Below are 287066 nucleotides of genomic sequence, written 5' to 3'. Positions count from 1 at the left end.
CATCTCAGAACATCCATGGTCTCAGGCAGGAGACAAAAATGAGCATCAACCAAATGCTGGGGACTTCTCCTAGTATGTTTATTAGCTTCAGGTTCTGATTCAGGAGGGAAATTTTTAGTGGGAGAAGTTGAACATTGAAAGCATGCTTGCTTAGGTTGAGGCTGGCGTGGGTTATGACAGGCTCTTCTAAAAGTGGCTTTCTGGTATCAGTGGTAACTTGCAAGGCACCCTGGCCCGGATGATGCAGCCGAGCCCATCTTAGGAGCTCAGCAGGGCTGACTTTGGTTCATCCTGGGATGGGAGAGGGCCAAAGGGTTGCTGTGCAGAGGCAGGCAACGACCAGCCGCCTCTGTATGTCTCCGGCCTTGAAAACCCTCCAGGGCTTCCATCAGTCAGCCGCAACTCGATGGCATTTCCCACTACCGACAACTTGCTGTTTACTTTTAAGTAACCCCACTGACTTCTTGGGATCAGTTTAACTTAAAGTATGGTTGTCCCACTTCCGTAGCCCAAGATAAACATGTCATGTAAAATTAGACTCCAGTTTGAGGCTGCATTTCTCTCAGTACCTCCAAAATACCTGGATTGCAGCTTTGCATGTTCATTTTAATTTGATGGGATGATTTGCTTGCTGAGCTGCTGGTGAACTGGTTAGCGTGATGGCAGGGATCCAACTGGAAATCCCAAGGAGGCGTTTGCTTCTCCCTGGTGGGGATTCCAGTCTTCCCTCCGTGGTCCTTGCCAGGTTCACCATTGCGCCTTCCTTATCGTTCTTCTCTCACAGGACCTGCCCACATGGCTAAAATATATAGCCAGATGAGTGTGGGATGAATCCCCTGGAGAGGGACCAGGGGGAGAGGGGATCCAAAGATAACAAGCACAGGATGTTCACTTTTGGCACAGCCCAAAGCCAAAGGAACTCCTTCTGTCCCACAACTCACTGAAGGACTTTGTTCACATCAGTTCCCCCAGTTAGATTCCTCAATGGGCTCCTCTTGGAGGTTGGGTGCAGTTTTAAGGGTGTGGTCACAGTGGTTGGCCTAAGGCAAGCTTCCTCAACCAGGGCTTCATGAAACTTTAGGGTTTCTTGAGGATTATATGCCCATATATAGTCAACTAAGAGCCTCTTGTGGCGCAAAGTGGTAAGGCAGCCGCCTGAAAGCTTTGCCCATGAGGTTGGGAGTTCAATCCCAGCAGCCGGCTCAAGGTTGACTCAGCCTTCCATCCTTCCGAGGTCGGTAAAATGAGTACCCAGCTTGTTGGGGGGGTAAACGGTAATGACTGGGGAAGGCACTGGCAAACCACCCCATATTGAGTCTGCCATGAAAACGCTAGAGGGCGTCACCCCAAGGGTCAGACATGACTCGGTGCTTGCACAGGGAATACCTTTACCTTTACCTTTATATAGTCAACTTGACCTACCCCACCCCCCAACGGCCAGTGATGGGCCTGGAGGAAATGGGAAGGGGAGGGGACCCGGGTGGGAGAGGACCCAACTGTGCTTCCCATCCCTGTTGTGCTTGATTGCCCCGCTTCTGGGGTTTCTCAAAGCCTGAGGAATGTTTCAGGGGGTTCTCAGTGGTAAAAAAGTTGGGAAAGGCTGGCAAAGTGGTTTCCAGAGAGCCACTGTGGTTAAGAGTGTTCAACTGGCATGTGTAAGCCCCAGGTTTGAATCTTCTCTCATACCATGGAAGCTTGCTGGGTGACCTTGGGCCAATCTCTCTGCCTGATCTCCCTCACAGGATTGTTGGGAGGATAAAAGGGCGCGCAGTAATGGGTTTAAACTTCAAGTACAATGATATAGGCTAGATATCAGGGAAAAAGTTTTCACAGTCAGAGTAGTTCAGCAGTGGAATAGGCTGCCTAAGGAGGTGGTGAGCTCCCCCTCACTGGCCGTCTTCAAGCCGTGTCTGGACAGATCCTTCTCCTGGATGCTTGAGGCTGATCCTGCACTGAGCAGGGGGTGGGACTAGATGGCCTCCATGGCCCCTTCCCACTCTAGGAGTCCAGTTCAGCAGTGGAAGGGGCTGCATGAGGAGGTGGGGGAGTTCCCCCTCCCTGGCAGTCTTCAAGCAAAGGTTGGATACACACTTTTCTTGGATGCTTTAGGATGCTTAGGGCTGATCCTGCGTAGAGCAGGGGGTTGGACTAGATGGCCTGTATGGCCCCTTCCAACTCTATGATTCTGTGAAAATGGAGAGGAGAACAACGTGAGCCCGTCTGGGCCCCTACTGGGAAGAAGGGCAGAATAAACGAATACATTCTTTTAGCACCTTTGGGACTAACAACACTTATGGCAGGGGAGGAGCTTCCTGGAGTCATTGTTCACTATTTCAGGTGATTCCTGATAGCTTGACCTCTGCCACAAATTTTTGTTAGCCATTAAGGTCCTGCTGGACTCTGTCTCTTTGCATCTTGCTATGGACAGACTAACTGAGCGGCCTATCTTGAAAGAAATCCCTGCCCTGCTTGTGCAGTGCCCAGACCTGGCTGGCTGGCTGGCCTGTGGTAAAAACGAAAAGCTGGGCCAGACACAACCAAGGCCTGAACTGATAGAACTTTCCTTTGGTTCTCGGAAATGAAGAAGAAACACACAGGTGAGGGCTGGCTGCACGATCAGAGAGCCAAGCTGAGGTAGAATCGGGGGTGGGGGGGTCGTTGCCTTCTCTTTTCTTAGCTGGCACACAACTTAGGCCATTGACATGTGGGAATTGAGCTGATGATTAGGCTTGTGAGCTTTGGCATGCTTCGGCCGCTTTGGCAGCCATTCAAGCCTGAGGTCAGTGCTGCGGTGCAGGGGGGGGGGTATGTGTTGCCACCAGCACCGCCCCTCTCCTCTGCACCGCATGATATTTCCCTGTGGCACTTTCACACAATAATGCACTTCTTGGGCCATCGATAAAGCACTTCTGTGATTGTTTGCAAGTGGATTTTGCTGTTTCAGGGAGAGAGCCAGCTTGGTGTAGTGGTTAAGAGCAGTAGCTTCTAATCTGCTGAGCTGGGTTTGATCCCCTGCTCCTCCACATGCAGCCAGCTGGGTGACCTTGGGCTCACTGAGAAAGCTGTTCTGACCGAGCGGTGATATCAGGGCTCTCTCAGCCTCATCCACCTCACAGGGTGTCTGTTGTGGGGAAGGGAAAGGGAAGGCGACTGAAAGCTGCTTTGAGACTCCTTCGAGTGGAGTAAAGTGGCATCTAAGAACCAACTCTTCTTCTTCAATAATATCCGGGCTCTCTCAGCCTCACTTACCTCACAGGGTGTCTGTTGTGGAGAAAGGAAAGGGAAGGGGATTATAAATTGACTAGATTTAAAGCCCATTTCACATTTAAATGAAATGGGCGCTAGAGGGCTTCTGGCCACCCCGTGGGGCGGGTCAGCGAGGCAGGCTGCGCCGTCCGTGGGGCTGCAGAAGCCTTTATCCTCCTCCCCCCTCCGGACTGGGTAAGGGTTCCGCGGTAAGGGTTGAATAGTGTAAAGTCGTCCTATCTTTTGTCTTTCGGTGCAGCTCATGAGTGGGCGGGAGCTGCGGGGATGGCGGTTCGTGGCATGTTATAGTACAGCCGGAGAAGTGCTGCGTCTCGGTGGTGGTGGGGCAGCCGCGGCGCTGGCAGCGGCGGGCAAGGCGCGGCAGTGGGGACAGCGTCCCAGCTGTTGGCGGAGCGGCTCGGCGGGGGGGTGTTGGCCGGGGAGAGGCGAGGGAAGCGAAGGCCGAGGACAGACGGAGAAGCGGGTAAGCAGCAATCGGCAAGCTGTGCTGTGTGGGTCGGGGTGGGAAGGGGCCGGGCAGCAGCGGGTGCGGATGGGCGATCGTGGCCGGGGTAGGAAGAGCATGCGGTGGGGCAGGCAGGGACGGAGGGTCTGAGTCGGTTTGGAACGAGTTCAGTCACCGTGCGAGGGCAGTCGCCGGGCGGAGGGAAAGTAGTTTTCCCTCCGCCCAGCGGCGTGGGGAAAGGGTCTTCCCTGGCGGCCATCCGGCAAGGATGGTGGCTTGGGAGGACTGTAGAGTTGGTGGCGCGCCGTCCGGGAGACGGGCCAAGTGGCCTATTGGCCCTGGATTACCACTCTGGCCCTGGATTGCCACTCTGAGGAGCGAATCAGGAGCTGCTTCACGGCTCCTGATTCCTCCTCAGAGTTTTTATCCCGGACAGGGCCCGCCCTAACTCCTCCCCAACACCCCTTAGCCTTTTATTTAATCCGCTCTGCAGGACCCACATAGCCGAGAGATCTCCTTACGCTCCCCACAAGACGTTGCGCTCTGCGGGTACTAATCTGTTGGTGGTTCCTGGCTACCGGGAGGTTCACCTGGCCTCGACCAAGGCCAGGTGGAATGAGCTCCCAGTAGAGCTGAGAGCTCTGGCGGAGCTTTCACAGTTCTGAAAAGCCTGCACATTGGGGTACTTATGCAAGGTCTTTGGTTGAGGTCAGAGCAAGGGTGATCCCCTCCATACATATATTTATTTATTTATTTTAGATTTATATACCCCCACTCTCAATACTGGCTCATGGTAGTTTACAATAAAACAATAAAATACAATATAAACCCCCCTAAAAACCCCTTAACATATTAATCAGATGGCAGTACTGCCAGAGTTCCAGTCTCCCACCCCCGTTCAGCAGATGAGTCTGATGAACATTCTTGCTCTATTTATAACATCTGTGTTCCATCTGACAAGACAGGCCTGAGGCGCTGTTGGGGGGTTTGAGTGGGAAGGGTCTTTTCTGCCTCTGGGTGAATTTTAGTAGCTAGAGTTTTTAATTGTTTTAGTTATTACTATGTTGTTTTTATGATCTGATTGTAACCTGCCATGAGGCAATCTCAAAAGAGGTAGGTTATAAATCAAATTAATAATCTGTTCCACATAATATTTCTGGTAAGGGCTTGGAGGAGGAGCATGTTTCATGGCTTAAGTGTCACCACTCAGGGCAGCTGTCCTCCTCCAACTGGCTTGCCTGTCTGTCTCCTAATAATAATAATGAGTCGCTTTGAGACTCTTTTAGGTATAGAAAAGTGGCAAATAAGCACCAACTCTTCTGAAACTTAGTTGCAGAGGGCACTGAAAGAGGATGGGAAGTGAATGATTGAGTGTGTGGGAAAGCCAAGTGTGGGGCCAGCTATTTTCAGCCACACTTGCCCCATTCTTGGCTTGCTGAGAAAAGGCAAGTTTGTAAGTGCCTCATGTGGAAGTCTGCTGGGAGAGGTTGCAGATGTGAAGCACCTTCCCTAGTAGTGTAGTGAGATTTTGAGAAAGTATGTTATTCATAGGCCTTTTTTTAGTAAAAGCTGTCAAATTCTTCCCCCAAAAACCATACTCCATCCTACTATATGCTATAAAATTAAACTTGAAAATGCCAGTCTCTTAATGGCTGCAAAAAACAAGACAAGGCTTGTACTGACTGAGCGAAATAGACAAAGAAGCTACTTTCCAAAGTGCTTTGTGGTGCTGAATCTATTGTGTCTGGCAAGCACACTCTCTCTCTGTTAACATTCCAAAATGATCCCAATCACACAGCCTCAAGAAAAACTAGAGAATTTGTAATACTACCTGTACAGTACAGGCCTTGGACCCTGTTTCCTAAATGAGATGGAGGTTGAATCCCAACCAGCATGTGCCTGGAAGTTTACATCTTCAAAATGGGCCCCTGAGGAATGGCTGTCAAAAATGCGTGGTCAGCTGCATCCCTGGAACATGGCGACATCACGTGGTTTGGAGGGCCAATTCATGGCTCTGAAAAGAAGAGACCCCAGAAATGTATTGCACCAAATGAGCTTTCCTCTGTAGGACGCCAAGTCCCACCCTGACACTTGGGGGAGCACTAAAGTGCAATCTTTGCAGGCTGATTCAGCCTTTCCTGTCCCAGCTGCGCCAATCGGCGCACGGGCACCGGCGCCACCCCTCCCCCCTGCGCTGCGGCACTAGCTGCTTCGGACTGGTGCCCAACCCTAGTTATGACCAGTTGCTCTGCATTTTCATGCTGCTGTGACCTGTCGTTGCCATTAGAGATGGGCACAAAGCAGCTCACAAACTTTGGCTTGTGGTTTGCCAAGAAGTTTGTGAAAAACCAAGCAGACAAGTGATTCAGTAGAAGGCTGTTTCCTGTGGTTGTGTCCCTGCTGCTGAGTTTGTGTGAGTCTTGAAAAATCATCTGGAGGGCAGGAACAGGCCTACTTCAGCCTTAGCTTGCCTTCCCGCTCCCTTGACTCACAGTCTAGTTTCTTCTTCGCCTCCCCAGGAGTAGAGGGAGTGCTGAATCATGCTTTTAGTCCATTAAAGTTATGATTGTTCACTCAGAGTGCTAGTGACTCTCCAGAAATGTATGCAGGTGCCTAGCACATCACCTTCCTCTTGGTCCTCTCACTTGGAGATGCCGGGTGTTGGACATGGGACCTTCTATGTACCAAGCAGATGCTCTGCCACTGATCCAGGCAGATTTGGGAACGATAGCAACTAAATCCAGCAGTTTCATTATTCATACAGCTGTGGAGCAACCATTAAAACTTGGCTTTTGGAATGTTCATGGACTGGTGTTAAAGGCACACCACAAATTTATTCAGCACCCCAAAATCCTTTAGAAAACAGTTTCTGAACACTTTATTATAAATGAAATATGGAGATTCTCTTATTTTCCTTGTGGCTATTATTGGCCTGGGGCATTTTAGGGGTTAACTGTTAGAGCCACAGCTTGATATCTTCCAGAAATTAATTTGCACCACAGATTCCTTTGTAAAAAATGTTGGCCAACTTTCTTAGACGTGCCCAAATAGAAGCACTTTTCCCAGAAGTCTCATTAGATAAGAGTAAACCAGTGGCTCGTCTCAGCCAGAAATGTCAACACCAATAAGATGCTAAAGGTGAGCTTTTACATTTCCTGCATCTATAAAGAAAATAACCTCCCCATACTAGAATTATATAATGTTCTATTTTAAAGGCCTCTTTTCTGCTGTCTGCCCTCCAATTGGGGGGTGGGTACTTTGATGACAAAATCTCAGGTCCTTTTGTGGTGGCCTACAATTAATCCTCCTTGTTCCCCTCTCTGCTGTGCCATCATCAGTTAATTTAGCCAAATCTCACTTGCTGCTTGGTAGCAGAAATACCTTTCATGTCCTGAGGGGTCTTGTTCTTTTTTCTGGTGGTGGATCTAATGACAACTAATTGTACATTTCCCTTTCTCTCTCTTTCTCCTCTCTTTGCTTGTCTTTGTTCTGCTTTCTGCCCACCGTCTGTCTGCTTCATCCTTCTGTGGGCTGCTTTCTCCATGGGATCCCCAAAGGCGAAGATCTGGAAAGGAATGATGGCTCTCCTGAGCGGCCTTATTACATGTCCCCGGCACTGAGCGAGATCCTTCTGAAGGGGAGCCTAGAATCTTCTAGAAGTGCTGAAAGCCAAGAATAGGGGCCAGCCCATCACGTGGATGGGGCATAGGCCTTGTGCCTCCACCATTCTGCCTGAGTGAGGGGCAGGGGACGGGCCCTTCCCAGCAGCCTCAAACTCCCATGCCAGAACTTCTCCCTTGAATGAATGACACTGCCAATATTCAGATATCAGAGGCATGAAGTTGAGTTTGGCCTACTTAGCCTGGAGCGGGCCCCCAGTTTCTCTGCTCTTGCATTATGTGGGGCTTTTAAATTTCTGCCATCCTCAAAATCCTCACTGTAACAAAGCTACCTATTTAAACAACCAATACAAACAGTTCACATGGAGCACATGAGCTTCCCTGTGTGGATGGTTCATCGTTCCTTCCTCTCTTCAGTTGAAACTCTGCCTGGCCTGTGCATTTAAAGATTGGTTGCTGCAGGGTTCTGTACAGTGACTTCCAAGGGGCCTGCATCATGGGCCAGCTTCAGTTGGATCAGGTTCGGCAGGAAGCCGTTTCCCAAGTTGGGGGAGGATTCCAGCAGAGCAGCTGAGGAAGCAGGCAAGGGTTTTGTGTGCATGGAATAATTCCTTTCTGGGTCCTTTCTTCTGAAGCCTGGTCTGCATCCTTGTTCGGTGGACAGCCTTGGGCTTCGTTAACTTTTGAAGCCTTTGTGGTTGGTCTTCCTTTATACTTTTCTTTTGAAAACATTTTTTGCAATCTGGAAATTTTATATGCTCTTTGCAAGCTGCCTTAATCTGTCAATAAAATTCAATAAATACTTGAATCCTTTCGCAGTCCTAGTCTGCTGTTGAGATTATTCTGCCTTGCTGAGTAGTCTGATCTGAATGCAAGTCTGCTGGTTCCTCTGTAGCTTGACTTTGTGCAAAGAGAAACTCTTCTTGCTAGCTTCCCAGACAGTTGGTTTGATTCAGTGACTCCCTCCTGCCCAGTCTTCTGAGGAAGCTTTAGAGCAGAGGTCACCAGCCTGCCTTTTTGAGACTGTGGACACCTTTGGAACTTGGAGAGGAAGGTGGTGAGGACCACTCCAAAATGTCTTCTATGGGAAGCAGAGCCAAACCCCGAAGGGCTGCCCCTTGAATTGGTGACAAATGAAATATGTTTCTCCTCACAGTTCCCAAGAAGGGAATCCCGAAAGAGGATGGATCTGCACACTAAGGAAATCCCGGTTGCTCATAGAATCACAGACTCATAGAATCATAGAATCATAGAGTTGGAAGGGGCCATACAGGCCATCTAGTCCAACCTCCTGCTCAACGCAGGATCAGCCCTAAGCATCCTAAAGCATCCTCCAGGGGAAAGCCCTTTCACTTGATTAAGAGAAGCCAGTACCAAGTCCTGTCTTACAATGGCCCCATCCTCTCTTTAAAAGCTTGGCAGGCACCAAGGAGAGTACCAGTGGGTGCCCTGGTGTCCACAGGTTGGGGAATTCTGATTTAGAGATAGAAATTGAATGCAGTCCTTAGGTTCTAGGCTGACATAAGGATTATTTGCAGGGACTGTATAGGGAAATCGCAAGAGCCTGTGAGCATGACAGGCTGCATGCCACGGGGAACCATTTGCATGGGCCTGGCCAGAGATGCCCTTGCTTGGCAGCGTCTTCCCTGTTGCTTAAGCACCCATTGCTTTTGCCAGTGGCCAGATGCAAGCATAGTGACCCCCTCAGGGTTGCCCAAGCTACTGGGGCTTGCTGATCTTTGCTCCTGGCTCTCAGTAGCCTAGGCCTAGTAGCACCTTTCCCAATTGACCCTTCAGGGGTCCGAAACAGATGGATTAGCATGACTTACCATGCTTGAGGGTGACCAACGTGCAACTTTGGCAATGACATGTTTGGACTGCTTGAGTCGTGGGCTGGCAACAGGCCTGGAACTCCTTATTTCAGATAAAGCTATTAAATTCATCCCCCCGATCAAACATTTTGCTTTGTTTTTCATCACATTAACTGGGAGTGCATCCATTTTTGTATCTGCTCCTTTATAGAATTCTGTTAACCTGCTCCAGGTTATAGCCTCAGCTCTTTCCCCTGCTGGGGGATTAAGGCAGCTGTGTGCCAGCCGACTTGGAGCACAAGTAGACAAACACCGAATCACAGAACAACGACAGCAGAAAAGGACAGGAGGCCAGGAGCACCTTAAAAACTAACAAAATCGGTGGCAGCTCAGGAGTCTTCGTGAGTCACTGCTCACCTTTTCAGATATCCGAAGTGAACGGTAATTCTCAAAAGCTCCTCCCCTGCCAAAAGTTCTGTTAGTCTTTCAAGCATTCCTGGACTCTTGCTCTTTCCCACTGCTACAGATTAAAACTCCAGAACAGTGATAAATTAGGGGGGTTGGCATTGCTAGGCCTGCCTTCTTTCAGGTGGGTATTTGAGGATCTTCAACTGCTCAGAAAAGGATCTTCAACTGCTCTTGCAGGAAAGTACTCTCATCAAAACATTGTTAAAACTGAAGCCAAAGATACAGATCTTCACATATATCCCAAACCCTGCCCTCCCCCCCCCCCATGGGAATCTAGCAGAAACGAGAGAACATCAAATAGCCATAGCAGTCAGATAAGGGATTTGGCTCAACAGCAAAGGGTTGGTTAGTGGTGAGGTAGAGAGGAGGGGTGGAATGCAGGAAGGAACATCAGGGGCCATAAAGCAAGAGGAGACAAACTGCCCCAATCCCTACAGGGGTGATACTCTACATACACATTACTAAATAATGGCAGAAACAATAGGGTTCTGACAGGTGGGTGGGTGGTGCAAAGAATAAATGAGCTAGATGTATAATGGAGTAGGCATTACTGAGGCTGGGGAGAAAACAGCGATGAAAAAACAATTGTTCGTCAGAGGTTGTGGCCACTGTACTGTGGGATTAGGGTTCCTTTTGTGTATTGCATCTTGGGAAGCTCAGACATGGCATCGGCCACAAGGTGGGTAAGTCCTCCCCAACCAAACTGCTCACAGACCAATGTGATGGTTTGGGAACTAACATTTACAAATACTCTGAGGCTTGATTGTATTTACGTATATTTTAATTTATATACCAACGCTCCTGGGAGTACTGTCTTGCGGTGGTTTACAATGAAACTGTAAAGTACAATATAACCCCTAAAATCCACATACAAACAAGCAAACAGATGGCAATGTAATCCGAGTCTCAGGCCTCCTAAAAAAAACCCATTAATACTAAGCCTCATTGCCATGGCTCTGGTCGAGGCCAGACAGATGTTCCAGGGGCCCAGGACTACCAGCAAGTTCATACCTGCAGAGCGGAAAGCTCTGCGGGGGGTATAAGCAGATAAGTACCCTCTCAAATAGGTGGGACCTAGGCCACATATAGCCTTAAAGGTAGAAACTAGAACCTTGAACTTGATGTGAAAGCAAACCAGTAACAATACAGCTGTTGCAGCACCGGCTGGATATGGGCTCCCCAAGTTGTCCTAGTGAGGACTCTCACAGCTGCATTCTGTACCAGTTGCAATTTCCAGGTCAAAGACCAGGGTAGGCCTGCGTAGAGCGAGTTACAAATGTCAGAATCTGGAAGTGATCATTGCATGGATCACTGGTCAAATGTTCCAAAGGCAGGTAGCCGTGTTTGGCGGAGATGGAAAAATGTAGTTTGGGCTACTTTCATGATCTGAGCCTCCATTGAAAGGGAGGCATCAAAGATCACCCTCAAATTCCTGGCAACCAGTGCAGCTGTTAGTAGCACCCCATCCAGTCAGGGGAGATGCACTTCCTAAACCCGCCCCCTTCCACCCAGCTAGAGGACCTCCATCTTGGAGGGGTTGAGTTTCAGATGGCTCTGCCTGAGCCATCCAGTCACTGCTTCCATACAACTGGCCAATGTATCCGGGGGGCAGTCCGTCCATCCATCAGGAGGTAGAGCTGGGTGTCATCCACATATTGGTGACAACCCAGCCCAAAGCCCCGAACCAGCTGGGCTAGACGGTGCATATTGAGGGGAGAGTACCCTAAATAATCGTGCTGGGCGAGAGCTTGTGGACGTGATTTCCGCTGCGAAGAATTCACACTTCACCAATTTCACTGCCATCTCATAGACCTTCATAAATGTGTGATGAGATGTCCTTGCTGCCTCATTGCAGAGTGGCAGAAGCAGAGCTTTCAACCTTCCCTCCTGCACCATTTTTCCAAACTGAAATGGCTACCCTTAGCCAACCGGGAAGGGTGGGCTATAAACATGTTGCTGTTGTTAAAGGGGGCTTGTTTGCCCCAGGGTGGGGCTGTAAATGTCCCTTCTCCCCACCACTACCCCATTGCCACTTTGGCTCAGGAAAATGATGTGGAAGAGAAGGCTGAACTGTTGCTCAGAGTTGCAGATATAATGTTGGGAGAACTAACATTTCCTAGTGCTTTGAGCTTTGATTTGGTCTTCCCGCTGCCATTTCCCCAGGTTGAAATGTCTTTGTTTGGTTGAGTGACACACATGAGGCTGCCTCATCCTGGATCACTATCCGTCCATCAAGGTCAGCCTTGTCAAGACTGGCAGCGGCTCTCCAGGGTCTCAGGCAAGGGTCTCCCACATCCCCTGCTGACTGGTTCTTTGTCACCGGAGACTAAACCTGGACCTTCTGCATGCCAAGCAGAGGCTCTGACCCTGAGCCACACAGCCCTGCGATGTGGATCAACATGCCCCCTCTCTTCCATGGCCACTTTGGTTTAAGGAAATAATAATAACAATCATAATATTTTATTTGTATCCAACCTTTCCCCCAAAGAGTCAGAGCAGATAATAACAGAAGTATAAAATAACACAATAACAATAAAATAAATAATAATATAATCCTAAAGTATAATGTGGGTTAAAAATGAATTTATTCTAAAACGCCGCCATTGCCTCTTCAATCGTGGGAGGGGTCATATATGTTTGTTTAAGAGTAATTTTCCAGGAAGTGGAAGGGGCAACTGAGGGGTCTGCAATTTTAGGCTTGATTCTTACCAATAGAGAACTGATGAAAGAAAAGTTGTGGGTGTGCTTGGTAGTAGTGACCATGTAATTTCGGACTTTATGATCTTAGGGAAGAGAAAAGCTGTACGGAGTCACACATACAGGCTGGACTTCAGGAGAGCAAATGTTAACAAAGTTATGTTGGGTAGAATCCCATGGACAGAAAAAACTTAAGAATATGGAAGTCCAAGAAGGCTGGGAGTTTCTCAAAAGTGAAATACTGAAGGCACAATCGCAGACAATTCCCTTGAGAAGGAAAATTGGGAGGAACTTAAAAAAAACAGGATGGCTCCATAAGCAACTTTCAAAAGGATTGAATAATAAAAAAGACTCATTTAGGAACTGTAAGGAGGACTTTATAACCAAGGAGGAATATAAACAAATAACCAATACATGTAGGGAGAGTGTTAGAAAAGATAAAGCTACAAGCTTAGGCTACCAAAAATGCTAAAAGGATTCTTCAGTTATATTCAAAATAAAAAAGAGGGGCATGGTAGGACCATTATGGCGACATTGTAAAAGGTAACAGGTGATGAAGAGAGGGCAGAACAGCTCAATTCCTTCTTCTCAGTCTTCTCTTGCAAGGGAAATCATGCTCAATGTGGCAAAATCATTTCACATGATGAGGGATGGGAGTTGTAGCCTAGGAACCCTGTATCCTCTGGACCAAATGAATTGCATTCAAGGGTACTAAAAGAACTTGCAAGTGTAATTTCTGAGCTTCTGACCATTATATTTAACAGTTTTTTGAGAAGAGGAAAAGTACCAGAATTTTGGAGGCAGGCACATGTTGTCCCCATCTTCAAGAAGAGGAAAAAGGAGGATCCAGGTAACTACTGACCCATCAGCTTGATGTCTATAGCTGGCAAAATTTTAGAACAACTCATCAAACAGTTGGTCCTTGAGCACCTAGAGCGGATGGCTGTAATTCATAAGAGTCAGCATGGCTTTCTCAAGAACAAGTCATATCAGACTAAACTTATCTCTTTTGTTGAGAAACTTACCACCTTGCTAGAACAGGGGAATACTGTGGACATAGAATCATAGAGTTGGAAGCGACCTCCTGGGTCATCTAGTCCAACCCCCCACAAATTGCAGGGCACTCACAACCCTATCGCTCATCCACTGTAACCTGCCACCCCCTTGAAACTTCACATAATCAGCCTCTCTGTCAGATGGCTATCCAGCCTCTGTTTTAAAATTTCCAAAGATGGAGAACCCACTACCTCCTGAGGAAGCCTGTTCCACTGAGAAACCGCTCTAACTGTGAGGAACTTCTTCCGGATGTTTAGACGGAATTTCTTTTGAATTAATTTCATCCCATTGGTTCTGGTCTGTCCCTCCGGGGCAAGAGAGAACAACTCTACTCCATCCTCTGCATGGCTGCCTTCTAAATACCTGGTTATCAGATCCCCTCTCAGTTATCTTTTCTCCAGGCTAAACAGACCAAACTCCCCCAACCTTTCCTTATACTTGGTCTTCAAACCCCTCATCATCTTTGTTCATAGAATCATAGAATCATAGAGTTGGAAGGGGCCATACAGGCCATCTAGTCCAACCCCCTGCTCAACGCAGGATTAGCCCTAAGCATCCTAAAGCATCCAAGAAAAGTGTGTATCCAACCTTTGCTTGAAGACTGCCAGTGAGGGGGAGCTCACCACCTCCTTAGGCAGCCTATTCCACTGCTGAACTACTCTGTGAAATTTTTTTCCCTGATATCTAGCCTATATCGTATTTGTAGTTTAAACCCATTACTGCGTGTCCTTTCCTCTGCAGCCAACAGAAACAGCATCCTGCCATCCTCCAACCTTTCACATACTTAAAGAGGGCTATCACGTCCCCTCTCAACCTCCTTTTCTCCAGGCTGAACATTCCCAAGTCCCTCAACCTATCTTCATAGGGCTTGGTCCCTTGGCCCCAGCTCATCTTCGTCGCTCTCCTCTGTACCCTTTCAATTTTATCGACATCCTTCTTGAAGTGAGGCCTCCAGAACTGCACACAGTACTCCAGGTGTGGTCTGACCAGTGCCGTATACAATGGGACTATGACATCTTGTGATTTTGATGTGATGCCTCTGTTGATACAGCCCAAAATGGCATTCGCCTTTTTTACCGCTGCATCACACTGCCTGCTCATGTTTAGTTTACAATCCACAAGTACCCCAAGGTCTCGTTCACACACAGTGCTACCTAGAAGCGTATCCCCCATCCAGTAGGCATGCTTTTCATTTTTCTGACCCAGATGCAGAACTTTACACTTATCTTTATTAAATTGCATCTTGTTCTCATTTGCCCATTTTTCCATTGTGTTCAGATCTCGTTGAATTCTGTCTCTATCTTCCGGAGTATTTGCCAGTCCTCCCAATTTGGTGTCATCTGCAAACTTGATGAGTAGTCCCTCCACCCCCTCATCTAGATCATTAATAAATATGTTAAAAAGTACCGGGCCGAGCACCGAACCCTGAGGTACCCCGCTACTCACCTCTCTCCAGTCTGATGAAACACCATTGACAACAACTCTTTGAGTGCGGTTCCCTAACCAATTCCCTATCCACCTAACGATCTGAAAATCCAGATTGCAGTCCTTCAACTTATCCATCAGAACATCATGGGGAACCTTGTCAAAAGCTTTACTAAAATCCAAGTAAATGACATCAACCAAATTTCCCCGATCCAGCAAACCTGTTACTTGGTCAAAAAAGGAAACTAGGTTGGTCTGGCAGGACCTGTTGGAGACAAATCCATGCTGACTTCCTTGGATCACCAAATTGTCCTCCAGATGTTTGCAGATTGCTCCCTTTAATATCTGCTCCATTATCTTCCCCACAACAGAGGTCAGACTCACTGGTCTGTAGTTTCCCGGGTCATCCTTCCTCCCTTTTTTGAAGATCGGAATAACGTTTGCTCTTTTCCAGTCCTCCGGGACATCTCCAGTCCTTAAAGAGGTTCCGAAGATGATGGACAAGGGCTGTGCAAGTTCTCTGGAAAGTTCTTTGAGTACTCTCGGGTGCATTTCATCTGGACCAGGGGATTTGAACTCATCCAGTGCAGCTAAATGCCTCTCGACAACCTCTCTATCCATGTTAACCTGCCACCCAGACACTATCCTTTGGCTACAGCCATCTCTAGATGTGCCTAAACACTTTGACCTGTGGGAAAAAACAGATGTAAAATAGGCACTAAGCCTTTCTGCTTTCTCTGCATCTTTCGTTAGAGTTTGTCCATCCGCACCCAGCAGTGGGCCTATTGCCTCCTTTACTTTACGTTTGCTCCTCACATAACTGAAAAATCTTTTCTTGTTACAATGGGCTTCCCTGGCCAATCGTAGCTCACTCTCAGCTTTGGCCTTTCTGATGATTGATCTACAGTGCCTAGTAACCTGTAGGTACTCTTCTTTAGAGCTCTGTCCTTCCCTCCATTTCCTGAACATTTTCCTTTTCTTTCTTAGTTCCTCTTGAAGTTCTTTGTTCATCCAAATAGGCTTCTTAGAGCTCCTGCAGTGTTTTCGTATTTTTGGAATAGTCATTGATTGAGCATGCAATAGCTCTTGTTTGAGTAGCGCCCAACCTTCACATGCTCCCTTCCCTTCCAGCATTCTCGTCCATGGTATGACACTCATCATGTCTCTGAGTTTATTAAAGTTTGGCCTATGAAAATCCAACATCCGCGTCTGGCTACAAGCTTCCTTGGCTCCCCATCTCAAAAGGAATTCTATGAGGACATGGTCACTTCCCCCTAGGGTCCCCACCTCCTTCACCTCATCCACCAACTCTTGCCTGTTGGTCAGTATTAAGTCCAGTATGGCTGAACCTCTTGTGGGTTCATCTACCATTTGATAAATGAAATTGTCAGCCAGGCAGGTCAGAAACTTGCATGACTGAGGACGCTTCGCAGAGTTTGTTTCCCAGCACACATCTGGGAAATTGAAGTCACCCATGATGACAAGGTCCTGCCGCTTGGATATTTTCTCAAGCTGCTCACAAAGTGCAGCATCCACATCCTCTCATTGGTCAGGCGGTCGGTAGCAGACACCAACCACCACACTGTTTGTTTTCCCCTCGCTTATTTTCACCCAGATGCTTTCCACTGTAGATATGCTCTCCTTCACTAGAATTTCCTGACAGGTAAGCCCTTTCTTCACATACAGTGCCACTCCTCCACCTCTTCAATCTATTCTGTTTTTTCTGAACAGTTCATATCCATCCACCATTACATTCCAGTCATGAGAATCATTCCACCAAGTTTCTGTGATGCCTACTAGATCATACCTTTCCATCAGCATGAGAAGTTCCAGCTCTTCCTTTTTATTGCCCATGCTTCGGGCGTTAGTATAAAGACATCTGAATCCTTTTACTTTTGGTTCCCTATGAGCTGGCCTTGCCGGTTGGGCTGCCTCCGATAGTTTTCCTTCCATACACTCCCTATGTTGATTGTCTCCTTCCCCTAGTGGCTTTAGTTTAAAGCTCTCCTGATGAATCTCCCCAGGTTCCTGCCAAACACATTCTTCCCCAGTTTCGATAAGTGCAGTCCATCAGGTGCTAGTAGGCCTTCCTCAAGAAAGCCTATCCCATGGTCCCAGAAACCAAATCTCTCCTGCCGGCACCAAGTACGCAGCCAGTGATTCACCTCCATTATATTCCTCTCCCGATGCACTCCTCTTCCCTTGACAGGCAAGATTGAAGAGAATACCACTTGGGTCCCCATTTGCTTGAGCTTCCTCCCCAGATCTTGATAGTCTTTTTAATAGGAGCGATGGTATTCAGGGACATGTCATTCGTTCCCACATTGTTGCCCTCCTCTGGACACACTCCAGTTTGTCTACATCCCTCTTCAACTGGGGTCCCCAAAACTGAACACAGGACTCCAAGTGAGGCCAAACCAGAACACAGTAAAGCAGGACCATCACATTCCGTGATCTGGACACAATACTTACTTTGATATAGCCCAAAATCCCACTTGCCTTTTTACCCACCAAGTCACACTGATGACTCATGTTCAGTGTCTGGTCTACTAAGACCCCCAGATCCTTTTCACACGTACTACTGCCAAGACAAGTCTCCCCCATCCTATATTGGTGCTCATGATTTTTCCTACCTAAATGCTGAACTTTACATTTATCCCTAATGAATTTCATTTAATTCAGTTTTGCCCAGTTCTTGAGCCTATCAATATCATTTTGTATCCTAATTGTCTTCAGTTGTGTTTGCTACCCCTCCCAGTTTAGTATTGTCTGCAAATTTAATAAGTATCCCCTCTAAACCCTCATCCAAATCATATATAAATATGTTGAACAACACAGGGCCCCTAGACAGATCCTTGGGGCACTCCACTTGAGACTCTCCTCCAAGAGGATGCTGAACCATTAACAAGTACCCTTTGGGTAAGATCTGTCAACCAGTTATCAATCCACCTGATAAAATTAGGATCCATACTGCATTTTACCAACTTGTCAACATAATATCATGTGGAGCCTTACTAAAATTGAGATAAGCTAAGTCCACAGCATTCCCCTGATCCAGCAAGGCAGTCACTTACTCAAAAAAAGTGTGAAACCCTGCTTAGAAAGCTCTCTGTTCTAGCTGCTCAAGGACCGCCTGTTTGATGATTTGTTCCAAAATTTTGCCAGCTACAGATGTCAAGCTAACAGGTCAGTAGTTACCCAGATCCTCCTTTTCCCCCTTCTTGAAGATGGGGACAACATTTGCCCATTCTATCCAAGTTTGTTAAAATTTGCTATCCTGTAATCCAGCCTGTATGTGTGACTACATACAGCTTTGGTCTTCCACATGATCATCCAAAATTTATTTATTTATATATTGCCCTCACCTCTACCAAGCGTGCCCACAGCTTTTACCCCATCAACCAGTTCTTCCCTATTGGTGAGAATCAAGTCTAAAACAGCAGAGCCCCTGGTTGCCCCTTCCACTTTCTGGGAAATGAAGTTGTTAGCAAGACAAGTCAAGAATGTATTGGACTTTCTATTTTTAGCAGAGCTGGTCTTCCAACAGATGTCTGGGTAATTGAAATCTCCCATGACCACTAGGTCCTGTCTCTCTGAGAACTTTGTAATCTGGCCTAGGAGCATCTCATCCTATTCCTCTGCCAGGCCTAGTGGTCTATAGCAGACCCCTGCCATAGTACCACATTATTTCCCACTCCTTTTATTTTTACCCAAAGACTCTCAGCTAAACTTTCATTTTTAGACACACGTATTTTCTCACAAGTATATACGTTCTTAACATATAATGCTACTCCTCTCCCTTCTTTGTGTGTCCCTTTAAAATAAATTGTACCACTCAGTCCTATTATTCCAGTTGTGGGAGTTATTCCACCAAGTTTCTGAAATGCCTATTAGATCATAGTCCCCTTCCTTTAGGGGACTTCTAGTTCATCCTGCTTGCTTCCCATACTCTGCGCAATGACAATTGCAATATTATTTATGAGACAGCCCAATAAGATGGAGCTTTGGGGCTGGGATGGCCTCAATATGCAGATGATACCCTGTTCTATATTCCATGATCTAAGCCTCCAGAGGTATCCATCCTGGCTCTGTACCCTTGCTTTGCCTCTGTGGTCCAATGGCTGAGGCAGGAGCTGCATCTGGACAAGATGGAGATAATGCTGGTCAGGACAGTTGGAGGGGCTGGATCCACGTGTGATGGATAGCGTTGAGCAGGCATTTGCACTGGAGGTGTGTGTCGCAGACACAGCTCTGCTTGAGAATCTGGTGGTCCCAGAGTGCCTTCAGTCAGTTGCCTTTGCTTCACCAAGACCATTTACGCACTGGGAATTTCACTGCCCCAGCTCCCGTGCAGGAGCACAAATTGGGGGTGGATGAGGCACACCAGGCCAAATGTTCCCCCATGTGGTTGCAAGAAGAGGAGGGACAACCTGCCACGACTAAAACTCCAGCCTGCAGCCCGGCATGAAACCTCCAGTGCGTAAATGGTCCAACTGTCTCCTTTCTTAGACTTGATCAGTCTGACCATGGTGGTGCATACTTTTGTAACCTAGCAGTTGGATTTACTGTGAATGTGCTTTGTGTCAGCACTACAAGCTGATTTTCTTTCTTAGGGAGCGCTCAATAAGGCACTGCCAATCCACTCCAGCAGTCATTGGCAAGTGCCTCTTGCCAACTCACACCGTAAAATCCATCTGCAAAGTGCATTGAAAGTGGATTCAGCATGTGTGAAACCTTCACGGAATGTAGGCTGGAGGCATTTTGAAAACATTTTTTTTTACCTTGTAGATTTTACATTTGGATTTGTAAGCCAGCCTAAGCCGAAAGGGGGGAAAGAGGGGCAATAGATATTTTAGTGTCCATCGGATCAGATTGCTGCTACTCATTCTTCATCATTGCCTTCCTAATTCCAGTGGTAGATTCTGCAGGGAGGGTGGCTTTCTAACACAGTCGTTTCATGTCCCTTGGTGGTGTTGGTGGGGTTTGTTTCTCTTTATAGTGGAGGACCTGGAGCGTAATGATGGTTCGGCCGAGAAGCCTTACTTCATGTCATCGAATCTGAAGAAACTTCTGAAGAAGACTAACAAACATCAGTCCGACCCATGACAGGCCTTCCTTCTTCTTTGTCTACCTGGATGGCCTGCAGTGGGCACGCTCCTTAGAGAAGCAAGATGGCTGCTCTGTCAAGCCATAATTTGAAGAGCCAAACCTTTGGAGTTGGAATGTTCCATTTCTACTTCCTGTGCAAGACAAACGTAGCCTGCTCAGATTGGACTTGGGATTGTTTTGTTTGTTTGTTTTTCATGCTGTTTGGGGTTGTCCTTCCCCCCTCCTTTCATGGTGAAAACCGATCCAGTTGTGCTGCAATAGCTCCATTCAGGTTTAGTAGCAGTAGAACAAACTGAACTCTGGTGCACCTTTCTGGCGCTGCTTCAATCAACATCATCTTGACCGGCTGCCTGGAGTAAATGTACTTCTTGCTTGCCCATATAGGCTGACAGCAGGCAGATATAAGTGGGGAATCTGCTGTGGGTCCAGAATGCTGATGTCCAACAAGGGGGAAGACTGGTGGGTTAGAGCAGAGACCAGATTTGAACAGCGCTGAAAGCCTATCAGAGCCGAGTTTACATTTTAAAGAAAAAACACTGAACAAATGCTATCATGCCTAAATATGATTGGCCTGGGAAAATTCTAATTGTGTGTGTGTGTTTTATTAAAATTTGAGCTCATGTGAGTTAAGAAGTGACTTCAGACCAGGGGATCTTGGATCTTGGCCCGCAGCTACAGAATTTACATCCTTTTTTTTGGAAGATGCCTCTCTTTTCCTGCAAACAGGTGTTGGTCAAGGCTGTGCCACCTGCTGGGCTTGTTGGTGAGCCATCTGTGCCAGATTAGTTCTGTTCATTTTCCCAGTGAGCCCTAAACTGACCTAACCGCCAGCATTCCTGCTTCACTGGGTTGCAGTCCGAAGCTGAGACTAGGATGCATCGTTGTGGAAATTGGATCATGATGGGAATTGTCATCTTTTAACCTAGGGGTACTGAAAATATTAAATGATGAAGAGGAAGTGCCAGGAATTTACAGAAATTTAAAAGTGTGTGGTTGCATATTGCAAATCATATGTAACTTTCCTAAAAGAAAATGATAATGTTGCCAATCTATACTTTAAGTCTGCAACTGTTACGTTTTAGTTTGCCTTGCCTATACTATTTTTATGCAGTCAATATGTCGCAAAAGTTTTATCTGAAATATTAAAACATTTTATATACCTTTGTTTCTTGTTCAGGCCAAAGTGAGTCTGGTTTAGCTATTAATAGAGGATAATTTAGCCGTAGAAACCAAGATTCCTACTCGTGGCCTGGGTCACCTGGTCCAGGTGTCTTGCAGCTCTCCCAGCAAGTATATGGAAGATCTTCTAGCACCAAGTGTCTGGGGGGCTTAAGGAAAACCTGTGCATTATGCTTTGACAGAACATGTTTGTTTATTTGATTTCTGAGTCACCCCTGTCCAAAGAGGTCTCAGGGCAGCTTACAACAAATATAGATACAGTTCCCCAATACAATAAAATACTAAAAAATCATTAAAATTAATCTATATAAAATATACTAATTGCTTGCTCTACTATACCTGGGCCCCTTTCAGACAGCCCTTAAAATCCAGTTTTGTAGCCGGTTGATAATGGATTTTTTGTTTAATCTTGGACACAACCATTTTAGTAACCAGCTGCAATAGGATCTTATTTACCTTTTCACACACAGCTTCCCCCACACAGCAATGACACACACAGTTTGGTTAGAAAAGCATGGCTGAGCTTTCTTCCATTTTCTTCTTTTCAACTTCTGAATCGCAGCAGTGTGCTGTTTAAAACGACTGCAGTGCTTCCGGTAGTGCTATAGCATTCAACTTAGAATATTCCCCAAAAGGCTCAAGGAAGATCACAAGGCGAAAATGTGTGGAAAAAACAGCATGGAGCTGTTTGAAATGGTTAGATTGCGTCAGAGAGAGCTCATTCAATGGAATTAAATTTACTGTGTCTCGACATCACGTTCCCTAGATCACTTTATATCACTTTAGTCAAAACTGGGGGCCATTCCGCACAAGGACCAATGTTACCAATTGGTTTCACAAAGCGGAAACGCTATTTTAAGTAGTGGAATCTCGGCGTTCCGCATACCTTCATTTTAGTGCAATCCAGTAGTGTTTCATTCGTTCCCCACAGGTTTCCGGTCTCGCAGGAATCGGTAGAAAGGAAGCGATTTTTTTCTGTGCTTGTTCCCGCCCCTGGTCGTCAATCAAACGGAACAGCCAATGGGCAGTTGTTATCATGCTCCTGAAAAGCCCCTTTCCCTTTAAACACAGTTAAAAAAAAACACACACACACATGTTGCAATGAATATGCCTTGATTCTTCGCAATGTAGAGACCCATCTAGCTAGCATGTGAGCTGGCGATTCATCATTACCACACTCCCCCGAGTGGAAAAAATTGTGCACGGGCACAATTTTTGCCCTAAATTAAAGGGAACTGACGAACAGGTGGCTGTGTTGTGCTTGGAGACTTAGGAGAGCTTTAAAGCACTTCTGTGGAGGGACTGTAGCCGGAGAAGCCTCACTGGGTGAATGAAGCCTCGCTGGTTCGTTGCTTTCCCCGCTCTGAGGAAAAAAAATTGGCGATTGCGTCACCGGAAGTTCGGAGGAGAGAGCCAGAGGGAGGGACTTTGTTGCAACCGCTATATTGAGAACGCACATGTCTTTTTCGCAAGTGTTGCAGATTGTTGGCAAGAGTGTAGCGATTTTCTGAGGGTGAATCCACTTTTCCCGATTCCCCTGAAATCGCTACAACTAAGCGATTTTGGCACTAGTGTTGCAGGAGTGTTGCAGATTGCTCATGATGTCATGCGGAACGTAGTTTTAGTAGCGAAAACAAAATGCAAGACTAGTGCTATATTAAAGTCGTGCGGAATGGCCCTGGGTAACATCTGGGGCCATTCCGCACCAGGATCTATGTTGCAAATTGGTTGCGGAATGAAAAAACACCATTTTAAATAGTGGAATTTGTCGTTATGCATACCTGCCTTTGTAGTGGAATCCAGTTGTGTTTCTATCATTTCCCACAGGTTTCCGGTCTTGGCAAAAATTGCTAGCCAGGAAGCGATATTGCCGAGATTTGTCCCGCCCCTGGCCGTCAATCAAACGAGCAGCCAATGGACGGCCATTATCATGCTCCCGAAAAGCCCCTTTCCATTTAAGGCAGGTAAAAAAAAAAAAAAACATTGCAACGAATCTGCGTTGATTCGTTGCAACGGAGAGACCAATCTAGCTAGCAGGTGGTGTTTGAGCTGCCATTTCATCGTTGCCACGCTCCCCCCAAGTGAAAAAAAAAATACCCCTCCCCCGCACGGGCGTAATTTTCGGCCGAAAATAAAGGGAAAAATAAAGGGAAAATAAACCAGCAAACGGGGCTGTGTGGTGCTTGGTGCTTGGTGACTTAAAACAGCTCTGGGGAGGGACTGCAGCCAGGGAAGCCTCGCTGGGTAAACGAAGGCTCGCAGATGCGTTGATCTTCGCTCGTTCTGAGAAAAAAAAATGGCGATCGCTTCGCCGGAAGATCAGAGAGAGCCAGCGGGAGGGACTTTGCAGAAACCGCAACAATGGTAATGCACAGGACTTTTCCGCTAGTGTTGCAGATTGGTTGCAAGAGTGTAGCACTTTCCGGAGGGTGAATCCACTTTTGGGATTTCCCTGAAAGCGCTACAACGAAGCGCTTTTTGTGGATCGGTTTCAGGAGTGTGGCAGATTGTCGTTGTGTATAACTGCAAATTAGTAGCGATTTCAATTTGCCACACTCCTGCCACAAAGAATAAGTGCGGAATGGCCCCTGGTTTAGAACGGTAATGTGAAAGAGGGCACTGATCTGTAGTCCTGAGAAAGGGAATCATTTGGAGGTGCTTGAATGGGAGAGATGACCAACTAAGGCACCCTTCCTTGGGGGACAGACTAATCTGAACCCCTTGCTCACCACTCTCTTCTGTCTACCCCCATTAACCCTTGGAGCAAGACCTGTACTTCCTGTTACCAACCTGGTTTGGGGATTTTCTTATCACTCTTCTGTCCCTTCTAAATTCATATTCCAGAAAATATGGACACCTGTGAAAGTTTCACTCTGAATATCTTAAGGGAGAAAGCTAGTAGAGTGATCTGTGAGCACTAGAGCAGTGGTCTCCAACCTTTTTATCACCGAGGACCGGTCAACGCTTGACAATTTTACTGAGGCCCAGGGAGGTAGTCTTTTGCTGAGGGACATCGCTGCCTGAGCCCTTTGCTTTCCCACTGGTTCTACTTGCTTTCCCACCGGTGCCCCTGACCTCCTGCCACCCGCTGGAAGGCGCCGCCAGCAGCAGCTGTGCAGTGCCACAACAAGGGAGAGCCCCAGCCATGGCGGCCACTGGAGAGCACCAAAGCTGAGCCAGCGGCAGAATGGTAGGGCAGCGCCCGAGGAGGACGAGAAGGAGCCACGGCCCAGTGCCGACTGATCCACGGACCAGTACTGGTCCCCGGCCCGGGGGTTGGAGACCACTGCACTAGAGGATCCAGAACCTTTGGAATTCTGACATGGTGTGGTGGGCATGGTTTCTGTCTACTGGAGGTCTGTGGGGATACTGCCTTGCACATTCAGATAGGAGGGCTGGACAAGTAGCAGCAGGTAGGCCTTCTGCTACTTGTGGGGGGGGGGCTTTTATGCCCACCCAAATTCAGCTTTTGTTGGTTTGGCTAATAAGGTTTTGAGTGATCTTTAAAAATTAAGCCAGACAAGGCTGACATACATACTAGTAACTGCAGGCATTTGGCACTTGGGTCTTGGGCTCTATGTGACAGAGGGTTATTCAGCTGCTCTGATGCGCATATAGTCTCACTTTTAGACCAACCTTAGTTTTTCAATACTAATGTACCTTTAGAAGTTGATAATGCTTGGGACAATTTTGAAAAACTGCACCTTAAAAAGGTGAAAATTAGCACTCCTGCAAGGGCCCTAGATTATTTAAGAAACAAAACCACCCCCTCATCTAGATCATTAATAAATATGTTAAAAAGTACCGGGCCAAGCACCGAGCCCTGAGGTACCCCGCTACTCACCTCTCTCCAGTCTGATGAAACACCATTGACAACAACTCTTTGAGTGCGGTTCTCTAACCAATTCCCTATCCACCTGACTATCTGAAAATCCAGATTGCAGTCCTTCAACTTATCCATCAGAACATCATGGGGAACCTTGTCAAAAGCTTTACTAAAGTCCAAGTAAATGACATCAACCGAATTTCCCCGATCCAGCAAACCTGTTACTTGGTCAAAAAAGGAAACTAGGTTGGTTGGAATCATGAAATTGTGTGCGTTTTTCGCCCAATAGGTGTGTCACCATGGATTTGCACATTGATTCCATGGAGGGACACATAGAGGGAAACAGAACATTTTAAATGAAACTTGAACGTGGTGGAAATGGGGTGATGGCTGTCTAGTAGCCAAATTCACATTTCTGTGAGGGTTATATTGCTTATTAAGCTCTATCCCCAACTTTCATCACAGCACCCCTCTCAACCCCCCCCCCACACACACACAGGATAAAGGTTGCAGATCTCCCCATGCATCTGCTGACTTAAAGATCATAACACTTTTTAAGCAACTTAATAAAAGCAAAAACTTTACCCATGTGCCTGCGCTGTTTGAGTGGGAGCCTCCCTGAAGCCTCCAAGATCAGCATCATCTTGTGGTGGAACGGGGTGCTCACCCTGGGCACACCACCCCACTGCTCCAGGCTATTGAGAAAGTCTAGCTTTATTCTTTTAAATTATCTGCGCATCTGCTCCCAGCTGCACAAATAGCCTTTCCCCTCCAATTTTTTTAGAGGACCATATATGCCCCCTTTATTATAATTCAGATGACCATCAGGTATACTACTGTGGACAAGAATCTCGCAGAAGAAATGGAGTAGCCTTCATAATCAATAAGAGAGTAGGAAAAGCAGTCTTGGGATGCAATCCCCAAAATGACAGAATGATCTCAGTTCGAATCCAAGGCAAACCATTCAACATCACAGTAATCCAGGTCTATGCCCCAACCACTGCTGCTGAAGAGGATGAAGCTGACCCGTTCTATGAAGCCCTACAACACCTTCTAGAAGCAACACCAAAAAATGATGTGCTTATCATCATGGGGGATTGGAATGCTAAAGTAGGAAGCCAAAAGATAACCGGGATAACAGGCAAGTTTGGCCTTGGAGTACAAAATGAAGCAGGCCACAGGCTGGTAGAATTTTGTCAAGAGAATACAATGGTCATAGCAAACACTCTTTTCCAACAACCCAAGAGACGACTCTACACATGGACATCACCAGACACAGAAATCAGATTGACTATGTGTTCTGCAGCCAAAAATGGAGAAATTCTATGCAGTCAGTAAAAACAAGACCAGGAGCTGATTGTGGTTCAGATCATCAGCTTCTTGTTGCAAAATTTAGGCTTAAATTGAAGAAAGTAGGAAAAAGCACTAGGCCACTCAGGTATGAACTAAATCATATCCCCGACGAATATACAGTAGAAATGACAAATAGATTTAAGGAATTAGATTTGATAGACAGAGTGCCTGAAGCACTTTGGATGGAGGTTTGCAACATTGTACAAGAGGTAGCAACTAAAACCATCCCAAAGAAAAAGAAATGCAAGAAATAAAAATGGCTGTCTGAGGAAGCTTTACAAATAGCTAAGGAGAGAAGGGAAGTGAAAGGCAAGGGAGAAATACACCCAATTGAATGCAGAATTCCACAGAAAAGCTAGAAGAGATAAGAATGCCTTCTTAAATGAACATTGCAGACAAATAGAAGAAAACAATAGAATGGGGAGGACCAGAGATCTTTTCAAGAAAATTTGAGATATGAAGAGAACATTTCATGCAAGGATGGGTATGATAAGGGATCAAAATGGTAGGGACCTCACAGAAGTAGAAGAGATTTTAAAAAATGGCAAAATTATACAGAAAACTATACAAGAGCGAGCTTAATATCCCTGATAACCACAATGGGGTAGTTACTGACCTGGAGCCAGACATCCTGGAATATGAAGTCAAATGGGTCTTAGGAAGTCTGAGCAACAATAAAGCTAGTGGTGGTGACAGTGTCAGTGACAGTGATGAGTGTCATACCATGGACGGGAATGCTGGAAGGGAAGGGAGCATGTGGGCGCTACTCAAACAGGAGCTATTGCATGCTCAATCAATGACTATCCCAGAAAGACGAAAACACTGCAGGAGCTCTAAGAAGCCTATTTGGATGAACAGAGAACTTAAAGAGGAACTAAGAAAGAAAAGGAAAATGTTCAGGAAATGGAGGGAAGCTCTAAAGAAGTGTACCTACAGGTTACTAGGCACTGTAGATCAATCATAAAGAAGGCCAAAGCTGAGAGTGAGCTAAGATTGGCCAGGGAAGCCCATTGTAACAAGAAAAGATTTTTCAGTTATGTGAGGAGCAAACGTAAAGTAAAAGAGGCAATAGGCCCACTGTTGGGTGTGGATGGACAAACTCTAACGGAAGATGCAGAGAAAGCAGAAAGGCTTAGTGCCTATTTTACATCTGTTTTTTCCCACAGGTCAAAGTGTTTAGGCACATCTAGAGATGGCCATAGCCAAAGGACAGTGTCTGGGTGGCAGATTAACATGGATAAAGAGGTTGTCGAGAGGCATTTAGCTGCACTGGATGAGTTCAAATCCCTCTGTTGTGGGGAAGATAATGGAGCAGATATTAAAGGGAGCAATCTGCAAACATCTGGAGGACAATTTGGTGATCCAAGGAAGTCAGCATGGTTTTGTCTCCAACAGGTCCTGCCAGACCAACCTGGTTTCCTTTTTTGACCAAGTAACAGCTTTGCTGGATCGGGGAAATTCAGTTGATGTCATTTACTTGGATTTTAGTAAAGCTTTTGACAAGGTTCCCCATGATGTTCTGATGGATAAGTTGAAGGACTGCAATCTGGATTTTCAGATAGTCAGGTGGATAGGGAATTGGTTAGAGAACCGCACTCAAAGAGTTGTTGTCAATGGTGTTTCATCAGACTGGAGAGAGGTGAGTAGCGGGGTACCTCAGGGCTCGGTGCTTGGCCCGGTACTTTTTAACATATCTTAACACCGCCTGTGGCGCCGCGGGCGCCACGGACTAAATAAAAGGGTAAGGGGTTCTGGGGCGGGATGTGTCCGTGATGAGGAAGGGTCCGGATTGGACCCATCCTCCGGACAGACAATCGGAGGGACCAATCGGCAGGCGCACAGCGCCTGCCGATTGGTGCCTCCGATTCCCAGCCCCAGCAACTGTGAGCCGCGCACAGCGCGGCTCGCAGTTGCTCCCTTTGCCGCCGGAGGGAAGCCGCACCGGAGGGAAGCAGGGAAGGAGGCAAGACGAGTCTCACCCGAAGGCTGGAGGCGGCCCCTTAGAGCAGTGGTCCCCAACCTGCAGCCCGCGGCCCGGTGCCGGGTCGCGAAGGCCATGGCGCCGGGCCGCAGCTCCCTCTCCCCGCCCCCCCCCCGCAGTAAAAAACTTCCCAGGCCGCAAGCTTGCGGCCCGGGAAGCTACTTACTGCGGGAGGGGGGGGAGAAGGAATCGGGGCCGGGCTGCGCACGTGCAGGCCGCGCCCGCGCGGCCCGATCCGCAGGCGTGGTTCGCGGGCGCGGCCCGATCCGCGGGCGTGGCTTCCGGGCGCGGCCGGGCGCGGCTCGATGCGCGGGTGCAGCCCGCGGGCGCGGCCGGGCGCGGCTCGATGCCCTGCCGGTCCCCAGCCTAATAAAGGTTGGGGACCACTGCCTTAGAGCATCCTGGCCGTCTCTTCTTCCCACTGGCCCACAGCCAGTTCGGGCGTCGCCAATGGAAAGGTAGGCCACGCCGCCAGACTCGCGGGCCGAGCCCGAGCCGGCCCTGCCTGGCCGCGCCCTGCCAGACTCCCCAGCCTCGCTAGCGCCCGCTGCATTAAGCCTGCAGCGGGCTTATTTACTAGTTTATTAATGATCTAGATGAGGGGGTGGTTTTGTTTCTTAAATAATCTAGGGCCCTTGCAAGAGTGCTAATTTTCACCTTTTTAAGGTGCAGTTTTTCAAAATTGTCCCAAGCATTATCAGCTTCTAAAGGTACATTAGTATTGAAAAACTAAGGTTGGTCTAAAAGTGAGACTATATGCGCATCAGAGCAGCTGAATAACCCTCTGTCACATAGAGCCCAAGACCCAAGTGCCAAATGCCTGCAGTTACTAGTATGTATGTCAGCCTTGTCTGGCTTAATTTTTAAAGATCACTCAAAACCTTGGATTTTAGTAAAGCTTTTGACAAGGTTCCCCATGATGTTCTGATGGATAAATCGAAGGACTGCAATCTGGATTTTCAGATAGTCAGGTGGATAGGGAATTGGTTAGAGAACCGCACTCAAAGAGTTGTTGTCAATGGTGTTTCATCAGACTGGAGAGAGGTGAGTAGCGGGGTACCTCAGGGCTCGGTGCTCAGCCCGGTACTTTTTAACATATTTATTAATGATCTAGATGAGGGGGTGGAGGGACTACTCATCAAGTTTGCAGATGACACCAAATTGGGAGGACTGGCAAATACTCCGGAAGATAGAGACAGAGTTCAACGAGATCTGAACACAATGGAAAAATGGGCAAATGAGAACAAGATGCAATTTAATAAAGATAAGTGTAAAGTTCTGCATCTGGGTCAGAAAAATGAAAAGCATGCCTACTGGATGGGGGATACGCTTCTAGGTAACACTGTGTGTGAACGAGACCTTGGGGTACTTGTGGATTGTAAACTAAACATGAGCAGGCAGTGTGATGCAGCGGTAAAAAAGGCAAATGCCATTTTGGGCTGTACCAACAGAGGCATCACATCAAAGTCACAAGATGTCATAGTCCCATTGTATACGGCACTGGTCAGACCACACCTGGAGTACTGTGTGCAGTTCTGGAGGCCTCACTTCAAGAAGGACGTCGATAAAATTGAAGGGGTACAGAGGAGAGCGACGAAGATGATCTGGGGCCAAGGGACCAAGCCCTATGAAGATAGGTTGAGGGACTTGGGAATGTTCAGCCTGGAAAAAAGGAGGTTGAGAGGGGACATGATAGCCCTCTTTAAGTATTTGAAAGGTTGTCACTTGGAGGAGGGCAGGATGCTGTTTCTGCTGGCTGCAGAGGAGAGGACACGCAGTAATGGGTTTAAACTTCAATAACAATGATATAGGCTAGATATCAGGAAAACGTTTTTCACAGTCAGAGTAGTTCAGCAGTGGAATAGGCTGCCTAAGGAGGTGGTGAGCTCCCCCTCACTGGCAGTCTTCAAGCAAAGGTTGGATACACACTTTTCTTGGATGCTTTAGGATGCTTAGGGCTAATCCTGTGTTGAGCAGGGGGTTGGACTAGATGGCCTTCCAACTCTATGATTCTATTCTATGATTCTATGATTCATGCTTGTTAGGGTGATGCTGCAGGAACAGTCCCCATCTAATGCCCTCCTTCTTTCCCCTCTTCAGTCATACTGTCTCCTGCAAAGATGGGGTCCCAGCCCACCCCCACAGCAGAGGGAGAGGCAGCAACAGGGAGATGGAGGAACAGCCATGGACCTCTGCAATGGCAACATGTAAGAGAACGCCAACTGATTTATGATTAGTGACGTGATAAATCTTGGCATTACAATCCACAAGCAAAAATGAAGCTTGTATTGACTTCAACTTTCTATTTCTTAAACCTGTTCATAGCACAAACCATGCTGGCCCAGATTGGGGAGCTGGAAGGGGCCCTGGAGAGGCACCAGGAACAGTGAGAAGCATCATGTAAGCTTGCTGCTAGTGGTGCTTGTGTCCCCCACCCTCATAGTTCCCACCTCCTTTAGGTGCCCCTGTTCCTCTTGAGGTTTTAGTTCTAAAACTGTATTCCTTTATTTCTCTTAGCAGTAAAACAGATGGAAATAAAATTAAAGGCCAAAGACATGTGGCAGAAGAAGGCCTTGAACCAGATCCGTAAGATGGCTAGGCAGCTCCAAAAGCTGTGGAGGGAGAGGGGGAGGTCAAAAGGAGGGAACCTTCTAGCTTGTTGAATGTTGTTTGTTGGGTTGGTGGGGAGGGGGGTGTTGGATGTTTAAAAGTTAAGATTATTGTTGTTAAAATGTTTAATAAAATTGTTCAATTACTGTTTAAGCGACCAAGTTTCTAGTCTCTATGTTCCTCCCATTCGCTATCCTTCCCCCCCCCCCATGATCTTGAAGGTAGCATCACTGCCCATTGTTAGATTCCAGCTGGCATTCCCCCCCCCAACACCAAGCCTCCTTGATAGGCCTCCTTGATATGACCACCTTGATAGGACATCACACAACTTTAGACCCTCCCCAAGCCCCAGAGAAATGAGGAACACGAGAGGCAGCATTCACATGTCCACAGTCCCTCTGAATGTCTCATTACAGGATGTGAAGACCTTCCTCAATCACCTGCCCTCCTCCATCTCCATCTGGGCATGTTCATGGTCCCAGCGTAACAAGGCCTTCCCAAAGGCATGTGACTTCCTCATGTGGTGGTGGGTTCTCCATCTTTGGAAATTTTTAAACAGAGGCTAGATAACCATCTGACGGACAGGCTGATTCTGTGAAGGCTTAAGGGGGTGGCAGGTTACAGTAGATGAGTGATAGGGTTGTGAGTGTCCTGCAGAGTGCAGGGGGTTGGACTAGATGACCCATGAGGTCCCTTCCAACTCTATGATTCTATGATTCTATGATTCTATGACAGCCTCATGTCTTCCTCTGCCTGCTCCAGGGACCTTTGGCCAATGTTGGTCAGCAGGGAGACATGCCTGTGTCTCCTGCATTCACGTTCCAGTGGGCCCTCCAAGATGTTCTAGTGAGGACCCTAGCAGCCGCATTCTGTACCAATTGTAACTTCCGGGTCAAAGACAAGAGCAGGCCTGTGTAGAGTGAGTTACAGTAGTCTAGACTGGAGGTGACCGTTGCATGCATCACTGTGGCTAAGTGATCTGAGGACAGAGGGCGCTAGTAGTCTGGCTTGGCGAAGATGGAAAAACGCCGTCCGGGCTACTTTTGTTATCTGAGCCTCCATGGAAAGGGAAGCATCAAAGGTCACTCGCAAATTCTTGGTGCAGGTGTTAATTGCATTCTGTCAAGGCATGGGAGGTGTGCTTCCTGATCCGGCCCTCTTCTACCCAGCCACAGGACCTCCTTCTTGGAGGGGTTAAGTTTCAGGCGACTCTGCCTGAGCCATCCAGCCACTGCTTCCAAACAGCTGGCAAATGTATTTGGGGGGGGGAGTCCAGCCAGCTGTCCATTAGGAAGTAGAGCTGGGTGTCATCTGCATATTGGAGACATCCCAGCCCATAGCCCCAGACCAGCTGGGCTAGAGAGCGCATATAGATGTTGAAAAGTGTGGGGGAGAGTATCGCCCCCTGCGGAACCCCACATGGGAGCTTGCAGGGTTCCGATAACTCATCCCCCACTGCAACCCTCTGCGTCCGGTTCCAGAGAAAGGAGACCAGCCATTATAGCGCAGTCCCTCTTATTCTGGTTCCGACGAGGCGGTGTGCCAATATCTCGTTGTCAACCACATCAAATGTGGCTGACAGATCTAAGAGCACGAGTATGGCAGAACCACCTCGGTCCAGCTAGCGCCGGATATCATCCGTCAGGACGAGCAGCGCAGTCTCCACCCCGTGGCCAGGTCAGAAGCCACTGGTATGGGTCAAGGGCCAAAGTTTCCTCCAGAAATGCTAGAAGCTGGTCCGCCGCAGCCCGCTCTATCACCTTTCCCAGAAACGCAAGATGCAAGACTGGGCGGTAACTGGCGGGGTCCCTCGGGTCTAGCGATGTTTTCTTCAGCAGAGGACACACCACTGCTTCCTTAAGTCCCTCAAGGAACTCTGCAGATGTTAAGGAGAGGTTGATAATCTCCCTCAAGGAACCTCCTACTCGTTGGTCGCCTGATTTCAGCAACCAAGACGCGCAGGGATCTAAGGGGCAAGTGGCTGCTCTGACTGAAGTTAATAGTCTGTCCACTTCGGTTAATGAGAGCTGCCTAAAACCATCAAACACCTGGGACAGGCACAGAACCTCCAGTTCACTCACTGTATCAACCGTGGCATGTAGATCGCAGTGGAGCTTTATCCGTGAAATAGCTCGATAAAGCCGCACAGCTCAAATCCAATTTACTTACTATTTGGGGCCCTTCCTCAAGGGCTGTAAGGGACCGAATTACTCTAAATAATTCTGCCGGGCGTGAGCCCACGGACACGATTTCCGCAGCGTAGCAGTCTCGTTTTGCTGCTTTCACCACATTCTCATACACCTTCATAAGCATGCGATGAGAGGTTCTTGTAGCTTTGTCACGAGTTTCCTCCACACTCGCTCAAGCCATCTCACTTCCCTCTTCCTCTCCTAAAGCTCCTGGGTATACCACGGAGCCTGTTTAAGGCGAAGGCGGAGAGGGCGCCTAGGAGCAATGTTGTTGATAACAGCCGTAAGGCGGGACTGCCAATCCTCCACCAAGGCTGTTAGCGAGATACCGGAGGGTATCAGGTCCCACAGAGCATTCAGGAATCTCTGGGAATCCATAAGTCTCCACGGGTGGACTAAAATATGTCCGTCACCCAAACGGGGAGGGGGTGGTATCCTCAGTCGAGCCTTCAGACCATGGAACGATGATATTCGCCACCAGGTTTACTGCTACACCTGCACCAAATATCAAATCGAGGGTGTGGCTGGCCTGGTGGGTGGGGCCAGCAACAAACTGCAAGAACCCTAGTGGCTGCATGGCTGACACCAGGTCCAGACCAAGTCCTGAAGGGGCCTGTCCGCATGGACATTGAAGTCATCCAGGAATAAAAGTCTTGGGTACTGCAAAGTCCAGGAAGCTACCGCCTCATAGAATCATAGAATCATAGAGTTGGAAGGGACCATACAGGCCATCTAGTCCAACCCCTTGCTCAGTTCCATTGTGTTCAGATCTCGTTGAACTCTGTCTCTATCTTCTGGAGTATTTGCCAGTCCTCCCAATTTGGTGCAAACTTGATGAGTAGTCCCTCCACCCCCTCATCTAGATCATTACTAAATATGTTAAAAAGTACCGGACCAAGCACCGAGCCCTGAGGTACCCCGCTACTCACCTCTCTCCAGTCTGATGAAACACCATTGACAACAACTCTTTGAGTGCAGTTCTCTAACCAATTCCCTATCCACCTAACTATCTGAAAATCCAGATTGCAGTCCTTCAATTTATCCATCAGAACATCATGGGGAACCTTGTCAAAAGTTTTACTAAAAACCAAGTAAATGACATCAACCGAATTTCCACGATTCAGCAAACCTGTTACTTGGTCAAAAAAGGAAACCAGGTTGGTTTGACAGGACCTGTTGGAGACAAATCCATGCTGACTTCCTTGGATCACCAAATTGTCCTCCAGATGTGGGCAGATCGCTCCCTTTAATATCTGCTCCATTATCTTCCCCACAACAGAGGTCAAACTCACTGGTCTGTAGTTTCCCAGGTCATCCTTTCTCCCTTTTTTGAAGATCGGAATAATGTTTGCTCTCTTCCAGTTCTCCAGGACATCTCCAGTCCTTAAAGATGTCCCGAAGATGATGGACAAGGGCTGTGCAAGTTCTCTGGAAAGTTCTTTGAGCACTCTTGGGTGCATTTCATCTGGCCCAGAGGATTTGAACTCATCCAGTGCAGCTAAATGCCTCTCGACAACCTCTCTGTCCATGTCAACCTGCCACCCAGACACTATCCCTTAGCTACTGCCATCTCTATATGTGCCCAAACCCTTTGACCTTTGGGGGGGAAAAAGTTGTAAAATAGGCGCTGAGCCTTTCTGCTTTCTCTGCATCTTCCGTTAGAGTTTGTCCATCTGCACCCAACAGTGGCCCTATTGCCTCCTTTACTTTACATTTGCTCCTCACATAACTGAAAAATATTTTCTTGTTACAATGGGCTTCCCTGGCCAATCTTAGCTCACTCTCAGCTTTGGCCTTTCTGATGATCGATCTACATGGCCTAGTAACCTGTAGGTACTCTTCTTTAGAGCTCTGTCCTTCCCTCCATTTCCTGAACATTTCATCCAAATAGGCTTTTGGATGAAGGCTTTTCTTTCTTAGTTCCTCTTGAAGTTCTCTGTTCATCCAAATAGGCTTCTTAGAGCTCCTGCAGTGTTTTCATCTTTCTGGGATAGTCATTGATTGAGCATGCAATAGCTCTTGTTTGAGTAGCGCCCACCCTTCACATGCTCCCTTCCCTTTCAGCATTCTCGTCCATGGTATGACACTCATCATGTCTCTGAGTTTATAAAAGTTTGCCCTACGAAAATCCAACAACCGCGTCTGGCTACAAGCTTCCTTGGCTCCCCATCTCAAAAGGAATTCTATGAGGACATGGTCACTTGCCCCTAGGGTCCCCACCTCCTTCACCTCATCCAACAACTCTTGCCTGTTGGTCCCTATTAAGTCCAGTGTGGCTGAACCTCTTGTGGGTTCATCTACCATTTAATAAATGAAATTGTCAGCCAGGTAGGTCAGAAAGTTGATAAATGAAATTGTCATCCAGGAAGGTTAGGCCTGGCAGGGAATCCGGAGGTGCAGTGGGTGAGCGATACACCAACCAGATAATCACGTTCTCGAACGATTCCCATCCAAGCCAACACACTCTATCCTCGAAATCGATGGCGCAGGGAGAGTCCTGAAGGAAAAGGATTCTCTGACCAGGATTGCCACCCCTCCCCTCCTCTGGAGCCGGGGCTGGTGCAGGACCGAATACCCGGGTGGTGTCAGATCTTTGAAGACGACTGTCTTGCCTTCACGCACCCAGATTTTGGTCAGGAAGCCAGATCCGCCTCATGCCTTGCGAAATTGTCCTGCATGGTTGAGGACTTGTTGCTTATCGACCTCGCATTGCATAGGATCAGCCCCGGTTCCATCCTAGCCCTCTCTCCTGTGAACCCAAGGATGGGACGGAGGTTTGAAGGACAGCGTCCGTATCAACCAGGCCTTCCTGGACCTATGTACGTCGCTGCCCCATTATTATTTTTTTTTATAGTTTTATTATTTATTATTATATAAAGCATTTACAGAAAAATTAAGAAAAAAACGACCAGCTAATATGGTTTGCCATCTCTTTTAACATACATATTCAGTTCCCATCACATATTATTCCTAATCTAGAAGTTTTTACCATTTTTCTTAGCAAAGTGATTGTTAATACATATGAGAATATGATCTGTTATAAGAATATATTCTGTTATTGGGCGGCGGGCGTATTTTTGCCCGCCCGCGGAGACTCATGGATCCGCTCGGTTTCCAGAATGCTCTGCGGGACCCGATGCCTCCTGGCGACTCACTTGCGGCCATGGTGGGGGACTGGCAGTCCCGCCTGACGGCCGCTATAGATGAGATCACCCCTAAACGTCCTCTCTGCCCTCGACTCAAACGGGCCCCCTGGTACACGGGGGTGCTCCGGGAGAAGAAAAGGGAAGTGAGACGACTGGAGCAAGTGTGGCGGAAGACTCGTGACGAGGCTACAAGAACATCTTATCGCACGCTTATGAGGGCGTATGAGATGGCGGTGAAAGTGGCTAAATGTGAGTTTTTTGCCACGGAAATCGCGTCCGCAAGCTCTCGCCCGGCCCAATTATTCAGGATAGTTAGATCACTTACCGCCCTTGAGGGGCGCCAAAACACTAGACAATTGGAAATCGGCTGCGAGGCATTTGCGAGCTATTTTGCGGATAAAGTCTTGCCACTCCGCCGCGACCTTCCCGCCACAATTAATACAGCGAATAAACTGGAGACCTGTTGGCCGCCATTGGTAGTGAGGTTTGATGGCTTCAGGCGGCTCTCTTCTTCTGAAGTGGACAAGTTGCTAGGTTCAGTCAGGGCGACCACCTGCCTCCTCAACCCCTGTCCTTCTTGGCTCCTCAAGGGAGGTGGCCAGAAGATAGGAGGCCAGCTCAGAGACATCAACTCCTCCCTGAGTACGGGAGAGTTTCCTGAGCGGCTCAAGGAGGCGGTGGTCCGCCCTCTCCTGAAGAAACCATCGCTGGACCCGCTGGACCCTGTTAACTACTGCCCAGTGTCGCATTTAGCGTTCCTGGGCAAGGTGGTGGAGAGGGCGGCAGCGGACCAGCTCCTGGCTTTCTTGGAGGAAACTTCAGCACTTGATCCATATCAGTCTGGCTTCCGCCCTGGCCATGGGGTGGAGATGGTTTTGGTCGCTCTGCTGGATGACCTCCGTCGCCAGCTGGATAGAGGCGGGTCAGCCGTGTTGATCCTTTTAGACCTATCGGCGGCCTTTGACATCGTGGACCACGAGCTGTTGGTCCATCACCTGGCCGGCACGGGGATACGGGGTACAGCCTTGCGCTGGATACGCTCCTTCCTCCAGAACCGGTCCCAGAGGGTTGCTGTGGGGGAAGAGCTCTCGCGGCCCTATAGACTCCCTTGCGGGGTCCCTCAGGGTGCGGTCCTCTCCCCCACATTGTTTAACATCTTTATGCGCCCTCTGGCCCAGCTGGTACGGAGCTTTGGGCTGGGTTGCCATCAGTACGCTGATGACACCCAGCTCTATCTCCTAATGGACGGTCACCCGAACTCCCCCCCCGGAACCATTTGCCAGATGTTTGGAAGCAGTGACAGAATGGTTCGAGCAGAGTTGCCTGAAACTCAACCCCTCCAAGACGGAGGTCCTGTGGCTGGGGGGAAAGGGGCGGGAACAGGTAACGCGTTTACCCACCCTAGCAGGGGTGCAACTTACCATCGTGCCCCAAGCTAGGAATTTGGGTGTGACCATTGATGCCTCCCTGACTATGGAGGCTCAGGTCAAGAGAGTAGCGGGCCAGGCATTTTTCTACCTTCGCCAGGCCCGGCTACTAGCGCCCTACCTGTCCCTGACCACTTGGCCACAGTGATCCATGCGACAGTCACCTCCAGAATAGATTTCTGTAACTCGCTCTACGCAGGCCTACCCTTGTCCCTGATCCGGAAATTACAGCTGGTACAAAATGCAGCTGCCAGGGTCCTCACTGGAACATCTTGGAGGGCCCACATCCAGCCGGTGCTGAGGCAGCTGCATTGGCTGCCAATTGCTGCCCGGATCTGGTTCAAGGTTTTGGTTTTAACCTTCAAGGCCATACGCGGGTTGGGACCCACATACCTGAGGGACCGCCTACCGCTCTATGCCCCCCGCAGGGCCTTACGCTCTGTGGGTGAGAACCTGTTGATCGTCCCCGGCCCGAAGGAATCGCGCCTAGCCTCGACCAGGGCTAGGGCTTTTTCAGTCCTGGCCCCTACCTGGTGGAATGAGCTCCCGGGTGATCTGCGGGCCCTGCGGGATTTGTCAGCTTTCCGCAGGGCCTGTAAAACGGAGCTCTTCCACCAGGTCTATGGTTGAGGCTGGGGTCAGCAAATCAGGGACATCGCTCCCCCCCTAGGAGTTGGAGTGTACGCTACTCCCTTATCCTTTCCTCTTCACCTCTTAATAATTGGGGGAGGGATGGGATTTTTAGCCACCATGTTAGTAGATTGATGTTTTAATGGGAATTTTAATGGGATTGGTTGTTGTGACCCGCCTCGAGCCTATCGGGAGAGGCGGGAAATAAATCTAATAATAATAATAATAATTATTATTATTATTATCTTAAATGATATAAGGTCAGTCCCCTTCATAAATTGGCCCTGACCTAGGAGTTACTACTGCCGTCTTGTTAATACCTATGAAGTATAGTTTGTCATCCTCTTTTAGCATACATGTTAACATACATATTCAATTCCCATCACATATTGATCCTGATCTAGGAGTTATTACTATCTTTCTTAGCAGAGTAGTTGTTAATATATATGAGAGTATAATCTATTAAAAGGATATATTCTATTATTGTCTTAGATGATATAAAGTCAGTTCCCTTCATATATTGGTCCTGTCCTAAAAGTTACTGCTGCTGTCTTTCCCACAGGAAACCAGGAGAATACTCCATTGTTCAACTCATCTCTTACTTGATTCTTGCTTGCAGTCGCCTTTGAGTAGGCTCTGTATACTTCATCAATCTGGATCTCTTCCTCTGGTCGCACAGGAATATCTCCTGATAGCTTCCTGGGTGCTGTTGCTTTTGAATAGACTCTTTTTATTTTGCTGATCCAAATCACTTCCTGCTCTGAATAGATTTCCAGGTTTTCGGTGCTTTCCTTCCTTGAATCTGTTTTCCCAGGTTCTTCAAAGGTACTTTGGGTTTTTACATCCCTAGCTCTCTCCCCCTCCTGTTGATTTACTTCCAAACATTGAATTTTCATTTGATTTATTATTGGCTGAGCTATGTCAGCTGCTCTCTCATGACCGTCGGCTCCGTCCAAAAGCTCCCCCTTAATCCCACGGATTTCCTTTTCCAGCTTATTGACTGCTTTCAGTATCTTTGAGTTCCCTTCGCATAACAAATGGAAAAGCTGTGCCTTAGTTAATTTTTCCATAGTTCTAGGCAGTCACAAATTATAAACAGAAAGTCTCGTGAGGTCCCGCGGGAGCACGAGCGATCCCAAATTATCAGTTTGTCGATCTCCGTAACAAGTCAGCTACCCCCACTGAACTTTCACCGACAACACTTCAAAGCTCTCTCTTTGTTTGGTTAGTGGGTATAATTAGCTGGGAGTCTCTCACTCGACGAAAGAGGGAATTCACTTGTAAATTGGTTGAGGAGGGGGGGGAGAGCTTATGGGAAAAGAAAGGGAAAAGCCAGAAAGCTTTCAATCCTTACTGTTGTAAACTTCAGCTTCTGTCAGCGCTCCTGTCAATCTGGTAAAAGATGGTCTGGGAAAAATGTGGGGTCAGCTGGTCGTTTCAAGCTTAGAAAGTTGTTTGCGACAAGGGCGCCATCGTGACCTTGAGCACACGCCGCTGTTGATCCGGGGAGCTCGGTATCCCTACCTCCCCATGGATCTGTAGGACCCTCAGGATGCCTTTCCCGGTTCCTGGGGCGACCGGCAAGCAGATTTGCGTATCTGCTCAGGTCAGCCAGGTGCAGATGCTCCTGACCCTCGGCATGGCTTAAGAGCTGAACAGAAGTCCAGCTTTTACGGCGCCATCTTCAGTCGACTCCGTCGCTGCCCCATTATTGAACCTCCTCCCACCGCTATAGTTGCCTTGGCCCAACACTATTGGGATCTACATTCCAGGCCGGTTCTCCCTTCTCTCAGCCTCACTCCCTACCATGATAAGACCCAAGAGCAGGTCTTATCTAATATAACTAAACTACTCTGCCTAAACTAACCGCCCCACCCACTACCCTCCCAACCCCAGAAAAATCCCATCCACAGCCCTCCCAATCTAACCAATCCCTTATATCTGTACTTTCATGATCCCTGTTCCATTGTGTGTTGTCTGAGGAAGACTGCATGCACTTGAAAGCTCACGCTTTGAATAAATCTTTGTTGGTCTTAAAGGTGTGACTGGACTTTTTATTGTGTTTCATTGTATAAAGTTTGAGTTCCAGTGCCATTATTAAGACCAACAATGTCTTATTTGAGGTATAAACTTTAATCAGATAACAAAGTATCTGAAAGCTCATTCATTGAATAAAACTTTGTGCCACAGGATTCAAGTTTTGTTCTTCTGCTTCATGTAGAAGGGGATACTTATTAAATTTGCAGATGATATTAAACTGGGAGGGGTAGCAAACACAACTGAAGACAGCAACAGAATGATCTTGATAGGCTCAAGAAGTAGGCTAAACTGAATAAAATGAAGGTACAAATGTAAAGTTCTGCATTTAGGTAGGTAGACAGTCAAGGAATTCCAGTGAGATTTAAGAGTATTTGCACAAGGGGTTGGAGGAAGATAAATGTTCACTATTATGAGCTGGAAATGTTTGGATTTTAAAAGAAAGGCTTGAGCAAGCGGGGGGCATGGGTCAAGGAATTGGGTATTCAGTTGGAGAGAGTTACTAACCAAAGCTGAGAGTGAGCTAAGATTGGCCAGGGAAGCCCATTGTAACAAGAAAAGATTTTTCAGTTATGTGAGGAGCAAACGTAAAGTCAAGGAGGCAATAGGCCCACTGTTGGGTGCAGATGGACAAACTCTAACGAAAGATGCAGAGAAAGCAGAAAGGCTTAGTGCCTATATTACATCAGTTTTTTCCCACAGGTCAAAGTGTTTAGGCACATCTAGAGATGGCTGTAGCCAAAGGATAGTGTCTGGGTGGCAGGTTAACATGGATAGAGAAGTTGTCGAGAGGCATTTAGCTGCACTGGATGAGTTCAAATCCCCTGGTCCGGATGAAATGCACCCGAGAGTAATCAAAGAACTTTCCAGAGAACTTGCACAGCCCTTGTCCATCATCTTCGGAACCTCTTTAAGGACTGGAGATGTCTCGGAGGACTGGAAAAGAGCAAACGTTATTCCGATCTTCAAAAAAGGGAGGAAGGATGACCCAGGAAACTACAGACCAGTGAGTCTGACCTCTGTTGTGGGGAAGATAATGGAGCAGATATTAAAGGGAGCGATCTGCCCACATCTGGAGGACAATTTGGTGATCCAAGGAAGTCAGCATGGATTTGTCTCCAACAGGTCCTGCCAGACCAACCTGGTTTCCTTTTTTGACCAAGTAACAGGTTTGCTGGATCGGGGAAATTCGGTTGATGTCATTTACTTGGATTTTAGTAAAGCTTTTGACAAGGTTCCCCATGATGTTCAGATGGATACGTTGAAGGACTGCAATCTGGATTTTCAGATAGTTAGGTGGATAGGGAATTGGTTAGAGAACCGCACTCAAAGAGTTGTTGTCAATGGTGTTTCATCAAACTGGAGAGAGGTGAGTAGTGGGGTACCTCAGGGCTCGGTGCTCGGCCCGGTACTTTTTAACATATTTATTAATGATCTAGATGAGGGGGTGGAGGGACTACTCATCAAGTTTGCAGATGACACCAAATTGGGAGGACTGGCAAATACTCCGGAAGATAGAGACAGAGTTCAACGAGATCTGAACACAATGGAAAAATGGGCAAATGAGAACAAGATGCAATTTAATAAAGATAAGTGTAAAGTTCTGCATCTGGGTCAGAAAAATGAAAAGCATGCCTACTGGATGGGGGATACGCTTCTAGGTAGCACTGTGTGTGAACGAGACCTTGGGGTACTTGTGGATTGTAAACTAAACATGAGCAGGCAGTGTGATGCAGCGGTAAAAAAGGCAAATGCCATTTTGGGCTGTACCAACAGAGGCATCACATCAAAGTCACAAGATGTCATAGTCCCATTGTATACGGCACTGGTCAGACCACACCTGGAGTACTGTGTGCAGTTCTGGAGGCCTCACTTCAAGAAGGACGTAGATAAAATTGAAAGGGTACAGAGGAGAGCGACGAAGATGATCTGGGGCCAAGGGACCAAGCCCTATGAAGATAGGTTGAGGGACTTGGGAATGTTCAGCCTGGAGAAAAGGAGGTTGAGAGGGGACATGATAGCCCTCTTTAAGTATTTGAAAGGTTGTCACTTGGAGGAGGGCAGGATGCTGTTTCTGCTGGCTGCAGAGGAGAGGACACGCAGTAATGGGTTTAAACTTCAAGTACAACGATATAGGCTAGATATCAGGAAAAAGTTTTTCACAGTCAAAGTAGTTCAGCAGTGGAATAGGCTGCCTAAGGAGGTGGTGAGCTCCCCCTCACTGGAAGTCTTCAAGCAAAGGTTGGATACACACTTTTCTTGGATGCTTTAGGATGCTTAGGGCGAATCCTGCGTTGAGCAGGGGGTTGGACTAGATGGCCTGTATGGCCCCTTCCAACTCTATGATTCTATCATTCTATGATTCTACAGCACAAACCAGCTCCGGGGTGGCCCCTACTACTGTATGTCTCCGGGCCTTTTACCGCAGAATTTTAGGCTTACCGAATTCGGTAACCTATTTGACTTTATGTGCTGAGCTGGGTCTACACACTATCGAATCACGTGCGTGGATTTGATCCATCAAATACTGGCTCCATCTTTTCTTTAGCCCTCCGCCAAATAGTCTCCTTGCACTTCTTCCATCTGACCATTATACTTCTAAATGGTCTCAGGTCATTGCCTCTAAAATTAAATCCATAGGCATTGACCTTGATTCTTTAGCTAACTCTGGAGAGGATCATATTTTTCAAACTATCCAAAGAAGAATCCAGGATATTGATCTCCAGATAATCTATCCTATACCTCAAACACTATGGCACACTATTTTTCCAACCTTATAATACCTTCAAAACGCAAAGCATTTATGTTAGCCAGACTCAATGTATTTCCTTCTGCAATGGTTGAAGACAGGTATAAGAGAATTCCCCGCAATGAAAGAATTTGCAGGTATTGCCATACAGAACCAGACTCAGTTTGCATATCATTCTGCGATGTGAGTTGTATAACAACAAACATTCTGACTTGATCTCCCCACTTCTACCCTTCCCTAATGTTTCAGATGGCAGGGCTCTTGAATTGCTGCTTATCGATAATTGCACGGAGACCACTGAACGGGTAGCCAAGTTTTTATCTATAGTAATGACCCATAGGGTAAAGAAGTAAACGTCACTGGCGTCATCTTTTTGTATTCGCTGCTCCCTTGCCTGTTATAACTTTCCTCACAGTTTTTTAGACTTGTATGACAGAACTGATTTGTATATTGTTTTATATCGTGAATACCATTAAATGTATTGTATTGTATTGTATTGAGGTAAGAAAAACCAAATACACCAATATAAGATGGGGGAGTCTTGTCTTGGCATGTGCAAAAAGGGATTAAAGTAATTCAAAAGAAATTCCATCTAAAAATTAGGAAGAAGTTCCTGACAGTTAGAGCGGTTTCTCAGTGGAAAAGGCTTCCTTGGGAGGTGGTGGGTTCTCCATCTTTGGAAATTTTTAAACAGAGGCTAGATAGCCATCTGACGGAGAGAGGCTGATTCTGTGAAGGCCCAAGGAGGTGGCAGGTTACAGTAGACAAGCGATTGGGATGTGAGTGTCCTGTGTAGTGCAGGGGGTTGGACTAGATGACCCATGAGGTCCCTTCCAACTCTATTATTCTATGATTCTATGCCAATCCTGCTACTCATCTGAATCTAGCTTCATCATATATGAGTATCGTTTAGTTTGCCTTCAAGATTTCATAGTCTGGGCTTCATTTGGGACGTCGATGATGCAGACTTCGCAAAAAGAGTCCTCGGAGTGTAATTGCAGCAGCAAACAGGGTAAGTCCTCAGTGGTCACTGGAGGCCATGCTGTAGCCTCTGCTGACTCTCCTATTGAGCTCACACAGGGTGGCGGCTATATTAGCAGCTCCAAGTCCAAGACGTCAGACCAGATAAGTCCGCCTTCATTTTCAATGGGTGGCTCTATGGGGCAGGGTGGGGACCAGCCTATGCAGACTTACTTGTAGATTTTTTTAAATTATTAATCAGAGCTGCCAAGAGCCTATGATAAAGAAAGGAATGCTAAGGCATATAACAATCTACCAAGGGAGAGTCTTCCAAACTGGCCCACAAAGGCAGCACAAAAAAGGGCATGTTTAAGTCCCAATAGATATACATCTTTAGAGGAAGAGAAATAAAAATCTATTAGATCTGGAGACGATGCTGCCTTCACTGATTAAGAGGAAGTAGAACCTATCAGAGTGCCTGAGCAAACTGAATGCTTTTTAAAGTCAGAAGACTTTAATTACAGGATTTGCTGGCGTATAAGACTACTTTCCCCCCTTGAAAAACATGCCTCCAAGTGGGGGGGTCGTCCTATACGCCGGGTGCACTTCAGTTGGGATAGACATAGATGCCCATATTGGCCCATAGTAATATAATGTAATGTAACAAACTCTATATTTTGAGGGGAAATGTTGGGGGGTTGTCTTACACGCCCAGTTGTTTTATACGCCGGCAAATACGGTATATTTTAGTTAAAGTCCTAGGGTTGTTGGATTTAAACGATCCTGTTCAGGATAAGGAACAATCAGAAGGAAAAAAGAAAAGAGATGTCCCTAAATGAAAAGGGGAGTACTTCCCAAAAACAGAGTTGTCTCAGGAAACCTTCCCAATACCTGAGGTCTTTGAATGCAGCTCTATCTTATTATTACTGCTATTATCGTGTTGAAGTTATTATTGCCGTATTGTTATTGCTGTTGTCACATGTGTTTCCTTATGTTATCTGTACCTGTTCCCTGTTCACCGCCCTGAGCCTTTGGGGGAGGGCGGTATATAAATATAAATAAATAAATACATAAATAAATAAATAACTGAATGGGAGAGACCATTAGTTAATAAGCAGCCCCCAACCTTTATTTTAAAAGCTTTAGGGAGACTCTACACGCAGTAATGGGTTTAAACTACAAGTACAACAACATAGGCTAGATATCAGGGGGGAAAAAATCACAGTCAGAGTAGTTCAGCAGTGGAATAGGATGCCTAAGGAGGTGGTGAGCTCCCCCTCACTGGCAGTCTTCAAGCAAAGGTTGGATACACACTTTTCTTGGATGCTTTAGGATGCTTAGGGCTGATCCTGCGTTGAGTAGGGGGTTGGACTAGATGGCCTGTATGGCCCCTTCCAACTCTATGATTTTATGACTCTCTCCTGCAGGTGCCATTAATCGAGGCTCCCATGGTGGCTCTGCAGTCAGGCGGCCTCCTTTCCAGAGAGGGATCTCTTTGTGATGCTACAGACAGGAAGTTGGATGCTATCTAGAGATGTACTCCTGAGACTTAGGCCACATCTGTTAAGGCGGCCACTACATCTTTGATCATCAACAGAACGTGCGTAGCCTGGTGCAGAGAAGGTGCATAGAAGATGTTGAGGGTATTTCCTTTTCAGCTGTTGCCACCCTGAATACAGTGGCTGTCAGCCAGAGCTCCAGCTTCTGACACAGGATCCAGGTGTCTCCCATGGCTGACTGCATGGACTGCATATTACCCATCTAAGACAATCATAACAGCCTGCCCCTCCCTAGGGAAACAGTTATTTGGGGAACATCTAGATAGCACCCTCACAGAAACCAGGGACAAGGCCATGCCTGGTAGGTTAGAAAGCAATGCTCCTCCTTCCACAAAGAGTACACATTTCTGAGGCACATCTAACTATAGAAGAGGTTCCTGGGGCGATGTTCATACCTAAGGGAGAAGGGGAGGCTACCCCAACAAGTTCTCTAGGCAGCGTTCAAATCAAATTGACAAGTCATACAGGGCACCTAAATCCACCAAAGCATGACACGAGAGTTTGAGGGGTAGCCCCAATTGCTGTTGATGACATCTCAGGGCTACCCATTCCAGTTGTTCATTGTATGTAGTGTGATTTGTTGTGTGAAGTTTGTTTCTGGAGGGGTAGCCCCAATCGCCAGATGTGGCATCTCAGGGTTGCCCAGTCCAGGTGTGCATTTGGTTAGTGTTAGGTCATATTGTGTGTGGGGTTTGTGGTTAGAATTAATTGGGGGAAGCAATGTTGATTAGGGCAATCGATCTGAAGCAGACTGGGGTAGTCACTTTGGGTTGGGTTAGACTGGGGGTGAACCATTGAATCGATTGAGAACTCGATTGGGAAAATTGATGTGGGTAGGAGTTAGGTTAATTGCTTTCAGTCAAAGGGGGGCAATCAGTTTGCTGCAGATTGAGGGGCAAATTCGGGGGCAGTCAATTTGGGTTGGGTTGAACAGTTGGATTGAATGGAGTTAAGAAAAAGGGGGGGAGGGCTATCAGTTTGGAGTAGATTGGGAGCAATCAATCAGGGTTTGGTTGGACAGAGGGCAGGTAGTTGAGTTTATAAAGGTTAAAAAAGGGGGTAATCAGGTTGGGTTGGGTTGGAGGGAGCATAGGCAATTGAATTGATTGGGGTGGACAGTTTGGGTTGAGTGGGTGTTTGGACAAAGGTGTTTTTTTCTATTTTCCTCCCCTCCTTCCTTTCCCGCATTTGCCAACGTTTCCTGGTGATTTCCTTCCTCCTCCCCACACATGCTAACATTCCCCACTAAACTTTTCCCACTGGAATGTTTCCATTGGTTTAAGGCCATCTGCAGCTTGGGCCCAGCCTATCTGAGGGGCTGCTTGACTGGTAATGCCCCCGCAGGGCACTTCACTCTGCAGATGCTAATCTGTTAGTGGTCCCTGGCCCCAGAGAAATAAGCCTGGCCTTGAAATAGGCCAGGGCCTTTTCGGACCTGGCTCCGACCTGGTGGAATGACCTCCTGGGAGAACTGTAGACCCTGACAGAGCTGGCAGAATTCCACAGGGCCTATAAAACTGAGCTCTTCCACCAGGTCTTTGGTTGAGGTTAGCAAGATCAATGCCCCCCCCCCCCCAGTCCTGCTAGAATATCTAGTGCACCCTTGTTAGCTGACTGTGGGGCATTTTGCAGATTAGAAATTTAATAAATAAAAATTAAGCAACAAAGTGATATCAGCAGCTACCTAGGCATAGAAGCTGAAAGGGGCACAGATGTATTTCTACTTAGCCAAAGACAAAGATCTGGGGGTCTTAGTAGACCAGACGCTGAACATGAGTCAGCTGTGTGATTCGGTAGGTAAAAGGCAAATGGGATTTTGAACTGCAATAAAAGAAGTATAGTGTACAGATCACATGAGGTGATGTTACGGCTTTACTCCGCTCTAGTAAGACCTCACTTGGAGGGCTGTGTTCACTTTTGGGCACCACAACTGGAGTGTGTCCAGAGGACGGCTATGAAGCTGGTGAGGGGTTTGGAGACTAAGTTGTATGAGGAAAGGTTGAGGGAGCTTAGACTGTTTAGCTTGCAGAGAAAGCAACTAAGAGGTGATATGAGAACCATCTTCAAACACTCGAAGGTCTGCTATATAGAAGATGGAGCAGAGTTGTTTCTTGTGCCCCAGAGGGTTGGATCAGAACCAATGGGTTGAAATTAATTCAAAGGAATTTTCAGCTAAACATCCGGAAGAAGTTCCGACAGAATGGTTCCTCAGTGGAACAGGCTTCCTTGGATGGTGGATTCTCCTCTTTTGGAAGTATTTAAGCAGAGGCTAAATAGTCGTCTGACAGAAATGCTGATTTTATGAACTTAGGCAGATAGTGAGTGGGTGGGCAGGAGGGGATGTGTCAGTGTTTGTCTCTTATGGACCTTCCCTACACATCCAGGGAATTGCTGATTGCCACTGTGGGATGATAGGTGAATTCTCTCCAGGCCAGGCTGAATTCTGGAGATTTTCGGTGGGGGGATCACTTGGGCATGAAATTTGGGTCACTGTGGGTAGGCAGGTAGTTGTGAGTTCCTGCATTGTGCGGGGGGTTGATGACCTTGGAGGTCATAGAATCATAGAGTTGGAAGGGGCCATACAGGTCCCTTCCAACTGTGTGATTCTATGGTTCTATACCAGCCCCAAATCCCTAATACAGCCCCAAATCCCATTTATTGTTTTAACCACTGAGTCACACCGCTGACTCATGTTTAGTGCATGGTCTACAGGTCCCTTCCAACTGTGTGATTCTATGGTTCTATACCAGAGTGGAGTAAAGCATCAGCTTGCATGATCTGGACAGTATACTTCTTTTAATATAGCCCCAAATCCCATTTGTTGTTTTAACCACTGAGTCACACCGCCGACTCATGTTTAGTGCATGGTCTACCGAGACCCCCAGATCCTTTTCACACATACTACTGCCAAGTCAAGCCTCACCCATCATATAGTGAAACATATCAGTTTTTCTATGTAAATGAAAAACTTTGCATTCATCACTATAGAAATTTATTTTTAGCCCAGTTTTCTAGCCTTTCAAGGTCATCTTGTATTCTGATTGTCTTCTGGTGTGTTTGCTACCACTCCAAGTTTAGTGTTATCTGCAAATGAATTGTATTTTTTTCTAATTTACCCACTTTTCCAGCATGTTCAGATCTCATTGAATATCTTCTGGGGTGGTTGCAACTCCTCCCAGTTTGGTGTTGTCTGCATATTGAATGAGGAGTCCTTCTACCCAGTTCAGAAGTACCATTCCCAGTAGCAAGACCTGTGGTGCCCTGCTGCTCACTTCCCTCCAATCTGACAAAATACCACTGACAATCTAGTCAGTTCCCTATCCACCTAACCATCTGAAAATCCAGTCTACAGCCCTCCAGTTTACCCATTGGAATACCATGGGGGACCTTTTCAAAAGCCTTATTGAAATCCAGGCAAACAACATCAACGGAGTTTTCATTGTCTAATTAGCTCATCACTTGATCAAAGAAGGAATCCAGGTTGGTCTAGCAGAACAAGTTGGAGACAAATTGTGCTTTTGTCATTATATTATGGTAAAGGTAAAAGTATCCCCTGTGCAAGCACAGGTCATGTCTGACCCTTGGGGTGACGCCCTCCAGCGTTTTCTTGGCAGACTCAATACAGGGTGGCCTTGCCAGTGCCATTCCCAGTCATTACCATTTTACCCCCCAGCAAGCTGGGTACTCATTTTACCGACCTGTGAAAGATGGAAGGCTAGACAACCTTGAGCCGGCTGTTGGGATCGAACTCCCAAACTCATGGACAGACAGCTTCAGACAGCATTTCTGCCGCTTACCACTCTTCCTTTGTTGTGCAAAGGATTGTGGTTTGCAATTTTAGAATTGAAAGATGCATACTTTCATATTATTCAACCCAGTTGTTTATTTTTATTATTATTATTATTATTATTATTATTATTATTATTATTATTATTATTATTATTATTATTATTATTATTATTTAATTTATATCCCGCCTCCCCCCAGAGGCTCGAGGCGGGTCACATAAAATCAATCCCCTAAAAACAGTAACAAGAACAATAAAACACAGTACACCAATCACAACAAGGCAAGACAAGAATGTCGGCCAGGTTCATGCAACTAGCCCAATTTCCATAACCCCACTAAAGGAAAAAAAAGGGGGGGGGCTGATGGCACATGCACCCGCCACATTTGTGAGAGGGGGGACAGATCTCCCTTGCTGCCCGGCCTCAACCAAAAGCCTGGCGGAAGAGCTCCGTCTTGCAGGCCCTGAAAGTTGAAAGTTCCCGCAGGGCCCACAGCTCTTCTGGGAGCTCATTCCACCAGGTCGGGACCAGGACTGAAAAGGCCCTGGGCCTAGTCGAGGCCAGGCAAGCTTCCTTGGGGCCGGGAATGACCAATAGGTTAGCCCCCGCAGAGTGCAAGGCCCTGCGGGGTGTATAAGGCAATAGGCAGTCCCTCATGGTGGGATTCCTGCCAAGCCAAGCCACTAATGTCTTACCTGGCCCCAGAACACCTAGGCACAGTGATACATACTACGGTCACCTCCAGACTGGATTTCTCCATCAACTGCAATGGTTGCCAGTTGAATTCCAGATCAGACTAAAGTTTCTGGCAATTACCTTCAAGGCCCCCACCTGGTGGAATGAGCTCCCAGAAGGGATCAGGGCCCTGACAGAGCTAAAGCAGTTCCGCAGGGTGTGCAAAAGGGAGCTCCTCCACCAAGCATTTGGCTGAGGTCAGGCACAATGAGCCGGCTGGTCCAGACAGCCACAGGTGGGGGGTGGGCCGCGCCGCCTTCTCCCGGACGCCGGAGCGGCATCGCCGCGTTGCAGGCGCAGCGAGGCTGCTCCGGTGGCCGGGAGAAGGCTCCAGAGAGCCATGGGTGGGGGGTGGGCCTTTGGGGTTTGGGAGGGGGGGGTTCCCCTATGCCATCTAGCGCCCATTTCATTTGAATGTGAAATGGGCTTTAAATCTAGTTATTTAATGTTATACAGTTACTGTTATTATCAGTTAATAATATTAATCATAGAATCATAGAGTTGGAAGGGGCCATACAGGCCATCTAGTCCAACCCCCCTGCTCAACACAGGATCAGCCCAAAGCATCCTAAAGCTAATGTTATAATTAGTTATATGTAATGTTTCCTGTATAGTTTTCAGTTCTATGTAAACCGCCCTGAGCCTTTGGGGAGGCGGGTATATAAATGTGAATAAATAATTATTTTTGGGCTGGCATCAACACCCAAGAAATATACGAATGTGGTAGTTTCCTGTCTTAGAACAAAGGGACATTTCATATATCCTTACTTGGGCGCCTGGCTCCTGGGAGCTGTTTCCTGAGCTGCCTAGCAATCCACCTTGTCAATTACCTGGAGATGTCCCGGAGGACTGGAAGAGAGCAAATGTTATTCCGATCTTCAAAAAAGGGAGGAAGGATGACCCGGGAAACTACAGGCCAGTGAGTCTGACCTCTGTTGTGGGGAAGATAATGGAGCAGATATTAAAGAGAGCGATCTGCAAACATCTGGAGGACAATTTGGTGATCCAAGGAAGTCACAATACGAAAAAGGAAGAAAGGTTCAAAACATATACAGAGAAAAAAAGAACCTTTCCAAAGCAATTGGTACAATAAATTTTATGTATCAATAATTTTTTAAGGACCAACCAAAACGGTTTCTAGATATACTCCATTTTCACAATTTTTCTTCAGTGGTTGATTCCTTATACTCTAATCAAACAATTTTTATATATAAATAGCCGGTGGGAGCGATTGAGGGCAAAAGAAGAAGGGGACGACAGAGAATGAGGTGGCTGGATAGAGTCACTGAAGCAGTCGGTGCGAACGTAAATGGACTCCGGGGAATGGTAGAGGACAGGAAGGCCTGGAGGATCATTGTCCATGGGGTCGCGATGGGTCAGACATGACTTCGCAACTAACAACAACAACAACTGATCATACAGTTGTTAGAAATTGCCTATAGTTCTACATATTGGTTTGCCTCATTCCTGAACTTTGGTTCTTATCAGGCAGAGAATGCAGCATGTTTCTTTTTGGAATGCAGTCAGAATGAAGTCAGGTCAGACTTATCTCCCACATAACTAGGCTCCAAGGTTGGAAGGAAGAATGGGGGAAATTAGTGTGTGATCTTGAAGGCTAAGAGGGATGGCCATGCCTACTGGATGGGGGATATGCTTCTAGGTAACACTGTGTGTGAACGAGACCTTGGGGTACTTGTGGATTGTAAACTACAGATGAGCAGGCAGTGTGATGCAGCGTTAAAAAAGGCAAATGCCATTTTGGGCTGTATCAACAGGGGCATCACATAAAAATCACAAGATGTCATAGTCCCATTGTATACGGCACTGGTCAGACCATACCTGGAGTATTGTGTGCAGTTCTGGAGGCCTCACTTCAAGAAGGACGTAGATAAAATTGAAAGGGTACAGAGGAGAGCGATGAAGATGATCTGGGGCCAAGGGACCAAGCCCTATGAAAATAGGTTGAGGGACTTGGGAATGTTCAACCTGGAGAAAAGGAGGTTGAGAGGGGACATGATAGCCCTCTTTAAGTATTTGAAAGGTTGTCACTTGGAGGAGGGCAGGATGCTGTTTCCGTTGGCTGCAGAGGAGAGGTCACGCAGTAATGGGTTTAAACTACAAGTACAACGATATAGGCTAGATATCAGGAAAAAGTTTTTCACAGTCAGAGTAGTTCAGCAGTGGAATAGGCTGCCTAAGGAGGTGGTGAGCTCCCCCTCACTGGCAGTCTTCAAGCAAAGGTTGGATACACACTTTTCTTGGATGCTTTAGGATGCTTAGGGCTGATCCTGCGTAGAGCAGGGGGTTGGACTAGATGGCCTGTATGGCCCCTTCCAACTCTATGATTCTATGGTTCTATGATTAGGGGATTAGAAGACAGCATAGGTAAAGGTAAAGGTACCCCCTGTGCAAGCACCGAGTCATGTCTGACCCTTGGGGTGACGCCCTCTAGCGTTTTCATGGCAGACTCAATACAGGGTGGTTTGCCAGTGCCTTCCCCAGTCATTACCACTTACCCCCCAGCAAGCTGGGTACTCATTTTACCGACCTTGGAAGGATGGAAGGCTGAGTCAACCTTGAGCCAGCTGCTGGGATCAAACTCCCAACATCATGGGCAGACAGCTCCAGACAGCATATCGCTGCCTTACCACTCTGCGCCACAAGAGGCTCATTAGAAGACAGCATACTCTGACCCAAATTAAGAACGGGGAGGAGTTCATAGACAAGAACTGTGCAACTCAGAATAAAGAGGATACAACCAGTCCTGAAGAGGATAAGGGGATTGACCTCATCACGGAGCCTCTGCAGACAGTTCGGAAAAAGACTCAACGGCGTAGAGCGAGACGGTTCTCGGGGCCTTTGGAGCTCCAGAATAGATTTCTGGCCCTTGCAGAGGAGGTGCAAGTGTCAACGAGGGAAAAGGTTTCAAAACAAAGTCTAAGACAAAGTGAAGAGGCCATGGGGACAGAAGGAAATGGAGTTGAGAAGAAAAAAAAGGAGAGTACTGGTAATTGGAGACTCTCTGCTAAGAGGAATGGATCATCATGTGGCTGGGCCCAACCCCCTAACCTGAGAGGTGTGTTGCTTGCCAGGGACAAAAATTAAAAATTAAGTTTGCAGATGACACCAAATTGGGAGGACTGGCAAATACTCCGGAAGATAGAAACAGAGTTCAACGAGATCTGAACACAATGGGAAAATGGGCATGTGGTGGGGGCAGGTGCCTGCGCCTCCCTCTCCCCCCCCCCCCGGTCCCCAGGCCTCCCTCTCCGCTGTCCACCAGTCCCCAGACCGAAAAAGGTTGGGGTCCACTGCTCCAGACAGAGTTCAGCGAGATCTGAATACAATGGAACACAATGGAAAAATGGGCAAATGAGAACAAGATGCAATTTAATAAAGGTAAGTATAAAGTTCTGCATCTGGGTCAGAAAAATGAAAAGCATGCCTACTGGATGGGGGATACGCTTCTAGGTAACACTGTGTGTGAACGAGACCTTGGGGTACTTGTGGATTGTAAACTAAACATGAGCAGGCAGTGTGATGCAGCGGTAAAAAAGGCAAATGCCATTTTGGGCTGTATCAGCAGGGGCATCACATCAAAATCACAAGATGTCATAGTCCCATTGTATACAGCACTGGTCAGACCACACCTGGAGTACTGTGTGCAGTTCTGGAGGCCTCACTTCAAGGACGTAGATAAAATTGAAAGGGTACAGAGGAAAGCGATGAGGATGATCTGGAGCCAAGGGACCAAGCCCTATGAACATAGGTTGAGGGACTTGGGAATGTTCAGCCTGGAGAAAAGGAGGTTGAGAGGGGACATGATAGCCCTCTTTAAGACTCTGAAAGGTTGTCACTTGGAGGAGGGCAGGATGCTTTTTCCATTGGCTGCAGTAATGTGTTTAAACTACAAGTACAACGATATAGGCTAGATATTAGGGAAAAAATTTTCACAGTCAAGAGTAGTTCAACAGTGGGATAGGCTGCCTAAGGAGGTGGTGAGCTCCCCCTCACTGGCAGTCTTCAAGCAAAGGTTGGATACACACGTTTCTTGGATGCTTAGGGCTGATCCTGCATAGAGCAGGGAGTTGGACTAGATGGCTTGTATGGCCCCTTCAAACTCTATGATTCTACCTTGGACTTGTTGGCGTCCTTGTGGTTCATTTTATGGTTGTGCACTTTGGCTCAGTTTGGCCGCCTTGCCAGTCACCGAAGCCCGAGGTGACCAGTGGTGTGGAAAGGAATGTGCCAGCTGGCAGTTGCACACAGGCACAGAGGTCTTATACCATCCTCCCATCAAGTTGGCTCAGGGCCGTATACAGAATGATATATGGTTATACCATCCTCCCATCAAGCTGGATAATACGAGTACAAATGGAATTGGGATTTAAAATTAGTTTAAAATGGTTAGCAGATAGCTTAAAAATATTAGTGACAATTCATTTTCAGAGCAGCTATTGATATTGTCTGAGAAGTCAAGCTATGGTCTGGGGCTTCTTCCAAGAATAAGTAGATTGAAGTAGATTGATAGGTGGGGACATAAAAATAGATAGATGTTAACTTTAGCCCAACCAAAGACTAAAGGGCTCCATTTTATAGGCTCTGCTCCAGCAGGGCCTGGGTGTGTTCGGGAAGCATATTCCACCAGGTAGGGGTCAGGACAGAAAATGTCCTGGCCCTGGTTAAGGCCAGATATACCTGGCTGCTGTACTCTGGAGCAAGGAAAAGGGCAGACCCACATAGAGCGAGTTACAGAAGTTCAATGTGGAAGTGATCATCACATGGATAACTGTGGCTAGGTGTTCCGGGGCCAAGACTTGCACCTCCATGGATTAATGTGCTGGAACACAGGGCCATTAAACTTGTCCTTGCTTCCTTTTCAAATCACCTCATGGGCCAAAAAGTTATTGTAGTTAAAGACTACAGCTACGAAGAACTTCAGCCTTTCTCAACTTTTTTACTGTTGTGAAACCCTTAAAACATTCTTCAGGCTTCAAGAATCCCCAGAAGTGGCACAATTGTGCAGAATATGGCTGGGAAATATAGCTGTATACACGCCTACTCAAGGCCGCTCCCTCTCCATGCCCATCATATCACCTAGTAACAATGTTTTTTAAACTTAGACCCACCCATTCAGGAAATTTTTCCAGGGCTGTCAAGAAATGCTAGTTTCATGAAATCCTTGGTAAGAAAGCCTGCACTGCTTAAACAGAGGGGCACAGGTTCACTAAAACTATCCGAAAGCCACCAAGGCTTCTGGGAAAAAACTCACTCAGTAACTATATCAGTGATTCATATCAACAGCAATTTAAATGGGGTTCCAATTTAAATTGGAACACTACATTCAACTATGAGTGGCCCCTAAAGAAATAGTATCTATGTCATCAAGCGAACTTCTCTGCAGGCACACATCCCTCCCTCCTTCCCCACTGTGGCCTTCTCAGTTACTTATTGCTATTACTCTACCACAGTGGTGATGTGAGAACTGAGTGCTAGCCCCTCCCACACCACCTGATTTTTGTGTGGGAAAGTCAGCCTCCTGTGTGAGGAATGGGGCAGCACTTTTAGGAGCTAAAACTATCTATTAAAAGCTTGCTAACTCCTATCCATGCCAGGCCTGCCCAAGCACAGTCCCATGTGTACCTCCATAGAAGTCCCCTTAACGAATAGCAGTTACAGGTAAATGCAACCCTTTTTGCCTGTCTCCAGTCTTTAATATCATTAAAACACAATTAGGCTCTAAGATGTTAATTTCCTTGTGAAACTTCTTCAGCTTTGTAGTAATGATTGCATGCGACCAAAAGCACAAGGTCCCTTGGGAACAGAATAGAGGTCAGTCATCCTTGTGCTCTGTCTGAACTTTTGGTTCACTTGCAGTCATTACAATAAACTCACAACAAAGCTAGACATTACCTTGGAGTCTAGTCTTGTTTAGATCTTAAGGACTGAAGACAAGGGCTTCTCTTCATGCTTAATGTTAACCTCTAGTAAGAACACAGGAACTCCTCTATAGTAACCCCATGTACCTTTGCTGATCATGTACCCCTAGAAGTTGAAATGAGATATGACAGGAAAGGAATAAAAAGATGGCAAATGAATGAATACCTGTTGGATGACAACATAAGAGCAGAAAAATGTGAAACCGAACTAAATGAAGTTTTTCAATTTAATAATACAGCAGATGTAAAACCTACAATATGGGAAGCGAGCAAAGCTTTTATAAGGGGCAGGTTAATTAGTTATAATTCATTTTTAAAAAAGAAAAAGAATGAAGAAGTCCAAAACATCACCAATCAAATACGTATCCTGGAAGACAGCCATCAAAATAATCCATCCAAAGCCTTGCTAAAGTCAATCAAAATGTTAAGAGTGCAAAAGGACATCCTAGAAGCCGAGTAAATGAAGAAGAAACTTCTAACTTTGAGACAACAAAATTTTCAGCTGGCAGATAAGCCAGGGAAGTGGTCGGCATCATCAAAATTAAGAAAGGAGATTGAGGAAAAAAAACATCCCCTCAATCAGAATTGGAGACAAGGAATATAGTAATGAAGAAAAGATTCAACAATGTTTTGTTAATTAAAAAAAACTTTATATAAAAAAAGGAATCTAGATAAATTTCTACAAGAGGTGCCAATCAACAAACTCACAGCTGAACACCAAAAAGTACTAAATCAGAAGATCACTATACAGGAAATAACAGAGGCAATAAAATCTTTAAAAATAGGCAAGGCACCAAGCACAGATGGTCTTCCAGTGGTATATTATTAAAAATGTTTCATGTTATTGCCATACCACAATAACAAATAATGAATGGAATGATCAGTCAAGAAAATAAGACTTTTCCTGATATGTGGGAGGAAGCGTTTATAACATTGCTCCCCAAAGAAGGGCTGGATCCACTAAATCCACCATCATACAGACCAGTCTCATTGTTAAATGTTGACTACAAAATATTCACCAAGATACTAGCGGAAAGGCTCAGAAAGTGTATATCAGATGTGATCCATCCAGACCAAACTGGATTTATGCCGAGAAGTCATATGAAAGATATTTGCTTCATATTAAATGCCATGAAACTAGCAAAATCCAGAAACAAAGAAGTAGCCTTATTTTTTCTGAATGCAGAAAAGGCCTTTGATAACGTTTGGTGGGATTTCCTTCATGCCACTCTTCAACAGATGGACTACGGCAATTACTTTACAAAATGGATACAGTCCATATATTCTAAACAGAAAGCCTTAGTGAATGGGATGGCAACATAAGAATCTATCTAAATAAATAAATAAAGGCACTAGACAAGGCTGCCCATTATCGCCACTTCTTTTCAATATAACGCTAGAAGTATTAGCTAATCAAATAAGAGGAGACTAAGGAGTAGTAGGCATAAGAACAGAAAATCAAGAATATAAAATAAGTAGTTAAGCAGATGATGTTGTTTTAGCTGTGGAAGAACCAGAAAAGTCCATCCCCAAACTCATGGAATGTATAGTAGAATTTGGATGAGTATCGGGATACAAAATTAACAGAACTAAAATGAAAATCCTCCAAACAAAATAAGACCCACAAATAAAACAATTGGAATCATCAACAGGTTGTGTGGTAAATTCCAACAAATATCTAGGCATTTAGTTAGACAAAAATCTCGAAAAATTAATGCAAAATGACAATAAGGTTTGGTCCCTGATAAGGATGGATCTTGACAAGTGGAACACTCAAAAATTTTCATGGTTGGCCAGGATGGCAGCAATAAAAATGACAGTCCTCACAAAAATCTACTTCCTATTCCAAACACTCCCTCTAGACCAGGGGTCCTCAACCCCCGGTCCGCGGCCCGAAGGCTATAGTACCAGGCCGCCAGCATCATGAAATACAACATCATGAAATACAAATTTCCAATGCTTGCCAAATCTATGTTACTATGCTTCATGCCACCAAATATGCCATAATTTTTAAGAGAACTGTTTTTTTATGCAACAGCGGTGGCTAGGAAGGTAATAGCACAGGGATGGAAACGACCACTGATGCCCGAAACAGATATGGATGAGTAAATTTGAAGATCTTGTCCCAACGGCTAAATTAACAAGCCTGCTCCACAGGGAATCCCCGGATGACTTTCTCCAACACTGGGAAGGCTTCCTGGCATGTAGAGAGAAATAATCTAACTTTGATGCGATGAAGAATTAAAGCCAAAATACACTTAATTAAAATTATCCATAAATACTTACTGTCTTCATTATTTATTAATTTTATAAACAAATTAATAAATAACAAAATAAGACAAAATGAACAGAATACAAGAATAAATAAAAAGAATCATTTATTTCTTGTGGTGGTTAAAAATTGTCTACTAAACCTGCTCCTTTTATGAAAATGGGTCCAATACTGTCCTCGAGCTGTGTGGCTGAAATGCTGGCCAGCCTGACTTCTGAATGAACCAAACCTGCCTTGCTTTTCTCTTTTTTCTTTTCAGAATACTGGAGACTATCTTCCAGGACGAGGAAGAAGCAAGAATGCAAACCGATTGGATAAGATCGTAATAGCTCCGTGAAAAGGTCTTCTAGTCACCTTCCCCAAAGAAAAGGAATAAAAAGAATGGACAATATCTACACCAAGATCCTATAGGATTTAGGCTAGTGTTGTGCTTAGCTTATCGCATCAGTTCAGCAGTATGCTTGCTAGCAGTTGGTGCTTATCTTGTGGCTGCCTGGTACCACCTTAAAGAGGTGTGCTGCTGATCAATTGTTCTTGCAGCTCCTGGAATGAGGAATATGCTAGGACTAGTGTCCACAGGCCCAGACCTGGATGGCCAAAGCCAGTCCCATCTCATCAGATCTCCATAGTTAAGAGGATTAGACCTGGAACAATCCTCTTATAACAGGACCAGGAAGAAACATATCTGGATAATAATATCACAATGGTGCGGGGTATAACCCCACTCTCCAAGATATAGGGGCAGATTTACCTTCTTCCTGTATCACCACCTGAGTGGTGATTCACATGAGTCTTTGTTAGGAATTACTGGACACTTGTTTTTGACTGCTACAGACTAACAGAGGTCTAATTTATGACACACATGCATTGATAAAATACAAAATCAGCTGGTAAAATAAATTATATGAAGAACCTGAAGAAGATAATAGAATAATAGTTATAAAGAATATAGTAAAGGTATCCCCTGTGCAAGCACCGAGTCATGTCTGACCCTTGGGGTGACGCCCTCTAGCGTTTTCATGGCAGACTCAATACGGGGTGGTTTGCCAGTGCCTTCCCCAGTCATTACCGTTTACCCCCCAGCAAGCTGGGTACTCATTTTACCGACCTCGGAAGGATGGAAGGCTGAGTCGACCTTGAGCCGGCTGCTGGGATTGAACTCCCAGCCTCATGGGCAAAGAATATAGTAAGAAAGACAAAAAGACTACAAAATCATCAGGGTTAATTATTTTTAAGATGACAATAATAGATTAAAATGGATCACGTGGAAACTGTTCATTTTTTATCAGACAAGAGTGCCCTGTAAACAATTGTGGGAAATCTGGCGTGTATCTTGTCCGTTAACGGGGCCCCTGGACTCCGCCTTGGCTTCCCAGGGGCCCCGCACTCTGGCTGGCTCGGCCTGCAGGCAGCGCCCCTCCAACGGATCCCCGCGGGTGAGTTCCCGGGCGGCTCGGAGCCAGCCAGCCGTGCCCCTCAGCTGCAGCCCCACTCGGAAGAGAGCGCCGGAGTCAACCTGCCGGCTGCCTGCGTAGAAGGACGAACAAGATGGCGCCTACCGGGAAGGCGGGGCAAGGGCCGCACTCCCCTGACAGAGGCCGACTAGCTTGCGCGCGAAGCGATCCACCCCGCCCCCTTCCCGGCCGCTCATTGGCGGAGGCCGCGACCGGGCGTCACGTGCCCCTCGTTGCCCCGCCCTTCTCCTTCATGCCGCCCCTCCCCCGTCGCTCGCGCGGTGTCCTGACGACGGAGCTTCGGCCGCGGATCCCGGTGCGGGCATCGAGTGCTCCCCTCGCCGGCCCTCCGCCCGCCTCACCCGCAGGCCGCGGGAGCCACTCGCCCTGGTAAGTCCGGGGGGTGGGGGGATGCGGCTGCGGCTGCTGGTCTGGGGGCTAGAGGCCCGGCGAGAGGGAGGGAGGCCGGTATGTACGGAGGGGTGAGCGAGGGAGCGGTGAGGGGGAGGCCGGCCGGCAGCCAGGCTGCGCGGAGGGACGTGGGGCGGAGGGACGTGGGGCGGGGGGCGGCGGCGGGGCGGCCTGGGCCGGCGCTCGGCGGGTTCCTCACGCGCCCTCCATTGTGTGAAGAGACAAAATGGCGGCGGTTGGGCCGGGGGGGAGGGAAGGCGCGCGCGCGCGGCCGCCACCTGGGAGGCAGGCGGGCAATCGGGGGATGAGGCGGGGGGGGGGCTGGAGCGCCTCAGCCGCCGGGGGTCATCCCCGCCCCTCCCCCGTTTGCCCGCTCCGCACGTGGCTCCCGCTCCAGGTCTCCCGGCGGGGCGCTCGGTGCTCCCTCCTCCCCGGGCTTTGTCTGGCGGCGCCCACCTTGCCCGGAACTTGGGGGGGGGGGCTGCCAGCCGGCCCTCCAGCCGCCTACATGACCGCCTGGAAAAGCCGGATTCTTTTGCTGGGGCTTCATGGGCTGGGGGGGGGGGGGCTAATTCGGTGTGGCGGAAGCGGCTGCCTTCACCCGGGCCGTTCAGTCGTTGCAGCCGTTTGCAGTGGGTTTTTTGCCGTTTCGCACAGTATAGTGAATTGTTTAGCATGTCTGAAAGCGCCTGCCGACTGGCAAAAACGGCGCCATGTGGGCTTTCCGAATCAGGCGCTATTAACCATCCATTTATTGGTGCAATTCTGGGTGATAGTTGGCTGTTGTATTTCTGGTTTAAACCATCTGATATGGCATTCTCAGGTCAGAAAGTAACTTGTTTGACTATCCTCGAATTCAGCAGCACTTTTAAGAACGAGAATTTTGGGATGCGGCCTTTCTAGACTCCCTTTGAAGGCTCATAGCACAAAAGTCTTGTCTGGCAATAAGGTAATACTGGACTGGAGTCCACCTGTTTTGCTGCTAACCAGCATGGATTTCCTGACAAGAAATAGTGAAGCATTAATTGAGAATCTACATTATCAGCTACTTGTGCACTAATAATGGTCCTAAGACCATTTATTCCATTGACTTTGGACTATTGGTCAGCTCTTTGTATTTTAGTCTCCTCTACAGATGGGTAGCCAACATTTTATTCAAGCTTATACCTTGCATAAAACTTTGTTGACCTTAAAGGTGCCCCTGGACAAATTTTGTTATGAATTTTGAAAGTGAAATTCTATGTACAATTCCCAACAACTGTCACCATTTTACTGTTCTACATTTTCCACAAAAAAGGTTTATAAGTGTTAAATTGCTGTAATAGTGTTTTATTTATGTTATACATTTTCATTCTATCCTTCCCTGATTAAAGGCTTAAAGCAGATCACATTAGCTTGAAACATACAATATAATTATTAAGTAAGCTAAAATTGTATTAACACTAATATTGCCTGACTTGCCTTTTATATAGAAGAAGAAAGTGGGGGCATATAAAAAGGTTTAATTGGGTGGGTGGGAGTAGAGTTTCAATAGGGAAGCCGGTGGACCTAGATGTTGTTTACAAGGCCTCAATAATAGGCCTGGCAAAACAGCCCTGTGTTACTGTTTAGGTCCCACAAAGAACTTAAACTCACTACGCAGAGTGTTGTACCAGGCTGAACAGGCTCTTGCCCTGGTTGAGGCCAAGTTTTATTTCCTTAGGGCCAAGAATCTTGATGGGTAAGAATAAAATTAGACTTTGATAATTAATAGTTTTTGCTTATTTTTGATGATACCAAGATCCTATAGGATTTAGGCTAGTGTTGTGCTTAGCTTATCGCATCAGTTCAGCAGTATGCTTGCTAGCAGTTGGTGCTTATCTTGTGGCTGCCTGGTACCACCTTAAAGAGGTGTGCTGCTGATCAATTGTCTTTGCAGCTCCTGGAATGAGGAATATGCTAGGACTAGTGTCCACAGGCCCAGACCTGGATGGCCAAAGCCAGTCCCATCTCATCAGATCTCCATAGTTAAGAAGATTATCAGTGGTTAGTCTTTGGATGAATGACCACCAAATATTTTTGGGGTCACTATGCAGAGACAGGCAATGGCAAACCACATCTGACTGTCTCTTGACTTGACCACTCAAGGTGGCAGTTTACATGCACATGATGTTTCCAATTAGGTTCCATGCCATAATGGCATGTACGTATGCCACCTGTAGCAAGGAGCTGCCTCCCTCCTTTAGAGTCTGGGTTGAGAGGTTTTGTGTAGGACTACAACACTAGTCCTACAACAGTCAGCTTTGCTATGATTAGCATTATGATAAGGGCCAGAATTCAGCTCCTTCAGCTGGTCCTCATTTGGTCAGAGAATTGGGGTTAGGGGAAGAGGCATGCTAGGGAAAGAGTTAAATGCCCATCTCTAGCACTGTTCCCCTGATCGAATTAGCAGCCTCAGGGAGTTGATAGTCTCCTATTGACTTCAAATTATCAGGAGATTTAATTATGGAGGTTCATTGTCCAGTCTGTTTTGGGCCACTGACTGTGCCAAACAAGACTAACCTTTACCGTGATAACTTTTAATTAATTAATTAATTAATTATTATTCCCAATTCCAGCCTGTCATGACCCCAGGAACTCAGTCCAAGAACTCCCAAGGAAGCATAACCGGGCTTCCAGCTAGACTTAAATGTTTTGCTTCATATATATATGGTGATAGTTAATTCTATATACTTGATACAGGCTTATACTTAAGGCATGACTGCTGAGTAATGTGATTTATTGTGTCATATTTTCACAGATACACTAGTTCTGATCTAATAATAATATTTTTTTTATTCTCAGACTACCAAAGCCTTTACAATTGGTGCAGCTTCAAAGAAGGAAATATATTTTTTTCAATAATTCATCAAGGAGTCAGGAGGAATAATGGTAAGGATTTGCCATTCAGAAACTTTTTTTAAAAAAGAAAAAGACTGCATAGTTTATCTATTCTATGTTTCCCCCCCCCAGCGACCAATGCGTATTTTTGTGAACGATGACCGCCATGTCATGGCAAAACATTCTGCAGTTTATCCAACTCAGGAAGAGCTGACAGCTGTTCAGAACATGGTATCTCATACTGAACGTGCTCTCAAAGCTGTGTCTGACTGGATTAATGAACAGGAGAAAGGCAGTGGTGAGCAGCCAGAACAACCACCACAAACCATGGAGACAACAGCTGAAGAAGAGAACAAAGAAGGAAGGCAAGTGACATTGTTGATTGTTTTTGCAAGTTTTGCAATTGCTGATCAGTTGTTAAGTACCTAGTTCAGGCTTTTGCAACAAGGGTTTCATAAAACCCTGGGGTTTCTTGATGCCCCTGGAACAGTTTCTCCAATATTAAAAACAATGTTAAACATTTATCAGGTGATATGACCACATAAGGTCATGTCTATCTGCCCTTCCCCTCCAATGGCCAATGAAGAACCTGGAGAGGGTGAGAAGGGGAGGGGCCTGGGTTGGGGCCCAGGTAACACAGCTATCCTTACCAACCATATTCTGCACAATCATGCCACTTCTGGTGTTTCTCAAAGCTTGGAGTGTATTTCAGGTAAAAAGGTTGGAAAAGGCTGACCTAGTTAGTGATAATCGCCATTGCAACCCATGTGCTTTGTGCATGAAGGGGACAGTGCTTCTTGGGTCCAGCAGAATTAAGAGAAAAGCTAAAATGAAACCTGGATTGCTTTTTATTCACCACCTTCCTTTATGTCTCAAAAGACAAAGCTGCCATTTTATTATTGTAGGAGAGATAGTCACGCCCAGCAGTGCCACCTACCATTTCAGTGTGTTTAAATGAGCAGAGTATAGCACTAGTTAACATTCCCACAGTATCCCACCTGTTTGCCCTAGTCATAGAATTTGCTTCTGCTGCAGAACCTTAGTGCCATAGAAAAGGGTTCATCTGGGTTTTGAATGCTTCAATTGAGAGGTAGAAATGGAAGATGTGCATGCTGCATACAGACCTCAAGAGACGAATAGAATTTATCGCAGCATGAACTTTGAACCTGAGCTCGCATTATTAGGTGCAATAAGTAAACACAGATTTACAAAAGCTTATTCTAGAATAAATTGTTAAATTGTTGCTGGAGGTGTCCTGTTTGGTTGCAAAGACTAATACTAATACCCATCTGGAAATACTGTGTAGCTTCAGTTTTGAATCAAGAATTTATTATGCATACCGAAATGCAGTGTTACCTCAAACAACTTTTATTCCTGCATAAGCTTTCCTGATTAAAAAATCAGTGCAAATTGGAAGGAAATTTGTGCACAGCTGTAAGTAAAATTACTGACATGGGGAGAAGTATAGTTATTTGCAATAGAGTAGAGAGGATTAAATTTTTACACACAGGATGATGAGAGAGCAGAGGTGCCAGAAATCCTCTAAGGCAGTGGTTCTCAGCGACCCCAACTGGACAGACAGCCAAATGCACTACTTTAATGCTTCTATGCTTGAGGGGACAAGCAAAGGGCAAAAGGGCAGGATCTCAGCTAACTGCTGTCAGCAATTAACTATTTGCCCATCATTCTCCTAATATGGCCAAATGTGTTACATGCAATTCAGTCTCAAGTGAATACAAAGAAATCCAAATTGCTGTTTCCCCCCTATTTATCTCTTGAACCTGCTAACCATTTTCATTATGCTGTATATTAATTTATTCTCATACTCTATACCTATACGTTTGAACTGATCACTTGCATTCCATGACATTGTCTCTGAGAAAGTGTGCATCCATACGAAAGCTCATATATACCTTGAATAAAACTCTGATGTCTTAAAGGTGCCACTGGACTCTAAATTTGTTCTGCTTCAGACCAACATGGCTACCTACCCGTAGAGTAAGTCCTACCATACTCCTTTTCTTGTAACTGGTCTGTTGTCTGTTTTTATAGTGAGCAGAAGACCACTGAACATTTGACTAGAACCCTCCGTGGAGTGATGCGAGTTGGTCTCGTTGCCAAGGGGCTCTTGTTGAAGGGAGACTTAGACCTTGAGCTGGTTCTGTTATGCAAGGAGAAGCCCACAACTGATCTTCTGGAGAAAGTCGCAGAGAATCTTGGTGTCCAGCTTGCTGTGAGTATCAAGAAAGTGCTGAGGCCTGTTGATTGTTCATTTAACTGTAGCTAACAAAACCTAACAGGGCTGCTGGAGCATAGCCTGCCAGTTTGCTGCATGATATTCATACTGCCTCGCCAGCCAGTTCGTATCATCTCAACTGGCTTTCAAGGCTGTTATGTCAGTATCATCAGAAATTCTGTTTAACAATTTATATTGCATAATATGAAACTTTGTGACAAACATGTTCTTGACAGTAGATAGCAGCCAGCCCACCATTGTGATTCCCTACACCCATCAGTTAATTTTTTTAATTTTCATTCAGCTGCTCTTACTTCTTCCCTTAACCGTGTTGGTAGGCTGTCACAATTTTAGTATTTTTAAGAAATTACCAAATAGACTGGTGGTTACAGAAGCAGGAGTTTTGTCCAAATGGAACCATGCATCCTGTGTGCCTTACTCTAATAAAACCATAATGGGAGGTTTTAACAACAGAGTAAAATTTCATTGCGATAAAAGTGACTTTGACAGAAACAGCTGGAGATCCACCTGAAGTACTATAGCATTAATAACTTCTCAAACAAAATAGAATAATAGAATCCTAGAGTTGGAGGCATCCTAGTCCAACCCCCTGCACAATACAGGAACTCACAACTACCTGCTCACCCACAGTGTCCCCAATTTCATGCCCAAGTGATCTTCCACACCAAAAATCTCCAGAATCTAGCATGGCCTGGAGGAAATTTAGAAGAAGAAGAAGAAGAGTTGGTTCTTATATGCCGCTTTTCCCTACCCGAAGGAGGCTCAAAGCGGCTTACAGTCGCCTTCCCTTTCCTCTCCCCACAACAGACACCCTGTGGGGTGGGTGAGGCTGAGAGAGCACTGATATCACTGCCCGGTCAGAACAGTTTTATCAGTGCCGTGGCGAGCCCAAGGTCACCCAGCTGGATGCATGTGGGGGAGCGCAGAATTGAACCTGGCATGCCAGATTAGAAGTCCGCACTCCTAACCACTACACCAAACTGGCTCTTACACTACACCACTACACCAAACTGGCTTTTACAATTGCAATCAGCAATTCCCTAGGTATGCAAGGAAGGGCCACAGTGTCACGTCCCTTCCTGCCCACCCACTCACAATCTACCCAAGTTAATAAAATCAGCATTTTTATCAGATGACTATAACCCCTGCCAACTGGCAAACCACCCCGTTTTTCTTGCCAAGAAAATTCTATGGAAAGTACGCCATACTATGCGATATAAATTGTTAAACGGAATTTCTGATGATACATCGACAGCTAAGTGTCCATAAATGCCCAGGTTACTGGCAGAAAGCTGTCGCCCTTCCCCAATGCCTTGTTCAGTGCTTCGTGGCCTGGGGGGCCTATCACTCCATACCAGAGTTGGGGAAGGGTGACAGCTTTCTGCCAGTAACCTGGGCATTTATGGACACCTAGCTGCCGATGTAGCCCATGGAGAACGCAGAGGCCTGAGCCAAAATAACCTAAATATCAAAACGACCAAGATCTACTGGCAACTACTGGCAGTAGCACCAAAGTCATGATTGACAACGAGAACATTGAATATATTGATGATTTCATCTTTCTTGGCTCTATGCATCCATAGTATGCAGCCGTGAAATCAAAAAGCAAATAACGCTGGGCCAGAACGCAATGTTAGGCATGAACTGAATATGGAAGAATAAGGATATCAGACTTAATACAAAGTGCTGGCTAGTCAACGCCATTGTCTTCCCAATAACAACCTATGGATGAGAAAGCTGGACCCTGAAGAAGGAAGACAAGAGGGAGAATAGATGCTTTCGAATTATGGTGTTGGAGATGAATGCTGCGAATACCATGGACAGCAAAAGTTACCAACAAGATAGTTTAAGAGAGGAGCAAACCTTCTATGTCATAAGAAGGGAAGATATTACAGCTAAAGCTCACTTACTTTGGACGCATCATGTGATCAAACTCACTAGAAAAATCATTAATGCTTGGCATGGTCAGCGGCAAAAGGAAATATTATACTACTTTTAAAGCAGCCCAAAATCCCATTTGCCTTTTTAGCCACAAATTGCTGACTCAGTGTGTGGTTTACTGTGTGTTCAGTGTATGCTTTACTAAAACCCCTAGATCCTTTTCACATATATTACTGCCAAGACAGATCTCGCCCATCCTATGCATAGGATTTTTCCTACTTAGATTAAGAATTTAGAAAATTTTTTATCATTACTGAAATTCATTTTAGCCCAGTTTGAAGCCTGTCAGGAACATCCTGTATCTTGATTCTGTCTTCTGTTTGTTACCCCTCCCAGTTTAGTATCATCTGCAAATTTAATAAGTACCCCCTCTATTCCTTCATCCAAATCATTTATGGATATGTTGAACAACACAGGGCCCAGGACTGATCTCTAAGGCACTTCATTCGTCTCTCCTCTCCAAAAAGATGATAAACCATTTACAAGCACCTCTTGGGTGCAATCTGTCAACCGGTTCTCAATCCACCTACCAGTAATAGGAGCCATACTGCATGTGCAAATTAAATTTTGGTTATACAACCTGTACATGTGGGATACTTCATGCTACAACTAGAATAAGGATATTGGCCACTGCAAAGTTTGGCTGCCTGCTGCCGCCCTGCTTGTTCACATTTCCTTCTGCATCTTTATCACTTGCATTCTGATACAGCTTGCTTTGCATGTTTGTTAAATGCAGTCTACTCAAGTTATGCATTGTTATTTAAGATAGTTATAGTCTTTTCTGTGCAGCCTTAAGCATTCCTGACTGTCACAGAATAATGACTTTTAGTCCTCGGCATATTAACTGATACATTCTGCTCTGTATGTGTGTTGAATTTTTTTTTAAGCTGCATGTAGCCTTTTAAAAAGGTTGACTCAGCCTTCCATCCTTCCGAGGTCAGTAAAATGAGTACCCAGCTTGCTGGGGGGTAAACGGTAATGAATGGGGAAGGCACTGGCAAACCACCCCGTATTGAGTCTGCCATGAAAACGCTGGAGGGCGTCACCCCAAGGGTCAGACATAACCCGGTGCTTGCACGGGGGATACCTTTACCTTTTAGCCTTCTAAATTGAAATGGATCTAAGGTGGCCTCACTCTGGCTTATCACTGGTATTCAGTGTTCTCAGTGGCTGTATATAAGACCTGTAGTCTCAGGTTTTTTCATTACAGTTTCTTGTGCACTACTAAAATGTTTGATGTTTGTGCTTGCATGTGCCTAAAATTATTCTAAGTTGATAAACATGTTTGGGAACAGAATTTGAGTCTAGCGGCACCTGCAGTATGCAAAAGCTTACACCCAGACTTAAACTAAACTCGGTTGGTCTTTAAGGTGCCCCGGGAAATTCAGACCAATCTGGCTATATGGTTGTGAAAAACTTCCTTGGGATTATTTCATTCTGTAGAGTTGAACCGCCACTGCCCCCATTGCGTGCACACACACTCATGACACAAGAAGAGGCTGCCTCTTATCATGGATCACTGAGCCTTCTGGGTGAGAAATGCCTCTCCCCCCCCCCTGTGTAGTCCAACAGGGGGTTGGACTAGATGACCTAGGAGGTCCCTTCCAACTCTGATTCTATAAACCAGCCCTTGTGCAGCAGGGCCGTTTCAGGTACTCCAGGGTGAGAACTTTCCCACCTATAAAGTCGAGATACATAACCAACATTTACCTTGTATTGTTTTTGGGTGTGCTGAGTAATCTGGGTTGAGTGATTTCCATGTTCATTTATTGAACATAGTCCACCTTTCTCCCCAAAGTGTCTTACATTGTTCTCCTGTATTTATCCTTAACAACCCTGTGAGGTAGATTCAGGTGGGCAGCCATGTTGGTTTGAAGTAGCAGAACCCAGTTTGAGTCTAGTGACACCTTTAAGAGCAACATAGTGTTATTAGAAGTATAAGCTTACATGGCATGAGTGGGGATTTGAATTGGAGGCCTCCTAGATACTAGTTGTACACACTTTAAATGCTAGACACCATACTGGCAGGGAGGAGACTTGAGAAGCTCTCTGAAAGTTATTTTTCTGTTTGTGTGTGTATTAGGCTATTACTGAAGATAAATATGAAATTATCCAGTCTATCAGTGATGCTGCAATTATAATTAAGAATACAAAAGAGCCTCCACTGACACTTACTATCCACTTGACATCCCCTGTTGTCAGAGAAGAAATGGAGAAGATGTTAGCTGGAGGTATGAAGGGCTGAACGCCGCTGACCATCAGTCTGGAAACGCATTCTGTGTCTGCAGATCTCACTTTTCCGTGTGGTGCTCAATTTCTGACTAGGCAGAACGGCATCATGCAAGTCCTGCTTATGATGCCACACTGTTGTGGTCCGGAGTATCCTAGAATCTTAGTGCTTTCCTGATCAATGCCTATTTTAATGTTTCAGCCTGTGTATGGCCAGAGTCCTTGAACGAAGAGCGTGTTTGTGTGTTTTCAGCAAACGTTTTACATTGCTGGTGCCAGTGGTATAAGTCCTTCCTTAAAAAAAACTGAAGTCTTAGTTTAAATGACTTCTGCATGTTCATTAAATTGGATGTGTTTCATAAAGCAGTTTGCGTTGCAGCAAAAATGATGGGTGGTGGTCATTTCATTTTTTTAGCGGAATTGTATACTACAGAGTTTTGGATAAAGTTACTGCATCTTTATTAAGTATGTGTCGGGACTTGTTCCCATGCGTGTGAGAGCTGCAAAGCATCGTGTTGACCTGAGTGAGCAAACTGCCTCCATTGGAAACAATGCGAAGCAGTGAAGTGGTTGCCGCGTGATTTCTTTCTACATACATGCACGTCATCCCTGGATGATGCAGCAATGAGTGTGTGTAAATTCACGTGTCACACCCAAACCATTCTTTGTGTACTTAAAAAGCTCAGTCTGCTTAGGAATGCTTCCATAACCTGGTGAACCAGATGCACAGTGATCTAAGGCCTTTTGAGCCCTTGAGCCAGCCTTATCTAAAACCCTCCGCTTCACCCCAGCTTCAGTTTTGCTGCAGCACAGACTCAATGATGATTTTATTCTCTGACTGTTTTATGGTTCTGATGATATCTGACCACATCTACCAAGCCTTCTAGTTTGTCAATTTTAGGGACGCTGGACCTTTGACCAACAGGACGCAATCTGTCATGGGCTGGGGCCAGGGCAGTCAAACCTCGGGGGCGGAGGGAGTTCCCTTCTAGAAAATCTTTAGACTATGTACTTTTGAAAGAGTGGGGAGGGAATTTTCACTTTTCCTTGATGAGTATAGTTATTATCTTCTGTAGCCTATTTAACATAGTACAGGGTTTCTTTTCTTAGTTGTAGAGTTTCCTTCCTTGGGTAGGGTTTAGCTAGTGTCATTTGTCCTCCTTAATGTGGCTGCTAGATCATAAGGGTGAAAAGAGAAGGGTATTGAGGGTGTTCTTTCAGCTGTAGGTAGATGAGATCCTTGGGAGCTTCAGCTGCCCTTTAGGAAACTGCCTCATCCCCTCTCCACCCGACAGAACCCCCTTGGTCAAACTGTACCTTGTCTTCTTATTCCACCCACGAATAGAAACGCTATCAGTCAACGACTCACCGGACGTTCTGGACAGGCAGAAATGCCTTGCTGCCTTGGCGTCACTCCGACACGCCAAGTGGTTCCAGGTTTGCATTTTGTTCTTATATTTGTCTTTAAGTAGAATCTTGTAAGCTGTAATTGCCTAACTTTGTTAAAGCATCTTAATGCTGGGTTGTAGATGTGCAGAACTTAGCATCTGTTAAATGTACAGTTGCTAAAGAAGCACGTAAAAAGAAATTTAGCTTTTCAGTGAAACACTAGATGTATGGCTGCTGCTTTGTGTTAAGAGTAATTTTTTGTGCAGTTACTACAAATACAGAATTTAATTAAAAAGTATGAAGAAATGTACATAGTTTACCCTTGACAAAGTAGCACTACAAAAAAATGTCTCAGCGTGATTCTGATATTCATTACTGAACCTGGTCTGCTTATTATTTTGTCCTAGGCCAGAGCAAATGGCTTGAAGTCCTGTGTCATTGTCATCAGGGTGCTGAGAGATCTGTGTACTCGTGTTCCCACTTGGGCTCCACTTAGAGGATGGGTAATTTTGCATCTTGCATTTCCTTTTTAAGAAACACGAATGCATAACTTAACCTAGGTTACATACACTGGAAGTTGCGTCTCATTTGCAAAGGACAGAGACTATTTAAGAAAACGTTGTTTTCCAAAACTGCACAGGGTTGGTTGATAGAATCATAGAGTTGGAAGGGACCACCAGGATCATCAAGTCCAACCCCCTGCACAATGCAGGAACTCACAACTACCTGCCCATCCCTAGTGACCCCAGTTTCATGCCAAAATGATGCCCTCCACCACCAAAAATCTCCAGAATCCAGCCTGGCCTGGAGGAAATTAACCTGCCATACGACATTGGTGATCAGCCATTTCCTGGGTATGCAAGGAAGGGCCACAGGAGACAAACACTGGAACATCCCTTCCTACCCACCCACTCACAGTCTTTCTGTTCATAAAATCAGTTCATAAATTAGTTTGACCCTAGTCTCATTGTAGTTCTTGTTCATGAAATGAATGTTCAATGTTTGATGCGAATCATTATATCAGTGCTTAAAAGGCACTGGTGGAGTTAACTCTGCTTCTTGAGGTGGGGCTATTGGAAGAAGCATACCAGCAGGATGTTGTGGACCAACATATAGTTGTAGTAGAAAGGTGTGATGGAGAAATAAGATCCCATTGGGGTCAGGAAAGGGTCTTCTTGAAGCCTGAAGAAAGTTTTCAGGGATTTCTCAATGGTAATAAGAGTTTAGAAAGGCTGCTCTACACACTCTTACGAGGTCAGCCTTTCTGAACTTGTTTTTACCATTGGGAAATCCCAGAAACATTCTTCAAGCTTCAGAAATCCCAGACATAGGGCAGTCATACAGTTGGGAAGCATAGCCGTATCCTCTTCCCATCCCTTTTCAAGCCCATCATTGACCAGTGGGGGTGGGATGTTGACATGGCCATTTTTAGTCATATCAACCAATGAATGTTTAATTTAAAAAATACATAAAGAATTGTCCCACTCATTCGGGAAATCCTTCCAGGGCCATCAAAAAAACCTAGGGTTTCAAGAAAACATTATCTAGCTGGAGGAAAGTCTCCAGAATTTACCTCTGATACGCAGTGGCTTGGGAAGTAGGGTTGTGCGTAGGTGGCGCGGCGCTGGCTGCTTTGGGCTGGAACGGCCGCTTCGGATGCCGAAGCACACAACCCTACGGGAGCAGCTGTATGACATGCCACCTTTGGCTCTTCTGGGCACTGTCTTCCAGTGCAGTATATCCTCAGTGTTCCAGGAACGTGAGAGCTTGGATGAGGGACCACTAAGGAAGTCCGGGGTCATTATCCAGAGGCAGGCAATGGTAAATCACCTGAGTGTCTCTTGCCTTGAAAAACCCCAGTGGGGTTCCCATAACTTGGCTGGGACTTAACAGCTGTTGCTCTCCAAAGCTGTGGGGCTTAAACCAAAGTTGGAGGTAAAGGGTCTGTCCTATCCAACAACCCTCGGCTCCTGTGCTGTCTCTGTGCTCTCATCTCAGCACTGGGGTGCTATCCAGAGGAAAGCCAGCTGGAAAGCAATCAATTTGGCAAATTACCTCTTGTCAAGGCAATATTCTCCTGTAATCTGAAACTAATCAAAATCTGGCTCCCTAGCTGAGCTCACCTCCGTGTGTTCTTGTTATGGCCTTTCTGTAGGGCTAAATGCTTAGATAGAAGGTTAGATGATAGTTCTGTAAGGTGTCATCATATACAGAGATTGTCTCCGTAGGCTGGGTAGTATATCTAAAATGTCTGTGGTCACTTCAGCTGGTTTGGCCAGAGGCATCTGCACTGTAATAAGTTATTTGTGCTTAATCTGTTTTATGTCATTTCAGCCTCTAGAGTTGCTATGCGAGAAGTCAATTGGAACAGCCAACCGACCTATGGGAGCAGGCGAGGCCCTGAGAAGAGTTCTTGAATGCCTTGCATCGGGAATAGTTATGCCAGGTTAGGTGGTTCTAGACTGTGGAGAAACTTTGGTTGTGGTGTAGACTTGTTCTGCTCTAGGTCTCTCACGCCCAGTTCAAATTGGACATGCCTGTTTTATCTTTAGTTTGTTATCTTTAAGTCTTTATGCATAGGGTACCACTATGCCTTTACAAATGCACTTAAAATTGTGGACCCATATTTCCAGTTTCCTTACTTGGATGTGACAAGATTGTTTTGAAGGGCTTCGGCAAACTTGCCCCAATGCCATGCTTAACTACTTGTCTCGTAGACTAGATGAGATCACTGGCCATTGATCAAGAACTTCATCTGGGCTGCTTACATCGCACTTTGGTGATGCTAAGGGAATATTTCAGTCCTAGAGACCTTAGGATAATTCTCTGCATATCTTCCTTGTTTCCTGCCTTCAGATGGTTCTGGTATTTATGATCCTTGTGAAAAAGAAGCCACTGATGCTATTGGGCATCTAGACAGACAACAAAGGGAAGATATCACACAGAGTGCTCAGGTATAGTTCTGATTACAGATGTTACAAAAGCACAATGAGTTATTCATGATAGCTAGTAATCTCCACGACATGGAAAAAAAGGTCCCATTCCAATAATGCAGGAGGCTTATGATGATCTGCCAGACATGAGGTGTCCTTTGTTTGAAACAGTTAACATTAAGTGTCAAAGCTTGTCCTGAGGCTTGTTTTTTGGTGTTTTCTGCTTGAAATATTTGAGCTGGGTATTGGGATTGTTTGTATGGAGGGGGAACCCAGTGTGTGGGGCACTTCTGTAATGTGTGTTCTGTCTTTCTAGCATGCTTTGAGGCTTGCTGCATTTGGCCAGCTTCACAAGGTCTTGGGGATGGATCCATTGCCCTCAAAGATGCCCAAGAAACCCAAGAACGAAACTCCAGTTGACTATACTGGTAGGTTTAATACTTGGGAGTTTTGTTTCTGTGAATATATTTAACACTAGAATTAAAGCCCATTGTAGTTGTAAATACAGTGGGCACTAGTATAGGGGGAGGGGCGAGCTTAATGGTTGGATGTCTTGATGTCCCAGAAGTCATGTGGTGTTTGAGGGAGAAGGTCCTGGCAAGCCTTGGACTTGTGAGGTTCAATGTCCAAAGTTTGAGGGACATTATTGACACGGGGCACCAGTGTTCAGCTTGGCCCTGCGTAGCTCTTGGAGGTGGTGTGCAAGAAGTGGATATCAGCTATGTAGGGGGAAAAGGATGTTTTGGAGTGGGGTTAGTGTACAATGGATATTCATCTGCAGAGTCTTGGAGATGAAGTGATTTGGCTTGGAAGGTGAACTTTGTTGCACAGAGGGTGTGGTGAGGTGGGCAGAAAGCTAGAAAGACACCAAGTATCAAGTAAGTGAATATTGTCTGAAGCAGGGGGGGGAAGGGAAGGACAGAGACAGCATGAGTTAGGAATGTGGTTTTAAATCAGAGAAAAATAAAATCACCAGGAAGAAATATGACAGAAAGCCAGAAAGAGATCAACTATAGATTGAGGGGGGGAGGAGAGGGACGTTGGGAGAGAATTGTTAGATGGTGAAAGACAAACCAAAAAGAGAGTACGATGAAGGAAGAGGGGAGGCTGAAAGGAAGGAAGCAAGAAAGACAGGGAACAATAAAGGAAAGGAGAGTGAAATACATTGGGATCGGAGAGGGTGGGAAATGTCACAGAAATGACAGTCGTTGCTTCTCCGGGGCTCACAAGGTATCAGCGTGTCCCGGGGAGGGGGGGCTGGCGCAATCTGGAGAAGTCTCAGTCGGGATTTTAGCAGGCGGCGAGATTTTGCCATGGTGGTGAAGGCAAGCAGGTCAGGTTGCCTCCTCCTCCTCCCCCGCCACCATTAGAGCTGCTGTTGGGCTGGGAAGCCCTCACGCTGCCTCTGTGAGGCGGCGTGTGAGCCTCCCAGGCCAAGGGGAAGAGAAAGAGCCCCCTAACCCCACTGTCTCCCGCTGGGCCGGGAAGCCCTCCTGCCGCCTCGCAGAGGCCTCTGGATGTGTTTGGAGGGTGACATCCGCTTTGGCAGCAGCCGAGGAACATGTGCAGTAATAGCCGCGGATGGTTGCCGTACTGGGCTGGGTCACGAGGGGCTGGAATTTGTCGGCACCACCACCTCTGACGGGGCGGCTTGCTCTCCTGGTCTGAACAGGGGGCAAAAGTGAGGGCATGCCACAGCGTCGGCATGCTCCACGGGCATTGTTGCCGCTCGTGGGCACACTGTCGGGGTCGGTGGCCGTCGTAAGTAGTGGGTGGGTGACCGGTCTCGGCAGCACTGGTGGAGGTGGGCCCTTGGTGGCTAGTAGCCCCTGCCCGTTTGGACGGTGGCAGATGCACTGGCTCCTGCAGCCAGGCGCATCTGCGAGCAGAGCAGCAAGGTGGCTGTGATAGGCTCCGGGAGCTGTAGGTGCTGGCTCAAGCTGGCCGCACCGTGATTGGCCCAGATCCAAACTCAGACGCTCCAGACATGCTCCACCCCATGATCAGTTTCACAGATATTAAGAGGAACCATGGATAAGGATATGTGTCAGTGCAGTAACTGACTTCCTACAATTTTATCTACAGTCCAGATTCCCCCAAGCACTACATATGCAATTACCCCATTAAAACGTCCTATGGAAGAAGATGGAGAGGAGAAGTCCCCAAGCAAAAAGAAAAAGAAGATTCAGAAAAAAGGTATTGAGTTGGCAAGAGGTAAGTATACTTAGCTGTTTGCTACTGCTAATACTTGGCATTCATGTTTTATATAACCTAGTAGTATAGTAGAAAGTAGAAATGAATGACCCGCCTTTGCTGTATTGCTGTTGTGGTTTGCTAGCTGTGAATGTCAGTGGTTGCACTTAGCTCAATTGTTAATGATGATGTTGGACGGTACAGGGGGGGTGTTATGTAGATACCTGTATCTGACTGACAATTTCTTCTGCTTAGAGGAGAAATCTGAACCTCCACAAGCCATGAATGCTCTAATGAAGTTGAACCAGCTAAAACCTGGACTGCAGTATAAATTATTGTCTCAGACGGGTCCAGTGCATGCTCCTATATTTACTATGTCTGTGGAAGTTGATGGTGCCACATACCAAGCTTCGGGACCTTCCAAAAAGACAGCCAAATTACATGTAGCAGTGAAGGTAAGAGATGGTTGTGGGAAGCATGGACAAATAAGAGCTGGGGGAGGGGCAAGGGGGAGCGGGTTAAGTACCTGTTCTTCATTTGCCTGGAAGGGCTGTTCTTGTGCATGGATTCTTAAGATGTAATAGATTTATAATATTTCTGCTCAGCATTGTGCCAAACCTTGAAGTCTCATGGGGTTCTTGAATTAATAAAGTGGGTTTCTGACTTCCTGGCAAATAAGAATGGGAAGACATATAAGTATCTAATATGATCGGTCTGAAGAAGGCCCTACACTTTGAAGTATCCTGGTGCCAGAAAGAGTCTGGAGCAGGCCAGAGTCAAGGGGTCTGCATTTTAAAAACCTCTACTTGTCCTGCTCTTATCCAAGTGCAGCTGGGCTATCCTTGAGAAGGAGCTTTGTCCTACGCATATCTATTGGGTGGGGTGAGTTTGTGAGGGCCACTTTACATCCCAAGCAAAGCATGTAGCAGCTTCCAGTGCCAGATGAAGGTGAGCAGCAGAGAAGGTACGCCCCCTGCTCTTTTGGCCTGGCCTGAGGTAATGCCGATGAACTGAGCTTGCAGAGTGAATGTCTCCGCAGGCCTACAGTCACATGGACAGACCTCGGCAGATGGCAAGAGTAGTAGTGCTCCTTGCTTCTTCCTCATAATCTTCCACGGAAGGTGCCTCCATCCCTCCGTGCCAGGAGAGGTGTGTGCCTTACATGGAAGGTAATGAGGAGTGCTCTGTGGCCAGATGGGATCTGCCCCATGTGACTATGTGCAGATTTTCCTATTCTGGCAGGTCGAGGTTGCCATGTCTTAGCTTGGAGTGCAACTGAGAGTTGCCGTTGGGACCTCTTCTCCAAGGGGGAAAAACTCCTTTGCACTAGATCATATTTTGTATGCTTGAAAGCTCAAAACCTGAGGCTTTGATTTTGAAAGGGTGACTGGGGTAGATTAGGATTTGATATGACCCCTGAATTGAGCCCAGAAGTTGAGTTGGCGAGCTGCTGATTCCTAGAGATTTTACGGTAGTGCACTTAGAGGTTGTAGTAGCATCTCAGCAACATATTAGGCTAAATGTGGTTGATTTTTTCTGGTATTGCTTAGGTATTACAGGACATGGGGCTGCCTACTGGTGTGGAAGGCAGAGAGAGGGGGGATGAATCTGCAGAGGAAACAGACCAGAAGCCAGTGGCTGTTGCGACTCCTCCTGTGGTGGAAACTGTTTGCACTCCAAGTGCTGCTTCACCATCAGAGCAAACAGAGGTAAACATTGACTGCATCCCTAAGTGTGCAAGAATCCTAATCACATTGCTTCTACTCTTGGATCCATTACCATAGTCACTGCCCCCCCCCCCCCCCCGCATGCCCTTTCCTTGTCCTGTATAAGTTCCAATGTTTCCCTTTTCCATGTATCTGCTGCTGACTCTGGAACATCCCCCTCTGCACCCACAAGCTGTGTTGTATTACTCTAAGGGCCATGTTATTCAGGAATCAGAGCCCAGCAGTCTTCAGCTAGAAGACTTGAGCTAGGTGAACCGAGTGAGGGCTGACTTAACGACTTCTAATCCTTTGTGTTGCATTGCTTGTGAGTCACAGATGCTGCATCATTGCAATAATACTTCTTTAACTTCTTAGAATGTGAAACAACAGGGACCAATCCTGACAAAACATGGGAAAAACCCAGTCATGGAACTAAATGAGAAGCGTCGTGGCTTAAAATATGAGCTGATTTCAGAAACTGGCGGAAGTCATGACAAGCGGTTTGTGATGGAGGTGAGGTAAAACCAACAGCAAAAGCAGACATAGTGACCCTAGGGATGCTTGCTGGTGAGATTTGATTTATAGGCTCGGCCAGGTGCCGCTGTTTTTGAACCCTTTTTATCTTACCTTAAAGGTTGAGGTTGACGGGCAGAAGTTCCAAGGAGCTGGTTCAAACAAAAAAGTGGCAAAGGCATATGCTGCATTGGCTGCATTAGAAAAGCTTTTCCCAGATACTCCCCTTCCAGTGGAGCAAAAGAAGAAAAGAGCCCCAATGCCAGCACGAGGTGGACCCAAGTTCCCAGTGAAGGTTGGTGCAACAGTTTGTCGGAAGTGCTAGGAAGAGAGAGGCTCTCAGTTAGTTTCATAACTCGACTTTACTTGATAACCAGGTGTATGAGCTGAAGTTGCTAGGCATGGGTGTGGGCTTGCAGCAGGTGTTGGGAATAAGGAAATCTTGTCTCTGTATATATTTTTGTGAACACCTGGATTCCTGCTTATTTCAACAGCATAATCCAGGCTATGGTATGGGAGGCCCTATGCATACTGAAGTACCACCTCCCCCGAGCATGCGGGGTCGTGGTCGAGGCGGAAATATCCGAGGTCGTGGTCGAGGCAGAGGTGGTTTTGGTAGTGCCAACCATGGAGGCTATATGAACGCTGGTGAGTTTTTGCCTTTCTTCATTGGTAGGTTCTGTGCTTTGAAATGATTTGTACGTGTAGCGTCATAACATGACTTACAATCTGAGACTTCAGCACTGGCTGTAGTTCTGTTATGCTGTGGAAGCGGGATTGGACAGATACTCTCTTGATGTTGAAATACCAATACTGAAGGGGGGGGGGAACTGAAAGCTGAATTCCGGCCCAAGCATGGCCACCTGCTTGGGCCCCTTAATTTGGTTTCTTTCTGTTTATGACTGAATTCATGTAGTTTCTGCATATCCCTTCTCTAAGCCTTGCAAGTGTCTCCCATTGTGTCACTTGTGCTACTGTCTGATGGTGGTTCTTTTCCCAGGAGCTGGATATGGAAGCTATGGCTATGGAGGCAACTCTGCAACAGCCGGCTATAGTAAGTGTTTTCAGCAAACCTTAAGACACGACTCCCCAGTTCCAGCAGAAACTCAGAGCTAGATTACTATCTGAGGTGCTGTGCTGGGCCAGAAAACAAACTCTCTTTTAAACTGTTTTTTAAAAAATTTCTCTGCTTTAAGCCAAGTGAAGCAATACAACATTGTTGTAAAACCATTTCCCTTAAAAAGAAAAGAAAGAAAAATGTCACAGGTTGTTTTGAGAAGCCTTTGTTGGGAGGGGGGTTGACGGGAGCAGAGAAATAAAAAATAATTTTTAAAAATGTGGCACATTTTGCCATCTTCAAAAGAATTCTAATTTTTTTTCTCTGCTCTGTCTCCCCCTTTTGTAGGTGACTTTTTCACAGACTGCTACGGCTATCATGATTTTGGGTCTTCCTAGATCATCTAAAAGTATTGCACATAAAACAGCTTTTTACTCCAATTTTCTCGAACTCCAAAGCCCAGTGTTCGTGGCTGTGTCCCTGTGCTTCACTGGGTTTCTCAACAGTGGCTTTTCACCGCAGCTTGTCTGAACCTTTAGCCTACAAAGTGGCAGTTTTTATTGTGACTTGCCTTTGAACTTGGTCATATTGTTGTACACTATCCAAGGGGGACCTTAAATTGCAAAGAATGTCTTTGTGCATTGTGCACAATTAGGAATCTAAGTTTGTTCAGCTTCCAAACAAAAGGCCCCTGTTTGCTTTTTATGGAAAACATCTCTTTATTTTTAAGAAGCAACCAAAATTGTGTTAAACTTACCTTAATTTACAACACGATTTGTATGAAACTTAACCCTTTTAGTCCCGAAAGGTGGGTAGATGCCTCAAAGGAGACCGACCTCTTTTAACATGGCAGAGGCCACAGCATAACGGTTTTTAAGCATGGATAATATTGACTTGTATGTGACATATTATGTGCAAATTTTAATCTCTGCATCCTTTCTGTGCTTGTACGGTATAAAATCCAGGACCTATGGTCCGGTTGTATCTTTTTCTAAAAAAATGAACTGGTTTGATTAATTGCAGTGAAGTTTTGCAAGTAAAAGTTAAAAAGCCAAGAGCTTGGAGCGTGGAGCTCTGTACCTCCTTGTTGCCCAAACAGATGTCTGTGTCATGTCCCAGGAAATGCAATCTACTAAACATGAAAAGGCACAGGGAATAAATTAGTCTTCAAGATTTTTAATCTAGTCTCTGATTCTTTGTTTCAGTACTTTCTATAATGTGCCATGGCCTTGGCAACAACATGGACACCATGTTGAAGTAGTTTGGTAGTGGAAAAGATCAGAAATAGAATTGGTTAAAGTTCTATGCAATTAAGTTTAATGCATATTTTATTAGTAAACATTCTTTTCTTTATTAAAGGTTTCTAGTCCCGATTTAAGGAGTGTAATTGGTTTTTAAATAAGGCAAATTCACAGGGAAGTAGCAAATGAATGGCGAGCAGTCTGGGTTTAGTCTGCAAAGCCTTGATTGATGGCTGATCTCAAGAATCGAAATGTCAATTTGTTAATTGAAAGCGGTTGCATTCCATATATGAGGCCATGTTTTAAAATAAGAGAATTGCAGTCATTCTTTATTGCTTTAACAGTACCGAAGCCAGTTTGCTGTTTGCAGTTTGCTCCATGATGCAGTCCTTGGATGGGCTGAGCAGATGCAGGTTCAAATCCTCACAGTGCTGCAGATCTAACTGGGGTGATCCTGAGACAGTCACTGTCCTTCAGCCATGCTTCAGAGTTGTGGTGAGGGGAGGAGGAACATAATGCTGCTCTTAGTTCTTGGGGGGGGGGGGCAGGGGGAGGCATGCTAAAAGCATGTTTCAGTGTCAAAAGAAGTAGCAGGAAAACCAGAGTCAATACTCAGGACAGTACGTTACTGTTCAATATTGAAAGGCTGAATATATGTTTAGTTTCAATGGCTAAATTGAGTTGCATTAAGACTCATTACTGCATAGAGCTGGAGAAGACCAGCCAAGGCTGGTCCACCTTCAGATTTCCTTTAGATTCTGCATACGTGGAGACCCTTACCCTACTTGGTGTAGTGGCTAAGAACGGTGGCTTCTAATCTGGTGAGCCAGGTTTGATTCTCCACCACCTCCACATGCAGCCAGCTAGGTGACTATGGGCTAGTCACAGTCCTGATAGTCCTGTTCTCACAGTAGTCTTGTCAGGAGAAAAAGGTGATTGTAAGCCGCTTTGGGACTCCTGGTAGTGAAAAGTAAGGTATAAAAGGCATCTCTTCTAAATAAAAGCACAGTTTATAAAAAAAACAGAGCCACCAAATCATAGCAGCTGCAGAGTTCTAAAATCTTCAGACATTAGTAGTTGTCCAAAGGAGAAGTTAATGGAGAAGTTATTTTTATGTATAAAAAACTACTTGTCAGTCTGTGCATTCTTTTCCTAACATAGTTTATTGTTTCTGTCTGTGGAAAGACCTTTACTGCCTTAAAGATACATCACTCCATTACTGTAACATACTTCACATAGTAGTCTCCTTCCTTAGTTTCCCAGCTAGGGGTGTGCATACTCCCCCCCCCCCCCCAGCATTTTCCTTCTTTTGGTCTATTGGGCCTGAAAAGAAATTGGTATTTCCAAAAAACCTTGGGTCCCTATGTTAGTATGATATCTGATCCAGGATTTTTTTTCTTGTCTGATAGGCCCAAGAAGAAAAATGAGCTTTAAACCTTGCCCCAGGATCTGCATGCATGGAAGCTTTCTGCCCCACCACATGTAGGCCTGGCTGGGAGCTTACAATTTTGTCACTGCTGAAGAGTTTGCTGGATATATGTTCTAGAATTTCAGCTGAACACAGCATTCCACATTATAGGGGCTGATAAATTTGAATTTAATCTCGGGTCCTGTGGTGCTGGAATTATTTGAAATAGGCCACAGCAATGTTGGCAGAGTTCTTGGGTTCTGTGAAATATTGGAGTGGGGAGCATTGCTTCCACCCAGAGCTTGGCCTTGAGGTATTTTCTAGTGCAGTTAATTAGATAATTTAGGTGGGAGAAGATAGGTCCACATTTCTGGAAGCTTGCTGGATGACCTTAGCCTTTGTTGTGGAAAGGGAGAATGTCCATGCATTTCCCTGGGAGAAAAAATAGGATGTAAATATCTAAGCAGTGTATGAGGACACGCTTCCAGCCCTTTGGAGTGAGGGAAGTGTGCTGCAGTTGTCCTATCAGGCACCTATTCAGAACATGCTGCACTGTTAAATGGCTGTCCTATGTTTTCAGTGCCCTAACTGTATTCTGAGTCCAGTGGTAAGAGCAGCCCATGAAAGCTTAGATTTTGACTGAAACTTAGGAGCTTTTAAGGGTTTTGCTAGATTGACTTTGTTTTACTACTTCAGACCAGCATGGCTCCTCACCAGAATCTAACAGCATTCTTTTCTGTTTAGGTCAGTTCTATAGCAACGGCGGCCATTCCGGCAATGCGGGAGGTGGAGGAGGCTCCTCCGGTTATGGCTCCTACTACCAAGGTGGCGACTACGGTTCTCCCGCTCCCCCTAAACATGTTGGCAAGAAGCAGCCGCATGGTGGCCAACAGAAGCCTTCCTATGGCTCAGGGTATCAAGGCCAGCAGCAGCAGCAGCAGCAGCAGTCCTATAACCAGAACCAGTATAGTAACTATGGCCCTCCACAAGGCAAGCCAAAGGGTTATAACCAAGGCAACTACGCTTCCTATTCCAATTCCTACAACTCTCCTGGTGGCGGCGGAGGATCAGACTACAACTATGAAAGTAAATTCAGTGAGTTCCCATTGAGTGGGGGCAGGGGAGCCGTGGAAGCCTATCACGGGTGTCTCTCTGGTATGTGGCACTTCAGAGTTCCTAAAGGAATGGGGGGGCTAGTTAGGAGGCAAGAGGACGTGGGGCACAGAGAGTGAAATAGAGGGGGGGGCAACGAGAGGCTGGAAATGGTGGGGAAGAGCCATCAGCCGTGCTGAGCTTTTCAAGGAAAGGGAGAAGCAAAATAGGAAATGTATTCAGGCAGCATCTCCTAATGTTAATGAGATGTGTATCTTAGGCAGTCCTTGTGCAGGTAGCATTTTAGGAACTCATTGAAGCTTTAAGGAACTTGCTTGTGTACTTGGAATGGAACGGATTGAGCAGCAAACAACAGACAAGAGGAACTTATCTAATGAACTTGGCCAGATTTGAGACAGTTGGCAGAACTCCAATTTCTAGACAGAATAGCCCCTCTGCTCCATCCTGAATGGGCCAAGCTAGCCCAGTCTTAGAAGCTAAGCAGGTTCGACCCTGGTTAGGACTTGAATGGGAGGCCTCCAAGGAAGTCCAGGGTCGCTGTGCAGAGGAAGAACATGGCAAAGCACCCTTAGATGGCTCTTGTCTTGAAAGCCCCACTAGGGGTTGCTGTAGGTCTGCCGGTGTGCAAAAAACCCACACGATTGCCCCTGTTGCAGGGGCCCCTGGAAGAAACATCACTGATGGAGAACGTCCTTCCTGAAGGCCACCTCTTGCTGAAGGCCACCTCCCATGAGAGTCCTATTGGGCCTGAATAGGTACAGCGCTTGTGTGTGAGAGATGCAGACTTTCTTCAGTGTGTATTCTTCATTCCAGGTTATGGTGGCGGTGGTGGACGTGGAGGCAGTGGTGCAAACAGCTATGGTTCAGGAGGTGCCTCCTACAATGCTGGCTCCCATGGCGGCTACGGGGGCGGATCTGGGGGCGGAGGGTCATCTTACCAAGGTAAGCAAGGTCAGTACAGAATATATTAACATGCAATTCTGAGATACTTGCATGTTGGTGAATTAAATCTTATTCCTGGTGAGCAACACTCTGTTTAGGTGGGATGTCCCATCCAGCCTTTCTTTGCAGTCCCCAATGGCCCTACCCAGAGTATCACACACACTTGGGAAACCAAAGAAGAAAGAACAGGGATGGGGGGGGGGCTGCTGCATCTTGCCTTTATGTACCATGCTCAACCTTCCTTCCCAGATGCCTTGGGCATCTAGAGGGGGGAGAGAATGATTGGTTCATATTCTTCATATAAATCAAGCCTTTCCCTTCTGAATTTGCCTCTTGGGAGGGGGGAATGGGCTGATATGACCATATATGATGATGTCACGCAGTAAATGTTTATTGAAAATATATATATAAAAAATCAGATCCTATCCATTCAGGAAATCTTTCCATGGCCACCAAGAAACTCCAGGGTTTCACAAAACCCTCTGGAGAAAGCCTGCTTTGAAGTAGGGTTGGGTGCTACGGCGGCCAAAGCGGCCAGTCTCTCCCGTCGCAGCAATAGTAGTATTACTATGATGAAGTATGTGTGATGGGGGAATTCACAAGTGGCAGTCAGACGTGACCTGCCCAGACATTCTGTTGAGGTCTGACCTCCTATGTGTTTGGACTAGGGGGGTGCACTTTGGCTCGGTTTGGCTGCTTTGGCAGTTGCTGAGGCGGCCAAACAGAGCCGAAGTGTACAACCCTAGGACATGCAAGATTTGATGCAGTGACTATATTACACCAACAGTAACTCCCCCCCCTTCTTTCTAGGTGGATATTCCCAATCAAACTACAGCTCTCCAGGTTCAAACCAGAACTACAGTGGGCCTCCCAATTCCTACCAGGCCTCTCAAGCTGGCTACGGCAGAAATGATCACAGCATGAACTATCAGTACAGATAAACTGGCTGTTCTCTCAAGTGTGAACCTGTCTCTTCTAAACCTACATACCCTTTGAATATTGAGTTTTTATTGCATCACCGTAAACATGTAAACCCTGTTTCCATGTTGCAGTGCTCTTTGTGATATCAGTCACTAATGGTTGAGTACCTTGTAATTCATACTTAGCTGTATTTTGGACATTTAATGGTGTATTTAATGGTTTGTTAGTTTCCCATTTCAACTTTAGTCTGAATAGAATTTGAGTTCGCTGAGTATCCTTTTTCTGTTTAAATGACATTCGAGTGTTTGCCACTGTATGGCTTTAAATTGATAAGGGATATCTTTTGCTAATGCTTTTGTGAAGTGAGTTAAACGAGCTTTCTGTATTTTAATGCTTTAGTGTTTTTCAGTTTTATAAGTGAAGATTTTATTTTAAAACTCGTGGGAAAGAGTGGGGGTTTGTATGTCTGAATCATTCAGACAGCACATCTCGATTATGCTGAATGTAGACAAATAAACACAAACTCCTTCATGTGTCGTGTGTAGTGGTTACTCAGTCTAAATAAATAAATAAATAAAGCTCCAGTTGTCAAAATGGTAATAACCCTTAATGTGGAACGCTTCGGGTTTTCAAATCCTAACACCTGTGGAGGGTGGATGTTATTGAAATTCATTGAGAAAGGATTGCTGTTCCCATGGGCCAGTTGTGCAGGATTAGTGTCTTCTCTCTGGTTGCTTGAAGTTGTCCCAGAAACAATTTGATTTGTTGCCCTTTACAGTCTTGCACTGGGAAGTAGTAGCTGTTGCTCTGGAATTCGAATTAAGAGGAAGAGTAGCTGTGCTACCACAGATATCTTAAAGCAGTGGTTCCCAACCTCCGGGCCGCGAAGGCCTCGGCACCAGGCCGCAGCTCCCTCTCCCCGCCCCCCCTGCAGCGAGAAGCTTGCCAGGCCGTGAGCAAATCGGCCGCCAAAGCCGATTAGCTTGCGGCCTGGCAAGCTTCTTGCTGCAGGAGGGGGGAGGAGAGGGAAGCGCAGCCGCCAGCATGCTTGCCAGTGCAAACACGCATGTGCGGACCTGCTGTGCATGTGCGTTTGCGCCCAGTGGGGCTGCAAATGCGCACACCCGGCAGTCACGCATGCGAGTCTGTGCACCAGCCGCCCTCTCCCCCCCACCCATCAGCAGCAGTCCGCACCACAAAAAAGGTTGCAGACCGCTGCCTTAAAGAATCAATGAAGTAGTATTGACCGTGTGTTTTTGGACTTTATGATCTTGGGGAAGAGAAAAGCTGTACATAGTCACACATACAGGCTGGATTTCAGGAGAGCAAATTTAAACTGACTTAAAGTTATGTTGGATAGAATCCTGTGGTCAGAAAAATTTAAGGAGATTGAAGTCCAAGGAGGTTGGGTCCTATGAGAAGGAAAGTTGGGTGGAACTAAAGAAACCAGGGTGGCTCTATAAACAGCTTTCAAAAGAATCTCCTAACTCCTAACCAAGGAGGAATATAAACAAATAACCAATGCTTGTAGGGAGAGTGCTAGAAAAGTTAAGGCTTAGGCTAGCAAGAAATGCTAAAAGCAAAAAAAGATTCTTTATATGCAAAGTAAGAAAATAATAGGGATATTGTGGGGAATAGAAAGTAACACTATAACAGGTGATGGAAGAGAAGGCTGAACTGCTTATGTCTGCTTGTCGGTCTCTTGCAAGGTGAATAGTGCTCAACATGGCAAAACCACTTCATGTGATGAGGGATGGGAGTTATGGCCTAGAATCACTGTGGGGTTAGTCCATAAACACCTAGTTCCTTTAAATGAAACTAAATCATCTGGGCCAGATGAATTGCTTCCAAGGGTACTAAAAGAAGTTGCAGATGTAATTTCTCAGCCTCTGTCCATTATTTTTGACAATTCTTGAGCAGATGGTTAATTACTGAGAGCATGGCTTGCTTATGAACAAGTAAGGCTTTTGATAATATTCCACATAATGATATAGTGTCTAGATCATGAGGTAATGTTGCTGCTTTACTCCACTCTTTTAAGGCCTCACTTGGAGTATTGTGTTCAGTTTTGAGCACCACAATTGAAGAAAGATGTAGAGAAATGAGTGTGCCCAGAGGAGGGCAACAAAAATTATGAGGGGTTTGGAGACCAAGATGTATGAGGAAAGGTTGAGGGAGCTTGGTTCACTTAGCCCAGGGAGCTTGGTTCGCTTAGTCCAGAAAGAAGGGGATTTTATGATAAGGGGATTTTATGATAACCATATTCAAGTACTTGAAGGGCTGTCATATAGAAGATGGAACAGAGGTCTTTCTGTTGCCCCAGAGGGTTGGACCAAAGCCAATAGGTTGAAATTAATTCAACAGAATTTTCGGTTAAACATCCAGAAGTCGTTTCTCACAGCTGGAGCAATTCCTCAGTGGAACCTGTTTTTTTCAGGTGTGTGTTGGTTCTGCTTTGGAAGATTTAAGCAGAGGCCAGACAGTGACAGAAATGCTGATTTTATGAACTTAGGCAGATTGTGAGTGAGTGGGCAGGAAGGGATGGGCCAGTGTTCTTCTGGCCTTCCTTGCAGACCCAGGGAAGTGCTGATTGCCACTGTGGGATGATGTTTCTTTCAGGCTAGGCTGGGGTCTGGAGATTTGGGGGGGGGGGGTTTGGAATCTTGGGCATGAAATTTGGGTGGGCAGGTAGCTATGCATTCCTGCATTGTGCAGGGGCTTGGATTAGATGACCCTGGAAGCCTCTTCCAACTTTGTGATTTTATGAGGCGTTAATCAAATAAGAATACTGCATGCTTCGGAAATCTTGGCTTTTATCCATTGCTTTGACCTGTTAAACTTTGGGGGTTTGCAGTGGTCACCAATTACCTGTTCCACATCTTTAGTGGGTAGCCCTTGAAAACATGAGTGAATTTCTGTGTTTTCTTCATGTATGCATTTAAAAATAACATGGTTGGCATAGCAAACTGAGAAGGCATGAACTTAAACTGTCGAAGAAGATACAGGATGAGAAATACACCACATTGGATTTGAGGCTCTTTTTGTATTGGCTATTTGATATAGCAGGCACATCAAGTATTACTTGCATCTAAAAGAATGGCTGGAGTAGCTCTTCCTGGATTTGGGTCTGAATATGAGAGCATAATCTGAAAAATCAGAAAATTTTACCTATAGGTATGAATAGGATTATCTTCCTGGTATACTTCTGGAGAGTTCTCAAGAAAATGTACTATATTGTGAATGAAGACTGAGCATTTGTTAATGTGGGGCATGGAAGAGGCACTTGGTCTAATCTTAAAATGCACCAGTGTAATGTGAACACCGACCACAATGTAAAATGAACGTAAATTAGGATATGTTCCAACACAAGAATTGCAAAAGGATTTCCTGAGTAATTCATAGCTACAAGGTATTGTTTGCTATTTGCTTTGAAAGACCTATCATATCAGGAGAAGGGACACTCCTAAAATAATATCTGGATTTTCAAGGGAGAGGGCCATTCTGAAGCAATACAAGTTAATTACTATCTGCAGATGCTTTCGTTTTCTCCAGATTCATTTTCAATTATTTAGCCTGCATTCCAAGTACCTGCTCAGGATGTCTCCTGTCCTAATCTAGTTTGATCAGCCGAAGTCACTGTACTTTCTGCTGATACTTCAGAGTTGCAAACCACCTTTACTAGCAGTTTTGTGTAGATGGCAAAGGGAGAAAATATTGAGAGGGGTGGCTTAGCTAAAACTACTTAAGGCTTTTAACTGCTTCCAGTCACATGTTACAGCCCCGCTCTAGATACAGAAATTTAATTATCCCTGCAGTCAATCTATTTTACTAGCTAGAGCTGAGTCAAGTTCAATGTATGGTCTACTAAGACTCCTAGATCCTTTTCGCACATGCTACTGCCAAGACAAGTCTCCCCCATCCTATATTGGTGTATGGTTTTTCCTACCTAAATGCAGAACTTTAAATTTGTCCCTATTGAACATTTTATTAAGTTTAGCCCACTTCTCGAGCCTATCAAGATCATCCTGTATTCTGTTGCTTTCTTCAGTTGTGTTTGCTACTCCTCCCAGTTTAGTATCTTCTGCAAATTTAATAAGTATCCCCTCTAATCCCTAATCCGAATCATTTATAAATACGTTGAACAACACAGGCCCCAGGACAGATCCTTGGGGTACTCTACTTGTCACTCTTTTCCAAGAAGATGCTGAACCATTAACAAGTACCCTCTGAGTATGATTTGTCAACCAGATATTGACCCACCTGACAGAATTATCAAAAGCTTTACTGAAATCCAGATAAATCCATGGCATTCCCCTGATCCAGCAAGGTGGTCACTTTCTCAAAAAAGTTATGGTTGGTCTGACATGACTTGTTCTTGCGAAACCCATGCTGAGAACTTGGAAATCACAGCTCTCAGTTTCAGCTGCTCAAGGACTGTTTGTTCCAAAATTTTGCTAGCTACAGATGTCAAGCTAACGGGTCAGTAATTACCCGGATTCTTTTAGTACCCTTGGATGCAATAATTCTGGCCCAGAGTCCCTACTGCTTTTCTTACTTGAAATATAACTAAAGCTTTTTTGGTGTATAGCTTTTTTACGGGGCCATTTTCATTTCCAAAGGTGTACATGCATATTCAGTGTCCAGGTATCCTCCCAGATGTGTAGCCATGTCCGTCCGTCGCCGTGGAAGAGACTGGACTCCTGCTCTTTTCTACTGCGAGGGGTAATACTCGTATCATTTAAAAATATTCAGCGGTTAGTATTTCCATATCTGACTGTTGTTCTACATCGCTCTGTGTGAGCTTGTCTAAGAGCAGCAGCATTTAATAAGCAATTGAGAAAGTAATAAATAATTTTTTGAACTTTAAATGAAGGTAGTAGAAAAGCCTGCCTGCAGAAAACCAGAAGAAATGAAACTGTGTTCAGTGGTACAATTTTATTATCCCAAAACATGAGATGCTTTGCTGAAAGTCTGCAGGGCTCAGCTTGCTAATTGCATCCGCCCCTTTACAGGTACAGACAAACCGCTTCAAAAAAGGCAAATACAGAGGATTGAAAAAACCTGGAACATGTTTTATATTTAAAAATGTCCACCAAGAGCTTTCTGGGCCATCCCATTGAAGCAAACGTGTTACCACTGTGGATCCACCGCTAGAGCAGGCACCTCTTCAGATTCCGCTCCAGATTTCCTTGGAAAGTATTCTACACTGAGCAGGCCTTAACCCTGGCTTTTATGGAAAGAAGGGCCCAAAGCAACTGCAGGGAGAGAAAGCGGGAGGCCCCCCGGGAGTAGAGTGCTCCCTGCTGCCTTGAGAACCTCTTACTCCAGAGCGATGCCAATGGAGGCCAGGGCTTCTGTGGCCCACTGGGGGTAGTTCCCTCTGTTGCCATACATGGTCTTCATGAAATCTTGGACAAACTGTGGGAACCTCTGCTCAATTATGCTTTCCCGGATCGAACCCATCAGGTTAATCTGTATCAGAAAAAGACACTTTTCCCATCAGATACACCTTCAGCTTCTTGGCCAACAGGAACAACCCAAACAATAGAGCGGGGCGGGGAGCCATTTGACTCAGTAAAATATCCCATTAGCACCATGAAGCCAAAACTAGACCTGGGATTGGTCAGGATGCTCATCATGGACATGGTACAAAGAGATGCTTGAAAACGAAAAATTGGACTCACCTGAAGGTTTCTTCTCTTCAGTGGGGCAAAGTCATCCAGAGTGGTTAGGTCATGCCTCTGCTTGCCTTGGTATGGCAATTGTAATGCAAATTTCTTGCGGCCACTTAGCTGGTGACCAAAGCCTGACCTTCCAGTTGTTCCCAAACACTGCTGCATTCTCATATAATGTCAGGCTGTTATTTGTTTGTTTGTTTATTTAATGTGTGTGTGTATGAATGCACACTCTATCCCTTGGGCAGGATGTGGATGACTTTGCCCCACTGGAGAGAAGGAACCTTCAGGTGAGTCCAGTGTTTTGTTCTACAGTGGGGCTGACGTCACCCAGAGTGGTTAGCGGTACCCAAGCTGTGGCCGGGATGGGAGACTACATGTCGCATTCACTAGAGCTATTTGTTGCAAGACACGACAGCCAAAGTCAGCCTCCAGAGAGACCAACTGGTCTCTGTGGTAGTGTCTTACGAAGGTGGAGAAAAAGACCATATAACCATATGGCAGATTTTCACCGCTGTTGGAGCGCACTGATAGAGACGGTCGTGGACAAGGCTGTGGCGCAAGTGGAGTGCGCCGTGATTTTCCCTGGAGCAATGTTGCCCTGGACTTCATAGGCATTGATAATTCACGGCTTGACCCAATAGGTGATGGTGGCTGAAGAAACCTTCCAATCACTGTTTGTCCTGAAGAATGCATCCGTCACACATCCAGTGTATTCTGTTCTCTATCCCCTTGTTTGGGATAAAAAGCAGGGAAGACCACCGTTTGGGGTAAAAAGCAGGGTAAAAAGCGTGAAGAGGCCTTTGGAATAAAGCAAGGATCCATCTACTATCTGACTGCATCCTTTCTGAAGGAGCAGAGTTATTTCCTGGATGACAGGGCAGCAATTTCGGAGATTCGCCTCATCAAGCTGGTGACCATGAAAAGGCCACCTTCTATGACAAGTACTTGAGTTTGGACTGACACATGGGTTCAAAAGAAGGCTTGGTTAAGGCACAAAGAGCTGCCATGTTGGGAACCTACGCTGGATTGGTGGATCATCATCAGGGAGTTAGAATGGTCAATGCCTAAGATGACATTCAGATCTGCCACCTGTCTCCTTAGGATGTTAGTCCTCAGGCAATGCTGCCTCCTGTCATACAGGAAGTCTATGATGTCCTTGTAGGACAGGCGAGTAGTTATCAGGCCTTTGTTGGAGGCCTATGTCAGATAGGTGCACCAAGTATGGTTGTACATACATCTCGGGGATGGTCTTGCAACATGATATCAACTATCTCAGTGGTGAAACCTAGATTCCAGAGAAAGCATTGCTCAACTTCCAGGCCATCAGCTGCGGCCATAATAGGTCTGGGTGTAGAAATGGCCCTTGAGTAGAAGGCCTTTCTTGGATAGCAATGTCCATGGGCCTGAGAACCATGGTCGTCAAGGCCAATGGCGTGCCATGATTACAATGGCCTTTCCCCATCAGATCCTGTGTAACAGCTTGCAGAAACATGTACAGAAGTCCTTGAGGCCATGGGCAACTGAGGCCATCCACCCCCTCCACCGCTGGGTGGCAACAGCGTACAAGGTGCCCCGATGCCTGTGCATTCTGAGGTGTCGCCAGGAGGTCCATCACTGGGGTGCCTAACTTGGCCACACTTTGGTGGAATACCTCCTGATTCAAATTCCACTCTCCTGAGTTGAGATCTTATCTGCTGAGTCAATCTGCTTGCTGGTTGTTGAGGCCCTTCAGGTATTCGGCCCTGAGCATGTGGGAACTCATGCCGCCCTGTCTGTTGATGTGCGCCTTCACTGTCATGTTGCCCATGCGCACCAGAACATGTGTGTCGAAGGACTGGACGGAAGTGTAGAAGGGGCTGAAGTTCCGGCTATTTTATGCTTGACTGGCCGAGGTTCCGGTTTATGCTGTGCCCCTGGTCTGGTTGGCACCACCTGCCCTGCGCTGTGTTCCTCACAATGAGCTCCCCAGCCCCTCTAGCTTGCATCTGTAGTGTCAATGCACTGCTTCAGATGATTGAATCGTATGCCTTTTGTCAGATTTTCTGGAAGGGAACTCTTTGCAGATTGATGTAGTCAGTATTAGTTTCTTTCTTCATCTAGCGATGTCCCGCTGGAATGGTAGAAACATCCACTGCAGCAGTCTCAAGTGAAAGTGAGCCACAGGCACCATGTCAATAGTGGATATCATCAGCCCGTGAAGCACCACTAGGTGCATAAGGTCGACTGCCCTGCTGGCCATGATCTCTATAACCAGCTGTATCACCTTTCTCTGTTTGTCAACCGGTAGAAAATCATTGTGTTGTGTGTGCAAATCCTGACCCCCGGGTGCACTAGGTCTGCAGTCGGTGTCAAGTGACTCTTGTCATTGTTAAGCAGGAAAACCGTGGGTCTGAGGGAGGGAGATAGTGTGTCGTGTAGCCGACATCGCCATCCCCTGATCCTTGGCCCTCAACACCAAAGCGTCTAAATAAGGATATAAGTTAATTTCATTATGGCCCTGGTGTATAGCACAGGCAGAATGGAAATGATGAGATTTGGAAGTGCATCCCCTGATGACAGAACCAGAGGTATTTTCTGGAGTCCAAGTGGATTGGTCCAGGGATGTCAACATGCTGTTCCACTGTAGAATCTGAAGAATATGTTACAAGAACTCCATCATGAACCGCCATCTCTTCACCCATCAGTTTAGGCCTCTGAGGTTGAGGACTGCTCACCACTCCTGATTTATTTGGTACAACAAAAAGAACAGGATAGACTCCTGAGGATCCTTGGTGTGGGGGAGCCTCCTCTATGGCCCTGATGTTGACCAAATGTTGAATGGCTTGGCTTAATAAAAACCTTCTGTGCAGTGTCTTGGGAGTAGGGGACTGGAAATAGTACTTTTGGGGGTATTGCTATAAGTTCTATCTGGTAGCCCTCCAAAATTACGCCCAGCACCCACTGGTCTGTTGCAGTGTGGCTCCACACCTTCCAGAAGTGGAGCCTGCCCCCAACAAGGTAGTCAGGCAGAGTGCTTCTGGGCTTGCTGGCCTTGTCCTGCCTGAAGGGCTGGGAATGCCACTGTATAAACTTGGACCTGTATTTTGCAGAGCAGAAACTTCTGAAGTCCCTTGAGTCTCTGGCCTTGCCGGAAGGCTGGTAGTTGCAAAAAGACTGCTGCTTCTGTTATCCCTGTCTCTGCTGGAATTGGATGTGGCAGGCCTGGCCTTCTACTTTTCTTTTGTCTCTGCAAGGACCCTTCCAACGTTTGAGCCAAATGTTGTGATGAATGGTAACATTGGTTGCCTGTGCCCTTGCGCAGAAGCATCCTGAGACTCATCCGCGGCAAACTTTGCCACCCTCTTGATCTTCAGGAGGGACTCTTTTGCCCCTGTATTGGGAGAAAATTTGGAGACTTCATCATGCTGTTGGTTTAGATGTCAATCTCCTGAATGAAGTTGGATAGGGCTGCAGAACCTCTGATTGCCATGGAAGGAGCCTCATAGTTAAGAGTGTACTCATTTTTCTTGTCTATCTCGTCCTTCAGAGGGTTGTCTCCATCTTTAGTGAGTAAGGCTCCTGAATGGAGGGTGATCGCCAGAGCCCCCCCTTGAGAGGAAGGGCCCATGGCAGACCTTGGCAGAGAGTAGAAGTCACCCCCCACCCACTGAGCTCAGAGCCGGAACTGTGCAAGTAGGGGGAAGAAGCCAACATGTTTAGGGATCGCATGGGCAGTGCCATTTTGGAAGCCTGTGAGCCCCCTGGGTGCAGCGATTGTTGCCATGTATTGGGGACTTGTTCCCGGAGGTTCAGGATACCCCTGTCACCCTCAAGAGACTGGAGGTCTGGGGAGCCAGTCCATGTCTGCAGTTCCAGTGCATATAGCTCACCTGCAGGGCTCGCTGATCCTGCGTGCTTCCAGCGGCATTTCTCAGACAGCCCCTCAGCTGAGCAGAACTGCGGCTGCTTAGTGGGGCCCCCGGGAGACATGCGTTCCGGAGCTCTGGAGGGCTTATAAGATGCAGCTGGAGTCTTGCTTCTGCTTGGTTATAAGCTTCGGGGCTGCTTCACAGGAGCTGGTGCCTTTTGGCACAGCTCGACCTTTCTCCTTCATGAGGGCCCTTTTTGTTCTGTGCTCCAGACTTCCAATCCTGCCGGGGGTGGGGAATCCACTGCCGCCAGCCATGCCCTAATGTGGGTTCACTGGAGGAGTGGAGACTCGGATCTCCAGGCCGCTCCTCAGGGTCTTGGACCTCTGACCCTTCCCGCTGTTTTTCTCCTGCAGCGTGGTCAGTCCTGGCTCCAGCCGCCTGCGGGTAAGTGGAAGCCATAGAGAAAAAACTCTAGCAGTTTTCTTGGAGTTGCAGTTGTGAGGAGTTGCTTGTAGTAAAAAAATATCCTCTTTTCGCAGCTGTTTTATTTTGTAAATCCAATGGATTCTATTGATCAGGAGCAGAGCTCGGGATCTCCTACCTAGGCAGTAGGGCAATCTAAAACTGGAAGGTCAGGCTCTGGTCACCAGGTAAGTTGCTGCAAGAAATTTGCATTACAATTGCCCTACCTAGGCAAGAAAAGGTGTGACCCAACCACCCTGGATGACTTTGGCCCCACTGCAGGAGAAGAATGCCTCAGACCAGCAGGCCCCAGTGATGCCCCCGAACTATACCTGCAGGAAAAGATATACAAGTAGTGTGTACAATAGTTGGATATGCACCACTTTATACAAGTTGCCCAATTCAAGGTTTTATCCTTGAAAATCCTACATGGCTTGGGATTGTTTTTAATCTATTGTATTCTGTATGTTTATCTACTTTGCAAACTACCTTGTGCATCCAGAGGAAGAAAGGCAGTTAAAGTTTCAAATAAAATTAATTCATTCTGTCCTTCATAGTTTATTATGTTTCTAAAATTATTTGGAGGGGGGGGTAGGAATAACCGGGCCTGGACAGGATAGGGGAGGGAATGGGCCATGGCAAGAAATCACAACCAGTACGTGCCAATGTCGCCCTGCAGTGGTAGCAACACTGGAAAGCCCAAAGGCCATCCATACACCTCCTCCACACATCACACCAGTGGGCAGCATGCCAAAGGGCACATACTTCCGTGACCTTGCCAGGAATTCCCTGCATTGTCCAGGGGGGTTGGACTAGATGTCCCTTCTGGATCTAGATCACCACAGCACAGGAAAGGGACTGACCTGATAAGCGATGTTATGAACAGTCACATGGTGCATGGCAGCAGTGTCATGGTGGAAGAGGGCGTGCAAGAAAGCACGGCTGTATCTGCAAGACCAACAGAGCAACAAGAATGGTTGTGAGCAGAAGCCTAAGGCAGGCAGCTAAGGACCTTCCCCCCCCCCCCTTATCATTAGGTGTCAATAAATGGCAGAAAATGGAGCCCAACATCAACCAGGGTAACAGTGAAGACAGGCTTGCAGGGCATCTCAGGGGAAACTGGGAAGCCATTTCCTCTTGCAGGCCACTGCCCAAAGCAAAGACGGCTGGGATGGCGGCCTTTCGTCCCTAGAATGCTGCTTCCTGTCAGAGTCTTTTGCCAGCTTTTACTTTCATCTGGTATTCCTGTCAGTGGCTGTGACTGGCCCACCTTCTAGTGCTGGACGCTTCTGGGTTTTTACTCAATTATTAAATCCTTTTGAATGCATTTTAATTGTGCAGATGTTTTAATGTTCACCACCTCATAGACTTCGTATAAAGTCGCCTTGTGTCTGAAAACAACTCTGAGGAATATATTTTAAAAATCCCCAGTGCTATTCAAGACAAACTTAGCAATTGAATCCCAGAACCAGGAGGCAATAAGAGGAAGCTTTGGCCTCTCTGCCCTGTTGTTAGCTCTCCAGAGGAACAGGCTGAACATTGGGTGAAACAGAGTGCTGGACTAGGTGTGCTGGCCTGATCCAGCAGGGCTCTTGTGTACTTAGGAAGGCCTTGGCCTTTCTGCCCTGTTGTTCGCCCTCCAGATAAGCTGGCTGGCCACTGTGTGAGACAGTAGGCTGGACTAGATGGACTCCAGCAGGGCTGTCCGGGTGTTCTTAGGAAGGCCTTGGCTTCTATGCTCTGTTGCTTGCCCTGCAAAGGATGGACCACTGATTATTTTCTTATGTCCCCCACTTCTCAGGCTCATTTAGAACCATGGCCATGGTGAGCAAAGCAGGAAATAATTCAGTAGGACAGGAAGCAACTACAAAAATGGACTGTAGCCCATCACTCACCTCTGGTAGTCTAAGGGCCTAACAAGCCTTCCCTACCCAAAGGCCAGCAACTCTCTGTAAGGACTTGTCTGCTTCCCCGTCCAACTCCCTCTACCCAGTGGAGGCGATTTTTTTTCTGGCTGAGCACTTGCCTTGGGCCTGCAGGTGGCTCTCAAGGAAAACTCCCTTCCCCCTGTGACCGTGGGGCACATTCACCTCTGGCATGTGGGGCAGCCACAGTTCTTGTCAATGGGTTTCAAGTCCTTGGCATACTTCTTATTCTTCAGCTGCAGGGAGCCTGAAGGGACCAAGGCTGACCCAAAACGCTGGAAGTGGCAAGAGCAAAAGGGGTCAGTGGATTTCAGGCAGTTTTACCAGAAGATTCTTGGGCTCCCAAGGAATTTCATTTTTCCGGAATGCCACTGCTCCCAATCTCATAGAATCACTGTCAGCTTGACGTCCCTAGCTGGCAAAATTTTAGAACAAATCAGTTAGTCCTTGAGCAAGTAGAGCAGATGGCTGTAATTACTAGGAGTCAGCATGGGCTTTCTCAAGAACAAGTCATATCAGACTAACTTCAGTTCTGTGGACTGCTGTGGACATTGTTTACCTTGATATCAGTAAGGCTTTGGAGCAGGTTCCATATGAGGTTCTTATTGAGAAGTTGGTAAAATGTGATATGGATCCTATTACTGTTAGGTGGAATGAGAACCAGTTGACAGATCACACCTAAAGGGTGCTTATAACTGGTTTGTCATCTTCTTGGAGAGGAGTGCCTCAGGAATCTGTCCTGGATTGTTCAACAGATTTATAAGTGACTAGGGGCAAAGCCCGTTGTATCCAAGAATACAACGGGCGCTAGAGCTTGGCAGTGGGAAGAGGAAGGGGAGGAGTTGTCCAGTCTGTAAGAGCATGGGGTTGTCATGTGTGTTGTGTGGGAGGTTGTGGTGGCATGGTGGCAAATGAGGCCATGGGTGTGGAGATATGGGTGTCAAGAACCTGTGTTGTGGAATGTTCGTTGAGTGTGGGAGAGGACTGACCTTTGGGAATTGTGGCATAGTGGTTACAGATGAGCTTTCCAGAGCCATGTCCTCAGATATGTGAAGGGAAAATCAGACTGGAGACTCTTCTTAGGGGAAGATTACATGGCAACCAATTCCCCCCAGTTCTGCGTCATTTCCCTTCTTGTGTGAATTAGGCCACATTCACCGAAATGCCCCTCTGCCCTAATACACATAGGGTAGTCACAGTACACAGGTGTCCACCCTGTTCCTTCTGTCTCCCATATTTTCACTGTTGGTAAAATGTTATGTGGCCACATGCTTCTTTCATGATTGCTCCTTAGAAGAACGGATTTTTGTACCCTATTGCTTACTACCCAAAGGAGTCTCAAAGCGGTTTACAAACACCTTTTCCATTTGTCTCTCCACAATAGTCAACCTGTGAGGTATGTAGGGTTGTGAGAGATCTGAGAGAACTGGGAATGGGCCGCAGTGACCCAGCAGGCCTCAGGTGTCTCAAAGCATTTTCCAATCGTCTTCCCCTTCTCTCCCCATAGCAGACTCCCCATGAGGGAGGTGGGGTAGCGAGCCTCACAGGGAAGCTGGCAACCCTAAGAGGAAGACTGTGTACAGCAGTCTTGACCTTAGTAAGGTTTTTAATACTGTTTTTTTTTATTTGCCAGACCAAGGTTATTTGCCAGTTACTATTTCAGTTACGATGTGTCTCCAGACATTTACTTGTTCTCTATTTAGTTTCAGGCTGTAAATATTTATTTAGATCTTCCTGCACTTTCCAGACTCACAGGACTGATGCTGGTCTGCCTGTCTGCGCCCCAGAATACAAACAGTTGCTGATAAGGGCTGGCCATAACCCATAGGCCAGGAGGGACACTCCTGCACCACTCCCTACCAACTGCAGGCAAAAATGGCTCATTTGAAGGCTGGACTCTGAGGCATTGTACGATTTTGGTCCCACCTCCAAACCACCAGGAATATTTCCAACCCAGGGGTAGCCAACCTACAGGTGTGGCCTGGAGAGCTCCTGGAATTACAGCTCACCTGCAGAGTATAAAGATCAGCTCCCCAGGCAGAAAGGGCTACTTTGGACAGGGTTGTGGTAGAGAAGAAACATTTAAGGCTTCCCACACAGGTTGTTGTTGAATTGAAAGACTTGAGGCCTACTGCACAGGGTTGTTGTGCAGATGAAACAGGAGACAAAAGAGCCAGCTTCCTCTGCAGAATAACGCTGTGCAGTGGCCTCAAATCTGCAGAGAGGTGCAAAGAAGAAAGACACATGGCTTGGCTGTATCTAACCCCCGGCCAGAGCAGTATTTGAAGTGAGAAGGGGCTTTTCTGTGGCCTCCCTGTCAGGCAACTGTTTGGCAGAAGGGGAAAGCCCCCCCCCCCTCAAAAGGAAGGCCCTCAGGCTCCCCTGCGTTGCTCTTGGAAATGCCTCCCTCCCCTCAGTCAGGGCCTGTCAGAGGTTCCTTTGCAGCAGGCCTGAAGGGAGGGGGAGGGGGGGAAGCGCACTCTGCAGCCTCCTGCCAGCTCTGTCAGGTTCTGAGGCCATTTGCAGTTGGACATGGCAGTTAGGACAGCCTTGGGGCAAAAAGGGCTGGTGCAGCCTGTCCAAGCCTCTGTTCTCATCCCCCTTGGCAGCCCCACTGACCTCCTCCCCCTGTGGTGGTCAGGAGCAGACTGGCAGCCAGACTGGGCTGGGTGAATGGAATTTTGGTCTGTCCTGGTGAGGGGCCAATAGGAAGGCACTTTGCGTGCCTCCCCATTGGCTGCTTGGCCCTGGATGGACACTCGGAGGGCCCAATCAGGAGCCGCTTTGCGGCTCCTGATTGGGCCCTCTGAGTTTTTATCCTGGACAGGGCCCGCCCTAACTCCTCCCCAGGTGGCCTTACTCTTTTATTTAATAGGACCCTGTCCTATTTAAAGATTTGGATGAAGGACTAGAGGTATTACTTATTAAATTTGCAGGTGACACTAAACTGGGAGGGCCAGCAAATACATCAGAAGCAAATCAGGATACAGGATGACAGGCTGGAAAACTGGGCTAAAATGAATAAAATGAATTTCATTAGTGATAAATGAAAAATTCTTCATTTAGGTAGGAAAAATCATATGCATTACTATAGGATATGTGAGAGTTGTCTTGGCAGTAGTATGTGTGAAAAGGATCTGGGGGTCTTAGTAGACCAGACACTCAACATGAGTCAGCGGTGTGACTTGGTGGCTAAAAATGCAAATGGGACTTTGAGCTGTAATAAAAGAATCCAGCCAAACTGGATTCTGGAATATTTTGGTGTGGGGGGTGATCACTGTGGGCAGATAGCTGTTGGACTAGATCAGTGGCTCTCAACCTGGGGGTCCCCCTTTCATAGGGGTCACGGCAGGGTGAGCAGTTTGGAGGGGGTGATGCCACTGTTGCTGTTCCTCCTAAAGGAGCCTGCCAATTTATATACAATCATGAACAATGGATCTGTCTTTGGTCAGTTTTGGTTTCATTTTTGTGAAAGAATACTTGCATAATTTTATGGTTGGGGGTCACCACCACACGAGGAACTGTATTAATGGGTTGCAGCATTAGGAAGGTTGAGAATCACTGGACTAGATGAACCTGGAGGTCCCTTCCAACCTTACGGATTTTATGTAGGGGTCATACAAGCCATCTAGTCCCACCCCTTACTCAATACAGGATCAGCCTAAAGCATCCAGGATAAGTAGCTGTCCAGCCACTGCTTAAGGACTGCCAGTGAGGGGGAGCTTAGCCAGCCTATTACACTGCTGAATGACTGTGAAATCCCCCCCCCCAAAAAAAAATTTAGCCGGTACTGTTGTACAGTTTAAACCCATTACTGTGGGTCCTGTCCTCTGCTGCCAACAGGAACCTTTCCCTGCCCTACTCTGACCACCTTTCAAATACCTGAAGACAGCAATCATGTTTCCTTTCAAACCCCTGTTCTCCAGGCTGAACATTCCCAAGTCCCTCAGCCTTTCCCCATAAATCTTGGTGCACAGGATGCCCCGGATCATTCTCATCGCTCTCTTCTGCACCCTCTCCATTTTGTCCACGTCCTTTTTGAAGTGAGGCCTCCAGAACTGCACGCAGGACTCCAGGTGGGATCTGACCAATGCAGGATACAGCATAGAGACTATGATATCTTGTGATTTGGAGATGATGCCTCTGTTGATACAACCCAAGGCTGCCTTTGCCTTCTTTTAGGTTCTAGTTGACAACCTCCCAGGGTGAAGGAATGGCCTCCTCCTCTAGCCGCCTCTTTCCTGCAGATGAAGCACCAACTTACCGCAGTCCTTGTTGGGAAGACGCAATCGAACATGTCACAGCCCAGGGCCACGCACACTACCAGGTCCGTTGCATAACTTCATGGGAAAGAGAGCAGAGACATGGCTGTAAGCAAGGTGGCCATGGAGTTGCCCAAGGCCCTTCTCTGCCTGGCCACAGCCCCCCTCATGCCAGAAATATGGGGCCCCTTGGGGCAGGGGGAAGATGCAGCCCTATCACGGCTTGGACCCAACGTCTGCTGTCAAGGCATGGTGGACATGGCAACCCAACAGGGTTTTCAAGGCAAAAAAATGGACACAGGGAGTTTGTTGATGCCTTCCTCAGGCTAGAGGACTCTGGACTTCCTTGCTGGTCTCCATTCAAATTCTGACTGGGGCTGACCCTGCTTAGCTTTCAAAATTTGAGAAGATCAGACTAGCCAGGTCAGGGCAGGCACAACTATCTGTCCTGAGAACAAGCCAAGAGGATGGGGTTATTGCAGAGGGCAACATGCAAGGAGTTCCTTTACGCTAATCAGACCCCGGGATTGTCAGGGCTGCTGTTGTGTCGTGGTTAGAATACTTGGGCTACAGAGGCCTTCTGCATGACCTGTGGCCTGTCCCACTCATTCAGCCTCACTTGCCCTTGTAAGATTGTTGTGAGAATTAAGAGTGTGTATGTGCATGTGTGGGGAGGACCCATGCAAAAACCTGACACGTTTTGATCTATAAGATCAGAGGTCAATACAATGCCATACACTTATAAATACAAAAATTCTTTTTTCAACCAGGGAATAAAAAATCTTTACTTAAGCCAAATGCCTTTATATTTCCTGGGCCTGAAGTTTTTTATACTAAGGTGTACACAATTGATTGACATCTATAGGGAAAAGATGTGTTCCCTTTTCATGTTTTTTTTTAATTAGCTCTTAATGTATTTTTATATTTTTGTCTCCCTCAAACTCTCTGGTTCTCACCTGTTTTTCAGGTTGGGTTGTTTCCCCTTCCCCAATGTTGTTAGTACACATCTTGTTAAGTCTTTAAGGTTCTACTTAATGCTTCCACTTTTCTGCTGTATATAAAATTAAGTAATAAAGAGATGATCTAAAACCTTCTTTGCTTACTTTCCCAGCATGTTAGCAAAGGGTAGTCAAGTGGTAGGAGTGAGTTGCACCCCTGACGGAAGCCCATGAGACCCTGAAGGGAGACTGTGGCCCCTCCCCCAAACCAGTGTGCTCTCCTACCCGACTCCCATGAGATAGCGAGGCTTGTCCCTGGGCAGACGACTTGTGCTGAGGGCCACCATCCTCCAGAAGTGATCCTTGGCTTCACCACCACTCAGGCCCCCGATGGCAAAGCCGGGCACCTCCCGCTTGGTCATTTCTGGCAGGGAGAGAAGGCGGTTCTGACAACAAAGCCTCTCCTCGGGGGGAGGAGGAAGCAGCTGGCCAGGCTCTCAGCAGCAGGAGAGACATCCTGGAGGAGCAGCCAATGCAAAGCTCAATGGGGCTTTGAAAAATGGTTATGCCACTGATGTTTGGCCCAGATGAGACTGCTGAGTTCACGAGCCGGCCCAGGACAGGCAACTTCCAATGCATTTCCTCATAGGTAGTGGAGAGCAGACCAGGAGACCACACTCCCCTGGCCAAAATGGGCTTCTGGAGCAAGGGGACACGCAAAGAGCATTTTGTGGCGTGACATTTTTCCAGGTTGGTCCAATGGGAAACCTTAACATGCCTCCCACATTCAGACTGGGCTACGACAACTTGAGGATCTACGTTCTTATTGGAGTCTGGTGGAGGGAGACTGGGATCCCAAAGACATGGTGTGTCTTGAAAGTGCGGCTGGACGCCATGCTCGCTATTCTACTGCAGCCCAACACAGCTATGTTCTGAAGCCATCTGTGAGATTCCCTCCTCCCCCATGCCACTGGGGGAAGTCAGTCACATTTAAACAATGAACACACCTTTAAGGATCCCCAGTGGCCTCTCCAGCTAAAAGGACCAGGCAGCAGGTGATGTGGAAGACCTCCCTGGCTGAGACCCTGGACAGGACTGACTAGGATGGAACAGGGGTCTGATGCAGTGTAAGGCAGCTTCATGTCGTCAGGATACGTTGCTATGACTACAGGGCACACACGTTCTTCTCTAATGCTGCAGACCAGGGTCCCCAACCTGTGGCCCACAGGCTTTATGAAGCCCCCGAGCCCTTTTTGCGTGGCCCTGGTTTGCTGCTATCATGCTCGCAGTATATTCCCTAAGATCCACACTGTCCTTCTTGCCTCCACTGCTGTTCTGTGCCTTTCTTGCAAAAAACACAAGAGCAACATGGCTCCTTCCTTCTGTCAGCCCTCTCTTGATCTTATCCTTCATATTGGCATTTTGGCCATACTAACAAGTTCCTGTACCACTACAGAAAACAAATCAAAAGCAAATCTTAATCTGAGTTGGGATAAATGGAAAAGCATCACCGCAGATGGTGGCAGAAATATGGTGTGAAGTAAACCTGGTGTCGTTGCAAGAATCAACGAAGAGATACCTGAGGACATGTTGAGGGGAAAGGGAAGCTTGTGTGCGACATTTATTATGAAGTGAAGATTTGTGTGAATCCAGTTAGTAAACAGAACTTTTCATACTTGTCATACTGCAATGGACTAAAATGTGAGAAGGGCTGGAATTTACAGTTTCAATGTTGGAAGGCACATCAAAGCACTGAACCTATTGCAGGTGGAATTCTAGGAAAGATTCATGGACTGCCATAAGCATGGAAAGCAGATGTTTCAAAATCTCTGAAAGTTTGCTTTTGATTTCAATAGATAGGTTAATAATTGTGTCACATTATGATTTACATTTCCTGTATAGTGAAGGGGGTTGGACTAGATAGCCCATTACGTCCCTTCCAACTCTATTATTCTATGATTCTATGATTCAAGATGTGGCCCTCTTTAGGCCGTGGGCACTCTACTGTGCTCTCTGGCACTCCTGTGTGCCAGAAGGTTGGGGACCCCTGCTGTAGACAATCTTATGTAAGAGATTTCCATATGACACATTCTGAGTCAGTAGTACCAGAGAAGATTTACCCACAAATTACAATTTTTCCATTGGAAACACTAAAAAAGCCCCCCCCCCCCTTTTGTGGCCATGCATCTTCAGCTAGGCTGGGTTCTTCTGCCACTTGTGGGTGGAATGAACCTCCAGGACTGTGAAAAAATCTTGATGCTAAAAAGGGGGCAGGAATAAATGAAATAGAAAGGATTTAAAAGTCCCAAGACCCTGTGAGGCCACCATGTGAGATCCAAGGTACCATTTTGGGTTCTGTGGAGAAATCTGAGAGTACATCTTACTAGGCTAATTCACAACATCACTGAGGTCTCCACTTTGGTTTCCCCATCATCAGTGGGTGATGGTGGTGGCAAAAAGATGTCCAGCAGAGGCAGTGAAGGGCTAGGAGCAGGAACAGGATGAGGGGAGAGAAACTGGAGAAAGTGAGAGGAAAGAGAGCAGCTAAGGCAGCAGGGGAGAAAAGAGGATGCTGCTACAAGAAGATAAGGTGGAAGCAGAGCCTGGCAGGTGTCAGCAGCGGGGTGGGGGGAGGACGACAACCGTGGACTGTTGTCTTCTTCTTCAGTAATATCAGAGTTCTCTCAGCCTCACCCACCTCACAGGGTGTCTGTGGTGTGGAGAGGAAAGGGAAGGCAATTGGAAGCTGCTTTGAGACTCCTCTGGGTAGAGAAAAATGGCATATAAAAACCAACTCTTCTTCTTCTTCAGTAATATCAGGGCTCTCTCAGCCTCACTTGCCTTACAGGGTGTCTGTGGTGGGGAGAGGCAAGGAAAGGCGACTGTAAGCTGCTTTGAGACTCTTCCAGGCAGAGAAAAGTAGCATATAAGAACCAACTCTTCTTCTACTTCCCATAAGGCTCAGGTCAGTTTACATAAAGCATCATGAATATACATCAGAATCTAGTGACAACAACATAATAGTGGTTCCAAATTGATCATAACAGATGCAACAAAATACTACAGTGTGACGACAACTCTCAACTTTTAACATGAACCCATGGGAGGTCAGCATAGCCAGATCATGGAGGGGGTTGTTTAGGGTAGCGATCCCCAACCTGTGGGCCGCAGACCACATGTGGTCCTTCAACTAATTGGAGGTGGGCCCCGAAGGACGCCTTCTCCACCCCCCTGGCCCTTTACTTCATGCTTGGTCCCTTCCTACCCAGCCACAGGACCTCTGTCTTTGAAAGATTGAGCTTCAGACGACTCTATTTGAGCCACCTCATCACCACTTCCAGGCATCTGGCTAAGAAATCTGGGGAGAATCAGGGTGGTCGTCCATCAAAAGGCAGAGCTGGGTGTCATCTGCGTATTGGTGGCATCCCAGACCAAACCTCTGCACCAGCTGAGCAAGAGAGTGCATGAAGGTGTTTAATACAAGAGAAGAGAGTACTATTCCTTATGGTACTCCACATGTGAGCTGATGATGGCTAGATACTCTCTCTCCTATTGCTACTGGGAGGAAGGAGCCCTTTGAGGGCTATCCACCATATCCCAGCATCAGCAAGGCTGTGAGCTTGTGATCTATAGTGTCAAACACTATTGATGGATCTAATAGTACAAGCAGCGCTGACCCACCTCGGTCTAACTGGTGGTGGAAGTCGTCCATCAGGGCAACTAGTGCTGTTTCCACCACATGGCCAGGCTGGAAACCAGACTGAAAGGGGTCAAGAGCTGAAGTTTCCAGCAGGGGTGCTTATTAAATTTGCAATGACACTAAACTGGGAGGGGTAGCAAACACACCAAAGACAAAATTAGAATACAAGATGATCTTGACAGCTAGAAAACTGGGCTAAAATGAATAAAATTTCATTTTAATGATGATAAATGTCAAGTTCTTCATTTAAGTAGGAAAAAATAAAAAAAAATCAAATGCATCACTATTGAATGTGTGAGACCTGTCTTGGCAGTATGTGTGAAAAGGGCCTGGGGGTCTTAGTAGACATTCAACATGAGTCAGCAGCATGACTCAGTAGCTAAAAAGGCAAACAAGATTTTAGGCTGTACTAAAAGAAGTATAATTCCAGACCATGTGAGGTATTGTTACCGCTTTCCTCCTCTCTGGTAAGATTTCACTTGGAGTACTGTGTTCAGTTTTGGGCACCACAACTGAAGAAAGAGGTAGACAAATTGGAGGGTTACAAAGATGGGGAGGGGTTTGGAGACCAAGTCTTCTGAGGAAAAGTTGAGGGAGCCTGGTCTGTTTAGCCTGGAGAGAAGACAACTAAGAGGTAATATGATTGTGGATTGTAAACTAAACATGAGCAGGCAGTGTGATGCAGCGGTAAAAAAGGCTAATGCCATTTTGGGCTGTATCAACAGGGGCATCACATCAAAATCACAAGATGTCATAGTCCCATTGTATACGGCACTGGTCAGACCACACCTGGAGTACTGTGTGCAGTTCTGGAGGCCTCACTTCAAGAAGGACGTCGATAAAATTGAAAGGGTACAGAGGAGAGCGACGAAGATGATCTGGGGCCAAGGGACCAAGCCCTATGAAGATAGGTTGAGGGACTTGGGAATGTTCAGCCTGGAGAAAAGGAGGTTGAGAGGGGACATGATAGCCCTCTTTAAGTATTTGAAAGGTTGTCACTTGGAGGAGGGCAGGATGCTGTTTCTGCTGGCTGCAGAGGAGAGGACACGCAGTAATGGGTTTAAACTTCAAGTACAACGATATAGGCTAGATATCAGGAAAAAGTTTTTCACAGTCAGAGTAGTTCAGCAGTGGAATAGGCTGCCTAAGGAGGTGGTGAGCTCCCCCTCACTGGCAGTCTTCAAGCAAAGGTTGGATACACACTTTTCTTGGATGCTTTAGGATGCTTAGGGCTAATCCTGCGTTAGGCAGGGGGTTGGACTAGATGGCCTGTATGGCCCCTTCCAACTCTATGATTCTATGATTCTATGAGTTGTTTTCAGTTGCCCCAGAGTGTTGGGCCAAAACCAATGGGTTGAAATTAATTCAAAAGAATATTTGGCTAAACATCTGGAAGATGTTCCCGACAGTTGGAGCAGTTCCTCAGTGGAACAGACTTCCTCAGGAAGTGGAGGGTTTTGAAGCAGAGGCTAGTCATCTGACAGAAATGCTGATTTTATGAACTTAGGCAGATGGTGAGTGGGTGGGCAGGAAGGGCTGTTTCTGTGTTGTTTCTTGTGGCCCTTCCCTGCATACCCAGGGGATTACTGATTGTCACTGTGGGATGGTAGGTGAATTCTCTCCAGGTCAGGTTGAATTCTGAGTGGGGATCAATGGGCATAATATTGGGGTCGCTGTGGATAGCCAGGTAGTTGTGAGTTCCTGCAATGAACAGGGGATAACCCTGGAGGTCTCCTTCTATGATTCTATGAATCTATGATTCCTTGGTGGCCAATCATCCAAGAACTAACTGGGGCTGACCCTGCTTTGCTTCTGAGATCAGACAAGATTGTGCTAACAAGGTCCAGGCCCCAGTGAGAGAGGAAAAATCAGCAAATGGATAGGACAGTAAGCAGAGACAGAGACAGAAGGGGGGAGCTACAGGTGGGGGAAGTTATGAGGGTCCTCCCTCTTCCCTCTCATTCTCGAGGGCTCCACACCAACACAACCACATCCCAGCAGCAAGCACTTAATTCATCTGCCAATTAAGCTCCAAGATTTAACTTTCCTGATCTGTGTGGGAAGCACTGCAGATTTCTAGAAGGCCAATTGCCATGGTGAGATCGATCCAATTGCGTAGCTGGTCTACAGCAGTGGGAAAGAGCCAAAGTCTAGGCGCACCAGAGAGACTAACATGATTTGTAGCAAAGGAGGGGCTTTTGTGACTCACAAATTAGCAGTGACTCACAGAAGCTCCTTCCCTGCCACAAATTTTGTTAGTCTTTAAGCACAACTTAAGCTCTTGTTCTCTTCTAACATGGTCAATCTGTGACTGAAGCCCAAGTGAACAACAGAGGCCAATGGAATATTTACCATTCCTGCCCACCTTCCTCGTCTATCACCCTCAAAAAAGCAATATCAAACAGCCAACTGGAAGTGTTAGTCACATGGGAACAACAACAACAATATGCATGGTGAGAACTTGCCTTCCAGACATTTGGTTCGGAGGGCAGGATCCAGCCCACCCTGGATAATGGCAAACAGGTTCTGCTTATCAGGTGTCCGGTGTGCTGCTATGCATCTGTCCAGCCAGCGAATGGACCTGCTCGATTTGAAGAAACAGAATCCTTGTGAGGCCAGCCCACAGCCATCAAACTCACAATAACTGTAATGCGGTTCAGATCCGGGGCATCTTGGAGACCAACACCTCAAACAGGACTCCAGAGAACTCATCGGAATGTCAGGGCAAAACTGTGTCTGTCTGCCGAAGAGCTAGATTTAAGCCCAGTCTCACTGTAGAGGCCAACAAGACTTTGGGGGCTATGAAAGAGTTAAACACCTTTGCCTCTACAAGGCTGGCATCCTGAAAAATCTTGTCTGCCTCTAAACTGCTCCTGGACTCCAATCCAGCTATTCTCCTGGAGACAGATTCAGTTTCCCTCCGAAACTCCCTTTGTGCTAATGGCAGTTCTTGCACCTGTCAGCCCAGGAGAGGTTCTCTCCAAGTGTCCAAGGTACCCACCACAGCCAAGAAAGGTGTGTCAATCAGCTTTACTGATGCAAATGCCAACTGCTGGAACTGGTGCTCTTTCAGATGCAGAGCCAGTGTCATATACACAAAATGTCCCCTCCAGGCTGGGCAGCTGGTGTGCTTCCTGCTGTGCAGACATATCTTGATATTCTGTCTGCTGAACATGCAGGAAAAAATGAAAGCAGACAGGCCAGGAATTTGGCTGTGACCTCGGATGCCTCGTTAAAGCTGGAGGCCCAGGTCAAAAAGGTAGCCAGCCAGGCTTTCTTCCATCTTTCCCAGGCTTGGCTACTAGCACCCTATCTGTCCCCGGAATACCTGGCCACAGTGATCTATGCAACAGTCACCTCCAGAATAGATTTATGTAACTTGCTCTATGTGGGCCTGCCCTTGGGCTTAATCCGGAAGTTACAACTGGTACAGAACGTGGCTGCTAGGGTCCTCACCGGAACATCGTGGAGGGCCCACATCCAGCCTGTGCTGAGACAGCTGCACTGGGTGCCGGTTGCTGCCTGCATCTGGTTCAAGGTTCTGGTACTTACCTTTAAGGCCCTACGCGGTCTGGGTCCCACATACTTGAGGGACCACCTTTGGTCATACCTGGCCCCTGGGAAGTGCACTTGGCCTCGACCAGGGCCAGGGCCTTTTCGGTCCTGGCCCCGACCTGGTGGAACAAGTTCCCGGAAGAGCTATGGGCCTTGCGGGAGCTTCCGGCATTCCGCAGGGCCTGTTAGGTGGAGCTCTTCTGCCAGGCCTATGGTTGAGGCCGGCGTAGCTAATGTAGATCTGACCCCCCTTGCTAAGCAGCTTATAACCGTTCCCATGTCCACCCCCCAGCCAGGGAAAAATTTTATGATTTTTGCGTCGCATTACATCTTGAACTGTGGTTAATGGGATTTTAGCTTAGTTTTTAAGGGGTATTTTATTAGAGGTTTTTAAGTTGTATTGTATATTGTATATTGTGTTGTGACCACCTCAAGCCTTTGGGGAAGGGCGGGATATAAATTAAATTAATTAAATAAAGGCTGAATGAGCAAACACGACAGAGCCAAGTTGGGCAGGCTTTCGGTAACCGACAGCAGACAGCAACAGGATGAGGCACAAACCTGAACATGGCTTCCTCCACACGAGGACCACTCACTGTGCTGCTGACCACATCATCCAACTGCATCATGATGTCAGAGCCTACAAAGGTACACATCACACATGTGTTGGCAAAAGCTGCCGATATATGGGAAGCATCTGGACAAAAAGTTTCTGTTGTTTCACATTTTCTGGGCTCACACCCAGGCCCAGGGATAAGCCTCCTAAGTCTGGCTTAACACTTTGATGCCCATACTCAGTGACAGGTGACTTGCCAAAGGAAGCTTGACCAAAGGCAGAAATAATAACCTCCCCAAGGTTTCCTGAAGGTATGGAGATAGCCTTAGAACTGTGATTGTTCTTCAGAGCCTAAGAGCTGTCCTGCTGGATCAGACTCATAAGCCGAGCAGTCTAGTACCATGTTCTACACAAAGGGTAGCTAGATGCCCTCCAAGGACATATAAGGCAAGAACAGAGGCCAAGCTCTCCCCGTGTTCATGCTGCTTAGTTCTGGTACTCTGAAGTTGCTTGCTTCTGAACACAGAAGATCCAGTTAAGCTCAACCAGACTCTCCTCCTTTATTTGCCTAATTCTCATTCTAGAAATTAATGGCCCTAAATAAGTCCTGTGAAAGAGTTCAGCAATGTAAATATATGTTCACACCATTTTTAACATATTTATTAATGATCTAGATGAGGGGGTGGAGGGACTACTCATCAAGTTTGCAGATGACACCAAATTGGGAGGACTGGCAAATACTCCGGAAGATAGAGACAGAGTTCAACGAGATCTGAACACAATGGAAAAATGGGCAAATGAGAACAAGATGCAATTTAATAAAGATAAGTGTAAAGTTCTGCATCTGGGTCACAAAAATGAAAAGCATGCCTACTGGATGGGGGATACGCTTCTAGGTAGCACTGTGTGTGAACGAGACCTTGGGGTACTTGTGGATTGTAAACTAAACATGAGCAGGCAGTGTGATGCAGCGGTAAAAAAGGCTAATGCCATTTTGGGCTGTATCAACAGGGGCATCACATCAAAATCACAAGATGTCATAGTCCCATTGTATACGGCACTGGTCAGACCACACCTGGAGTACTGTGTGCAGTTCTGGAGGCCTCACTTCAAGAAGGACGTCGATAAAATTGAAAGGGTACAGAGGAGAGCGACGAAGATGATCTGGGGCCAAGGGACCAAGCCCTATGAAGATAGGTTGAGGGACTTGGGAATGTTCAGCCTGGAAAAAAGGAGGTTGAGAGGGGACATGATAGCCCTCTTTAAGTATTTGAAAGGTTGTCACTTGGAGGAGGGCAGGATGCTGTTTCTGCTGGCTGCAGAGGAGAGGACACGCAGTAATGGGTTTAAACCCTCAAGTACAACGATATAGGCTAGATATCAGGAAAAAGTTTTTTATAATCAGAGTAGTTCAGCAGTGGAATAGGCTGCCTAAGGAGGTGGTGAGCTCCCCCTCACTGGAAGTCTTCAAGCAAAGGTTGGATACACACTTTTCTTGGATGCTTTAGGATGCTTAGGGCTAATCCTGCGTTGAGCAGGGGGTTGGACTAGATGGCCTGTATGGCTCCTTCCAACTCTATGATTCTATGATTCTATGAAAGAAGACAATGGGGCTGAGCAAAGCCTCATGGGAAAATGATATGACAGAAACTAGCATGAGAGGCTGCTGACTGCCATCGATGAGATCGCTCCCTGACATCCTCTCCATCAAAAGCGGGCCCCTTGGTAGACAGAGGACCTCCTTGAGTTGCAATGGGAACTGAGACGACTAGAATAGGGTTGGGTGCTTCGATGCCCTAAGCAGTCGGTCTCTCGCGGTGCGGCGCTGGCTGCACTGGGAGAGACCAGTTGCTTCAGCTGCCGAAGTGCCCAACCCTAGACTACAGCGAGTTTGGAGGAAAACTCATGATGAAGTGTTGAGAACATCCTACAGGGCATTTATAAAAACTTGAAATGGCGGTGAAGCTAGTAAACTACTACTCGACTTCCACCACACCCACAAACTCGAGCCCAGCAAAATTATTTAGGGTAGTCCGGCCAAGGTATTATTTAGAGCGGTGGTCCCCAACCACCGGGCCGCATCTCTCTGTCTTCGCAGAGCTGCGCAGGGCCGTGCATGCGTGTTTGCACCATGCGCGTCCGCAAACGCCCATGCACGACCCGGCCGCAGCATGCGCGGCTGGGTGATCGCCCTCGCCGCCGGTGCCGGTTTGCAGCCTGAAAAAGGTTGCGGACTACTGATTTAGAGTAGTTCCTTGAAGAAGGGTGCCAAGACAGAGAATAATTGGATATCAGCTTTGAGGCTTTTGTGAACTAATTTATGGATAAAGTCTGGACACTCCGCCATGACCTTCCAACTTTAGATACAGAAAAGGAACTAGAGGCCCCTTGGCTGCTTTGAAGGATATACTAGATGCTTAAGAGGACTCTTGCTGACCAAAGTGGACAGGATACTGACTTGCGCCCTAGATCCCTGCCCCTTGTGGCTAATCAAAAGGTCAGACGAGAGAATAGCGGGCCTTCTCCAGGAGATAATCAACCTCTCCCTCTCAACTGGAGAGGCTGAAGGAAGCAGTGATATGGCCTCTGTTGAAGGTCAGCAACAAGGCTATCATCCCTGGATCCGCAAGAGCCTGCCAATTACCACCTTGTCTCGCACCTAGCGTTTCTAGGGAAAGAGCTGCCACAGACCAATGGACAGTGTTCCTGGAGGAAACTTCAGTCCTAGATCCAGCCGAATTGGGCTTCTGGCTTGGCCATGGGATTGAGACAGCACTGGTTGCCCTAATGGATGACCTCCGCCACCAGTGGGATCAAGATGGGCCAGTGCTGCTAATACTATTCAACCTCTGGGCGGCATTTTACACAGTAGCTCATGAGCTACTAGCTTGACGCCTTGTCAACGCTGGGATACAAGGGACAGCTCTTCAGTGGCTGACCTCTTTTCTTCGGTGTTGCGGACAGAGTGTAACAAATGGAGAGAACTATTCATATATTGCTGGCAATTCCCATGTGGGATGCCACAAGGAACAGTTCTCTCCACAATTTTATTCATTATCTTTATGTGCCCTCTCGCCCAGCTGATATGGAGGTTCCGAGTGGGATGTCATCAATGCGCCAAGAACACCCAGTTTTTCCCCCATGGACAGCCACTCTGACTCCCCCCCAGACTCTGCCAGATGTCTGGAAGCAGTGATTGGAAGGCTCAAGCAGATCTGTCTGAAGGTGAACCCAGTGGTTAAGTAGGAAAGGTCCAAGCGAGGAAGTGAGACTGCCCTTCTGGGATGGCATGCAACTATCAATTGCACACTCAGCCAGAAACCTGTGGGATCTTTGGAGGATCTTTGGATCGCCATGGAGGAACAGGTCACAAGAGTTCTTCAACCTGTGTTAAGCTATGTGGCCCTAGAACACATAGCCACAGTGATCATAGAATCATAGAGTTGGAAGGGACCTCCTGGGTCATCTAGTTCAACCTCCTGCACTATGCAGGACACTCACAACCCTATTGCTCATCCACTGTAACCGGCCACCCCCTTGAACCTTCACAGAATCAGCCTCTCTGTCAGATGGACTCAGAGCGAGACAGTTATAAATAACATAAAGTAAAAGTCACAGGCAGAGAAATCCTCTCAGACACTTAATTTGTAAATTGCTTAATCTTGTTTTTCTAATTAATGTTATTCACATAGGCAGAGTATAGCTTTGCCATAGGGGAATTTCATCAGCTGTTATGGAAAAAAAGGAAGCATTAATCACCCCAAGTTACCAAGAGCGTTCTGTATTTCAATGGACCTCTCTGGAGTCAGCAGGATCTCCTTGCCATCGTAGGGGGAACGGAAGAGCACGCCCTCCTCTGTCACCTCAGAGAGTTTCACCAGGGACACCATCTGGAACCCTCCACTGTCCTACAGGAAAATATGGACAACATGAAACAAGGGCTCAAAGACACTGACTGCTTCTAATGTGGTTATTCCCAGGATAGATACAGGGAAGCCAAGCTGCATATGACTGAACCTTTAAGAAGAGACTGGGATGGGGAATAGTGTCCTTGTGTTCTGTATGTACACAAACACACAGCCTTCTAACAAAGTTGGAGTCCAGTGGCCCCTTTAAGATCAATAAAGTTGAATTCTTGGTACAAGCAATCTTGATGCTCCACTTGTATAATGCATGTACCTTCATGGGTATTGCATGGGTTCTTCTTCTTTGGAAATGTATAGCAGAGGCTAGATAGTCATCTGACAGAAATACTGTTTTTATGAACTTGGGCAGATTGTGTGTGGGTAGGCAGGAAGGGATGTGCCAGTGTGGTCCTTCCATACCCAGAGAACTGCTGACTGCCCCTGTGGGATGGTAGGTGAATTCCCTCCAGGCCAAGCCGGAGTCTGGGTATTTTTGGTGGGGGAGTAGAATCAGTTGGGCATGAAATAGGGGTCACTGTGGGTGGGCAGGTAGTTGTGAGCTCCTACACTGTGCTGGGGGTTGGACTAGATGACACTGGAGGACCCTTCCAACTCTGTGATTCTATATGGTCATGTCAACCTTATTCCCCCCCCTCTCAAAATGGCCAATGATGGGCCTGGAGGGGGTGGGCATGTTACACGGCTATACTTCCCAACCATATTCTGCACAATCACAGCCCTTCTGGAGTGTCTTGAAGGCTGAAGAATGTTTCAGGGGTTTCTCAAAGTTAAAAAAGGTGAGAAATCATATGAACTATGATTTCTGAGGAATAGTTTCAAAATCCTGTAAATAAAATGTTAGAACAACAGTGTTGCCAGTAGTCACATGGTTTACTTTTCTATCATTAATATTGAACAACCCCCAAGTTCACTGTATTGGGGGGGGGGGCTGCTGCTCTTTTTTTTTTAAACATGGAACTTATTGGGAGTACTGGGGAGAAATCACTTATGAGCCTTGGGGGAGGGCGGTATATAAATATAATAATAAATAAAATATACTTTTGCGCTGAAATGAAGAGTTGGTTCTTATATTCCGCTTTTCTCTACCCAACAGAATTATAGAATCATAGAGTTGGAAGGGGCCATACAGGCCATCTAGTCCAACCCCCTGCTCAATGCAGGATCCTAAGCATCCTAAAGCATCCAAGAAAAGTATGTATCCAACCTTTACTTGAAGACTGCCAGTGAGGGGGAGCTCACCACCTCCTTAGGCAGCCTATTCTACTGCTGAACTACTCTGTGAAAATTTTTTTCCTGATATCTAGCCTATATCGTTGTACTTTTAGTTTAAACCCATTACTGCGTGTTCTCTCCTCTGCAGCTAACGGAAACTGCATCCTGCCCTCCTTGATGAGTAGTCCCTCCACCCCCTCATCTAGATCATTAATAAATATGTTAAAAAGTACCGAGCCGAGCACCAAGCCCTGAGGTACCCCGCTACTCACCTCCCTCCAGTCTGATGAAACACCATTGACAACAACTGAGTGCGGTTCTCTAACCAATTCCCTATCCACCTAACTATCTGAAAATCCAGATTGCAGTCCTTCAACTTATCCATCAGAACATCATGGGGAACCTTATCAAAAGCTTTACTAAAATCCAAGTAAACAACATCAACCGAATTTCCACGATCCAGCAAACCTGTTACTTGGTCAAAAAAGGAAACTAGGTTGGTCTGGCAGGACCTGTTGGAGACAAATCCATGCTGACTTCCTTGGATCACCAAATTGTCCTCCAGATGTTTGCAGATCGCTCCCTTTAATATCTGCTCCATTATCTTCCCCACAAAAGAGGTCAGACTCACTGGTCTGTAGTTTCCCCGGTCATCCTTCCTCCCTTTTTTGAAGATCGGAATAACGTTTGCTCTTTTCCAGTCCTCCGGGACATCTCCAGTCCTTAAAGAGGTTCTGAAGATGATGGACAAGGGCTGTGCAAGTTCTCTGGAAAGTTCTTTGAGCACTCTCGGGTGCATTTCATCCGGCCCAGGGGATTTGAACTCATCCAGTGCAGCTAAATGCCTCTCAACAACCTCGCTATCCATGTCAACCTGCCACCCAGACACTATCCTTTGGCTACGGCCATCTCTAGATGTGCCTAAACACTTTGACCTGTGGGAAAAAACAGATGTAAAATAGGCACTAAGCCTTTCTGCTTTCTCTGCATCTTTCATTAGAGTTTGTCCATCCGCACCCAACAGTGGGCCTATTGCCTCCTTTACTTTACGTTTGCTCCTCACATAACTGAAAAATCTTTTCTTGTTACAATGGGCTTCCCTCGCCAATCTTAGCTCACTCTCAGCTTTGGCCTTTCTGATGATTGATCTACAGTGCCTAGTAACCTGGTTGGTCTGACAGGACCTGTTGGAGACAAATCCATGTTGACTTCCTTGGATCACCAAATTGTCCTCCAGATGTTTGCAGATTGCTCCCGTTAATATCTGCTCCATTATCTTCTCCACATCAGAGGTCAGACTCACTGGTCTGTAGTTTCCCGGGACATCCTTCCTTCCTTTTTTGAAGATCGGAATAACGTTTGCTCTCTTCCAGTCCTCCGGGACATCTTAAAGAGGTCCCGAAGATGATGGACAAGGGTTCTGCAAGTTCTCCGGAAAGTTCTTTGAGCACTCTTGGGTGCATTTCATCCGGCCCAGGGGATTTGAACTCATCCAGTGCAGCTAAATGCCTCTAAACAACCTCTCTATCCATGTCAACCTGCCATCCAGACACTATCCTTGGCTACTGCCATCTTTAGACGTGCCTAAACCCTTTGACCTGTGGGAAAAAACAGATGTAAAATAGGCCTTTCTGCTTTCTCTGCATCTTCCGCTAGAGTTTGTCCATCCGCACCCAACAGTGGGCTTATTGCCTCCTTTACTTTACGTTTGCTCCTCACATAACTGAAAAATCTTTTCTTGTTACAGTGGGCTTCCCTTGCCAATCTTAGTTCACTCTCAGCTTTGGCCTTTCTGATGATTGATCTACAGTGCCTAGTAACCTATAGGTACTGTTCTTTAGAACTCTGTCCTTCCCTCCATTTCCTGAACATTTCTCTTTTCTTTCTTAGTTCCTCTTGAAGTTCTCTGTTCATCCAAATAGGCTTCTTAGAGCTCCTGCAGTGTTTTCATCTTTCTGGGATAGTCATTGATTGAGCATGCAATAGCTCTTGTTTGAGTAGCGCCCACCCTTCACATGCTCCCTTCCCTTTCAGCATTCTCATCCATGGTATGACACTCATCATGTCTCTGAGTTTATTAAAGTTTGCCCTAAGAAAATCCAACATCTGCATCTGGCTACAAGCTTCCTTGGCTCCCCATCTCAAAAGGAATTCTATGAGGACATGGTCACTTCCCCCTAGGGTCCCCACCTCCTTCACCTCATCCACCAACTCTTGCCTGTTGGTCCCTATTAAGTCCAGTATGGCTGAACCTCTTGTGGGTTTATCTACCATTTGATAAATGAAATTGTCAGCCAGGCAGGTCAGAAAGTTGCATGACTGAGGACACTTCGCAGAGTCTCAAAGCGGCTTACAATCACCTTCCCTTTCCTCTCCCCACAACAGACACCCTGTGAGGGAGGTGGGGCTGAGAGAGCCCTGAGATTACTGAAGAAGAAGAGTGGGTTCTTACATGCTGCTTTCCTCTACCTGGAGGAGTCTCAAAGCGGCTTCCAATTGCATTCCCTTCCTGACCCCACAACAGACACCCTGCAAGGGTGGTGAGGCTGCTTGGTCAGAACAGTTTTATCAGTGCCATGGTGAGCCCAAAGTCACCCAGCTGGTTGCATGTTGGGAAATGCAGAATCAAATTAGAAGTCTACACTCCTAACCACTACACCAAACTGGCTTAATTGACAGAATTGTTTTTCAAAATAAGGTTTTTCTCATCCAAAAGGTGGGATGCAAGGCTATTTATATGAGCAATAATTCCCAAGTACTAAATAGGGACAGCCTCGATCAGTATTTGGGCAGGAGACTGCCCAGTAGGGTAAGGACACTGCACAGGGGCAGACGGTGCCACCCCACCCCCCAACGCCTCTTTCCAGCACTTTCCACCACCACCACCCAGTCATGCGAGATTCTGGTCAGATTCTTGCTGGTCTGAAGCAGTAGAACGGGGTTCTCGGCCAGGGGGTGGAAATCGATTAATTTTAACTTCCCAAAACAGCCAGTGGGTGGGCGGAGAGGGCGTGTCCCCAGCTCCGCCCCCAGGCCTCTTTCGCACAAGCGCCCCCCTCTGGCGTTACAGGGCTTTCTTCAGGGTGAGACTGGGGATGAGCCCAGCCCTGGGGAGGCCACCGAGGCAGCCGCAGCGCACTCCTGTCGAAAGGCGGGGGGCGGAGGCAGCGAGGGAGGGAGTGGGCTTCGCCGCCCTGGCAGCAGGGCCGAGGGAATGAACGGCGGGGGCCCGTGGACTCACCGTGAGGAGGTTCCAGGGCCAGCGCATGAAGCCGTGCAGGCCGCCGCCCCTCCGGACGAGCTCCGGGCCCTGCGGGGAGAGGGGGGGGAGAGGGGGTCCCGGTCAGTCAGTCAGCCCGCGCTCCGCCCCTCCCCCTCCCGCCTCTCCCGGCGCGACTCACGGGACGCATGCCCAGATGGTAGGTGTTGCCGAGGCAGAGGCGGCACCCGCGGGCGTCCAGCTGGGCGGCAGTGAGGCCCTTGAGGGCGCCCTGTGTGCCCACCGGCATGAAGGCCGGGCACGCCACGCAGCCGTGCGGGAGACGCAGCTCGCAGGCGCGGGCCCGGCTCTGCCGACACTCGGCCACCACGCGCAGGGACAGCGCCGCCATGGCAACAGGCAGGCACGCAGGCAGGCAGCGGGAGGGGGAAGGGAGCGGGGGCCGCGCAGGCGCAGTCTGGGCTGAGACACCCCGGAAGTGAGGTCAGCAGGTCACCTCTTCCTGCCCCATCCCCAGAGGTCACAAGTCCCTAGAAATGACATCACCTCATAGGAGTCCGCGGCGTGAGCTGCCCTCTTCCGCGCCCAAGGGAAACAGGGCCGGGGGAGGACACTGTCTGTACCAATGGCCGCCCTCCGCAGTGCTTGCCCACGGGGAAACGGCTGAGGAAGGCCGCGCAGTCCAGGGGCGCCCTGAAGACCAATAGGGTGGAGTGCGGGCTCTGCGCTTTCGGGGCCTGGTTGAGGCAGGGCAGAGGCCCCGGAGTACAAGACTGGGGCTCCACCCACTTGGGCTTGGGCCTGGATAAAGGGTAGAAAGGTAAAGGTATCCCCTGTGCAAGCACCGAGTCATGTCTGACCTATCCCCTATTTGCTTTCCATCTGTGATGCTACAAGCCTACTGATGGCTGAGAAGAATTGGATTGGTATGACCGCCATCTTGATTGTTAATTGCTTATTGTTTGTTAAATGTTAACTATTGTTATTTTAATTGTTGTTTATAGAGATTATTGTAAGGATATGACTTTATGGGGATTTTATGAATATTAGGAATATCACAATGTTGGAAATTTTATGGGATGTTTTATATGAAGTGAACTGCTATGAGTCAGCTCGCTGGCAACATATAATAATTATAAGTAAATAAATATATTGTAAATTGTCCTGAGCCATCAGGATCCAGGAGTGGTGATTAATAAATATGAATATAAATAAATGTGTAGGTACCATTTTTCGACTACTCAAAGCTTATACCCAGAACTGAACATTGTTGGCCTTAAAGGTATCACTGATACTCAAACTCAGGTAATGTTGCTTCAGACCAACATGGCTACCCATTTGAATCTTTCTTCTGAAGTGTGCTTGCACTTGACTGCTTTTTTCCCAGAATCAAACCTTGTTGGTCATAAATGTGCCACTGAAAAACTTTGTTTCATTGCTTCAGATTAACCTGATACTCACCTGAAATTAAATACTGTCTCTCATCTTGGTCTAAACAGAGACTCAGATTTCCTTACTATAATTCCTAGTAATTCAATGGAAATTTTTTTTTGAAATTTTACCAGACTAAAACCTTGTATTCTCAGTTCATTTTCACTTAAACAATTTGATTATCTGTTCAAACCTTTGATCTGCCTTAACACTTATTATTTGTAACTGTTAATTCTGTTTCAGGCACATTTCAAAGACTGATTACTGGATTCACACCTAAGTTGTCTACAGTCCCTCCATATAGAGTTAGACTTTAAGGAGTCATGGCAGAATTCACTCTTGGCTTTGATTCCTTTGCCCCCCCTCCCCCCAGAATCCTCCTCTTAAGTAGGATTTCAGCATATCTGAAGAAGCAAATTTTGAAATACAGGGAGACTGACAGTGGCAGGGTATGCATGCCAAGTGCCATAAAGTCACAGCTGATTTGCGGCCACCCTGTTTATGGGTGTGAGGTTTTAGCCAATTGCTTTCAATAAGAAAATAGATATTAAATAAATAAAACTCAATTTGCAGGAAGGTCTCCTTATTTAAGGTAACAATGATGCTAGCTACCCAAAAGCTTTGCTAAAGCTAAACTTCCATTGTCTATAAAACATTTTGCACCAATTTTGTACGTTTTACTGTTTTGCTCCTCAATTATTTCCACTCATCCAATGGAATATTTCATTTTAAATTCTGCATCCATTTGATCATCATCTTCAGTTTCATATTTTAATAACAACTTATATATTTGCCCTTGTAAATGAGGTTTAGCTTGGAATATATTTTCAAACTTAGGGCAGGAACAGTGTCTATTTGCTCTTTAAATTCTGCCTTAAACCTAGTTGTGATTTGAATGTATTCAAACCATCAAATGTATTTCCCCTCCTTGTTTGGTGTAGTGCCAGTTTGGTGTAGTGGTTAGGAGTGCGGACTTCTAATCTGGTTCCTTCAGGTAGGGAAAAGCGGCATATAAGAACCAACTCTTCTTCTTGTTGAGTGATTCATAGGTTTTTAACTTTCCCATTGCCGTCAACAGGTCTTTATATTTTAAAGCAGTAGTCCTCAACCTTTTTATCACCAGGGACCGGTCAACGCTTGACAATTTTACTGAGGCCCGGGGGGGTAGTCTTTTGCCGAGGGACGTCGCTGCCTGAGCCCCTGCTCCACTTGCTTTCCCGCCGGCGCCCCTGACTTCCCGCTGCCTGCTGGGGGGCGCTGTGCAGTGCCACGTTGAGGGGGAGCTCCAGCCATGGTGGCCACTGGAGAGCACCAAAGGTGAGCCAGCAGCAGAGTGGCAGGGCTGCCCCGGGGAGGTGGAGTCCCGGCCCGGTACCGACTGATCCACGAACTGGTACCGGTCCTCGGCCTGGGTGTTGGGGACCACTGTTTTAAAGAACCCATTCTTTTCTGTTATGCTTTGTCAAAATGGACCTCAATTGGAGATTTCAACAAAGATTAATTTCCCGTTATTCTCTGTTTATATTTATTCCAAATGTGTATTAGCATAAGGGCCCAACGATTTAGGTCCAGTTTTTACTTGACCTTTAATGTGGGCCATCAAAGATTATGTAAGCCATCTTCTAACCCGCACTAATAGGCTTCTTGAAGTCAGGTCAGTGATCCAATCTGTTAGCCTTGATAACGCAGCCAAGTGAAATAAAGTTTTAAGTTTGGAACACTGCCCTTCTCTCTTCTTTTTTTTTTATAAGATTTTTATTTTTATTTTCCAGGATTAAAGATAATGAAATACAGGCAATCTACATTGTTAGTACAGAAGAAAAAAGGTTATGCTCTTCATTTGATACATTTAGTTCCCCATTTCAATCCCCTTTTAAAATATTTAAAGATAATACAATGCAAGTAATCTACATTATTCATACAGAAAGAAAAGGATTATGCTCTTCGTTTGATACACTTGATACCCCGTTTCAATCCCCTTTTAGGTAAATCAGATAAGGGCCCCATTGTTCTTGAAAACCCTCTTCTCTTCATTTAAGATTATAAGACTCCACATGGCTACAATGTTATGGACTTTTACCCAAAGCTTATAAACGTTTTCACGTTTCCACCACATTTAAAAAGAGAAGTCTACTTTGTTACCATCGTTTCAACATTTGTTTGCATAGTTTTTAACAATTTTAACAATAATAAACAATTTATACTTAGCGTGGTCTTAGAGCCATCCACATTTCCACTAGGGAAAAGAAAAAAGGAAAAAATAAAAGCCTACTTAGTTGTACGGAAAGAAAAAGAAAATATATATATATAGGTTGTTAAGGTTGTTAAGTTATATAAGTGTACATTATTGATACCAAAAATGATAAAATAGAGTCTTCATTAGTTAGTAAAATAAAGTCTTCGTTAGTTACATTTACACCTCCTCAGTTAGGTGCCTCCTTTTAGTTATGCTTTAAGTTTGAGCTGAGAGTCACTACAGAGATATGTTAAATAATTCAAATTCAGCTAACATAGGAAATCTAAGACCCCACACTTACATGGTAGTATAAACCCATTCCATTAAGTGTCTCCTTTTAATTAAGCTTTAATTTTGGACTGGTAGACACTACGAAGTTAGATTTGATAATACAAATTCAGCTTACTTAGAAGATCTTAGACCCCAGATTAACTTCTTAACTAGTTATATTGCCTATATGGCTACGGAAAAAAGGAAAAAGGAGGAAAAGAATTTCAACCACTGTGTCTTATTTCCGTTCCCCAAGCTTCTTAAGGGGGTCTCATATCGAGGCTTGTTGCATCTTGTTGTCCCCATTGACTTATGTTCTGTCCAGTTGGCCTTTGGCTTAGAAAGGGCAGTTGTAGTCTTTCCCTTGGAGTATACATCGGTGAATCTTGAAGCAGTTGGGCTCCAATATCAGTACAGTTTTTTTTTCCAAGAAGCTCCTTTCAATCGATTAATTTCACTGAAGATCCATATATCTTTTGATTGGTTCTTGTATACTGTTGCTTTAGAGTGGCTGTATGTCTTTTTAGGTAGGGTGTCCTTATCTAGGCTGCAAAGCTCCGACATCCCCTTTTCCATCTCCATAGTTTCAAGTTTCTCTTCTGCTTGTAGTTTTCCACCTTGTTTAGAGCTATCATCAGCCACTGTTGTTGATTCGTCATTCTTGTTAGAGACTTCTTCCTTGCCGCCTTTAAACTCCTTGAGCATATTTTTAAGCAAGCCATCTGTAAATGCTTTCAGATCTTGAGTTTGTTTCTCTAATAAGTAAGCACATTTTTTTAGCATAGACATGTTCTAGGCTTGAAATTTTCTTAGTCTTAGGCAATTTTGCAAATAACCAGTAGAGGTCCTACAGAGTCCTAACGAAAAGCAACAGTCTGTTATGATATTGAACTCAGTAAAGCAGCATAGTAAAGCAATGTCTCGTACTGGAACAGAATTCTCGCGAGATCTTCCCACCCTTATCTCTTATCTCTTATCTCCGAAAACCAAAACAAATGCAGTAAGAGCTATTACTAATTAGTTTGAGTTGATTTAAGTCCTTCTTCTTCTTAGAAAAGAGAATTAGCCTGCCTCGTATCGAGGTGGCTTCAAGCAGAGCCAGAAACGGGAGAAACGGAGGAACGGAAAAATACTTGCGTCTCTGTGCGTTAATTGATGTCTTAATATCTTGGAATTTAGCAGATGTCCTCCCCTCAGTTCACAGCATTCGTTTGCAGTAAATCGTAGTAGAGGAACGAAGTAGCTTCACTTACACTCTATCTTGCTTAAATTAAAGAAAGCAGCTTTCCATGCCGAGAGTTTGTTCCAGGGGAGAAGGTGCCTGGGGAAAACCCCACTCACTGTTTATAGGCTCGATCTGATGTCTGCCAGTTGTTTTCACTCCGGAGTTATGATGAGTCGAAAGTCTTGCAGGGAAGTATCCAATTAGCTTTGTAGATTAAAATAAGAGCTTTGTAGATTGCAGAGTTGAAAGAAAAGAAAAAAGTTTAAAAATGGCGGACAGCACTTACTGGTCCCTGTGCACACTGAGCTTGCGTTCCATGGAAAATTAATTTCCCTGCGGAACAGAGAGGCCCCAGAGATTCACAAGGAATTCCTGAGTAGATGGTGGGTGGGTTGGCGTACCCAAAACCCGGTTCTGTCAATCACAGCAGCAATTGACCCTCAGTGGAACATGAGCTCGAAGTATTCAAGCTATCCAAGTGCCATGTCTCCGCCCACTGCCCTTCTCTCTTCTTATCATACTGAAGGACTTTAAAAGCTACTCTTGGTCTTCTGTTATTCCACATAAATTTATTGATAGTGCTTTACCACTTATATAAAATCTTATCCGTGATGTCCAATGGAATCACCTGAAATAAAAAAAATAAACTTAGGAAGAATGTTCATCTTTCCAATGGCCATTCGTGCAGGTCAGAAAACGTTCATTTTAGACCAGTGGTCCCTAACCTGCGGTCCGCGGCCCGGCCTGGCGCCGAGCCGCGGTTCCCTCTCCCCGCCCCCCCCGCAATAAAAAACTTTCCAGGCCGCAAGGTTGTGGCCCGGGAAGCTTCTTACTTTGGGAGGTGGGGGAGAGGGAATCAGGGCCGCGCTGGGCTGGGCTCCGTCTGGATGCGCCGCTGAGGGCTCGCTCAGGCCGGGTGGCTGCGGGGGCGGCGGCTGCTGCTGCGGTGGCAGCGGGGGGGCGTTGCTGCCTTGTGCCGCCGTGGTCTTGGCGAGCCTCGACCCCGCCACCTCTGCAACCTCCTCTGCCTCGGCCGCTGCTCGGGAGGGCGGGGGGCAGGCGGCTGGCGTGCGCGCGGCGAACAAAGAGCCCGGCGCCGCGGAGGCGAGCATGGGCAGGCGGCCGAGGCTGAGGAGTGGCCGCGAGGAGCGCCTTGCCTCCACCATGGTGGATCGCAGGAACGCCGAACTCCCGTTACCCCCTCCTCCTCCTCCTCTTGCCGCAGCCGCGCATGCGCGATGTGCGGGCGGGGCAGTTGCCCTGCCGGTCCCCAGCCTAAAAAAGGTTGGGGACCACTGTTTTAGACCACCTTTCTAAATCTTTGTGAATTCTCATCTACAATGGGATATAATTATCAAATAATTTTTAAAATCTAAAGTTACTCCCAAATATTTAATTTTTCCAGGATTAACTTCACAACCAATTTTCATCTTTAAATCCATTAACAATTGTCCTAATGCCATTATTTTAGGTTTTTCTCTGTTTATTTTGTACCCTGTATATTGATTGACCAAAGCCTTTCAGTGTATCTAACAATTGGGTCAGAAAAATGAAAAGCATGCCTACTGGATGGGGGATATGCTTCTAGGTAACACTGTGTGTGAACGAGACCTTGGGGTACTTGTGGATTGTAAACTAAACATGAGCAGGCAGTGTGATGCAGCGGTAAAAAAGGCAAATGCCATTTTGGGCTGTATCAACAGAGGCATCACATCAAAATCACAAGATGTCATAGTCCCATTGTATACGGCACTGGTCAGACCACACTTGGAGTACTGTGTGCAGTTCTGGAGGCCTCACTTCAAGAAGGACGTAGATAAAATTGAAAGGGTACAGAGGAGAGCGACGAAGATGATCTGGGGCCAAGGGACCAAGCCCTATGAAGATAGGTTGAGGGACTTGGGAATGTTCAGCTTGGAGAAAAGGAGGTTGAGAAGTATTTGAAAGGTTGTCACTTGGAGGAGGGCAGGATGCTGTTTCTGTTGGCTGCAGAGGAGAGGACACGCAGTAATGGGTTTAAACTTCAAGCACAACGATATAGGCTAGATATCAGGAAAAAGTTTTTCACAGTCAGAGTAGTTCAGCAGTGGAATAGGCTGCGTAAGGAGGTGGTGAGCTCCCCCTCACTGGCAGTCTTCAAGCAAAGGTTGGATACACACTTTTCTTGGATGCTTTAGGATGCTTAGGGCTAATCCTGCGTTGAGCAGGGGGTTGGACTAGATGGCCTGTATGGCCCCTTCCAACTCTATGATTCTATGATTCTAATTGTGGAATTGTTATTTCAGGATTTGTCAAAATAAAAACGATGTCATCAGCATAGCTCCTTAATCTCTTTAATCAGAAGTCCAGTGAGCTTTTGAATGTTGGATTTTTGTTGCAATTGTTTCTAGAACAAGGTTAAATAATAAAGGGGATAATTGACAACCTTGTCTTGTGCCTTCCATGATTTGAATTTTGTTGCATGTAAGAATTCCATTCATCAAGATTCTGGCTTCCTGTTTTGAATAAAATTGTTGGATTAATGTCAGGAACTTCTCCCCACAGTCCATTGTTTGCAAAGTCATCTGTAAGAAATTTCCGCTGTTTGGGGACCACTGTCCTAACTGACATCAATCAAACACAGTTTCAGTGTAATATCTTTAACCACTCCTGCGGAGCGGATAAAATAAAGCCCTAAGGGCTATTGGGGAGGAGTTAGGGCGGGCTCTGTCCGTGATAAAAACTCGGAGGGGTGAATCAGGAGCCGCAAAAGCGGCTCCTGATTCACTCCTAGGAGTGCCCACTCAAGGGCCAAGTGGCCAATAGGGAGGCACGCCTCCCCATTGGCCGCTTGGCCCAGCTTCGCCCACCAAGGGACTCGCTGCACCAAAGGCCGCGCGGTGATTCCTGCCTTCCCATCGCCCTAGGGAAAGGAGTAGGCACGCCGCGTCAAAGACGCGGCATCCGTGCTCCTTTCCTGCCCCCCCACCACCATGTGACCGGCCAAATCACACACACCATGTGACCGGCCCCCCCCCACACACACTCGAGCACCCACCTGCCGCCCGCTAACCCCCCACCCTCCCCAGCCCACGCCCCGCCCCACCACCCACCCGCCACCTCTCCCCCAGCCCCCGTCCCCGCACTCCCCCCCCAGCCCACCCCCTTTCTTCAGCCGATCCCCGCTCCCCAACACTGCACTCACCTTCCGCCGGGTCCTCCTACTCGCTGCCCCTTTCCTCCCCTTTTGCAGGCGCCGCTGCCAGCCAGCACACCCTGCGCAGCCGCCAGCACGCCGAAGAAATGAACCAGGCATGCGCGGACTCACACGCATGCCTGGTTGTGGACGCCCTGCCGCGGTCCTGTCACCACGCCACCCAGGTGCAGCACGCATGCCCAGACTCCCGAGCATGCGTTCTTCCCGTCCCCGTCCCCGTCGCCCACGCTGGCCCCCCCGGCTAAGCTGCACCGATTCCCCGCCTTCCCCCAACAGCTGCCGCCCACCGGTAAGAGGACCTCGCCCAATACCCGAACTCTGTTTCCCTAGTTGCATTATAAAACACAGAAAAACAAATTGTCAATTCAGTTCTATATAAGCTCAATAAGAACACACATGAAATGCACTCTTGAGAGTTAGATTCAAAATTACATTACATATTACTAACATCACATTACAGTCACATTGTCCCAAATAAAATAGGGAATTGTCTCAGGACAAGGTAACTTGCCCGCACAGTTGCAGGGATGCTTCCACGCTTGGGTGGAGACGGATGGGGCAAGCAACTAGCCTCTTTTAATTATTTCTTTTCACAACAGGGAAAGTATCTGCCATTAATTACTAAGAGGGACATTTTATTTCTCCAATTTTATTTATTTCTCCAAAAGGACTTATTTAGCTGTTTTAGCAAAGAATTATCATATGGCATAATTTGGATACTATGACAGTTTATTAATTTGCTACTAATTTACCTTTGCTCTGAGCCTTCGGAGAGGGCGGTATATAAATATAATAAATAAATAAATAAAATATCTATACTATATATATCATTACTCCACTTTTTCTGAGGAAGAGTGCCTGCACTTGAAAGCTCACAGGAATAAAACTTTGTTGGTCTTAAAGATGCCTGATTGGACCCAATTTGATTATTTTAAGTTAACTGGGTTCAACTAGAACTGTCCAAATTAATGATTAATGGATGACGCATTCCCAGACCCCCTCGCAGGGTTAGTTTGCAAGTGTAAAATATCAGGCAGGAAGATGGGTAAAAAAGGAAGAAAATTCCTTCCCCTCCTGGTTGGCCAAAATACAACGCTCTGAATGCTTTTTTTAACCAAAGAGGGAGCGAAGCACCTCCGGCCAAGAAATGACTTTTGGCGGCGTCCGGTTGAGGTGATTGGTAGAGAGAAGGCGACGCGCCTGTCCTCGGCGGCTGCTTATGGGAGCGAATGGCTGTCCGTTGAGGAGGATGGCCCCGCTGGCCAATGGTAGGAGCAGTCGGTGGGACAGCGGCGGGACATTCCTCCCTTCACTCGAGACCTCCTCTGCTCGGGGAACGATGACGCTCTCCGCCAATGACATCTCCGGGCGAAGGAAACGGTGGGCGGGCACTACAGGTAATGGGACGCTTTCTCAGAGCGCACCGAGCGGAAGTCCGGGCGGGCGGAATTCCCGGGCGCGCTCCCTTATTGGCCGTGCGGGCGGGAGTGGCAGGCGCGGCGGACAATGGGCGTGGCGGCGGCCGGGTAGGGGCGGGGCGCGGCCGAGGCCGGATGAGGCGGCTGCGAGAGGGAAGTTTGGCGGCTGTTGCTGGGGGCCGCCGAGGAAGCGAGCGAGCGGGCGAGGGGCCGGCAGGGCCGTCGGCGTCGCAATGGGCAACCGGGGCATGGAGGAGCTCATCCCGCTGGTCAACAAGCTGCAGGACGCCTTCAGCTCCCTCGGCCAGAGCTGCCACCTGGACCTGCCGCAGATCTCCGTGGTGGGCGGCCAGAGCGCCGGCAAGAGCTCCGTCCTCGAGAACTTCGTCGGCCGGTCAGTCGCGCGGGCTTCGGGGCAGGGCCGGCTTCGTTCTCGGGCCGCGCCGGGCGTCGCTGGCCTGGGCCGGGCCTGGGCGGAGGCGCCACTTCCGCGCCTGCGCCCGCCTGTGCGGTCTGCATCTGGGAGCCGTGCAGCCCGGGCCGCCGCGCCTGGCGATTGGGACCCGCGCCTCTCGCAGGGAGGGAGAGAGGAGGCCTGGCCTGACCTGACCTGACTGGCGGACCGGACCTCTTGCCCAGCCAAGGAAGCGGGGCGGGGTCTTCAGAGTCCCAGCGCGGCCAGGAGGGGGGGGTCTGGGCGGTGGCGGGTTTTCCTTCCGGGGTGGATTGCAGGGCACGGCTTCTCCCTTTATTTTTAGGTTGTTTTTACCCTGCTTTACTGATTGGGACGCAAGGGAATAATATGCAGCAGGATGGGACATTCAGTAAAGGATGCAATAGGAGCAGAAAAGAGCAAGAGTCTGGTGGCACCTTAAAGACTGACATTTGTGGCTGGGTATGAGCTTTCGTGAGTCACACAATGGTCATATTGCCAGAAATTTTGTTAGCCTTTCTGATGCCATCAGACGCTTGCTCTTCCCTATTGCTGCTGATAGGCTACCCACCTTGAAGCAATACAGTATAGGCTGTAGAAGTCTGGAACCTACCAAGAACAAACTTAAACAGCCTTACAGTCTGACGAAGGGTGCTTGCACTTGAAGGCTCATGCCTTGAATAAATCATTGTTGGTCTTAAAGGTGCTACTGGACTCTGATTTTATTAGCTTTACCCCAGATGAAGTAAAGTATTAACACACTACATTAAAAGATGAAACAAGTACCTTGGGCTCATCACCATATTGATGTCTTTCTGACTGAGCAGTAATATCAGGGCTTTCTCAGCCTTACCTCCCTCACAGGGTGTCTGTTGTGAGGAGAGGAAAGGAAAGGCCACTGTAAGCTGCTTTGAGACTCCTTCAGGTAGAGTAAAGTGGCATATAAGAACCAACTCTCCTTCAGTAATTTCAGGGTTCTCTCAGCCTCTCCTCCCTCACAGGGTGTCTGTTGTAGGGAGATGAAACAGAAGGAGATTGTAAACTGCTTTGAGACTCTGGTAGAGAAAAGCGGCATATAAAACAATTCTAAGTAGTAGTCTATTTAGTAGCTGTAGATGTGTCCAGGAGTAGTCAACCTCTGGCCCTCCAGATGTCCATGGACTACAATTCCCATGAGCCCCTTCCAGCAAATGCTGGCAGGGGCTCATGGGAATTGTAGTCCATGGACATCTGGAGGGCCAGAGGTTGACTATCCCTGGTTTAGACCACAGCCCCATATCATATATCCAAGTATCTTGGTAAGCTATTTAATACAGTTCAATCCGGTTACCTGCATGGAAAAGACCTCTTGAATAATTCAGTTCTGCACAGTTTGCGGGAAGCCTGGAGTGTCGGAGCCTTTCTGACTTCCTCATCCTTTCCTTCTGATGAAATCCTTCTCTCTCCCAGATACTTGGACCTGGTTAATCCGTTACATATTTATCACCTTGTAGCAAATATGAGCTGATTTTACTCAAAAGACCTCTGCCTTAGGATGTGGCCTGTTGTTGTAGTCTGTGTTAGGCTGCAGTTTGCCTGGTCAAGTATAGTCAGGCTGTTGTCCAGCCATTAATATGTAAGGAACATCCTGTTCCACCCTTTTTAGTTGTAAAGCTGTAAACAGCCAAGCTTAGGTGTGCAAGTTGACCTTGACGCTTGAACAAATGATGTGTTCCTTGGAACTGATGCCAAGGATAGTTAGGAGAAGCGGCACCTGCTACTATCCACTTCGCTGCATGTCTGTGAAAAGCAGGTTAGATACCTGAAATAAGAGCAATAAATGAAATTGCATCAGTGGATGTAATAAGCAGGTCAAGTGAATAACCGGAAGGTTGAAGGCCCTGCTCTCTGTTGAGCCTCAGGGCACCTAAGTCCGGGAAGATGATGATGAATTATCACAGGGGCAGTCAAACTGGGGCCCTCCAGATGTCCATAGACTACAATTTCCATGAGCGTTCGCAGGGAGGGGCTCATGGGAATTGTAGTCCAAGGACATCTGGAAGGCCCCAGTTTGACTATCCCTAATCTATTAATACTGAAATGGGGACCCAAAGCTGTTTCACACAGCAGTAGAACAAACCTTTAGTCCAGTGGCACGTTTAAGACCAGCAAATACCAGCAAATGGTATTTAGGGGGGGTTTAGTTGTTTTTTATGTCGCTGCATTACATTTTATATTTTATATCTTTAATATATGATAGGATATTATGGATTGTATATTTTAGGGGGATTTTATCTGTTGTAACCTGCCACGAGCCTCCTTGGGAGTGGCGGGCTAAGAATCGAATAAATAAAAATGAATAAACTTTGCTGGTCTTAAAGGTGCTACTGGAATCAAATTTTACATTACCCTTAGCTTGTAACCTCTTGATATGTCCCTATATAGGAATGCTTAGTTTATGACTGTGATGTATAAAATCAAATACAACATTGAGGCGAGTAGACAAGAAGAACTCCTTTCAAGGCTCCTGGAGGGACTGATCTGTTACTACTGTTAGGCTCCTTCCCCTCTATACCGCCCTTCCATATGGCTCAGGGCGGTTTCCAGACAACAATATATTTGCCAGTTGTTTGGGAGCAGTGATGGTCTGGCTCAAGTAGAGTCACCTGAGATTCAATCCTTTCAAGATGGAGGTCCTGTGGTTGGAGAGGAAGGGTCCAGATCAGGAAGTGTACCTCCTTAGCCTGGGTGGGGTACAGTTGGAGATTGCACATTTAGCAAGGAATTTAGGCATGACGTTTGATGCCTCCCTTTTCATGGAGGTTCAAGTCATGAAGGTAGCCAGGCTGGTGTTTTTCCACCTAAGCCTAGCAAGGTTACTAGTGCCCTACCTGGCCCTGGAACAACTAGCAACAGCAATCCATGTATCCAGACAAAATGGCCCCATCTGCACAGAGTCATCTCACTGGGAAGGTTCAGTGTAATGCCATCGGCATTCCTGGAAAGTAGATTCTGAGGGATACCCTCTAAAAATAGATTATGTCCATATGGTGCCAGTGATAGTGAGTGATTAGTTTCTACTGCAGACTTCTATGGTTTCACCATGGATGCCAGCAAGAGGGGCTGGGGTGGGGCTACACTGTCATGGCCACTCTACTCAGGAGCGGTGGACCAAAGATGAGGCAAGACCTAGTATCAACTTGTTCGATCTTTGAGTGGCTTTTCCAACAGCACCTTGTGGAGCTTTCACGTGTTGATGAGAACTGACAATATGTTGAGCAAGGTGCACATGAATTTCCCGGGAGGATTGAGGTCCAGGACACTGTTTGTGGGGGCAACACGGCTGCTTTGGTGGGTGGAAGCAAACCTGGCAAGTCTCAGGGCAGAGCACCTCAAAGCAGTCGCCACTGTGTAAGCAGACTGGCTGAGCAGACAAGACTTGGATCCAGGGGAATGGAGTCTCAATCCAGACATTTTTAAGCTCATAGTGGCACGTATTAGTTCTACTTTGACCTGATAGCTTTGGTGGGCAACTGGAAGGTGTCTAACTTTTTGTCCAGGTTTCATGATACACTGGTGGTAGGGGAGGATGCTGTGGTTCATTGTTGGACATCAAAACTGCTTTAGGAATTCCCTCCCATTCTCCTGATCAGCCCTTTGGTCAACAAGATCTGTCTAGAGCAGTCAGACTTCATTCTGATTGCCCTGTTCTGGCTTCGCTGTCCATGGTTCTCAAATCTCTGGCAGTTGGCACCCAGGGGGCCCTGGCACCTACCTGCAATTCCTTTTTCAAGCGTATAAGAGAGGCCTGGGACCTAACACCTTGAAAAGGTGCAGTAATCAGTGAGACCTTGCTGGAGATTTTTGGTGGGGCAATCACTTTGGAATGAAATTGGGGTCACTGTGGGTGGGCAGGTAGTTGTGAGTTCCTGCATAGTGCAAGGGTTTGGACTAGATGACCCTGGAGGTCCCTTCCAGTTCTATAATTCTAAGGTTTTGACAAAGATTGTGCCACTGTTGAGGTATCACTTTCCCTCCTGGAAGTTTTCCACAGTTCCCAAGGCACTAATCCATCTACTGCTTGAGCCATTTTGGTCAGCGGAACTCAGATTCCAGAGCTGGAAGGTTGTTTACCTTGTGGCAGTGACCTTGGCACATTGAGTGTTGGAAGTAACTGCAGCGTTGCCCAGGAAGGAGTTCTACGCTTTCCAGTAGAATTCAATGACTCTTCACTGATCCCTCCTTCATACCCAAGATGAGCTCCAACTTCCACAGAAGTCAAGATCTGGTTTTGTTCACTTTCTGCTCACAACCAAAGGACAAAAGGAGGAACAGTGGCATACCTTAGATGTCCTCAGGTCTCTGTGCATCTAGCTGAAGAGAATGGTCTCCTATAGACACTCTGACACTCTCTTTGTTTCCCATAGTGCCCAAAAAGGCATACAAGGTTCCAGGGCTGCCCCCACCATCAAATTACCTCACGCTCTAAGAGGACAGCAGCTGCACTGGTGACTTTTACCACCAGAGCCCTGCAGTGCGGCGAGATGGTCATCTTTCTTAACATCTGTTCAACACTAAAGGATGGACCAAGCACTTCAGAGGAAGCCATCTTTGGCAGGAGAGTGCTCCAACACATCACGGACTAATGGCTGGTGCCAGCGTGCTGTTTTGTTTCCCACTCTAGGGAGCATAGCTTGGGCAGAGCTAACTGTCCTTGGATGGCTTCCCCTACTGTAGAATGAAACAGTGATCTTACCTGTAGGTTTCTTCTCTTCTGTGGAGTGGAGTCATCTACTTCACACTCAAGGACTACCAGTTTGCCTGGAAAAACTTGTAAAAACTGGAAGGCCCATGGTCACCCAGTAAGGCTATCCAATTCTTTTGAATTTGAATAGCCCTACCTGAGCGATGACTTAGCTCCACTGAAGAGAAGAAACCTTCAGGTAAGATCAGTGGTTTATTCCCTTTGCAAATGGGTACAGAGTTTCATTCTGGCAGGAGATAAGAGACCACCCTTGCGCTGTGGTTCCCTGACTGCACCTGAGACCGCAGGAGGCCTAGGTAACATTTTCTCTTCTGAAGAGGCATGTCCAACACTGACTTTTTGTATTGAAAAGCATCTTGTGCTTACACCTGTGTTTAAAATGTAAACAGTCCCTTTCAGAATATCACAGGTATAATCCTGGATGTATGATTGAATCCCGACAGCGGCATCTCTGAATGCTTTTAATTATTATATTTGGATTTTGTGGGCTGGCAGGCGTAAATGTTTTCCTTGACTGATTGCTCTTTCTTTCCTGATTGGCTGGGGATGGGCTTAACTGTGTTACCACAAATACGGAATAACCTCCTGGCATCAGACACTTTGCAAGCATAAGATATCTGCAGTGTTCCTGCCCAAGCACATCCCTCCAAACCAGCATGGTGCTGAGAGTGTGGGCACATTGGTGAGCAGGTGTAAGAGATGAGATTTCACAGTGCGTTAACTTCTTACATCGTGCTTGGGGTGGAGTTCCAGGTGGGACCAGGCTGTTTAATTTGCGTCATGACTTCTCATGCAATCTCTTTTTTGTAAATGGTTAACCTTTTATCTTAACCATACTGTTATCTTTACAGAAGTTATAAGGAGACTTTGAAAATTACATTTCAGTTGCTTTATGGAGAGGTTCTGTGTTCATGGCACTGTGTCTAAATTTGGGTGATTGATAACAGTGGATGTCATGTAATCTGTGGAGACGTGCCATCTTCAGTTAAGAGTTCCACCCGTTCTAAGTGCAGAAGTTTGAGATTTAGCTTTGTTTAACTCTTCTTGGCTTCTCGGAATTCAAGTTACACACATACACACAATACCTTTATTGGCATAAAGCAGATTAATTCAAGTTAATTAAGTGATTTAGCTATTCCATCAAACCCAAGTTCTTGGGATTCTGAATGATAATATTATAGCTGCTAAGCCCGCTGCTTCATAAGACAGCGGGCGCTAGGAGGAGAGTGTGAAGATGGGGGGGGGATGGCTGGGGAGGCGTGGAGAAGCTTCCAAGCGACAGGCCCCGTCCCCAAAGGCGTTGGATGAAGTTGGAGCAGTGCGGGGGGCACACGGGCCACGTGTGGGCAGTTGGTGATGTAGGAGGCTGCGGCAAGGGCTCTGGGTGTGTGTGGGTGGTGGCAGCTTGCGTGGGCCTCCAGAGGCATGGTGTCCTGGGGGGGGGGCAGAGTTCCTGGGAGCGAAGTAGTTCTGGGGACAGCGTGATGTCCGTTGGCGCGTCCTGACTGGCTGAGCCAGTGGCTGGTCCTCTCCATTGGGCCTCTGCGGCCTGCTGTGGGCATCGTGGCATCCAGAGGCGGCAGCTCCAATTCTGCGGAGGCGCCATGTGTGCATAGGTAAGAGGTGAGCGGGCAGTCAGGGAAGGCAGGTGGTGTATGGCAGTGGTCCCCAACCTTTTTGTCACTGGAGACCAGTCAATGCTTGACAATTTTACTGAGGCCCGGGGGGGGGGTAGTCTTTTGCCGAGGGACGTCGCCACCGCCTGAGCCCCTGCTCTGCTTGATTCCTGCCGGCACCCCTGACTTCCCCCTGGGGCGCGCTGCCAGCAGCAGCTGCACAGTGCCACACTGAGGGGGAGCCCCAGTCATGGCGGCCACTGGACAGCGCCAAAGGTGAGCCGGCGGCAGGGTGGGAAGGCAGCCCCCAAGGCAGCAGCTGGGGAGGAGGAAGAGGAGCCGCGGCCCAGTACCAACTGATCCACGGACCGGGACCGGTCTCCAGACTGGGGGTTGGGGACCATTGGTGTAGGGGACACTATCCTGGGGCTGGACACACTCCACCCCCAGGGCAGTTTCCCAATTATATAAAGGAACCATGGGTTAGGATAGTCTATAGTTGCAAGTGTGGAAGGCAAGGGAACAGAAATAAATCAGTGACGCTTACTGGCACAGTGATGCTCCAGATCCGTAAGCTGCCCTGGCACTCTGCCGCCGGCTCACCTTTGGTGCTCTCCAATGGCCGCCAGGGCTGGGGCTCCCCCTCGGCGTGGCACTGTGCAGCTGTTGCTGGCAATGCCCCCCAGTGGGCAGTGGGAAGTCAGGGGCGCCAGCGGGAAAGCAAGCAGAGCAGGGGCTCAGGCGGCGGTGACGTCCCTCGGCAAAAGACTATATCCCCCCCCCCCCCCCCCCCCCGGGCCTCAGTAAAATTATCAAGCGTTGACCGGTCCCCTGTGATTTAAAGGTTGGGGACCACTCGTGTAGAGGCATAAATGTTTAATTATGTTGAGCATTTGGCTTCTGAAATAGGTTGTTTGTATCAATATGGAATATTGTTTGTATCAATATGGAGTATGTGATTGTGTGGCGCAGTATCTGTCTGAAGCCAAATGCAATTTTCAAAAGCCTGTTGACCTAATTGTACTCGGTGTGTGAAGGGCTCCTAAAGGACTCAATGCATATGATAAAAACAGTCCTTGTAAGAAGATTGGTCATGTTTATTTTTCTGTGAACCATTGGATGAGATACACAGTCACCTTAGGGGTTAGCCAACGTACATGTAATACCGCTCGACCACCCATCAGTGATCACTTCCCAGGAGAGATTAAGAACATGAGAACATCAGACAAGCCCTGCTGGATTGGAGCAGTGGCCCATTTAATCCAGAATTTTGTGTCACGCAGAAGCCAACCAGTTCTTCAGGACAGCCAACAAGGCATAGAGGCTGAGGCCTTCCCCTGATAAGAACATCAGGGAGGCTCTACTGGATCCCCTGATGTAGCCTACTGGGTCTGGGGTTTAGAGGATTAATGCTCCTGATATGGAGGTGGCTCTCGGCCACCATGGCTTGTAGCCACTGATAGACTTTATCCTTCAGGAATCTATCATGGATTAAAATAATCAAGCTACATTAATTTTTTATTTACATTACATTGTTGCATTAAAACAGTCCGAGGTGACACGTAAAACAATACAAGGCTTGCCTACATGTTATATTTCTAGGCTATCTTTTGGTGATTCCAAAGAAGGATTGTAAGTAAGTAAGTATTTTCATTACATTTATCATATCCAATATGACTATCCACCTGCATCTGTTCATAACATATGTGATACTCCTGTCTCTCCCCGTTCAGGGAAACGCGTGACAGATATGAAGTCCTGCTTGCTGGCTGGGGCAGGAGGGGTGCTTTTGTCTGAGAGAGAGTTCCCATTCCAGCAGGAGTCCCTTTTGAATTGTAAACCATTTTTCAAGACTTGACTTTTTTTTTTTTACTTTTTTACTACATCTAACTGCATAGTGGTTATTCTGAATCTAAGATAGCTGCCAGCTTAGCTTCTACTTGTAAGAAAGTTTCACACAGATGGGGCCAGCAGTAAATAGTAGGGTGTGAGCCGAGGATCACTGGCTTTGACAGTTTTATTTCTGACATATCTTTGTGAACTACAACTGGGTTCGAGGGGTCTGATTGGCTGGTTTGGCAGAGAGTTCTCATGTGGCTGTGTGTGGATGCTGTGACACAGTTTACTAATGTAACAGGATTAACTTTTGCTTATATATTCCTACTGTTATGATGGTCAGTTCTTAAAATAAATAAATCTTTGTTGGTCTTAAAGGTGCCCCTGGACTCTGATTTTATTGAATCTAATCTGTTTCCCAAACTAGGAAATAAATATTTTATACTTAACTGAAGGGAAGGGAGCAGCTTGGCAGCACTTAACACACCCATTGGGAGAAGGAAGGATTGCCTGGCCTTTTCCTCCACAAATACAACATGGCTGCCAGGGTCCTCACTAAGACACCTTGGAGGGCCCATATTCAGCCAGTGCTTCGCCATCTGTCTGTTTCCAGGTCAAATTCAAGGTATTGGTACTGACCTTTAAGGCCATATGCAGTCTGGATCCCACTTACCTGTGGGACACCTTGGTTGCTTATGCTCCCTGCAGGGCCCTGCAGGTATGAATCTATTGGTTGTCCCGGGCCCTCGGGATGTTCACCTGGCCTCGACCCAGGCCTGGGCCTTTTCGGTCCTGGCCCCAGCCTGTTGGAATGAACTCCCAGAAGAGCTGAGGGCCCTGCCGGAGTTATCAGCTTTCTGCAGGGCCTGCAAGATGGAGCTCTTCTGCCAGGTGTGTGGTTGAGGCCAGGGCAGAGTCCTAGCATTCCGTCTGAAGATTCTCTCCCCACCCCTCCCCAAGGTCCAGTTAGATCCGGCGCCCACTCCCAGTGGAAGAAGACTTGGCCTCTGGCTGAACAAGGATTGGGAGTAATCAGAAGGGGATTTGACTGCTTGCTGCCTTTGTTGTAAGGGAGGATTTTATAGGGTTTTATTGTATTTTAATGTTTTATTCTTGTGAACTGCCGCAAGACCATTGGAGGAGGGACGGTATACAAATTGAAACATAAATAAATAAATAAAATTCTAGTTATGGAAACCAAGTCTCTTCTCTTCAGTCATTTTTGATACATGCTGTTCTTGTTGCACACATGTGCACCCATTGCGTGCTTACAGAGCGCTGTCATGTAGACCCCAGTTTTCAAGGGAAGAGCCATGAAGTGTATGCAGCTTATAGTGATCCCATTGGGCTTTTCAAGGCAAGGCAAGAGCACCAATATTAGGCTAAAAACACTGAGGAAGACCCAGTAGTGTCAAAACGCATTTGGTCTATTTGTGTGCAGTTAGATCTGTATAGTTTTTTAAATATGGTTTTTACTTTGTTTTTAACCTAATGTTGGTGCACTTTAATAAATAATTGTTTAAATTTTATATTGTTTTATAGCTCAACTTTTGAGTTCCAGACTTTGTGAAGGCTGGGTTTTTGTTCCCTTTTTGGTTTGGCAAGGCAAGAGACATCCGGAGGTGCCCTGCCTTTGCCCACACTGCTTTGGAGGGCTCCCATCTAAATGCTGATCAGGGCCAGCTGATTCCACTCCACCTCATGTCTGTTCTGTGTTGATGGCTATACAAACCAGTTTGTGTCCCTGACCTGATTCTCCAGGCTTGATTGTTGGTCTCAGTTCACACTTCCTGGCATGATCACTTTTCAAGTCTGAGTCACAGACTTCCTTGGTGAGCAACTACAGCAATGCACTCTTATCCCCCTGTGGCAAAAGACATGCAGAATGCATTAATTTGAAACCAATGGTGGCTGTCTCTTTTCCCATTCAGTTAGTTGGGGGGCTGTGGGAACTGTGCTTAGGAAGCCGGTCGGTGAAGTGGTGGTGAGGGGCTGACAAACAGCACAAAGCTACCAGGAAAATGGGACTAGTAGAAGTCAAAGTTACCTGCAAATGGAGAGAGATCCAGATGGGTGCCCCTGTGAGTCTGTCTGCAACAACAGAAAAGAGCAAGAGTCCAAGAGCACCTGAAAGACTAACAAACTCTGTGGCAGGGCAGGGGCTATCATGAGTTACTGCTCACAAAAGCTCATACCCTGCCACAAATTTGGTTAGTCTTTAAGGTCCTAGTGGACTCCTGCTCTTACCCACAAATACGTTGGTAGTAATAGAGCTTAATGGAATTCTACAAGGTAAAAGAATTTGAACATCTGCATTTTGGAAAAATCCACAAAGCAATGGCTTGACGCTTTTTCTTCAGCTTGGGAGCCCTGACCTTGACAGCCCAGGTAAAAGTCCCACCTACGGTCTAAACACACTTGGTTGGCTCCCAGGGAAGGTGCTGGTGGGTGCCATGGTGCCACAGTTCATGTTGGGAAGCCCTGGCCAAGGTCTAAGGATGCGTTTTTGTCTCACAGCTTCTTTTGGTTTTTTACAAAGAGCTTCAAACTGAATTACTGTTTAGTGTATAATGCCCCATTGTATTCGTTTTGTAAACTTCCTCAAATACCCAAGTCCAAGCATGTGCTTAAGCTGCGTTTTGGGCTATGTTTAGGAATGGCCTGACTTCCAGCTTTCTTACCAACTTTTTTTTTCGAAACAGGTGTTTGTTTCCAGCAATATTGAATAGTTCCTTTGTAAAGTATATATATACCGTATACACTTGCATGTAAGCAGAGTTTTTCAACCCTTTTTTAAGCTGAAAAAGTCTCCCTCAGCTTATATACTGGTATTAAAAAAAACAGCTTCCAGACGAGACTGGAGGGTGGGGCTGGGAGACAAGTATACTTGCCTGAAGAAGCAGAGGCAGGAACAGCAGAGACGCAGCAAGCCTGGGAGGGAACAGTCTCTGCCTCCCCCTCGCCTATAGGAGGCTAACAGGAGGCTAGCACATGTTTCAGGAAGCTCTGAAGCCTCTGTCTCAGAGGGAGAGCAGAGAGCAGAAGGAGGAAACGCCCCTAGAGGAAGGAATAAAGGCAAGAGGAGTCAGAGGGAAAGAGGAGGGTGGGAAGAAAAGGGGAAAAAATCCTGCCCAAAACAGGGGGGAGGGGAGGAAAGGAGAAAAAGCCACTATCCAAAAATCACCCTCGTCTTATATGTGAGTTAATAAGTTTTTCCAGCATTTTGTGGTGTGATTAGGTGCCTTGGCTTATATGCGAGTATATATGGTATTGACTGTTTCTGGTAGAATGTCTTCCTAAATTCTCTTTGCATTGCCAAAGAAAACAAAGTTTGAGTCCAGTGGCACCCTGAAGACCAACAAATCTTTATTCCAAGTATAAGCTTTTGTATGCATAAGGTGCCGCCGGACTCAAACTTTGTTCTCCTGCTTCAAACTAACATGACTACCCACCTAAATCTTTTACTGAACCAAGTTTGACCTTGGCTACAATAGACCACAAGTTAGGTCCGAGTCTTTTTTGTGTACTGCCAGAACAATGAAAGGGAGCTCTAGCTCCCAGTCCCTGCTGCTGATTCATGCTTCCTGTTTATGTCCTTCAGCCAATTGTGAAAAGTCTCTGTTGCGTCACTGCTTGACAAGGGCTGAAAAATTTCATTGACAGATGAATCAATGGAAGCTTGAGTGGAGTGATGCATGAGAGCAGATACTGTTTGCGACTCTGGGAGTTTGTGTTGGAAACTATTGGTTCTGGTATGTTCCTGCAACAGGATGCAAAAGAGACACTATTCGTGGGTGTTTTTGTTTAAATTGCAAGCTCTGTTACACTTTATTTGAAGTGGATTTTTAGGCATCGTACTTGTGCCCATGGCTCTTTTGGCAAGATGGGTGGCCTGAAGTTTCTTTAGATGTTACCTTGTTGTAAGCCAGTTTGGTGTAGTGGTTAGGAGTGCGGACTTTTAATCTGGCATGCTGAGTTTGATTCTGCACTCCCCCCACCTGCAGCCAGCTGGGTGACTGTGGGCTCGCCACGGCACTAATAAATCTGTTCTGACCGAGCAGTGATATCAGGGCTCTCTCAGCCTCACCCACCTCACAGGGTGTTTGTTGTGAGGAGAGGAAAGGGAAGGCAAATGTAAGCCGCTTTGAGACTCCTTCAAGTAGAGAAAAGTGGCATATAAGAACCAATTCTTCCTCTTCTTCAGTCATATCAGGGCTCTCTCAGCCTCACCCACCCCACAGGGTGTCTTTTGTGGGGAGAGGAAAGGAAAGGCGATTGTAAGCCGCTTTGAGACTGGGTAGAGAAAAGCGGCATATAAGAACCAACTCTTCTTCTTGTCCAAAGTATCTTAAAATTTGGAAAAATCCTGTTTACCATCTCATTGGCTCAAGTGGAGTTGGCTGAAGCTGAATCCAGCCAAGACAAGAGGGCCTTTGGCAGGGCTGGCATGCTGATAAGCTGATGGTGAGCATCCTGGCTCTTGGTGGAGTCCAACTGACATCTGTGACCTCCGCTAGGAGACAGGGTGTGATCCTGAACTCCTCATCAATGGAGGCTCAATTTGTGAATGTCGCCCACCTGGCATTTTTTCATCTCTGCCAGGTGCAACAGCTAGCACCCTACCTCTCGGCTCCTGACTTGGCCAGGATGATTCAGGAAAAGGTCCCCTCTAGGTTAGACTTCTGCAACTCGCTCTATGAAGGGCTTCCATTGAGAATGACCTGGAGACTCCAACTTGTCCAAAACGCAATAGCACAGGTACTTACAGGGACCCAATGGAGGTTGCACATGACTGCTTGCTCTACTGCATTCGTTCCAGATTGGCTGACCTTTAAAGCCTGTCCAGACTTAAAGACAGTCTAGAAGTGGTGTATCTGCAGGACTGCCTCTCGCATTATGCTCTTGAAAGAGCTTTACTGTCAATGGACCAAAATCTGCTCAAAGTCTTTGGCCCCAAGGTGGTGAGACTGGGCCAGTGCTTAATCACTTCTGCAGAGCCTGCATGTCAGAGCGGTTCCACCAGGCCGATGGTTAAGGCTGGGAATGTAATATCCAACAACATGTAATGGGCTGGCCTCCCCTGAGGAAATATCTACTGGAACACCAAGGGCTCTTACATTTGCTGAAAAGGATAGCCTTCTCAGCACACCGGCCTGAGCCATATCGGGCGGGCAGCATAAAAATTAATGAGTTGATTAAATAATAATAATAAATTAGTGGGCAGATGGATTGGGATACTGAAATGTGTTTTTAATGTAAAATATGATTTTGAAGTTTAAAGTTATTACTAATGTTACCCACCCTCAATCTTACAGGGAGGACAGGCTACACAATAAAGATTTATTGATCGATTGATCGATTGATCGATTGCATTGGCTGAAGACTGTAGTGATTTTCAGTAGTGTTCCATGAATTAATTATCAGTGAAACCTTTAAGAAGGATAGGCAAGGATCTCAGCCACAAAAAAGCTTGTGTCTTTTCTGAGTTGTTACTCCATGCTGCCCTGACCTGACTTGCCCAATCTCATCCTATCACCTCTTACTCGCCTCCTCTCCAGGCTAAACAGATCAAGCTCCCTCAGCCTTTCCTCCTATGACTTGGTCTCCAAACCCCTCTCCATCTTCGTAGCCCTCCTCTGGACATGCTCCAGTTTCTGCACACCTTTCTTCAGTTGTGGTGGTGCCTAAAACTGAACGCAGTATTCCAAGTGAGGTCTAACCAGAGCGGAGTAAAGTGATATAGACACGATACTTCTTTTATTACAGCCAAAAATCTCATTTGCCTTTTTAGCCACCGAGTCACACTGCTGATTCATGTTCAGTGTATGGTCTAGTCAGAAACCCAAAGGTTGAGCTGCAACAGCAATATTAAAAAATCTTTACAAATATTTATTAAACAAAATGTACTGATTCAATATATTCAAAACATAGTAAAACCAATACATATCTAACTGCACATGACAGAATAGACCAAATAGGTTTTGACCCCAAAGGGTCAAATTTATTGAGCTGCACCAACAATATATTAGCATGTTGACGTGTTATTTTAGAGTTGCCTTGAGCATGCCATGTTATGTTGGATATTTCTTTCTTGAATATGTATATATCGCAAATAAATTTCTTGATGTATCAAATGAGTAATTATTGTCACCAGACTCTGTGGCAGGATATTTGGACTGGGCAATCTCTTCCTGTTTGCATTGTATTGAATATGCAGCAAGATTTAAAATGTTTTGCAATCTCCATGACTAATAACTATTGAAGTAACATTGTTTTGTTTTTTAAAAATTGTTGCAGAGACTTCCTGCCTCGTGGTTCTGGAATTGTCACCAGGCGACCTCTCATCCTCCAGCTTATCTTCTCTAAAACAGGTACATAGCCTTTTCATAGTATTTAATATATTAGTCCTTTTGTTGATGCCCTTCCCCAAAAAAGGAGGAAGGGAAAGAGAGGAGAGGGGGGGGGTTTAGATATCCCAAACTCACAAACCAGGGGCAGCCTTGTCACTCTGCCAGCGGCTCACCTTTGGTGCTCTCCAGCGGCTGCCATGACTGGGGCTCCCCTTCAGTATGGCACTGTGCAGCTGCTGCTGGCAGCGCCCCGCAGTGGGCAGCAGGAAGTCAGGGGCACCAGCAGGAAAGCAAGTGGAGCAGGGGCTCAGGTGGCGGCAACATCCCTCGGCAAAAGACTACCCCCCCCCCCCGGGCCTCAGTAAAATTGTCAAGCGTTGACCACTGGTATAGATTGGGGACCACTGGTATAGAGAAGGTGTTGACCAAAAAACTGGAGGGGGGGGGAACAAGTGGGTTTCAAAAAAGCAGGAAAAAAATTAAACAAAGTTCTTAAGATGATGACCAGGCCTGATTGACTGATTAATTCCTAATTAACCCAAATCAAATAATCCCTAATTAATTTAAAACAGCCCAGTTTTCCAAAATCGACTCTACTGAACCCTGAAATGAAATCTATGGATGGCCCACAAATGCTGGGAACAATCATAGACACAACATCAACAAGGGACCCAAGGGGGTCAGGGATCCCAATAATAAGACAGAGACAACGGTGGGAGAAGGTTGGACAAAAAAAGGGACTTGAGATACGACTGAGCAGATTTCAGCTTGCCTGCAGAGACTTGTGGACCCATTTGGATTTCTGAATGCTCTGCAGGACCCACTGCCTCCCAGCACTTCACTAGATGGACTGCTCAGCGACTGGCATGACAGAATGCTGGCTGCCATCGATGAGATAAATCCCAGACATCCTCTGTGTCCCTGTCTCAAGTGAGCTCCCTGGTATACTGAAGAGTTCCCAGGAAGAAATGGGAACAGAGACTATAAGAGCGAGTTTAGAAGAAGACTCATGATTGGTTCAGAACGCTGTGGCCAGGAATCTCACCAATACACCATGGAAATCCAACATCCGGCCTATACTTTAGCAACTCAACTGGCTCCCCATCGAATTCTGGATCAGGTTTTGGTTCTTACCTCCAAGGCCATACATGGTCTGGGCCCAGAGTACCTAAGAGACCGTCTCTCCGCCTATACTCCCAAAAGAGCATTACGCTCTGCCAATGCCAACTGGCTAGTGATCACTGGCCCAAAAGAAGCACGACGGTCTTCAACGAGGGCCAGAGCTTTTTCTGTCCTGGCCCCCACCTGGTGGAACGAGCTCCCTGAAGAGATCAGGGCTCTGGTCAAACTCCCAGAATTCCGCAGGGCCTGCAAAAGGGAGCTCCTCCACCAGGCATTTGATTGAGGTTAATCCAACCTAACAACATCTGTGCCCCCCCTTCCAGACATACCTCCATGACCTGAATGAATCTGAGTTCCCTCGGGATTTTATTAAAGTTGTTGTTGAAATTGTTATTCAATTGAGCCAGTTGTAATATTCTGTCAATCTGTTGAAATTGTTGGAGATGTTATGTTATGACTGTTAATTATATCTACGATGTTCCATGTAATACCCCCCAGATGTTCCAGGTAACCCGCCCTGATCCATACGGAAGGGTGGTATAAAAATCTCTGAAATAATAATTTTGCTACCACTGAACATAACTATTTATTTATTATATTTATATACCACTCTCCCGAAGGCTCAGGGCAGTTTACATAAACATTGCAGGAAACCCTGCAGGAGGCCCAATGTCAATACAAGCGCACCGTCGACGCACATTGAAACGAGGGTGTGCCCTTGCTGGTAGGCAGCAAAGCATGGCTGTCCACCAAGCACTTGAAGAGTGGCCAGCCTTCAAAGAAACTCGACAGCCATTGCATTGGCCCCTTCGAGGTGCTACAACAAGTAAACCCCATGGCGTACCGCCTACCATTGCCCCGAGACCTCAGAACCGGTATTTCAGCAATCCCTCCTGCAACCAGCAAACACCAACCATCCCCCTCCAGAATCTACAGCTCTGGTCCAGGTAAATGGGGAGGAAGAATTCCTGGTCTGCCAGATCCTGAACTCCCAATGTCAGCAAAAGGCCCTACAAGACCTTGTAGACTGAGAAGGCTATGGCCCCAATGACTGGTCCTGGAAACCAGCCATTGAGGTCTATGTCCCTGACCTGATGGCAGATTTCCACTGCCAGTATCGGGACTGGCCTGGTCCCAACCTTCTCATGGGGGACCTGGGGGGGGGGGAGATGTCGTGCCAGCACCTGCCAGTTCATCACCAGGGCCCATTATGCACAGCTGCCGAAACGGCAATTTCGGGTCACATGGAAAATGTGGAGGGGGAAGACGCGAAGCACACCAGTTATGTACGGGACGGGGCGTGATGGCGGCAAAACCCAGAGTAACCGACTATGCACGCGGCGATCCCGGCGCCACTTCTGGTTGCGCCCCGGTCACCCGGAAGCTGCGCTTTCTTCCGCGTTTCGCTAACGCGGCTTTTTCGGCTGCATGCACCGAAGCTGCGGCCGGTTGCAGCCGGCTCCGTGCGTTATCTGTGATTTTAGTCACCGCCATTCCACCCCGAATGTGCGTTATTCCCCCCGTGCATAATGGGTCCAGAGGGTGCTCCAGAGGCCACAGATCTGGAGCCACCTGGAGACCTGGCAGTCACAGGACCAGATCTGCCAGTTGCCCCCGAAGACTAGCAACCCAGGCGGACACCCAGACCTATCTCATAAAGCCGATGGACAAGGCAGTGACTAGCCCTCGAGGAGTCACTGGAGGAACAGCCTTGGAGGGCATTAGCAAAGGCCACAGCCAACCTATATTGGCAGTGGAGGAGGACACAGTCTACCCTGACAGCCGTCCATAGATCGGTAAGCTTCTCAGTACGCTTTCAGCAGGCAGAAGAGGAAGCAAAAGAGTCACATCCAGGCCAGAGAAGCAGGAAGAAGATGAAGCAACACCCTTCCTTCTCATTTTGAGGCCTGGAGGATCCTCCTTCAAAGGCAGCAGAGCAGAGCACCAGCCTTCCCAGGAAGAGCATGTAGAAATTCAAGACAGCTTACAATATAAATAAGTTTGTGAGATGGCAGGATTAGCACCCAGCGTCCTTTCCTCTAGCACTCCACAGTTTTAGCATGATTGTATTGACCACCTGGCCAAGAGATCTGGTCAGAGAATACGGCAAGATAGGTCACTCCCCCATTCTCTTACTGTGCATGGCCTCTCCCAGTCAGTGTCTGAAAAAAAAACACAGCACACACACAACCAGATTCCTTCTGTGCTTATCGTGCAAGAATTTCTTTCTGCCTAAAGAAACATTATAATAACTATTTGAATATCGTAATAAATATTGAGACAAACAACTCGGTATCCTAGTGACAAAGCTGAACAATGCCAGAACTATACAATGTTCACTGAACATTGCTGCATTCTCAGCATTCAATAAAAGTTGACACCAGAGTTTTTCAACTTGCAGGGATTTGATGGGTTTCTCCCATCTCTGTCCAAGTGCCTTGATCACTACATCTGCTTCATAGGATTCTGAAAAAATGGCAACATCTGGATGCAACAAAGACTGGCCATGCAGCATGGATCCTTCATAGGGTTGTCTTTCCCCTGGGTCAGATTCTGTCTTAAGATTTAGAACAAAGTTTGCATCCAGTGGCACTTTAAGAGCTCTGAGGCCTGCAGGGAAGCCTCCCCCCTCCCTCCCGAGTGCCTGGATTTCCTGCGGGCCTTACTGAGGCCTTCCTGAGGCCCACAGGGAAGCCTCCCCAGCCGCCCCCCTCCCCTCCGAGCAGCCGGCTTTCCTGCAGGTCTTGGAGCAAGGTCACTGATGTGGCGGCGCTGTATACCAATTCCAGCCAGTCAAGTGATGGGCCAGTTGGAAGGCGCTTTGCGCCTTCCGATTGGCACCTCACCCAGACTGCCACCCACCTACCCTTAGTCAATTATGAAGACACAGCGGCAAGTTGTGTCAAGATATGAGTTTTGGGGTGCATACCCACTTTGAAAGCTTATATATTGCTGCTTCTGACCAAAATGGCTACCCACCTGAATCTATCTCCCTTAGGATTTAGAAACACAATGCAGGGTGATGCATCTAACTCCTAGTTTTTGGTTAAAAGCCAGGACATTTTTGTTTGAGCTTCTGTGCTTTCTATGTGAGCATCTCATCACACAGTAGGTTGCAGAATAAAATGTATTTGGCGGCAGATTCAGGCATCAGAATTAATAACAAGAGAGGAAACACCAGTGTTCTTTCATCTTACGTGAACTATTATCTTTTTCAGAATATGCAGAATTTTTGCACTGCAAGTCTAAGAAGTTTACAGATTTCGATGAAGTTCGGCAGGAGATTGAAGCAGAGACTGACAGGGTCACAGGAACCAACAAAGGCATCTCTCCCATTCCCATTAACTTAAGGGTATATTCACCTCATGGTAGGTATGGTTGGGTCTCTGTAGGTGGATGCTGAGCCTGCGGGTTCATTATTATTATTTATGTGATTTATATCTTGCCACTTCCATACAGTGGCTTGTGGTGGGTCACAAAGTCATTAAAAAACCCCCATTAAAACCCCCATTAAAAGGACATACCAGTACAGTACGGAAAAACCACAGCAGACAAGGTGATAAATAACACTATCCCCGCACCCAAAAGACTGATACACCCACTATCAGGGAGGGGGCCTAGCTGGCAACAACCGAGGTGCTAACACCAGTTTGGGGGGAGGGGGTGGCGGATTATTAAAAGAGTTTTGGGAGAAGTAGAACCTAATCAGAAGGCAGCACTGGCCTTATGCTGTGCTTATTAGTACCAAGAACCTGTAAAGAGATCTTTTTTATGTTTTAGCTTGGTTAAAATGATAGATTTGGGTGGGTCGCCAGATTGGTCTGAAACAGCAGAGCCAAGGTCCAGCAGCACCTTTAAAACCAACGAAGTTTGGATCAAGGTATGAATTTTCGTTTGCATATCTGAATATATCTGATATGCATAAAAAAGCTTATGATAAATGCTACATTTTAATTTTTATCCTGCCCTTCCCCATTGCTCAGGGCGGGTGACAACGTTTAAAAAACATACAGAAAAAATTAAGAACCTTTACAATATTACTAAAGCCCCCAGTTACCAGACCGGGTTGGGGGAGGGGTTTGATAAGGAGCTAGTCTCTCAATGCTCTGCTCCTGCAGCAGTTTCTTGGGAAATATTTTAGGCCTCGGCCACACGGCTAGTGGAAGAGTCCTACAAAACTGATTACGTCCTGGAGGGCCCTCCACTCTCACAGGAGCGCTTTCCCCCAGGCTGGGGACAGGGTGTTTCACCTTCTGCAGGCTGGGGATTCTGAGCAGATGTTGATCCAAAAATCTCAATGCTTCCGGGGGATTATAAGGGAAAAGGTGGCCCCATAGGTCAGCGGCCCCCAACCTTTCTGAGGTAAGGGACTGCCTCCGGGGGTGAGGGGAGAGCCGACAGCCTGGGTGCCGCGCACAAACGTGCACGCGCAGTTGCAGCACATGCACGTTTTTGCCACCAGGGGACGCAAACGTGCATGCACGGCAACTGGGTGTTTGCGTCGCTGGCGTGCTGGCGGCCACGCCTGCCTCTTCCCTTCTTTCTCACTGTGGGCGGGGGGAGGTATGATATGCCTCTTCTTTGATTTCCAAAATTGCAGAGATGTTGTTATGTGGCTTTAAGGATACTGAATGTTGAGTCTTCTGACTTGGTTTATTTTTTGTTGTTGGTTCAGTAAAAGTTGCTGAAAGGTGCTTTATGTATGCTTTATGCTTTATGTATGCTTTATGTATGCTCTGCATAGCAAAAAGTTAACCTATGTTTCTTGCATGAAGCCTGGATTTTAACAGAGCTGACTAATGAGCGAAAAATATGAAATCCTAGTTCTGAAGTTCCTGTTCTTCTGTGTTACAGGATATATTTATTGTTTAACTGTGGGATTACAGCCGGTTCCAGGCTTTTGGGGGCCCCAGGAATAGCCCACCACTGGCTATTCCTGCCTTCCTTCCTGCCCAGCCCTCTGCATGCCTTCCACCTCCCAGTGGCCAGGAAACTATTCTCAAATGGTACCCGGGAGTGCATGCAGCTGGGGGCATGGAGGAAGAGGGCGTGCTCCTGATGGTAGTGCCTGCCCCAAACTGTTGCCCCACCAGAAGGTATCCTGATGCCAGCTCTGCAAGGAGCTGGATTTCCTGGGCGGGTTTCCTTTCAGCAGCTACAAAGATTCTCTGCCATGTGTGGAAGAGCTTTTCAGAGCTCCTTGAATCCTGGAACCGGCAGCTTTGAGTCATGGTTATCCTTCTTCATTTCCACTGGAGATTCTTAACACTTTGCTCACTTTCTTTGCAGTGTTGAATTTAACTTTGATTGACCTTCCGGGTATTACAAAGGTGCCAGTGGGTGACCAGCCTCAAGACATTGAGTACCAGATCAAAGATATGATCTTGCAGTTCATCAGCAGGGAAAGTAGCTTGATTCTTGCTGTGACTCCAGCGAACATGGATTTGGCCAACTCTGACGCCCTCAAAATGGCCAAGGAAGTTGACCCACAAGGTAAAGTGGTCTGTCCCTTCCACCTGCTTGTTTGGCATAGCCTCCTGCCAGAGTCCGATGGTACTCCCCCATACGCAGCTCTCCTGACTTGCCCTTGATGGGGCTGTGGGTCAAGATGTTCAGAAGGGAATTTTCTAGTGGGGACTGACAGATAAATTTGAGTCATTTATACCCCAACTTCCTCTATAATAAGGATCTGTGGAGGCTTACATCATTCTTATCCTCATAGAATCATAGAGTTGGAAGAGGCCATACAGGCCATCTAGTCCAACCCAGGATCAGCCCTAAGGATCAGCCTCAACACAGGATCAGCCCTAAGCATCCAAGAAAAGTGTGCATCCAACCTTTGCTTGAAGACTGCCAGTGAGGGGGAGCTCACCACCTCCTTAGGCAGCCTATTCCACTGTTGAACTACTCTGACTGTGAAAAGTTTTTTCCTGATATCTAGCCTATATCGTTGTACTTGTAGTTTAAACCCATTACTGCATGTCCTCTCCTCTGCAGCCAACAGCATCCTGCCCTCCTCCAAGTGATAACCTTTCAAATACTTAAAGAGGGCTATCATGTCTCAACCTCCTTTTCTCCAGGCTGAATATTCCCAAGTCCCTCAACCTATCTTCATAGGGCTTGGTCCCTTGGCACCAGATCATCCTCGTCGCTCTCCTCTGTACCCTTTCAATTTTATCTACATCCTTCTTGAAGTGAGGTCTCCAGATCTGCACACAGTACTCCAGGTGTGGTCTGACCAATGCCGTATACAACGGGACTATGACATCTTGTGATTTTGATGTGATGCCCCTGTAGATACAGCCCAAAATGGCATTTGCCTTTTTTACCGCTGCATCACACTGCCTGCTTATGTTTAGCTTACAATCTACAAGTACCCCAAGGTCTCGTTCACATACAGTGTTACCTAGAAGCGTATCCCCCATCCAGTAGGCATGCTTTTCATTTTTCTGACCCAGATGCAGAACTTTACACTAATCTTTATTAAATTGCATCTTGTTCTCATTTGCCCATTTTTCCATTGTGTTCAGATGTCGTTGAACTCTGTCTCTATCTTCTGGAGTATTTGCCAGTCCTCCCAATTTGGTGTCATCTGCAAACTTGATGAGTAGTCCCTCCACCCCCTCATCTAGATCATTAATAAATATGTTAAAAAGTACCGGACCGAGCACCGAGCCCTGAGGTACCCCGCTACTCACCTCCCTCCAGTCTGATGAAACACCATTGACAACAACTCTTTGAGTCCGGTTCCCCAACCAATTTCCTATCCACCTAACTATCTGAAAATCCAGATTGCAGTCCTTCAATTTATCCATCAGAACATCATAGGGAACCTTATCAACCTTACCTTATTTAGCTTTACTAAACTCCAAGTAAACGACATCAACCAAATTTCCACAATCCAGCAAACCTGTTACTTGGTCAAAAAAGGAAACCAGGTTGGTCTGACAGGACCTGTTGGAGAAAAATCCATGCTGATTTCCTTGGATCACCAAATTGTCCTCCATATGTTGGCAGATCGCTCACTTTAATATCTGCTCCATTATCTTCTCCACAACAGAGGTCAGACTCATTGGTCTGTAGTTTCCCAGGGCATCCTTCCTCCCTTTTTTGAAGATCGGAATAACGTTTACTCTCTTCCAGTCCTCCAGGACATCTCCAGTCCTTAAAGAGGCCCCGAAGATGATGGACAAGGATTCTGCAAGTTCTCTGGAAAGTTCTTTGAGCACTCTCGGATGCATTTCATCTGGCCCAGGGGATTTGAACTCATCCAGTGCAGCTAAATGCCTCTCAACAATCTAAATGCCTCTCGACTATCTCTTGGCTACTGCCATCTCTAGATGTGCCTAAACCCTTTGACCTGTGGGAAAAAAACAGATGTAAAATAGGCGCTGAGTCTTTCTGCTTTCTCTGCATCCTCCGTCAGAGTTTGTCCATCTGCACCCAACAGTGGGCCTGTTGTTGTTGTTGTTATGTGCAAAGTCGTGTCCGACCCATCGCGACCCCATGGACAATGATCCTCCAGGCCTTCCTGTCCTCTACCATTCCCTGGAGTCCATTTAAGTTTGCACCTACTGCTTCAGTGACTCCATCCAGCCACCTCATTCTCTGTCGTCCCCTTCTTCTTTTGCCCTCGATCGCTCCCAGCATTAGGCTCTTCTCCAGGGAGTCCTTCCTTCTCATAAGGTGGCCAAAATATTTGAGTTTCATCTTCAGGATCTGGCCTTCTAAAGAGCAGTCAGGGCTGATCTCCTCTAGGACTGACCGGTTTGTTCGCCTTGCAGTCCAAGGGACTCGCAAGAGTCTTCTCCAGCACCAGAGTTCAAAAGCCTCAATTCTTTGACGCTCGGCCTTCCTTATGGTCCAACTTTCGCAGCCATACATTGCAACAGGGAAGACCATAGCCTTGACTAAACGCACTTTTGTTGGCAGGGTGATGTCTCTGCTTTTTAGGATGCTGTCTAGATTTGCCATAGCTTTCCTCCCCAGGAGCAAGCGTCTTTTAATTTCTTTGCTGCAGTCCCCATCTGCAGTGATCTTGGAGCCCAGGAAAATAAAATCTGTCACTATCTCCATTTCTTCCCCTTCTATTTGCCAGGAATTGAGAGGGCCGGATGCCATGATCTTTGTTTTCTTGATGTTGAGTTTCAAGCCAACTTTTGCACTCTCCTCCTTCACCCGCATCAACAGGCTCTTTAGTTCCTCTTCACTTTCTGCCATTAGAGTGGTATCATCTGCATATCTGAGGTTGTTGATATTCCTCCCTGCAATCTTGATCCCAATTTGTGACTCCTCTAATCCCGCATTTCTCATGATGTGCTCTGCATACAAGTTAAATAGGCAAGGCGACAGTATACAGCCTTGCCGAACTCCTTTCTCAATTTTGAACCAGTCAGTGATTCCATGTTCAGTTCTCACTGTTGCTTCTTGACCTGCATATAAATTTCTCAAGAGACAAATAAGATGCTCTGGTATTCCCATCTCTTTAAGAACTTGCCACAATTTGTTGTGTTCCACACAATCAAAGGCTTTAGCATAGTCAATGAAGCAGAAGTAGACGTTCTTCTGGTACTCCCTAGCTTTCTCCATGATCCAGCGTATGTTGGCAATTTGATCTCTAGTTCCTCTGCCTCTTCGAAATCCTGCCTGTACTTCTGGAAGTTCTCGGTCCACATATTGCTGGAGCCTAGCTTGTAGGATTTTGAGCATAACTTTGCTAGCATGAGAAATTAGTGCAATGGTGCGGTAGTTTGAACATTCTTTGGCATTGCCCTTCTTTGGGATTGGAATGTAAACTGACCTTTTCCAATCCTGTGGCCATTGTTGAGTTTTCCAAATTTGCTGGCATATTGAGTGTAGCACTTTTACTGCATCGTCCTTTAAGATTTTGAATAGTTCAACTGGAATGCTGTCACCACCACTAGCTTTATTGTTACTAAGACTTCCTAAGGCCCATTTGACTTCACATTCCAGGATGTCTGGCTCCAGGTCAGTAACTACCCCATTGTGGTCATCAGGGATGTTAAGCTCGCTCTTGTATAGTTCTTCTGTATAATTTTGCCACCTTTGTTTAATCTCTTCTGCTTCTGTGAGGTCCCTACCATTTTGGTCCCTTATCATACCCATCTTTGCATGAAACGTTCTCTTCATATCTCCATAGTGGGCCTATTGCCTCACATAACTGAAAAATCTTTTCTTTTTACAGTGGGCTTCCCTGGCCAATCTTAGCTCACTCTCAGCTTTGGCCTTTCTGATGACTGAACTCTGTGAGATAAGACAGGCTGAGTTAAAAAATGGTAACATGTCGCGATAGTAAAGCTATAAGATTAGGACAGTTGGAACTTTGCAGAACAAACAAGCTTGAAATAAGGTAATTCCAGCCCCGAGTTTTACTTCTATGCAGTGTCATGAAATAGTATAAAGCAAGGGCGGCCAAATTGTGGCTCTCCAGAGGTCCATTCAATTACCATGAACCCCTGCCAGTACTATGCTGGCAGGGGCTCATGGTAACTGTAGTCCATGAATTTGGCCATCCCTAGTATAAGGCATCTAAATCTCTATACAATTGAGAAGACCCTGCTCAGTCTTGTTGAGAAGGCTGGAAATGTTGAGTTCAAACACTTTGCTATTTACTTTAGACTGTGTATCTCTCTCAGTCGTTGTGTTCCTCTTGTAGGGCTACGGACAATTGGGGTGATCACCAAGCTAGACCTGATGGATGAAGGCACTGATGCTAGAGATGTCCTGGAGAACAAACTCTTACCTCTGCGGAGAGGTAGACATCTATTCTCACTTATCCCTGGGACTGTTCCATTGTGTGAACTTGCTATTCATTTTGAATATTTAAAAAGTCATATTTAAATAAAAGTGATTATGTAGGTTCAGTTAGTTAAGGGATTCCCAACCAGGGGCCTGCAGGAGCTCCAGATGGCTCCCTTCCTGCCTTAATGGACTCAGCCACAAAACAGGGAACCGGCCACTTCCACTGCTCCCCCTCCCTCCCTCCCAAGCCTGAATGAGTTCTCTTGTGGTTTCTGTGGCTGGGAAGGGGCAGAGCCTGCAAACTTACTCCCACCTTTAAACCACCTTCTGGCTTTCCCCCAACCCTCCTCAAACCTGCCTGTTAACATGGGTGGTGATGTCACTTCCAATTACATGTCACCTCCGGGAGTGGGGGGGGGGATGCCAGGGAGGCGTGGCCAGCAGACATTCCTTCCGGGGTTCCTCAAAGCCTGAAAAAATTATTTCAGGGGTTCCACTGTGAACAAAAGGTTGAAAAAAAAAATCTGGGTTTGATGGTTCCCAGTGATCATGCAATGTTCATTTAATGTTTTCTCGTTTGGGTGCTAGAGTAAGTGAAAGAGGTCATCCCTAAAGAAATCTATTCCCTATTATTCCACTGACCCTTCTTGTTGAACTTTTTGCCATCTTCTTTGTATTCCCAGTTAGAGCAGGAAGCATAGATCCTGTCCATTTCAAATGCAGTTGACCGTGTTTGGGGCGCAATTCATATTCTTGGCAGGTGCCCAGTAACTGCTATCTGGTTTCCTGAAGCTTCTGCTGATGGAATTGGTGCTGGGGGGGGGGGCGGGATGGGACCTGGCAGTGTATGTGTGTGTGGGTGGGGGGGAGTAGTGCAAAAGCATTATTACGAAAACTCACCTTTGGAGCTGTCCACTTGTAGGCTACATTGGAGTTGTGAACCGCAGCCAAAAGGACATCGATGGCAAGAAGGATATCCGAGCAGCCCTGGCTGCAGAGCGCAAGTTCTTCCTTTCCCATCCTGCTTACAGACACATGGCAGACCGCATGGGAACCCCCCATTTGCAGAAGGTTCTCAACCAGGTGGGTCACTGGTGGGGTGGCCTGGATCACTGTGAATAGCTTGTGTGTGGCTGAATAGCAGGGTGAGACCTCTCCCGCAGGTTCAGGAAGAAAAGGAAGTTTGTGACTCTCAGCTGAACCAAGCCTTTGGCTCCGTTGCCCTTACCACCTGATGCCAGACAGGTGGCTTACTTGGAAAGGACCTTCTCTGTCACGGCACCACAACTTTTGAACTCCCTCCCTAGGGAGAGTTGTCTGTCTCCCTCTATTGGTGTCTTCTGCTAGAAGACTTTTTCTTTCATTTGGCATACCCAAGTAATGGCTATTGCCCTCTTCCCTGGTTCCGGTGTTGGTAGTTTATGCGTTTTTATTTAATAATTTAAACATTGTCTTTGCTCCAGTGTTTTAGTGTTTGTTTGCTGCTTTCAGGGAACACTGGCATAAAAACATTTTATAGAAATACAATAAACGGTAGCTTGGGGTAGTGGTAGCTTGGTTTAGGGGTTAGGAGTGCAGACTTCTAATCTGGCATGCTGTGTTTGACTCCGCACCCCCACACATGCAACCAACTTGGGTGACCTTGGGCTCACCACAGCACTGATGAAGCTGTTTTGATAGAGCAGTAATATCAGGGCTCTCTCAGCCTCACCTCCCTCCCAGGGTGTCTACTGTGGGGAGAAGAAAGGAAAGCCGATTGTCAGCCACTGAGACTCCTTTGAGTAGAGAAAAGCGGCATATAAGAACCAACTCCTCTTAACATCAGGGCTGCCTCAGCCTTACCTACCTCACAGGTTGTCTGTTGTGGGGGGAGGAAAGGGAAGGTGATTGGGTAGAGAAAAATGGCATATAAGAACCAACTCTTCTCTTCTCCTAGTGTGGTTCTCCATCTCACCTTAGGCTGATTAGTTAAAACTGAAAGCAGCTAGAACTTTTGAAAGAGGTGGGGAAATCAGAAAGAGATTTGCTCTAGTCCTCAGGCATAAGTGTATTTTCCTTCAGGCATGGCCTCTGGTGTATTGGGGGCATGAAATATGCTTACGGTGCTGCTAATGTCTTCTCATGCACAAGTTTCTCAGTAGGGTTGTTCTGGCCTGTTGGGCATGTTTGTCTAAGTGACATGAGGCAGTCTGTTGACAGTATCCCACTTGGGGAGGGATGAGAGGGACTGTTTAGGACAGACAACACATCTTGGAAGGGCTGAGTATCTCAACAGCAGCCCTTGAGTATCTCAACAGCAGCCCTTGGAGCAGAGCCACAACCTGTTCCACTGTTGAAGAGCAGAAAGTGGGCATCTTGGATGTTCCCCCTGGAGACAGCTTATCCCTTAATATTGGGCATAGCCAACTTAGTAGTGGAAGAGCCTCTGTTTTGCATGCAAAAGATCCCAGGTTCCATCCTTGGCAGCTCCAGTTGGAACGGACCTGGCAGCAGGTGATGGAGAAGACCGCATTCTGAGACTGAAGTGTGCCCCTGACAGGGGGCCCAGAACCTTTGAGCTTATGGGTACTTTTGGAATATTGACCCAGGGTGGAGAGTGAACACACAGAATGCTTCCACAGCTGACCTTCAATCACATAGTGAAGACCCTTGTGTGCTGGTGTTTTTAAACATCTGCACAATTAATCAAATCTCCAGTGGCCAACCAGAAACCTTGCTGACCAAAATCCTCATCTGGCCACACCCACTTCCTAAAAACAAGATGGGTACCAGGGAGCATCCAGGCCCCCACGGGCACCAGGTTGGGGAGTAGGCAGTACTGAACTGAGGGCTGGATTCTGTTTAAGGTTGCTCCCTGTGTAACGTGTGCATGTGTGACAATTGCTGTTTCCCGTCTTATTTTCACTCAGCAATTGACAAACCATATTCGGGAGACGCTGCCCTCACTGCGTAGCAAGCTACAGAGTCAGTTGCTGTCCCTCGAGAAAGAGGTGGAGGAATACAAGAACTTCCGCCCCGATGATCCAACACGAAAAACCAAGGCCTTGCTTCAGTAAGTCTCACCTACAGGCCGTGCCACCCCTTGCGCCAGGAGCTCCCTCTGTCCTTGTGGGCGTGTGTTCAGAGTGTCAAATTGGTGTCCTTTAAAGCAGGGGTAGTCAACCTGTGGTCCTCCAGATGTCCATGGACTACAGCAAATGCTGTCAGGGGCTCATGGGAATTGTAGTCCATGGACATCTGGAGGACCACAGGTTGACTACCCCTGCTTTAAAGGGCATAATCAAATCAAAGGGCATAAAATGGGCAGCCTGTTGTGAGAATCTGGAAGCGATTCAACATAAGACAAACCCCTGCTGGACCAATGGTCCTTCCAGACTGGGAGCAGGTGGTTGCTTTGCCTTGGGTCACTCCAGCTTTGCTAGTTGCCTTGAGTCTCTTGGCAGAGGACAGCATGAGCTGGTATCAGGGGAACAGTCTCACTCATGCTAGTTAGCAAGAGCTTCTCTGCAAGGCCTGTGTTGCCCCCCACTGGAAACAGGATGGCCTGGCTCATCCAAGTGTTTGGGACAGCTTACTTAACCATTCTTGCTGCCAGTATTTAGGGCAGGGGTGGCTCTGCAGAGGTCCATGGTCAAAGTAACTTTTAAAACAACATCAAGAATATAGTTAGCTAAGGGCCATAACAATTAAGTGGAAATTCAGATGTCTCCAGGAATCATGTGACTGGATTATGCTGTTTTGTTCTGGAGATTTCGCTGAATTGGCTTCTTAAGTATCAGGATCTCAATGAGGCTTCAGTGACAGGCAAATAGTGGTTTTACAGCCTCAGGATTTCTTATCAAGCCTTAGAAGGTCTATGAAAGGCAAGGGCACTTAGCATATGTGTGTGAAATAACATGACAAGAAAGTACATTACATAGGACACTCCCCTAGCTACTTTTAATTTACATGACAACATCCCTTTTTCTAGCAAGCAACTTGATTTTAACCTTTACAACATCCTGATCCCAGCTTGGTGCTGGCAGGGGCTTATGGTAATTGTAGTCCATGGACCTCTGGAGACCTCTGATTAAGAGTATAAGACATCTAGTTCTAAATATGCTCTTGAGATTTTTCTAAGCTCCACTGTGCCTGGGTGTGCGTCTCGAGGTCCAGTTGATTGACACTGAGCCCTGAATCTGCTTTGAGAGCTCTGAAAGCTCTCCTTGTATGTAAACCTGAATGTCTCTTTTCAGTTCCTTGGGAACTCATGCAAACCTCTGGAATCCTTGGCCAGGTGCCATAAAATTGCTCCAGAAGGCATTCTTAGTAGCTGCTCCACAGTTGATATTTGGACACCTGAATTCAGGAACCCTGACAAGATAGTTTTATGCAGGTGGAGTTTCCATGGCCAGAACTCAGTAGCAGAGGCCTGAGTAACGAAGTCAATGCCAGTGACCTCCTTGGAGTTTCCCAGGTGTTTTCAGAATAGCCTCATGAAAAGCCAATAATGATTTTAGGATCGAAAATTTCAGCTGGTCGGTACTCTTGCTCAGCAGGCTTGGCCAGCCGATCAACTAGGCCCCATTTTCTATCTGGGCAGGATGGTCCAGCAATTTGCTGTGGACTTCGAGAAGCGGATTGAAGGTTCCGGGGACCAGGTGGACACATTAGAACTCTCCGGTGGAGCCCGAATCAACCGTATTTTCCATGAGAGATTCCCTTTTGAGTTGGTCAAGGTAAACCTGATTGGGCGAAGTTGTCTTCAGGTAACGGGGAGCTGTCTCATTCAGGGGTGGCTGCTTGAGGCTGCTTCTATGCCCTGGTCTTTTGTTAACCCATTCAGGCAAAGTTTGCCATAGCAATGTTGCTCTACCTCCAAGTTGTCTTCCTTATGGCCTCCTTCCAAAATCATGTGGAGAGTCCCTAAGCCAATTGTTCTTGCTTTCCTAACTGACTGGATAGGGAGGGGGTCATGGCGGGTCTTGGGGACTTTAACTCCACTTCTCTGTCTTTTAGATGGAGTTTGACGAGAAGGATCTGAGACGAGAAATCAGTTATGCGATCAAAAACATCCACGGTGTCAGGCAAGTATTGGATTGGGACTGGGCACAGCACAGCTACCTTCTTGTTCTCTGACCCGCTGGTACTCCTCTCTGGCATCAAAATCTGGCCAGCGATCAGGCTGGGGAAGCCTTTGCTTCAGGTAACCCTCTTCACTCCCTGACAAAATAGAAGAGATGTGTGCTGAAGCAGGGAAATCAAACTTGGGTTGTACGCTTTGGCTGGGCCACCTCGGCGATCACTGCAGCCCAAAGTGGCGCGTAGGAGACTAGTGCCATGGCGCGGAGAGCAGGGGCAGGGGGGCTGCCTCGGGCTGCAGTGATTGCTGAGGTGGACGAACCGAGCTGAAGGGCACGCCCCTGGTGGTCAACTGTCACTGCTCCTGGCAGATGAGAGTCACAGGGAACCCCTCTTCTCTTTAGAACTGCTCTCACATCCAAATAGAGAGTCTGGACTAAATTATCTCAGAATTGTTTTTTTAAAACTTTTAGCCCTAAATAATTCCAGTATCTTATCTGAATAAGTCACTTGCATCCTTTAGTTTTGTGAATGAATGAATGAATGAATGAATCTTGTCCTTTGAACTATTACCAAATATTTAGTGTTTCTTAACCTTATGTAACTAAAATGTAAAATCAGATTTCAGAGTATTGTCTTAAACAGCTTTTAGGAATCTTTCTATAAGGTGCACACACGAACAGATATTTTGCCTAACCTTTTCTGAGAGTTCCATCCAGAGAAATCATATTTGCTTATTACATTAGTATAAGAAGAAAAAAGCAACCAATTATATTTTAACTAATTTTTTCTTCCTTAAACAGGTGATCTAGATAAATTATTGTTTTTTAACTCCTGATGAGATATACCATTTTAAAATATGTGCTGAAAATCTTATATTTATTTTACTTATTTATTCATTTCTAATTCTACTTATAGCCTGCCACTCCTATTGCCTGCTCATGGGGGGGTAACAAACTTTCAAATGCCACAATAAAACCCCATAAAAACCATTAAAAACCCTACAACAGCAGACTAAAATACCCTCCCCCAACCCTGCTCAAGAGAGGATGTATAATCGCCTAAGGGAGCTAATAGGGAGCAGCAGAGGACCTAATTGGCTCGGATCATAACTGTCCTGCCCTGGCGTCAACCAAAGACCTGGCAGAACAGCTCTGTTTTACAGGCTCTGTAGAACTGCGAAAGCTCTGTCAGGGCCCTCAGCTCTCCAGGGAGCTCATTCCACCAGGTTGGGGACAGGACTGAAAAGGCCCTGGCCCAGGCTGAGGCCAGGTGAACCTCACTTGGGCCAGAGATCTCCAGTAAATTTGCACCTGCAAAGCAAAGTGTCCTGTGGGGGGAGGGCATAATGAGGCAGGAGGTCCTGCGGCTGTGTGGGGCCCTGGCCATGGATGGCCTTAAAGCTTAATACCAAAACCTTGGAATTAATCCAGGCTGCAGCCAATGCAGCTGCTTCAGCACTCCCTGGATATGGGCCCTCTAAGGCAGTGGTCCCCAACCTTTTTATCACCGGGGACCACTCAACGCCTTTTACTGAGGCCCCGTGGGGCGGGTAGGTTACTCCTCTACTCTAAACCACTGCCCTAACGCTCTCTGATCATTATGGTAATGTTTAAACATCCCTTCAAAATAAGATACAGACATGCCACAACAATGAAGTGTGTTGTAAAGGGCTGGGGGGAATGAAGTAAAGGGCCGGGGGGGGGGAAGGCGTCCTTCGGGGCCCGCCTCCAATTAGTCAAAGGACCACATGTGGTCCGCGGCCCACAGGTTGGGGATCGCTACTCTAAGGTGTTCCTGTGCGGACCCTGGTAGCAGCATTCTGTACCAGCAGCAATTTCTGGGTCAAGGACAAGAGTAGACCCGCGTAGAGCAAGTTGCAGAAATCCAATCTGGAGGTGACTGTTATGTGGATCACTGTGGCCAAGTGGTCCGAAGTCAGATAGGGTGCTAATAGCCTCGCTTGGTGCAGTTGGTAAAATGCCATGCGGTCTACTCCTGTGACCTGGGCCTCCATATGCAACCACCCCCAAATTCCTTGCCAATGGTGAAATCTTGAATTGCACCCTGGCTAAGGTGGGCAGGTGTGCTTCCAGATCTGCTCCATTTCCACCCAGCCATAGGACTTCCATCGTGGAGTGCTTGAATTTTAGACAACTTTGCTCTAACCATCCATCCACTGCTTCCAAACATCTGGCAAATGTGTGTGTGGGGGGAGTTCAGGTGGCCATCCATCAGGAGGTAGATTATGTATTCATAATAGAGGGAATGATGTAGTTGAGCAACGGGTGTCACGGACAGAGAAAGGGCCCCTGGTTGCAATGTGGGGGCTGACAGTTGGGACAGAACCGGCTTTCTCAAGCGTTGCTGACTTTTCATCCAGTCCTTTGTTTCCCCCTCCCTTGTTTTCTTTTCTCTGTGTGGATGACCACAGGACGGGGCTGTTTACACCTGACTTGGCCTTTGAGGCCATTGTGAAAAAGCAGGTGGTGAAGCTGAAAGAGCCATGCCTGAAATGTGTCGACCTGGTTATTCAGGAGTTAATCAATACAGTTAGACAGTGCACTAGTAAGGTATTTGAACGAGCCAAAGGCAACCCTGCCCCTCCCTGAGCGGCTTGGGATAACTTGCCCAGAATCATGGCTTTCTGAGCTTGCTCCGCTTGCCTAGCGCAGACCCCAGGAAGAGCTGCAGACCTCTTAGGAAATCTCAATTGACTGTGGCTGGGAAGGGGGGGGGGAGAGTCAAGTCCAGAGCAGGGGTCCCCAGCTTTTGAGCCAGCAGGCTCCGTTGGAATTCTGCCACAGGGTGGTGGACACACCACAAAATGTCTCAGGAGGTGGAGCCAACTGCATAACGTTATGCGTAACTGTAAGAGTAACTTTTCACCACGTCAGTCAGAAGCTCGGTTCAACCAGATGTCTTTTGAAATGGACATATGGTTTTGAAATATTTTCTTGCAGTACCTTCGGTCATACCGTGAATATTCCTGTGTTGTGGTTGAAGCAATCTGAAAAGTTGGTCAGCTCTCCAGTAGTCAGTGAGAAGTCCCATCTTACTCCTCCCAGTTTCTAAAAAGGCTTGGTGGGCACCATGTTGGGGACCCCTGCTCTTAGGTGATGCTAGCATGTTATACAGTGTGATCTAAATTAGATGTTGTGCCCAGCAGAGACCTCTTCTGTTGTCCTCCTTGACCACCTATTGGAAGCATTTAAAAGCTCTCTTGAGGTTGCCTAGGCCAGCGGGTAATTGGTTGGATCCTGACCCTTCTCTTGAGTGCATGGTTCTTGACCTTTCATCGATGCCTTTTTGCAAAGCCATGGCCAGTAGATTCTAAAAATGCATCAACAGGATTGTTCATTTTCAAAGCTTCTTCCTGTCAAGAAGCCGTTGTGGTGTAAAATGGTTCTGTATCCATGAATTAGTTCCGTATTTGAAAGACAACTTGCCAAAGGACTGGCTCATCTCTGCTTAAATTCCTGGCAGAACATAGAAGCCGAGGATTCAGGATCTGCATTGCTTGACTGTGAGCTGTTGGGCTGTGTCTGCACTCTTACCTAAGGCATAGAATGGCCCCCTAAGGAGCAGTTGATGTTGCTTGCTTGTTTTGGTGGTGTCTCCTCTAGGACTCTGGGTCTGCTCCTGTCTGTCTTACCTTGTTGCATTCTTCTCCTGCCCTTCCTCCAGGGAGGCCAAGGCAGCAGAAACCATTCCCCCTTTTACCCTCCCAAACAACCTTGTGCTCAGCTGAGAGAAGGGGATTGGCCCAGGGTCCCCCAGCAGGTTTCACTGCTCATTGTCCGTGATGGCAGGATTGTGTGCAGCAGAATCTCCTGCCATCTTCTCCCCTGCAAGGGAGAACAGAAACTGAGCAGCTCCCTGAAATAGGCCTCTGTCCCAGTATACAGGTGTCAAAAAAAAGGGGACAGAAACTCAACCCTGAATCCAAATCAAAAGCTAAAAGGGGTTATGAGAGCAAGCCTTAAAAGACATTGAAAAACCCAAAGCTTAAAAAGGGTTCTAAATACCTATTATATAATTACAATATTAAACTGTAATTTAGACAAAATTGCTCTGTTATACATAAATCCTTTTGCCAGTATGGGAGATAAGCTAATTCATACAACTAGATTTGAATCCAGTAGCACCTAAGACCAACAAGATTCTTTGAGTATAAACTTTTGAGAGTCAAAGCCTACTTGAAAAGATTCTTGAGAACTTATACCTTCCAAAATCTTGATGATTGCTATTGGACTCAAATGTAGCTGTTCTAACTGCAGTTTAACACAGGTACCCTCTGAAACGAATTCATGCAAAGCAGCTAACAAGTGACATTCATGCAGCTGGTCGAAGAATGTGGAAAAACGTCAGAATGAGGAGGTCTTTTTTTCCTTTCAAGCTAAACTATACAGCCTGTCACTTCCTGGCTGGTGAGCTAGCCATGTGAGGAACAATATGCATTGTGTGGCATAAAGCATTTTAAAAGGTTTTCCATTGCATTGTTCCCCCGCTCCCCCCATGGTTCCATATCCAGTGAGTGATTGCTGGCTTTTGAAAGGAAACTGCCCAAGTGCAAAGCCAGTCCTTTGAGGGGAAAACCATGGATGCACAGTACCCACTCCAGACAGTGGGACAGCAAAAGCACTAAAACCTCATTCCTTATGTCTGTCGCAAACATTTGGAATGTTTCAGGCTAAAAAAATCCCGTGAAATCCTCATAAAATTCCTGAGGTGGCAAGCTGCCAACCCTCGGCATGAAAGGCTTGTCTGTGATCCTTATACACAAGCAAACAAACAAGCCGCAGGGAGGCAGAAAGCACCCTCCAGTGGGTGTGTCATTTCAACCAGGCCCAGGTTTGGTAGGATGCAGATCTCAACGTTAGTTTGATAAAATGCAGAATGGCTTTCAGCTTCGACACATTGTACCCACAGTGAGCTGCTTTTAATCCTGACAGAGGGGAATAGACTGGAACACTCTGTGGCCTTTGTGCCTTACTCTAGGCTTTGTGCTTGTGCAGAGCATGATCTCGGTTGGGGGGGTGGGCAGGGGGATGGACGGACGACAGACAGAATCTTCCATCAGGGAAACAAAAACCCTGCTCCTGAAAGGTATGTACTGTAACCGTAAAGATCTGCTGTCGGTGTGGATTTGGATTGAGATTGAGGCACTCAGGATGGAGTCACCCATACACTTCCCTGCTCCCTGGCAGAAAAAAGGGTGGGGGTAGGGGTGGGGGAGTGGGATGGATACCTATAACTGTTATTGGGTGATCATCTGTGCATTCGTATTGGGCTTAGTGCTTGCACAGAACACAATTTTAGACACGTCTAGAACGACAAAATAGACAGAAGCCCCAACCCCTCCCAGGATGAGAGCCTCGGACTGCACCTCTCCTCTTCCATTCATTCCTCATTCATTGCAGCTGTATGAGGGAACTTGCCTTAGGAAATCCTCTCCTTGGAGCCCTACCATATCTCTTCTTCCTTTGTGGGTCTGTTCCCACTGGCTCCTTGTGAATCTGCCTTCTGTTGATCAGAAGCCTGCTGGAAGTGAGTCCTTGTAGCCTGGAACATTCTATGCCACTTCTGGCTGCTTTCTGGCCCAGCATTGTCATTGAAGGGGGATTCTGATAGCTGGGAATAAATCTGATGTTCTTATATGCCCACCACTGCCTATTTCCTTCAGAGGATGGTCATCTGCTGAACAAACAATAAGAATGGTGGCGGCCCTTCATGATACATAGGGAGAGTCATCATTAAAGACCGAACACATTATGCAGGCTTGGTAATTTGTTACTTCATTTGGGGGCAAAAACCCACTCTGGCCTTTCAACCTCTTCTAGACCTCTTCTAGATCCATGCCTCTTCTTTGCCACAAGGAACTGGCAAGGATCACAAAACAAACAGTAAACGTGTTCAGCAAAACTCATTGCTGACAGTAGTTCCAGATAGATGGCTGCAATGGTAGTTTTGAGATGTCATGCTTGGCTACAGCTCTTTGGGTCTCACTGGGAGCCGGAGCACACACCAATGACCCTGTGCTCAAAGAATATCCCTTAGTGTCAAGGCAGAATCCAGAAGCTGGAAACCACCGTGAAGACAGCAGGCCACAGCACCTTCCCACGTATCCCAACGCACCAGACCTCAGCAGGTGGACGCCAGGCAGCTTAAGGGCTGGTCTCTTGCAACTTCCTGTAGAAAAACTTTCCTGTCTGGTCACCATTCATCTTTGAAGACCCAGTCATCTTCTCACCAGAAACCCTCTTCTGGAACAAAAAACCCTGGGTTTGTAGTCACAGAATCATAGAGTTGAGACCTCCAGAGAAATCTAGTCCAACCCCTAACACAATGCAGGAACTCACAACTACCTACCTACTCCCAGTGACCCCAATTTCATGTCCAAGTGATCCCCCCACCAAAACTTTCCAAGTCCAGACTCCGGCCTGGCCTGGAGGAAATTCACCTGCCATCCCACAAAGGCGATTAGCAATTCCCTGGGTTTGCAAGGAAGGGCCACAAGAGACGAACACTGGCACATCCCTTCCTCCCCAACCAATTGCTGTTTATTTATTAGAAGAAGAGTTGGTTCTTATATACCGCTTTTCTCTACTCAAAGGCGTCTCAAAGCGGCTTACAGTCACCTTCCCTTTTCTCTCCCCACAACAGACACCCTGTGTGGGAGGTGAGGCTGAGAGAGCCCTGATATTACTGCTTGGTCAGAACAGCTTTATCACTGCTGTGGTGACCCCAAGGTCTGCATGTGGAGGAGCAGGGAATCAAACCTGGCTCACCAGAGTAGAAGTCCGTATGCCCTAACCATTGCACCAATTAATTGATTAATTATTCAATTTATGCCCCACCGCACCTATAACCAGCCCACAGCAGATAACAGTAGATAAAACCCCACAATAAAACCACTTAAAAACAAACGCAAACAATAAAACAAAACAAAAAAGTTGGCAGCAGACTAACACCCAACCCCATCCCCCCATAGAGAACGAAAAGGTTTTATTTTTACCCAGACTCTCAGCTGAACCTTTATGCTCAGACACATGTATTTGCTCACAATTATATACGTTCTTAACATATAGTGCTACTCCTCCCCCTTCTTTATTTGTGTGTCCTTTTGCGGGAAGAACCAGACCGCTTCTGACTTGATCCACAAGCCAAGAGCCCTTTAGCTGTCACCCTTTGGTGTGTGTCAAATGTTCGTACCTCTGGCAAGGAAGAGCTTATAAAAGCCCACCCAGCAGAGGGTGGAGCTAGCAGTCAGCTCCAGGCAGAACTGTCACCTAATGCAAATCATTGACTCTGTCTGTAGTCCCCCACCACCCGAGCAAGGAACAGACAAAAAAAAAGCACACTCAAACAGCCCCCACTCCCCTGCAGCCTATATACACACACTGTAAGAAAGAAAGTAACACTCACCAGTAGCTCCCAAACTGGTTCTTTCTCCTTCCTGCCCAGCTGCTTGTGTTCATGCATGACTTCCTTCTGTGGATGTCTTCCTACCTTTGACAGGATCTCTAAGCCTGAGAATAGGTCCCTCAGGCCACTGGGTTCAAACCACAAAATGGCAAGGATACACAGGGTTTGTATGCTTCCCACATTATCTGTGTTCTGTCCGTCCCTCTCTCATCTCCCTCTTTCAGGAGATGGACTCTTTCCTTTGAGCAATAGTGCCATATTCTAAGGGAGGGCAAGGGTTTTGTTGTTATTTGGCTTTGTAGAAGGGCTTCAGATGTCCTCTTTCTCGAACATCTACCAGTTTGTCAAGACTAGGAAGTTCCACATAATGACCCTGGCTATCGTCTTGGCACTCCTGTTGGTGGGAGCATGGTTCATGTCCAAAGGTCTCAAGGGCACTTATATTAATCATATCTCATGTCAACCTCAACATCAATTCCTCCATTTTGTACCATGTTCCCATTGAAGGATTAATTGTAGGTCTTCCTACTTCACTGAGAGTATTTGCTGAGAACATGACAATAGTTGCAGCTCGCTTGAGGCATCTTAGATCACATTTTTGTCCATGCATAGACTGGTTCCTAATGGCATTCTTCTCCTTAGCTCTCCTGTGACATGTTCAGGCCACCTTGCATATCCTTACTGCACTGGGCTTATGTGTCATTGGACACATGTTGCATCTCAAGCCCTTACTGAACAGCCTGTTCATGGAAGCCACCCTGGCCTCCATAACAGCAGAAACTCTTGTACAGTTGTGAAGCTAGGTAGGTCTTGAACAACAGGTACAAGTAAGCAGCCTATTCCTTCTACCGTTTTCTGCCAGTGAAACAGTGAATCTACATGGGTTATTCCATCTTGAGCTCCTCAGTTCTAATCTAAATCGCACACATCCTTCCCAGTAGGTTTATACGATTAAAGTACCTTTCAGGAAATCCACTCCTAGTGTGACACATGATGGGACTTTGCTTCTTTGGGGGAGGGCACTTTATTACATGAGCATGGCCCTCCCCCATCTAAGGGGCTGCAAATCTTTACTACCTCTGAGACTTTTGGTCCATATTCCAGCATCTTACGATGATCAGACAGGGAGGGGGTGGGTGAGACTCCCTCCCTGAAGAGCAGGGTTGGGAAAGTGCTGCTTAAAGTACGCTGAATGTGGTCCTTCCACCCCATTGTCTGCCAAAGTGGAAGGGAACTTGTACTGTTTCCAGAGTGTGGCTAATTCAAGATCAGTAGTGGTCATCCTTTTGCCAAGAGTGCCACATACGCACATACACACATATATCAAGTTTGCCTATCCATATCCTCTAGTCCGGCCTTCACTGGGCGCTTTTGGGTTTCTGCCATCATGAGATGGATGCAGCCACACAATGGCTGCCATTTTTTTTAAAGCTGCACAGTCCATCAGTTTTCCAGTGCTCAGTAGCCCCCTTTGGCCCCACCCACTTTCAAACAATCCTTGGCAATGCCAGAAAATGTGCTGGCCAGTGCCATGGTGCCCAGAGATACCTTGTTGGAGACCCCCTGTGCTAGGTCCAGCTGGTAGTTGTGGGCATAGGCTATAGCAACCAAGATCGCCTCCTTTAGAGAGGCCAAGTTCTGTCCTTTGAGAAACAAAACCAAAAAACCATGGGTTTCCATTCTCTTTGCTGTAGATACCATCACGTCCCTCACCCTCTCTCTCACAAAAAACATGGAAAAGAGTAGCCGGGCCAAATGTGGCCCCTTGGCAGTAGGCCTGGGGCCCAGTTTGAGCTCCACAGAGCAGCCCAGCTCCAAGAGGGTCCTGCAAAGGCATGATTTGGCTGGCCCAGAAGGGGCTTTCTGAGGAAGTGGGGTGACTGTTTTCTGCTGCATGTGAACTAACCTGTTGAATCTTTTTCCCTTTTCTGTTTGTCCCTTTTTTGTTTTCCTGCTTTTCTTCTGGGGATCTTTTCCCACTTGCGCTGTCTGCATGCCACAGGACGGGGCTCTTCACACCTGACATGGCATTTGAAGCCATAGTGAAAAAACAGGTCATAAAGCTCAAAGAGCCCAGTTTGAAGTGTGTTGATTTGGTGGTCTCAGAGCTGGCCATGGTCATTAAAAAGTGTGCAGAGAAGGTAATGGATCTCTCTTCTTTTCCTCCCCACCCACCCACCAGTTGCCCAACCTCATCCTAACACTGGGAACATGGCTGCTTGCAGTGTCCATTAGGGAGAAGACCCATGTGCCTTCTGCTCTTGCCATTGCTCCAAAGCCACCTTGTTTGGTTTGGGCCTTGAGTAAATCCCTGTGCCTTGGCCACTTTGGTTGCTGGGGGACTCCTGTGCAGCTGTTGCTTGGCCCAGGGTCTCAGAGCACTGTCCTCATCATGGCTGCTCTTCTGAGACGTGCTATGGGAAAGGAAGTCACATGTTGAGTGAAGAGTACATATGCATCCTTTTGTCAGGATGCTCTTTGGTGCAAACTTGACCATGTAAATGCAGCAGGGCTTCCGCAGTCACCCAGCAGAGCCCTGTGTGCTGAATTCCACAGCAAGCAGCTTTCGTTCCACTCAAGACACTAACCAGCCGGCCTAGTTTGTCTTACTTCTATTACACTCTGTGAGGGGCTTGGGCTGTTTCTATCACATGGGCCTCAGGGCACCTGGAGCTTCAATTAAGATCTCCAGTAGCCTGAAGGGACTGCCTTATTGGTGCCCAGTGGGTGAAACTGGGAGGCAGCCCAGTCCCACCCTCCTCCCTCTGTGTGTCTGTGCAAGGATTAAGCCTGATGAGATCTGACCTCTCCTCGCTTGCCTTTAGCTGGGCTCTTACCCCAGGCTGCGCGAAGAGACGGAAAGGATTGTCACCACGCACATCCGGGAGCGTGAAGGAAAAACAAAGGACCAGGTGAGTGACTTCCCTTGTCTGCTTTGCAGGGAAAAAGGAGAGAGAACCTTTTTTGGAGTGGCTCCAGATAGTACAGCTGAAAAGGCTTCTGCTACTGTTTGCTGTGCACTCAAAAGTACTCTGCTTCTGCCAACTACATAAACGGCACAGCAGAGCGAACCATTCCTGGGTGCGCTTTCTTAGTCATGTTGTGAGGGAGAAACTGGGCAAGGCACTGAGAGTTTGATGAACGACTCTCTAGAGTATTGAGTCCAATAGCACCTTTAAGACCAACTAGCTTTTATTCTAGGTATAAGCATACACTCTGTGGCACACAGGAGCCAAAACCTGTGCTCTCAGGCCAACACTCTTGCTCCCAAAGCACCAAGAACTGCCCAAGCACTGCCCCTGACAATATTTACATATCCCTTGTCACGGACCTCCGCACCATATAAAAGCATGAGAGAAACCATGTTGGATCAGGCCAGTGGCCCATCAGTCCAACTTTCTGTGTCACAGAGTGGCCAAAAACCAGGTGCCTTCAGGAGGTCTACCAGCAATGCCTCCCCTCCCCCTAGTATCATAGAATAATTGAGTTGGAAGGAACCTCCAGTGTCATCTAGTCCAGCTCCCTGTACAAGGTAGGAATATCTACTACGAGCCCATGCATAATCTAGGAACCTGCCCACCCACAGTGACCCTACACTAAAAATTTCCAGAATCCAGCCTGGCCTGGAAGAAAATTCTTAGGAACCCAAATGTTGAGCTACAAAAATAATTTAAAAAAAAATTCAAATGTTTATTACATAAGGTGCATTAATTCAACATATTAAAATATAGTCATCATAATTTAAAAACATCACATTTCTAACTGCACATGGAATAGACCAACATGGAATGGACCAAACACTGGAAAAGACATGCCTGAAGCCTGCCTTCTCCAGAGGAAGACGAGGGGTCCCTCTGTCAGTGTTGGCAACTTTCCAGGATCTCACGTAAAGATTTTCTACCATCACCTACAATCTGATCTCATTAGCTGGAGATATTGGGGATAGGATTTGGGGTCTCTTGCAAGCCGCGCAGAGGCCTTCAACCTGAGCTGTGGCCTTATCTTGTGTGTAGGCACCATCTTTTCTGCAGCTAGATTCAAGCACCTTAGAGATAAACACAATTTTGGGGGTATAAACTTTCTTTGTCAGAAACAAACTTGCATCTGATGAAGGGAGCTTTGACTCCCAAAATCCTACCCCCAAAATCCTGTGGGTCTGTCAGGTGCTCCTAGCAGTTTTGCTGCCAGCCCGCATGGCAACCCTCGAATACTGTCCTATTTCTACTGTCAAGCCTGGTCCACTGAACTTGTCTTGGACTGTTCCTCTTTTCAGATTCTCCTGCTGATTGACATAGAGCTGTCCTACATCAACACGAACCATGAAGACTTCATTGGATTTGCCAAGTGAGTGTCTGTTCCCAAGCAAAGGCCTCACAAAGTAGAGCAGCAGAATGTTCAGCCTTCCGCGACCTCTTGCGCGACGGTGGTTATGGCGGTGGCGACCCAAAGGATCACCTGGCAACCCTATGAACCCCTCTGCATCATTGCCACTGCTGCCACGGTTCTCAACCTTCCCCTTTGGGTTGCCGAGGCCGCTGCCGCCACAGCAGCAGCGGCAGCCTTAGCGACTCCCCTGAAAGGGTCAATCGACCCCCCTGGGGGTTGCGGCCCCCAGGTTGAGAACCGATGAAGTAGAGGATCCTTCGGTTTCCCTCAGGTAGCCAGGTGAGGTCAGAGATGTGAGGATGAGAGACTTCTGCTTGAAATCGTACTAATCAGAAGCCGTTCTTGCCTCTCTTTCCAACAAGGGCTAATGCCTCATGTACGAGAGCACAGGGACTCACAGCATTCCCAGTTGTTCCTCCTCATTTTGAAGGCTCAAGACAAGTAACTGTCAGACAGCCAGTAAAAGATGCAGTAAAAATTAATAAACTATGTTGATTCTGTTTAGATTGTTCTTATGCCCCTCCCCAATATTTCTCCAGAAGTCACTGGAACTGCTTCGAATCTCCAACAAGAGTGAGACCAGGCCTCCCCTCCCCCTTAATTTTATGGATAAAAATAAGAACAATTGTTTTCTTTCCATAGCATCTGAGGACTGAGCTATGACCCTCAAACTTGTGTTGAAATAGTTATTAGTCCTCAAGGTCTTCTGTTTTGCTACTGAAGACAGCTGCTACTCTTGAATTTTCTGGAATGCCTCTCCATTTATTTATTTATCTATCATATTTGTATACTGCCCTCCCCGAAGGCTCAGGGTGGTTCACATAAAACAGAAACAATATACAGATAACTTAGTTTAACAATAATAAAGTGATAACAATAAGCAACATAGAACAGTAGAAAAATAAGGAGAACATTAATTTAACACATCCTGATAGCCCAGTGGGTTGGGTGGTATTGTAGTGGGTACCATAGGCTCAGGGGGAGGGCCCGTGGGAAGTGGTGGTTCAGGTCAACGTCAACCAAATGTCTGGTGGAGGAGCTCCCTTTTGCAGGCCCTGTGAAACTGTTCAAGTTCCGTCAGGGCCCTGGTCTTCTCTGGGAGCTTGTTCCACCAGGTTTGGACCAGGATGGAGAAAGCTCTGGCCGTGGTTAAGGTCAAGCAAACTTCCCTGGGGGCAGGGATCACCAAAAAGTTGGAAGTGATGGAGCGTAAGGCTCTTTAGGGGGTGTAAGCAGAGAGGCAATCCCTCAGGTACACTGGGCCAGAATAACCAGAACCTTAAGTCTGATCCATGTCTCTGTGAGGGTCTGTCTGACAGGGTGCACAGAAAATACTGACATAAGACAGTTGTAAAAAGTGGTGTTGGAATCCAGAGGTGATTTGTACATGGGTGGGAAAGGAGCCACTGGTGCACTGGTCCCCCGAGGGCAAGGTGCCATCACCTTCTGCTGAAGGCCATCAAGAAAACCCCAGGATTTCACAAAACCTTGGCTGAGAAAGCCTAGGTTAGAGGGTCAGATGAGAATTTGGGGGACCCAGATTCGAATGCCCACTCAGCCATGGGAGCTTGCTGGGTGACCTTGGGCCAGTTGCACGCACTCAGCCTCAGCTGGAATGATGTAAGTGTGTCCCCTCTGAGGAGAAAGGCAGGGTGGAAATGAAGTGCTCAGGGCAAGTTACAGAGAACATGGATTGTGTAACAGGGTACAATAGAAGCTGTGTCATCAGTAAGATGGCATTGTCAGCAGTCATTATAATATAACAGGGGCAACAATAGAACTTTTGTTTACAGTAACATTACGACCACAACCCCGTGGAGTGAGAATATCTGAATGGGAGGGGGTCCTTGGGGCTCATCCAAATGCCTGGTGGAAGAGCTCCATTTTGCAGGTCCTGCGGAACTGTGCTAGTTCCTAGTTCCGACAGGATCTCTTCTGGCAGCTCGTCCCACCAAGTGGGGGCCAGGACAGAGAACAACCTGGCCCTGGTTGTGCTTTTTGGGGGGGGGGGGGCGTTGTGCTTTTGGGGGGGGCATAGGCCGAGAGGCGGTCTCTTGAGTTCACTTGTTTGGAGTAGTCGGGGAAATATGTCCTCTATGTACGAGGAAGCCTGAACGTTGAGTAACCTTAAAAAATGGCAGGAAATCAAGGCAAGGTCATGTGGTGGGTGTCCTCTCTCCATATCCCTTTCTCTCTGGCTTGTGATGGAGGAGAGGAGGATGATGGGAGCCATTGAGGTGAAAGACAGCACATTCAAATGTTGAGTTTCTTGAGGCAGCTGAAAGCAGTTTTACTTAGGACTGTGTTTAATGTGGTTTTCCTCTTTTGACAGTCCTTACTGGAGTTTTTAAACGGTGGTCCTTAGGTACTTTTATCATTGTTTTTAATGATACAATAAACTGCCTTAAATTCTGCAAAGTCAAAAGGGGCTAATAAATGTTTGAAATAATGGAATTTTTTCATTTGGAATGAGCAAAAGCAGTTGATTGTACTCATTAGATTTTATTAACTGAACCACAAAATTGACCTTCATCTAGAGATCTTTTCATAGGCAGCTTTCCTTTCTTCCAAAGTAGATCACATTTCTCAATATCCACTTTGCTTTGGTAGATAGCAATTCACAATAGACTTGGATAGACCAGGATAGCCCAATTTGGGATGCCCGTTTGGGTTCAGTTCAATCAAGAAAACCCTCAAATCAATGCCGATGTAGGGTCTTTTTGTATCCCGTAAGTCAGTAGTCCCCAACCTTTCTGAGGCCGGGGTACCGGCAGGGCATCGGGCCGCGCCCCCGCGGGCCACGCCCGCACATCAGGCCGCGCCCGCGGGCTGTGCCCGCGCGATGCCCGGCCCTGATTCCCTCTCCCCACCCTCCTGCAGTAAGAAGCTTCCCGGGCCACAAGCTTGCGGCCTGGGAAGTTTTTTACTGCGGGGGGGGGGCGGGGAGAGGGAGCCGCGGCCCGGCGCCATGGCCTTCGCGGCCCAGCACCGGGCCGCAGCCCGCAGGTTGGGGACCACTGCCATAAGTCATCAATATGCAGATGATACCCAATTCTATCTCCTGATAGATGACCATCCTGACTGCCCCCTAGAAACATTTGCCAAATGTCTAGAAGCAGTGGCGATTCTGGCTCGAGCAGAGTTGCCTGATACTCAACTCCTCCAAGATGGAGTTCCTGTGGCTGGGCAGGAAGGAACCAAATCTGAAAGCATGCCTGGCCTGGCTAGGTGGTTTGCAACTTAAGGTTGCACAATCTGCCAGGAATCTGGGCATGATCTTTGACGCCTCCTTCTCTGTGGAGGCTTCAGTCACTAGAGTAGCCCAGTTGTTTTTTTTCCTTCTTCGCTGAGCCAAGATATTTGGCTCCAGAGCATCTGTCCATAGTGATCTATGCAATGGTCACCTCCAGATTAGACTTCTGTAACTTGCTCTACACTGGCCTGCCTTTTCCCTGACCTGGGAATTGTGAATGGTACAAAATGGAGCAGCCAGGGTTCTCCCTGGAACATCTTGGAAGAGCCCACATCCATCCCATCCTTGAGCACTGGTTACCAGTTGAATTACACATATTAGTGTAAGCAGCCAGTGTTGTTTTGTTACTGTAAATTGATGCTTTTATTGGAGTTTCATTGATTATACTGGAATCATAGAATAGAATCATAGAGTTGTAAGGGACCTCCAAAGTCATCAACCCCTTGCACAAGGCTGGATCTCAAACTACCTGCCCACCCACAGTGACCCCAATTTCTTGTCCAAGTGATCCCCCTACCAAAAATCTCCAGTATCCAGCCTGGCCTGGAGGGAATTCATACCATCTCACAATGGCAATCAGCAATTTCCTGAGTATGCAAGGAAGGGCCACAAGAGACAGGCACATCCCTTCCTGCTCACCCACTCACCATCTGCCTAAGTTCATAAGGTCAGCATTTCTTTCAGATGGTTGTCTAGCCTCTGCTTAAAAACTTCCAAAGAAGGAGAACCCACCACCTCCCAAGGAAACCTGTTCCACTGAGGAACCGCTAATTGTTAGGACTTCTTCTGGATGTTTAGCCAAAAATTCTTTTGAATTAATTTCTACCCATTGGTTCTGGTCCGACTGTTTTTTATGTTTGTGAGCTGCCACAAGTTAACTGTGCCAGGAGCCGCTGGATACAAATTTAATAAATAAGCAATAATTAATTAATTAATTAAAATATGTGATCTGAATGAATCACTGAAACTTGCATTGATTTGGGTGATTCAGTTTCCCGAATGGCTGGAATGGCTCCAAGCCACTACAGCAGAGGTGGCCAAAATGTGGCCCTGACAGCAGGGGCTCATGGGAATTGTAGTGCATGGACATTTGGAGAGCAACAGTTTGGCCACCCCTGTACTACAACAGTCCTTTTTGCTTCCCTCTCTTTAGAAGGTGGGAGAAGCAAAAGAGAGCCCTGAAATGGCTACTCGCCATTTAAGCTTAACAGCTTGATTGGTTTGCCAGTCAGCCATGAAGTTTAAAAGGACAACAGTCATTTAACCCCCAAGGGAGGGAAGCCAAAGGGAATGCTGGCAGTCAGTTGACAGCCTCTGTGGGGATTCAGACTAGCTGCCCCCCACACAACCCAAGCAATCCACGGAGAGGCTTCTCTCTCTGGGAATCAGGTTGGGCTGTTTATTGAGCTTCTCTCCATGAAGCAACTGTCTCTCGGATGGGGGGGGGTCAAACTCTCCCCCACCAGCAAAGACTCAAGCCAACCTGCAGATGGCTTGAAAACCCCACAGTGTCGCTATAGCGCAGCCGTCTCTTGACAGCAAAAGAAAAAAAAGTAAAATTGTCTATCTTGAACTTTGTTGTTATTGTTTGTTGAGTTCTCCCTTGTTCCCAGACTTTTGCACGTACCCCTCATGCTGCCATAGTGACAGGTGATGCAATGATCTGTTGATTTCTGGGGATGGTTACAGCAAAATTTAGTTTTTTTCACACAGTAGTTAAAATTGGACACCACAACAAAAGTCGCCATTTCCCAGAAACTATACCTGCTTGGGCGTATGGATAGTTGGCCTTAGTATTGGTGCTGGATTTCATTTGTGCTTGGAGGAGAAGTCAAAACTATTCAAGCTGCTGGTCATCTGACTGGGTGTGTGAGCTGCCAGACTGCCCTTTCTCTCTCCCCATCTTTGTGTGTGTGTGTTTTGTCTCCATGCTCTTCTGTATTTCTCAGCCAGTGTGCCATTCCTCCTCTCCTCTAATCTCTCTTGTTTTTCCTTTTCTCTTCTCTCTGGATACCTCTGCCATCTCTCTCCCCATGGCCCAAGCTGTTTCACTGAGCAGCACCTGGCCACAGGGTGCGTATCTGCCTGTGAGAACCCCTGCTGTGGCTGGAGTCCAGCTTATCTCTAACTCTTTGGGCTGTTTATTCGGGGGGGGGGGAGCATGTGGAGACCGGAAGCTGTTTTTGCAAACAGGCGTCCACAGATGGGCTGTCCAAGAGGGGCCTCTTTCTAGACAGCAGGATGTCCAGCAGCATTCAATGTGTTCATTTTGCTGTGAGGCTCTGGCTTTCTTTCTGCCTTCATATAGGAGTGGACCTTGCTTCTCTTTCAAACCTTCTGTGTGTACCGAGTTGGCATCTGATTAGTAAACTCTGCCAGTATTGGTGTATTCCCTCAGTGTAGACCCACAATTAGAGAGGGGAGAGGATGCTCCTAGAGCCAGCTTGGTGTAGTGGTTAAGAGTCGCGGCCTATAATCTGGAAAGCCAGTTTTGATTCCCAGCTTCTCCACATGCATCCTGCTGGGTGACCCTGAGCTAGTCACAGCCCTGTCAGAGCTGCTTTCATAGCAGTTCTGTCACAGCTCACTTAGCCCCATCTACCTCACAGGGTATCTGTTGTGGGGAGAGGAAAGATTATTGTAAGCCACTTTGAGACTCCTTTAATAGTGAAAAGCAGGGTCCAAAACAACTCTTCTTCAAGATTCCCCCCCTCTAGTCTGTAGTAGTCAATGGGAGAAGGCTATTCAGTTCTACATAGAATCTCAGTGGAAACGGGTATTGTGGGGATCTGATTTGATCAGAAACAGAAGAGTAAGGTGTAGGCATGTGCACCCTCCAAAAAATTCAGATCGCTTCAGGTTCAGAGGAACAATTCAGACCATTAAAGGGTCATCTAAATCAGCTGATTCGAATCCAACTCAGCCAAATTGATTTGGACATCTCCAAAGCATTCAGTCATTCAAGTCAATGGGAATTTAATGGGAATTTTCAGGTTTCTGTCATCTTAGTGGCCAGGTGGGAGATTAAGTTAGAGTCTCCAAACTTTCAGTGTGGTTTCAGGAGGCTCTTATTTGACCCTTCCCCCCAAGTTTCAAAAAGATTGGACTGGAAGTCCAATTCTAGGGACATCCAAAGTGGTTGCCCCATCCGGCCTTCGTTGTATGCAATGGAGCAAGACTAGACTAGAGAGTCTAAGTTCCCACCATAAGCTGGATGGAGCTGGATAGGGGGCCCTATTTTGAATGCCCCTAGAATTGGATCCCTGGTCCGATCTTCTTGAACCTTGGTCTTTAGAGAAGGGGGTCTTCAAGCTACACTGAACATTTGGAGTATCTAACTCAACCCCCCTCTCTGGCCTTGGAGAATATGAAAATGGATACATTCCCATTTATTTATTTTTATTATTTATTATTATATTTGTTACCTGCCACTCTTGGGCCATGCTGGCTCGTGGCAGCTTACAGTAAAATGATAAAATCACATAGAAATATACAATCTCATTCCCTGGCGATAAAACTAGTCCTCCCCTCTCTTCTTTGCACACCATACTGCAGCCACCCATAGCCCCCAACCACGGTCTTGGGGGGTAACTCCTGCCCAGATGACCGGCAAATAGGGCCTATATAGATTCAGATTTAGTTTATTAGTCGGCCATTGGCCATTTCCAGCAAATTGACTGTACAGTACAAAAGTCAGTTAAAATTAAGACATCAAACTGATAAAATCACAGGGAGTAATAAAAGTAATAAAAAGTTACACAGATAAAAGGAACCATAATGATTAGGGTTTTAATCCTAATTGCACAATTTGGACCTGATTTTCCTGGCTGCAAGAGCAAACAGTGCAATTCTGTTGGTAACGTAGGCATTGATATCAGACAATAAAAAGATCATATACTCAGTTTTTGAGAGGCCTGAGGTGGTGGGGAGTATTCTTTTAATAAACTTACCTCTTGGTTCATCATAGAGGGGGCAGTCCATTAGAATCATAGAATCATAGAGTTGGAAGGGGCCATACAGGCCATATAGTCCAACCCCCTGCTCAACGCAGGATCAGCCCTAAGCATCCTAAAGCATCCAAGAAAAGTGTGTATCCAACCTTTGCTTGAAGACTGCCAGTGAGGGGGAGCTCACCACCTCCTTAGGCAGCCTATTCCACTGCTGAACTACTCTGACTGTGAAAAAATTTTTCCTGATATCTAGCCTATATCGTTGTACTTGAAGTTTAAACCCATTACTGCGTGTCCTCTCCTCTGCAGCCAACAGAAACAGCATCCTGCCCTCCTCCAAGTGACAACCTTTCAAATACTTAAAGACGGCTATCATGTCCCCTCTCAACCTCCTTTTCTCCAGGCTGAACATTCCCAAGTCCCTCAACCTATCTTCATAGGGCTTGGTCCCTTGGCCCCAGATCATCTTCGTCGCTCTCCTCTGAACCCTTTCAATTTTATCTACGTCCTTCTTGAAGTGAGGCTTCCAGAACTGCACACAGTACTCCAGGTGTGGTCTGACCAGTGCCGTATACAATGGGACTATGACATCTTGTGATTTTGATGTGATGCCTCTGTTGATAACAGCCCAAAATGGCATTTGACTTTTTTACCGCTGCATCACACTGCCTGCTCATGTTTAGTTTACAATCCACAAGTACCCCAAGGTCTTGTTCACACACAGTGCTACCTAGAAGCGTATCCCCCATCCAGTAGGCATGCTTTTCATTTTGCTGACCCAGATGCAGAACTTTACACTTATCTTTATTAAATTGCATCTTGTTCTCATTTGCCCATTTTTCCATTGTGTTCAGATCTCGTTGAACTCTGTCTCTATCTTCCGGAGTATTTGCCAGACCTCCCAATTTGGTGTCATCTGCAAACCTGATGAGTAGTCCCTCCACCCCCTCATCTAGATCATTAATAAATATGTTAAAAAGTACCGGGGCGAGCACCGAGCCCTGAGGTACCCCGCTACTCACCTCTCTCCAGTCTGATGAAACACCATTGACAACAACCCTTTGAGTGCGGTTCTGTAACCAATTCCCTATCCACCTAACTATCTGAAAATCCAGATTGCAGTCCTTCAACTTATCCATCAGAACATCATGGGGAACCTTGTCAAAAGCTTTACTAAAATCCAAGTAAATGACATCACACATTACATAGTGTGTGAGGTCCTCAATCACTCCCCTATCACATTTGCAGATCTATTCAGATAGGGGGAGATGGGAGAACGACCACTACACACTGCTATGGGTAAGGATTGGAACCTTAAATGAGTAAATGCCATCCTGAGTGTTAAGGATGGCAGACTCTCCAGATATGAAGATCTGCAGTGAATTCTCTTGAAATGTTTAAAAAGAGGGACAGCTCTGGACCGAGCAATTATATCACCATCTTGAACTGCATCTATTTGATAGATCCATTTCCGGAGCTCCTTTACTGAGCTTCCAGGCCTGATTAGATCGTCTGGGATAGAGTAGTGTAAGATAATATTTATGTACTCTAGATGGATTCTATCAGTAATGGAAGTGAGCTCTAGGTTTTGACTGCTGATGACTTCAGAATTCTTTCGTGTACATTTCAGCCAGTTTTTCATGGTGATTAGTTTAACCCGTGCTTTTATGGATGGTAGTCCCAGTTCAGCCCTCATAAGAGCCACTGGAGATCCTTTAGGAAGAGCTAAAATCCTTCTCAGAGCCTCTTGTGGCGCAGAGTGGTAAGGCAGCCGTCTGAAAGCTTTGCCCATAAGGCTGGGAGTTCAATCCCAGCAGCTGGCTCAAGGTTGACTCAGCCTTCCATCCTTCCGAGGTCGGTAAAATGAGTACCCAGCTTGCTGGGGGGTAAATGGTCATGACTGGGGAAGGCACTGGCAAACCACCCCGTATTGAGTCTGCCAAGAAAACGCTAGAGGGCGTCACCCCAAGGGTCAGACATGACTCGGTGCTTGCACAGGGGATACCTTTACCTTTACCTTAAAATCCTTCTCATAAAGAGGTTCTGGATTTTTTCTAGGTTGTTAATCACTTGCTCATTCCAGCCCCAAATCTCCGCACCATATAGTATGGAAGATATTACTTTGCTGCCAAATAGTTTAATAGCGGGGTCAATCAAGCAGCCTCCTTTTGAGAAAAAGAATTTGACAATAGCCCCCATACTTCTCAGGGTAGCCACTCTCAAACTGGACAAGTGTGCCTTCCATGTTAATGTTTCGCTAAACGTTACACCCAGGTATTTGTAGGAGCTGCACTGTTCTATCCGTGTACCCAGGATACTCCAGGAAAATGTTTTGGGACGTTTCCTGAAGACCATCACTTTGGTTTTAAGATAATTTATGGACAGGCCCTGATCTTTGCAGTATAAGCCTAGGTTGTCCAAGATCGGGAGGGACCTGATCTTCTTAGGCTGACCTCAACCAAAAGCCTGGCAGAAGAGCTTTGTCTTACAGGCCCTGCAGAAATGAGATAGTTCTGTCAGAGCCCTTAGATCTTCCAGGAGCATTTCCCACAAGGTTGGGGCCAGGACTGAAAAGGCCCTGGCCCTGGTCGAGGCAATGGAACAACAGACAGATTCAAATCCACAGAGCAAAGAGCTCTGTGGGGGGCATAAGGAAACATGCAGTCTCTCAGATATGCAGAGGCCAGGGTGCGGATGACCTTAAAGGTAAGAACCAAAACCTTAAACCTGATTGAGAAGCTGACCAGTCATCAGTGTAGCTACCTCAGCACTGGCTGGATATGGGTCCTCCAAATTGACTGTGTGAGGACCCTAGCAGCTGCATTCTGAACCAATTGCAATTTCTGGGTCAGAGATAAGGGGAGGCCAGCGTAGAGGAAGTTACAGAAGTAGTCTGGAAGTGACCGTTGCATGGATCACGGTGGCCAGGTGTTCTGGGGACAGGTAAGGCACTAGTAGCCTCACTTGTCAAAGGTGATAAAACATCACTTGGGCTACCTTCTTGATCTGAGCCTTCATAGAAAGGGGGGCATCAAAATTCACCCCTAAATTCCTGGTGGACGGTACAGCGTTAAGCTGCATCCTGTCCAGGAGGGGCAAACGTTCTTCCTGGTCCTGCCCTCCATCGTGGAGGGGTTCAGAGTCAGGCGACTCTGCCTGAGCCATTCAGAGAATGCTTCCAAACAAATGCAAATGTTTCAGGGGGCATTCTGGCCATCCATCCATCAGGAGGTAATGGAGTTGCGTGTCATCCTCATGCTGGACCAGCTGGACCAGAGGGTGCATATAGATGTTAAATAATATGGGGGAGAGTATTGCCCCTTCTGGTATTCCACAAGGGAGGGAAGAAGGATGTGGTAACTCTTTACCCCCCACCCTCTGTGTCCGGTTCTGGAGGAGGGATACCAGCCTCTTCAAGGCTGTCCCCTTAATCCCCATCCCAGTGAGGCGGTGTGCTAACAACATGTGATTGACCACAGCAGACGTGGGCGATAGATCTTAAGAGCACAAGGATAGCTGAACCGGCTGGCGCCAGAGGTCATCTGTCAAGGTGACCAGCACAGTCTCCACCCTGTGGCCAGGATGGAATCCCGACTGGTATGGATCAAGGGCTGAAGCTTCCTCCAAGAATGCCAGGAGCTGGTCTGCAGCAGCCTCTGCACCAGGTTACCCAGAAATGCTAAGTGCAAAACTGAGCAGTTTCTTGAAGCGAGGGTGAACCACCGCCTCTTTAAGCCCTTCAGGAAACTCTGCAGATAACAAGGAGAGGTTGACAGTATCCCTCAGGGGCCTGCCGTCCATTGGTTGCCCAGTTCAAGCAGCCAAGGGGTCCAGGTGGCAAGTGATCGCCCTTACTGACCCCAGCAATTTGTCCACTTTTGGTTCTCAGGGCCTTTGGAGCTCCAGAATAGATTTCAGGCCCTTGCAGAGGAGGTGCAAGGGTCAACGAGGTAAGAGGTCCCAAAACAAAGTCCAAGACAAAGGGAAGAGGCCACGGGGACAGAAGGAAATGGAGTTGAGAAGAAAAAAAAAGGAGAGTACTGGTAATTGGAGACTCCCTGCTAAGAGGAATGGATCGCCATGTGGCTGGGCCCGACCCCCTAACCCGAGAGGTGTGTTGCTTGCCAGGGGCGAAAATTAAAGATGTTTCAGAACGGCTGCCCAAACTCCTAAAATCTACGGATCGCTACCCATTTGTGATGGTCCATGTGGGAACGAATGACATGTCCCTGAATACCATCGCTCCTATTAAAAAAGACTATCAAGATCTGGGGAGGAAGCTCAATCAAATGGGGGCACAAGTCTTGACAGGCAAGATTCTCTTCAATCTTGCCTGTCAAGGGAAGAAGAATGTGTCGGGAGAGGAAGATAATGGAGGTGAATCACTGGCTGCGTACTTGGTGCCGGCAGGAGAGATTTGGTTTCTGGGACCATGGGATAGGCTTTCTTGAGGAAGGCCTACTAGCACCTGATGGACTGCACTTATCGAAACTGGGGAAGAATGTGTTTGGCAGGAACCTGGGGAGATTCATCAGGAGAGCTTTAAACTAAAGCCACAAGGGGAAGGAGACGATCAACATAGGAAGTGTATGGAAGGAAAACGATCGGAGGCAGCCCAACCGGCAAGGCCAGCTCATAGGGAACCAAAAATAAAAGGATTCAGATGTCTTTATACTAACGCCCGAAGCATGGGCAATAAAAAGGAAGAGCTGGAACTTCTCATGCTGATGGAAAGGTATGATCTAGTAGGCATCACAGAAACTTGGTGGAATGATTCTCATGACTGGAATGTAATGGTGGATGGATATGAACTGTTCAGAAAAAAACAGAATAGATCGAAGAGGTGGAGGAGTGGCACTGTATGTGAGGAAAGGGCTTACCTGTCAGGAAATTCTAGTGAAGGAGAGCATATCTATAGTGGAAAGCATCTGGGTGAAAATAAGCGAGGGGAAAACAAACAGTGTGGTGGTTGGTGTCTGCTACCGACCGCCTGACCAACGAGAGGATGTGGATGCTGCACTTCGTGAGCAGCTTGAGAAAATATCCAAGCGGCAGGACCTTGTCATCATGGGTGACTTCAATTTCCCAGATGTGTGCTGGGAAACAAACTCTGCGAAGCGTCCTCAGTCATGCAACTTTCTGACCTGCCTGGCTGACAATTTCATTTATCAAATGGTAGATGAACCCACAAGAGGTTCAGCCATACTGGACTTAATACTGACCAACAGGCAAGAGTTGGTGGATGAGGTGAAGGAGGTGGGGACCCTAGGGGGAAGTGACCATGTCCTCATAGAATTCCTTTTGAGATGGGGAGCCAAGGAAGCTTGTAGCAAGACACGGATGTTGGATTTTCGTAGGGCAAACTTTAATAAACTCAGAGACATGATGAGTGTCATAGCATGGACAAGAATACTGGAAGGGAAGGGAGCATGTGAAGGGTGGGCGCTACTCAAACAAGAGCTATTGCATGCTCAATCAATGACTATCCCAGAAAGACGAAAACACTGCAGGAGCTCTAAGAAGCCTATTTGGATGAACAGAGAGGAACTAAGAAAGAAAAGGAAAATGTTCAGGAAATGGAGGGAAGGACAGAGCTCTAAAGAAGAGTACCTACAGGTTACTAGGTACTGTAGATCAATCATCAAAAAGGCCAAAGCTGAGAGTGAGCTAAGATTAGCCAGGGAAGCCCATTGTAACAAGAAAAGATTTTTCAGTTATGTGAGGAGCAAACGTAAAGTAAAGGAGGCAACAGGCCCACTGTTGGGTGCGGATGGACAAATTCTAACGGAAAATGCAGAGAAAGCAGAAAGGCTCAGTGCCTATTTTACATCTGTTTTTTCCCACAGGTCAAAGGGTTTAGGCACATCTAGAGATGGCCGTAGCCAAAGGATAGTGTCTGGGTGGCAGGTTAACATGGATAGAGAGGTTGTCGAGAGGCATTTAGCTGCACTGGATGAGTTCAAATCCCCTGGGCCGGATGAAATGCACCCGAGAGTACTCAAAGAACTTTCCAGAGAACTTGCACAGCCCTTGTCCATCATCTTCGGAACCTCTTTAAGGACTGGAGATGTCCCGGAGGACTGGAAGAGAGCAAACGTTATTCCGATCTTCAAAAAAGGGAGGAAGGATGACCCGGGAAACTACAGACCAGTGAGTCTGACCTCTGTTGTGGGGAAGATAATGGAGCAGATATTAAAGGGAGCGATCTGCAAACACCTGGAGGACAACTTGGTGATCCATGGAAGTCAGCATGGATTTGTCTCCAACAGGTCCTGCCAGACCAACCTAGTTTCCTTTTTTGAACAAGTAACAGCTTTGCTGGATCGGGGAAATTCGGTTGATGTCATTTACTTGGATTTTAGTAAAGCTTTTGACAAGATTCCCCATGATGTTCTGATGGATAAGTTGAAGGACTGCAATCTGGATTTTCAGATAGTTAGGTGGATAGGGAATTGGTTAGAGAACCGCACTCAAAGAGTTGTTGTCAATGCTGTTTCATCAGACTGGAGAGAGGTGAGTAGCGGGGTACCTCGGGGCTCAGTGCTCTGCCCGGTACTTTTTAACATTTATTAATGATCTAGATGAGGGGGTGGAGGGACTACTCATCAGGTTTGCAGATGACACCAAATGGGGAGGACTGGCAAATACTCCGGAAGATAGAGACAGAGTTCAACGAGATCTGAACACAATGGAAAAATGGGCAAATGAGAACAAGATGCAATTTAATAAAGATAAGTGTAAAGTTCTGCATCTGGGTCAGCAAAATGAAAAGCATGCCTACTGGATGGGGGATACGCTTCTAGGTAACACTGTGTGTGAACGAGACCTTGGGGTACTTGTGGATTGTAAACTAAACATGAGCAGGCAGTGTGATGCAGCGGTAAAAAAGGCAAATGACATTTTGGGCTGTTATCAACAGAGGCATCACATCAAAATCACAAGATGTCATAGTCCCATTGTATACAGCACTGGTCAGACCATACCTGGAGTACTGTGTGCAGTTCTGGAGGCCTCACTTCAAGAAGGATGTAGATAAAATTGAAAGGGTTCAGAGGAGAGTGACTAAGATGATCTGGGGCCAAGGGACCAAGCCCTATGAAGATAGGTTGAGGGACTTGGGAATGTTCAGCCTGGAGAAAAGGAGGTTGAGAGGGGACATGATAGCCGTCTTTAAGTATTTGAAAGGTTGTCACTTGGAGGAGGGCAGGATGCTGTTTCCGTTGGCTGCAGAGGAGAGGACACGCAGTAATGGGTTTAAACTTCAAGTACAACGATATAGGCTAGATATCAGGAAAAGGTTTTTCACAGTCAGAGTAGTTCAGCAGTGGAATAGGCTGCCTAAGGAGGTGGTGAGCTCCCCCTCACTGGCCGTCTTCAAGCAAAGGTTGGATACACACTTTTCTTGGATGCTTTAGGATGCTTAGGGCTAATTCTGCGTTGAGCAGGGGGTTGGACTATATGGCCTGTATGGCCCCTTCCAAGTCTATGATTCTATGATTCTAAATGGTGCCACTGACTTTAATGGTCAACTCTCATCAGACATCCGAATTGCAATTCAGACAGCTATGATTTGGCCATACAGACCTATGGTGTTTGTGCTTTGGCCGATCTGTGTCCGAAGCAGCCCTGAAGTGGTCTGAAGCGCACGTGCCTAATAAGACTGCCTTTTGAAAACATGGCTCAATTGCCTGTAGAATGATCTGGAAAAGGGCAGGAGGGCAGGGAGAGGCAGAGCCCTCCTTGGTTTGTGTTCTTTCCTGCCTCTTCCTCTCTCAGGCTTTGGGTACATCTTGCTTGCCCCTCATTTCTTTGCACCTCAAGTACAGATGGCCAAAGGGCTTTCCATTTCTGCATTGGAAGACCTGCAATTACTGGCATTAAAATTCTCAGCCGTTGTCATTGTTGGAATCACGGCAAATTGACATAGGCTGGATTTGATAGAAATAATTCTGGATTGATGTGGACAGTGACACAAGTGGTTGGAGTAATTCAGGGCCTTCCACTTGGCGGTATTTAATAGGAAAGCATTTGCAGGAGGCTAACCGAACTTCCCTCAATTCTGTTTGCAAGGGGGATTAAGGGCCGTCTCTTAAATGGGAAGAGCTTCGGAGGTGGTCTTAGGTCACCACGTCCTCTGAATGTACTCTTCGTGAAGCTTGACCACAGCTGTATGTCTGTGGGGGTGGGGAGTCACCATCTGAACACATTGTTTGGACTCTAAACTAGAGCCCGTTCCTTGAAGGAAAATGCCTTTAGACCTTATCCATGCCGTTGAGCGGGGGTGCCCAACCTTTTTGTGGCTGCAGGTGCCTTTGGGATTCTGACACGGTGTGTGGGGTTCAGCTCCTGCAAAACAGCTGTCAAGGCTTCCTTTCATTCACACTATGAAATTCCTCATGCTGTGGTGTCAGCAGTTGCCCAATCAACGTTTTAGAAATAAATCTGGACAGCTAAGCAAATCCCCCTGCCCAGTTCTCAAACAAAAACCCGTGGAGGGTACCAGGAAAGCCGTCTGGCACTGCACTAGGAACCCCTGCACTAGAGCATCTTTTCCTTTGCTGTTTGAGTGCCTGTTAGAAAGAAAGAACCTCAACAGTATTTTGTAAACCCCAAGTAACCTTTTTAAGACTAGCTGGGAGTTGTCCAATGCATGAAGTGGCTCCTGCAGTAGGGCTCCCTCTAGTGGCTGTCGATAAAACTCTAAGCATGGCTTGTTCGGGGATCCGCCTTCTGCTCTGTTTGCGGATCACGTCTTAGTAATGAAATCTCCATTTTCTTCAGAGGTGGAGGCTGCCTATGAAAACAAGCAGCAGTGAAAGGATGACTGAGATGCTGCATGCGCTCCCAGCAAAACCGCCCTTTCACGATTGCTCTGACTAATTAAAGAGTCCTGTGTGGCTCGTAGCTGTTGAGCCAACCAGGAGCTGACACGTTCGTCATTTGCACTCCCTTTATCCTGTTTGACTTGAAAGGACTGCATGTTGCCTTGGGGCAGGGGTCCCCAACCTTTTTGAGCCTGCAGGTACCTTTGGAGTAATGATACTGTGCAGTGGGTGGGGCTACAAAATGGCTGCCACGGTGTCAGTGAAGGCCCTTGTGTTGTGGTGGCAGCTATTGCCAATGCAGCCAGTCAGAAAGCTTGCTTGGCAAAAGCTTCTAGCAATGCCCACTTTATGAAATCACTTGGTGGGCACCAGCAAAGTGCTTGGCAGTGCCATAACATTCATGGGCCCCACGTTGGGGAACCCTGGCTTAGGGTATAACTAACAAATACATGCAGGTTGGGTGATAGCATAGTGTGCTCTTCGCGTTTTGTACTTGGTGTAAAGCCATCTTTTTTGTCCTTCTTCCAGCGCCCAGCAAAGGAGCACCCAAGCGAATAAGAAAAGAGCAATCCCGAATCAGGTATTGATGCATGTTATTATTTCATAGTCCGAGTCCTGCAGCTAGCATGCTGAGTCTGGCTGCTCAGATACAGGCTGCGTAGTAGGCAGAGAGCTTGTCAGCCTGGTCCAGCTTCACATAGGAGAAGCTGCAGGCCAAGAGCAGGAGACCTTCATGAGTTTGGCTGTGCTTTAGCTGTCCAGAACAGTATAAGCCTGCTAGACCTTTCCCTTCCCCCCAGAAATCTCTGCCAAATTATGCCAATTGGATTAGAAAGATCTTTAAAAAGCAGAAGAATGTAACCCCTAATCCCTGATGCTGCCAGCCTTAACTTCCTTCTTGTTTACGAGAGGCAGGATGTGAGCATAGGATTGGGAATGTAACTTGTTGCATGACATTAGTCTGTATGTAATACCTACATATGTTGATTCTTGTTTGAAAAGACTGTAATGAAACATTAACACTGTACAATTATAATTAATAGCATGTAACTTTTTTCTTTTGCTGTTTTCTCTGCTTTTCCTTTTTTCCTACCATTTTTATGCTTTCTGCACCCCCCTTTCCCCTTCTTACTCCATTACTTGGTTTTCTTCACTGTTCTGTCACCTCGTCGTATTTTCCCTTATTTTCCCTGCACCACTAATTTTGCCAACCTCTAAAGGGGGAGATACTGGTAAGTACCTACATACCGTGCCTAGCAACTGCCTAGCAATGTGAAAACTTGGTGATGAAGACTGTCTTTCCCCCAGCAAAAAAGCAAGTCCCCCTGATTGGGCCACTTCTCTGCCACAAACCAAGTGCACTTAATTGTTGAGAAAAGCCAAGCCCCTGCCTGCCAACAGCATTCCCAGAGACCCAGACCTGAGAACCTTAGCCAAAGCTCTGATAAAGCTCACATGCTCCACACAATCAGCAAGCTGGCCAAGACTGTAAGCTGCAGGCTTCCCGGACGTTGGTGAGAGCCTCGCCCTGTGGGAATCCTGGTAGCAGGATCAGGGCTGGCTGGGACAGCATGGCAGGCTCTTCCTGCATGCTGAATGAGAGAAGGGCCTAGAACCAGAATGGGAGAAGGGGCCATAGAGGCCATCTGGTTTGGCCCCCTGCTCCGTGCAGGCTGCTGTGACCGCTTTACCTCGGTTCCCGAGGGGAGATCTGTGAGCCAGGGTGCAAGCGGCATGTGCTGTTCTCCCCTCACTGATGCCTGCAGGGGCACAAGCCCCTCTTCTCGCTGGCATTTTTGGCCTGTCTGCTCCTTACGCCATTCCTCTAAGCCAGCCTTTCTCAACTTATTTACCGTTGGGAAATCCCTGAAACATGCCTTCAGAAACCCCAGAAGGGGTGCAGTTGTGCAGAATATGGTTGGGAAGCACAGCTGTGTACACACCCACCCGGGGACCCTCCCCTTTCTCCCCCCCCTAGGCCATTTGGTGCGGGGGGGGGGGGGAGTAGGTCGTATGGTCATATCACCCAATAAAAGTTGAACAAATTTTAAAAATACATTAAAAATAACTAACTCCCACCCCTTCAGGAAACCTATCCAGGGATGTCAAGAAACCCCATGGTTTTACAAAACCCTGACAGAAAACTCTTTCATTGACAGTTTGCATTCTGCAGATGTAACCTCAAGCAGCCCCTGCTGGTAACAGAAGAGGGGCTTCTTAAAAGTTACAGGTAGCCAACAGTCCATGAAGCTCTCCCCAATTGCCTGCAAGCATTGTAGTTGCTGCAGAGGAGGAGACGCAGCCATATCAGCCCAGGAGGGAGAGCTTGAGTTGTCATTCTGTAATTCGGGTGGTGAAAATAATCCCCAGCAGAAGGAATGTGTCTGCTATTGGCTTTCTGCAGTTCCTTCAGACCATCCTAGCCTCTGTGTGGGCGAAAGGGTGGGGATCCGAGTACGATTTACAAAAGTGGGCCTCAGCAAGAAAGCTCACAGTGTGCCACCTAAATCATGCGACACCACGTGGAACTGCAGTACATGCCCACTTCCACCGTAGGGTGCGTCTCCTTGTAAAAATCTGACCTCCACATCATTGCTGCGGTGTAGAGAAGGCAGAATCCCATGACGTGTTCACACCCCTTTCCCTTATGCTGCTCCATGCTTTTCCTTTAAGTGCACTGGTTTCTGAGAAAATTGGAACACACAAAAGTCTGCCTGGGTGGTGTCATGGATGGTGGTCTTTGAAATCAAATGGGGACGCAATCTTTGGCCTTGTGAGAAAATAGAATTGCCAGAAATTTTTCCACTGGAAAGTCATTCAGGCTGGTTAAGTCATGCCTCAGAAAGGTCCGTCTTTAATGATGCAGAGCAGAGTTAGTGCACCCACGGCGCACGTGCATCCTTGGGTGTGCTCATTTGGCTTGGTTGAATTGGGGTGAGGGAGTCCTCTCTTCCTCAGGAGCTGTTTTTACTAACTGGGAAGTCCCTGTCCTTAACTTGCATGTGGTGCTGCATTGACTTGCTTTGGCCTAGCAGATCTCTACTCTTTCTAAGTCTGTTAAAGAGTCTCCAAGTTTTGCAAATCCGTTTTCATGATATTCAAACGGTGATTCTGTGCATGCCGTAGAACAGCGATAGCTTTAGTGTGCTGCAAGAAATCATGAGTCATAGGCATGTAAAGCACCAGTTTTCCAGAGGTGCTGTCACAGCAGAGTGGCTGTAGAAATGGAGCAGGTGGCTCCTCTGAAGGCTCATTTTTCTTACTCCAAGAAAATCATGGAGGGGGTGGTAATACAAGAGTACAGTGTGCCTCCAATTCTAATGCACCATGCAAACTACTAAAAGTTGAGGAAAGTGCTGTAGAACCTCCTGTACTTTCCATGCCTTCCATGTCCATGGTGGGGCTTGGCCTGCCACTGCTGAGTGTAAGGGGGGACATGGTGGAGATCTGCTTGGCTGGGTTGTGTCTAAAGGGAGTGAGGAGCATCAAAGATGCCTTCCGCCTGTCCTGCATCCCTCAGGTGAAGCAAAGGGAGGTTAAGCAAGTCCTGCCTAGAGCAAGGCATCCGACTCCTCCTTGCCCCAGCAACAGCAGAAGCGGCTTCTTCTGGGTTCCTCCCCTCATCCACTGACCAAGCGGCACCTTCTCCAGGGCTTGTGTCTGTGCTTGTTGTTCTAGCCCATCCATGTTGATGAACCCATCCCCCTTCCCCCAGTGCTGCCTTTGCCCTCTTTAAACACTAAACCCAATTAGATCTCAAATATCCATTGCTGCTACTGCTTCTCCATCCTTTGAATTTAAACATGTCTAAGGAGGATGAAACAGTGGCCTGCCTTGATTTCTGGGCACCCTGCTGTTTTCCTTTGGCCATACAAGTGGAATGAGTTCTGTTGGTTGTTCTTGATCCCCCCCCCCCCGGTGCACCACTCTGTGTGTTTGTGTTGTGTTTGGCTTTGACATTAGTGTTGGGGATAGGCCTGAGCAGCTCTGGAGAAGGTGAGGGGGGTCAGAGGGGTCCCACCTAGCTTGTACTCCTTGTGTTGGCTTGGAAAACTTAACCAGACTGTACTTTGGGCCAACTGCCATTCCCTTTCCATGGCTGCTCGCCAGTCCTTCCTGTAGGCTCTATAACTCTGTGCCTAACTCCTCAACCATAGCTATGGGGCTTGCTGTGCGTGCCTCCGCTTTGTTGCTCTTAGGCCTTCATGAGTCTCTGGTACACTTGTGCCCCATCTGTGGGGCAGGGCTATCTTAGACAGAACATGGTCCAAGTTGGGCGGTTGGGAGAAGGGGGATCACGGAGTGGCTGACCGAGGGAGTTGTCCCAGAAAGAAAAGGCTTCTTAACATCCTGCTGGAGAAAGGAGTGGAAACACAGGCATGCTTGTTTGTTGCATTGTGGGTTTAACTTAAAGCAAGCCTGCTGAGATTAGGGGTGTGCACTTTGGCTCGGTTTGGCCAACTCAGTGATCAACACAGCCTGAGGCAGAAAGCTGCAGTATGGAGAGGAGGGACAGCAGCTGGCTGGCATGCTGCCACCGCCCCTCCTCTCAGCCCCTCCTCTACACTCCACTTCAGGCTTCAGTGATTGTCGAGGCAGCTGAACCAAGCCAAAGGGCACATCCCTAGCTGAGAGAAGAAATAAGCATGGCTAGCCCCCCATCAGATGGCATCAGGTAGCAGGAGAGGTGATGGGCCTCTGCCCGAGACCCTGGTGGGCTGTGCTGCCTGACCCGGACAGACCAAGAGTCCGGCACACCTGCAGCTGCCTCATCCTCCCTCAGACCACTGGCCCATCAAGGTCAGGCTTGTCTATTCAGGCTCAAGCAGAGATGACCAGTCAGCCCAAGATGGATAAACAGAAAGGTCCATAAAGGTCAAAGGTCCATAAAGGTAACTATCTTATAAATGAGGGGTTTGATACTAAGAGACCCAAATTATATGGCTTAAAAGGTAGATAGTGGGTTGAAGACTGTTTGTATCCCTGGAAAAAAACCCAATTCAGAAATAAGTTTACTGAGGAAGTAAAATTCGAAAACAAGGTTTTATACCTAGGAACTCGTTCTGAATAAAGCTTTTTGCCATCACCAGCTGGGAAATTTCTTTCTGTTTATTTGTCAATTTAGGCTGGCAGGGGCTTTCCAGGGTCTCAGGCAGTGGTCTTTCCCATCCCGTCCTCCTAACAGGAGATCCCAGGGATTGAACCAGGGACCCTCCCCCCCCACTGACATGACATCTGGCAGGACAGCTTTCAGCTGCCTGGGCTTATTTTGGCTGTTTCCTTATGAAAGAAACATTTTCCTGCATAGACTGTAGAGGCACCCGTTGACCAGTGTGGTTTGGGGAAAATGGTTGCTTTCACCTCTCTGCAAGGTTGATGGCTCTTGAGGAGTCCCAGGAGCGCTGCTGCTTAGGGCCAAGGTGGAGTTGCTTGGCTCAGCTTTATTCCAGAAGCTTCTGGCGAGCGCTTGCTCCTGCATCTCTGCTGCTGTTCTGGGCTCGGAGGGCTCCCTACTCGTGCCTGCAACATTTGTCTTTTGGGAAGCCATAAGGGGAAAACGAGATCCTGTTGGCCTGGGGCTCAGAGCTGCTGCTGAGTCTGGGTGAGCGATGGGTGGGCCAGGCCTTGTCTTGGCGGTCTCTTGGCATCATGCTCCCTGCCTTGAGTGTAGAACAGCTGGTTTTAGGCATTCTCCCTTCAGGCAATCCGTCCCATGTGCTCTTACCCTGCGCACTGTGGGTGATTCTGAAGCGAGTGCTGAGGAGCTTACCCTGTTTGGAGTGCATTCTGGTCATTCTGCTGTTGCAGAATAGCGGCTGGGATGTGTGGGGGGCTGGGGCTTAGGAAACATGTTGGTGGATCTTGCCTTCATAGACTCATAGAATCATAGAGTTGGAAGGGGCCATACAGGCCATCTAGTCCAACCCCCTGCTCTACGCAGGATCAGCCCTAAGCATCCTAAAGCATCCAAGAAAAGTGTGTATCCAACCTTTGCTTGAAGACTGCCAGTGAGGGGGAGTTCACCACCTCCTTAGGCAGCCTCTTCCACTGCTGAACTACTCTGTGAAAATTTTTGTCCTAATATCTAGCCTATATCGTTGTACTTGAAGTTTAAACCCATTACTGAGTGTCCTCTCCTCTGCAGCCAACAGAAACAGCATCCTGCCCTCCTCCAAGTGACAACCTTTCAAATACTTAAAGAGGGCTATCGTGTCCCCTCTCAACCTTCTTTTCTCCAGGCTGAACATTCCCAAGTCCCTCAACCTATCATCATAGGGCTTGGTCCCTTGGCCCCAGATCATCTTCGTCGCTCTCCTCTGTACCCTTTCAATTTTATCTACGTCCTTCTTAAAGTGAGGCCTCCAGAACTGCACACAGTACTCCAGGTGTGGTCTGACCAGTGCCGTATACAATGGGACTATGACATCTTGTGATTTTGATTTGATGCCCCTGTTGATACAGCCCAAAATGGCATTCGTCTTTTTACTGCTGCATCACACTGCCTGCTCATGTTTAGTTTACAATCCACAAGGTCTCGTTCACACACAGGTCTCGTTCACACACCCCAAGGTCTCGTTCACACACAGTGTTACCTAGAAGCGTATCCCCCATCCAGTAGGCATGCTTTTCATTTTTCTGACCCAGATGCAGGACTTTACACTTATCTTTATTAAATTGCATCTTGTTCTCATTTGCCCATTTTTCCATTGTGTTCAGATCTCGTTGAACTCTGTCTCTATCTTCCGGAGTATTTGCCAGTCCTCCCAATTTGGTGTCATCTGCAAACTTGATGAGTAGTCCCTCCACCCCCTCATCTAGATCATTAATAAATATGTTAAAAAGTACCGGGCCGAGCACCGAGCCCTGAGGTACCCAGCTACTCACCTCTCTCCAGTCTGATGAAACACCATTGACAACAACTCTTTGAGTGCGGTTCTCTAACCAATTCCCTATCCACAACTATCTGAAAATCCAGATTGCAGTCCTTCAACTTATCCATCAGAACATCATAGGGAACCTTGTCAAAAGCTTTACTAAAATCCAAGTAAACGACATCAACCGAATTTCCACGATCCAGCAAACCTGTCATTTGGTCAAAAAAGGAAACCAGGTTGGTCTGTCAGGACCTATTGGAGACAAATCCATGCTGACTTCTTTGGATCACCATTTGTCCTCCAGATGTTTGCCGATCGCTCCTTTTAATATCTGCTCCATTATCTTCCCCAAATCAGAGGTCAGACTCACTGGTCTGTAGTTTCCCGGATCATCCTTCCTCCCTTTTTGAAGATCGGAATAACGTTTGCTCTCTTCCAGTCCTCCGGGACATCTCCAGTCCATAAAGAGGTCCCGAAGATAATGGACAAGGGCTGTGCAAGTTCTCTGGAAAGTTCTTTGAGCACTCTCGGGTGCATTTCATCCGGCCCAGGGGATTTGAACTCATCCAGTGCAGCTAAATGCCTCTCGACAACCTCTCTATCCATGTTAACCTGCCACCCAGACACTATCCTTTGGCTACTGCCATCTCTAGATGTGCCTAAACTCTTTGACCTGTGGGGAAAAACAGATGTAAAATAGGCCTTTCTGCTTTCTCTGCATCTTCTGTTAGAGTTTGTCCATCCGCACCCAACAGTGGGCCTATTGCCTCCTTTACTTTACGTTTGCTCCTCACATAACTGAAAAATCTTTTCTTGTTACAATGGGCTTCCCTGGCCAATCTTAGCTCACTTTCAGCTTTGGCCTTTCTGATGATTGATCTACAGTGCCTAGTAACCTGTAGGTACTCTTCTTTAGAGCTCTGTCCTTCCCTCCATTTCCTGAACATCTCCCTTTTCTTTCTTAGTTCCTCTTGAAGTTCTCTGTTCGTCCAAATAGGCTTCTTAGAGCTCCTGCAGTGTTTTCGTCTTTCTGGGATAGTCATTGATTGAGTATGCAATAGTTCTTGTTTGAGTAGCGCCCACCCTTCACATGCTCCCTTCCCTTCCAGCATTCTCGTCCATGGTATGACACTCATCATGTCTCTGAGTTTATTAAAGTTTGCCCTACGAAAATCCAACATCCGCGTCTGGCTACAAGCTTCCTTGGCTCCCCATCTCAAAAGGAATTCTATGAGGACATGGTCACTTCCCCCTAGGGTCCCCACCTCCTTCACCTCATCCACCAACTCTTGCCTGTTGGTCAGTATTAAGTCCAGTATGGCTGAACCTCTTGTGGGTTCATCTACCATTTGATAAATGAAATTGTCAGCCAGGCAGGTCAGAAAGTTGCATGACTGAGGACGCTTCGCAGAGTTTGTTTCCCAGCACACATCTGGGAAATTGAAGTCACCCATGATGACAAGGTCCTGCCACTTGTATATTTTCTCAAGCTGCTCACAAAGTGCAGCATCCACATCCTCTCGTTGGTCAGGCGGTCGGTAGCAGACACCAGCCACCACACTGTTTGTTTTCCCCTCGCTTATTTTCACCCAGATGCTTTCCACTGTAGATATGCTCTCCTTGACTAGAATTTCCTGACAGGTAAGCCCTTTCCTCACATACAGTGCCACTCCTCCACCTCTTCGATCTATTCTGTTTTTTCTGAACAGTTCATGTCCATCCACCATTACATTCCAGAGGAGTGGAATGCTCTTCAAGCAGGAGACGCTTCCACGGGTTCCCTGGATGCACACTGTGGGAGAGAAACAGCTTAGGGAGAAACCTATGAGAACATTCAGTCTTGCGGAAGGCTGGGGAATCTTGTTTTTAAAATGCCTTCGGAGTGACAGGATGCTGTTACCCCCAAATGTTCCCCAAAGTGGTTTTGCAGTGGAGAATGGAGAGAAGTCTCACTCTTGATGCTTTAGAGTTGGAGTCCCTTTGCACTGCCCTGTGCGCCAGGTTCGTAGGTCCAAGGTGGGCTGCAATACAAAGGAGCAAAAGCCCAGAGGCCTTGTCTGCTGCAGTGAACACCGGACACATCTGTAAAGAAACAGCATAACTCAGTCAGGCATGATTCTCTCCCCACCCCTTCCTAGATGGGAGCTGCTAAGGACACCTTTCCAAAACCTCACTTGTGGGTCTTCGCCTTCCTTGTTTGTAGGTTGTCCCTTCCCTGTGCAGGGTAGCCAACGTCAGGTTGGAAAGGTCCTGGAGATTTGGGAGTGCAGTGGCGATTAAGGATGATAGAGTAGAATCCACCCTCCAAAGCAGCCCTTTTCTCCAGGGAAACAGATTTCTGTCCAGAGAGCAGTTGTATTTGCAGGGAACTCCAGACCCCATCTTGGGGGTCAGCAGCTGTGGCCTGCCTATAGTTCTGCTTTATGTGGCTGCTCATTTCTGAATTTTCTATCTGCTTCTCCAGGCTAGAGCTTTCTAGAGTTGATTTGTGGTGAGATGAAATGTAGAGGTTCTACTGGGAGGAATTCTTACTGGCAAGACAGCTCCTTCCTGTGCATATCGGCACTCCTCCTTCACAGTGTGATTGTGAATCAAGGAATCCCTGGCCAGCATGTCTGGAACAGTCTCCGCCCTCAGGAGAAGAGGGATGTCAGGGTCCAGCCCTTCTGAGCTTCTGGAAAGGCCTTTCCCTGTCAGTGAGATTCTAGTCCGTCTCTGAATTAGGAGACGGCACCTGGCACAGGGGTAGATGCTTCCCCCTCTACTTTGTGCTTGTTTCTCCAAGACTGCCTATAACCTGTCCTGCCTTCCTCCCACCCTTCTGTCCTCCCCGCCCATTCCTCAATTTCCTCCAGGTGATCCGCCGCGGCTGGTTGACCATCAACAACATCAGCATCATGAAAGGCGGTTCCAAGGAGTATTGGTTTATCTTGACGGCAGAAAGTTTGTCATGGTACAAGGACGAGGAGGTACGTGTGTGCAGCATGTTGTGACAATAGAGGGTACTTGGGCTGTGCCCTCAAAGCCAAGTATGCGTGCACCAATGTGCAAATGGGCACTCAAGGATACCATTGCCTCTGAAATTGGCCACTCACTATGTTGAACAAAATATTTCGTTTCAGAAGTTAATTTCTGGCATGAAAAAGTGTGGCATTTGAAGACAAGGGAATCTTTGTGGCAGCAGCGTGGCTGGCCCCTGTGCACTCCTGACGGGAATCTTAGGCTGGATGGGGAAACCCCTCTCCTGTCACAGAGAAGCAGGGGAAGCCCTGCCTAGCAGCATTGGGCGGGTGATGGGCCCCTGCTGCCAAGGAAGTGCTCAGAGGGTGGAGATGCACATCCTATGGAGATCTGGATCCCAACCCTATGCAGGGCCTTCCAAGAGTCAGGGCCCCTCAGAGTCTTCTCCTGCCCTGAGGGGAGGCTCCATGGCAGGCTGGTTGGGGCTGGGGAAGATGCCCCACTTGACAGGGAACAGTGGGGTTGGGGAAGAATACCACTTTCAACTCCCCACTCATGCCACGGGTGCTGACTGGGTCTGTCACCTCTCTCAGCCTAGCCTTCCTCCCAGGGTTGTTGTGAGAGAGAATGACACGAGCCACTTTGGGCCTCCATGGGGGAAGAAGGCAGGCAGGCCGATGAAGGCCATAAAATCAGGGAAACAGAAGAGGATGTTGTCCAGCCCATCTCCACAGGGACCTTCCCATCGCCCATGGGTGGGCTCTCAGTGGTGGGTGCTTGGGAGTCCAACATCACTCTGAGGTCATTGGCCTTTATTTTTGGTTTATTAGAAGATTTTCAGAACACCCTCCCGGCAACCTTCCAAACCCTAACGCTGCTCCATAAAATACCTGGAGAACAAATCCATAAGTCTTTTGGGTAAAAATATTTTATTACTAATACCAATGAAATGCCAGTAATTAGAAGAAAGTATTGCCACACAAATAAAACCTTAATAGTTAGTCATAGAACATATAACCCTCTGAACAAGAAATACTCGTGCACATGAAATTCCTCTCATGCGCAATCGCAAGGGTCCGAAGGGGCAAGAAGGCAGCCTTCCCCAAGTTTGGGTGCCCACGCTCTGCGTGTGCCTCAGCAGGGGTCTGGGGGTACGTGCCCCCGGTGCTTCCGGATCCAGCTGCTAATCAGTTGACCCAGAGGCCTGCGCCTCCTTTCTCCTGGCCGCGGCGCAGAACGACGGCTAAAGACATTGCGGACCCACCATAGCAAAGATTGGACACACCGTCGGGACGTGGATGGAGCTGCTGGGGTGCCCACATCCTCCTCTCTTGTGGCCACTTCCAGACCCTGCAGGAATGAGAGATGCCACAGGCTGATCTCGCCATCACGGTCCTGTTTATGGCTCTGGGGCTGTGGCTCCAGGGAGGGATGTGGGCTCTACCTCCAAGTGGCTTGGTATCCCAGGCGGGCTGCTCAGGAGGGCCTGGCCTATGGAGTGTGGCCTATGGAGTGGCCAATCTCCCCCTCTAGAGCAGGGAGAGAGGAGAAGGAGAAGGGAGATGGTTGCACGGCTGCACTCAAGCCAGGCCCCTGACCCATTGGACTCATTCAGGGGGGTGGTATTTGCTGGAGGCTAAATTGGCCATGCCTTCCGGGTCCTTTTTGCAAAAAGGCTGTGTCAGCAGAAGATCTGGCCTACTGAATTCGATCAGTTTGTGGAAGAGTGCCAAGTAGGACACTTGCATTCAGGAGCAGAATGCCTGGAGTTGGGCACAAGCAGCCAAAGAGGGCCTGCATCTTTCCCTGAGAGATCTGGCAGACTACTTTCAGAATGTCGGAAAGGGCCAGGGTGACATAAGTGGGAGGCCCCATATGGTCATCCCTGTCTTTTTCGTCCCATGGTCCACCTTCCTCAAACTTGCCTCTTGGCTGAGATGGGGTTAGCAGTACATACCTTATTGTTTATTGCCGAAGCCTCCTCAGAGAAGGATGGCAGAGACCACTCCCGAGGGGGGTGAAGGTTCCTCTGGGTCTCTTCCCCGCTGAGGTTGGCCTCCAGTCCTCTGTCCCCCTTGCTGACTCTGTCCAGAAGTGTTTCCCCTACCTGAATGCTGACATCTTTCCTGCCAGGGGGCTTGGGAGGGTCTTCAGCCTCTCACAGAGTGCTGAACACGTAGTAGCAGGGGTAGTAGCCTGTGGGGGACCTGGGGTCTTGGATCTTCGCTGTCCAAGAGGTAGCAACTCTCTTGCTCCAAGTCGCTGTCTTCAGGAGACTCTGGCCTTGGGTAATGGAGGCTGTCTATCACCTGCCCATTTCTATCATGGTTGTAAACAGAGGCAACCTGGAAGGGAAACATGATTTAAAAACCAATGACTCCTTTGGACGATGCCATTGGGATCTCGGAGTTGTACTCAGGGAAGGGTGGAAGCCCTGAACCATTTCCCATTATCTCTAGTGGATAAGATCTCAGGTGTTAGGAGCCAAGGAGAAACACTGAGCTGGATGGTCTCAGCAGATGTTCAATAGGAAGTAAGGCCCATTTCTCTAGGGTCAGAGGCCACAATCTGCATGCTGAGGTCCTGGGCTCCCTCTAGAATTAAAGGCTCTCAGGCAGCAGGCATGGTGAGAGGGCTGTCCCTGCCTGCAGAGCTCCTGCCAGTCAGAGCTGGCAATATTAAAGCCGGCAGACCAAGAGGCTGACTCTGCCTCAATCAGCTCCAGGGGTTTCTGGAAGGGCCCATCGCTCAATGGTCAGGCACCATGTATTGCACATGCCATGAAGATCCCGGGGGCAGCTGGGGAGTAGCTCCTGCCTGTCAGAGGAGAAGAGACAATCGGGATGGCCAGCTGGTGTCTCGTTCGGCAGCTTCCCAGGAAGGTGGGGGTGCCCTCTCATTCTTCCTATGGACTTGGCACTCTCATGTATTTGGATGGTATGGTTTTCCTTATGTGAGTTTTGAACTTGGTAAATTGTTCCTAACCACTTGCTGTATTTAATAATAGAAATAAGGGTTGTCAAATGTCCAGCAGCGGCTTCTAATCTCATTGCCCTGCCTCCATCCCTGACAGGATCTTGTCTGCCCACTGATTCTCTCTCATTCCCCACGGCCCCTGAACCAACCGGCTTCTCTACCTCTCCTTTGAAGACTCACGACATATACGATGACCTCCAGGGGTTGACCGTGCTTTTCCCCTGGCTGAGGCCAGATGTCCTCCTGGAAGCCCAGGACCGAAGCTTGGTCCACATCCTCTTCCTCTTTGTCATTTTGACTGTCATGGGACAGCTCCTCATCTTCCTGTTCATTCGGCTGCAAGGGCAAGTGCCCAGAAAAGGATAAATAAATAAATTTAGGGCCCTCCTATGAATCATCATATTCCTAATATGATCTACATTGGAAAAGCAGATCAGTAGAACATGACTGCTCACCAATGTTGTAATTGATGTATAAGACAAGCTCTAATGATATAACAATATTTATACCGCCTGAGGCTAAGCCATTTGGGGTGGCTGGAAGGAGTCACTGAAGCAGTCAGTGTGAACTTAAATGGACTCCGGGGAATGGTAGAGGACAGGAAGATCATGGTTCATGGAGTCGTGATGGTTCATGGAGTTCATGGAGTCGCAATTGTTGTTGTTGTTAGGTGCGAAGTCATGTCCGACCCATCGCGACCCCATGGACAATGATCCTCCAGGCCCTCCTGTCCTCCACCACTCCCCGGAGTCCATTTAACCTTGCACCGACTGCTTCAGTGACTCCATCCAGCCACCTCATTCTCTGTCGTCCCCTTCTTCTTTTGCCCTCGATCGCTCCCAGCATTAGGGTCTTCTCTAGGGAGTCCTTCCTTCTCATGAGGTGGCCAAAGTATTTGAGTTTCATGTTCAGGATCTGGCCTTCTAAGGAGCAGTCAGGGCTGATCTCCTCTAGGACTGACCGGTTTGTTCGCCTTGCAGTCCAAGGGCCCCCTTCAGGCCTGCTGCGAAGGAAGCTCTGACTGGCCCTGACTGAGGGGAGGGAGGCCTTTCCAAGAGCAACGCAGAGGAGCCTGAGGGCCTTCCTTTTGAGGGGGGGGACTTTCCCCTTCTGCCAAACAGTTGTCTGACACAGAAAAGCCCCATCTCAGTTAAAATACTGCTCTGCCCAGAGGTTAGACACAGCCAAGCCATTCTTTGCAACTCTCTGCAGATTTGAGGCCACTGCACAGTGTTATTCTGCAGAGGAAACTGGCTCTTTTGTCTCCTGTTTCATCTGCACAACAACCCTGTGCAGTAGGCCTCAAGTCTTTCAATTCAACAACAACCTGTGTGGGAAGCCTTAAATGTTTCTTCTCTACCACAACCCTGTCCTTTCTGAAAGTAGCCCTTTCTGCCTGGGGAGCTGATCTTTATACTCTGCAGGTGAGCTGTAATTCCAGGAGCTCTCCAGGCCACACCTGTAGGTTGGCTACCCCTGGGTTGGAAATATTCCTGGAGGTTTGGAGGTGGGACTTCAAAATCATACAATGCCTCAGCCTTCAAAGGAGCCATTTTTGCCTGCAGTTGGTAGGAAGTGGTGCAGGTGTGTCCCTCCTGGGCTATGGGCTAGCAGCAACTGTTTGTATTCTGGGGTGCAGACAGGCAGACCAGCATCAGTCCTGTGAGTCTGGAAAGTGCAGGAAGATCTAAATAAATATTTTCAGCCTGAAACTGTAAATAGAGAACAAGTGAATGTCTGGAGACACATAGTAACTGAAATGACTTATTGGCCTGGCAAATAACCTTGGTCTGGCAAATTAAAAAAACAGTATAAAAAACCTTACTAAGGTCAAGACTGCTGTGCACAGACAGTCTTCCTCTTAGGGTTGCCAGCTTCCCTGTGAGGCTCACTACCTCACCTCCCTCATGTGGAGTCTGCTATGGGGAGAGAAAGGGAAGACTATTGGAAAATGCTTTGAGACACCTGAGGCCTGCTGGGTCACTGCAGCCCATTCCCAGTTCTCTCAGATCTCTCACAACCCCACATACCTCACAGGTTGACTATTGTGGAGAAACGAATGGAAAAGGTGTTTGTAAACCGCTTTGAGACTCCTTTGGGTAGTAAGCAATAGGGTACAAAAATCCGTTCTTCTAAGGAGCAAGCATGAAAGAAGCATGTGGGCACATAACATTTTTACCAACAGTGAAAACATGGGAGACAGAAGGACACCTGTGTACTGTGACTACCCCATGTATATTAGGGCAGAGGGGCATTTCGGTGAATGTGGCCTAATTCACACAAAAAGGGAAATGACACAGAACTGGGAGGAATTGGTTGCCATGTAATCTTCCCCTAAGAAGAGTCTCCAGTCTGATTTTCCCTTCACATATCTGAAGCCATGGTTGTTGAAAGCTCATCTGTAACCACTATGCCAAAATTCCCAAAGGTCAGTCCTCTCCCACACTCAACGAACATTCCACACCACAGGTTCTTGACACCCATATCTCCACACACATACCCTCATTTGCCACCATGCCACCACAACCTCCCACACGACACACACATTCAACCCCATGCCCTTACAGACTGGACAACTCCTCCCCTTCCTCTTCCCACTGCCAAGCTCTAGCGCCCGTTGTATTCTTGGATACAACGGGCTTTGCCCCTAGTATTGTATATTGTATTATGCTTTGTAATATTGGATTATGCTGTGTAATATTGTACTATACTGTATGGGACTTTGTAATTCTTGATTTCATGTTTCAAACTCTTGTGTATTTTGTCTTTAGAAGTATGTTCTATTTGATTTACCTAAGCATTAATGTGCATAGATGCGATAGAAGATGTTTATAGAAAGATCCATATTCTCTCAGTTTCGTTGGAGAAAACCCAGAGGGACCCTCTTAAATTTATCAAATTAACTGAGGGGCTCAAGGGAGGGACCACCAGCGTTTTCCCTCTTGGAAAACATCCTGCCATTAGAAGGAGAGAGTGAACTTTTGAACAGACTAAGATATCTGTTAGGTGCTTGGGCAGCTTGCCTGAGGGACGGGGGAAGACTCCCTGGAGGTTGTACCCAGACTGGGAAGACCCTACCCCCCCCCCAAAAAAAATAATGGGACAAGGCTCAGGATATAAGCAGGCTGTCCGTTGATTGGATAAATATATATCTAACTTTGTATAGAGTGGTTAATCCTTATCCATGGTTTCTGTATATATTTGTGAAACGCCCCTGTTAAAAGTCTCACTTTTTGGTCCCCACAACGGTGCTACCTTGATTAACATCTCATCTCTTAAAGCTTTCTTTTTTAGACCTTTTGAACATAGAGAAACACAATTGTTCCCATTTACGATTTTTAATTAGACAGTGTTCAACAATTGGATCAGACAGAATACCATTTTTATTTTGAGATTTATGTTTTTTTAAAATATAGTTTTACTTATTTCATGGAAGGGATGGGGGGTGAAGGGTTTGATGTACAGTATACAGCGCAGGAAAGGAGGGAGAGGGAAATAGGTCAGTTTTCAAATACAGTCTCATCTTAACATTATCTACTAGTTGGCTAATTACAATGATCCTGTGTTTTTTATGGATAATAATGTCTCTTGATCCAGAAAGCATTTCCAATGTTTTTGAAATTTTTCTGGAAGTTCTTTGGGTACCATGCTAGTCAGTCTTGCCATTGATACAAAGTGTCCCATCTTCTCCAACCATTCTTCAACTTCTGGAACTGATGTTTGCTTCCACTTCGCTGCTCCTAGTAAGCTAGCTGCAGCGGTTGCATAGAAGAAGAACTATTTTAGCTGCTTTGATAAGTTAGTTGGGATAAGTTAGTCAGGCGTGTTCTTATGGGACAAGTACTTTTGCCAATGTACATCAAGTATTAAGGGCATAAAATCTTAACACAGCCCGCGGCGCCGCAGACTAAATAAAGCCGTAAGGGCTTAGGGGGAGGAGTTAGGGCGTGCTCTGTCCGGGATGAGGAAGGGTGCCGATTGGCCCCTTCCTCTGGACAGACCATTGGCCCGGCCGATTCCCACCCTGCTGACAAGGGAGCAACTGCGAGCCGCGTGGAGCACGGCTCGCAGTTGCTCCCTTGCCGGCGCCCTGACACGTCAGACCGCCGGCCAAAGGAGCCCCCGCCAGCCACGCTGTGCGCGACTGCCGGGGGCTCCCTTACCTAGCGCCCGCTGTATTTTTCTTACAGCGGGCTTGATTACTAGTTAAATATAAGTCACAAAAACTGACACAACAGGAAAAACTGTTCTGTTTTAAGATAATATTATAGGCAGAGAGATGGACCTCAGAGACTTTAATGAAGTTGTTGCAAAATGAGCACAAACCACATTTAAAGTGCCCCCATGGAAAGTGGGACTGTTTTTCAACTTTATAGCCATCTGTTCTAATTAGTAAGTCTTGAATATTCTGAGTACGTTTAAAAGCAACCCTAGGGGATGTTTCAATGCCTATCAAATCACTGACCCCATTCCAGTATTTAGAAACAATTTTTTTTGTAATAATTTCAAATTTTATTTATAATCCATTACAAAAAAATACATTTAGCCATCTCCAAAATTACATGTTCATAGATTATATTACATTTACAAGTAATAACTTCCAACTGTATTTGTTGAAGAATATACGAAAAAAACCATTAATTCTCCTGTTCAAAATTTCAATCCATTCTCATTTCCCCTTATAAATTATAAATCATAACCAATAGTCATAAATCCACAACTATATTTTTTCTAATATCCATAAGTTCCATTTTGTCTTAAAGTCCGCCATTTGTTTATCTTCGACATAAGTTCTCAATTTTGCCATCTGAGCGATTTCCAATGTTTCAACTGCCAATCAAATATGGTGGGCGTCTCTTTTAACTTCCATTTTTTTGCCCAGACTATCCTTGCTGCCGTTGTCAAATATCTAAATAACTCTCCATATTTTTTATATTTTTCATTTACCAGAAAATCTAAAAGATAAGCTTCAGGATTTAGAGCTATGGAGTCCTTAAAGATTTTTGAGATTTCTTTGTTGATATCCTGCCAAAAGTGTCTTGCTCTTTTGCAGGTCCACCACATATGAAACATTGTCCCTTTCACTTCCCCACATTTCCAACATTTGTCCGATAGGCTTTTATTCATTTTTGATGATAATTTGTGCAGAGTCATGTATCAACAATAATGCATTTTGTAATAGTTTAACTATTCGTAAATTTCAGATCTTTACTCCACATTTTTTGCCAGGTTTCCAATGGAATGTTATGACCAAGATTCCTTGCCCAAACATTCATAAAATCTTTGACCACCTCATCCTCCGTATACAGTAATTAACATAATTCATACATCTTCTTGATTAAATGATTATCATCTTTACATAAATATAACTCTAATTGTGATTTTTCTACTTCAAATTCCCATAGCTTCCTGTCCCTTTCATATCTGTCCTTAATCTATCTATATAGCCACCAGTCTACATATTTATATTCTTGCACTAATTTCTCGTGAGATTTAATTCTAAACTGCATTATCCCTTCTTGGGTAAAAGTCTCAATTATATCCTTATAATTTAACCATTTAGTCTCTAATGTTGCTTGCCCTCTGAACAGAGCTTCCTGCAGTGACAACCATAAAGGGATTTTAGAATATAATTTTCTTTTATACTTATTCCAAACCTTAAATAAAGCAAATCTTATAACATGATGTAAAAATTGTTTATTTACTTTCTCTTTTTCGTACCATAAATATGCGTGCCAGCCGAACCTCAAACCTGCACCTTCTAATGTTAATAATCTCTGTTCTCTTAAAACTATCCATTCCTTTATCCAAACCAGACTACATGCATCAAAATACATCCTTAAATTTGGTAATGCCTGTCCTCCCCTCTTTTTAGCATCACAAAGAATTTTCATTTTTATTCAAGGTTTTCTCCCTCTCCAAACAAAACTTGCCAAATCCCTCTGCCAACTTCTGAATGGCTTATCCGATTTAATAATTGGAATATTCTGAAACAAATATAAAATTTTTGGCAAGATATTCATCTTTATGGCGGATATTCTACCCATAAAAGATAAATCGTGAATCTCCCATTTCTTAAAATCTTTTTTGACCCCTGTCCAGAGTTTCTCATAATTATCCTGGAATAGACTCAAGTTTGTGCTAGCAATATTAATACCTAAATATTTATAAGTTTTAACTATTTGACATCCTGTTTTCCCTTCTAAACCTTTCTGACTCTCCTTATCCATATTTTTCACAATTATTTTTGATTTGGTTTTTTTATTTTTAAACCAGTTACCTCTTCAAAATCTTTTAAGTTTGCCTAATACCACAGCTATACAATCTAAAGGATTCTCCAAAATCAATATTAAATCATCTGCATAGGCCCTCAATTTAAAGGTCTGTTGTTTAATTTTCAGACCTGTAATATTTTTGTCTTCTCTTATGTTTTGATTAAAGACTTCTAGAGCCATGATAAAAAGTAAGGGTGAGAGTAGGCAACCTTGCCATGTTCCCTTCTGAATATTAAATTTCTCTGTAAGCTCACCATTTACTATTAGCTTTGCCCATTGTTCTTTATAAATCTCCCTTATCCAATTTATAAATGTTCCACCACATTCCATCCTTTCAAGTAAGCTAAATAAAAAACTCCAATCAACAGAATCAAAAGCTTTTTCCATATCAATAAAGAATAATGCCAGTTGTTTATCCGGTCTCAGTTGGTAATATTCAATTACATTTAGTATTATCCTTATAATATTTCTAACTTGTCTACCGGGCAGAAAACCCGCCTGGTCTTCATGTATTATCTTAACCAGTATCCCTTTCAGCCAATTAGCCAGTATATTAGTAAATATTTTATAATCTATATTTACTAAAGAAATAGGCCTAAAATTTTGCACCTCGTTTGTCTCGTTTTTGTATAACCGTAATATGTGCCTCTTTCCAGGAATCTGGGATGCCATCAATTATAATCTTGTTCATTGTCTCCTTTAAAGCTATTAGTATTTCTTCTTTAAAAACCTTATAATATGCACTTGATAACCCATCAGGTCCCGGAGCTTTACCATCTTTTAGATTGTTAATTGTGTTTATAATTTCCTCTGAACTTATAGGCTGATTTAATAATTCTAACTGTTCTGAGTCCAATTTCAAAATATTCTGTTTTTCTAAATATTTATCTCTTTTCTCCCTAGAGATGTCCTGCTTCTCATATAATTTTAAATAAAATTCAAAAAAACCTTGTTTAATTTTTTCTTCCTCCAGTAATATATTCCCATCTTTCTTTAGGGCTGTAATCAATTTATTTTGTTGTTTCTTCTTTAATTTCCAAGCGAGCCATCTGCCTGGTTTATTTCCCAGTTCAAAATATTGTTTTATTTAACTGTTACTTTATTTAACTGTTCACCTAATCTGGCCACCTCTAAGAGTTCCAGTTGTTTTCTTAATAGCTTTAATTGTTGTAGAGTATTTTTATCTTTTTGTTTTCCCAACAACATTTTTTCCTTGTTTTTTATTGCCTCTTCTAATTTCTGCCTTTGTTGATCTTTAAGCTTTTTTAATTTACAGCTGTGGGATATCAATAGCCCCCTCATGTATCCTCCTGCATATTTAGTTCAAAGAAGTCTTTTAGTTTCATTTTACAATCTTTCAAAACTTCTTCATGTAATAGTAGACTATCCATCATTCGCCATCTTTGATGACTTTTCCTTCTCTTTGACTTCAAGCTCATTAGTACAGGTCTATGATCTGATATTAATCCTGGTAGTATCTCAATTTTTCTTACATCTAAAGCAATATCTTTCGTAACCCAAATCATATCCAATCTGGACCATGAACTATGTCTCTCAGAAAAAAGGTAAAGTCTTGCATACTTTTATTGTTATTCCTCCACACATCCACCAATCCCCAATTATCAACCAAATAAAAAAAAACAAAAAAACAACTCAATGGTAACTTCCCTCATTCTCTTCCAGTATTCCCATTACTTAATCTCTTATCTAATTTAGGTTCAGTTACCCTATTTAAGTCCCCCATTAAAATAACGCTAGAGTATAATAAATTTGACATTTCACAGGCCAAATTCTCAAAAAATGTACCTTCATTTGGAGCATATATCCCTACCACCAATGTTTTGATACATTTATTTCCATTTCTAACATTATATATCTTCCATCTTTATCAGATTCTTTATCTTTATCTTTATGATAAAATCTTTATCAGATTTTATTAAACATGGTTTCAATTGTTCCTTAACATATAATACAACACCATTTTTCTTTTCCTTTTTCATTGCTGGCACAAAATCTAAACCCAAATTCATATCTTTAAACTTCCCACGGGGTGCCGCGGACTAAATAAAATAGTAAGGCCTTGTGGGGAGGAGTTAGGGCGGGACCTGTCTAGGATAAAAACTCGGAGAGGGCCAATCAGGAGCCGCAAAGCGGCTCCTGATTGGCTCTCTCCCTATTGGCCACTTGTCCCGCCCCGGACTCCCTGCCCGCGCTCTGCCACCATATGCTTTGCTGCCGGCAAAGGAACATCAACTCAGCCAGACATGCCCCCACCGCCCTGCGACCTCCACTGACGACAGGCACTCCGCCTGCTTGCCACGCTGCTTGCCATCTCTGCGACCTCCGCCGCCACAGCTGACGCCACGACGGTCGCTCCCACCGCCCGCCAAACCGTCGGCACCAGCTGCCTCACCCGCACAGAGCCGCCCTCAGCCAACCGCCGACTGCTGCCGTCGCCCCTGCCGCCGCTCTAAAACAGGTCTGCCGCGACCCGACACGCCATCGCCGCACACGCTATCAGCCCACCGGAGGCCTTCAGCCTCCGAAGCCTGCCTGCCCAGACTACCTTCTCTAGCGCACATTTTATTTCAAGATAAAATGGGCCTTCTTTCTAGTTAACTAAATATTTTTAACTGATTCCTTTATATGTGTTTCCTGTAAGCAGATTTTTTGGAAATTCCCCCTTTTAAAAAATTGGAACACTCTTTTACGTTTTTTGGGGTCATTTAAACCAGTGGTCCCCAACCTTTCTGAGGCTGGGGACCGGCAGGGCATCGGGCTGTGCCCGCACGGACCGCGCCAGCGCAGGCCTCGCCTGCGTATCGGGCCGCGGGCCGTGCCCGCGAATCAGGCCACGCCCATGCATCGGGCCGCACCCGCGCGATGCGCGGCCCGGCCCTGATTCCGTCTCCCCGCCCTACCTCAGTAAGAAGTTTCCTGGGCCGCAAGCTTGCGGCCTGGGAAGTTTTTTACTACCTTTGCTGCCCGGCACCGGGCCGCGGGCCGCAGGTTGGGGACCACTGATTTAAACCATTCACATTCCAAGTTATTATATTCATATCTTTATTACACAACATAAGTAAGTTAGTTTTGCTCTGTTACAAGCAGACCAATATGTTAATTCAGCTCTTTTTGTATGTTTCTTTATGAAGTCTCTTGCTTTCAGTTTGTCTTTGATCTTAACTTCCCTACTTTTAAATTGGAATGAAATACCTTCTGGTATTTCCCATTTAAAATATATCCTATTTTTTTTCAACGCTTCAGTTATAAAACTGTATTCCTTTCTCAATTTCAACATCTTTGGTGGCATTTCCTTCAACAAAATAATTTCCTTCCCTTTGGAACCTCTTTTCATAATGTGCATGAAGTACAGCATCCCGTATAGATTTCTTAACAAAACTTATAAGAATGTCTCTTGGCAGATTTCTTTCTTTAGCATATTTTGAGTTTACACGAAAAATTTCTTCCACCTCCAATTTCATTTCTCCCTCATTTTCCCCCAACATCTCACACAAAATATTAACTGCTCCTTCCAGCTCTTGCAGTGAGCGCAGTCTTAAAAGTCTTTTCTTTTGTTTTACTTCTATCCACATTCTTTCTTGATTTTCTCTCTCCTTCTCATTCTCCAGGCTTTCCATCCTATCTTCTAAACTTTCCAGTGTTTCATTGACAATTTTAAAGTCTTCTACTAGTTGAGATATGTCATGTTCCAGCCTTGAAATCTTTGCTGTCTCCTGTTTAATATTGCTTAAGTCTTCATCAATTTTATTTACTTTTCTATTCATGTCATTTAAAGTCTCAGTCATTTGTGTTAATTTTGTCATCATCTCCTGCATATTCACTTTATCTGGCGTGGAGACAGCAAACTGCATTTGTACCTCCTTTTTTCTGGGAGTCATTATTCCTTTAAGATAAATAGTAACACTGTTCAAAAGTTAATAAGGCAACAACCAAAATCTTCTGTAACATCTGTGACTTTATACACCAGCTTTCCCTTCCCCCTTTCAGTTTCTCCTTCAGGGTCCTAATCAGGGGTGGGGTGTTTCAATCAGCCTTCGGGGAAATAAGAATCTGGCTCAGAGGAGTTAGAAAGATTCTTCAACAATACAGCTTCCACTTTACATTTCAATTGTTTAATCACCTAGTTTGAGGAAATGAAAGGTCGCTCCAGGCTCAGGACACTCAGGGTCTTTCATGCTGATAGGGAGTTATTTTTCTCCTGCCTGATGAAATGCTGCTCTCGGGTTACAGTCACTAGGACTGTTTCTCCTTCTCCTTCACAGCTTTCACCTTTATCAGGCACTGGAGCTCCCCCTTCGCTTCTCCTTTGTACTGGAGAATTCTAATTTGCAGTTAAAAGAGTTTTTACCTACATTCTCTAACACAAAGAAGCTCCGTTGATTCGGAGCCAGCCAGCTGGAGCGGAAGTTCCACCGGAAGTCAGAAACAATGTTTTTGATGGTATAGGCTAAAAGTGAATATTCCAGAACCCAAGTTGCCCATTATACTACTTGGTGCCCCATATGTCAGCTGAGCAAGAGCCTTCGCCTTGACGATATTAATTGCAGCTGGAATGTAGCGGCCTCCTTTCTGCCAGAATTTTTAAAAATTGCACCTGCACTTTTCTGTGCATTTAAAGATATGTCATTGAAATGGGCAGTTCTTGCATAATTTGCCTGGAAAATAACGCCAAGATATTTATACTGTTGGACCTATTCTATCAGGATGCTGGATCTTGGTCTTATCGTGGTTAATTACCAGGCCATTCAATAGACAGTAGGAGTTTAAATCTCTTAAGGTTCTTCTCAGACCTACAGAGGCTCTGGCAAATAAGGCTAAGTAATCAACAGTGAGATGTATTTTTCCCCAATTTTTGGTGGATGGAAACTTGGGTTCTTCAAAGTGCGGCTGATGCTAGATGTCCATCCTTGGGGAAGTTTACTGGTGTTATTAATTTGTTTAAAGAGTTTAGCAAGGACTGGAGCCCACCATTCACTATAAACTTTGTAACACTCCAAAGGAATTAAGTCCTCCCCAGGTGATATATTAGAGGGGAGTGCTCCCATTAGTGATTTGATCTCATCCACTGATGCTGCTGGCCAGCATTCTCCTAGCTCAGATAACTCCAACATATTAATCTTATCTCCTTCAGAGAGCTTTGAATAGTGATGAAAATAGTGATCAGTAGCCTGGATGGGAGCCCCTGAACTCAGTGCCAGATCCTGAGACCCCAAGGCAACCAGTTCCCAGAAGAGTGTTTCATTTTTGCCTTTAACGGTCTCCTGCCGCTTAGACCAGAACTGCTGAGAGTGGACTCTTTCCTTCCTAACCAAAAGGTCCTTATATTTTTGCTTGGCCCTTCTTAATTAGATAGCCTAGGCTTGTATTGTGAGGATCCACAGCTTGTCTAGAAGTCACCTTAAAACAAAGGTGATGGTTTTCAGGAGATGGCCAAAATATTTGTCTGGAGTATTCTGGATTCCCAAATAGAACAGGATAGTTCCTACAAGTATCTGGGCATAACATTCAGTGAAACTTTAACATGGAGGGTACATCTCTCAAATATGAGAGCAGCTGCCCTGAGAAGTATGAATTTTGCGCATGGGCACAAGCAGTGAGCTTCATGATGTGTCACAATATTTGGCTCAGACTTTGGAAGGTGGACTTAATTTCAAAAAGCACACTTTCGACTATTCTCAGGAAATCTTGTTCAGGGAGTCCAGTTTGAACCAGGTACTGGTGGAGACCAAGGAGAAAAGGCCATGATGTGGTGGGCATCCATCTCTTTCAAGGAATTGTGATGCGGATACAAATCCTTTCCTATCCAATGCACTCAGGGACATGGATGGGATTACAGAGATTTCAGGGGATTTTGTTCCAAGTACAGAGCCAAGTCCCCTCAGAGGAAGACACAACTCTTCAGACAAGGGCCAACAGGCCAGAAAACAGACCGCATGACTCCGCCTCGTTTGGGAAGTGTTGAGCCGCTCCACATTGGACGCTGGATGCTGGATGTCATCTCTGAAGGTTCTCACATCGAGCTCAGCAAGGCCACCAAACATTTTCAGTCTTCAGATCCCCACACAGGAGTGAAAGCTTCTTGCAGGCCATTCAAAACTTTTCCAACATTGGGTCATTGATGAAGTCCCTCACAACCAGCACTTCACTGGTCCACTTGGTCCTCTTGATCATTTCCCAGAAGTCCGGGGAGTGGCGTGTGGTTCTGAACTGAAAAGACCCCACCTGATGGGTGAGAAAGCAATGGTTATGGATGGAATTCCTCTGACACATTTTGCAGCAATCAGATCTGCTAACCTCCCTAGACCTGCAAGAGGCATATCTCTATAGAACTATTCATGCAAATTCAAGAAAGTACCTTCACTTCTTCCATCAAGGGCAGCACTTCCAATCCATGGCCCTTCCATTTGGCCGGTCGTTGGCTCCTCGGGTCTTCACCAAAGTAGCCCTGGTGGCCAAGCTATGCCGGAGTGGGGTGCACATTTATCCCTTCTGTGATGACCTGCTACTGAAGGTGAAAGATGAGGCTGGGCAGGAAGGTGACTGGGTTAAACTGTGTATCATCAAGACACATGGGTCTGAGGGCAAGATCCCATGGCATTCTATCCAGGCTGCAGCTTCCGCTTCCTTCTCCACCGGGGCCCCAGTGGCAGAGAGAATGCATGGACGTCGTTTTCCACACTTGTCAAGCACTACTGCATTGACCAGATTGGACACAGTGGAAGTGACCTTTGGCCCCACGGGGTGCTGCAACAGGTAGCCCAGGACTGAGGAGGATTCTGCACTCCTGCCCTGGAGGCCTGCTTGGGTGCTGCTAAGCAGCTTGGATGCCTTTGGCCCCACTGAAGGAGACCGAAACATTGGACTCCCCTGAAGGAGCAAAGGCATCGACTTCCCACCCTTGGGATGCCGTGTAGACCCCTCACTCAAGGTTACAACAAGGAGAATAAATGAATACTTGAATACATGAACAGGGCCCAGAATGAGCGGATGAGACTCCAGGGGCAGACTAGCCCAGAATGGTCAGCAAGGCTGATACATGTAAATGCATCAGGGCTTGGGGCAAGACTTGGGAAGTCAGGCTTTGGACATTCACCAGGTGGCTCAAGAAATTTTGCATATGTTTGCAGTGCCTTCCTGAGTGAGCAGAGGTGTGACCCAACCAGCTTGAGTGACTTTGCCCCACTGAAGAGAAGAAACCTTCCGGTGGGTCCAGTGTTTTGTTCTGCTGTGATAGGCTCTTTCCAGGAAATGTTCTGGCTTCTTCCGTCTTTACTGGACCAGGGAGGGGGTTATAATCCTAGGAATGCACATGGCGAATCATTTAGGAGAGAGTTGCTGTCTGAGGGATGGAAGCAAATGTGATTGTAACCTTTGTTTGGTTTTAAGTGCCCCGGGAGTAGCTGGAAGCCTGGGGATGGTTGGTGGGTTTTCAGCACAAGGTGGTGGGTTTGACCATAAGAGGTGTCCAGAATACATCCCTGTTGTGTGGACTGGCCATGCTGAGGCTGACAGTGGGGTGAAAGTTGTTAGCCTGGTAAAATTTCTTGGGGACGTCCTTCCCATGTTCCCCAAGAATGAAAATATCACCTAATAGGAGATGTGTGAACTGGGAGGAGCTGAGTCAGTCATGAAAACGTTTGCAGCCTTTTGGGCTGTTGCCAAATTCTCAGCTTCTAGAAAGCGTGACTGGCACCGAGTGCTTCGTAGGTATGTGAATGAGATGAACCCAGCAGTGGACTTCCTGAATTTCTGAGATGGGAGTCACCGCTTGAGATAGTGACCACTTGCTAATCGGAGGCTCCGATGTGCATTGAAGCATTTGTACTGGACTCCCACCCCTGGGCTTGGGATCATCGTAGCCTTGGATTGCACTGTGTATGTGTGTGTTTTCCTGTTGGGAACAGAACAGCTTTGTGGAGTCCTGTGGGGAAGCATGAAGAGAAGCTCATGCTTCAAGCTGGACCTTTCACTGGACCTCTCTCCCCATTGAATGCCATGCAGATATCTGAGTGGGGTTCTCTTATCATAGAATCATAGAATCATAGAGTTGGAAGGGGCCATACAGGCCATCTAGTCCAACGCTCAGCGCAGGAGCAGCCCTAACAATCCTAAAGCATCCAAGAAAAGTGTGTATCCAACCTTTGCTTGAAGACTGCCAGTGAGGGGGAGCCCACCACCTCCTTAGGCAGCCTATTCCACTGCTGAACTACTCTGACTGTGAAAAACGTTTTCCTGATATCTAGCCTATATCGTTGTACTTGAAGTTTAAACCCATTACTGCGTGTCCTCTCCTCTGCAGCCAGCAGAAACAGCATCCTGCCCTCCTCCAAGTGACAACCTTTCAAATACTTAAAGAGGGCTATCATGTCCCCTCTCAACCTCCTTTTCTCCAGGCTGAACATTCCCCTCAACCTATCTTCATAGGGCTTGGTCCCTTGGCCCCAGATCATCTTCGTCGCTCTCCTCTGTACCCTTTCAATTTTATCTACATGCTTCTTGAAGTGAGGCCTCCAGAACTGCACACAGTACTCCAGGTGTGGTCTGACCAGTGCCGTATACAATGGGACTATGACATCTTGTGATTTTGATGTGATGCCCCTGTTGATACAGCCCAAAATGGCATTTGCCTTTTTTACCGCTGCATCACACTGCCTGCTCATGTTTAGTTTACAATCCACAAGTACCCCAAGGTCTCGTTCACACACAGTGCTACCTAGAAGCGTATCCCCCATCCAGTAGGCATGCTTTTCATTTTTCTGACCCAGATGCAGAACTTTACACTTATCTTTATTAAATTGCATCTTGTTCTAATTTGCCCATTTTTCCATTGTGTTCCAATCTCGTTGAACTCTGTCTCTATCTTCCGGAGTATTTGCCAGTCCTCCCAATTTGGTGTCATCTGCAAACTTGATGAGTAGTCCCTCCACCCCCTCATCTAGATCATTAATAAATATGTTAAAAAGTACCGGGCCGAGCACCGAGCCCTGAGGTACCCCGCTACTCACCTCTCTCCAGTCTGATGAAACACCATTGACAACAACTCTTTGAGTGCGGTTCTCTAACCAATTCCCTATCCACCTAACTATCTGAAAATCCAGATTGCAGTCCTTCAACTTATCCATCAGAACATCATGGGGAACCTTGTCAAAAGCTTTACTAAAATCCAAGTAAATGACATCAACCGAATTTCCCCGATCCAGCAAACCTGTTACTTGGTCAAAAAGTGACCAGGTGAGGCTATTGTGCTGCCTGGGCGAGGTGATTGCTGGGTAATTGTTGGGAGGCTTAAAAAGGGCGCGAGCCTTTGGCCAAAGGGCGAGAGACAAAGGGCTCTTGGCCTGTGGCTCTTGGCCTGGGGTTCTTGGCTGAGCAATTAGAATCAGTAGATTATATCAGTAGATTATATTTCCCTAGTACTTGCACTGCCTAGACATTACAATGGAACTCCAGGACACTCATCCCATCATCTGCAATGAGTGTGACATGATTGCCTTCCTCCCAGAAGACAAGATGGACTACAGCTGCCCCAAGTGTAAGCTGGTAAGACTTTTGGAGGAAAAGATTAGGGGATTAGAAAACAGAATTATTACTCTGACCCAAAGTAAGGAAGGGGAGGAGTTCATAGACCAGAGCCCTGCAACTCGGAATAAATACAATACAACTAGTCCTGAAGAGGATAAGGAGATTGACCACAATAGATTGACCACTGCAGACTGACCACTGCAGACAGTTCGGAAAAAGACTCAACGGCGAAGAGCGAGACAGTTCTCAGGGCCTTTGGAGCTCCAGAATAGATTTCAGGCCCTTGCAGAGGAGGTGCAAGGGTCAACGAGGGAAGAGGTCCCAAAACAAAGTCCAAGACAAAGGGAAGAGATCACGGGGACAGAAGGAAATGGAGTTGAGAAGAAAAAAAAAAGGAGAGTACTGGTAATTGGAGACTCCCTGCTAAGAGGAATGGATCGCCATGTGGCTGGGCCCGACCCCCTAACCTGAGAGGTGTGTTGCTTGCCAGGGGCGAAAATTAAAGATGTTTCAGAAAGGCTGCCCAAACTCCTCAAATCTACGGATCGCTACCCATTTGTGATGGTCCATGTGGGAACGAATGACATGTCCCTGAATACCATCGCTCCTATTAAAAAAGACTATCAAGATCTGGGGAGGAAGCTCAAGCAAATGGGGGCACAAGTGGTATTCTCTTCAATCTTGCCTGTCAAGGGAAGAGGAATGTGTCGGGAGAGGAAGATAATGGAGGTGAATCACTGGCTGCGTAGTTGGTGCCGGCAGGAGAGATTTGGTTTCTGGGACCATGGGATAGGCTTTCTTGAGGAAGGCCTACTAGCACCTGATGGACTGCACTTATTGAAACTGGGGAAGAATGTGTTTGGCAGGAACCTGGGGAGATTCATCAGGAGAGCTTTAAACTAAAGCCACTAGGGGAAGGAGACAATCAACATAGGGAGTGTATGGAAGGAAAACGATCGGAGGCAGCCCAACCGGCAAGGCCAGCTCATAGGGAACCAAAAGTAAAAGGATTCAGATGTCTTTATACTAACGCCCGAAGCATGGGCAATAAAAAGGAAGAGCTGGAACTTCTCATGCTGATGGAAAGGTATGATCTAGTAGGCATCACAGAAACTTGGTGGAATGATTCTCATGACTGGAATGTAATGGTGGATGGATATGAACTGTTCAGAAACTACAGACCAGTGAGTCTGACCTCTGTTGTGGGGAAGATAATGGAGCAGATATTAAAGGGAGCGATCTGCAAACATCTGGAGGACAATTTGGTGATCCAAAGAAGTCAGCATGGATTTGTCTCCAACAGGTCCTGCCAGACCAACCTAGTTTCCTTGTTTGACCAAGTAACAGGTTTGCTGGATCGGGGAAATTCGGTTGATGTCATTTACTTGGATTTTAGTAAAGCTTTTGACAAGGTTCCCCATGATGTTCTGATGGATAAGTTGAAGGACTGCAATCTGGATTTTCAGATCGTTAGGTGGATAGGGAATTGGTTAGAGAACCACACTCAAAGAGTTGTTGTCAGTGGTGTTTCATCAGACTGGAGAGAGGTGAGTAGCGGGGTACCTCAGGGTTCGGTGCTCGGCCCGGTACTTTTTAACATATTTATTAATGATCTAGATGAGGGGGTGGAGGGACTACTCATCAAGTTTGCAGATGACACCAAATTGGGAGGACTGGCAAATACTCCGGAAGATAGAGACAGAGTTCAACGAGATCTGAACACAATGGAAAAATGGGCAAATGAGAACAAGATGCAATTTAATAAAGATAAGTGTACAGTTCTGCATCTGGGTCAGAAAAATGAAAAGCATGCCTACTGGATGGGGGATATGCTTCTAGGTAGCACTGTGTGTGAACGAGACCTTGGGGTACTTGTGGATTGTAAACTAAACATGAGCAGGCAGTGTGATGCAGCGGTAAAAAAGTCAAATGCCATTTTGGGCTGTATCAACAGAGGCATCACATCAAAATCACAAGATGTCATAGTCCCATTGTATACGGCACTGGTCAGACCACACCTGGAGTACTGTGTGCAGTTCTGGAGGCCTCACTTCAAGAAGGACATCGATAAAATTGAAAGGGTACAGAGGAGAGCGACGAAGATGATCTGGGGCCAAGGGACCAAGCCCTATGAAGATAGGTTGAGGGACTTGGGAATGTTCAGCCTGGAGAAAAGGAGGTTGAGAGGGGACATGATAGCCCTCTTTAAGTATTTGAAAGGTTGTCACTTGGAGGAGGGCAGGATGCTGTTTCTGCTGGCTACAGAGGAGAGGACACGCAGTAATGGGTTTAAACTTCAAGTACAACGATATAGGCTAGATATCAGGAAAAAGTTTTTCACAGTCAGAGTAGTTCAGCAGTGGAATAGGCTGCCTAAGGAGGTGGTGAGCGCCCCCTCACTGGAAGTCTTCAAGCAAAGGTTGGATACACACTTTTCTTGGATGCTTTAGGATGCTTAGGGCTAATCCTGCGTTGAGCAGGGGGTTGGACTAGATGGCCTGTATGGCCCCTTCCAACTCTATGATTCTATGATTCTATGATTCTAATGCCCTTGGATGGGCAATAAAAAGGAAGAGCTGGAACTTCTCATGCTGGTGGAAAGGTATGATCTAGTAGGCATCACAGAAACTTGGTGGAATGATTCTCATGACTGGAATGTAATGGTGGATGGATATGAACTGTTCAGAAAAAACAGAATAGATCGAAGAGGTGGAGGAGTGGCACTGTATGTGAGGAAAGGGCTTACCTGTCAGGAAATTCTAGTGGAGGAGAGCATATCTAAAGTGGAAAGCATCTGGGTGAAAATAAGCGAGGGGAAAACAAACAGTGTGGTGGTTGGTGTCTGCTACCGACCGCCTGACCAACGAGAGGATGTGGATGCTGGACTTTGTGAGCAGCTTGAGAAAATATCCAAGCGGCAGGAACTTGTCATCATGGGTGACTTCAATTTCCCAGATGTGTGCTGGGAAACAAACTCTGCGAAGCGTCCTCAGTCATGCAAGTTTCTGACCTGCCTGGCTGACAATTTCATTTATCAAATGGTAGATGAACCCACAAGAGGTTCAGCCATACTGGACTTAATACTGACCAACAGGCAAGAGTTGGTGGATGAGGTGAAGGAGGTGGGGACCCTAGGGGGAAGTGACCATGTCCTCATAGAATTCCTTTTGAGATGGGGAGCCAAGGAAGCTTGTAGCCAGACGCGGATGTTGGATTTTCGTAGGGCAAACTTCAATAAACTCAGAGACATGATGAGTGTCATACCATGGACGAGAATGCTGGAAGGGAAGGGAGCAAGTGAAGGGTGGGCGCTACTCAAACAAGAGCTATTGCATGCTCAATCAATGACTATCCCAGAAAGACGAAAACACTGCAGGAGCTCTAAGAAGCCTATTTGGATGAACAGAGAACTTCAAGAGGAACTAAGAAAGAAAAGGAAAATGTTCAGGAAATGGAGGGAAGGACACAGCTCTAAAGAGGAGTACCTACAGGTTACTAGGCACTGTAGATCAATCATCATCAGAGCTAAGATTGGCCAGGGAACCCCATTGTAACAAGAAAAGATTTTTCAGTTATGTGAGGAGCAAACGTAAAGTAAAGGAGGCAATAGGCCCACTGTTGGGTGCGGATGGACAAACGGAAGATGCAGAGAAAGCAGAAAGGCTTAGTGCCTATTTTACATCTGTTTTTTCCCACAGTTCAAAGTGTTTAGGCACATCTAGAGATGGCCGTAGCCAAAGGACAGTGTCTGGGTGGCAGGTTAACATGGATAGAGAGGTTGTCGAGAGGCATTTAGCTGCACTGGATGAGTTCAAATCCCCTGGTCCGGATGAAATGCACTCGAGAGTACTCAAAGAACTTTCCAGGGAACTTGCACAGCCCTTGTCCATCATCTTCGGGAGCTCTTTAAGGACTGGAGATGTCCCGGAGGACTGGAAGAGAGCAAATGTTATTCCGATCTTCAAAAAAGGGAGGAAGGATGACCCGGGAAACTACAGACCAGTGAGTCTGACCTCTTGTCGTGGTTCGGTCCTTGGTGGCTTGGGAACCAGACCGAACCCCGCCATCAGAGGCGCCCGCGATCACGGAGGCAGGGCATGGTGATCACAGGCAAGCCGGCAGCTGGGCGCCCCACCCGATCGTTGAGGTGGCAATGGCCGCTAAAGAACCTCAATGTCCCCCTCCACCTTTTGACAAGGGCCCGGAGATGGCCCTTTGTTCCAGGAAAATGGGCCATCGGGAACCCCGGAAAACCTCGCATATGTGCATGAGTCATGATTGCATCAGCATGTTCCCTCCGGAAGTACTGGGTGGGGCAATACAGCCAAAGGAGGTGGGTTTTGTATAAAAGAGAGCTTCCACCTGGAGTTCGGTGGAAGCTCTTACTCCATACCAGCGGACTCCACGTTGCTGAAATAAAGCTTGTTCCTGTTGTATCGTTCACCAGGCCTGGCGTGACGTTTTCTTCAAGGGGCACCCTGTTTTTTCAGTTAGCAAGCGGGTTCCCGACATCGTAAGAGCTTCCCACCGAACTCCAGGGTCGGCATCGCATCCGAGCGCTTATCGGGACGGATCCAGAGATGGCGTTTTCAAGCAACGAGGCGGTCTCGACCCCCACGAACCCCGGGAACATGGGTTTAATGTCCCCGGGAGATTTCCTCCGAAAATCGGGGGGCCAGGAGCAGCTGTCCGGGACCCCGAGACCCTCGGCAGCGGCGGCCAAGGGAAGGCGCCGGGCCATGGGGTTCCCAAGCACGGCGGGGAGCGCGCTGAGGTCTGGGGGGTTGGCCCCAACCTGGGACACCCAGCTGAGGCAGGCGCTTCGCCCGGTAAGACCTGAGGAATCCCTAGAGGACCTGCGGCGGGCCATGGCGGACTTGGCCAGGCGCTTGCAGGCAGCTGAAGCCCGTGAGCAAGCTCGGGCCGGGCCCGGAGGGACTGGTAATACAACGGCGGAGGGGATCGCGTCGAGTGAGGACGCCTCCAGCGACGAGGACGAGCCCGGCACTGGTGAGCGGGCCCCGGACCCCGACCCGGAGCAGTTTTCAGTCCCGAGTAGGCGAGACGGCCAGCGGAGAGGCGAGACAGCAGAGGATCTCGGGGGAGCGGGTGAGCCGACGGGGCGGCGAGAGCCGGACCAACGCAGGAGCGACGTGCAAGGCAGGGAGCGGCACGGCGTCGTTGGGCAAGTTGGTAGCCGGTGGAGCGGAGCAGGACGAGACGGCGGACGCCGAGAATCCCGGATCCGGAGGGGGTCGGACTACTCTCCAAAACGTTCCCCCCCAGAGCTTAAGGCGCGTTTCGACGGGACGCCGGACGACCTCCCGCAGTTCCTCCTCCACGCGCTGACGCATGCCCGGAGATATGGAGACCGGTATGAGGACTCCGAGGACTTGGTCTGGGGGGTGGCCTCGTGTCTCCAGGGCAAGGCGGGTCAGTGGTACCTGGGGTTGGCCGAGCGCGGCGACCCGGCAACTCAGGACCTGCAGGACTTCGTGGTCGCGCTCCGCCGACGATTCCAGGACCCCCAGGCTGAGGACAAGGCAAAGAGTCGGATCAAGGGACTTCGACAGGGTACTAGGGGGGTTATGGACTATATAGACATTTTCCGGAGGGAAGCAGGCAAGGTGTTCTCCTGGAACGAGGAGACCCAAATCGAGTACTTCCGGGAGGGCCTTAACCCGAAGCTCAGGGAATGGGCCGTGATCAAGGGGACGGAAGAAGATCTGTCTACACTGGAGGGGTGGTGTTTTGTGGTCGCCAAGCTGGAAGCCAGCCTGGGTTGGGCCGCCGCACCCCCCCGGGAGGCCAAAGGCGGGTCAGCCGAGGCGCCAAGACCGGGCCCCGACAACTCTCGCCCCAAACGACCCCCGAACCCCGAGCGGGAAAGGAGACGCCGGGAAGGACTGTGCCTGAAATGCGGGGGGTCAGGACATTTCGCAGCAGCGTGCCAACGGCAAGGGGGGGAGGACCGCGGGCTCTCCCAGGGGGGAGGTGCGACACGCCCCCAGCAGGCACGCCGGGCGGAGGACCTCCGCAACGAACCGGGAAGCGTCCAGGCGACGGGAAACGGCCAGGACCTGCTGTAGACGGCGCCGGGCAGCAGGTCCCGCGGTGCGAGGGAAAACCCCTACAGCATGAGGCGCGACCTCCGAACGTGGTAATTTTAGAGCTCCGGAACCCGGAGAACGGACTAAGTTGGGTGGGGGAGGCTCTTTTGGACTCGGGATGCGACCACAGCATGGTCCACCCCCAGATAGCCCGGGCTTTGGGGCTACCGAAGCGCATTCGGAAGGTTCCCCTGGTTTTCGTCCAGATGGACGGCAGCCCGATTCAGGGGGGACCTTTCGGGGAGGAGGTGGGTCCTATCGCCATCCACATAGGGGACCACCAAGAGCTGCGGTGGCTGATCCAGGTCCCCGTAGCGGGATATCGGGCGGTGTTGGGCCTGGATTGGCTGAAGGAACACAACCCCGTGGTGGACTGGCGGGCGGGGACCCTGAAGTTCGACTTGACGGTGGGTGCACGGCATCGGGTCCCCCGCGAGAATTCCAGCCACAAGAGGACGGCGGTGCGTCCCAGGGGAGCGGCGGTGGTGCAGCAGGAGAAACCAGAGCCCGAGGTCCCGCCAGAGTACCGAGACCTCGCAGCCGTTTTCAGCGAGCGGGAAGCGGACGAGCTACCCCCACACCGCCGCACGGACTGCGCTATCAACATCCCAGAGGGGGCGGTACTGCCCAAAGGGCGCATCTACAAAATGAGTGAGGGTGAGCTCAAGGACCTCCGGGAGTTTTTGGGAAAAAATCTGGCCCGAGGTTTCATCCGGCCCGCTTCCAGTCCCATGGGAGCTCCAGTCTTGTTCGTCCGGAAAAAGGATGGGTCCCGACGGCTGTGCCAGGACTACCGGGGCCTCAACGCCATCGCAGCGGGGAACGCTTACCCCCTCCCGCTGATCCCGGATTTGCTGGCCCGGCTGGGCAAAGGGACTCTGTTCACTAAGCTGGACCTAAGGGAGGCGTACTACCGGGTACGCATCCGGGAGGGGGATGAGTGGAAAACGGCGTTTAACTGTCAATTGGGACAATTCGAATTTAAAGTGATGCCGTTCGGTTTAAGCGGGGCACCTGGGGTTTTCATGAGTCTAATTAATGAGGTGTTGCAGGACCTTCTGTTTCAGGGGGTGGTTGTTTATTTGGATGACGTCCTGATCTACAGCCAAGATCCCCAAGAGCACGTGACCCTGGTGAGGGAGGTGTTAAAGCGCCTGCTGGCAAACCACCTATACGTGAAGCTGGCTAAGTGCGAATTCCACCGTCCCTCCCTGGACTATTTGGGCTACCGCATCTCAGCCCAGGGCATAGCTATGGACCCCGAGAAGGTGCAGGCGGTGCTGGACTGGGAAAGGCCCCGCACCCGGAAACAGCTACAAAGCTTCCTGGGGTTTGCTAACTTTTTTAGAGGCTTCATCCCCAGATACTCCTCCGTAGTGGCTCCTCTCACGGACTTGCTAGGTACCAAGGGGAGAGGTCCTCGCGCCACGCGGCCCAGCGCAGCGCTCGGCTGGAATGAGAAATCGGAGGCAGCGTTCCTGGCCCTCAAGCAAGCTTTCGCGTCTGAGCCCACGCTACTGCACGTCGACCCAACCCAGCCGATGGTGGTACAAGTCGACGCCAGCGACGCAGCAGCCGGGGCGGTTCTCCTGCAGCGAGACCAGGCGGGACAGCTGAGGCCGGCGGCCTACCTCTCACGAAAATTCGCCGAAACGGAGCGGAACTGGTCTACCTGGGAGAAGGAGGCGTTTGCGATTAAGTTCGCCCTCACCGAATGGCGGCATTGGCTGGAGGAAACAGAGGAGCCGTTCGAGGTCTGGACAGATCACAAGAATCTGGAGGCGCTCCGGCAACCGCGATCCCTGAACGCCAAGCAGATGAGGTGGGCGGAGTTCTTTTCGCGGTACAATTTCAAGCTGGGTCACATCCCCGGCAAAGAGAATTTCCTCGCGGACGCCCTCTCCCGGCTGCCGCATCATGGGGAGGGGTACGCTCCCTGCACCAGGTCTGTGTTCGGTGAGGAGCAGCTGGGACGGGGGGTCGTCACTAGGCGTCGGGCCAGGGGGGAATGGGAGCCCGACCCGGCGACCGCCCCGCTCCGAGACCGCCTAGTGGCAGCCTACGGGACAGACGAGGAGCTGGCTGAGCTCCGGGACTCTTTGATTTTGGACTCCGGTCTCTGGCGGAGGGGGGAGGCTGTCTACGTCCCGGAAGGGCTACGACGGGAAGCCCTCAGCCTCTGCCACGATGCTAAGACCGCCGGGCACTTCGGTTTCGTAAAATCCTGGAAGTTGGCCCGGCGGCGGTTTTGGTGGCCCAGTCTGCGGCGGGACACAAAAGCTTACGTCAGTGGTTGTCCTGTCTGCCTGACCTGCAAGCCGGGGGTTGGCAAGCCGAAAGGGCTGCTGCACCCGCTCGAGGTCCCGACCCGGCCGTGGTCAGTGATCTCCATGGACTTTATAACAGACTTGCCTCCCAGCAAGGGGAAAACGGTGATCTGGGTGGTGGTAGATCTATTTTCCAAACAGGCCCACTTCATTCCTTGCGCCAGTGTCCCCAGTGCTTCACAGTTGGCTCGGATGTTCCTGGATCACGTGTTCCGACTGCACGGGCTGCCGGACAAGGTGATTTCCGATCGGGGCTCACAATTCGTGTCCCGGTTTTGGCAAGCTTTCCTGCGCCTGTTAGACATCGAGCAAGGGCTGAGCTCCGCTTACCACCCCCAGACGGACGGGCAGACCGAGCGGGTTAATCAAGTACTGGAGCAGTACTTGCGGTGTTTCGGTTCCTATCATCAAGACACCTGGGTGCCCCTGCTCCCCCTGGCCGAGTTCGCGTACAACAACGCAGACCACAGCAGCACGGAGATGTCGCCTTTTGCCGTCGTCTACGGGACAGACCTGAGACACTTCCCGGAGCTTGGAGAGGTCCCCGCCCGGGAATCGGCCGACCTTCGCGAGTGGGGGAAGCGTGCCGGGAGCTGCTGGAAGTCGCTGCAGGAGCAGCTCCACAAAGTCAAGGCAGCGCAGAAAGAGGACGCCGACCGGAAGAGACGACCAGCTGAGGAGATCCGACCGGGGGATCGAGTTTACCTTTCCACCCGGAACCTCCGGTTGAATTTGCCCAGCAAGAAGCTAGGCCCTCGGTTTTTGGGGCCTTTCGAGGTCTTGGCCCCGATCAACGAAGTTTCGGTCAAGCTCAAGCTCCCCAAGAACCTCCGGCACATCCATCCCGTCTTTCACGTGAGCCTTCTAAAAAAAACTCCGGACGGTGACGTTTGGCACCCCGTGTTTTCCCCGCCAGCGCCCGAGGTCCTGCCGGGGGGGGAGCACCACGAGGTGGCGGATATCCTGGACTCTAGACTCCACAGGGGGAAGTTGCAGTACCTCGTGGAATGGAAGGACTTCGCTTTGGGGGACCGGGAATGGGTCTGGGCAGCGGACGTCCTTGCGCCCCGACTCACTGAACGTTTCCACAAGCGGTATCCTGGCCGTCCCGGGGGGTTGGGGAATGGACCTTTGGGGGGGCAGAATGTCGTGGTTCGGTCCTTGGTGGCTTGGGAACCAGACCGAACCCCGCCATCAGAGGCGCCCGCGATCACGGAGGCAGGGCATGGTGATCACAGGCAAGCCGGCAGCTGGGCGCCCCACCCGATCGTTGAGGTGGCAATGGCCGCTAAAGAACCTCAATGTCCCCCTCCACCTTTTGACAAGGGCCCGGAGATGGCCCTTTGTTCCAGGAAAATGGGCCATCGGGAACCCCGGAAAACCTCGCATATGTGCATGAGTCATGATTGCATCAGCATGTTCCCTCCGGAAGTACTGGGTGGGGCAATACAGCCAAAGGAGGTGGGTTTTGTATAAAAGAGAGCTTCCACCTGGAGTTCGGTGGAAGCTCTTACTCCATACCAGCGGACTCCACGTTGCTGAAATAAAGCTTGTTCCTGTTGTATCGTTCACCAGGCCTGGCGTGACGTTTTCTTCAAGGGGCACCCTGTTTTTTCAGTTAGCAAGCGGGTTCCCGACACCTCTGTTGTGGGGAAGATAATGGAGCAGATATTAAAGGGAGCGATCTGCAAACATCTGGAGGACAATTTGGTGATCCAAGGAAGTCAGCATGGATTTGTCTCCAACAGGTCTTGCCAGACCAACCTAGTTTCCTTTTTTGACCAAGTAACAGGTTTGCTGGATCGGGAAAAAGTTTTTCACAGTCAGAGTAGTTCAGCAGTGGAATAGGCTGCCTAAGGAGGTGGTGAGCTCCCCCTCACTGGCCGTCTTCAAGCAAAGGTTGGATACACACTTTTCTTGGATGCTTTAGGATGCTTAGGGCTAATCCTGCGTTGAGCAGGGGGTTGGACTAGATGGCCTCTATGGCCCCTTCTAACTCTATGATTCTATGAAAAAAGGAAAAAAGGATGCTTTCTTCTGGATTGCAATGCTTGTGACTCTGTGGCTTGTTTGTGTTTCCCCTGTGTTCTCATAGGAGAAAGAGAAGAAATACATGCTGCCTCTGGACAACCTCAAAATCAGAGATGTGGAGAAGGGGTTCATGTCCACCAAGCATGTCTTTGCCATCTTTAACACAGAACAAAGGTAAGAAATGACCGCTGAAGTACGACTGTGTAGCCCTGCTGCCTTCTGGAAGACCACTCTCTTATTTATTTATTTGATTGATTCAAGATAAAGAAGAGTCGTTCTTTATACTCTGCTTTTCACTACCTGAAGGAGTCTCAAAGTGGCTTCCAATCGCTTTCCCTTCCTCTCCACACCACAGACAACCTGTGAGGTAGGTGGGGCTGAGAGAGCATGGACAGAATTGCTCTGTGAGAGCAGCTCTAACCGGACTGTGACTAGCTGAAGGTCACTGCATATGGAGACAGAGGGGGGAATCAAACCCATCTCTCCAGATTAGAAGCCACCACCCCTATACCAAGCTTTTAAAATGCTTTTTAAAATCATATTTAAATGCTGCCCTCAACCCCAGTCATGGTCCGTACGGCAGCAAACGTGGAAAAACCATTAAAACATGTAAGAAAGAACATTATAAAATAAGTCAATGTAAAAACACAGAAGCAAGCAGCAGTAACAGGCGAGCCAACAGCCATTATTTTCAGTCTAGAAAAGAGACGACGGGCGATTACAAGAATGAGCTTTATAGCAGGGGTAGTCGACCTGTGGTCCTCCAGATGTCCATGGACTACAATTCCCATGAGCCCCTGCCAGCAAATGCTTTAGGACAGGGGTAGTCAACCTGTGGTCCTCCAGATGTCCATGGACTACAATTCCCATGAGCCCCTGCCAGCAAATGCTGGCAGGGGCTCATGGGAATTGTAGTACATGAGCATCTGGAGGACCACAAGTTGACTACCCCTGCTTTAGGATGCTTTGGGCTGATCCGGCGTTGAGCAGCAGGGAGTTGGACTAGATGCCTGTATGGCCCCTTCCAACTCTATGATTCTATGACTACCCCTGCTTTATAGTATTATAAATAAACTAGTTAAAAAGCCCATTGTATCCAGAAGACAATGGGCGCTAGCAGGCGGGGACCAGAGCGAGGGGCAGGCGAGGGACAGAGCAAGGGACAGGCTACCTGAAAGAGGAGGCGGGTGGCGGCTCCTCGGCGTCTCGTGGTTTTTGGCGGGGAGTCCCAGGCGTGGTGCGCTGGGCTGCGGCGGCTCCTCTGCGTTTTTTTGATCTTCTGCGGCTGGGGGGGGGTGGGTTCTTTCTGCTGCTTCTCGGAGGCGCGCCGGCTGGAAGCGGCGAAAGGCTCCACTGGGTTTTTTTTTTTTTTCTGCAGGTTCTGGGGCAGTGGTCCCCAACCTTTATTAGGCTGGGGACCGACAGGGCATCGGGCCGCGCCCGCCACGCCGACGCTTCAGGCCGCGCCCGCGGGGCATGCCCGCGGATCGGGCCGCGCCCGGGGATCGGGCCGCACCCGCGCGGCCTGGCCCTCATTCCCTCTCGGCGGCTGGAGTCTTGCCTCAGCTGGAGTCTCGGCGGCTGGAGGTTCTCGGCGGCTGGAGTCTTGCCGGGGGCTCCCTCAGGGGCCGGCCTGACGCGGCGAGAGGCGCTTCGCGCCTCTCGCCGCGTCAGGCCGGGAGCAACTGCGAGCCGCGCTGCGGGCGGCTCGCAGTTACTGGGTCTGGGAATCAGAGGGACCAATCGGCAGGCGCTTCGCGCCTGCCGATTGATCCCTCTGATTGTCTGTCATGAGGAAGGGTCCAATCCGGACCCTTCCTCATCCCGGACACATCCCGCCCCAGAACCCCTTACTGTTTTATTTAGTCCGTGGCACCCGCGGCGCCACGGGCGGTGTACAGATAAATAGGGTTGTAATTCAGGCACTGGCAAAGCAGCTCTGAAAACGGTATAAAGAAGACAATGGGCGCTAGCAGACGGGGGCAGGCGAGGGGCGGAAGGCTACATGTTAGAGGAGGCTGCCGGCGGCTCCTGACGGGTGCTCCTTAGTGGCTCGGCGGTGCTTGGCGGGTTTTTTTCTTTCTTTCGGTGGCTCCTCGGAGGGGTGTGTCTTTCTGTGCCCATGAGGGCAGGGAGGGCCCGGCAGCCGCGCTGTGCGCACGCGCGCTTGTCGGGGGTTGTTTTTTTTTTCCGGTGGCTCCTCGGAGGTATGTTTGTTTGCAGAGATGAGGGCAGGGAGGGCCCAGTGAGCATGCGTCAGAGGACGGGTGCTCCTCGGCGGCTCCTGACGCGGCTCGTCGGCGCTTGTAGGATGTTTCCCCCCCCCCTTTCGGTGGCTCCTCAGAGGTCTGTGTTGTTCTTCGGCCATGAGGTCATGGAGCCCCCGGCAGCCGTGCTCTGCGCGGCTGCCAGGGGATCCCAGGCTGGCGGCTTGACGCAGCGAGAGGCGCTTTGTGCCTCTCACTGCGTCAAGCCGCCGGCCAGGGAGGCGGGCAGCAAAGAAGCAACTGCGAGCCGCGCTAAGTGCGGCTCGCAGTTGCTCGGGGCTGGGAATCGGAGGGACCAATTGGCAGGCGCTTTGCGCCTGCCAATTGGTCCCTCCGATTGTCTGTCCGGAGGAAGGGTCCAATCTGGACCCTTCCTCATCCCAGATACATCCCGCCTCAGAACACCTTACGGTTTTATTTAGTCCGTGGCGCCCGCGGCGCCACGGGCGGTGTTAAGATAAATAGGGTTGTAATTCAGGCATTGGCAAAGCAGCTCTGAAAATCTCTTGCCTTGAAAGCCCTGTAAGGTTGCTACAGTAGCCAGCCGAAAAGACAACCACCCCACCAGATCTGATCCAGCTGATTTCTGTCAATAAAAGGGGGGGGGGATTTTACTGAATTTCAGAACTGAGATTCAGGGGATACAGGGTGCAACCAGCTGACATGGGTGTTAGGTCAGCACATGACTTCCTGATTTCATGCCTTCTAAAAGCATGAAATTATGCTGCTCTGAGCATATTCCCGTAGACGCTCTTTCCTTTCTGGACATTGGATCCACTGTGTGGCTTTGTTCTTTGAGTTGTGACCTAGTTTGGCCGAAGCATTTGGACAACAAACAATATAGATCTTCATTTTTGCTGGCTTGTTTGAGGCTGAATGAAGGAAAAGCAATTTGTTCAAGGAACCTGAAATACTCTTAAGATGCAGTCAACCTCTGCATATCAAACGTGCTTTAGTTCCAGATATGACCTGCCTAGAATGCATGATTTATTTGCTTTATTTATAGTCCAAATTACTCCAGGGCATTCAAGGTAGTTGACACAGAGTGAATCAGTACAATTGACAGTCATCAACGCATCATGATTTTAGAACTCTGGAGCCACAGAAAGAACTGCAGCATAGCATTAATACTAACATGACACATGAAGTGCCACAGAAATTACATAATAGAATCCTACTGACAATAAGCTACACACAACAGTATAGGCCACTATCCTGAGTTATTTATCCAAGTAAGTTTAGGAAGTATTTTGCACCGTGCAGCTCTGTTGCCTGCACAGAGAAGCCCTCTTGAATGATTCAGTTGGGCACAGTCCGCAGAAGGCCAGGACGGGAGGAGGGCATTCAATATGCTTAGGAACCACAACAAAGAAAGCACATCGCGGGCAGTGGTTGGCTCTGCCCATTAGTAGGTTTGCGCTTGCTAAAGTGAGCAAAGTCCCTGGGTCGGTGTGTCACCCTTTCTAATGGGGAGGGTTCAGATCAATAAATGGCAGCACCTTTATGGCTTGACAGAATGAGAAATTGCTTCAAACGGAAAGAAACCATTTCAGACATTGAATAATTTTAACTATAACAACATTTATCATCAACCCCAGAATTGTAAAACCAGATATATAACAAAATCACAACGGCTATGAGCATAACAACATTAATGGGAGCAAAATCTTCAAAAAGGGCACTCAGAACAGAACCAATCCTGGCACACTGGAAGGAGAAAGTCCAAACATGACATTATAGAAGTGCTTGGCTGCTGCTTCTGATCTTCCCCTTCAGGAGTTGACTTGCTGCTGCTGCTCAGAACTCACTCCCCGGCTTGGCCTGCAAAAGAATTAGCAGTTCCCTCCGTCAAGTTTTGGGCCTTCTCCTCACTCCTGCTGCAGGGCCAGACTGACTGAGGGGTGGGGCTTTTGCAACTAATCTATGCGCTACTTAACTTACTGCTTATGCTCAGTAACCTTTGGCTCCCTAGGCCTAAATCCTAAACTGATGGAATTTATTAAAAATTTTGATGGAATTTACAAAAACAGGAATTTATTAAAACTATTTGAGAGACATCTTCCCTGCCTATACTCCCAAAAGAGTCTTATGCTCCGCCACCTCCAACTGGCTGCAGATCCCTGGCCCCAGAGAAGCGCGTCGGACCTCAACAAGGGCCAGAGCCTTTTCGGTCCTGGCCCCCACCTGGTGGAACGAGCTCCCTGAGGAGATCAGAGCCCTGCCCGAACTTCCCCAATTCCGCAGGGCCTGCAAAACAGCTCCTTCACCAGGCATTAGTGTGAGGCCGACCAACTTAGAACATCTACTGGTCCCCCCCAGATGGCCTCCCATGACTGAAAGAATTAACCTCCCAATGTTACTGTTAATTGTTATTTATATTATAAATGTGGTTTTGTAATCTTTTGATGCTTTATGAAAATTGTTTTGCTGTTGCAGCCTGTATAACGTTCCATGTAAGTTATAGAATGTTCAATGTAAACAGCCCAGAACTGCAAAGAAATGGGTGGTATAGAAATCTAAATAAACAAATAAATGAATAAATAAATAACATGGATTACATGTGCATAGGAGGGGAGAGGTGATCTCACCAACAGGAAGGGACAAGGTCATGAACTAAGTTGTGTGTGATAGCCAGAGCCTTAAACGGAGACTGGTAACAGATGGGCAGCCAGTGAAGTGCCTGTAGAACGGGAGTAATAGCGATTCTCCCTCTAGCCCCTCTAATAGTCAAGCTGCAGTATTGTGGACAAATTGGAGCCAGCTCACAAATCAGCTGGAAGCAAGCCTTGGGGGAGATCTTCCTAGGAGGAGCTGATGATCTGTGTGCAGGGCCCTTGGTCTTCCTTGCCCTGGCCTCAACCAAAAACCTGGCAAAAGAGGTCTGTTTTGCAGGCCGTGGGAACTGAAAGCTTCGACAGGGCCTGCTGCTTTCCCTGGACCTCTTTCCACCAGGTAGGGGCCAGGACTGAAGAGGCCCTGGGCCAGTTCAAGGCCAGGCAAACCTCCCTTGAGGCAGGGACCTCCCAAAAAAGTCATGCCCACTGAGCATCAGGCATAGGGCGACAGGTGGTCCCACAGGTATATGGGGCCCAGACCGCAAATGGCCTTAAAGATTAACACCAAAACCTTGAACTTTTGTCTGGGCCGCATGTGGCAGCCAATACAGCTGCCTCAGCACAGGCTGGATATTGGCCCTCCAAGATGTTCCTGTGAGGACTCAAGCAGCCTATTTTGTGCCAGCTGCAATTTCCGGGTCAAGGTAGGTCCATGTTGGGACTACCTTCTCTGGGTGCTCAGGTTAAGGTAAAATCATACTTAACTATTGGGTGAAACTTACTCTCGGTGACACAGACTCTCAGCAGAAAGAGTTTGCTGATTGTAGTGAGATAAAACCTGTTCTGAATTTCTCAGCCAACCTCAAGCTCAGTGTTCTATCCCTCATGATCTACTGCACGATATTTGGGTAACATAATGCTTTTTTCAGGGCCTGGAATTCCCCCCTCCCCTTACTGACTGAATGCTGTCTGTGTTCTCCTGCCTTTCTTCTCTCCCCTCCCCCCCAATCCTGGGATTAGGAATGTGTACAAAGACCTGCGCCAGATTGAGCTTGCCTGCGACTCCCAGGAAGATGTGGACAGCTGGAAAGCCTCCTTCCTCCGAGCAGGTGTCTACCCAGAAAAAGACCAAGTAAGCACCTCCTTGGGGTTGCAGGTAGCAGGTGGGTCTTTCAGTGCCAACCATCTCCTTGGGGGACTCTGGCCCAGCAAGGTTTACCAGTGCCAGTGGAGATTGGATTGGTGCCTCAGATTCTAAATTACATTCCATTGGAGCCGCAGCCACCAGAGCACAAGGATCTTCACTAGGGTTGGAGGTCAGTAGCGGCAGCCATTTTGTGGCTGGCTCCATCTCCTGCCCTTTGTGGTAGCTATTTTGTGACCGCGCCCACCACGATGCATCAGAATTCCAAATGTTCCTGCAGGCTCAGAAAGGTTGACCACCCCTATCCTGTTGGACCATGTTGGCTTCCAACCAGGAGCTAGCTTCTCTTGTTACGGAGTCTCAACCCAAGCTAGTGGCTCATTCAGATGAGCTCCCAGTGGCTTCTCAAGGCACCAATGAGGGGCTCTGTTGGTAATAAGCCCCAGAATGGGGCTGTTTCTATACTGAACTCTTTGCCGTCCATCTGTAGGTGGATGGGAGAAGCTGAGCACACTTAGGAAGGGAAGCCTGGTAGGTGTCATCAGCTGCTGCAGTCAGTCAAGGGATGTGCATGTCTACTGGTGACGGGAATGTTGCATCTTCCCTCAACGGACTGTCTGCATTGCCAGACTGTTAAGGGAATTTTAATATCTCCGTATCACTTGGCCTAGGCCAGCCTGATCTTGTCAGATCTTGGAAGCTAAGTAGGGTGGGATGGAAGGCCACCATGGAAGTCCAGTGCCCCTACACTAATGCAGGCAGGCAGAGGCAAACCACCTCTGGACATCTGTAGCCTTGAACCTCACCCCCCTGATTGCCTAAGATCAGCTGGAAGACGTATGGGGAGATAGCTGCATCTCTGGATCCAGGAAGTTGGTCACAGTGGGCTGAGAAGGCCAGGAATGATCGTTTTAATGCCAGACTGTCCAGAAGACCTGGAACAGCCAGCAAAAGGCTATATGGGGACCACTGGGAAATGTAGAAGGGTTGGTTTCTATCCTCTGACCATTTCTGCTTTGTGCAGGCAGAGAATGAAGATGGGGCCCAGGAGAACACTTTTTCCATGGATCCTCAGTTAGAACGCCAAGTGGAAACCATCCGCAATCTTGTGGACTCCTATGTTGGGATCATCAACAAGTCCATCCGGGACCTCATGCCAAAGACAATAATGCACCTGATGATAAACAATGTGAGCACCAGCTGACTGGGGGTGGGTGAGGGAGGCTTTCCAGCATTTCTGTGGCTGTTCCCGACCACCTGTTTCAGCCTCAAGCTTGAACCAAACTTGTCCCAAAGTGCCTTGAAGACCAGCAGTTTCCCAAGGCACAAGCTCTCAGGCATGTGGCATCAGATGAAATGAGCGTTGAATCATGGGAGCGCATACCAGGAATTCCCCTCCGGGGTCTGTGGCTCTCCAGGGATCCGCAGCATTTCCCCATTGTTCTTAATGGACTGGGCCACAAGCTAAGGACCGTGTCACTTCCCCCTTCCCCCTCCCAGGTTGAGTTCTCTTGTGCTTTCTGTGCCGGGAGGGGCTGGAGCCTGCATGCCTACACCCACCTGAATCCACGGCGTGTCTCTCTCCCTCAGTCCTACTCGAGCCTGCCTGTGAAGATGGGTGGTGGTGTCACTTCCCATGACATGTAACATGGGGTGTGAGGCAGGGGGAAGGTGGTCAGCTTGACAGGAAGCCAGCATAACACATGTTCTTGCAGTGTTGTACCTTGTTATTGGCAACTGCCAGCACTTCACCTTCCTCTTTTAGCCCAGCAAATTCCTAGCTGTTGGTCCAGTCCCAGTTGGAATCATAGAGTTGGAAGGGACCTCCAGGGTCATCTAAGCCAACCCCTTGCACAATGCAGGAACTCACAACTACCTGCCCACCCACAGTGACGCCAATTTCATGCTCGTGATCACCCCACTAAAAATCTCCAGAATCCAACATGACCTGGAGGAAATTCACCTTCCACAGAGGCAATAGGAATTCCCTGGGTATGCAAGAAATGGCCACAGGAGACAAACACTGGCCCATCCCTTCCTGTCCACCCACTCACCATCTACCTAAGTTCATGAATTCAGCTTTTCTGTCAGATGACGATCTAGCCTCTGCTTAAAAAGGAGAACCCACCACCTCCCGAGGAAGCCTGTTCCACTGAGGAAACACTCTAACTCACAGGAGCTTCTTACGGATGTTTAGCCAAAAATTCTTTTGAATTAATGTTCTTAATTGGTTCTGTTCTGACCCTCACAGGCAACAGACAATAACTGCTGCATCTTCTGTATATGACAGCCCTTCAGGTATTTGAAGATGGTTATCATATTACCTCTTAATCGCCTTCTCTCCAGGCTAAACAGACCAAGCTCCTTCAACCTTTCCTCATAGGAATTGGTTTCCAACCCCTCACCATCTTCATAGCCCTCCTCTGGACACGCTCCAGTTTCTCTAGATTTTTCTTCAGTTGGGGCGGCCAAAACTGAACACAGTACTCCACATAGTCAATCTGATTTCTGTGTTGACCGTCTGGTGTTGTCCATGTGTAGAGTCGTCTCTTGGGTTGTTGGAAAAGAGTGTTTGCTATGACCATTGTATTCCCTTGGGAAAATTCTACCAGCCTGTGGCCAGCTTCATTTTGTACTTCAAGGCCAAACTTGCCTGTTATCCCGGTTATCTTTTGGCTTCCTACTTTAGCATTCCAATCCCCCATGATGATAAGCACATCCTTTTTTGGCGTTGCTTCTAGAAGGTGTTGTAGGGCTTCATAGAACTGGTCAACTTCATCCTCTTCAGCAGCAGTGGTTGGGGCATAGACCTGGATTACTGTGTTGTTGAATGGTTTGCCTTGATTCGAACTGAGATCATTCTGTCATTTTGAGGATTGTATCCCAAGACTGCTTTTCCTATTCTCTTATTGATTATGAAGGCTACTCCATTTCTTCTGCGAGAATCTTGTCCACAGTAGTATACCTAATGGTCATCTGAATTAAATTCACCCATTCCTGTCCACTTCCACAACTGAGCGTCCTTTCGGCTTTTGCCCACTCGCTTCATTCATTCTGGCGCTACTCGTACTAGCCATCTGCTCATCCCCAGTAGCATATTGGACATCTTCCGACCTGAGGGGCTCATCTTCCGGCGTCATATCGTTTTGCCTTTTGAACTTGTCCATTGGGTTTTCATGGCAAAGATACTGGAGTGGTTTGCCATTTCCTTCTCCAGTGGATCACCTTTTGTCAGAGCTCTCAGCTATGACCTGTCCGTCTTGGGTGGCCCTGCATGGCATAGCTCATAGCTTCACTGAGCTACGCAAGCCCCCTTGCCACGGAAAGGCAGCGATCCTTGAAGGGGGGGGTCTTACTAGAGCTGAGTAAAACGGTAAAATTATCTCACGTGATCTGGACACTATACTTAGAATCATAGAATCTTAGAGTTGGAAGGGGCCATACAGTCCATCTAGTCCAACCCCCTGCTCAACACAGGATCAGCCCAAAGCATCCTAAAGCATCCAAGAAAAGTGTGTATCCAACCTTTGCTTGAAGACTGCCAGTAAAAGACTTCTTTTAATACAGCCTAAAACCCCATTTCCATTTTTAGCTACCGAGTCACACTGCTCACTCATGTTCAATGTCTGGTCTGCTAAGATCCCCAGATCCTTTTTGACACGTACTACTGCCAAGACAAGTCTCACCAATCCTATAGTTATGCATATGATTTGCCCTACCTAAATGAAGAACTTACCATTTGTCACTAATGAAATTCATTTTATTCATTTTAGTCCTGATCATCTTGTGTTCTGATTCTGTCTTCTGGTGTGTTTTCTACCCCTCCCAGCTTAGTGTCACCTGCAAATTCAATAAGTACCCCCTCTATTCATTCATTCAAATCATTTATAAATATGTTGAACAACAGACAGCCCAGGACAGATCCATGAGGCACTCTTCTCCAAGAGGATGAGGAACCATTTACAAGCACACGTTGGGTGTGATGTGTCAACTATTGTGAACCAGATCTCCCTCCACCTAACAGTAATAGGATCCATGCTGTGTTTTACCAACTTGTCAATAAGAATATCATGTGGAACCTTATCTTACCTTCCTGAAATCAAAGTAAACTATGTCCACAGCATTCCCTTGATCTAGCAAGACTTTCTTAAAAAAGAGATAAGGTTAGTCAGACATGACTTGTTCTTGAGAAAGAGCTAGTCCTCTCATCCACAGGGGCTGTGAAACATCTGAGCTTTGAGGGAGTTGGGGGAATAGCCCTTGTTCCTGTGGCCCAGAGTCACTATCTACAGGCAGCTCATGGAAACGATTCCTGAGAATCAGAGGGGCAGAACATCTTATTTTTCGATACACCTGGGCAACATTCTTCCATCTGCTGTCCTTTTGGAGTGGGCTCTCCTCTCATTGGTGAGACACCTTTCCCACCTCCAGGAGTTCCTTCCAAGAACTCTTTGCCCTCCTTTATAAAGTGTGGACAGGGATTTTTCTAGCTTCTGTACCTTCTCCTCCAGGAGCACTACTAACTTGCTCTTGGTGCATGTTACTGCCACAGACAGTGTGTGTCACAGCCTCAGGCCCATCGCCAGCTGTGCTTCTTTGATCCAATGTGGGAAGAACCAGACCCCTTCTGAAAATTCTGTAACACTTAGATTCACAAGCCAGGAGTCCTTTGGCTCACGCCTCTGGTGAGCAAGAGCCTTTTATAGCACAAAGTCCCACCCAGCAGAGGGTGGATCTAGCAGTCCTCCCCAGGCAAAACTGCCAACTAATGCAAATCAGCTAATGCATGCATGCATTCGTTTGTTTGTTTGTTTGTTTGTTTGTTGTTAGCGCCCCAGGCTCAGGGCGGCTTACAGGAAACAGGAAAAAAATACAGATAACATATGGTAACAACAGGTGATAACAGTAATAACATTATAACAACAATAACCTTAACATGATCACAACAATAACATTAGAGAGTGATTAGCTGCAGTCCCCTACCACCTGGTTAAGGAACAGACAGTAAAACCCAGTCAAACAGCCCTCACTCTCCTGCAAACACACTGACTTCATACACTGTAAGAAAGAAAGCAACACTCACCAGTAGTTTCTGAGCTGGCACTTTCTCCTTCATTTTGCCCAGTACCCAATTGTTTGATCTACTGCCTCTGGTGAGCAAGAGCCCTTTATAGTTCAAAGGCCCAGCCCACATAGAGTGGAGCTAACAGTCAGCTCGAGGCTAAACTGCCGACTAATGCAAATCAGCTAATGTGATTAGCAGCAGTCCCCCACCACCTAGGCAAAAAATAAACAATACTCAAACACTCTCTTGCAGCCTATGTAACCTCACACACTGCAAGAAAGAAAGCAACACTCACCAGTAGTTGCTGAGCTGGCACTTTCTCCTTCATTTTGCCCAGCACTTTGTGAATAAATTCCTTATACAAAATGTATTTAAACCCCATAATGCTGAAATTAGCTCTCCCCAAGCCTCTACAGTAGCTCTTGCCTTTTTGGGACCTTAGCTGGCAAAGGAAGAGTATTGTAGGTGTTGCAAAGAGCATGGACTCCCATAATGATCTTTTGCTTGCAACTGTAGCAATTCCAGTTTAGGCTAAGAATGGATTTAGGTTGGTGTTTCTGCCCTTCGCTATAGCTTAAATGAGTGACTGTGCATCTGTGCATTCAGCTGCTCTGACTCCTTCTGTGTGCCCATCCAGACCAAGGACTTCATCCATTCAGAGCTGCTGGCCTACCTGTACTCCTCCGCAGACCAAAACAGCCTGATGGAGGAGTCTGCCGACCAGGCACAGCGTCGGGACGACATGCTGCGGATGTACCATGCCTTGAAGGAGTCTCTGAACATAATTGGGGACATCAGTACCAGCACTGTGTCCACCCCAGTTCCCCCGCCTGTGGATGATACATGGCTTCAGGCAGCGGGTAGCGGACACAGGTAAGTTAGGGAGCAGGTGAGCCTCTCCTTCAGGTGTTTTTTTAAAAAAGGTAGGTCCTTATTCCAACTTTGCATTATTGGAATCTGTACAATTCAAATTCCTAAGAGCAGCCATCCAAGTCCCAAGTGCCACCTTGCGACTTAAAACCGGCCTTATGAAGGTGGAGGCAAGAGTATGGTTATATATTCTCAATTACTGGCTTAAAATCTCTTTTTTTCCCCGTGGCTTAGCTTCTTTGATAATGAAAGATGATTTCCAGTCTTCATGGAAACAGTCTGTGAGGGGGAAAATTGCAGCTTTGGGATTTTCTGGTTCAGATGGCCCATGACCAAGATAAAGAGGTTATCAAACAGCAAGTAGTGGATTTAGAACGCCAACCTGATCTAGCAAATCCCTCTGCCTTCATTGTTAGTGAAGGCAACAGGTATGTCACAGCTCCCTTGGCTTATCTGACGAATCTTGAGGTGCCGAGTCACCGGAGGGCCTTCCCTTTAGCTCCCTGCAATGCCCTTCCCTCAGCTGTCCTTGACGGGAGATGCAAGAAAACCCCCTATGGTGAAAGGAAGTGCCCCTGTGGCTCCGGCCAGCTAGAAACATTGGAACAGATCCTTTTGCATGGTCAGTTTCATGAGGATGTTCGTCCCAGATTTATCACACCCTGGTTACATAGAGTCCCAGGGCTCCATCATATAGCGTGTCGCCAGGTTTTGTGCTGCAGCCATGAAATTGCGGCGAAAGTGGACTAAAACGTAACTGACCCTGAGAGCAATTAGAACAATTACCTATATTTCCCTTCAGTTTTAATTTGTATTTTAGCAGACTCATAGTCTAAGTGTTTAATATAATGCTATTTTATGAGTAAAACCATGTTTTAGCCATATTATTGGTGTAACTGAAATTGTTTTGATTTTGCTGGTCTGTGACCGTAATAAAGATATGTATGCATGTATATATGTAAAAAGATATTTGAGATACCTAAATTTGGGACCACTAGCACCTAGGGGAAGAGCCTCTTGTTGGCGCAGAGTGGTAAGGCAGCAGACATGCAGTCTGAAAGCTCTGCCCATGAGGCTGGGAGTTCAATCCCAGCAGCCGGCTCAAGGTTGACTCAGCCTTCCATCCTTCCGAGGTCGGTAAAATGAGTACCCAGCTTGCTGGGGGGTAAAACGGTAATGACTGGGCAAGGGAATGGCAAACCACCCCGTGTTGAGTCTGCCATGAAAACGCTGGAGGGCATCACCCCAAGGGTCAGACATGACCCAGTGCTTGCACAGGGGATACCTTTACCTTTACCTCTCTTTTGTCAGCAGTATGAAAACCAGCCTAGGTCTCCAGTTGCAAGGCACAAAGAGTGTGGCATTTTCAGAGTTCCTTCCTTTCTGAACAAAGTCTGAGTCCAGTGGCACCTTTAAGACCACCTAATTCTGGGGGGTATACACTTTTGTGTGCATCCACACTTGTTCAGATACACACAAAATTTTATAACCATAATTGAACTTTGCTCGCCCTAAAGGCGCCCCTGGACACAAACTTTGTTCTTTCGCTTCATACCACCACTGCTGCCCACCTGAATCTTCCTTTCTGAACTGTAGGAAGAAATGGGAGAAGACCACCCTGGCCCAGCTTGGTATAATTTCAGTGTCCAATGCAAGTCCCTAAGGACAGCTGCTTTTTGGCCTTGTTCTTCCCATGTTTGGAGTCCTTCAGAGGGCGTTTCCAGTCACATTGCTGTGTTCTGGGGCTGATTTTCCAAACATGGGTTTTAGGGAAAGAGTAAGGCTGATGATGTGTTGACTCATAGCCCATTACTGGCTTGTTTTTGTGTTTCCTGCCATCTTTTTGGATGGTTTAATTTGTCAGCTGTCCTGGTGATCTTTCTTCATGAAATGAATTAAACTGCACTTATTTGACCCAATTCTGAGACTCCTTTTCTTCCCATCTCCTTTGCAGCCCAACACCCCAACGCAGGCCCACTTCTACAGTGTTGCCCCCAGGACGCCCCCCGGCTGTGAGGGGCTCCATGCCGGGGCCCCCCTTGATTCCAATGCCCACAACAGCAAGCGGTTCTAACTTTGTGGCACCACCCATTCCTTCACGCCCTGGACCTCAAAGCGCCTTTGTTGCGAACAATGACCCTTTCTCAGCACCGCCTCAGATTCCTTCACGACCAGCACGTGTTCCACCTGGTATCCCTCCAGGTGTGCCCAGGTATGGTCTGTTCCGGCTTCCCCCTTCAGGAGCTGCGTCCCACTGAGCTATGTGCAGTGAGGCAGATGCTGGGAATGTCTTGGCTGCAGTGCTTGTGGGGCTGTCTGCCAATAATTTATTTTAAATATTTATTAGCCTCCTTCCTATTTTGTCGCACTGAAGGCAGCTTATTATGTAAATAAAACGACTTATCATAAAAAGCACATGAAAGACCACCATTTAAAATCTCAGCTAGGGCTGCCAGTAAATAAAAACTAAATTTGTCAAATACAGTCCCAAATAATACTGTTTTCCATTGCCTCCTAAAGATTGAAAGTGAGAGGGCAGGGCAGGTGCACCTCCCTGTAGGGCTGCCACCAAAAAAGGCCTTCTCTCAAGGTCGCAAGATGACTTTTGATGGGTGGGACAGTCAGGAGGACCTTTCCCTTTGATCTTAAGTTTTCTTTTTGTTATTGGGGGATGGGTTGAAATCCAGAACTAAAACCTGGAAGGTAAGATGTGTGTGAAAACATCAAACATTTAAACCCCGTATTTTTTAATTTAGAAATTTTGAAAACATCCTAAAAATAACAGATAACGCAATGCAGTGCTGGAACATTCTGTTTGCTGCCTGTGGCCGTGCCATGTGAAACATGGCTCACTAGCGAAGCAGTCTTGTCTCCTAGATGTTTACAGTTTGTGTCTCTACGTCCTTAACATTTTGCTGGTCAACAATTTCTTCCCTTAAAAATGTTCCCTATGGCTGCAGCATAAGATGTTTTCACATTAGTAAATGCTGCCATGGCCTTAGAATGGTAGATTAGAGCTGTAGGCCCTCCCCACAATAGATTTTGCTTGGAATGCAATTCCTGTTTCATTGTATTAGCACTAGATTTTGGATGTGGAGACATCTGTATTGGGGCCCCAGGACGGACTGCAACAGAAGTCTGCAGATGTGACATTGCACACTACTGCGCCTTCCTCATCCCAACTCCAGTCCACGCTTCTGCCAGCCTTCTGGGAGAGGAGCGGCGGAGGCAGCCATTGGGCAGAGACAGGGTGGACCATTGTCGAAAAGAGCCAAGGAAGTTACCGATCCTTCCTTCCTTCCTTCCTTCCTTCCGTCCTGTCCTGTCCTGTCCTGTCCTGTCCTGTCCTGGAGGTTGACAATTTAGCTGCCCAAAGTCCCCCTCCAGCCAAGATGTTCCCCCGTATATTTTCTGAGAATCAGATCCTCACATCCATTTTTTTTACTCAGTGTTCTCCTGCCTTCCCACAATGCCCCAAGTGGCCACTGCCTCTTTCGTCATTCACATAAGCATGACAGGAGTGCGCTTTCTAGGAGTGAGCACTTCTTAGTGACCATTTGAGGTTTCTAACCGCTGTAGGAATGAAGAGACAAATAGCCTGTGGGCATCTTTGGGGTTCCGGCCCAGGGAAGTGGGCGTAAGCAAAAAATGGTTGCCACCAGACACAGAGCAACCATGCAGCAGAAGCCTAAATGCTGGGGAGAAGAGGAATAGAATCATAGAGTTAGAAGGGGGGGGGGGTTCATGGTCATCTAGTCCAGCACCCTGCACAATGCAGGAACTCTTATTTTTAAAATTAAAATTAATTTTTTTTCAAAATACACTGGAAAAGAGGAATGAGGCAGAATAAAACCAACCGTATGATTATAGCAGCCACTTAAGCACTATTATTTTAATTTTCCTGGCTGATTAGTTCTCCAGTGGAGAAGATCTGCTGGGGGTGAGGAACGTGGTGGGTATCCAGAAAGGTGTTGGTGGACGTCATGGTGTGTGTGGCCACCATGTCAGCGACTCCAATCAGGATGCTAGAATAGGGCTCCCTGGCATGGTGCCTCTTTTCCTGGAGCCTGCCAAGTGTGAGCTTTCCCAACAGGGGTTCTGATTGGCTGGGCAGATTTAAAGAGAGGTTACTATGAGATGTTTAAATAATCACCATCCCTGATGTGGGTTCTGTTTCCCGTAGCAGCCATTTTTGTGATTGTGCTCCCTTCCCGCCAGAACTCCAGAGGTGCCTGCTGGCTCGGAAAGGTTGGGGACTCCTGTGCTAGAAAAATAACTGAAGATTTCCGGTGACCAGTGGAAATACATCTTGGATTATACAGGCACATACCAAAATATTTCATGGCAGCTTCTTTATGAAATCATAATGCTGACCTTATGTCAGCTTCAAACGATGAAATATCGCTCTTTCAGACGGTAAATCTAGCTGCTGTGCAGGGACTCCTGACGGTCCTTTCCAAATTCTCCTCTGTATAACTTTAGCTGCTACTCTTGGCTGTTGACCTATAATGCTGCGTATGCTTCTGTCTGTACTCTCTCAGCCATCTTTAGCATTTCTGGGGTATTTTTTGACTTATCTCACAGCTAAGCAGATCCTTCTCTCTATGGACATTCGTTAACCACCAAGTAACACTTCTTTTGATTTAATTTATTTGTCTGTAAGAATATCCAGACAGGTCATGTTTTATGAAATAAAATAATGGTTGCATTTTAATATGTTTTTAAACCACCAGCACCACCACCCAGGAAAAAAACGTGGTGCCAAATATTCTTAATATATGCTGAAATGAAGCCTTGCAATGGATTCAATTTTTGGTCTATTGGGTGAAGTATCAGATAGAAGAGCATTCAGGTAGTGGGGGGCTAGGGAGAATCCCCAATAAAGATGCATCTTCCCCCCCCCAATTATTCTTATTTAGCAATACTCCTTTATTAGTTGGTCATAGAATCATGCGAACACATGAAGCTGCCCCCTGTAGACTCAAGCCATTGAAGTCAGTCTTGTTTACTTTGACCAGCAGTGGTTCTCCAGGGCTTCAAGCTGGGATGTCTTTCCCATCCCCTCCTGCCTCGTCCTCGTCCTTTTAACTGGAGATGCTGGGATTGAACCTGGGACCTTCTGCATGTCAAGCAGATGCTCTGCCACTGAGCCATGGCCTGTCCACAGCTGGGATTGGAATAGCCAAGAGCACCTTAATTCCAAAAGCAGTCAAGGTAGCTCTCTGTCTGAAAAAATGTTGTGCTAAGCCAATCCAGCTTCCCTCCAGGGGGGTGGAGGAGCAGCTAGAAGGGCCTCCTGGGCTCCGCTGCTTTGGCAAGGCACCTGCCCTTTGCGGCTCAGATCAGTGCCCAGCAGCATGTAGGCATCCCCCTGAGAGGCGGACTTCCTGGAGAGTTCCCTTTCGCCTCCCTTGCCTCTGCCCAAGGCATTCAGCTGCCGTCTTTTCCAGTGACTTCTCTGCCACTCAGCTTTGTAGGCAGCCACAATGTCTTCTTTAGCTTTCTCCCATTGGTCTTGTCAAGTGTACCTTTAGTCCTTCTGTTTTCAGGTAAGCCTGGGACTCTGATGGATGATCTCGCTGTGGAATCTCATGTAGTGTTTCCGCTGAGTTGACTAAAATATGCTTTCCTAAATGCTCAAGGAACTTGGTTGGTGGTTCTTGCCTTGAGCACTCTGTAAAATCAAGAATTCCAGCGTCACGTGGTCATAACTTTCTCCCTGCTTCCACCACTTTTGACCACCTTTTCTCTGTTCTTTAGGATCAAGTCCAGGATAGCTGATCCCCTCATTCCTCCTCCCACCTTCTGAAAGAGTGAGTTTGTCAGGAATTTGTTGAAGATTCTGTGCTTAGCTGAGTTAGAAATAAGGAGGGAACTGCATTCCCTGGTATCTGCTGGGAGGTGAATTCTGGCTTCCTTGTCATCCTTCCCGGTGTGTCACCTTCATGGCTTCTCTGCCATTTTGTCCATGCAGATCTCCACTGGTCTACCATGTTGATAGTTGCCATTTTGTTTTACCCACAATGTTAACCTCCTTCTTTTATACTGCATCTGTTCTTTTTGAACAATAAGTTATCTCATTGACTGGCTATATTCCAACCATGCAGATCATCCTACCATGTCTTGATTCAAGCAGTTGAAGATCTCCCCAAGCATTGCTCCTATGAGTTCAGTCTCAGCATCTTTCTTATGCAATGAGCATTATTGTATGGACCCTGAAAGCCACTGATAGGGTACTTTGGTTGTCTGTCTTGGATTGTCTGTCTTGTGTTTCTGTTGCAGTTTCTTCAGTTCTTCCTGTAGCACTTTCTCCTTTCAAATCCCTCCCTTTAGTACTTAAAAACATAAGAGAAGCCATACTGGATAATCCAAGCCAGCATTAATCTATATGTTCACTCTTCAGGCCCCTTTCTCCTTCCCATGCAGGATTTAGATTAAAGCCTTCTTGATCCGAATAGCCAGACCCTCTGCCAAACATATTCTCATTCCTAACAAGGTGTAGCTCATCTCTTGCCAGTAGACTTTGGCCAAGGAGCCTCTAGACGTAGTCCCTGAAATTGAACCTCTCTCCATGACACCATCTGCATAGCCTGCCATCCACCAGAAGTCATCCTATCTTCTCGTTTTAGAGTCCTCTGCCTCTTCCAAGGAATAGTCAGAAGTTTACCTTGAGCCCCAGGATCTTTCATCTTCTTCCCTGGAGAAGCCTACAGTTGTCATATCCTGCAGGAGGTGTTTGCTCCCAGATGGATGAGCACGAATGAGAACCATCAGTGAGCTTAATAAGTTTGTGGCCCCTGCCCATTGAATCCTCGATCCCAGTCCCAGGAAGCTGTCTCTTTCTCTCTCAGGGACTTGCTACCCACACCATGGTTGCTTTTGAGTGGCCTCTGCCCTGGAGGGGCTGAGTGTCTTTCTTCCCACGCATAGTAGCTCTCATCCTTATGGGCAAGGATATTTGCAGACTGTTTCCCTCCACCCAAGGGACCCAGCAAGAATGAAAGCTCCTGAAGGGAGCCAGAGAGTTGAAGTGATGGAGAATCTCTGCGGATTCTTCTGCTCCTGCCAGTCCTTGTTCTTTCAGTTTTCTCTTGTTGCAGTGTCCCTGCCTTTTTGTCCAGGAACTGTTCCTCAGAGCAATATCAACTGGAGCCTGGTGCTTTCAGCAAGTACAAGATGCCAGTTTTGGCATGAGGGAGACAGAGGCTGGCATCAGCGTTCATTTCAGGGGCTCGTACCCCATCTTGTTCCATGGGTTGCCAGTCCAGGGTACCTTGTAGGATTCAGGGAATTAAGGGGTGGTGCTGATGCCTCGTGGAGACGGTGTTGAGGTGGCATCAGGCAGGGGTGAGGGGAGGCTGCGCTGGGTATAAGAAGAGGAAAGACTAGGACAGTGAATGGTACAGGACGGCTAGGGTGGCAGAGCTGGAGTGACCGCTGTGGAAAGTGGGTGGAAAGTGGGGAGACTGTAGCCATGAAAGGGCCCAGCAGGGACGCAAAAGAGTCTGGGCTGGATCTGGGAGTAAGCAGGCTGCCATACCAGGGTTTAAAGAGGTGGAGCAGGAGGAAGGAGCTGGATGATCTTGACTGAGTGGAGACAGCGGAGGATCCAAGAAAAGGAGACTGCCTGACTCAGAGCCAGAAGAGACCCAAGGAGGACTGTAGCCAGGGATGGTGATGACAAGGGCTGTTATTTCCCTTCCCCTCCTCCCCAGGAAGAAGAAGTAGGACTGAATATAGCAAGCAAAAGAGACTCCAGAGGAGATTAGTGCCTGTGCTGTGCAGGGCAGACAAAGGTGGAAGGTGTCAGAGGCAAAAGTCTGGGGAGGAACAGGAGAGCAGGAAGTGGGTTGAGAGACACAGGTGGAACTAGGCCAGCTGGCCATGGGAGACTCAAGGGGGGAGAATACCAAAGCTCCTCAAGAGTGGAAATTGTGAGAAGCATGGAATTAGCAGTCAGGAAGGAAAGCAAGGACACAGGGGGCGGGGGGGACAGAAGTGGCCAAGAAATTACCCAGCTGAAGCGTTACGTGGGTGGGGTTGGGGCCAGGAGCATGTTCATGGATCCTGATGTTTTGCCTGCCTGATCCCCTTCCCCAGAGTTCACTTCCTCTTTTTCTTTTGTTCTCTCCACAGCCGAAGACCCCCCGCCGCCCCGAACCGGCCCACTATTATCCGACCAGCCGAGCCCTCCCTATTAGATTAACCAACAACACCCTGGAGAGCTGTTGCTTGTTAACTGCCTTGTGGAAGGAACTCACGCCTCATCTCTTGTGTGGAAGAACTCTCTGCAACCGCGAAGGACTGGAGCAGAGGCCCCCCTCCCCCCCCTGCACAACCACAACCACGGTGTCGGCCACCTGGGTGGATGGGTGCCCTTTGTCTGGGGCCTGCCCAGAGCCCCGTGCAGCCAAGCATTCCTTGCTGGGGATTCCCTCTCTGTCCCCCAGATCTCTGGGTCTTGTCTAAGGAGGAGTTCTCTGGGGCAGGGGACAGCGGCAGCTTCTTCTTCTCCATTGCCTAGGTAGCCCCACAGGGAGGGGGTCCTGCTTTGTGGAGTTGTTTTGCACTTTGTTAAGAAACGAAAGGCATGCACTCCCCCCTTTCCCCCCAATTGGGTGGTTGCCTGGGAGTAGAGAGGTGCTGCATTTCCCAGCAATTCCTTGCGAGTTCTTGTTGATTGGACTCCCACCCCCCTGCTGTGGATTTCTTTGTTCTCCTGTATAAAAAAAATCTCTCCCTTAAACTGGCCTCCCTTCCCCCCCCTTTAAATTTAACTTCAAATTTATACATGTTTCCATTTTTATAGCTTTGAGGGAAGAGAAATGAAATGATGACGAGGGCTTCTATGTCCAGCTAGCCAAAGTGCTGCAAGAGGGAAGGCAGCCGGTTTGGAGCCCTGCAGGCTCGGCCACCCTCCGCCCTCCTCTCCAGCCCACTGGCTCCTGGCCCTCTGTGCTCTCTGGCAGCAAAGCCCTTCAGGGATGCCTTGTAGTCCTTTGGGGGCTGGTAGAGCTACCTGTTCCCTGGACTGTGGCCACTTGCAGCCTGCCTTCTTGTGTTGCGAAGGCAGGTGGTGATCCTCTCTGTGGACTGCAGGAGGTCTTTCCCTCCCAAGCCGGAAGGGGGGCTTGGCCCCCGCACACAGAGCTTCAGGCCCTCCTTCCTCCCTTGAGGCTGCAGTGGGTTCCCCAGTCCAAGGCACTCACCCACCAGCTGCTGTTGTGTTGCCGGAGCCTGGAGCGATTGCAAAGCCCCGCAGAATCCTCCTTGAAAGTACCGCCCAAGTGCTCTGCCCTCTCTGGCAAATGGTTGTATATATTTCTTCATAAAAGACGAGCTGTATTAATACTTGTATAAATTCTAGGATTTTATAAAAAACAGTTAATCAGTTAAGCCCCCAGCCCCCCTGCCAGGGATAATGCAGGAGGGACATCAGGAAGAGCAACACACAAACCCATGTACCATCGGCCTTAAACCCTTCCTTTTGGCGGCCTCTTCCCACTTGCTTGAGGCCCTCAGCGGGCCAAGGCCTTCCGCAGATTGAGACTAACTGTGCCTTTTCTACTTGGACTCAGCTCTGTCTGCCGCCCTCCCTCTCACCATTGTGGCCTTTCCCTAAATCCTTCCCCTCCCCTCTTCTCCAGAAGGCTGGCAATTGCTTGGTTGGCCGGACTTGCTCTCTAGATTGGTTTTGCTATGATTTGCTTCCTGTTCTTACTGGGCAGGGGAGTGGAGGAAGGGGGCCTAAGGACCTCTCCCTCATCATTAGATGAGAAAAGCCCCTCCCCCCATTTGACATAAGTGCCTCCCTTCTGTATACTATTAATAAACTAAATAAAGGGAAATTCTGCTGGTGGAAGGTCTCGGCCATCTTGTGTTACTGGAGTTATCCCCCCCCCCCTTGCCTGATTTCTAGGATGTAACACATGTTTGGGCTGAACAGAAGTTCTCGCTCAGGACAGCCTTCCATGAAATCAGTGAAGATGGCTTTAACCAGAACCTAGGGTGGGCATCTTAGATGTTGCTGTAGTTTTTAATCTGAAGGAGGTGGGAGTAGGGGGCGGCTATCAGAACTGGTATTGAGGGCAATTTGCACATGAGCGAATGGGCAGGGGCTCAGCCGGTGTGAGATTCTCCTCCCCCCCCCCCTCCATATCAGGATGCTCTGCTTGGGTATTTGTCTGTTTTTAAGCATGATCTCAACCCCTCCCACACAAGCCTCTGGCTGACTTTGAGGTGTTTTAGCCTGTCTCTGGAGGGAGAAGGGCTTCCTTTATGCCTTGGCTTCGAAGAGGTAGTTTCTCATGTGCTGAGGAAATCAGAGATGCAGACCTTCCTTGGGAGCTGTGGCCACAGTACCGCCCTTTTTCCTCTAGACTGACCATCCTGTGCACACCTTTGGACGTCTGCCCCCAGGTGGTCGGTTCAGCCACAACATGACAGCTACAGGAGGCGGAGCCACATATGCTGCGGAGGTCCGAGTGCGGGGGAGAAGAGGCGTTCATCTTTGAAGGCTGGTTGTGGAGAAGGAAATTGCTCGCTTAAGACTGAAAAGGGATTGCCCCCATGCCTGTGCAGGACACAGTGCTCCCCCCCCCCAAAAAAAAAAGAAAGTCACACCAGGAGGGGAGAGTTCTCCTTTGCTACTGGTCGGAGAGGGTGCCTGGCCTAGATTGGCCATTTTTCTTTCTTCACTGTGCTTTTGTAACTCTTCTTCAACCTTTATCGAATGATGACATGCCACAGCAGTCTTGATTTAAAAAGCGCGGTGCTAAAGTGATCCTTGTGGCCCTGCTGTCCAGAGCAGCAGGTACTCCTGCCGTAAAGCAGCCCTTTGGGAGAGAGCCCTGCCTGGCCCCGCTTTTGTGGGGGACATGGGACTCACCCAGGTTGTTTGGTGCGGGTGGGTACATCTTTGGATGTGCCATGCCATCGCTCCCCGTTGCCACCTTCTCCACAGCATAGTGTAGCAGAACCATATCCAAAGAAAGCTCATTCTGTTTTTTAAAGCAGATTTAAACGGTAATGACTGGGGAAGGGAATGGCAAACCACCCCATATTGAGTCTGCCAAGAAAACACTAGAGGGTGCCACCCCAAGGGTCAGACATGACCCGGTGCTTGCACAGGGGATACCTTGACCTTTACCTATAGTTTATTAGAAGAGTTTTAGAAATACCCATTTGTCCTGCTTTCATATGCTGTTGAATTACTATGAGCTTTCTCAATGCATTATGAGCAAAACAAACTCAACATAAATTTTACAAAATCTAGGAAATGGATAAAATGGAAAATAAATGGAGAAGATTATTGGAGCTGGTGCACCAGTTCAAATATTTAGGAATCACTTTTCATCACACCTTGAAATGGACCCTGCATTTAGAAACAAGCATTAAATTTAATGAGAGGATGTGGATGCTGCACTTTGTAACAAGAGGATGTGGATGCTGCACTTTGTGAGCAGCTTGAGAAAATATCCAAGCGTCAGGACATTGTCATTATGGGTGACTTCAATTTCCCAGATGTGTGCGGGGCAATGGGTACAAGTACAACGATATAGGCTAGATATCAGGAAAAAAAATTTCACAGTCAGAGTAGTTCAGCAGTGAAATAGGCTGCCTAAGGTGGTGGTGAGCTCCCCCTCACTGGCAGTCTTCAAGCAAAGGTTGGATACACACTTTTCTTGGATGCTTTAGGATGCTTAGGGCTGATCCTGCGTTGAGCAGGGGGTTGGACTAGATGGCCTGTATGACCTCTTCCAACTCTATGATTCTATGATTCTATGAAACAAACTCTGCAAAGCGTCCTCAGTCATGCAAGTTTCTGACCTGCCTGGCTGACAATTTCATTTATCAAATAGTAGATGAACCCACAAGAGGGTTCAGCCATACTGGACTTAATACTGACCAACAGGCAAGAGTTGGTGGATGAGGTGAAGGAGGTGGGGACCCTAGGGGGAAGCGACCATGTCCTCATAGAATTCCTTTTGAGATGGGGAGCCAAGGAAGCTTGTAGCCAGATGCGGATGTTGGATTTTCGTAGGGCAAACTTTAATAAACTCAGAGACATGATGAGCGTCATACCATGGACAAGAATGCTGGAAGGGAAGGGAGCATGTGAAGGGTGGGCGCTACTCAAACAAGAGCTATTGCATGCTCAATCAATGACTATCCCAGAAAGACGAAAACACTGCAGGAGCTCTAAGAAGCCTATTTGGATGAAAAGAGAACTTCAAGAGGAACTAAGAAAGAAAAGGGAGATGTTCAGGAAATGGAGGGAAGGACAGAGCTCTAAAGAAGAGTACCTACAGGTTACTAGGCACTGTAGATCAATCATCAGAAAGGCCAAAGCTGAGAGTGAGCTAAGATTGGCCAGGGAAGCCCACTGTAACAAGAAAAGATTTTTCAGTTATGTGAGGAGCAAACGTAAAGTAAAGGAGGCAATAGGGCCACTGTTGGGTGCGGATGGACAAACTCTAACGGAGGATGCAGAGAAAGCAGAAAGGCTCAGCGCCTATTTTACATCTGTTTTTTCCCCACAGATCAAAGTGTTTAGGCACATCTAGAGATGGCAGTAGCCAAGGGATAGTGTCTGGGTGGCAGGTTGACATGGACAGAGAGGTTGTTGAGAGGCATTTAGCTGTACTGGATGAGTTCAAATCTCCTGGGCCGGATGAAATGTACCCGAGAGTGCTCAAAGAACTTTCCAGAGAACTTGCACAGCCCTTGTACATCATCTTCGGGAGCTCTTTAAGGACTGGAGATGTCCCAGAGGACTGGAAGAGAGCACATGTTATTCCGATCTTCGAAAAAGGGAGGAAGGATGACCCAGGAAACTACAGACCAGTGAGTCTGACCTCTGTTGTGGGGAAGATAATGGAGCAGATATTAAAGGGAGCGATCTGCAAACATCTGGAGGACAATTTGGTGATCCAAGGAAGTCAGCATGAATTTGTCTCCAACAAGTCCTGTCAGACCAACCTGGTTTCCTTTTTTGACCAAATGACAGGTTTGCTGGATCGTGGAAATTCGGTTGATGTCGTTTACTTGGATTTTAGTAAAGCTTTTGATAAGGTTCCCCATGATGTTCTGATGGATAAATTAAAGGACTGCAATCTGGATTTTCAGATAGTTAGGTGGATAGGGAATTGGGTAGAGAACCGCACTCAAAGAGGTGTTGTCAATGGTGTTTCATCAGACTGGAGGGAGGTGAGTAGCAGGGTACCTCAGGGCTCGATGCTCGGCCCGGTACTTTTTAACATATTTATTAATGATCTAGATGAGGGGGTGGAAGGACTAATCAAGTTTGCAGATGACACCAAATTGGGAGGACTGGCAAATACTCCAGAAGATAGAGACAGAGTAGTTCAGCAGTGGAATAGGCTGCCTAAGGAGGTGGTGAGCTCCCCCTCACTGGCCGTCTTCAAGCAAAGGTTGGATACACACTTTTCTTGGATGTTTTAGAATGCTTGAGGCTGATCCTGCGTTGAGCAGGGGGTTGGACTAGATGGCCTGTATGGCCCCTTCCGACTCTATGATTCTATGATTCTATTAACACACCAGAAAGCTGTTTTTTCTTCACCAAGGGCAATCATCACCCTGCAGCCCTAAGAGGACTTATTAATACCCAAACTATTTTATAGCCTACCCATCTGGGGTTTGAATATTCTGATATGGAAAAAGTGCAGTCTTCTTTCTTACTTCATCTTGATCTTTCCAAATGTGTCAATTCACTATTTGCTTGGATATCACTTGCCTCTCAAGCCTAGTTTCGAAGTTTTAAATTCTGGCTGCGGCTAAATTGTAGAGCTCCAGCAGGGTCATTAGTTTCTTTAATGTTAAATGACAATTTTCTCAATAAACTAAAAACATTTACCTTCCCCCTAGAACAGCTGTCCCCAACCCCTGGTTCGAGGACTGGTACTGGTCCGTGGATCAGTTGGTACGGGCTGCGGCTCCTCCTCATCCTCCTCCCCAGCTGCTGCCTCGGGGGCTGCCCTGCCACTCTGATGCCGGCTCACCTTTGGTGCTCTCCAGCGGCCGCCGTGGCTGGGGCTCCCCCTCGGCGTGGTACTGCACAGCTGCCGCTGGCAGCGCCCCCCAGTGGGTGGCAGGAAGTCAGGGGCGCCAGCGGGGAAGCAAGTGGAGCAGGGGCTCAGGCAGCAACGTCCTCGGCAAAAGACTACCCCCCGGGCCTCAGTAATATTGTCAAACGTTGACTGGTCCCCAGTGATAAAAAGGTTGGGGACCACTGCCCTAGAACATCTGGAAAATCAAAAAGAGAGAAGTTTATAGCAATATCAGGAAAGGAATTCTAGACATAAGACGATCAAACTTTAGGAGCTGGAGCACACAGAACGTGTTCTCCCATTTCAAAATATACCCATTGGCTGGGAGGACTTTGGAATACCTTTCCTCATTAACATTACCCTCCCTGAAAAAAAGGTTTATGTTGGCACCTTTAAATCTTCCAGCTGCTGTCACCAAAGGCTGATATTTCAAAGTGCCTTTTGCATCATTCCTGTGCTTGAGACTGTGGATGGATGTGGATTTTTTGCCATTGTGAGCAACAAAATCACCATCACAATGCTTTTAATTATGCCTTCCCTTCCTGCCAACAGACTCCCTGTGGGGGGAGGAGTAGTAATAATTATTATTTTATTTTTATAGCCGCCCTTCCCTTCTGGATCAGAGACGTGGGGCTGAGAGAGATCGGAGAGAACTGTGGCTGGCCAGGGTTACCCAGCTGGCTGCATGTGAAGGAGGAATAGGGAATCAAACCTTTGATCTGGAGAGCTGAGATGGATTCCCCACTCCTCCCCCCCCCTCCCCCTCCCCCTCCCCCTCCCCATGCAGCGAGCTGGGTGACCTTGATCAGTCAAATTTCTCGCAGAGCTCTCTCAGGCCCACCTACCTTAGCCATGTTGGCTCTTGTTGCTCTGTGGGGGGTGGAGACGTCACAACATTTTGCAATCACCTTAATATGCTGGTGGTATCTCCATTGCAACCCCCCCTACTGGGGCAGAAGCTGTAGGGCTGGGCCTCCCCATCTCCCCTTCCTCCCAGGCCTTCCTCTTCCTCTCCTTACCTGGCAGGAGCTTGGCTGGCCCCCGCGCACTTCTGACAGGAATTTTAGGCTGGATGGGGAAATCCCAACAGAAGAGGATGTCATCCAGCCCATCTCCACAGGGACCTTCCCGTCACCCCTGGGTGGGCTCCCAGGGGTGGGTGCTTCGGAGCCCAACAGATCTCTTGGTTCATTGGGCCTTGTTTCTTTGTTAGAAGATTTTGAGACTACCCTCCCAGCAGCCCCCCAAACCCCAAATGCTGCCCCATAAAGTGCCTGGAGAACAAATCTGTAAAGTCTTTCGGTTAAAAAAGTTTTATTAATAATACCAATGAAATGCCAGTAATTAGAAGAAAGTATTGCCGCACAAAATAAAACCTTAAAAGTTAGTAGTAGAACATGTTACACTCTGAACAATAAACCCTTGCACAAATGAAATTCCTCTCCTGTGCAATCGCAACCAGGACGACCAGGCACCTGTTGCTTCCCAAGAAGTAAGAAGGCAGCCTTCCCCAGGTTCAGAAGCCCACGCTCGGTGCACATGCTTCTGGATCCAGCTGTGAACCTGACTGCCCAGAGGCCTGCTTCTCCCTTCTCCTTCGGGCACCGGGCTATGCCGAAAGACATTGCGGACCCACCAGAGCAAGCTTTGGACACTCCGTTGGGACATGGATGGAGCCGCTGGGGAGCCCACATCCTCGTCTGTTGATGCCACTTCCAGACCTGCAGGAATGAGAGATGCCACAGGCTGACCTGAGCATAGAATAATACAGTTGGAAGGCTGGCCTCACGGCCCTGAGTGCAACTGTGGGGCTGGGGCTCCAGGGAGGGATGTGGGCTCTCCCTCCAAGTGGCTTGGTGTCCCAGGCGGGCTGCTCAGGAGGGCCTGGCCTGTGGAGTGTGGAGTGGCCAATCTCCCCCTCAAAAGGGAGGGAAGGGGGAGGGAGATGGTTTCAGGGCTGCACTTGAGCCTGCCTCCTGACCCATTGGGCCCATTCAGGGTGGTGGTATTTGCTGGAGGCAAAATTGGCCATGCCTTCCGGGGCCTTCCTGCTAGAAGGCTGTGTCAGCAGAAGATCGGGCTGACTGAATTGGACCAGTTTGTGGAAGAGTGCCAAGTAGGACCCTTGCATGCAGGAGCAGTCTATCTCCGAGTGCCTGGAGTTGGGCGCAGGCAGCCAAAGAGGGCCTGCACCTTTCCCTGACAGACCCGGGGGGATACGTTCAGAATCCTACTTTCAGAATGCAGAAAAGGGCCAGGGCGATGTGAGTGGGAGGCCCCATATGGTCATCCCTGTCTTTTTCGTCCCATGGTCCACCTTCCTCAAACCTTCTAGAACTTTCCTCTTGGCTCAGATAGCAGCACGCACCTTGATGTTTATTGCTGAAACTTCCTCAGTGCTGTGTGGCAGGAACTCCTTCTGAGGGGGTTGAGGGGTCTCCTGTGTCTCTTCCCCGCTGAGGTTGGCCTCCAGTCCTCTGTCCCCCTTACCGGCTCCAGCCAGTAGTCTGTCCCCAACCGGAACTCCGACATCCTTCCTGCCAGGGGGCTTGGGAGGGTCCTCAGCCTCGTTTAGAGTGCTGTATGTGTTGTCACACAGGGAGTACGCTGTGGAAGACCCAGAGTCCTATAGGAGGTGTTCGTGGTCCATGAGGTAGGAAATTTCCTGCTCCATTTTGCTGTCTTCAGAAGACTCTGGAAGGGGGGTATGGGGGCGGTTAATCTCCTGCTCATCACTATCGAGGCTGTAAACTGAGGGAACTTTTTTGGCTGTGGTACAATAAAGTCGCCTCAGAAATTCAGAATTCTGTCATTTAGACTCCAGATGTTTCACCATCTACCTCAACAGCCCATTTCCAGGGTTTGGCATGATGGGAGGCAGAGATCCCCGTCCTCCCCTGCAGGGTCCTCTTACACCCCACCCTCCACCCCTCAGCCTTTCTGACAATGGCCTGCCAGCCATGCCACTTCCTTTCATCCCTCACATGCCTGGCCTTCCTGCCCTGAGAACTGGCCCTGCCTTCTCACTGACAGTCATCCAGTGGTCATCTAAGTGCATGACTCAGGGCCTGAGAGACCAACAAGATGGTCAGCCTGCAGGAGCCATGTTGTGTGCAGCAGGCGCTCCAGCAGTCGCTTGAGAAGGAGGACAGAGACCTCAGCAGGGTACAAGTCCACCCTGCAAAGCAGCTGTTTTGGGCTCCTGATCTCGGTAATTGCGAGATCCTCAAGCCCCAACTGGAGAATGGCATTCTTAGTCTGGAGATGTCCCCAAACTACAATTGATGCCCAGAAAATGGTTCTTTGGGAGGAGGGGCTTCCTGGCATAATGCCCTGCTGGATATCTGTCTGTCTGTGTGTGCGCGTCTGGGCTGGTACATGGCATACCATCAACCACTGGCTCTTTTGAAGAATGCTGATTTTATGGGTGGCCAATAATGTTAAATGGTTTTTAATAAGAGTTTGCTCTCCTTCAAGCGTTAGGCATTGACATCTCTTTCCTTGCAGTTCTGTGGGAGACCAAAGCAGTCCCAGTTGGAACGGAATCTTCCCCAGGGGACAAATCCAGAACCTTTGATGATGTCAGCTCGGAACCTCGCTGGCCTGGTCAGTTGGGTCCAGTCTCAATGGTCAGCGGAATTGTGGACTCGCATCTCCCTGCTTGGAAAACTGTATTTCAGGTTGCTAAATATTCTCGAGTAGCTGCCAGAATAATGACTGAGGAAATGGTAAGAGAGATGGTGACTTTCTGTCCAGAGGCTGAGGGGGCTACATGCACAGAAATGCCACTAGCCAAGGGGAAAGGCCACAGAGATGTGGCTGGCCAAAGGACCAGACCCCAAATGGCTTAGCCTCAAGTGATCAAAATATTTTCACATCATTATTTGTTGTTGTTCTTAGGTGCGAAGTCGTGTCCAACCCATCGCAACCCGATGGACAATGATCCTCCAGGCCTTCCTGTCCTCTACCATTCCCCGGAGTCCATTTCAGCTCACACCGACTGCTTCAGTGACTCCATCCAGCCACCTCATTCTCTGTCGTCATCTTCTTCTTTTGCCCTCGATCGCTCCCAGCATTAGGCTCTTCTCCAGGGAGTTCTTCGTTCTCATGAGGTGGCCAAAGTATTTGAGTTTCATCATCAGGATCTGGCCTTCTAAGGAGCAGTCAGGGCTGATCTCCTCTAGAACTGACCGGTTTGTTCGCCTTGCAGTCCAAGGGACTCGCAAGAGTCTTCTCCAGCACCAGAGTTCACAAGCCTCAATTCTTTGACCCTCGGCCTTCCTTATGGTCCAACTTTCACAGCCATACATTGCAACGGGGAAGACCATAGCCTTGACAAGATGTACTTTTGTTGGCAGAGTGATGTCTCTGCTTTTTAGGATGCAGTCTAGATTTGCCATAGCTTTCCTCCCCAGGAGCAAGCGTCTTTTAATTTCTTTGCTGCAATCCCCATCTGCAGTTATCTTGGAGCCCAGGAAAATAAAATCTGTCACTACCTCCATTTCTTCCCCATCTATTTGCCAGGAATTGAGAGGGCCAGATGCCATGATCTTCGTTTTCTTGATGTTGAGTTTCAAGCCAACTTTTGCACTCTCCTCCTTCACCCGAATCAAGAGGCAATTTAGTTCCTTTTCACTTTCTGCCATCAGCCTGAGAAGTCCCCTGAGCTGCCTCCTGTGAGGAGCTCGGGCCGGACACACTGTGTCCTGAGGTGGGGACAGAAGGAGGTGAGAGAGGGGGAAAGGGTCGAGATAGCGGGGCAGGGGGTGCCACCTCCATCTCTCCCTCTTGCACCACCTCTACCATCTGCTCCTGTTCCCCCCCCCAACTGAAGCCTGCTGGATCCTGGAGGAGAAAGGGGAGTAGACTGGCGGGCCAGTCCCTCACCTATCTCCTCCAGGACTCTCTGCACCCCCGAGGTGATGCCTGGGGACATGAAGGACAAGCCACTCATGTCCCCAAGGCTCACCCCGAGGGAGAGCTCAGGCAACTCCTCCTGACGCCCCCATGCCTCACTAGCAAAAGGAGCAACACGAGGGGCTGCCTGATCAGCAGACCCCGCAGAAGTGCCAGCAAAGACCCCTGCCTGCCGCACCTTAGAAGGGGGCGCCTCGGCAGCCGCCTCAATAAAGAGACCCTTGCGGACACTCTTTATTGCACCACTCCGGACAGAGGTCGGAGTGGTGGAAGGTCGACCCAAGACAGGCCTCTTCTCAGGTGGGGGGAAGGACACTTCCTTCCCCCTCTCACTCCCCTCCACCCCTCTAGTTTTCTGTAGGGCCTTTCCCCCAGGGCCCCTTGCCTGACCTTCCTTCTTGCCACTCATGTTCCCTTGGACAAACTGTTTCTAGTTCTAAGAGACAGGGAAATTTGAGACCCTACCACCAACCGCCCTACCACCTGTTTCTAAGGAAACCTTGCAACTTATAAAACCTCCCACCAGCTACCTGTTTAGTTTTTTTAGATAGACCCTAAGATGACCTAACTTCTGTGGAGTTTTCCTGTTCTCTCTCTCTCTCTCTCTCTTTTTTTTAACTTAAGGAACCTATCTGGGCCTAGCTAACCTACAGCAGGGAAAAATTAGAAAAAAAACCTTTTTACACTTTTAAAGTGTTTTAAGCTACCTGATTGTTTCTAGCTAGAAGGAAAGCTGGAGCAGATTTGTGCACCAAGCCCCCACCTGATCTGCTAAGAAGAACCCCTAAACCTGTTGGCCTCTAAATCAATTCCTATCTCTACCAGGAAAGCTGGCCTTCAATAAGGCACAGCCCCTGCTGGTTTAAAGTTTTTTAAACTACTAAGAAAGTTCTTTTTAGCCTAGATCCCAAATCACTTTTATCTTATAAAAATGCAATCCTATCTTAGGAAAGAAACGATCTATTCTAAAAAATTAGTAGCACTTTTAATATTTTCCTGAAACTATTGTTTTTTTCTGCCTATTTAAAGGGTCACTAATTGGGCACCCCAAGAAGAACGCAGCAATTCCCCCCCCCCCAGGAAACAATCTCCAAAACACCAACCAGCTGCCAGCCACCCAGGCCCACCTGTGCAGACCTATGAAATGACATCACAAAGTGCCCACTTAAGTTGCCCTGGAGACAACGGGATGCTTGCTATTGGCTGGGGGGATATCAGAACACACTAGTAGTCAGAGGATTAGCTAACCTCCAGCTAGAAACGGGAGACCTGCTGAAATGACATCACAAAGCACTTGCCTAAGTTGCCCTGAAGACAACGGGATGCTGGCTGGGGGTATATCACAACAGTTGCTACCTGATGGACCATGAAGACCTCCTCCAGGACTCCGGTTCTTCCCCTGCTACAACTCCTACAGCACTCTGTGCAAAGCTATTCTAATAAACCAACAGAATAGGGCAAAAAACCTGAGAGATGTTGGGCTCCCAAGAACACCCCCCATCCCCAAGTCCCCACCCAAGGGCGATGGGAAGGTACCTGTGGAGATGGACTTGATGACATCTTCTGTTTCCTTATTTTATGGGCTCCATTGGCCAACTGGCCTTCTTCCCCCAGAGGGGCCAGAAATGGCTCATGTCATTCTCCTCTCTTCTCTCACAACAACCCTAGGAGGTAGGTGTCAGGATCAGTGCTTGCTCTCTGCCATGGTTTGTTCATGAACAGGGGTTACCCCATTTTGTCTGCATTTCCTCATTCATTTCCAGGCTTTCTGTGTAACCAAAGCCTGTTCTTGTTGTAACCGAAACATACTTTCTGTTTCCATGTTATCATGATTTGTAGTGCCCGCTCTGAACTGTTTGCCTTTGATCCCTGCTTGCTGTCTCTGCTTTTTGTAACAACAACATTGTATCTTGTCAATAGGTGCCAGCCAGTCCAAGGATGTGCGAATTGTGGTACCCTTGGCAGGATGCCTGGGCTGACACCTGGGGATGAGGGCACCCCTCCCCTTGGGAACCTTTAAGTTTTGGGTGGGAGAATTGTATTGAAAAGGGCTTGCAGTTCTATTGTGGGTTAGATTTGACTTCGCTAGTTATAGTGACTGAAGTAAACTTCCATTAAAACTTTCTTACTATAGACGTTTTGTTGTGAGTTCTTTTAGCACTTGACAATAAGTCAAATCTCACAACGCCTTTCTCCCGGCACAATGGATAAGCAGGGAGAAGGCATCCTTTTTAGTGATCAAGAGGACAAGGGGGACGAATACTCGAGTGACATCGGGGATGACCTCGTGGCAATGGGCTCCCTCGGCCTGAGAGGTGCCTCCGGGATGTCGAGAGCTTTGGGAAGCTTCACACTGGGGCACGCAGAGTTTTTGGAGCGGCACATCACTGAACGGCGGCGGCTGTCCAAATATGACAAACCCACTGGGGATGAATACTGGCCTGCAGGGCTGCCCAGGGGGGTCCCGGACCACGGGACCGCCATAGCGCTCAAAGTCCAGGAACTCCAGGACCAGATGAGTCGCGTGGGAGAGTGGCTACACTCAGTGACCGGAGAGTTAGGGCCGGATTCTCAGCGAGCGGCACAACGTCTGCTCTGGGATTTACAGGCAACCTCCGGGCGACCTGGAGTGAAGCTGCTCCTCGCGCCCACGGCGCACTCAACTCACAGAGTACAGATGGTGGCAGTGGGGCCCTCTGGCGGGGCAGGAGCAGGAGCCGGTACCGGTGGAGCTAGAGGAGCGGCAGGATCTTCATCTTCGGATGACGAGGGGCAGGGAAATGCTGACCTGGGCTCAGGAGCGGCCAGCGGCCGGCTGGAACCATGCCCCAACGGACAAGACAGTGGCGACCAGGGTGGAGGCGACGGAGGAGACGATGGCCCGGGGATGGAGGCCAAGGCGATGGAGACGGAGTCGGCGCAGGGGCTAGAGGCGCAGGACTCGGAGACGGTGCCAGAGTTGGGAGAGGGCACGTCCCCGTCCGCGTGGACCGGATTATGACTGGGCAAACTAACCCTAACCCCTGGAAGATTGCCTCCACAGCTGCGGGGAGCAGAGATCAGATGCCTCTACGGTTTTAAGACCCGCTTCACCGGGGACCCGGGGAGCTTTCCGGGCTTCCTCGTCCACCTCCAGGCGTATATGATGGACGTGGGCCTCACTTTCCAAGATGATGCTGACCACATTCACTTCGTGGGTGATTGCATGGATGGAGAGGTGGCTAAATGGTTCATCGACCTCTACCGCTACAATCCCAGGGTGGTGCGAAGCTACGACCGCTTCCTGAGAGCCATGCGCGAGATGTTTGTGGACCGTTCGAGTGAGAGACGGCGGAGAACCAACTCAAGGCGATCAAGCAAGGCTCCAAAACAGTGGGAGTTCCAGAAGCTGGCGCCTCCGGTGCCTGACTGGACCGAACTGCAAAGGGTGTACGCTTTTCATGATGGACTAAACGAAAGTTTGGCCCGCAAATGCCTGCACCTCGACAACCCAAAAACCTGGGTGCGCCTGGCGGGCGAAGTTGAGCAGTGTCTTCTGGTGGCTGCCGGGCTAGGCGGCGGGAAAGGAAAACCAGCCCTGAAGACTTCCACCCCAAAGAAACTAGCCCCGCAAGCGAGGACGGAAGCCTCCGAATGAGCCCGCCACAGGGAGAAGGGGTTGTGCCTTGTCTGCGGTCAAGCAGGGCACTTCCTCCCCCCAGTGCCCGACCAAGAAGCAAGCAACGGCTGCAGTGGAGAATCGGCCGGCCAGTGGGGTGGCGGTCACGGCTCGAGCACCGTCCGGCGGGGCAGCGCAGAAGAAGAGTGCTCCCAAGAAGACCATGTGATCATTGCTGGCACCAGCGAGCAACGCTTCCACCGTACCAAGTTCCAGTGGCAGCGGCACGGCTGGGGAACCAAGCTCAAGCGAGCATTCGGGAAACGAAGGCGACCTGCTGTGAGAACGCCCTGCCAGCAGGTCCCAGGCAGGGGCAAACGTTTGGTGAGTGCTCCCCCTTTGGTACTCCTCCCCGTGACTTTGACAGAACCCAAATCCGGGAAGCAAGTGGGGGTACAGTGCATTGTGGACTCGGGGTGCACTAAGAACTTGCTTAACCCCCTGTTGGCCGAGACTTTGGGAGTGGGGAAAGTGTCTTTAGCGAAACCCCTACACATTGCACAGTTGGATGGGAAGTGCGCCCCGGGGGGGAGGCTACCAGCAAGACGCTCCCATTAGAATAGAATCATAGAATCATAGAATCATAGAGTTGGAAGGGGCCATACAGGCCATCTAGTCCAACCCCCTGCTCAACGCAGGATTAGCCCTAAGCATCCTAAAGCATCCAAGAAAAGTGTGTATCCAACCTTTGCTTGAAGACTTCCAGTGAGGGGGAGCTCACCACCTCCTTAGGCAGCCTATTCCACTGCTGAACGACTCTGACTGAGAAAAACTTTTTCCTGATATCTAGCCTATATCGTTGTACTTGAAGTTTAAACCCATTACTGCGTGTCCTCTCCTCTGCAGCCAGCAGAAACAGCATCCTGCCCTCCTCCAAGTGACAACCTTTCAAATACTTAAAGATGGCTATCATGTCCCCTCTCAACCTCCTTTTCTCCAGGCTGAACATTCCCAAGTCCCTCAACCTATCTTCATAGGGCTTGGTCCCTTGGCCCCAGATCATCTTCGTCGCTCTCCTCTGTACCCTTTCAATTTTATCGATGTCCTTCTTGAAGTGAGGCCTCCAGAACTGCACACAGTACTCCAGGTGTGGTCTGACCAGTGCCGTATACAATGGGACTATGACATCTTGTGATTTTGATGTGATGCCTCTGTTGATACAGCCCAAAATGGCATTTGCCTTTTTTACCGCTGCATCACACTGCCTGCTCATGTTTAGTTTACAATCCACAAGTACCCCAAGGTCTCGTTCACACACAGTGCTACCTAGAAGCGTATCCCCCATCCAGTAGGCATGCTTTTCATTTTTCTGACCCAGATGCAGAACTTTACACTTATCTTTATTAAATTGCATCTTGTTCTCATTTGCCCATTTTTCCATTGTGTTCAGATCTCGTTGAACTCTGTCTCTATCTTCCGGAGTATTTGCCAGTCCTCCCAATTTGGTGTCATCTGCAAACTTGATGAGTAGTCCCTCCACCCCCTCATCTAGATCATTAATAAATATGTTAAAAAGTACCAGGCCGAGCACCGAACCCTGAGGTACCCCGCTACTCACCTCTCTCCAGTCTGATGAAACACCATTGACAACAACTCTTTGAGTGCGGTTCTCTAACCAATTCCCTATCCACCTAACGATCTGAAAATCCAGATTGCAGTCCTTCAACTTATCCATCAGAACATCATGGGGAACCTTGTCAAAAGCTTTACTAAAATCCAAGTAAATGACATCAACCAAATTTCCCCGATCCAGCAAACCTGTTACTTGGTCAAAAAAGGAAACTAGGTTGGTCTGGCAGGACCTGTTGGAGACAAATCCATGCTGACTTCCTTGGATCACCAAATTGTCCTCCAGATGTTTGCAGATCGCTCCCTTTAATATCTGCTCCATTATCTTCCCCACAACAGAGGTCAGACTCACTGGTCTGTAGTTTCCCGGGTCATCCTTCCTCCCTTTTTTGAAGATCGGAATAACGTTTGCTCTTTTCCAGTCCTCCGGGACATCTCCAGTCCTTAAAGAGGTTCCGAAGATGATGGACAAGGGCTGTGCAAGTTCTCTGGAAAGTTCTTTGAGTACTCTCGGGTGCATTTCATCTGGACCAGGGGATTTGAACTCATCCAGTGCAGCTAAATGCCTCTCAACCACCTCTCTATCCATGTTAACCTGCCACCCAGACACTATCCTTTGGCTACAGCCATCTCTAGATGTGCCTAAACACTTAGACCTGTGGGAAAAAACAGATGTAAAATAGGCACTAAGCCTTTCTGCTTTCTCTGCATCTTTCGTTAGAGTTTGTCCATCCGCACCCAACAGCGGGCCTATTGCCTCCTTTACTTTACGTTTGCCCCTCAAGTAACTGAAAAATCTTTTCTTGTTACAATGGGCTTCCCTGGCCAATCTTAGCTCACTCTCAGCTTTGGCCTTTCTGATGATTGATCTACAGTGCCTAGTAACCTGTAGGTACTCTTCTTTAGAGCTCTGTCCTTCCCTCCATTTCCTGAACATTTTCCTTTTCTTTCTTAGTTCCTCTTGAAGTTCTCTGTTCATCCAAATAGGCTTCTTAGAGCTCCTGCAGTGTTTTAGTCTTTCTGGAATAGTCATTGATTGAGCATGCAATAGCTCTTGTTTGAGTAGCGCCCACCCTTCACATGCTCCCTTCCCTTCCAGCATTCTCGTCCATGGTATGACACTCATCATGTCTCTGAGTTTATTAAAGTTTGCCCTACGAAAATCCAACATCCGCGTCTGGCTACAAGCTTCCTTGGCTCCCCATCTCAAAAGGAATTCTATGAGGACATGGTCACTTCCCCCTAGGGTCCCCACCTCCTTCACCTCATCCACCAACTCTTGCCTGTTGGTCAGTATTAAGTCCAGTATGGCTGAACCTCTTGTGGGTTCATCTACCATTTGATAAATGAAATTGTCAGCCAGGCAGGTCAGAAACTTGCATGACTGAGGACGCTTCGCAGAGTTTGTTTCCCAGCACACATCTGGGAAATTGAAGTCACCCATGATGACAAGGTCCTGCCGTTTGGATATTTTCTCAAGCTGCTCACAAAGTGCAGCATCCACATCCTCTCGTTGGTCAGGCGGTCGGTAGCAGACACCAACCACCACACTGTTTGTTTTCCCCTCGCTTATTTTCACCCAGATGCTTTCCACTGTAGATATGCTCTCCTTCACTAGAATTTCCTGACAGGTAAGCCCTTTCCTCACATACAGTGCCACTCCTCCACCTCTTCGATCTATTCTGTTTTTTCTGAACAGTTCATATCCATCCACCATTACATTCCAGTCATGAGAATCATTCCACCAAGTTTCTGTGATGCCTACTAGATCATACCTTTCCATCAGCATGAGAAGTTCCAGCTCTTCCTTTTTATTGCCCATGCTTCGGGCGTTAGTATAAAGACATCTGAATCCTTTTACTTTTGGTTCCCTATGAGCTGGCCTTGCCGGTTGGGCTGCCTCCGATAGTTTTCCTTCCATACACTCCCTATGTTGATCGTCTCCTTCCCCTAGTGGCTTTAGTTTAAAGCTCTCCTGATGAATCTCCCCAGGTTCCTGCCAAACACATTCTTCCCCAGTTTTGATAAGTGCAGTCCATCAGGTGCTAGTAGGCCTTCCTCAAGAAAGCCTATCCCATGGTCCCAGAAACCAAATCTCTCCTGCCGGCACCAACTACGCAGCCAGTGATTCACCTCCATTATCTTCCTCTCCCGACACATTCCTCTTCCCTTGACAGGCAAGATTGAAGAGAATACCACTTGTGCCCCCATTTGCTTGAGCTTCCTCCCCAGATCTTGATAGTCTTTTTTAATAGGAGCGATGGTATTCAGGGACATGTCATTCGTTCCCACATGGACCATCACAAATGGGTAGCGATCCGTAGATTTGAGGAGTTTGGGCAGCCTTTCTGAAACATCTTTAATTTTCGCCCCTGGCAAGCAACACACCTCTCGGGTTAGGGGGTCGGGCCCAGCCACGTGGCGATCCATTCCTCTTAGCAGGGAGTCTCCAATTACCAGTACTCTCCTTTTTTTTTTCTTCTCAACTCCATTTCCTTCTGTCCCCGTGGCCTCTTCCCTTTGTCTTAGAGTTTGTTTTGGGACCTCTTCCCTTGTTGACCCTTGCACCTCCTCTGCAAGGGCCTGAAATCTATTCTGGAGCTCCAAAGGCCCCGAGAACTGTCTCGCCCTTCGCCGTTCAGTCTTTTTCCGAACTGCCTGCAGAGGCTCCCTATTGTGGTCAATCTCCTTGTCCTCTTCAGGACTGGTTGTATTCTCTTTATTCTCTTTATTCCATGTTGCAGAGCTCTGGACTACGAACTCCTCCCCTTTCTTACTTTGGGTCAGATTAATAATTTTGTTTTCTAATCCCCTAATCTTTTCCTCCAAAAGTTTTACCAGCTTACACTTGGGGCAGCTGTAGTCCATCTTGTCTTCTGGGAGGAAGGCAATCATGTCACACTCACTGCAGATGATGGGATGAGTGTCCTGGAGGTCCATTGTAATGTCTAGGCAGTGCAAGTACTAGGGAAATATAATCTACTGATATAATCTACTGATTCTAATTGCTCGGCCAAGAACCCCAGGCTAAGAGCCACAGGCCAAGAGCCCTTTGTCTCTTGCCAAAGGCTCGCGCCTCTGGTGAGGAGTAGCCCTTTTTAATCCTCCCAACAATTACCCAGCAATCACCTCACCTAGGCAGAACAATAGCCTCACCTGGTCAGCAGCAACTCTCCCCAGTAGCTCTCTCCACGTGCTCTCAGTTGTCTGAGCTAGAAATGGACGTCAAGGAACACTGGGAACAGATACAGCCAGTGGTAGCCCCCAACTTGGCGTTCCCGTGTGTGCTGGGTCTTGACTGGCTGGGCAAGCATGACCCCACCGTAAAATGGAAGGAGGGCTCGGTTCACTTTCTGGACCCGGGGTGTAAGGCGCACCGGCGAGCCGAACCTCTGGAGCCAGGGGGCAGCTCTCCTCCCATCACGGCGGTGGTGGCAGAGGTGGGGGGGGTGGCTTGCCACATGAGTACCGAGATTTTCAGGACATTTTCGCAGAAACTGAATGTGACCAACTGCCCCCCCCCCCCACACCGCAAAACTGACAGTGCAATTGAACTCAAGCCCGGGGAACCGCTCCCAAAGGCTAAATTGTATTCCATGAGCCCGAGGGAGATGCAGGAGCTGCGAGCCTTCTTAGACAAGAATTTGGCTCGGGGATTCATCTGGCTGGCTACCCCCCTGTTGGCAGCGCCCGTTGTTTTTGTGAAAAAGAAGGACGGCATGCTACGTCTCTGCACGGACTATCAGGGGCTGAATGCAGTCTCCACCTGTAATGCCTACCCGTTGCCTTTGATCAAAGACTTGCTGGGGCACTTGGGGAGGGCAAGGTTTTTCACCAAACTGGACTTGCGCTGAGGCCTATTACAGGGTGCGCATAAAGAAGGGGCACAAGTACTTGACCGCATTTAACACGCCCCTGGGACAATTTGAGTATACTATCATGCTGTTCGGCCTCGCCGGCGCTCCGTGCGTGTTCATGAACATGATTAATGAAATTATGCACGATTTATTGTACTGAGGGGTCCTGGTGTACATTGATGATATTTTGGTGTATTCAGACAAACTGACTGAACACGTGTCATTGGTACGGGAGGTACTTCAGAGGCTCCGAAAGCACCAATTGTTTGCCAAACTATCCAAGTGTGAATTCCACCGGGATGCTGTGGAGTTTCTGGGGTTCAGGGTGTCGGGCAGGGGGATTGAGATGGACCCTGGCAAGGTTAGAGACTTGTTGGCGTGGGAACCTCCCAAGACACGCAAACAGCTCCAGAGTTTCTTGGGGTTCGCCAATTTCTACAGAACCTTCATCCCCAATTTTGCGAAAGTCGCCCTGCCCCTGACAGACCTGTTGAAAACCAAAGAGGGTTGCAAAACGGCAGCACGGCCAAGCACACCCTTAAGGTGGACGCCGGCATGCCAGACCGCCTTTGACCGCCTGAAGGCTCTGTTTACATCGGAGCTGGTGCTCGCGCACGCAGACCCCTCAAAGCAATTCACGGTGCAAGTAGACTCTTCGGATGTGGCAATGGGGGCGGTGATTCTCCAAGAAGGGGGGGATGGCAAACTGCACCCAATCGCTTACTTGTCTAAGAAATTTTCTGGTCCAGAGCGAAACTGGGCAATTTGGGAAAAGGAGGCGGCTGCAGTCAAATTGGCACTGGCCACTTGGAGGCATTGGTTAGAAGGGGCGGCTCTGCCTTTTGTTGTCTGGACGGACCATAAGAACCTGCAAGCCCTCAAGCAGCCCCGCTTGCTTTCTGCTAAGCAAATGCGGTGGGCGGAGTTTTTCTCCTTGTTCAACTTCACTCTCAAACATCTACCGGGGAAAATTAATTTCTTGGCCGATGCACTTTCACGCCTCCTCCAGTATGACAGTAAAAGGGATCCATTGGTGGACACGGTTTTCACGCCGTGCCAACTGGGGCTGATGGTCATGACGCGCAGCAAGGCAAAGGGAGGCGGGTCGTTCCCTGGGGGGTGGGTTCAGAAGGACGTTCTCACTGACGCTGAATTTCAGACCTACGCCCATCCCTTGAGGAGAAGGGGGGCATGTTTTTAAAGGACAATCGCCTGTACGTTCCCTTGGGCGATAGGAAAGAGGTTTTAAAATTGTGCCACGACTCAAAGCCCATGGGTCATTTTGGCTTCGTGAAGACACTCCACCTGGTTAGACGGCATTATTGGTGGCCCTCTCTGCAGAGGGATGTAGAAATTTACGTTCAGGGGTAAATTTACCTGACTTCCAAGCCGATGGGGGGGTAAGAAGAAGGGTTTGTTACAACCTCTGCCCACCCCTTCTCGACCCTGGTCGATGTCTCCATGGATTTTATCACAGACCTGCCCCTCAGTCATGGCAAAAGTGTGATTTGGGTGGTAGTGGACGCTTTTTTTAGTAAAGCTTTTGACAAGGTTCCCCATGATGTTCTGATGGATAAAATGAAGGACTGCAATCTGGATTTTCAGATAGTCAGGTGGATAGGGAATTGGTTAGAGAACCGCACTCAAAGAGTTGTTGTCAATGGTGTTTCATCAGACTGGAGAGAGGTGAGTAGCGGGGTAACTCAGGGCTCAGTGCTTGGTCCAGTACTTTTTAACATATTAATTAATGATCTAGATAAGGGGGTGGAAGGACTACTCATCAAGTTTGCAGACAGCACCAAACTGGGAGGACTGGGAGGACTGGCAACGGGTAGGCATTACAGGTGGAGACTGCATTCAGCCCCTGATAGTCCGTACCACTCTGCGCCACAAGAGGCTCTTGCGCCACAAGAGAGCCTCTTGTGGCGCAGAGTGGTAAGGCAGCCGCCTGAAAGCTTTGCTCATGAGGTTGGGAGTTCGATCCCAGCAGCCGGCTCAAGGTTGACTCAGCCTTCCATCCTTCCGAGGTCGGTAAAATGAGTACCCAGCTTGCTGCTGGGGGGTAAACGGTCATGACTGGGGAAGGCACTGGCAAACCACCCCGTATTGAGTCTGCCATGAAAACGCTAGAGGGCGTCACCCCAAGGGTCAGACATGACTCGGTGCTTGCACAGGGGATACCTTTACCTTTACCTAGTGGACCTACCTCCACAGAGAAAGTGGAGAGCAACGGACATGACATCACAAAGAGCTCACCTCTGTTGCCTGGAGAGGAAGGGATGCCGCTTACAGGCCTTGTTAAGGAGGGGGGGGGGACTCTAAAAACATTATAAGTCAGACAGTGGGCCAACCTCCACAGAGAAAGTGGTGAGCAACGGACATGACATCACAAAGAGCTCACCTCTGTTGCCTGGAGAGGAAGGGATGCCGCTTACAGGCCTTGTTATGGGCAGAGGGGGACTCTAAAAACATTATAAGTCAGACAGTGGGCCAACCTCCACAGAGAAAGTGGAGAGCAACGGACATGACATCACAAAGAGCTCACCTCTGTTGCCTGGAGAGGAAGGGATGCCGCTTACAGGCCTTGTTAAGGAGGGCCCGGACTCTAAAAACATTATAAGTCAGACAGTGGGCCTACCTCCACAGAGAAGGTGGAGAGCAACGGACATGACATCACAAAGAGCTCACCTCTGTTGCCTGGAGAGGAAGGGATGCCGCTTACAGGCCTTGTTAAGGAGGGCCCGGACTCTAAAAACATTATAAGTCAGACAGTGGACCTACCTCCATAGAGAAAGTGGAGAGCAACGGACATGACATCACACAGAGCTCACCTCTGTTGCCTGGAGAGGAAGGGATGCCGCTTACTGGCCTTGTTATGGGGGGGGGACTCTAAAAACATTATAAGTCAGACAGTGGACCTACCTTCATAGAGAAAGTGGAGAGCAACGGACATGACATCACAAAGAACTCACCTCTGTTGCCTGAAGAGGAAGGGATGCCGCTTACTGGCCTTGTTATGGTGGGGGGGGGGGGGGAATATCTAAAACATTATAAGTCAGACAGTGGGCCAACCTCCACAGAGAAAGTGGAGAGCAACGGACATGACATCACAAAGAGCTCACCTCTGTTGCCTGGAGAGGAAGGGATGCCGCTTACAGGCCTTGTTAAGGAGGGGGGGGGACCCTAAAAACATTATAAGTCAGACAGTGGTCCAACCTCCACAGAGAAAGTGGAGAGCAACGGACATGACATCACAAAGAGCTCACCTCTGTTGCCTGGAGAGGAAGGGATGCCACTTACTGGCCTTGTTATGGTGGGGGGGGGGAATCTCTAAAACATTATAAGTCAGACAGTGGGCCAACCTCCACAGAGAAAGTGGAGAGCAACGGACATGACATCACAAAGAGCTCACCTCTGTTGCCTGGAGAGGAAGGGACGCCGCTTACAGGCCTTGTTAAGGAGGGGGGGGGGGACTCTAAAAACATTATAAGTCAGACAGTGGTCCAACCTCCACAGAGAAAGTGGAGAGCAACGGACATGACATCACAAAGAACTCACCTCTGTTGCCTGGAGAGGAAGGGATGCCGCTTACTGGCCTTGTTATGGGGGGGGGGAATCTCTAAAACATTATAAGTCAGACAGTGGGCCAACCTCCACAGAGAAAGTGGAGAGCAATGGACATGACATCACAAAGAGCTCACCTCTGTTGCCTGGAGAGGAAGGGATGCCGCTTACTGGCCTTGTTATGGGGGGAGGGACTCTAAAAACATTATAAGTCACACAGTGGACCTACCTCCATAGAGAAAGTGGAGAGCAACGGACATGACATCACAAAGAACTCTGTTGCCTGGAGAGGAAGGGATGCTGCTTACTGGACTTGTTATGGGGTGGGGGGAGAATCTCTAAAACATTATAAGTCAGACAGTGGGCCAACCTCCACAGAGAAAGTGGAGAGCAACGGACATGACATCACAAAGAGCTCACCTCTGTTGCCTGGAGAGGAAGGGACGCCGCTTACAGGCCTTGTTAAGGAGGGCCCGGACTCTAAAAACATTATAAGTCAGACAGTGGACCTACCTCCATAGAGAAAGTGGAGAGCAATGGACATGACATCACAAAGAGCTCACCTCTGTTGCCTGGAGAGGAAGGGATGCCGCTTACAGGCCTTGTTAAGGAGGGCCCGGTCTCTAAAAACATAAGTCAGACAGTGGACCTACCTCCATAGAGAAAGTGGAGAGCAACGGACATGACATCACAAAGAGCTCACCTCTGTTGCCTGGAGAGGAAGGGATGCCGCTTACTGGACTTGTTATGGGGGGGGGGGGACTCTAAAACCATTATAAGTCAGACAGTGGACCTACCTCCATAGAGAAAGTGGAGAGCAACGGACATGACATCACAAAGAGCTCACCTCTGTTGCCTGGAGAGGAAGGGATGCCGCTTACAGGCCTTGTTAAGGAGGGCCCGGACTCTAAAAACATTATAAGTCAGATAGTGGGCCTACTTCCACAGAGAAAGTGGAGAGAAACGGACATGACGTCACAAAGAGCTCACCTCTGTTGCCTGGAGAGGAAGGGATGCCGCTTACAGGCCTTGTTAAGGAGGGCCCGGACTCTAAAAACATTATAAGTCAGACAGTGGGCCTACCTCCATAGAGAAAGTGGAGAGCAACGGACATGACATCACACAGAGCTCACCTCTGTTGCCTGGAGAGGAAGGGATGCCGCTTACTGGCCTTGTTATGGGGGGGGGACTCTAAAAACATTATAAGTCAGACAGTGGACCTACCTTCATAGAGAAAGTGGAGAGCAACGGACATGACATCACAAAGAACTCACCTCTGTTGCCTGAGGAGGAAGGGATGCCGCTTACTGGCCTTGTTATGGTGGGGGGGGGGAATATCTAAAACATTATAAGTCAGACAGTGGGCCAACCTCCACAGAGAAAGTGGAGAGCAACGGACATGACATCACAAAGAGCTCACCTCTGTTGCCTGGAGAGGAAGGGATGCCGCTTACAGGCCTTGTTAAGGAGGGGGGGGGACCCTAAAAACATTATAAGTCAGACAGTGGTCCAACCTCCACAGAGAAAGTGGAGAGCAACGGACATGACATCACAAAGAGCTCACCTCTGTTGCCTGGAGAGGAAGGGATGCCACTTACTGGCCTTGTTATGGTGGGGGGGGGGAATCTCTAAAACATTATAAGTCAGACAGTGGGCCAACCTCCACAGAGAAAGTGGAGAGCAACGGACATGACATCACAAAGAGCTCACCTCTGTTGCCTGGAGAGGAAGGGACGCCGCTTACAGGCCTTGTTAAGGAGGGGGGGGGACTCTAAAAACATTATAAGTCAGACAGTGGTCCAACCTCCACAGAGAAAGTGGAGAGCAACGGACATGACATCACAAAGAACTCACCTCTGTTGCCTGGAGAGGAAGGGATGCCGCTTACTGGCCTTGTTATGGGGGGGGGGAATCTCTAAAACATTATAAGTCAGACAGTGGGCCAACCTCCACAGAGAAAGTGGAGAGCAATGGACATGACATCACAAAGAGCTCACCTCTGTTGCCTGGAGAGGAAGGGATGCCGCTTACTGGCCTTGTTATGGGGGGAGGGACTCTAAAAACATTATAAGTCACACAGTGGACCTACCTCCATAGAGAAAGTGGAGAGCAACGGACATGACATCACAAAGAACTCTGTTGCCTGGAGAGGAAGGGATGCTGCTTACTGGACTTGTTATGGGGTGGGGGGAGAATCTCTAAAACATTATAAGTCAGACAGTGGGCCAACCTCCACAGAGAAAGTGGAGAGCAACGGACATGACATCACAAAGAGCTCACCTCTGTTGCCTGGAGAGGAAGGGACGCCGCTTACAGGCCTTGTTAAGGAGGGCCCGGACTCTAAAAACATTATAAGTCAGACAGTGGACCTACCTCCATAGAGAAAGTGGAGAGCAATGGACATGACATCACAAAGAGCTCACCTCTGTTGCCTGGAGAGGAAGGGATGCCGCTTACAGGCCTTGTTAAGGAGGGCCCGGTCTCTAAAAACATTATAAGTCAGACAGTGGACCTACCTCCATAGAGAAAGTGGAGAGCAACGGACATGACATCACAAAGAGCTCACCTCTGTTGCCTGGAGAGGAAGGGATGCCGCTTACTGGACTTGTTATGGGGGGGGGGGGACTCTAAAACCATTATAAGTCAGACAGTGGACCTACCTCCATAGAGAAAGTGGAGAGCAACGGACATGACATCACAAAGAGCTCACCTCTGTTGCCTGGAGAGGAAGGGATGCCGCTTACAGGCCTTGTTAAGGAGGGCCCGGACTCTAAAAACATTATAAGTCAGATAGTGGGCCTACCTCCACAGAGAAAGTGGAGAGAAACGGACATGACGTCACAAAGAGCTCACCTCTGTTGCCTGGAGAGGAAGGGATGCCGCTTACAGGCCTTGTTAAGGAGGGCCCGGACTCTAAAAACATTATAAGACAGACAGTGGGCCTACCTCCATAGAGAAAGTGGAGAGCAACGGACATGACATCACACAGAGCTCACCTCTGTTGCCTGGAGAGGAAGGGATGCCGCTTACTGGCCTTGTTATGGTGGGGGGGGGGGAATATCTAAAACATTATAAGTCAGACAGTGGGCCAACCTCCACAGAGAAAGTGGAGAGCAACGGACATGACATCACAAAGAGCTCACCTCTGTTGCCTGGAGAGGAAGGGATGCCGCTTACAGGCCTTGTTAAGGAGGGGGGGGGGACCCTAAAAACATTATAAGTCAGACAGTGGTCCAACCTCCACAGAGAAAGTGGAGAGCAACGGACATGACATCACAAAGAGCTCACCTCTGTTGCCTGGAGAGGAAGGGATGCCACTTACTGGCCTTGTTATGGTGGGGGGGGGGGAATCTCTAAAACATTATAAGTCAGACAGTGGGCCAACCTCCACAGAGAAAGTGGAGAGCAACGGACATGACATCACAAAGAGCTCACCTCTGTTGCCTGGAGAGGAAGGGACGCCGCTTACAGGCCTTGTTAAGGCGGGGGGGGGGACTCTAAAAACATTATAAGTCAGACAGTGGTCCAACCTCCACAGAGAAAGTGGAGAGCAACGGACATGACATCACAAAGAACTCACCTCTGTTGCCTGGAGAGGAAGGGATGCCGCTTACTGGCCTTGTTATGGGGGGGGGGAATCTCTAAAACATTATAAGTCAGACAGTGGGCCAACCTCCACAGAGAAAGTGGAGAGCAATGGACATGACATCACAAAGAGCTCACCTCTGTTGCCTGGAGAGGAAGGGATGCCGCTTACTGGCCTTGTTATGGGGGGAGGGACTCTAAAAACATTATAAGTCACACAGTGGACCTACCTCCATAGAGAAAGTGGAGAGCAACGGACATGACATCACAAAGAACTCTGTTGCCTGGAGAGGAAGGGATGCTGCTTACTGGACTTGTTATGGGGTGGGGGGAGAATCTCTAAAACATTATAAGTCAGACAGTGGGCCAACCTCCACAGAGAAAGTGGAGAGCAACGGACATGACATCACAAAGAGCTCACCTCTGTTGCCTGGAGAGGAAGGGACGCCGCTTACAGGCCTTGTTAAGGAGGGCCCGGACTCTAAAAACATTATAAGTCAGACAGTGGACCTACCTCCATAGAGAAAGTGGAGAGCAATGGACATGACATCACAAAGAGCTCACCTCTGTTGCCTGGAGAGGAAGGGATGCCGCTTACAGGCCTTGTTAAGGAGGGCCCGGTCTCTAAAAACATTATAAGTCAGACAGTGGACCTACCTCCATAGAGAAAGTGGAGAGCAACGGACATGACATCACAAAGAGCTCACCTCTGTTGCCTGGAGAGGAAGGGATGCCGCTTACTGGACTTGTTATGGGGGGGGGGACTCTAAAACCATTATAAGTCAGACAGTGGACCTACCTCCATAGAGAAAGTGGAGAGCAACGGACATGACATCACAAAGAGCTCACCTCTGTTGCCTGGAGAGGAAGGGATGCCGCTTACAGGCCTTGTTAAGGAGGGCCCGGACTCTAAAAACATTATAAGTCAGATAGTGGGCCTACCTCCACAGAGAAAGTGGAGAGAAACGGACATGACGTCACAAAGAGCTCACCTCTGTTGCCTGGAGAGGAAGGGATGCCGCTTACAGGCCTTGTTAAGGAGGGCCCGGACTCTAAAAACATTATAAGTCAGACAGTGGGCCTACCTCCACAGAGAAAGTGGAGAGCAACGGACATGACATCACACAGAGCTCACCTCTGTTGCCTGGAGAGGAAGGGATGCCGCTTACAGGCCTTGTTAAGGAGGGCCCGGACTCTAAAAACATTATAAGTCAGACAGTGGGCCTACCTCCACAGAGAAAGTGGAGAGCAACGGACATGACATCACAAAGAGCTCACCTCTGTTGCCTGGAGAGGAAGGGATGCCGCTTACAGGCCTTGTTAAGGAGGGCCCGGACTCTAAAAACATTATAAGTCAGACAGTGGGCCTACCTCCACAGAGAAAGTGGAGAGCAACGGACATGACATCACAAAGAGCTCACCTATGTTGCCTGGAGAGGAAGGGATGCCGCTTACAGGCCTTCTTATGGGGTGGGGGGACTCTAAGAACATTATAAGTCAGACAGTGGTCTAACCTCCACAGAGAAAGTGGAGAGCAACGGACATGACATCACAAAGAACTCACCTCTGTTGCATGGAGAGGAAGGGATGCCGCTTACTGGCCTTGTTATGGGGGGGGGGGGAATCTCTAAAACATTATAAGTCAGACAGTGGGCCAACCTCCACAGAGAAAGTGGAGAGCAATGGACATGACATCACAAAGAGCTCACCTCTGTTGCCTGGAGAGGAAGGGATGCCGCTTACTGGCCTTGTTATGGGGGGGGGGGACTCTAAAAACATTATAAGTCAGACAGTAGACCTACCTCCATAGAGAAAGTGGAGAGCAACGGACATGACATCACAAAGAACTCACCTCTGTTGCCTGGAGAGGAAGGGATGCCGCTTACTGGCCTTGTTATGGGGTGGGGGGAGAATCTCTAAAACATAAGTCAGACAGTGGGCCAACCTCCACAGAGAAAGTGGAGAGCAACGGACATGACATCACAAAGAGCTCACCTCTGTTGCCTGGAGAGGAAGGGATGCCGCTTACAGGCCTTGTTAAGGAGGGCCCGGACTCTAAAAACATTGTAAGTCAGACAGTGGGCCTACCTCCACAGAGAAAGTGGAGAGCAATGGACATGACGTCACAAATAGCTCACCTCTGTTGCCTGGAGAGGAAGGGATGCCGCTTACAGGCCTTGTTAAGGAGGGCCCGGACTCTAAAAACATTATAAGTCAGACAGTGGGCCTACCTCCACAGAGAAAGTGGAGAGCAACGGACATGACATCACACAGAGCTCACCTCTGTTGCCTGGAGAGGAAGGGATGCCACTTACAGGCCTTGTTAAGGAGGGCCCGGACTCTAAAAACATTATAAGTCAGACAGTGGGCCTACCTCCACAGAGAAAGTGGAGAGCAACAGACATGACATCACAAAGAGCTCACCTCTGTTGCCTGGAGAGGAAGGGATGCCGCTTACAGGCCTTGTTAAGGAGGGCCCGGACTCTAAAAACATTATAAGTCAGACAGTGGGCCAACCTCCACAGAGAAAGTGGAGAGCAACGGACATGACATCACAAAGAGCTCACCTCTGTTGCCTGGAGAGGAAGGGATGCCGCTTACTGGCCTTGTTATGGGGCGGGGGGGGGGGGAATCTCTAAAACATTATAAGTCAGACAGTGGGCCAACCTCCACAGAGAAAGTGGAGAGCAATGGATATGACATCACAAAGAGCTCACCTCTGTTGCCTGGAGAGGAAGGGATGCCGCTTACTGGCCTTGTTATGGGGTGGGGGGGGGGAATCTCTAAAACATTATAAGTCAGACAGTGGGCCAACCTCCACAGAGAAAGTGGAGAGCAATGGACATGACATCACGAAGAGCTCACCTCTGTTGCCTGGAGAGGAAGGGATGCCGCTTACTGGCCTTGTTATGGGGGGGGGACTCTAAAAACATAATAAGTCACACAGTGGACCTACCTCCATAGAGAAAGTGGAGAGCAACGGACATGACATCACAAAGAACTCACCTCTGTTGCCTGGAGAGGAAGGGATGCCGCTTACTGGCCTTGTTATGGGGGGGGGGACTCTAAAAACATTATAAGTCACACAGTGGGCCTACCTCCACAGAGAAAGTGGAGAGAAACGGACATGACGTCACAAAGAGCTCACCTCTGTTGCCTGGAGAGGAAGGGATGCCGCTTACAGGCCTTGTTAAGGAGGGCCCGGACTCTAAAAACATTATAAGTCAGACAGTGGGCCTACCTCCACAGAGAAAGTGGAGAGCAACGGACATGACATCACACAGAGCTCACCTCTGTTGCCTGGAGAGGAAGGGATGCCGCTTACAGGCCTTGTTAAGGAGGGCCCGGACTCTAAAAACATTATAAGTCAGACAGTGGGCCTACCTCCACAGAGAAAGTGGAGAGCAACGGACATGACATCACAAAGAGCTCACCTCTGTTGCCTGGAGAGGAAGGGATGCCGCTTACAGGCCTTGTTAAGGAGGGCCCGGACTCTAAAAACATTATAAGTCAGACAGTGGGCCTACCTCCACAGAGAAAGTGGAGAGCAACGGACATGACATCACAAAGAGCTCACCTCTGTTGCCTGGAGAGGAAGGGATGCCGCTTACAGGCCTTCTTATGGGGTGGGGGGACTCTAAAAACATTATAAGTCAGACAGTGGTCTAACCTCCACAGAGAAAGTGGAGAGCAACGGACATGACATCACAAAGAACTCACCTCTGTTGCATGGAGAGGAAGGGATGCCGCTTACTGGCCTTGTTATGGGGGGGGGTGGAATCTCTAAAACATTATAAGTCAGACAGTGGGCCAACCTCAACAGAGAAAGTGGAGAGCAATGGACATGACATCACAAAGAGCTCACCTCTGTTGCCTGGAGAGGAAGGGATGCCGCTTACTGGCCTTGTTATGGGGGGGGGGGGACTCTAAAAACATTATAAGTCAGACAGTGGACCTACCTCCATAGAGAAAGTGGAGAGCAACGGACATGACATCACAAAGAACTCACCTCTGTTGCCTGGAGAGGAAGGGATGCCGCTTACTGGCCTTGTTATGGGGTGGGGGGAGAATCTATAAAACATTATAAGTCAGACAGTGGGCCAACCTCCACAGAGAAAGTGGAGAGCAACGGACATGACATCACAAAGAGCTCACCTCTGTTGCCTGGAGAGGAAGGGATGCCGCTTACAGGTCTTGTTAAGGAGGGCCCGGACTCTAAAAACATTGTAAGTCAGACAGTGGGCCTACCTCCACAGAGAAAGTGGAGAGCAATGGACATGACGTCACAAATAGCTCACCTCTGTTGCCTGGAGAGGAAGGGATGCCGCTTACAGGCCTTGTTAAGGAGGGCCCGGACTCTAAAAACATTATAAGTCAGACAGTGGGCCTACCTCCACAGAGAAAGTGGAGAGCAACGGACATGACATCACACAGAGCTCACCTCTGTTGCCTGGAGAGGAAGGGATGCCACTTACAGGCCTTGTTAAGGAGGGCCCGGACTCTAAAAACATTATAAGTCAGACAGTGGGCCTACCTCCACAGAGAAAGTGGAGAGCAACAGACATGACATCACAAAGAGCTCACCTCTGTTGCCTGGAGAGGAAGGGATGCCGCTTACAGGCCTTGTTAAGGAGGGCCCGGACTCTAAAAACATTATAAGTCAGACAGTGGGCCAACCTCCACAGAGAAAGTGGAGAGCAACGGACATGACATCACAAAGAGCTCACCTCTGTTGCCTGGAGAGGAAGGGATGCCGCTTACTGGCCTTGTTATGGGGCGGGGGGGGGGGGAATCTCTAAAACATTATAAGTCAGACAGTGGGCCAACCTCCACAGAGAAAGTGGAGAGCAATGGACATGACATCACAAAGAGCTCACCTCTGTTGCCTGGAGAGGAAGGGATGCCGCTTACTGGCCTTGTTATGGGGCGGGGGGGGGGGGAATCTCTAAAACATTATAAGTCAGACAGTGGGCCAACCTCCACAGAGAAAGTGGAGAGCAATGGACATGACATCACAAAGAGCTCACCTCTGTTGCCTGGAGAGGAAGGGATGCCGCTTACTGGCCTTGTTATGGGGGGGGGGACTCTAAAAACATTATAAGTCACACAGTGGACCTACCTCCATAGAGAATGTGGAGAGCAACGGACATGACATCACAAAGAACTCACCTCTGTTGCCTGGAGAGGAAGGGATGCCGCTTACTGGCCTTGTTATGGGGTGGGGGTACTCTAAAAAAATAAGTCACACAGTGGACCTACCTCCATAGAGAAAGTGGAGAGCAACGGACATGACATCACAAAGAACTCACCTCTGTTGCCTGGAGAGGAAGGGATGCCGCTTACTGGCCTTGTTATGGGGGGGGGACTCTAAAAACATTATAAGTCACACAGTGGACCTACCTCCATAGAGAAAGTGGAGAGCAACGGACATGACATCACAAAGAGCTCACCTCTGTTGCCTGGAGAGGAAGGGATGCCGCTTACTGGCCTTGTTATGGGGGGGGGGACTCTAAAAACATTATAAGTCACACAGTGGACCTACCTCCATAGAGAAAGTGGAGAGCAACGGACATGACATCACAAAGAACTCACCTCTGTTGCCTGGAGAGGAAGGGATGCCGCTTACTGGCCTTGTTATGGGGGGGGGGGGAGAATCTCTAAAACATTATAAGTCAGACAGTGGGCCAACCTCCACAGAGAAAGTGGAGAGCAACGGACATGACATCACAAAGAGCTCACCTCTGTTGCCTGGAGAGGAAGGGATGCCGCTTACAGGCCTTGTTAAGGAGGGCCCGGACTCTAAAAACATTATAAGTCAGACAGTGGGCCTACCTCCACAGAGAAAGTGGAGAGCAACGGACATGACATCACAAAGAGCTCACCTCTGTTGCCTGGAGAGGAAGGGATGCCGCTTACAGGCCTTGTTAAGGAGGGCCCGGACTCTAAAAACATTATAAGTCAGACAGTGGGCCTACCTCCACAGAGAAAGTGGAGAGCAACGGACATGACATCACAAAGAGCTCACCTCTGTTGCCTGGAGAGGAAGGGATGCCACTTACAGGCCTTCTTATGGGGTGGGGGGACTCTAAAAACATTATAAGTCAGACAGTGGACCTACCTCCACAGAGAAAGTGGAGAGCAACGGACATGACATCACAAAGAGCTCACCTCTGTTGCCTGGACAGGAAGGGATGCCGCTTACTGGCCTTGTTAAGGAGGGGGGGGGGGACTCTAAAAACATTATAAGTCAGACAGTGGGCCAACCTCCACAGAGAAAGTGGTGAGCAATGGACATGACATCACAAAGAGCTCAACTCTGTTGCCTAGAGAGGAAGGGATGCCGCTTACAGGCCTTGTTAAGGAGGGCCCGGACTCTAAAAACATTATAAGTCAGACAGTGGAATTACCTCCATAGAGAAAGTGGAGAGCAACGGACATGACATCACAAAAAGCTCACCTCTGTTGCTTGGAGAGGAAGGGATGCCGCTTACTGGCCTTGTTATGGGGGGGGGGGGACTCTAAAAACATTATAAGTCAGACAGTGGACCTACCTCCATAGAGAAAGTGGAGAGCAACGGACATGACATCACAAAGAACTCACCTCTGTTGCCTGGAGAGGAAGGGATGCCGCTTACTGGCCTTGTTATGGGGGGGGGGGAATCTCTAAAACATTATAAGTCAGACAGTGGGCCAACCTCCACAGAGAAAGTGGAGAGCAACGGACATGACATCACAAAGAGCTCACCTCTGTTGCCTGGAGAGGAAGGGATGCCGCTTACAGGCCTTGTTAAGGAGGGGGGGGACTCTAAAAACATTATAAGTCAGACAGTGGGCCAACCTCCACAGAGAAAGTGGAGAGCAATGGACATGACATCACAAAGAGCTCACCTCTGTTGCCTGGAGAGGAAGGGATGCCGCTTACTGGCCTTGTTATGGGGGGGGGACTCTAAAAACATTATAAGTCAGACAGTGGACCTACCTCCATAGAGAAAGTGGAGAGCAACGGACATGACATCACAAAGAACTCACCTCTGTTGCCTGGAGAGGAAGGGATGCCGCTTACTGGCCTTGTTATGGGGTGGGGGGAGAATCTCTAAAACATTATAAGTCAGACAGTGGGCCAACCTCCACAGAGAAAGTGGAGAGCAACGGACATGACATCACAAAGAGCTCACCTCTGTTGCCTGGAGAGGAAGGGATGCCGCTTACAGGCCTTGTTAAGGAGGGCCCGGACTCTAAAAACATTGTAAGTCAGACAGTGGGCCTACCTCCACAGAGAAAGTGGAGAGCAATGGACATGACGTCACAAATAGCTCACCTCTGTTGCCTGGAGAGGAAGGGATGCCGCTTACAGGCCTTGTTAAGGAGGGCCCGGACTCTAAAAACATTATAAGTCAGACAGTGGGCCTACCTCCACAGAGAAAGTGGAGAGCAACGGACATGACATCACACAGAGCTCACCTCTGTTGCCTGGAGAGGAAGGGATGCCACTTACAGGCCTTGTTAAGGAGGGCCCGGACTCTAAAACCATTATAAGTCAGACAGTGGGCCTACCTCCACAGAGAAAGTGGAGAGCAACAGACATGACATCACAAAGAGCTCACCTCTGTTGCCTGGAGAGGAAGGGATGCCGCTTACTGGCCTTGTTATGGGGCGGGGGGGGGGGAATCTCTAAAACATTATAAGTCAGACAGTGGGCCAACCTCCACAGAGAAAGTGGAGAGCAATGGACATGACATCACAAAGAGCTCACCTCTGTTGCCTGGAGAGGAAGGGATGCCGCTTACTGGCCTTGTTATGGGGCGGGGGGGGGGAATCTCTAAAACATTATAAGTCAGACAGTGGGCCAACCTCCACAGAGAAAGTGGAGAGCAATGGACATGACATCACAAAGAGCTCACCTCTGTTGCCTAGAGAGGAAGGGATGCCGCTTACTGGCCTTGTTATGGGGGGGGGACTCTAAAAACATTATAAGTCACACAGTGGACCTACCTCCATAGAGAAAGTGGAGAGCAACGGACATGACATCACAAAGAACTCACCTCTGTTGCCTGGAGAGGAAGGGATGCCGCTTACTGGCCTTGTTATGGGGTGGGGGTACTCTAAAAAAATAATAAGTCACACAGTGGACCTACCTCCATAGAGAAAGTGGAGAGCAACGGACATGACATCACAAAGAACTCACCTCTGTTGCCTGGAGAGGAAGGGATGCCGCTTACTGGCCTTGTTATGGGGGGGGGACTCTAAAAACATTATAAGTCACACAGTGGACCTACCTCCATAGAGAAAGTGGAGTGCAACGGACATGACATCACAAAGAGCTCACCTCTGTTGCCTGGAGAGGAAGGGATGCCGCTTACTGGCCTTGTTATGGGGGGGGGACTCTAAAAACATTATAAGTCACACAGTGGACCTACCTCCATAGAGAAAGTGGAGAGCAACGGACATGACATCACAAAGAACTCACCTCTGTTGCCTGGAGAGGAAGGGATGCCGCTTACTGGCCTTGTTATGGGGGGGGGGAGAATCTCTAAAACATTATAAGTCAGACAGTGGGCCAACCTCCACAGAGAAAGTGGAGAGCAACGGACATGACATCACAAAGAGCTCACCTCTGTTGCCTGGAGAGGAAGGGATGCCGCTTACAGGCCTTGTTAAGGAGGGCCCGGACTCTAAAAACATTATAAGTCAGACAGTGGGCCTACCTCCACAGAGAAAGTGGAGAGCAACGGACATGACATCACAAAGAGCTCACCTCTGTTGCCTGGAGAGGAAGGGATGCCGCTTACAGGCCTTGTTAAGGAGGGCCCGGACTCTAAAAACATTATAAGTCAGACAGTGGGCCTACCTCCACAGAGAAAGTGGAGAGCAACGGACATGACATCACAAAGAGCTCACCTCTGTTGCCTGGAGAGGAAGGGATGCCACTTACAGGCCTTCTTATGGGGTGGGGGGACTCTAAAAACATTATAAGTCAGACAGTGGACCTACCTCCACAGAGAAAGTGGAGAGCAACGGACATGACATCACAAAGAGCTCACCTCTGTTGCCTGGACAGGAAGGGATGCCGCTTACTGGCCTTGTTAAGGAGGGGGGGGGGGACTCTAAAAACATTATAAGTCAGACAGTGGGCCAACCTCCACAGAGAAAGTGGTGAGCAATGGACATGACATCACAAAGAGCTCAACTCTGTTGCCTGGAGAGGAAGGGATGCCGCTTACAGGCCTTGTTAAGGAGGGCCCGGACTCTAAAAACATTATAAGTCAGACAGTGGAATTACCTCCATAGAGAAAGTGGAGAGCAACGGACATGACATCACAAAAAGCTCACCTCTGTTGCTTGGAGAGGAAGGGATGCCGCTTACTGGCCTTGTTAATGGGGGGGGGGGACTCTAAAAACATTATAAGTCAGACAGTGGGCCAACCTCCACAGAGAAAGTGGAGAGCAATGGACATGACATCACAAAGAGCTCACCTCTGTTGCCTGGAGAGGAAGGGATGCCGCTTACTGGCCTTGTTATGGGGGGGGGGACTCTAAAAACATTATAAGTCACACAGTGGACCTACCTCCATAGAGAATGTGGAGAGCAACGGACATGACATCACAAAGAACTCACCTCTGTTGCCTGGAGAGGAAGGGATGCCGCTTACTGGCCTTGTTATGGGGCGGGGGGGGGGAATCTCTAAAACATTATAAGTCAGACAGTGGGCCAACCTCCACAGAGAAAGTGGAGAGCAATGGACATGACATCACAAAGAGCTCACCTCTGTTGCCTGGAGAGGAAGGGATGCCGCTTACTGGCCTTGTTATGGGGGGGGGGACTCTAAAAACATTATAAGTCACACAGTGGACCTACCTCCATAGAGAATGTGGAGAGCAACGGACATGACATCACAAAGAACTCACCTCTGTTGCCTGGAGAGGAAGGGATGCCGCTTACTGGCCTTGTTATGGGGTGGGGGTACTCTAAAAAAATAATAAGTCACACAGTGGACCTACCTCCATAGAGAAAGTGGAGAGCAACGGACATGACATCACAAAGAACTCACCTCTGTTGCCTGGAGAGGAAGGGATGCCGCTTACTGGCCTTGTTATGGGGGGGGGACTCTAAAAACATTATAAGTCACACAGTGGACCTACCTCCATAGAGAAAGTGGAGAGCAACGGACATGACATCACAAAGAGCTCACCTCTGTTGCCTGGAGAGGAAGGGATGCCGCTTACTGGCCTTGTTATGGGGGGGGGACTCTAAAAACATTATAAGTCACACAGTGGACCTACCTCCATAGAGAAAGTGGAGAGCAACGGACATGACATCACAAAGAACTCACCTCTGTTGCCTGGAGAGGAAGGGATGCCGCTTACTGGCCTTGTTATGGGGGGGGGGGGAGAATCTCTAAAACATTATAAGTCAGACAGTGGGCCAACCTCCACAGAGAAAGTGGAGAGCAACGGACATGACATCACAAAGAGCTCACCTCTGTTGCCTGGGGAGGAAGGGATGCCGCTTACAGGCCTTGTTAAGGAGGGCCCGGACTCTAAAAACATTATAAGTCAGACAGTGGGCCTACCTCCACAGAGAAAGTGGAGAGCAACGGACATGACATCACAAAGAGCTCACCTCTGTTGCCTGGAGAGGAAGGGATGCCGCTTACAGGCCTTGTTAAGGAGGGCCCGGACTCTAAAAACATTATAAGTCAGACAGTGGGCCTACCTCCACAGAGAAAGTGGAGAGCAACGGACATGACATCACAAAGAGCTCACCTCTGTTGCCTGGAGAGGAAGGGATGCCACTTACAGGCCTTCTTATGGGGTGGGGGGACTCTAAAAACATTATAAGTCAGACAGTGGACCTACCTCCACAGAGAAAGTGGAGAGCAACGGACATGACATCACAAAGAGCTCAACTCTGTTGCCTGGAGAGGAAGGGATGCCGCTTACAGGCCTTGTTAAGGAGGGCCCGGACTCTAAAAACATTATAAGTCAGACAGTGGAATTACCTCCATAGAGAAAGTGGAGAGCAACGGACATGACATCACAAAAAGCTCACCTCTGTTGCTTGGAGAGGAAGGGATGCCGCTTACTGGCCTTGTTAATGGGGGGGGGGGACTCTAAAAACATTATAAGTCAGACAGTGGGCCAACCTCCACAGAGAAAGTGGAGAGCAATGGACATGACATCACAAAGAGCTCACCTCTGTTGCCTGGAGAGGAAGGGATGCCGCTTACTGGCCTTGTTATGGGGGGGGGGGACTCTAAAAACATTATAAGTCACACAGTGGACCTACCTCCATAGAGAAAGTGGAGAGGAACGGACATGACATCACAAAGAGCTCACCTCTGTTGCCTGGAGAGGAAGGGATGCCACTTACTCGCCTTGTTATGGTGGGGGGGGGGGAATCTCTAAAACATTATAAGTCAGACAGTGGGCCAACCTCCACAGAGAAAGTGGAGAGCAACGGACATGACATCACAAAGAGCTCACCTCTGTTGCCTGGAGAGGAAGGGATGCCGCTTACTGGCCTTGTTATGGGGGGGGGGGACTCTAAAAACATTATAAGTCAGACAGTGGACCTACCTCCATAGAGAAAGTGGAGAGCAACGGACATGACATCACAAAGAACTCACCTCTGTTGCCTGGAGAGGAAGGGATGCCGCTTACTGGCCTTGTTATGGGGTGGGGGGAGAATCTCTAAAACATTATAAGTCAGACAGTGGGCCAACCTGCACAGAGAAAGTGGAGAGCAACGGACATGACATCACAAAGAGCTCACCTCTGTTTCCTGGAGAGGAAGGGATGCCACTTACAGGCCTTGTTAAGGAGGGCCCGGACTCTAAAAACATTATAAGTCAGACAGTGGACCTACCTCCATAGAGAAAGTGGAGAGCAACGGACATGACATCACAAAGAGCTCACCTCTGTTGCCTGGAGAGGAAGGGATGCCGCTTACAGGCCTTGTTAAGGAGGGCCCGGACTCTAAAAACATTATAAGTCAGACAGTGGGCCAACCTCCACAGAGAAAGTGGAGAGCAACGGACATGACATCACAAAGAACTCACCTCTGTTGCCAGGAGAGGAAGGGATGCCGCTTACTGGCCTTGTTATGGGGGGGGGGGGACTCTAAAAACTTTATAAGTCAGACAGTGGACCTACCTCCATAGAGAAAGTGGAGAGCAACGGACATGACATCACAAAGAGCTCACCTCTGTTGCCTAGAGAGGAAGGGATGCAGCTTACTGGCCTTGTTATGGGGGGGGGGAATCTCTAAAACATTATAAGTCAGACAGTGGTCCAACCTCCACAGAGAAAGTGGAGAGCAACGGACATGACATCACAAAGAGCTCACCTCTGTTGCCTGGAGAGGAAGGGATGCCGCTTACTGGCCTTGTTATGGGGGGGGGGAGGGACTCTAAAAACATTATAAGTCAGACAGTGGACCTACCTTAATAGAGAAAGTGGAGAGCAACGGACATGACATCACAAAGAACTCACCTCTGTTGCCTGGAGAGGAAGGGATGCCGCTTACAGGCCTTGTTAAGAAGGCCCCGGACTCTAAAAACATTATAAGTCAGACAGTGGACCTACCTCCATAGAGAAAGTGGAGAGCAACGGACATGACATCACAAAGAACTCACCTCTGTTGCCAGGAGAGGAAGGGATGCCGCTTACTGACCTTGTTATGGGGGGGGGGGGAATCTCTAAAACATTATAAGTCAGACAGTGGGCCAACCTCCACAGAGAAAGTGGAGAGCAACGGACATGACATCACAAAGAGCTCACCTCTGTTGCCTGGAGAGGAAGGGATGCCGCTTACAGGCCTTGTTAAGGAGGGCCCGGACTCTAAAAACATTATAAGTCAGACAGTGGGCCTACCTCGACAGAGAAAGTGGAGAGCAACGGACATGACATCACACAGAGCTCACCTCTGTTGCCTGGAGAGGAAGGGATGCCGCTTACTGGCCTTGTTATGGGGGGGGGAGGGACTCTAAAAACATTATAAGTCAGACAGTGGACCTAACTTAATAGAGAAAGTGGAGAGCAACGGACATGACATCACAAAGAGCTCACCTCTGTTGCCTGGAGAGGAAGGGATGCCGCTTACTGACCTTGTTATGGGGGGGGGGGAATCTCTAAAACATTATAAGTCAGACAGTGGACCTACCTCCATAGAGAAAGTGGAGAGCAACGGACATGACATCACAAAGAACTCACCTCTGTTGCCTGGAGAGGAAGGGATGCCGCTTACAGGCCTTCTTATGGGGTGGGGGGAGAATCTCTAAAACATTATAAGTCAGACAGTGGGCCAACCTCCACAGAGAAAGTGGAGAGCAACGGACATGACATCACAAAGAGCTCACCTCTGTTGCCTGGAGAGGAAGGGATGCCGCTTACAGGCCTTGTTAAGGAGGGCCCGGACTCTAAAAACATTATAAGTCAGACAGTGGGCCTACCTCCACAGAGAAAGTGGAGAGCAACGGACATGACGTCACAAAGAGCTCACCTCTGTAGCCTGGAGAGGAAGGGATGCCGCTTACAGGCCTTGTTAAGGAGGGCCCGGACTCTAAAAACATTATAAGTCAGACAGTGGACCTACCTCCACAGAGAAAGTGGAGAGCAACGGACATGACATCACACAGAGCTCACCTCTGTTGCTTGGAGAGGAAGGGATGCCGTTTACAGGCCTTGTTAAGGAGGGCCCGGACTCTAAAAACATTATAAGTCAGACAGTGGGCCTACCTCCACAGAGAAAGTGGAGAGCAACGGACATGACATCACAAAGAGCTCACCTCTGTTGCCTGGAGAGGAAGGGATGCCGCTTACAGGCCTTGTTAAGGAGGGCCCGGACTCTAAAAACATTATAAGTCAGACAGTGGGCCTACCTCCACAGAGAAAGTGGAGAGCAACGGACATGACATCACAAAGAGCTCACCTTTGTTGCCTGGAGAGGAAGGGATGCCGCTTACAGGCCTTCTTATGGGGTGGGGGGACTCTAAAAACATTATAAGTCAGACAGTGGACCTACCTCCACAGAGAAAGGGGAGAGCAACGGACATGACATCACAAAGAGCTCACCTCTGTTGCCTGGAGAGGAAGGGATGCCGCTTACAGGCCTTGTTAAGGAGGTCCCGGACTCTAAAAACATTATAAGTCAGACAGTGGGCCAACCTCCACAGAG

At 47.8% G+C, this 287066-nt stretch overlaps 4 protein-coding genes across 23 annotated transcripts in view; 3 read left to right on the top strand and 1 right to left on the bottom strand.

Annotated features, from left to right (window-relative positions):
• Positions 1-30899, top strand: part of SLC44A2 (solute carrier family 44 member 2 (CTL2 blood group)) — a 97654-nt gene extending 66755 nt beyond the window's left edge. For 2 of the 8 annotated variants that reach the window (XM_077346125.1, XM_077346129.1), the window contains 2 exons: positions 30338-30444; positions 30563-30866. In XM_077346125.1, the coding sequence (XP_077202240.1) occupies positions 30338-30444; positions 30563-30715 (260 nt within the window). In that variant the 3' untranslated portion in view covers positions 30716-30866. Of the gene's footprint in view, positions 1-7269; positions 8151-19788; positions 21063-30337; positions 30445-30562 lie in introns of those variants that run through there. The other 6 variants (XM_077346123.1, XM_077346124.1, XM_077346122.1 and 3 more) reach the window with 6 other exon arrangements.
• Positions 30900-59950: 29051 nt separating this feature from the next.
• ILF3 (interleukin enhancer binding factor 3) lies at positions 59951-85376 on the top strand. 5 transcript variants are annotated; one of them, XM_077346119.1, is made up of 20 exons: positions 59951-60122; positions 62967-63053; positions 63135-63367; positions 65055-65235; positions 69284-69431; positions 70775-70866; positions 71226-71321; positions 73153-73264; positions 73675-73772; positions 74068-74179; positions 75837-75947; positions 76200-76399; positions 77495-77653; positions 78026-78163; positions 78285-78458; positions 78658-78811; positions 79164-79217; positions 82614-82964; positions 83796-83924; positions 84735-85376. In XM_077346119.1, exons 2-20 carry the CDS (start codon positions 63051-63053, stop codon positions 84863-84865), a joined length of 2676 nt encoding a protein of 891 aa, XP_077202234.1. In that variant the 5' UTR covers positions 59951-60122; positions 62967-63050; the 3' UTR covers positions 84866-85376. The 5 variants fall into 5 exon arrangements, with proteins under 5 accessions (XP_077202234.1, XP_077202233.1, XP_077202232.1 ...); XM_077346118.1 differs by having other exon boundaries at positions 83796-83933; XM_077346117.1 differs by having other exon boundaries at positions 75837-75965.
• A 4389-nt stretch (positions 85377-89765) lies between these two features.
• QTRT1 (queuine tRNA-ribosyltransferase catalytic subunit 1) lies at positions 89766-118579 on the bottom strand. The gene is made up of 10 exons (XM_077346115.1): positions 118312-118579; positions 118152-118220; positions 113542-113680; positions 109778-109856; positions 108127-108242; positions 102247-102385; positions 101026-101101; positions 96927-97036; positions 95700-95784; positions 89766-90317 (listed from the first exon to the last, which is right to left on the bottom strand). The coding sequence occupies exons 1-10, from the start codon at positions 118519-118521 to the stop codon at positions 90165-90167; spliced, it is 1176 nt and encodes a 391-aa protein (XP_077202230.1). The 5' UTR covers positions 118522-118579; the 3' UTR covers positions 89766-90164.
• A 9425-nt stretch (positions 118580-128004) lies between these two features.
• Positions 128005-247529, top strand: DNM2 (dynamin 2). 9 transcript variants are annotated; one of them, XM_077346109.1, is made up of 23 exons: positions 128006-128300; positions 142833-142906; positions 147226-147375; positions 149297-149500; positions 153684-153782; positions 154692-154852; positions 156679-156821; positions 158352-158487; positions 158768-158835; positions 161265-161403; positions 169084-169170; positions 170532-170602; positions 175941-175970; positions 187201-187252; positions 187893-187904; positions 196403-196516; positions 225835-225944; positions 231613-231724; positions 232761-232925; positions 237439-237674; positions 239626-239883; positions 243432-243484; positions 245808-247529. In XM_077346109.1, exons 1-22 carry the CDS (start codon positions 128140-128142, stop codon positions 243478-243480), a joined length of 2631 nt encoding a protein of 876 aa, XP_077202224.1. In that variant the 5' UTR covers positions 128006-128139; the 3' UTR covers positions 243481-243484; positions 245808-247529. The 9 variants fall into 9 exon arrangements, with proteins under 9 accessions (XP_077202229.1, XP_077202224.1, XP_077202222.1 ...); XM_077346107.1 differs by lacking the exons at positions 161265-161403; positions 243432-243484 and adding an exon at positions 168261-168399 and having other exon boundaries at positions 128007-128300; XM_077346106.1 differs by lacking the exon at positions 243432-243484 and having other exon boundaries at positions 128007-128300.
• Positions 247530-287066: the final 39537 nt, after the last annotated feature.

The sequence above is a fragment of the Paroedura picta genome, chromosome 7, assembly GCF_049243985.1.
Source record: "Paroedura picta isolate Pp20150507F chromosome 7, Ppicta_v3.0, whole genome shotgun sequence".
NCBI classification, from domain to species: Eukaryota; Metazoa; Chordata; class Lepidosauria; order Squamata; family Gekkonidae; genus Paroedura; species Paroedura picta.
This window is presented reverse-complemented; position numbering and strand designations above follow the sequence as displayed.

Bases quoted from the DNA above. Each gene is read 5' to 3' on its own strand.
- ILF3 (XM_077346116.1), top strand. The intron at 69,432-70,774 runs GTATGAAGGGCT...ACCCACGAATAG, and splicing joins GGAGAAGATGTTAGCTGGAG to AAACGCTATCAGTCAACGAC. The intron at 74,180-75,836 runs GTAGGTTTAATA...TTTTATCTACAG, and splicing joins AACTCCAGTTGACTATACTG to TCCAGATTCCCCCAAGCACT.
- QTRT1 (XM_077346115.1), bottom strand. From the start codon at position 118,521: ATGGCGGCGCTGTCCCTGCGCGTGGTGGCCGAGTGTCGGCAGAGCCGG. The intron at 118,221-118,311 runs GTGAGTCGCGCC...CTCTCCCCGCAG, and splicing joins ACCATCTGGGCATGCGTCCC to GGCCCGGAGCTCGTCCGGAG. The intron at 97,037-101,025 runs GTAAGTTGGTGC...TGCCACTTCCAG, and splicing joins TCTTCCCAACAAGGACTGCG to CGTTTTGGGTCAGCCTTGGT.
- DNM2 (XM_077346107.1), top strand. From the start codon at position 128,140: ATGGGCAACCGGGGCATGGAGGAGCTCATCCCGCTGGTCAACAAGCTG. The intron at 128,301-142,832 runs GTCAGTCGCGCG...AAATTGTTGCAG, and splicing joins CTCGAGAACTTCGTCGGCCG to AGACTTCCTGCCTCGTGGTT. The intron at 156,822-158,351 runs GTAAGTCTCACC...CTATCTGGGCAG, and splicing joins AAAACCAAGGCCTTGCTTCA to GATGGTCCAGCAATTTGCTG.